The 233861-nt window shown below is 41.3% G+C and overlaps 4 protein-coding genes across 4 annotated transcripts; 1 reads left to right on the top strand and 3 right to left on the bottom strand.

Annotated features, from left to right (window-relative positions):
* Window positions 1-79943: 79943 nt before the first annotated feature.
* SFRP2 (secreted frizzled related protein 2) lies at window positions 79944-83776 on the top strand. Its single transcript, XM_008933154.3, has 3 exons — window positions 79944-80572; window positions 81218-81298; window positions 82720-83776. The coding sequence occupies exons 1-3, from the start codon at window positions 80080-80082 to the stop codon at window positions 83022-83024; spliced, it is 879 nt and encodes a 292-aa protein (XP_008931402.2). The 5' UTR covers window positions 79944-80079; the 3' UTR covers window positions 83025-83776.
* Window positions 83777-118066: 34290 nt separating this feature from the next.
* Window positions 118067-125992, bottom strand: TLR2 (toll like receptor 2). Its single transcript, XM_018071543.1, has 2 exons — window positions 125945-125992; window positions 118067-120600 (listed from the first exon to the last, which is right to left on the bottom strand). Exon 2 carries the CDS (start codon window positions 120590-120592, stop codon window positions 118241-118243), a length of 2352 nt encoding a protein of 783 aa, XP_017927032.1. The 5' UTR covers window positions 120593-120600; window positions 125945-125992; the 3' UTR covers window positions 118067-118240.
* Window positions 125596-130003, bottom strand: LOC103766146 (toll-like receptor 2 type-1). Its single transcript, XM_018071536.2, has 3 exons — window positions 129914-130003; window positions 129694-129820; window positions 125596-128356 (listed from the first exon to the last, which is right to left on the bottom strand). Exons 2-3 carry the CDS (start codon window positions 129726-129728, stop codon window positions 125971-125973), a joined length of 2421 nt encoding a protein of 806 aa, XP_017927025.1. The 5' UTR covers window positions 129729-129820; window positions 129914-130003; the 3' UTR covers window positions 125596-125970.
* A 20295-nt stretch (window positions 130004-150298) lies between these two features.
* TMEM131L (transmembrane 131 like) lies at window positions 150299-227443 on the bottom strand. Its single transcript, XM_029959952.1, is given in 36 exon segments — window positions 150299-150711; window positions 152235-152377; window positions 153207-153295; window positions 155448-155568; window positions 156870-156952; window positions 157888-157966; window positions 159011-159196; window positions 160090-160247; window positions 161779-161903; window positions 163198-163352; window positions 165580-166196; window positions 166741-166890; window positions 168456-168641; window positions 169606-169792; window positions 170096-170238; window positions 170861-171003; window positions 173109-173181; window positions 174811-174920; window positions 175907-176045; window positions 176643-176760; window positions 177154-177223; window positions 177514-177684; window positions 178320-178473; window positions 179093-179198; window positions 180127-180235; window positions 180597-180655; window positions 182820-182973; window positions 184634-184711; window positions 188450-188560; window positions 190499-190615; window positions 191681-191804; window positions 192730-192801; window positions 219646-219689; window positions 226957-227029; window positions 227321-227388; window positions 227390-227443. Coding segments are annotated over 36 exon segments (4848 nt in total). The 3' UTR covers window positions 150299-150432.
* Between the last annotated feature and the right edge of the window lie 6418 nt (window positions 227444-233861).

A 233861-nucleotide genomic window follows, 5' to 3' on the forward strand; every position in this document is an offset into this window, starting at 1 on the left:
TAAAAATATCAGTGTGTTGTAAAAGAGAACAAGGTTTGACTATGGTATTTAGGTATCAAAGGTTTCAAGTCTTCACCTATTGATGGCTCATAATAGCTGGAAAGGACACTACATCACCTACTGCTACTGCTGAAAGGAGCATGACAAACTTGCCCTGGGAACAGTGGAGATTGTTACTAAGAGAGAGTATTTGTATATCAAATAAAAAACATAGGAGATCATACTAAGAAACACAGCCTATAGAGCAAGAGTCTGAAATGCAAGTGCAAAGACCAGAGGTGGATGATGTTGCTATGCCTCCAGTGGAGGGAAGAACTGACAACTCCTCCAAGGGTTACAGTAGTAACTCCTCCAAAGTGAGAGAGAGAGAGAGGGAGATCTTCACCTTCCAAGTAAAATTGTCATTTGCTACCAGTAAGGCAGACGGGGGAAATCAACCAGGCATCTTTGGGATGTTCTTTTGTTACAGAACTTTACAGGGACACAGGACTTGCCCTGCTTTTACATTTCAAGCCCCAGCCCTGGGAAGTGACCCACTCCAAGTTTTGCACCTGCAGAGTCCACCTCCTGTCATGGAGTATGTGGCGTCTGAGTGCCTCCTCATACAGCTCCACAACTCTCATTCCTGGAGAGAGGATTAGCAGAAGACAGCACCACTAAACAAGGGGCTGCTCTTCTCTCTACCTGTAATAAGCACGGCAGTCTTCACGTAACAGTACATGACCACAGGCTGCACCCACCAGTGGTTGAGAGTTTTAAACAAAATGCAGTGAAGTCCCAAACACACAGATGCAAATCCCCTTTATACCAGCATAATGGGCCAATGAGCATAGCTATCAATGTAACAAAGCACCTATTGGCAAAGGAGGAAGAGAGCTGATCACATCTATATGCAGTACATTTAAATTATAAAATAAGAAGAGGGATATATGAGCTGTCAGCTGCAGACATTTTTTCAAAAAGAAATGAAAAATCAATGATGCCTATGCTATGAGAAAGTGAGCTCAGGGGCATCAGGGACTTGCTGGTACATGAAGAAATATTTAAAGAGAAGCCAGTTATAAAATACAATGGGGCATCCTGAAAGGTGCTACCATGCACTGGAAATGATGCTGTATATCCACATGGGAAACCAGAGGTGGTTCTGCCTAACCATGAAATAACCATCTCAAGCACTTTATCCATACCTTAGGCAGGAGGAAGATGAGGAGTGTGTTTACTAAAAAGGATACTTGCAGCAGCATGAGCTCCCCACAGCACCAAATGGTTTTGCTTCTGCCCAATGCTCATGGCACCTCTCTCTGAAGCCAGGAGTAGCCAGAATGTAAACTGGATGATCATGGTTATTTTGATTAACAAGAAAATTATTAGCTTTTCATACCCTTTCTAATCTCAATGCTGCTTGCTAAATGCTATTAGAACAATGAAGCTTAGCTGGGAAACTACAAGGTAGGGAGCTATGCATTTACAAGTCACTGGCATGACCTGCTTGGACTCATCACCGTGTTACACAACAGCGGACATTTACTAGTCCACCAGTAAAAGAAATTGTCTCTCTCAACCTTCATGGCCTCATGGACCTCTTGACCAAATACAGAAATGCCAACTGAATTATAGGAAACTCTTGTTATTGTACAGTCTGTGCACATGCTTCTGGGGTCTTCTTGCTTCTCTCTGTTCTCCCTAAATGGAAGGCTATAACACATTCAAAAAAGAGATGTCCTTTGAGAAAAGATGATGCTAGGAGACAGGACAGATGTTTCTTCATGTAGATCTTCATCCTCCAAACATGCGGATCCTTAAACACTAAAGGAACATTAAATATCTCCAGATCTGGCCTGATTCAGTCAAAGGACATCTCCAGCTCCTTTATGGCAGGCAATTCCTGGAAGTCTATTTTGTTACTTGCTGCTACAAATAATATTCCCACTAACTTAAGTCTTCTTTGATAGGACAGTTGATGTTTCTGTCAACATCAGTTGAGGTTTCAACACAGCTGAAGTTTCCATCACTAAAGATATGTCTCTGAATTCACTTTCCTAGAAATGTCTGTAGAGCCAAGAGTCCCGTGTCTATCACATGAGTGGGATGTATGAGAGCTTCTTTACCACAGATGCTATCACCCTTGCAGCAAACACACACACAAAAATGAAGCAGCTCCTTCAGCTTCAGCTGTCTGTTCTCCTTTACACAAGCAGTAAAGTACGAGAGAAAGAGGAGTCCTGGAGGGTATCCATTTCACACTGGTTTCACATTGGTGATCTGAAACCATAGATGAGTTTTCTTGGTCAAACTAGTAAAAGTGTTTATTTCCTCTTTGCAATTGCTTGGGAGCAACTGCACTCAAAGCTGTAGCACACAGGACTGCTGTGCTGAGAAAAGGGTCATGTGTTCCCATCTCTGTGGATTCATGAGTAGGCACAGATGTTAAGCTTTCCCTTTCCATTCCAATCCATATTGCTTCTGTCTCAGTCAGCCCGTCCTTCAGAAAGCAAGAAGATAATTTGCAGAAATATAGAGATGCATTTTTCCCCTTTGTTTGGCTATAATAGCGTATTTCTACTTTATTCTTTGAAATACATACTTGTTCCATGGAGTCCAGGGAGACTCAGAACCAGAAAACACCACCCCATGATGACGGCTGATGGTCTGTGTCTGATGTGTGCCTGTCTCTGCCAGGCTGTAGCCTACACTAATGCTTCATGCGCGGGCAAAGACAGCCAGACTGCTCCCTGCAAGTGGATAGCAGCTTTATTGCTCTAAGAGATGCCATTTAAAGCAAAGTTAAAGACAACTTACTGGTAGCTAGCTTGTGTGTACATAAAAAATATAATGAACCAAATAAAATTCTTGCTGTCCAGCACAAAGTTACTGGATCTCAGACTTGCTGGCATTTGTTTTTGGAAAGAAGAGGGAAATATATCTGTAAAGTTTCCATTGATCTATAAAGCAGAAACATCTGCTGCAAGTGTTCTCCCAGGCCATCTCTGAGTGCAGTCAGCAGGAGGCGAGCCTGTGGTTAATAGCTTTCTCTCCCCCTTCCACAGTAGATGTCATTGCAATGAATACGAAGCACAATAAGTAAGTTTACAGGCTAACTCAGCCAGAAAATACAAAACACAAACATGGAAAAAAAGCATCACGAGAAGACTCTCAACAGCTTTCAGATTAGTGATGTATTCCTGCCAATGCAAAAAGAGAACCACTGGACCAGCTGCCTTGAACCAGCCCTTGGATTTGCCGCCATTAAAAATGCCGTAAGGACCATTTTAAAGCTCTCTTCTGCAATACCATATAAAAGTGCTTGCAAGTCTGGGATTTGATAATAAACTGTCCTCTCTGGAAGGATTTTTTGAGAGTTTAATTCAATTTTCAGTGTAGTTTATGCCACATACCCACACTGAGAATTTTAATTCCCTCAGTGATGCTAATTGGTACACACTTTCAATGTGGTCAACAGCATCCCACAGGTCCTAGAGTAGTGGAAACTTCCCAGCACAGATATGAGCATGGGATTCACTGCAGGCAGCAATACTAAAGTCAAGCAAAGCTGGTGCTCTCTTGGGCAAAGTTTGTGTTCCCCTAGGCTGCTTTTCACAACACTGCTGGTTGTTTCCACCTACAGAAAACTTTGGAGGGGAGCCTCCAGCATCTCACCTAGACATTTCCCTTGTTGAAACCACCACCACTTCCCCACCACAGCCATCAGTGACATGGGGCACTGGTGGGTCCTCCACCACCCCCACCACAGTGCCTGCCACAGCTTCCTGCACCCTGTAATGCTGAACACCTACTGCTTCACTCCCCTCCCGTGGGAAAACAGAGGGGGCAAAGAGAGTCAGTTTTCTGCACCTGCAGCAGTCCCAGCCTGGCTTGTGATAAAGGCTTTTTGCTGCACTGTAGGAATCTAAGGGTCCGAGGCTGAAGTGGTGCTCTCTGCTTGGAGAGTGCTCAGCTTGGACAAGCATTCCAAGGCAAGCACTGCAGAAAGGTCCATTGGTGGCACAGCCAGTGCTGCTGGCCCCAAGGCATGCCAGGACCCCCTAGGCTTTGCCACCCCCAGCGTCCTGATGCCTCTAGGTCCTCCTGGTAAGTGCTCAGCAAATGTCACCATTACAGACACAACCAGTGCTTCTGTGAGGCTTAGAAACACCCCCTTCTTCTGGGGAACCAAAAGTTAGCTGCTACAGAGAACAGCCTTTTTAATAGAAGGATCAATGAGACTCTTCTTATTATGCCATGCTGGTTACAGCATGTCACTCTGTCATCACCCTATCATTGTTATGCTGTGCATACCACTTATTGTAACTTTAATGGTGTTATACTTACCAAGGTTATAATTACACATTATAGTGTGGTTTTCCTACACCGAAAAAGGACTAAACGTGCAATTACACAGCTCATAAATAGGAGGATACCATACTACTGCATAAGCACACATGCCCACATAAAACCTTTAATTACAGTTGCAAAGAGATTATAGTAGATTTTACAAATACGTTATTCCGACTGTGGTCGTTGTTAGCACCACCTCTTGGTGAGAACCTCTATCTGCATGGGACTTCCCTCGGCAATGTACAGGTGTGAGGACTGTGGCACCTGCAAAGCCAGTCATAAACTAGAAAAGGATCATTAAAAAATAATTTGCTGGGGTTTATTGTTATTGTTCTTGTTTCAAATATTTAAAGATAAATATCTTAACCTATGTGTACCGCTTTAAAATATTTTAGTGTTCAGAAACAATATTGAGCCCGACAATCAAAGATACAGTCAAGTGAAAAATCATGTGTGCCAAATTCAGTGACCCCTCAAAACTTTAACATTAGACCTAAAGAGAAAAACATATGGCAAATACAAATTACTAGATAACTATCAATATACTAAGATTAACTGTCACTGTGGCAAGATGAAAACTAAATGCTTTCTTTCAAAAGCGCCCCCATTTGAGTTGTAAATACCCATCAAAGGGGATCGGAGGAAAACTAATCTCATCTCCAATCCCAAGACGGTTTCTGAGAGAAACCTACTGCAAGTTATTGATGTGAAAAGTCATAATGCAACCAGACTCTACCAAGAGGATCTCCCAAAAGAAAATTTGAAGATTTTTAATACTCAATAGTTGACCTAAAATAAAAGTATACTGAATGATAATGATCTTTCTTAGCCACTCCCTTGTCTAACAGCATTCATTTGGACTATCCATGTCTGAGGTTTAATGACCACACAAAATTTTTTTCCTCAAATTGCCTTGCCAAGAAAATCATGTACAACCCACCATATGTGTTCTGCATTGTCCCTGATGTTGTGAGGAAGGAAGGAAGGAAGGAAGGAAGGAAGGAGGGAGGGAGGGAGAGAGGGAGGGAGAGAGGGAGGGAAGGAAGGAAGGAAAGAAGAAAGGAAGGAAGACATTTACTCTATTAATTCCTTTTTGCTTATTTAATTTTCAATTTTAATTGTGCACAACAGGCAAATAGAAATGAATGACTGAAGTTTTTGAATGTATAAAACATAAAAAGTATGTACTTCTCTGAAAGCAGCTTTTAAATTACAGCATTTTGCACTCAAAGTTACTCATGGTGGTGCAGAGTCCTGTGATCTATGAGGGGCATAAATTTCAGGAATGGAAAGGGTCCACTTTTCCTTTTCTACCTTCTTTTTCTCACATTAAAACAACAACAAACAAACAAAAACACATAAAAGATGAGAAAAATAAATCAGTTTCTCAGATTTCATAGCTTCAGCTCTGTTTTCTAGTATCATAATCCTATGCGTATTACTTCAGGAAGGAAATTCCCATATCTTAAGTTTTCTACTTGGCTGCAGTAATTTCATCTTATTCCCTCTTGGTTTCAGCAATAAAAGCATTAAACAAAAGTTTGTAGGCTCATAAAGGTAGAATTAGCAAGAATACACGCATATACACTGAGCCACCTAAATCCTGATCATAGATATAGATAGAAGCACACACATGCATAGATACAGTCAACTTCTACCTCCCTTATTCATTGAGAAGCGCAACTGGAAGTACTTAATAGAGGGATATGAAGAAAGTGTTCAGGATATAGGTCTGGAACTTGAAGGAAGAAGAAAATTTCAGTTCTGAGGGTCAAACGAGTTTCTGATGCTTTCTGTATAATACAAGGAGCTTAAGTCAGCATTTTCAGGATTTATTTTCAATTTTAAGTGCTTTAAAATGAGACTGAGGCCTGATCTTTGTAAAGGGGCCTGATGATTTCCCAAAACCAGACCCCTTGCTCCAGTCAAGTAAAATGCAGGGCAATCAATATCAAGTCTCATTTTTTAAAACCCCACATTTTGGCTATGACAGTGCTTGGCTTTTGGCAATGCTATTGGCTGTAAAGTCTCAGCCGAAAGTGTGCAAACTCACAACTTATCCACCTTCCTGCACAGGATAAATCAACAGGAGGAAATGGAAGAAATTTTACAGTAATTTTTTTGCAAAGTGAATTAATTCTTTGCCAGGGAAAACAATGGGAAAATGGGCATCTATTTGATGTCCTTGTGCCCTGGCTAACTATTAGCTGACTGTGATGAAAACTCCTATAAGCCCTCACACCTCCATATTCTGCTACATTGGGACAGATTTCTAGTGCAAGAAGGACATCCCTGTGGATGAGAGCTTCAGTCAACAGAGGCCTTGAGACAGCACTGGTGGTGTCCACTCCAGCAGGAATGGAGGGAAGTAAGTTGGGCAATAAAAGGTGAGTAAAACCCTCTTAGACTTTTAGAGATTGTAGGGGGGCAATAAACAAGTAGAAAGCAGTCTCCTGGGTATGAAAGCAGAGGAGAAACAAGAATAAAGTCCCTGAGGGAGGGCACAAGACAAGCATTCAGAAATGAGAAGTGGGAAAGAACCAGCTAAAAACAAATAACAACTGACTGGGTCACTTGCATCACTTGCACTCATGGATGAACATTAATGCCAGTAAGGTCTGTACTAATTTATAATGTTACAGGACGCTCTGGGAGCTGCATTTGTTCCCAGGGGTTCAAAAACTAATTGTTCAAGACGATACACCAATGGCATCGCTATATTTGTCAAAAGAAAGCAACACAAAAGCACTGGAAGAAAGACTAAGCTCATCCCCCCGTTACACAATGGAATACGGCTCCCAACAGTGTCTAGAGAGTCATGATGTGTTCAGTTCAGTGCTTCCCAATCAAAAAGCAGGAGCAAACAGTCCAAGCCCTGTCAGTGTTACAGAGGAAATAGCCAAACCCACTGAATGGCATTTACCAGTGGTTACAAGGCCTTAACAAAAACGGTCGAGTCAGCATATCCTTTGACCTAAATCAACAAAACAAAGTGCTTGAGAGAAGCACTGTCCTATTTGCAGTGGACAACATCTTTCCAAGATGAATGCTCAAGTTTTTTTCCCCTTTTAGATGCCGCAAATGGGTTTTGGCAGATGCTTCTACACCCAGATGGCGCCAAGTTAACTACTTTTATTATGCCTTTTGGATGGTAATCTTCCCGCAGACTTCCTTTTGGCATCACTACTGCACCCAATATATTCCAAAGGAAATGACAAGGCTACTGCAGCACCTGGAAAGGGATAGTTGCTTGTACAAAAAAAGCCTGGGATATTGCCATTGAGAAGAGAAACATGATAAAAGCTGGTCTAGATTCCCAGAGACACTTGGTATTTGGGTCTGAAAGGCAATAAACAGTGGGCTACATCAAAACTAGCTGAACTATTGAGATAACACACATGAAAACTAGGCATAAGGGCAGACCGAGAAAAGGTAAATTGGCCTAAGAAAGTAATACATTAATGCAAACTCCTGAATCTTATGTCAAAGTGAAATCAGTGTTGGGTTATGAATGGTAGTGATATATCCCTGGAATGAACTCCTGGAAAATGAAATAACCTGGTATTTGAATATAATACAAGAATATGTTTTCAACTGAGTGAAAGCCCTACCTGAAGCACATCAGTGCTCTCTTCCCATAACTACTCATAGCCACCTGCAGCATTGCCACCTGGTCAGACTGGTGGGGCTGCTACATACTGCCCCTAGACGTTCGCTGATGATATAAATCACTCTCTGCAGACTGAGAAGTGTCTCATTGTAACAGAAACATGTGAAAAATGTATAAAAAAAGTTAATTCAACTTTTGACTGACCACAAACCACTTGTACCCCTGGTAAATAGGAAAGACTTGGATCGTGTGCCAGTGACTTGTCAAGCACTACTTAGGGCTTAACTAGGTACAATCCACAGACATAACTCAGTATTGTGACTGGCACAACTTTGCCCATTGGTGGTACCCTGTCCAGATACCTTGTGAATGTGACAGATGTACAAATATTGCAAATGGCTGAGGAAATTAAAGCCTTATGAGAGAGGTCTGCAAGCCTTAAAACCAATGTCTGTTTCATAATTATAACACATCTGACTGGTTAATACCAAAAATGCGGAACTGTAATATTAGAGTGTGGGAAAAGTGACTGCCTTAAGTATGTTAGAATCATACCAATAATAATTCTACTCTCATTCCAGAAAAAAAGCAGTATTGCAGAGCCAACAAGGTTATCCCAGCAAAAATATCCCTGTGGTACTTCATTGCTGAGAATTATGAATAAGCCAAGATGTCCGTTCAGTGGTCTGCCACAGGCAGAAGACATCTTGCTTATTCTAGCTATGCCTGTGTGTAGTTGCCTATGAAACACAAAGCCTACTGCAGTCTCCCACTGGTGGCTGAAATACCTGTAAGTTACACACACCAGGTCCTCACAAATGACCTCCTGACCCAGTCCTTGCCTACAGGGAGTCTGCTATCTTATGGCAGTAGTAGTAGAGCATGCAGTAGAGCAACACAATTACTTCCCATCTATTTGGGATTCTCTTGGCTAGGGTATTATCCTTTAACACAATGATTTCTAAACTGGAATGCCCTTACTCAAATGTTTTAAGGTTTAAGCTTTCCAGCAATGCACTGTACATCTCTATCTGACATTTTCTCTCCCCCTTCCCTCTCCTGGAATTCTTGCTTTCAGCAACCACATCCCTGGTTTTTGATTCCTGGAAAAAATTCTCCTTTCTCATGATGTCTTGCTCGATCATTAAGGTTGACATGCCAAAACCTTCCCACTGAGATCTTGTTGGCTTTTTTGGCATCCCACTTCTCCACATCTGTTATTTTATATAGCTATCCGTAATACTACAATTATTGTGCCAGTAGCCTGTCCTCTTCATATGCAGACCATATCTCTCACAGATTTCTCCCCAAATGGGTGCCTTCTCTGCTACATTAGCTACTCCAGTCCCAAAAACCCAGCCGTCTGAAAGCTCTGTGTTTTTCAGAAAACATAAATCACCAAGTCCCAAAATATCTGACAGCCTTATACATAACAAAATTAATGACCAGAAAGTAATGCGCTCATAACTTGTGATTGAAGGCCAATGAAAGTGACACAAGAAACTTTCCTCCATTCTGTTGTAGCTTAAGTAGCATTTAAAAACTAGCTAATGACTGATAGTTAGCTTCAATTTGTAGACCTTAAAGTGATACTGCCCACCATTCCCTTAGGAATCAGAAGAAAAACAAAACAGTCTCTGTGTCTCAGATTATATGTCATCCTTTGTTCACATCCTAAAAATTTGCCTTGAAATGCTGGTAAAAACTACAGGACAGGGATAAAAGAAGAGGGATCCTAGAACAGAGAAACATCTTCTAGGAGCCATACTCATCTTTTACCATATTCAGCAACAACACAGACATCTAAATCTACAGAAGGCAATTGGATATGATCATAACCATGTGATCTTATTCAAAATAAGACAAAACCTAACATTTATTGGCCACTTAATATTCACACATTCTACTAAAATTTTGCTCATAGTCTCATTTTATATGTGTCTTTCATGCTAGTATTTTCTGATCCTGTGATTTTTGTTAAACCTGCTAGAGCTAGGTTGAACCAAAATGTCGGTAACAGCTACTCAAACCTAGTAATCTATGACCACTTTGCCTCTTATCCTACCCTTTCTGTAATGTTTTCCTGTATTATTTCCTATACTATCTCACACTGCATGTTGTCCTACCTGAAAAATTTTACTCACAGGTCTACAACTCTCAGAGTGACAGGCCTTGGATTTTTGAGACCTTACAGTAGAAGTACTTTTTCCCCCCAGTGTCAGTGCTAAAAGCAAAATCAGGTACATTTTCTGGCCAAATGTAAAAATCAAAAAAACCCACCACTCCAAACAAAAAACCCCAGCAGAATCCCAAACCTCAAAGCAAGCAGCTAATGAGTCTTAATGACTGAATTATCATTAAAAAGTCGTAAAGAAAAACTTCACCAAATATTTGAGAAAAATCAATAGAGAAACTGTTCCTAGCCCTTGTCAGGAACTGTTCAACACTAGAATAGGTCAAAATTCTGAAAAGCAAATGTCTTTGTCACCAGGCATGTGCATAGCTACCTGCATTTTAAGATGCTTAAAGAATGAAGTGTCCAAAGTACACCTGAGCTTTTCTGGGAAACAAAAAATAGGTATTTTCTTACCTGTCTTTTGAAAAAACAAAACTCTTCTCACAGGGAGCAGTTGAGCACAGGAATGGATTGTCCAAAGAGACTGCAGCATCCCTGCTCCCAGAGAGATGCATAGCTTCACCAAACAAGGCCTTGGGCAACCTCATCTAATTGTGAAGTCAGCTCTGCTTTCAGCATGGGGTTGGACCAGATAACTTCCAAGTATCCTTTCCAATCTTATTATTTTTTATAGTTTGATGATTCTAATCAGTAACCAAACAAGAAATTGAATATTCTACCAATGAAAGGGTTTTGACACATTTCTTCCATGACAAACTGCACCTCTGCTTTTACCACGTTGAGACAATGACATCATCACAACTGATGGTTTCTGTTCTGCTTACAGGAAAACGTTTCTACTTATGTGAAAATACATTTTAGCATCTGTGTGCTATTTGGACAGGTTTATCATCATAACTGTGATAAATGCCAGTGCTTGCTTCACCAAAACCTTAATTTAAGACTTAAGTTCTAAGGACATGCTTATACGTATATTCCCTGGCATACTACTTCCTTTTTTCACAGGTGGAGAACTAAGACACAAAGGAAGCCTGTGAAGAGATTGGCATCTGAACCTTTCCTCCTGAATCTCAGTCCATTGTTTTCAACACAAATCCATCCTTTCATCCTTCTTATATACTCTATGGGCAACTTCCTTTAGTATATAGGAGTTTCTTCTCGTAGCTGTAACAGCTGATCTAAAGGATTCAGTGTCAAAAATATATTGTCATTCAAAATCCTCCTTATGCACAGCTCAGTTCATGTCTTTTATAGCACACTTTGAAATAGGACAGAATTGTATGCCTTTGCTTTGGTTGATGCCTTATAAAGACACCTCTGTGAAGAAGAATATTGCTTTCATTATAGGCCACTGGAAGAGCCATTTATCACCAAGATTTCTTATCTGCAGGGGCCAAGGATGAGACTGAAAACACAGACAGCATCAGGCAAATACTGACCCTGGGACTGTGTCAAAGCATCCAAACTGCACACCCGCTATGCTATGAGACATTCAGTGTCAGCACATCAGCAGGGAAGAGCTGAGCTGTTGTGCCAAGCATCTTATGTTTTTCCTGCCTCTTCCTATATGGTCTCTGGTCCCCATGGCACACTTTTATAGAGTCCAACAACCTCCACTTATCTGCAGAATTTGTAGAACTTTCTGGTTTTTGTGGCTGGCCATTATTTTTGTTTGAACCTTGCAGCAGTTGCTAGTAACCTCAGCATTACCTTTCCAAGCTGTCACTCAAGTTATATGCTCTAAAATGTTATTCATTTCAATAGGAAAGATACCCCAAGGACATCGATGTTGAGTAAGTAATCTAACTGCTTAGCTTTCTACCAGACTACTGAGGTTTTTTGCTTAACTGCCAAAAGCAGAACAACAAAACTGTTTGCCAGATCCTACTCACTGTCTGAGCAAGTACCTCTTCATCTGTAAGAGACTGTTCAGTTCCAGTCAGGACAGGGCAAAAGAAACTGGTCCCTCTCTTCAAACTTTATTGCCCCCTGGGGGCATGTAAGTGTGTCCCACCCCTGAGTGTGTCACACCACTGGCCATTGAGATACTCATTAATTTAAAATGCCAGTGCTCAAAATCAGTAAAGTTCCTAGCTGCCCTTGTAGTAGTGAAAGCCAAGTTTCCAAATACTTGCAAGGCAAAGAGGGGTGTTTCCAAGGGCAAGAACAACAGTCATGTTCCCAACCGGCTGTTGTCCTTGAAAAAAAATATGTCTTGCATGTGTGAGCAGCTGGGGCAGGGCATGATCTCCCTCCAGGGACATCCTCTCTTTACATTGTTTTCCCTTTTTAAGAGTACAAGTGTTGGGCAGCCCCCTGCCACTGTTGCACTGTAGGATGAATTGAAATACAGTGTTATTAATAAGAGAAAAAAGTATCTCACACAATAGGAAGATTTAGTTACATTTCTGAAAAAAGGAAGAGCAAAGAAACAGTTGTCTCCACATCTCTAAGGCATTCTGGGGTGAATATTTAACTTGTGGAGATGCAAGGAGCTTGGCAATATATGCCAGATTTCCAGTGGGACAGGCAGAAAAGCCAGTGAGAAGCTGACAGGCTAGGAATGGAGTAGCAGTGTGGTATTCTAACAGAGATGAAAAGCATTGCTCTACATCTGAGACCAGCTTTGTTAGTGTAGTTGAGTTTCTCAGACCACATAGCTGAACTGTCAGTGGGTTTGGCTGTGTCACCTTGGTATAAGCAAAGCTTGATGAAATGTGAGTAATTTCTAAAAGAAAGCATTTCTGTGGGTTTGATTCTCTGTTTTGTGGTCATTGCCTTGGAAGGAACATTAGTAATTTTGGGCTTTTGCACTTGCATTAAAAAAAAAAAAAACAACAAAAAAAACCAAATGGTGGAAGATACAGAAGGTTTTAGCAATTGTTACAAGCTCACGAGCTGTCTGAGGGCCTGCAGCCAAAGCCTTGCTGACCTGCAGGATCACCTGGCCTGCTGGAAACCAGCTGTGTGAGGGCAGGGGGACTGCCTGCCCAGGGGCTTGGCACTGGCTGCTCTCCCCTTCCATCTTTTCCCTGCAGGGTGCTGAGCCAAGGGTGAAGCAAGTACACCTCTGCTCACCTGCCATGCCTGAAGGAGCCCAGGAGGGCATACAGTTGCTGCCCCTGCTCTGGATTCAGCAAAAGCAGTCTTCCTTCCATGCAAACCTGAGGGCCATGGACTGGTAAGATGAGCAGGACACTGGAAATCAGCCAGTGCACAGCAGTGATATGAGCACTTAGGGTCTCACCAACATCTACATTCTGTTGAAGGAAGGCATCTACCTCCACCTGGGTTCCATGCCCGTCCATTGCCCTCTTAGAGCTGTTCAATAGGCTGGTCCTGTAAAACACACTTTTTTACAGAACAGCACAGGACAGTAAGACTCATGATTCCTCAGCCCACATGAAAACATTCTCCTGCCTCCTTATGGATGCATCTGCTGTTAAGGGCACTTTCCTGTCTGACCATTGAGGAGCACTCTGGCAGTCACACTCCCACCACCAGAGACTTTAATTGCTAGGACCAAAGCCCCTTCACAGCATGCAGCTCCAGTGAGCCCACAGCTGCCCTGCCTGACTCCCAAAGCTCTCACTGCAGCTGCACACCAAGCTACCTGCACTGAATGTATTTCTCAATATCTGCCCTAGTGTTAAGGGCCTGGCAGCTCTCACCTCTGGCCATACCTGGCAGGAACTCACTTCTGAGCTTGCAGAAGTCTGTCAAATCCAAGGCATTTCAAGAGCCCAAGTATCTTGGACTAAAAAAGCTGTGCAGAGGTTTCAAAAAAAATTTTGATTTCCAGAAAAATTTCCAAGCCTAGGAGTTGACCGTGCAGCTGTGAGTTCAGAAAAAGAAAAAAAAAAAAAGCATGGTTTTACTTGGTTTGTAATTGCAGCTCAGTTAAAGTTATCTGCTCTAAAAAATCTTTTCCTCTATAAAAATTCTTGAACAACAAGAATTGCCTCTATCCCCCCTGCAAATGCAGTGTAAGCTTTGTAGCTAACTAGGAATGGGATCTGTAACGTGTATTATGCCATTTGCTACATTCCAGAAGTAATTTTCCAATGGCCTTGAAACAGAATGAGTGCAGTGCATTTAAACAAACAGTAAGTGCTTTGGGGCTTGATCTTTAAAGGTTTATCTCCCAATTCTTCCTGCAGAGGTGGTATCTCTGGCTCTGGTGCAATGGATGTGCAAAAATTCATGTATTTAGCTTTTTAACTGCCCTAAACCATGGTTTTGATTCCCACATAAGCCTTGGCTTGTTGATTCCTTAGGTTCACAAAGTTTTCAGGGCTATATTTTTCTGACCGGTTTAAGGCTCACTACAGAATTGTTTTAAAAGGCCTGATGGCTGCATGCACTTAGGCTTGTCTCAAGGTAATGCAACACCTTTCTACAAACAGGAAAGGAACAACAGTGTCTGTCCTATGTACCTTCTATGTCCTGAGCATGGTGGTTCTGCCGAGTGAGAGAGACCTGAAATATCTATGGAGTATAAGATCTTGAATCAACAACTGCACTCACCCCAAGCTCAGGTGAAGATGTTGGCATTGTTGATAGCTTGTTTTCTGTATTGTTGTATCTACCTCAGATGCTAACAGTGGATGCTGTAGGCAAAGCCAGCTCTGTGCTAATGGAGGAACAGTGACAGCTCTCTATCCAGAGAAAGGGCCACCCTAGAGTGAAGACCTCACTCCAAGAGTTAGACCTCTCTCTATGCTAAGAGAGAGGTTTCCATCCTGCCATGCTGATTGTTTACATACTCCATCCACGGGGCTTAGGAAGCTGTCCTGACGAAGCAGTTTTACTCAGAGCAGCAACAGAGGGAACATGGCTGTCACAAGTCATTCACAATTATTCAAAATTTTTGTCAGTCAGTCCTTAAGATAGAAAGAGACCGAGGAAATCAGTGAAATGCATTAATAGGACCATTTCAGTTATTTTTCCCCAGCTTTTCTTCTCTGCATCTGTCTGTCGCTTACTGGCTTGCAGGTACTTTGATAGCAAGCCACAGAAATGCAGCAAGTGCTTCACCAGTACTGTGGAAACTCTCAGGGGACAGAAGGAGAAATAAGTACAAAATTGTTACTCTTTGCTCCATGCATGTATTTATTTTGGACCCATTGGGCTAGACCGCAACTAAAACTTTATGAACCTAATAAAATTCCCAACATTCTCAGACATGGGTCGTGATGTTTATATATTAGGCAGAATACAAAGGTGTATTTATGAGGAGATTGGAAGTACTTAGAGATGCTTGAGCTCAGGCAAGGCATAAAGCACATGTAAGAAATGTTTTTAAACTTAGCATAGGTACAATCAAGCCAACCAGAAGGCACATCAAAACCAGAAGTTTCAGAAATGCTGTGCACCTCACCACAGAACCATCCCACATTCTCACAGGTGGTGGAGTACAGGTTAATTTTAATTATTTTTCAACAGATGTTATCTACTTATTTATTTTTTTGCATTGTTCTGCTATGGCTAAAATACAAGCTCTCTCATTTCGGTATTGGTAGTAACTACACACACTAATAAACAGGAGAAGGTTACAAGAGTAAACACATCTTTTCCTTTCTGTCCTCATAAAACACATACTAGTCCCTGATTCAATATGCAAGATGTACTGTCTCACTCAAGTCGAGGGATAATGGGTCTTGGCGACAGATTAGGCTTTCCATCTTTATAAACAAGAAAAAGCTAGAGAGAATATATACTGGGATTTGCTTCTGCCAGGAACAAATAAACAGTTCTGTCAATACACAGATAATCCCACTTCCCTGCTTCACCCATCTCTGTCTTGTCTTTGTCCATCTCCATTCCACATCCTCAAAAAAAAAAAAAAGAGAGAGAGAGAGAAAGAGAGAAAGAAAGAAAGAAAGAAAGAAAGAAAGAAAGAAAGAAAGAGAGAAAGAAAGAAAGAAAGAAAGAAAGAAAGAAAGAAAAAGGTTATGTGCTCGTTTTCCTCCTGTCACACATCTTTTTTACTGATTTGAGGATTAACTTTTTTGGATACTTCCTGTCACTAGAAGACCTCTCACTCCCTCTCCGCACCAGAACAGCATACGTTTTCAATTTAGATTATGTTCCCAGCAGATGTTGCAGGACATGAAGGTCTTGCTTTCTCTTTCATTAAAAAGGCACTTACAATGCATTTTATTGTCTTGAATGGAAAAAAGCATGTATCTTCAGAAATCAGTCAGTGTGATTTCACAATCTCTATCTTAAAAAAATATAATTGGTTAACAAGAAAGAATAAAAACTAAGGTCCATGTTGATTATATATCCCTGAAAAGCATTTATGAGCATCTCTCCTAAGGGTGCTGTGGAAGATAGGGTTTAATATCTCAGGGAGAACTCCTCAACTCTGATACATAGTCAACCCAAGAAACACTTCTTGTTTTCTTCATAATATTTTGTACAAAAATTCAGAGTACATATCAGTGCTTTTGGTTCTCCATGTAGACCTCCCAGCTATCCTGTGGGCGTGCAGCTTCATCTGAAGTTAGACATGTTAAGATAAACCCTTCCATTCTCAAGGCATGACACTGACATCCCACATGGAGCCTGAGATCCAAGTTAAAGTGTAACATCTAGATGTACCACTTTGACTGCTTGCTGCTGCCTGGTGGCCTGGCCAGACCCATGTCACCCAGGTCTTCTTTGCAGCAGGAACTGCTGCAAAGGAACGAGGTTGAAAGTGGACCAGAGCACCAAAAACCTCAGTGCTTTGAACTTATCTTACAAATATGGACCAGAATAAGTAAGCTCCTGCTTCATTAACAGTCACCCAAGAGTAAGGCTTGAAGGGAAAAGAATAAGGAAGGCTGCATTAAAAACAAACAAACAAACAAAAAAATCAAAAACAAAACCAAAACAAAACCACAAAAAAACCCCACAAGAAAAACAACCAGCAACAACAAAATCTAATAAGAAACTCAATACACCAGAAAATAGTATGCTGCAGTCTCCAAAGATTCCTTTCAAAAACCTTAAAGCTTATGCACACTAGGAAATTGTTGTTGGTAGCTAGTAGCATGCTCACAGTGTCACAGAACCATCTGTTATCATCTGGTTTCACAAATACCTACTGCTAAACACATATATATATATTTGTGTGTATATGTGTACACATCTGTGTGTATATACTTTACATGTGCTCATATTTACTTATTCCATCCTCTGTATCAAAACTAGGAACAAAATGAGGTTATACCCTACAGCAAAACATACACAATGTGGAATCACCAGAGCTGCCAAAAAATTCCTGCTGTAGAGAGAAGATTAAGTCTTACAAAATGGACAGCAAACCACAAGTTTCATACAGAATGCTTGTTTCCAATACACTTAGATTTTATCATTCCATTGTTGCTTGCTGTATTATGGAAGCAATTGTTTTTTACTTAAGCATAGGTATGTCAGAGCCAGAAGCAGTGGTCCATCTAAACCTGCATTTGTGACAGTAATATAGACATCATACACTACATTTATATCTCAACATCTATTCCCAACTACATAAATCCAGCCAGTGGCTGTCTCTCAGGTTTCCTTATTTTCCATAAATTTGTCTTCTCTTGAGCTGATATGCAGCCCTTTTTATTGCTGACTTTGGAAATTGCTCCATAATTTAAAAACTCTTTGTGTAACAGAAATTCAGCTTGAATTACAACTGTTTTTTTCCACCTGGTATATTGGGTTTCCTGATTACACACGCTAACTTTCAACTTGCACTTTTCTGTAAGCACTTACAAAAAGCACTTACTGTTTTAGGTAGCTGCTGGTGCCCCAGTATCAGCAAGGAGAGATCAGAGACAATTTTGCACAGCACTTGCTTCCTCCTGGCCATGGGCTGCTCAGCATGGGTGCTGGCCCCGCCACGGATCAGTGCAGCTGGGACGCTTCCTTCCTGGCTGCTTGTGGCTCCCAGCAAGCAGCAGCAGTGCTCAGCAGCATCCTGCTCATCCCTGAAGCCCCCTGGATAACTCCCCAGTGGTTTGCCTCCCTCCACATTGACTTATTTCCAACACAGGCCTTTTCTAAGTAAAGGAAACCCAAGAGGAGACCTAATGAACTCGGGGCAGTCAATGAAACGGTCCCATTTTGACTGGGCACTTGCCACGTCGGCTGAGGGGGCTTTCTTGCCCAGCAACTGTGCCCCATTGGGCACATTGTGACCCTGCTCCAGAAGGCAGAGGGGATATAGTGTCCAGATTATTGCAACTGAAGGGCTATCCCAGTTATTTTCCATTTCAGCAAGAAGCAGACATTTCCTCAAATCCTGGAGAACTCCTGGTAGTGCCATGAGCTCCTGAGTCATGCAGGTACCAGAGGCCAATGGCATCCTTGTGAAGTTGGGAATATTTGGGAATTCTACGACTGGGACTAGGGACTGGGACTCTAGGCCCAGCAACTCTTAGGTTGGACTTGCTTTCCTTTCTGCAAATAAACTGTTTAGTTTTGTTTTATTTTCACAATTAATCACAGCAGAAACCAAGCCTGAAAATTCTCCCAGCAGTGTAACAATCTCTCTCCACACCACTCCCGGTACCTGGCCATGATAATCATCTATGATGGGCCACATCCTGCTGGCACCAGAGAGGGAATGCCCAGTGCAGACCCCAGTGAGCACATGGCAAGCAATCAGAGATGGAGTCGGTGTCCTTCACCTACCCTTCTACCAGGGTCTGCTTGCACTGATATCAAGGAACACCACCCAAGAGGAGTAGGGAAGGTGGGCTTCTCCCACTCTCATGGTAGTGGAGTACATTGAGACCAAAATCAAACTTGATGCAGAAGGAACAGCCCCAGCCCCTAAGCACTTGTCTCACTGCAGAAACACGAGCACCTCAGGTATAAAAGGACCTGAGGAGCGCTGCTAGGATGTGTCAATGCAATGGAAAATGAGATTTAAATAATCTGTCAGATATATTGTTTACAAATGTTAGCTTGTAATAAATTATCAATGTGCAGACTGAAATACTCCAGATTCCTTTTTTTTTTTTTAAGATGATTGAAATTTCTCTTCTCCTGCAAATGCCTGTTGGCCCAGGAATTAGCATTTTCTGATATTTCTCTATGCCTTTTCAGGCTGCATGTTGCTGCACACACCAATCCCTCTACCTTTACTTTCACACTCTTGGTACTTCTTGGCCCTGACACCTCAGGGTCACCTCTGCATGCTTAAACAGTAGCACAAAGCCAGGTTGCACGAGCCCAAATGAGGTAGATGGCCCTGAGTAGCAAAGTGGGATGGCGAGGAAAGCAGCTGAGAGACTTTGGACTGTGCCAGTAAGTGGGAGCAGCCATATGAGAGGTGAGAAGAGGCAACCATGGCTGCAGGGATGGCCATCTTTCCTTCTCCATGCCTGGGAAAGAACCTCCAGGAGGGCAGCCCAACACAGGGACGGGGATGGGGAAAGGCAAAAGGTTATCCTGAGGATAAGGTGGTTCCTTGTGGGCAGAAAATCTGAATTGAGCATATAAACATCCCACGCTTCCCAGCATGGTTTTCAATTAAAATAAACCCATTCTGTAATACTGCCAGAGAATGGCTGACTGAGAAATTTATAGTCTGTAGTATCCAGGAACTCACTCTCTATTACGCTGTGAACATTTATTAAGAAAATAAAAATTAAATTAAAATTGCCATATTAGGGGGATTTGATGCCCTTTGTGGACATACATCTTTTATTTTCAGGACAAAGGTGCTTTTCTTCCAAGAAACCTGATGAATTCAGAGATGGGAACTCACTAAAATTGTCCTCATTGGTATTGTATAGCACCGCTTTTTCCTGCTGCTAAGTGATATTTTGTAGTTCCTCTGTTACCTCAAGGGACTGACTTGACTGGCCTGGGTTAAGCCAAAAAGCCAAAAATAGAAAACCACAAAATACTGTAACAGATATCCAAAATCATAAATCTGTAATCAGCAAAGCAGAGAATCTCTGTTAACATCTTCACATACAACAAGTATTTGTTGAGGCATGCAAATAAAAAGAGTTAATGAGACCAATTTAAGAAGTAGCTTTTGCAAGCCCAAGAGTTTTGGATTACTTAGTATCCAAATTGCTAAAAGCTGGGCTGCTCTCGGGAATCCCTTAACCTTTTGAGAGCTCTATGATGCACATTTACATCCCTATGAGCTGTTTTGGTCCTGCTTAGGAAAGACAGCCTTCCTGAGGGACCAGCCACGCATTTTCCATGAGCTAGTCCCTGGACAAAAAGCCGAGCTAATCCCAGAAGTGGCGACCAGCAGCCACCAAGCATGAAGTCTGGCTGGGAGCTGGTCATGCTCTTCCAAGCTGCCAGGGTCCCTGACACAAGGTGGGTGGCACAACCAAAATGTGCTGGGAAGCAAGGTGCTTTCCTCCAGTGCAAGGAGAGGGAGCAGGTGGTTCAAATACCACAGAGGCTTGGACACAAAGGCCTTCTCTTATCTTTCCAGCAAAGCACCACTTGAAATGGGTGCCAGGACTCACTTCAGCCACAGCTTTTCAGCACAGTTTCACAATGCACTTATAACCTGATCAATCAAATAAACTGGCCACACCAATGCCAAAATCCCCATGTGCTTCTTTTTTTCTGAAAAATTCAACTGCTCAATGAAAATGGACAACAGGAAAAAGCCTGTATCATGTGCATTATCTTGTGTGAAAAACCAACAATGTTTGGTCCTGGTTTAGGTTGTTTCTTAATACTGCCACAAGATGTTAGCACCTTGATATTTTTTTAATATTATTACTGCTTTCATTTCTAAGCTGGTGTATCTTCTACCTACTCCTAGGCATGTCCTGTGCTCTTGCCCTAGGGTATAAGATGTCACCTCTTTCCTGGTCTTTTAGGGACTATCAATGAACATATAGCAACTATGAAATAATTAATTTGTAGATCAATCTCTTCTCACAAGTACGTGACCAAGTAAACTGGTAAACTCAGAAATATGTGCACAGTTCTCAAAAGATAAATGCATCTTTCTGTGTGACATATACTTGACAAATACCCAGTATGTTTGAAAAAGATTATTTTCTAAATGCTTCCATACAAATCCAAAAGTTTACCTTTAGATCCCAGTTGTTCAGTTTGCTGCAACATGTACTTTCACCCTGAGAGTTACACAGCATCTAACACCACCACAGTCTTGGCAGAAAAACCCTTGTTGATACTTCTATCACTATAAAATCCACTCATGCTGAGTGAATTAATTACTTACTAAGCTGGCAGTTTTTAAGACAGGGCAAGATAAAGCCAAGCAAAAAAAGCCAAATATCAAATTTCAAATAGAACCACAATGTCTGTTGAAACATTAAAATAAGAATAGGATAAGGTTTTCAGTGTTGAACATTGGTCCTTGGATGAATTTTTTAGTATCAGATTTCAAAACACATTGCTCATACAGGTTTCTTGCAATGCTTTTCAACACGCATATCAGCCAGGCTGAATAGCCTAAAACCTGGCAGGCCAATTCTGGAAACTATTTAGCACCTGAATCCCACTTTCAGTTCCTTAATCATAACTGGGAAAACGGTACTCCAATGTCTCTCAGAAATTATTTAATAAATTGTACATTATGCTTCTAAAGTCCTTTGGATAGGATGGCAAGAGGAGGGTTCAGAGATATCCTGAACAGACCAAAGTGAAATGAGAAATTAAATGAGGGAGCAGTGACAAAATGAGATTTGCTTTGGCTCCTGGAGATAAATAGACAGACAGATAGACAGATAGAAAAACAGGCAGACAGACAGAGAGACAGACAGCATGTAAACACACTACTAAAAGCCTCAAATAACAATTCATTATTTGGAAACTCCAGATAACAGCATTTTCAGTATGCATACTAAAAGAAACTCAATATTACTTCTAATTCATGGCCTTTTCCTTACTGTCACTTAGATTATTTCCATTACTCACTAGAACAGATAAATAGCAAAACTCAGAAATTCAGACCAGAAGTTATATTTATGGAAATACTGTCTAATTTTTGAAGAAACCTCTTTGTACCAGGTCATTGGTTAAGGACAGATGGCCTCATAAACCTCTCAGCAATGTATAAAACCTAAGGTTATATTTGACAGGTTCCAGGAACTGCATTTCACAGAGAGATGGAGTGCTGCAGCAGAGAACCAGAGACCATTTCAGCCTAGTGATGGGATGTGAGTTGACTGGACTCATCACCTGTGAACAGGGCAAGGTGAGACCGAAATGGAGAATGACCAATAGCCGTTGTCCCCACTGATGTGCCACACCACAGTGCACTGCCGATGGCAAGCTGCAGACCCATGAATTCCTACATTTCTTAAATCAATTTTTGGCCATATGCTCTCAGGCCAGGCTTCAGCTCATGTCTCTAGTTAAGTGACTTTTTTCCTTCTTGCAGAAAGTGACACCTACAATACATATAGAAGTGTGTTTCCATAAGATTAAGGAATGGGGAGGGGCTTCCCACTGCCATGTTCCCTTTCTCACTACGAGAAGAAAATGAAACATCCTGGAAGAGCAAAGTTGTGATTCAGCAGTATAGTACTGTCCTGGTGATTTTACTTTGTTGTGGTGGTTGTTTTGGTTGGTTGGTTAGTTGGTTGTGCTTTGTTTTGACTTCACCCCAAGCTTCTAAAAATAGTCATTTTTGCTCTAATAACCAAATGCAAATCGAAAAGAAATGGAAAGGAAGTGAAATGACCTAACAGCAAGTCTTCTTTTAACCAGTCAGCTTTGCATTATAAATTAAAGCTGACAAAGTAAAGATAACACTTAAAAACTTTGCACCTTGAAACAATCAAGCAACATTCTCACAGTCAACTACTCGCAGTACTTACAGCTTCACTCACTGTCTCCTAAGAAAAATGTTTAGCTTCTTGGCTAAACTGATGACTTGGGGTAGAACATGATTTTCAGGCCAAAGGCAGAACAGAGCACAGACCTATTTGATTCCCGGCTTGGTGTCCTGTTGTTGGCTTACACAAGGTTTCAGTTTAAATTATTTTGAGTGGTCTTTTCTTTCTCTTTTTCTTTTCTTTTTTTTTTTGGTAAGTTTGCCTCAGGTTTCAGTATTATCTGTTAAAAATGCTGAGCAGCTTGATACTATCACCAACACCCCAACAGCACTTTATCACTTTGTCACTTACTCCCTTTCAAGCAGAAAAGGAATTTTTCTGGGTGTTAATCTAAGTGAAGTCAAGGGCTGTGCCGGACCCCTCTGAAAAGAGAAGAACTTACTATGTGCTTAGTATAAATCAGGTGTGGGGCTTTTTTATAATACAAAAATAAAAGACTTCATTAACATAGGAAATGATTCAGAAGAATCTGCAGACTACAAAGCAGGGTAATATCCCTCAGATGGTACAATTATCCAGACAACTGGAAAAACCTGCAGTTGTACAAATAAGGCATAGCACTGCAAAGCTGATAGCAATGTGCGAAGTTACAGAAAGGTATTCTGTAAATTCTTCTAGGGAATAAAGGGTGAGTATTGCAATCAGCAGCCAAACTTGGATAACATGATACATAATGTATTAAAGATGTTTAACATTTCTTCATAACAAAGTAGAGGAGTCATAAATCACAAAGTCCTGATTCCTTTGGGTACCACAATTCTTCCAGTTTGAAGACAAAGAATATATCAAGTTTCATTCTCATTATAATCTCCACATAGTAACTTTGAGGTTGGAGAGAGATGAGATTTGTGGAAATATGCCTTCAATAAGGGAGAGGCAATTATGCTTTGGATTGCTTGCATTTCTTAAAAGAAGAGTCTGCTGCTTGAGTAATTGGGATCATTTTGCCTCACAGGGATGAAATAACATAAAGGTTGGTAATACATTAAGTAATTTGGAGATTATTTTGCAACCAAGACTGACCTTTAAATTTATCCACTTTTCCTATCAAATGCTCCCTTCCAAGAGCTAATTACTGAGTCACTCTCTTTCTGTGTCATATAAGTACTATTTCTTTCCGTCTTCAGCAGGTTTTGTGTTTGCACAAACTATTCCCATTTCTTCACATTAGGGCAATTTAGCTACTAAAAAACCCAAACAAACATAGAAGGGACACTTCGAAGTGGCCAGACACTGTGTGTCAGAAGAGAATTAGAGAACTCTAATAACTGTCTGGGCATTTATTTGCTATCATTTACCTGATCATTTCAAAGTACTTTTGAGCCATTAAAGCTTTACAATATCCCACAAAGTTGGTGTTTTTAACCTTCTTTCACAGACAGTAAAAGTGATACAGAAATAGCTTAGCCCTCATGGTTTAGGTCATATGGGCAGTAACAGAGAGGTGCCATAAACAACATGACAAGGCTACAGCGTTCCAGCCATTAGACAATATCACCGCCTTCTGGAATGAGCAGTCAGTAACATGGCTGTCCGAGAGGGATGGGGAAATCACTGCAACTTCTTGAAAATTATTACAAGGCAGCCTTCCCTAAAAACTGGAGAGTGAAAGGGGAATTATGAAATTCACTTTCTGAATCACATAGTGTATATTTCTACATTAAAACAAAACAAGTCAGGTGTTTAGATAATATTCAAAACAATAGAGAGAGACTGATGACAGAAGAGCCTGTTTCTTGGCGTCTGCATCTCCTGGGAGGTGTGGGGGTACAAAGAGCCCATGTGTGCAGCAGGATCAACAGCAGCACCAAGAAACTGGGTGGGAAGGAAGGCTGCATTGTTGTAGGCACGTGAGCAAGCTTTTGTGGGCTGCTCCGCCTCAGGTCCACATCAAAGCTGCCTGCAGCACTATTTACCCATTTGCTGGCTGGATTTTGCAGCCCATGAGGCTGCCTCCAGTACCCTGGCTGTGCAGCTCTGGAGTAGGTACACTGCTGTGTACAGTGTATGTATGTATGCTGTACATACAGCCACTGTGTCCATCTCAGGAGGGTTTCTGTGAATACAACACAGAGACTGGACCTGAGGGAATGGCATGAAGCTGTGTCAGAGGACGTTGATGCTGGGTATTAGAAAAAGATTTTTCATGCAGAGGGGGGTTTAGGCTCTGGAACAGGTTCCCCAGGGAAGCGGTCACAGTACCAAGCCTGCCAGAGTTCGGCAATGCTCTCAGGCACATAATGTGATCTTGGGGTGTCCTGCGCAGGGCCAGGAGTTGGACTTCAATGATCCTTGACTGTTCCAACTCAGGGCATTCTGCGATTCTATGACTGCTTCTGAAATTTCAGCCCTAGGATCCTCCACGCAGATTGCATCCAGCACTTGGGAAGTATGGAGCTGAGATCATTACAGTGCCGTGACGACCACAGCAAATGCTGAAAGGAGTCCAGGCCATTATTGCATAAGAGAGAGCTTTCCTGGCAGTCACTGCAAAGAATATGAAAATGTTGAAACTGAATTTATCCTCAGTTTCAACATCATCTCTCAGAAAGAGTCAACCAGCAATGGAATTTCAAGGGGGAAAAGCTCTTCTAAAACTAATGGCTTTTCACTCTGTCTCTGTCAGCAGATAATTAATTCCTGGTGCTGAAGGTGTATCTGAGAGACTTAGAATGGAGTTCTGGAAGCCATGAAGAAGCAAGAGAGGTTCTGACCAAGGCTTAATCATTCTATTCTCAGTCCTTCTCAGTCCAAAGCTCTGCTGATTAGAAGCCAGCAAGAATTTTCCCTTGAAAAATGGGAAGGAAAACATCAGGATAATCTTGGTTTGCAACTTGGAATCTCACATTAAGAAGAAACTAAAGCAAGACAGATTAAAAGTAGTATTATTTTTTCTCAAAGTCAGATGCCTGATATTCAGCACCTAAATCTGTTGTATTTTATGTCTCTACTCCCAAATTCAATATAAACTGGCTGATTGGGCCCTCTGAAACATATGCACATAGGCTGACACATTAATTTGGAATTGTGAGTTAATTAGAGTGACACAAAACTTTCTCTAAGTGATTCACCAGTGATTATAGAAAAAACCAGAACCACAAGTCCTACATCTCATCTCTCCCTGTTGCTATGTCTGAACACAAGGGAATGCAAATCTATCTCTCTCCTGACAGCAATCTGCACAACTTCTGGAAATACATTCCCCAGCCTAACACTAACTTGTAGCAGTCACTGCAAAGTAGGTCTTGACAATCTAGAGCAGAACAATGAAGAAAGAAGGTAATTTGAAAATAGTTCCTGAGCAACAAGCTCTTATAAGAAGCATCTCTGAAAAACTCCTGTGCTAAAGCTGAAAATACAGATACTTTATCATCATTCTATATAACTTTAAAAAGTACTAACTAGACAATATAAATCCAGCATATATGCATATAAATTAGATTATTCTATTTTTTAATATTGAAATATTTTTACCAATGTTTATTAAGCTCCCCTCCAAACATCTGGAAATTTAAATTTTTTTTTTAAATCAGTCTTTTTAGCAAGTAGTAGAACAGCCAAAACTTTCTTGACAATCAAAACATTCCCAAACACAGATTTCATTTTTTCCGAAATTTCATAAACATTTTTTTAAAATCCTTGTGATTCTTTTTTCCCAAAAATGGAAATTTTGGCTTAAGCAGCTCTGTCATTAGGGACAGAGAAAGAAAGTCCTGTTCCTGATGTTGATATTCAACAGTGTTCATATCCACTAACCATTTTCTTTCTGCATTGCTTTTCATCCAGTCCACAATTTTAATTTCTACAGAAGAAAAAGCAGGCGTCCCCCAGAACAAATTGCCTGATGCACCTCTCATTCCAACTCTAGGAGTAGCTCTGGACAACTTAAGAGTCTTTGTATGAAACTTGGTTGACAGACTATGAGAAAAAATAGCATGGGATCACCTGATTAAAGACCGTTTAATAAAGCAAGCAACTTTCACTCAGCATAGGAGGTTACATTGGAATGGCGCATCAAAGAAATGTGTACTGAGGTATTAACTTCCCTCACCTTGCCCTTCGTGTTGCTATATTTTGTCCAACTGCTGACATGCCAACCAGAAGATCCATCTGTTTTTGCTGAAATATTATTTCAAAACTTCATTCAGCAGACAACTCCCAACTGCTTTCCTTAGTGTCCATTTTAGTATGCTGTGACTTCTGTCAACAGAGTTATCAATGGCATGATTAAATGGGAACGCTTTCCAGATGGTGCACAAGGAATGCCATGGCTCTCTTCCTCCACCTCAACCCTTGCCCTTTCAGGTGGCAGCTTTGTGGCCTCTTCTTTAACCTGTTCCTTACCACTTGACAGTCTGCCTACAAATTCCCATTTCCCTCAGGTTATTTCAGACTCTCACACAACTCGGTGGCCCTGAAACCCTGCTAGATTAAATCTCTACACTTCACTTCCTTTTAAGAGGAATTACCTCATAAAAGAGAAATATCAGCTAACCTAGTACAACTCACCTTTGAAAAACTCTTTTATTTTTTTCCATTCTCTACTTGCTTTTCTATCTTTGTTCCCTATTGTTTCAAATCTTTGCATACTACTGAGGTGACAGTAACAAGCTGCCCAGATTATTTTTCCCTTCCTGAAACAGAGGGTGTTATAGGCATTATCCCCCAATCATAAAGTGCTGCCTTGGAGTTCATAGATTATTAAAAATCCTTTCTACCAGACTTTCAATTTCCTTTGCCATATCTTGAACTATTATGAGATGGACATTATCCAACTACTCTTCCATTGCAAACACACTCATTTGCACTTCTACAGTTACTCCTGACTGCCTTTATTCCCATCATATGCCTTACAAAATATAGCCTGATTATCAAACAAAAGTGAAATGTTCTTTGGTTTGAGATAATATTTGGACTGTTTTTATCTTCATCCCCTCCTTATTTCACTGGGGGGAAGGGGAGATTTTTTTTTTCGACCCTGCTTCTAACTGGGTGAAATATATTAAGTTTGGAAATGGTATTGCCTCCAGTTACAGATCTCAACAAAAGGTTTAGTTAAGCCATTAATGGCATTGAGTTAATCTGACAGGAAGGTTCTAATACTCAAAAATACTCAAATTTGAAGCAGTAATCATAAAAAAAAATCCCATTCAGTCCAAAAGAAAGAGGAAAACCATTTTGATACTGATTTCAGCTTCCAACATATTTTTCATTTTGAGTCTATGTTAGCAAATACTGACCAGAAACTGTTTCAATGACAATCTTACCTTACACACCACAGCATCCCCAGAAGAGTTCCATCTAAGTAGATTAGTCCTGTTTGGGTCTGACGTGCCTGGGCCAATCCCGTTGTTTCTGGAGAGCACTCACTCATCTTCCAGATCACTCGGAGCACACTCTACACTTCCTGCAACAGGCATAGCCCAAGCCCACCCATCATCCAACAGGTAAAATAAGTGCTTACAGCAAATATAGGAAAAATAGGAAGAGTCAAATGATTATTTTATGTCTCTCACAGGGACAGCCGCATGCGGCTATTCATTTAATCCCTCAAACACTCTTCCAAGTCCTTTGGCTTCAATGTATAAGGAAGATCTTCCCTTCTCTGTCTCAAGCTTCTTCCATCTTCATCATGCCAAAACTCCAGATCAAGCCTCATTTAAGCTACATATAAGGAGCAGTTTCAATCCACTTAATATAAGTAATCGAATAACTCACTGCTCAATATATTCCAGAGTTTGAGAATGTTTATGAAGTTGCCACAAAGCTTTCAGTACACTGTAGAGTTCTTCTTTAGAAGTGCCAAAGAAACTCGAGGTTCTTGCCATAAAATTGACGTCCAGTGTGTCACAGAGTGCACATTGTTTTGTCTAATTTGAACCTGGAAACAATTTCTAATTTTTTTTCAGAACTGGTGAGTAACCGCTGAGATATAAACTCATGCTTCCATCTTAGTACTAAAAGAGACTTTCACAGTGAGTTTGGCCTTCTAAGAAGCATCCACCCCACAGCGCCATCCGCTCTCATAATTTCCACATATTAGATTTCATTAAAGAACAGCTGAAATGCAGGATGCTTTTTTCCTCACATCACACCTCCAAGAGAACCCTTACTTTTAGCTTCCATAAGGATTCTATGAAAGACTGAGACAGCAAGACAACCCCAGTACAACCCTTGTATGACACCAGTCAAAATGGTGCATTTTTAGCCAGTGTCCATAACGTTTTATATTTAAACTAAATGGCATGTCTGTGAACTATATTCCCATGAGAGATGCCTCACCTGGCAGAGGCATGATGGTGCTCCTAGGTGCTACATGCTGAAGCAGAGCTGGCAGCAGATCTTTGCTTTGGGAGGCACTGGTAAAAGGAATGCAGGAATTTTCCTGGGCTTCTGAGGCCTTTAACACCCTAGGGACATGAGAAATGCCCTCTGGGCAGACCAATCATCCACTTATTCCTATAACCTGTCTGTGACAATGGCTTATTGTAAATAGGTGTGTACAAATACAAATGCAGTAATGCATCTGGCAGAGCTTACTCAGTTCCTGTTGTTGCAATCCTTGCAACAGAGTACTCATTTTGGATTGGCAATGTACACATTTATATCGTGTTCCATACAATCCTAATGACAAAACAAAATAAACTTGGTCGGTTTAATCCCTTGATAAATCCTCAAAGAGTCTTTCTTATTACAATGAGCAGGTAGCACCTCTTCATTATGAAAAGAGACAGACACAATAAATAACTGTACAAAACCCATGGGTTAAACTGGGTCATTGAAATGTATTAATCCTGGCTAGCATATTTTCTTGGGCACAGCCAAGAAAATGGTTCTAAGTAGGAGTCTCCCATTTTGCTAGCTATCTCTGAAAGAGAGGGAAATCCACTATAGTAAACTGTATGGAAAGGAAGAGCGACATCCCTATAAACCTCCAAAAATCCCCTGGGGCTGCGCAGCACAGCTGTGGCCAGCCTCAGGTCTCTCAGAAGATGGATACCCTGAAGACTTCTCTGCACCCCATCTTCCCTCACCAACAACTCTCTTGGGGGTGCTGGCAGGGCTGCAGTACAGGCAGAGGTGCAGCCCCAGCTGTCAGCTGGAGACATCAGCTGGATCTTGAGACAACTTAACTATATCAGCCACCAGACAACAGAGGAGTATATCCAAATCAAAACTTTTTTTTTTTTTTAGTCCATTTTTTCTGTGAAATCCTGGTAATTTCTAGAAAAAAAAAAAAACACAACAGTTTCCTTGGAGGTGTTTGGCTGAAAATTAAATACTTTTTCAAAAAGCAGGGATAGTGAGGAATACTTGACCAGACCTTCTTCCAGTTTCCTACTCAGAAAAGCCTGTACTGGCCTGTTGGTCTCTCTCCTCTCACACCTGGACAACACCAGTAACTTGTGACTTGAAGAGAGCTGCCTTTTACACTGTTTTCTAGCTTTGGTCTTGTCAGCAGAGAGGAAAAGAGAGATGGAAAGGGAGAGAGCACTCAAGGAAGGCAGAATCCTTAGAAACAACAAATAATGAACTCAGACAAGTTTGAAGTGAAATATTATAAAACAATACTGTCAGATGTTCTCAGAAATGGCCTGCAGTGGAGAACTGGCTAGTCACACAGAGCTGGCTCTCCCCAGTCCCAGCTATTAAACTGTTATGAAGCTAAAGTTGCATGAAATAGTTTCCTAACTTCACTTTTCCACGTATGTAATAACTATCCACACCACAAGGGCGTTTCACAACTGTAGAATGGAAGAGGAGAGATACACAAGACATTCTGTTTTAAAATGTGATCCATGCTATGAAAAACAAATGAGAATCCTGGATCTGACCTAGCTGTCAAGTAATTTGAAGTGATAATAAGATACCAATGATGAATTTGTTAAATCTGGAGTACATGTGGAACTCATCTGAAGCATACAGCCAAAAAAGAAATATGCTAATTTCAAAAGTGATGTAACATGACATTTTGTCCATAACAACTAGCTGAGGACAGTCTAGCCTGCAATTAAACTTTTATAGACATAAGTTTCATAGATTTTTTAATGCATGTTAATATTTATTGTTTACATAATAGTTCAGCAAGACAGCGTTCTCCTCCTTAGTTCAGAGACACCAAAAGTCACACTGCGCAGTACAGCAAAGGGTCTATCAAGCCTAAAGGTACGTATATTATTAGGTATTAGTCTTTTAGCTCAGAATAAAACCAAATGTCAACATTTAGTTTTAAATATATCAGAATTATTTTGAACTGCTTATGGATTTCCAGTATCAGCACACTCACAAAATAGCTAGAGCCAATCCTTACAAGCAACCATGTTGTCAGTAGGTCCATAGCAGGACCAAGTAAGTTAATCTTCTGAAATCTTTCCCAGCACGACATTTCTATGATTTCATCCCACAAGGTATGTGCTGTCTTTTCTTGAATCAAGCTCCAATGTGCCCAGACTATCCTTCCTAGATTCTGTCTAATCTCTTCTTGAAAGACCTTAGAGATAGCGATTCGGCTACTTCCCAAAAAAGTCTGTTCCAAAATCTAACGATTCTGGATATGTCTATAGAGTATCTCTGTTTTTCTTCTACTATGTGTTTTGTATTTATGTTATTTCTTTGTAGGTCTTAACAATTTTCATCACTGACATTTATGGACAAGATTCTGCAATAATTTTATTCCATTCTTACATACTGATTTCTGCTTATTCACTGAGTGTGGAACTTAAGGTCTCTAAGCTGGATTTCTTTTTTCCTATTTCCAGCACTAGGAGCTTACAAGTCAGATGCTGAGGACAAAAGAACTGATGGATCTGCATGTATGTACCTCTAGCCAATGAGACTCGTCCACACATAAATCTGTTTTAGAAGACGGTACAGCTTGAAATGAAAATAAGAGTAATTCTATGATAATCCATGCTTAGAGAAGCTTTTGGTGGCTAAAATACCTCATCATCAACAGTATAATTCAGTGTCAGGCTGTTTGCTGCCATTCTTTTTCCTAACTTTTTCCTTACTTTCTTTTTCCTTACTTTTCATAACTCAGGAACATTTGCCCACTTAGCAGAGACTTCATTTCCACTGTATAGCAAAAAGTTGAAATAGGTGAATATTGCCACATAATATAGATAATGTCAAAAGTCAAGGCATTTTTTATTGCTTTTTTTTTTTTTGCTCCACCCCCAGAGCATCTCTGCTTTTCTTTTCTGCAGCCTAATACTGAAATCAAAAGCTCAGGTAACAGTTAAGCCGTACTTTTATGCCAAACACTGGTGACTTATCAATAAGGGGGAAGAGACAGAGATTTATCAAGGAGGTGGTGACTCCAAACTACTGTGACAATGAAAAGGGAGCATTCTAAATTTTCAAGGACTTTTTGGGAAAGCTATTTTGTATTGCTCCATGGAGAAACCGGGAAGCAGGAGGCATGTGTTACATTGCAACCTTTCACAACACAACAGCCTAAGGGCAATTGAGAAGATTTTCATGCTGCTGAGGGTAAGTGGTCTGTGAGTCCTACAGTAAAATATTTGGTGTCAGGAAAATGACCTTGATCTTTGACCTCTGTATGATTCATATTCTTTTAACTTAATACTTAAAACAAAACATATGAAAATAAAAGTATGATGGGTGTCTAGCTGTAAACACAGGACTGTCTGGTCAAAAACAGATGTAATTTTTATTCCCTTCATTTACTTTTGTCTTCCTGCATGCAACGTTACCACTGAGAATTAAATACCCAACATGCTTCTGGATAGGTTTTCAGATTAAATTCTGTTTATTGAATATTCAAATGAATATGCAAGGAACACGGGACCCACCCTAAAACGCTCAGGAAAATTATCTTTTACTATTAATTATATAACTTACAGCAATAATTTTCTTAAGGGTGCTTTTACGAAACGAAAATTTAGCCAGAAGGAAGATTTCTGTTGATTTCACAAACCAGGATACATTTTAATTTTTTTCTTTTAACATATCATGTTTATAGACTTGCCATGCCTGCAGGGCTATCGCGTAGGCAAAAATTTCCCAATCAAGAGATATTTGATAAGCACAGACACTGTAAACACTTGGTTGCACATTTATAAAGAACATCATAGAACACAAGTGCTGTGTTGCTTCTCTTTTGGGAACATTAATGCTTTCTTCCAAAAGAAAAAACAGTCCAAACCAAATTATAACTCCAGTCCATATACTGATAAAGTTTTAGAACAAGGTGATTTGTGTTGATGAGAAAAGGCCAAGGAAAGGCAAATAGTACGTCTGGCCCTCTCTACATCAACTCTCTTTTAGTTTGGCATCTCTAGTCTCTACTAGTTTGGTATCATAAAAAAAGCCTTTTCTGATATGCAATTTATATTTTCAACCATATAAAGACCATTTTACCTTGCCAAAAGAGTACAAAGAAGGCCTGCTAAATGAAAACCAGCCCAGCATTTGTATATGAAGCATTAGTGTCCCCTCTGTTCTCACTCAATGGGATGAAGTTTACAAATAATGCCTATTTTCATAACGAGAAGTTCACACACACACTTGTCTTTACAGAATTGGTAGCATTTCTATTGTTATGACATATATAGAGGTAGGACTCAACATGCCACAACACCACAACAAATACCAACTTTGCACCTTAAGTTACAGCGAGTGTGTTAGAAACCAGGCCTAGGTTTGGTATTACCCCTGGCTCTCTGTGATCCATACATTAGAACTGCAAGCCCAGTCTTAAGCATCACCACGCTAAAATACTTCATGGTATAACATCCCAGCAGCTACCAAAAGCAATCTGCATGCACCAAAGACCCCACCAACACTATGTGAAACACTCAGTTTTCTTTAAATTTCACAAGCATTTTCTTAGTCTTCCCAGGTCTGTAAGATCTGTAAACTCCTTACTGGAGTTCAGAAAATACAAAGTACCTTGGGTCAGGACACCTACCCAGCAAAATCCACCATCCTCCCCAATGGGTAGGAATAGTCCCTACGGACATGACCTCTTGCAGGAGGTTCATTGCACATAGACTTGGATTGCTCCATCCACATTGAGGCTCCTTACAGTGCTGCCTTCTGCTACACAGGGACAGCCACAGCGAGGTGGACAGGCTTTGCACATGTCTAATAAGTCAACATTACGATGGGAAAAATTCACCCAATGCCAAGAGCTCCAGCATAACCGTATAACACTTCATTTGTGTGCTAAAAACTCAACAGGGATTTAAATTAATTAGATCCTTGTGCACAAAAGAAAGTTAACCCTTGCTGAATAAACCTTTTTTATTAGTGTATCAGAGTTAGACAGAATATATTACTTAAAAAAAAAGTTTAATTTGAATGTGAATTAAGTGACTGACATACCATGCCTTCAAATGTTCCTGTTTCATAATAATTTCTCCTTTTTTTTTTTTTGTTTTGTTTTATGAGCACAATCTTCCACCAGGGTTTTTCCTTTTTCCTATGTGCAACAAAACCAAAGATAACTTCTAAAAACAGATGAAATAAATCAGAACACTCAAAGTCAATGCTCTCACTCTGGTTTGACTTGAAACACAGAAAACACATTACAGAGTACAGCAAAAGTTTGCCAAGTCTCTTTAATGATCCAGAAACTGATTATGATATACTGAATTTTGCAAGTCACTAAATCTGCCCACATGCATGACAGCAAAACAAAATGTTGGGACTCTGTCACCAACAGAATTTTCTGTTCAAAATTAGGCAGAAGCAGTAGCATAGCGACTCCCAAGGAAATCCCTTGGTAGTTAATTGGATGTAACCAACAAGCACAAGAAGATATTATCTGTAGACATCAACAGATGCATCTTCAGTTGAACACTTCTGTCAGCTGTAATGCAGAGTCATTCATGGTCACCTGTGGCCCTAAAAAAGCCTCGGTGAGACTGGAGGGCTAAAGTTAACTCTTCATCCCAATGTTAGTGCCGGCCTCCTCCTGTCCACGCACTCTTGTCAGTGTCCTTACATGTGAAAATAACTGCACTGTTTCTGGCTCCCTTACGGAGCAGTGGAGGACAAAGCCACTAAAGCTGCTTACAGACATATCATTCTTTCTTTCACTAGGACAAGGCAAAATAGGACCTGACTCGAAGCCATCTCAAACTGGCTGATGTCTATTCAATTGCTACCCAGGGCTTTTGACCAGCACAGGTCCCAGTGTTGTATAAAACTGGGCACAATTATTTTCACACACAAGTACACTTACAAGAGCTTAGCATAATTTTAAAGATGATTCTGCTGTGCCTATCAAAGCCAATGGGTCTTGTATAGAAAAGAGGGCTAGAAAATCAAATTATATTGGCTATAGAAAATCTTTGTTTTCCAAATTGTTCTTGCTATTGTACTCAAGTGTTTTGTGTTTCCTTCATCAGTAAACATCACCACTTGGGAATAGCTGTGTCCCTGGGTGAACACATGATTCACTGTTGTTGTTGCTGCAGGTTCTATGTGTCTTCCTGGAAAAATTCTCTCTTAATTGTACTTTTTTCCTAAAGAAATGTACTTTTAAGTCAATCAGGGCTTACAAATATCTCACCAAGTCAAGTGAAGTCCAAGTGGGTGAAAGGCAGTTTTATTTTCTTGCTACAAATTTTCCAATCACACCTATTTTTATGTTACCAGGGGAAACCGTCATGATTTACTAACTACAAGCCCTTTAACAAACATGAACTCAAACAAGCACTTGTAGAGAACAAAAACAAATGCTTCACTCTGAAAGGTATGTTTTCCTTTTAAATACTTCTTCCGTTAGAATAGAAACATAAATTTAACTGATTTTCACATAATTCTTTTTCACAAAAAATTACTCCCCCCATCTCCCATCCCAGATGGCTAGGTGTTGACTCAGTGCAAAGAACTTGGGAGGCTAAACAAACATGAACCTAGTTTGACAACCCATTATAACTTGGCTAATGCTCCTCTGTCACCAATAATCAAGGCTCTGCTAACACTTTCATTTTTCTCTTTTTTTGCTGAGTACACTGCACTCTGTTCAGCTAAATCACCAGGATTTCTTTTCTGTCAAGAGGGACCTTTCTTTTAAAGCTTCTTAAGGGAAAAATATTTCTTTCTCAAATGAAGCCCTTGAAGGGGTTTGCTTCTTGCAGGTGAAATTAGCAGAAATGTTGGTTTTCAGAATAGCTTCAGGCATGGTTTTCTCTCTGTTCCCTGCTTTTCCAATGCAGCACTGTGCAAGGAAACAGTCAAGCTGCAGCACTTGACTCTGTATGTCTGCCCTGCCCCAGCATTACTAGACTGGAAATCCAAACCTGAGGCTTGATTTAACAGAGATCCAAAATTCTGAGTCTGCCTCTTCTGAAGCTCCTCAACCTTATCGGAAAAACTCCAAACAAAACAATCCTGCTAATTTGGACTTCCTTATCAACTTCTTCATGGGGGCCTGAAATACCAGTTTTAAAGGTATATTGGCACACAGTGTTAGCTTGTGGGTGCAGCTTCTCCAACCACCCAAATTTAGGCTCTCACAGGGAAGTCTGGAGATCCCACCTGGATGCACTATGGCACAGCAAACCAACAGTCCAGCCATTGGCACACGAGCCTGTGTGGATCTCTGAGGAGAAAATATAACTGCACCTTGGCTTGTCAGTACAGTTATCTCCAAAGAGGCTTTGGCGTAGCCACAGGTGCTGCTCCCATGAAGGAAGGAGCTGTGGCTGTATGAAGAACACCAGCACCTGTCTCAGCAAAGGAGCCTGACAGGGTGCTGACCTGACACACAAATCACAAGCAATGCAGGAGGGACATGTATCCTGCTTCTGCCAGGCAATACGACTCTCCTGGCCAGTCTCCAAAGAGTGTCAGACACATGCATCTGTCAATGTGCTAAACCACATGCTGGGCTGAATTAAGCAAAGCTTGACAAGTTTGCTTTTCCCTGCAGAGTATCACTGCTGCAGGCTGGGTCACCTCTGGGCTGGACAAAACATAACAAATGGGGACCTCCAACTTCTCCCAGTTGGGGTCTCTTTGATGAAGCAATGCAGGAGTAAATAAATAAACTCATTTTTCCCAGTCTCTGTGGGAATCCAAACATAAATGAAGATTTTGCCCTCTGAAGTGTAATATAGGAAAGAGGGTAATATATTGAAAAGATCCTGAGGTAGTAAGGGTTTATTTAAAAGAGCAGTGACTTAGGAGCTCTGAAACTTACTCCTGCCAAAGCCCTCAGACCTAGGTCTTAAATCACTTAGGTGCTCTCAAAGATTGGGAATTTAGGCATTTAAAAGTGGTGTCTAAGGCCTTCATGCAGACAGTAACCTTTAAATTTGTCATATTTGCAAAGGCTTTAAAATCTCATTCCTGCCCCCCTCACAGGAAAGACGGCTCACCCAAATGCAATAAGGTTAAGGCAGAAATGTCTCTAAAATACAACTACTTAAGGGAAGCCTTTTCCCACTCCTTTCATCACTGCCACCAAAAGAGGGCACAGCCCTGTGGAGGACCCTCTGCAACATGAGGTTGCTCTGACCAGGGGATGACAGCACTAGAGTGGAGTCCATGGTGTGGGTGGTCACCTTCAGGAGATCAGTGCCACTGGCAGGTACGTGGCAGGCAGAAGACAGCATGCCAGCAAGTCTGGAACCATGCTCTATGGGACTTTCAGAAAGACAGGACAATGCAGTGGGGCCACAGCATGCTCCTACCTGCTGGAATGAGTGTGGGGCCAGCAAGCTCATCTCCCACCACAAAATAACAGAGAAAAGACCTACCTGCTGAGAGAACACTAGCATGCCTGCCTCACTTCTGATGCCGCAGAGAAGAGGGGCCCAGCTCTTGATGGTAGGAGCATCTTAAAGCACTTGCAGAGCCAAACAGTCAATGAGCCAGGAGACATGTGGAGGGAGCCAGTGGAGAGCACAGCATCCAAATCAGCAAATCCCTTAAGCATGTGTTTAAGTGCTTTACTAAAGCAGGACCACAGGGTGACTGCATAAATGGCCCTCAGCGATCCTGGAATACCTGCTAGTGTTTCATGAAGAGACAAGGAGGCAGCTCAGTCCCCTGCAAAACCAGACAATGGCAAAGTCTGCAGCCCTCTGTAGCATAGATGATCTGCATCCAGAAGGATGCTCCTTGGAGCAGTTCATTTCTCTGGGCAGTCACATTGAGTTATTACCAGACATCTTTTCTCTCTTTTTTCTTTCGCCACGTGTTTGGGTTTTTTTCCTAATGTTGTTTATTTCAAGTTTCTACTCTTGACAGTAGAAAAGCCTTATCCTACATATGTTCTGCAGATTATTGGACTCACCTCCTCCTCCAAGTGTTTCAACAACAATCAGTTGTTTTCTAAGCAGCAAGAGGAATTACAGCCCTGTGGCATCTTTCTGCATTCTTCAAAATCTTCTCTCCTCTCTGGGGAAGAATCTGTTTCTGATGTTAATGTGGTGCTACGTGTTTGTAAAGTGTTCTGATCCTGCCTGCTGTCACCACAACATGGTGATAAATTAAGAGTTTAATTTCAGTTTAATTTGCACATACAGATTAATAAACACAGGGGAAAGGGCATGGAAGGACAAGAGCAACTCTAATATCTCTGCCTCACTCAGCTCACTCAGGCATTTCTGGTGACTGTAAACTGCTTCATCCTAGTGTTGATGAACAAAAAGCAAGAAAATTGAAGAATAGATTCAATATTATTTTTACTCAGATATTATGGAATGTGTGATTTTAAGAAAGACTCCTTGGCAACAGTTAACACAAATCCTTCTCATTTGCTTTAAGTTTCTCTTCTTCATTCTTAATACTGCAAGAAGGCAGTAATGCGCTTCATTTGAAGTATGCCCTTAACCCCTTAACTGAGCTGAAGAGGGTTGGATAAACAACTATGTCAGTACTCTGAGTGAGATGGATAGAAATAGAGATGCAGGCTCTCACAGTGAAGGCAGGAACTCTCCAAAGGCACTCTGAAGGAGACAATCCCATAACTACTGAAGGCATGATGGTCTTCAGCCCATGGGGGAGCTGTGCAGGATGCAGGACCCCCAGCCATGACCATGCTCACCCTTGCTCTATGGGCAGCTGGCCTTACCAACCTTTGTAAAGGCACTGAGTCACTGTGGGGACTCTGCACCTCTAAGGCACTCCATTTCTCAGCCCCTTGGAGGAAACAGACGAGGACAGAAAATGTTGTAAAGAAAAGGGTGAACACTCAGATCTTGGCAACACTGTTTAAATTGACTGGAGTGTTAAAAATGGAATACCCAAATTTGATTGTAATATTTAGAAACTGTGCTAGGCACCAGAAACTTTCAAAGAGTGCTAATTTATTGATGATTTTCTAAGGAGTACAAGTGAGTATATTACTTTTCCTTTAAAGTGCAGCTGCAACAGTAAACCATACATACTCTGTAGATTTTATAACCTTGCTAATTTTCCTAAAGTCTTGGGAGATATTGGTGGTAAGTATAAAGGTATTTTGTTTCAACCTAAGAAGAAAAAGAAAACTGAAAACAAAAGAATTAATTTTCAGAACACAGCTAACAGCTAAACTAAAGAGATACCAACTCTGATCTCCACAGAACAGCCAGCGATGTCAGGGAGACTGGTATGTTACACTTATTCTCAACTCGACTAAAGAAACCAGGTTTTATTTTTATTCCTGTTATTAATGAGGAAACTGGGCACACTAAGCATGCAGGTACAAAATGACAAACTAAAGGAAACGATGTACAAATCAGTAACCCTTCTGCCTGTATGCAGAAAATTTGGAGCTATGAGAAGAGAGACCCTGGGAGCATTGCACTGGATAAGGTACTTGCATGAAGAGGAATCAACTTCCAGCTCTGTAACATATTTTTTCGCTTTCACAGTCCCATTTTTAAAATAGACAGCTATAAACCCAGTTCATTAGGGTGTGCAAGAGGCTCAGATACTGAAGTAAGGAGGAGCATTTAAGAGCTGAGACTGAAATCCTCATTTTCTGTTAGTATCACCATCTGAAGCACTGACCAGCCACTTTATTTCATGCCAGATCTGATTGTTACTTTTGTCCCATAGGAGAAGGAAACCATGTTTTTCATGGCATCATGTCAGAATAGCTCAGAAATGGGGTACCAGCCTACACTGACTTCACCTTTCCATTTTAGCAATTTTAGGGGAAAGCTTTTGATTTGAGTCAGGAAGAACAGAGCTTTGACTGCAGGTTTGCCTAACTGCCTATGCAGAAGGAGTGTAACCAACTTTCTCTGCGACTAAAGCATTTTCTGGGGACATAAAATGAAGATCTCTGAACTCTAATCACAGTCAAAATTTTTAAACAAAACATTTAAGTCATATGAGGGGTAGCAGGCTGCACAGAAAGGTTATTTGCCTGCAACAGCCCTAAAATTGAACTGAAGAACTTTCTCCTAGTTCTCTGGACTTCAGTCTTTGCTTGTAGGTCTATGGGAAAAATTCACTGTCAAACCCTCAAAGAAGTCCACAATGCTTCTTACGTTCCAAAATCACTGGGATAGCTCACATAATAAAATATTTGCTGGAAAGGCACCAAGGCATATTAAGTACAGAGAGGCAGCCTTAACTCTCACTTTCCGCAATTTCATGAGCCTGAGTCAGAACCGTAATGTTATTTGAACTATATATGGACTTCAGGCATTTCTTCACCCATCCAACACCTTTTTATTTATTCCCATATGTTATCCCATATTATATCATTAGTTACGTTATTTTAGCTGCACTTAGCATGCAGGTGATAGTGCCAATTTGCTACCTAGTCATAAAACTATGTATCCTTTTATTGTCATTGGGGTTTTCCAAAATATGCACTAATTCTACCATCTTAAGATATATTACACCAGCTGAAGAGTACATTATTAAGCATTTCATTACCGTAATAAAAATGAAAATGTATGAACAGAAAATCACAGATTTTTTTGTATTCCATTCTCATTATTTTAATTTTCATTTGCTTCTGATTCTATATATATCGTGATTAACAAATGCCACATGAGAGATTTAAAATTAAATGGTCTGGAAACGAGAATAGGAGTTAAGTAAGTTCACAATGGCACCCACAGATCAGCCAAAATAATTTTTAAACTGTTCCCCGCCAAGCTATAAAAGTACAAGGCCAGCTATATTCACCAGCACAAAGGCAATGATATCATCAGCTTACTAATATATCTTCCATTTTAAGACCACCAGCAGTCAAGCAGAAGACAGTCTGTTGGGTTCATTCCATAAATAGTTACTATTACACCAAGCAGAACAAGGAGAGAATGTTAATGTCCAGGAATGAATTTGCGTTGCAATGAAAAAGCAGCAGGATAAATTAAAACTATGCACTGCTTTGTCCTTACACTGAGACATCATCCTCTGGCTCACAGGGAAAACCCAACTGAGTCCCTGTGGAGTTCTAAAGATTTTCCTGCTTTCAATTCTGCCTTACTGTCTGAGGCCAAGACTTTTCAGGTCAGTCTGGCATAAAAATTCAGCACACTGAATTTATATACTCATTTACTAAATTCACAGAAAAACAGTTTACCCCTTAAACCTTCACATATGAAAACTTTATATTTTGGAGTTAGTCAGCACTGCACACAATTCATGGTAGCTACTTCCTTTCTTAGACATCAAACATGAAAGGCTTTCTAAACTATACATTTCCTCCCTCTAATTGCTTCTAATAACTAATTGCTACTGTAGCCCAGGTGAAATAGATTTCCTAACCTAGAGAATTCATTTCATATTCAAAAAAGTCTAGTTGATCACATAACATTGGCGAGATGGCAAGTAGTGAATTTTCTCAATTATTTCGGAGAAAACAAGATTTTCTCTGTGTCTCTGCTGAATTTCAATCACAATTAACTTAGCTAATGAAATTGGTGAAATAACAGGTAAAAATAAACCACATCAGCTCTTTCTATTCATTATAGGTTGTACAGAAAAATCACATTTTGTCTCAGATCTATGAAAAGTGACAGTGAGACTAAGCTGCAGCAACTGAATTCACCAAAGATCAAAGTGAAAAAAAGGAGCAAGAAGCTTGCAGTGTTAAGAGTTTAAAGTGTGGGGTTTTTCAAAATAATCTGCAAAGACAGACCAAATGTCACTGGTCTTAAAAAAATCCTGTTTCAGTCTGGAAACTCAGTTCTGCTAAGCAGCAGCAGCAGGTACAACAGGATCTTCAAGCTCACAGAAGCCAACTTCAGGACTTTATTTTAGCTCTAATAAACCTTTCCAAGTATGTACTGTACACTGGAGCATGCATCAGAAAAATCATCCACAGCTCTGCGCAGCACTTCCACTTCCAAACAAGGAAACGAAAAGGACAACCATTAGGGCTTATCTTTTCCTTTAACCAGAGATACATACCTTACAATTAGCATGCCTATGGTTCACAGAGGCGGGAAAATAGCAAAACACAACAAACATAATTCTTCTTCCAGAAGAGTGTTACTCCAGCAGCACTATCATCTCCAGGCTCCAAGAGATCCATTGCCAGAAGCAGACCCGTTTAAACCTCATTCCCCAGTCTGTTACCCAGGCACAGTTTTGAGAAACCATGCATGCCATGGTTGTGCAGCAAGTCAAACTTCATCTTTTCTGAGGAAGAGTTACTGGCACACTGTGTATTGATGCATAGCAGTAACACAGAAATCCATGCATGCACCCTTTATATGGAAACAATGCCAGTCTAGACCGTTGTTACCAGTCCAAACCTGCACCCTTTTATGCACATCATCTTCAGCCATGCAGAGAAAGTTCAGCAACTATCCTTGAGTGAGGAAAAACATATGGTTCACACATATTCCTAAAACCAATGAGAAACAGTGCTTTGAAGGGGTTAGTGCACTAAGGACTCAGCTGAATCAAATCTGTATTTGACTTTCCTACAGAGAGATCGTGGGACCTGGACTACCCAATTCCTCCCTAATTTCTCAAAACAGAGGCTAGGGATGCCAACTAATCACTGAAATGTTTAAGAGTGTAGCATTCCAGCTATTTGTGTGTGGAAAGGAAATCTTAAATACTATTTATTCCATAACTCTACCCACATAAATCCATTAACAGTGACTTTCATTAACACAGCATGGAATTATGCTCCATGTCAATGTGTGAAAACCTCACAAGAACTCTAAATTACTGTAACTTCTAGGTCATGCCAAAAGAGAAGAATGTGTTGCTGATGCCTTCTAAATGATCATCTTCAGTACTGCCTCCTGGAGTGATATCTGGCATCACTTGCCAGTTGTTTCAAGGTGTTACCTTTCTCAAAATGAAATCTACTCCATAGAAGTCTGGACAGGTGAAGGCTGTTGAAGTAAAATAACCTGGATTGTCTGTCAGGGAATTATCTACTCAATCTTGCAGTGACTCAATTATGTATTTAATTCTATACTAATCTAGTTAATGAATAAGCAAAAAATTAAGATATTGCATAGTATTTTAGTGTCAGTTGTCACGTAAATTATGATTGCTCTTCTTCACAGACACCAATAGTGCAGAGCTGAATGTTCCTTCAAGACAAGATCAGCTAAAGATACTTCCTTTAGGAATAAAGTGGATAATGCTCTCTTTCATCTGCTTCTTAAACTACAGCCACATTCTAGCTTGCATAGCATGAGAAAATATTTCTGAGAAAGGTTGCTGCAATACAAGAAATGAATGAGAGTCTTGGAATTGTTTAAAAGTGAAATAAAAATGTAGATATCAATTCCTCAAAGCCACAGGCTTCCACTTAGGGCCAGTCAAATCCCACTAAAATTAATATGAATTTAGTGATTTGCTTTAATATCTGCCTTTCATAACCATTGTGCCTGTAATATGAACACAACCAATTCAGTGGGATATACCCCATTTCTCTTACCAGTTCTAGGAAAGGATCAGATATATTACATGATGAGTATGCTGCACTTAGCTGTGATTTTATTGTCACTCCATTTCTGCTGCCTTGAGGAATGTTCAGAGAGCTGGTTTCTGCGATGAGGAGAACAATCCAAAATCAGTAGGGAATAGAATAAATAAGGGAATTTAATAACTATTATTAAATTCAATGTATATTCATAGGGCTATTATTTATATCTAGTCCCTTGAATATTCTGCTTCAGCAGAAACCCTGTCATCAGTCTGCTTTTTCAGCAATCCAAATAGAGGACATCACCACTGATGTAACTGGGTATAGGTCATTTAATTGCTCTGGGACAGCATACTCTACAGATTTGGTATATGACTCTGTATGTGTTACTGGGTTATTACTGAAAAAGACATCAATCACCGTGACAGACACAAAGCAGCACTGTTCAACGTTCTGAACTGAGACATCAAATGGACCCATTTTTAATTAGGATGATGACAGACAGGAGTTAAATTTTAAAGCCTCTGTTTATTCCCCACATCTCAAAATCATTCCTCTCTGTCCTATTCTTTTTCTTCTCACAAATCTGGTAGTAAAACATTAGGCAGCCTCTTCTATGATTCTGCTGAATAGTTTCTTGTTAACAGACACATAACAATGATGATAAAAGAGTGAGAAAAATGTGGCTATTAAGCTATTAGAAGCTGAATGCATGCTGTTTGAGTACATCCAGCATTTATCTAGCTTTAACTTTCTTTCCTACACCAGGAATAGAAAATGATACAGAGCAGAAAATGTAAATCATCAGTGATATAATAGTGACTTGTGTGATACCTTGGAAGGACTTAAGTATACATTCAGATTTTCTTAACAAAAAAACCCCCATTGTCTTAATCTGACATATGAATGCCTGTTTACTTTCTTCATGGCTTTCCCACATATGTTAACCTTCTCTATTAGGTTACATTAGGCTTTCTTGTCTCTGTCTGAATGGATGCAGCAATATTTACCTGCATGTTGCTGTGCAGCAGCAGTTTTGATTCATGAAAGATGGGACTGAATACTAAGAAATGGGGGAAGAGTTAAGTTCTACTTTTGTAAACAACTTGTAAGAAATACTCAGCTATACTACCAATGAATTCTTGCTGGTGTTTGAAGAGTGAAAAATGTAAAAAAGGCAAAAGGCAAGCACGGTGTGCTTCTAGAGTGATTTGTCACGGGAACCTGGCCAAATCTTGTGCAAAGGACCCTAGCAGTGGATAAAATTAGTCTGGATTCTTTCTCTTTGGCTTGCCAAAAGAGACATGAAGATGATGAAGAACTTGACACTACCATACCTGCAAGGTGCAGACACAGAGACAGAGCAGGATGGAAGAGCTTGCTGGCAGATCTGCACGCCCAAGAAGAGCAGACATGGGCAGAGCTGCCCTCAAAACCAGATGGTACCAAGAAGAAACAAGAGAATCCAGAGAAACAGCTGAGGTGTGCCTCTTTCCAGAGATAACCCTTTGCCTGTCTCTTTGAGTAGATTAATGAGCTGATCAGTGGTAAGGATTATTTTTTGTAAAAAAAAAAAAAAAAGGTTTTATTGGGGAAAATCTGGAATGTTAATTTCTTTCCTGTTTTCTGAAGTTTGAGGTTTGTGTGTTTGTCAAGTCATGCTTTGAAATGATCTTTTATCAAAAGTGGTTATGGTTGGGTTTTTTTAGACAAAACATTTTGATAACATGCTTTGAATATGTTCCAATAACCATTTCAAAACAAACTATCACTGACATTTTCAGGATGTAAAGCTGGAAAAGCCCGGCTTTTCCCACAAGTATTGTTTTGCTCTGAAAGAAGCCCGTGCTGGAATGAAAACATATTTCTTATCAAAATTCAAAAAGTTCATCTGGTAATCTGGGGAGTTCACTATTATTGGAGATGATGATTCACTCAGAGAAAAAAAGACCTACTCAAACAGAAAAGGTATCCCACAGGAAAAAAAAAGTTCATGAGTGTCAGAGGTAATTTGCAGCAGTGACTTTCTTACCTTGGTTAAATGTTCTCAGGAGGAAGTCAGAGCAGAAAAGCGACCTCTTCAGTCTTTCTGACCAAAACCAGCACCTGTTTAGAAATAAATGGCTTGTAAGCCATAGTGTATCTTTTTCTGAGAATAGGTAGCATTCCTTCATTTCTCATTTTGAAATTGGCCTTTTTGACCTGCCTACATTTTGCAACTTTGTTTTACTTTCTTTCAGTGACTGGGTAAAAAAAGAGTTGCAACATAGCTGCAGCTATAATTTCATTGATAAATCAATATTAAATTAACTTCAGGCTGACAAAAAGACATAACAGAAGAAAAAGAATTTCTCTGCCTTCAGCTAACTTTATATACAATTACAACAGTATAGTGAAAAAGAAACAGTGCTTTACAATGAAAACATTGAAATAGTCAAAACAATAGTGCACAAATTTCTGCATGAAGAAACTAAAACCCTTCAGAGGTAATCTTCAACCCAAGCTATGAGTACAGGGCAGATAAGTGAAAATATCCACTGCCAGGACACTAATAACAAGGTTACTTCAGTTTTAAAAAACCTACAAGAAGAAAAATGTGAAAAACTCTTAATGCTTCTCATAGCAATGAAACAGCTACTTAAATGGAAAATGAAAATTTAAAAAATAAATGGAGTGTAACTTTAATTAAGGATTTGCTTTCTCAAAGGCATTCATCTCTGCTATACAACTGGTAGACTTCAGTCCCTGTAGTGTAACATGTTCGGATTCAAACTCAGATTTTAGGGAGTACATGATGTTTTGATTGGAAACTGGATAGAAAGAGACTCCTTCAAACCAAATAAATAACCAAACCAAATAACCAAAATAAAGACACTGACGTGAGGAATTTGGTTGTGGTTTCACAGGCAGACCAGACAGTCTGGCAGCTCTCTCACCAAGGCAGGGCTGCTCTTCTCCCCACCAAATTTTCCTGCTCCTGCCCCAGCCTCAGTCATGCCCCCATCCCAGGCTGCCCTGCTGCTCCTTCACTCCACTACCACGACTCACCAGAAGGCAGGAACCAACACAAGAGTTCTAATTTCTTTTTTTGTTTGTTTTGTTTTGCCTATTTTTTGGCTTTTTAGTGAGCTAAATCAGCTAAGAGAGTAGCCCAGCAAGTGCCAGAGGCAGCACAAGGAGAGCCCTGGGAGCACATGGCATGGAAGACATGCTGGGGAAGGTGCTCCTGCTCCTGCTCCCTAGGTTAACTCCAAGCTCCATCCACTGGAGTTCATAGTGAGGGTCCCACTGACTCCAACAGGTTCTTGACTGGTACCACACTTGGGGGAGGAGGACAGACTTCTCTGTGAAGTCCGTATTCACTCAACATGTGCTAGCGCACACCTGTGTGGATAACTGTACGTAACAGCCAGTCTCCTCTTCTGTGGTACACTGTATGCCTCTATCAGGGAGCTTGTACCAAATTTGTCATAAGGAATAATCTATGGAAAGTCACAAGCCTCATATCGTCCTCTTGCCTACAATGTTATTACCTAGAAGGCTGATCCTATGAGTCTTTTGGTTCGTTCACTGGTTGTCCACACAGCTGGGTAAGGACTTTGAGATGCAGTAGGAGTCTGGCTGCTTTAATTTAGGCCAGAGCAGCCTCACTGAAACCAGAGACCATCCTTCATTTCATGAAGAATTTCAAGCTGCAGAAGGTTAATTACAGACAGTGGCAAAGTAAGAATGAGCAGTGGTGGTGCCCATCAAACCCTGAGCTGCACTCAGGATTTACAAACAGGTTCTATACTCAATTAATGCTCTCACCTTTGGCATGCAGAAGTTTGCTCAAGAGAAGAAAAGACTGAGTCATACAATGCTGCATACTGCAGCACTTTATTCCTTTTTTCACATTGAACCAAGGACCTCATTAGTTATGCTAATGTAGAACTAATAGCACACTTGTTTTAATGGCTGTTTCTTTGCTAAATGTTTAACATAAAGCTCACAATTTTGATATCATTGTATGCCAAAAAAAGTGAGAAATGCTTTCCCTGCTCTTGAGAAATCTTTCTCTAATTAGGTTGGTCATTTTTCTGCCTAGATGCTGAACTGGAAAATTATTTTTTTTGTTAGAATAAAAGACACCAGAAGTATCCATTCTTCAGGAACAAATCTGTTCTAACCACTGATAAGATGTCCCATGGTTATTCATAAAACTGAAGATACTAACCAAGATACAAATGTGCCCGTTGGTTTAAATAATCAAGAGGGTGGTGAAAGATAAACTCTCAGTGATGTATATTAATTACATTAATAATTACACAGTATAGACCCCAAAGTCAAGGCCTCTTTTCATTATTTTGTTTTGTACACTACTTATACCACCAGGACAGGAACTATCAAAACCAGCTTCCATTCCTGCTTGGTCTTTCAAAGATTTATCAAGTATTTTCTGCTTCTGAGAAAATGCTGTCTGTGGCAGCCCTTTTGCCCAAGCATTCACAGCTCTCTGCAGTCAGGGAGGGCAAAGATATGACGATAAATACATAGCACATGCCTAGCCCAAAGCTTCTGTGCCATCCCATGTACTAATCACAGTAGTCAACTCTAATAATGGATTTGTCCAAAGACTTCCAGTAACATGTTGGTGTTATTACAAGAGGACACACTGCTGTAGATCATGCAACACTTGACAAATACTAACATAAACTGCACATACACACCCCCACAAGCCCCTCTTTGCATATGACTATGAAAAGCCTAGAAGGGATAAAGTGCCTAAGGCACAGAAAGAGCCTGACTGAGCCAAGAAGAGAGTCCACATACTAGCTGCCATTTGATTGCTCAACATCTGAAGCCCCTTTTCAAAAACCCCATTGCCAATGTCATCTGAGTAAATCTCGGGTGCAAGGAGCAGGCATGGCTCCTGCATCTGACACAAATAGGTAAAAAAACCCAACAAAATGAAAATTTATGCTTGCAAACTTTTTGAAAGTGAGTTACAGGCTCTTTGACAAAGAGAAAGGATGCACAAACACACACCATAATGCTTGTGGCCAGGGAAAAGAAAGAAGCCTGGAGACAAGTCTCTGTGCTCTGCTTAGGTGTCGAGCCGCTATGGCTAGCTTAACATAAAGTACATAAGCCCTTCTTCATGCACAGACTGCAACCCAGAGCTATCTCCCCAAGTGTACCCATGTTTTCCCAGCTGAGTGCCCTAGACACTCCGTATTGAGTCACACACACTTGTAACACCGTTCACCTGCAATGTGATTTATTTTATGTGACATGACACAGCTTCAGGAGAAGGGGGCTGCAAGTCATATTCCCCGTGCTGTGCCCTAGCACACCATTTCCCCTGTGGTACACCTTCATTCAGTTTTGAGGCTCATTGGTTTCCTTTCTGAAAGCAAAATATTCCTGTGAACGACATGATAGACATGCTTAAAACACCTCCTAGACCAAGAGCCCCAGGGAAAAGTCCTGTGTCTGGATATCGCATGGGACAAGGCATGAAAGGTGCTAAACTGTTCCCTCAGCAGTGCACACTAGAAGAGCTTCATGGCCTGAGCTGCAGCCCAGTTCCCAGTGCCACAGAAGTGCACAAACCTGAGCAGACATCTTGAGTCCCCAACTTTGGCCCCAAGCAATGACATTAGGTTCTGAACCTTTTAAAAACAGTGTTTTGGAGCATAAATATATGGATAGATTTTTTTTTTTTTAATCAAGATATAAATTTTTCTTAGAAGGGTTACTTTGTTCTTTTATTATCTGTACATGAACTATGCAAGGCATTTGTTTAGGAACCATAAAAATCTGTTTCCCATAAGCAGCTTGGCATTCTGTCTTTATTAGCTACAACATTTATAGAGAAAACATTGTACTATCAAAAATAATCATTATTACTTTAACTTTATCACACCAAGTGATTACAACTGAGATAATTAGAGCCTAAATCAAGAAGAACCAAAGAGGAAATGTAAACAGAGCTAGAAGTTAATCAGAATGTGCCCATATTTAAATCAGGAGTGTACAGAGATTGATTTCTAGCAGACTTTTGTAACTCCAACAGGAATAAGCAGGAAAAAAATACAGAAAAATAAGGAGGAGAGGGGACTGGAGAGTGCAGCTGGGGGAAGAGCATGTTTGGCCTGCTGGGCTGGAGTCACCTTTCCATATGTGTCGGGCTCCCCGCTCGGACAGTGTGCTGTCCTCTCTCTCCAAAAAAACAAATGTGTGTTGAACAGAGTGTGTTGAAACAGGGTTTGCCCACCAGTGCTTCAAGGTGCAAGCCAGTGGCAGAGGTCTCTAGGAGAAGCAAGAGGAGAGACCCTGCCCTTGGCTGTGAGGATCAGTTAGAGCAAAGCAGCAGGGCAGGCATATCATAATCTTGCCAGTAAGAAAGTTTTTTTTTAAAAAATAAAGAAAAAAATATAGCTCTTACTGTGATATTAGGGGAAGATGATAACTCTGGGGCACAGATGGGGTCATCTGAATGAGAACAATGGCTGTTGGATGGCTGGTTACATACTACAAGCTCTTTCCAGAGGACATCACGGGAAGGAGCAGGGAAAAGCTTTTCCAAGCTCCCTCACCAAGTATGTTCAGAGAGCATGCTGCCTTACCTAGGATCCTGAAGCAAACCCTCACCACCACCTCTCCAGGAAGAAAGAGGGAGACATCAGCTCACGTCATACGAGTCAAGCTACACTGCTTCCAGCACCCTTGCCAGCTCAAACATCTCCTCATAGCTCTGTGAATCTCTTGGCATACTCCACTACAAATATCCAGCCACGGCAACTCCTGTGCCACTGCTGATAATTGTCTACCCTATATGAGTTATAGTAGTGACTAACCCCAGGTGCTCTTGCTTGCTGTTGAACAGACCCCTTAGAAAAGCTTTTTGTTGACCTTTGCAGAGGAGTTCCCCTGCTTCTGCAGGGCCACCTCGAACCTGTGGAGGAGAGGAGGGCTCTGCAGGCACAGGAAGCACGGCAGAAAGCAACACAATCTGAGCTGGGTTTCATGAGGAATGGGGAATGCAGGGCCATTTTTATTGCCTCACTGTGCAATAGGAAATGTTTGGTAGCATATTTTTTCCCATCATGGCCTCTCAGAAAATCTCCCTACTGGATTCTTTGCTTTGCCAGAATACCATAGAACACATCAGTGTGTGAAATAAGCCATTGCTAATAAAAATGTTCTTATGATAGGATAAGGGAAATTTCTGGTAGGGCTTTGGCTTGCATGGCAGTGCAGGTAAGAAAAGTACTACAACAGAAAAAACAGTTCTTACTACACTTGACAAGTGATTAGGGCAGTTCTTGACTCCTGTTCACCTCCTTAGATAGTATTTCAAAAGGGACTGTATTGGGTCTGGTTGAGCTGGAGTTCATTTCCCCATAGCAGCCCTCACAGTGGTGAGGCATTGGTAACTAAATGGGTGTCGGTAGCTTTGCACTGGTAGCTAATCATCATCATGGCTAGGCTTCACGAACAAAGATCTGGGAAGGGCTCTACCCACATTTGCTGCAAGCATGCTGGTAGCTAAGAAGGCCAATACGAGATAGACAAGTTCGGTAGCTAATAGGGTGTTGATAACACAGCAGTGTTTTGGCTACTGCTGAGCACAGCATCAGCACTGTAACATTCCTTCCTCAATTGAGGGCAAAATCCTGGGAGGGGACCCAAGTAGGCCAACTGACCCAAAACGACCAAAGGGATATTCCAGACCATACGACATCAGCTCAGATATAAAAGCTAAGGCAAGGAGCAGGAAGGCAGGCATTCCTTGTCTCCAATGGCTGCCTGCTGAGGAACCGCTGTGCGTGCTGAAGCCCTGCTTCTTGAGAGTGGCTGGACATCGCTGCTCATGGGAAGTAGAGAATAAACCTTGTTATCTTTTGCTTCCCTTTTGCGCGCACAAGCTTCCGCCTGGCTTCTGCTTTAATGAACTGCCTTATCCGTACCCATGAGTTGTTTTCCATCTTACTCTCTTCCCCATCCGGCTGGGAAGAGGAGTGACAGGGCGGCTGAGTGGGCACCTGGCATCCAGCCAACCCCACCACAGGGGCTGAGTCTGTAGGAGCATTGGTGCCACAGTTAAGGGAGGGTGAATCCTGCTTGCTATCCGTCACCCCGACTATGTTCTGCGAACAGCACTCCCATCTTGGACATTTCAGGTATTCTCCCAGATAATACCCAAAGCTCATTGAAAGACAGAACATCCTTGTTTCTATTGCAATGAGATTCAGAAGACAGACTTGAACAAAGTGGAACCAGGGACTTCTCTTCCTTCCAGACCCAAGCCCCAGGAATCTCCTTTCTCCAGAAAAAAAAGGCCTTCCCTTGCATGTCTGCTATCTACCTGTGAAGTGGGATTTTGCCAACTGTTTGACATTGCCAAAAGACAAAAAAAGCAAGGGCATGAATGGACACATGAGTGCTAGACACACTAATGTCTGGCAACTGCCCCATCTCCGTTTTCTTGCTTCCTGTTTAATAGGCCCTTTAGGGAAGTTTATGGCTGATCTATGCTAGAAAATTACTCATATAATGGAAACATCAGTGTAATATTGTTTGCCCAGTATAACTTTTTCTTTGGGAATTTCTGGATGCAATTATCCCTTGTGACTAATAAAAACAATGGCTTAATCACAAATATATGGTTAGAAATGTCATTTTATGATTAAACATAAAATGCCTGTTTTCTCAGCATTTCACATCCAACGGACTGTCCTTCCTGGGAGCAGCTAAAGGAATTTGAGGTGCAGAAATGGGATAAGAATGACAGGAGCTAATTATCCTTTCCTCAGGAATTTTGTTGAATAAGCATTTCAGACCTGACCTACATTGCAGTCCTCAGATGCTCGTAAGAGAGTCTCAGATTCACCTGAACCCCAAGGCCCCTTTAAACCCATCAGCAATGCAAGCAGAAAGCCTCTGCCAGATACAGGTCTGTTGAAACCTCTGTCCTGCTGCCATCCCTGTCCACCATCCCCTCTCCACCTGAGCAGGAGCTGGGCTATAGCATGACCAAAGGAGCTGCTCAGCATTTGTCCCCTGGTTTCCAGTGGAGAATGATGGTTCACAGAAAAACTACCCTGTAAAGGTTTGATTGGGCCATTTTCATTTTGCATTTATTTTTATGAAATCCACTTGATTTTATATATCTCTATGTACATATACCAAAAATTCTACATGTACAGAAATATAAAATCAATGAGGAAGTGGAGAGTGAATATTGAGTTTTGAACCCCTATAAAATCCCCAAATTGCTCCTTTTTAAACACTTGTATTATACCAAAAAGAATAAAACTGCTTTACAGTCCCACTACCCATGAAATGAGAGTTACTGGCAAAACATGGTGAGGCTCAATACTTTTCAATCCTGGCACAATCTGCACAAGTTCACTAAAAACAACCATAAGGTACTAAGAATTTCTTTTCAAAATAATGTTAAACAACTAGCACTCAAACAATCCCAGGAAGTGGCCTAAAAATGGAAAGGTCGGGTACTCAGTTGTTAGCACTAAACATGAGAGTCCTGAGCTCATAAAGTGAACAAATTACATCCTGCTGTACCCCGCTACATGAAAGAGGATTCAATATGAATAACATAACATTGTCCACATTTACTAAAATGGAAGATAATTCCCACATTATGTCACCGAAAAGTTTATTTTTTATTAATTTAGAGATTTTAAATATAATTCACTAATATTAAGATAGAAAAAATAAATTAAAAAAACCTTGAAACCTAGACCTCCAAAAAAATAGCTGTTTTGAATCCTCTGTGAGATCACCAGAGCCTACATACCTGAAGTGTCAGGATGTTCTTTCCTTACAACAAGCAAGCACAGAAATCAACTACATGAGAAGCACCAGAAAACTTGGATCTCAGTTCTTATGGCTCCCATCTTTGCAGGAGGGCAAAGCTGTCTCCTACCTCCAAACACCACAAACGCAGAGGAAGCCCAGATACACCCTGAAACTTTGCAGCAGATGTTTTCCTTTAATTTACATGCAGCACATTTATTTTGGGGTTTGAATTATTTACTACCAATAGAGCTTAATTGTACTAAAGTTGAAATCAACATATTACCAAGTATTGAAGTAATTTTGGTCTTTCATTAGTCTTCAGACAACATCACTGTAAGCACTGGCACCAGCTTCAGTGTAAGCAGAATGCACATTTTGATACATACACTAAATTAAATATGTATGAGAGCCTGAGAACCACAATGACAACTACTGCACCTTGGAATGAGACTTGGAATATTTCGTCTGGCAGAGTTCAAAAGACTTTTCAGCTGGGAGCAGCTGCAGCTTGGTTAGCGTAAGAATGGATTGACTGCAATTCATAACTTGGAATATGGATTAATGCAATATTCATGGAAAACTGCGTGTACAGAGCTCCATATGGCCAGTGAAGCTCTGAAAGCATTTTGCTTCAGGGAAAAATCATGTCACCAGAATGCATTTGCCTTTACTGTGTCCAAGTTAGGAAGGAAGGAAGCTATTTTCCTTGCTTAGCTGGTATGCAGGTTGTGGAGTTTAAAACTCCCTTCACCCCTACAAAAGGAAGGTAGAACAGCCCTGCTGGTTCCCAAAGCAGGAGGCTAGGTTTTGACTACCTCCTTATTTGTACCCTGCAGACCACAAGATGCATTACCTCTACCTCTATCCTCACAAATCCTCTGAGATGACTCTCAAGATCAGAGAGTCAATATAGACAACAATCAGGACCTACTCACGGTCCAGGTTGGACTCTCAAGAGTAAAAAGGCCACCACACAGCAAACACACCTATCTGCCTTCTACAATATGAATAAAAACTTTGAATAAGTCATCAGGTAAGCTCAGGCTCAGGCAGACAAGGTGAATGTAAAGAGAACAGGCAGACTGCAGTACTCACAGTTTTCTATCAAAGGCTGAATACAGCATTGCAATCTCCCTTATGCTGAGAACCAGGAGAAAGCCAGCCAGGCTCCCACACTTAGTTATTTGGCATCTGCTTTCTTGCTCTGATGCTATTAAAGACCATAAAGTCAAGACTGAACAGTGTATCTGGCAGATCTCAGTTAGGAAGCAAAAACGAAGGGGACAAAAAAAGATGTGATGTCAAATTGCACTCCTAATTGGGTCCCCATTCTTCACATGGTTTTGTTGCAAAGCACTTCTGGAAAATATTAAAAAAAGTAGGAATTTTCCTAAATCACAGAATGGTTGCAGTTGGAAGAGACATCTGGAGGTCACCTTGTCCAACCCCACGGCTCAAAAAGGGCCACCTAGAGCTGGTTGCTCACAGCCATGTCCAGTATGTTTTGAATATCTCCAAGGTTGGAGACATTACAGCCTCTCTGGGCAAACTCTGTCTGCAGTGTTTCACTCTCACAATAGAAGAGTTCCTTTTTATGTTCAGACGGCACCTCCTGTGCTTTAGTTTGTGTCCATTGCTTCTGGTCCTGTCACTGGGCACCGGCACCACTGGAAAAATTCTGTCTCTGTCCTCTGAGCACTTTCTTTTCAGGTATTTGTACACATTGATGAGATCCTCTCCAAGAATTCTCTTTTCTAGGCTGAACAGTGGCAAATCTCTCAGCCATTCCTTACAGAGGAGAGTTCTAGCCCCTTCATCATCTTCATGGTCCTTTGCTGGACTCTCTTCAGTGTGTCCATGGTTTTTTTTGTACCAGGGAGCCCAGAACTGGGCACAGCACTCGTGGCGAGGCCTAACCAGCGTTGTGTAGAGGGGAAGGATCACTCCCTTGATCTTCTGGCAGTACCTCTTCCAATGTAGCCCAGTGTACCTTTCATCTTCTTTGCCACAAGCAGATATCGTCGGCTCCCCAGGTCTTTCTGTGACAAGCTGCTTTCCGTCTGGGTGGCCCACAATGTGCACCAGTTGCCGCGGGCTTTCCACCCCAGGTGCAGGTATTTGCACTTCCCCTGGCTGAACTTCATGAGGTTCCTAGATAAAAGATTCTGTGCAAAGATGCTGTTGTTGGAAGGAGTCTCATTTACAACTCATTTACTTTGCAGATTTGGGTCACTGTTGGCTTCACGCACAGAAATTGTTCTTATTCCAATAGGGTGAAATACTGCAGCTGCACTAATACATGAGGCATGAATTTTACATTTGAAGTAATTAATATACTTGTGAAAAGGAATATATTTCTGCAGGATGACCTTGCAAAAAAGGCAAAGCAGAATTACTTTTCAGTTGAGCCAGGATACTAGAGCATGACACAGGTTATCCACCTTATCCTATGGAGATCATAATTAGAACAATTAGAAATACCTTTGGGATATAAGCCTTGACCAGACTGACCACCATCCAGGGGATGATGCTCTGCAGCACCTGCAGTTCACTCCATGCTTGTACATGCCCAAAGCAGGAATCTCAGCCCTTCCAAGAGACATTGGCCTGCACAGTACTGTGATAAGAGGAAAGGCAAGTTAATAGCCGCAGGGAGACACCTAATGCACTTTGCAGGCATGTATTTGTGGGGAGATAGTTAAGAAAACTACAGCCTTTTTGAAAATGTGGCCTAGTTCCCAAAGTTTCTTTTCTGTCGGGAGCATTGTGCTAAATACACTTTCAAAGACTTAGTATAGGCACTACGCTACCCAATGTGCAACCCCTTTTAATGACTCAACTTCCCTTTACACTACTGAGACTGTTGTCTTTTCCCCAGACTGTCTTTACTGCATGCATGGTGCACTTTCACACCTTTCCCTGGTGTCACTTAATCTCTCTTCTTTTCTATACTTTCTGCTGAAGTGGTAGCACAGGGGAAGCATCCACTGGTTCAGCAGGGGCTGTGACCAAACGTACAAATTTCCAGTAAAACCACAGTGTAGCTCAGGGAAGCAGGAGTGTGCTTAAAGTGACCTGTGCAACTCACTAGAAATCACAACAGCTATTACATGGAGGAAGGTGCAATTATTGCATGTTGTTATCTGACTTTTGAAAATTTGGGGGAGCATTGCCCATAGTGAAACAAAATCAGTGAAAAATCCCCCATTGTCTTCACAGGGTCAGCAATCCAGTTTTAGGTGTTCAGTGCTCAAGGTTGATGCTTTCTTGAAGTTCTTTTCCAGAGGCTAAAAGTGGGTTGGGGAAAAATATATCTTTAATTGTACGATTCCTGTTTCATCTCAGTGCTTACAAGCTGTACATCTGCAGCCTTCACAGACTAGCAAACCTTCAGCCTTTCACATGATGCTCCTGAAAAGACATTTCTTGCTGATTTGTTCTTCAGCAACATCCCTGGCTGGTAGGGGCTATGCTACATTACTGTATTATGCTCTTTAAATTGATTGTTTTCCCTGCCTCATGGCCTCTAAAGCATACTGCAATTATCTAGGATCTGGCAGGTCAGATTTGGGGAGACAAAATGATCAAACTTGCTGCTAAAGTGTGTTCAGTTTGTGTGCTTTCTCATTCATCGCATGGCATTGTTTCAAAGCATTTTTAAAAACTAGGGTCTCTACAGGATCCATAGATTAACAAAATGTTGTGCCTTATCTTCTCAGAACTAGTCTAAAATTACAAGCACTACCTCATGTGGTTATAATTCACAAATAAATAATCTTTCTAGAAGGCAAAGTCAAAGCTGCTCTCCCCACCGTCACATTTTAAACAATATGTTAGAGACTCTCTGTGTTGTCATCTTAACAGTGATTTTCTCTGCACTCTGGTAATTCTTCCTCCAGGAGTTCCCGTGATCTTCTGCACACCACACCTCCCGATGACTTCACTTTCCTAACAGCTTGAGAGCTTTTCAGGTGGGTCATGGCCATGTGAGGTTACGGCAGAAGATCTAGAGGTGGTAGAAAAAGAGCTGAAGGCTGCTAGGAGCTACAGAGTGAGAACATCCTTCCAATCTCCACCTGCAGCTAAGGAACAAGAGAAACCTGTACTTCCCTCAAATGCCTTAACCTCTATTTCATTGTCAAAGGCACATGAAGAGCCTACCTCTGTGGTACTCATATCTGATTAAAAAAGCTAAAGGTCAGCAAAAGGCACCAGTATCACCCTCACACAAGGTCCAGACTGATAAAGCCTGAAGCACGCACTCTCTCTCTCTCTCTCCCTCTTTCTCTACCACCCAGAAATTCAGCCAAATGAAAAGCAAAGCCTTCCCTCCAGGAAAACCAAACAAAAGCCATGTGTCTTGAACCCTCATTGTGTCCAGACAGGCATAGTGAGTTTGCCAGAGCAAACAAGTTCCAGAGTCAAAGGATTTCCGCTGAGAGCTCTCTGCAACCAGTCCTCCTCAGCCCAGCCCCGTGCTTCCCAGCCAGCTCTCACTGCTCAAACCGCGGCAAAGAGGCCTCTCATTACAATGACACATTTGACAGCTTTGCCAAGAGCACTTGGGGACGTGCCAAAGCAAGAAGCAGTGTGCTTTCCTGAATAAAGCAGACACGCTGGGGAGGAATACTTGAAATGCTCCTTCTAGTAAACCCGAGTGGTCGAGCACCCATGCAGAGAAGTACTTGGGTTGTTATCCCAAGGGAGATTGGAGAACAGGTTCCCCTGGGCTTCTCCCTCTCCAGAGCTTGCCTTCCCATTCTCACTGGCATTCAAAGCATTTGTATTGAAAAGCGAACATCTCTTTCTATGCTTGGGCTCACTTTGAAGACATTCTCACCTGCTGAATTTCAAGCTAATACCCTGCATTTGCCTTGCTTCAATTAGCAGTGCTTCAGAGCCCTGCTGCTCAACACAGGGCTTTCACTAGGCCTCTTCACTATCTAAACGAAAGCCCTATACCAGTCTCCAGCTGCTCACATGATGAGAAGTGCCACAGTCACCAAGATCTCACAGTCCACATGGAAGGGCACTGTAAGAAAACTGGAGATGTTCGTGAGAGGACACACGGTATTTGGGCAGCATCATCAGGGAGATTTACACTATGTGAATGACACAAAGATAGCCGTTTGACTCCACAGAAAGTGTCACTTCGAATCACCAACCCTGAGTAAGGGGACAAGGATTCAAAATAATTATATTTGCATGTCTCTAGGCAATGACAAAAGCCATAGCCCTGTTCAGGTTTTCTTGCTGTAGGGAAAACAAGAAGGGGAGAATATCGTTCCAACCACTAGAGCACTTCTTCCTACCCCATATAGTAAAAGCATGCTCTCCAGAGACAGAGTTTTAAGGGACTTATGGAGCAAAGCAGAACAAACACCCATACACATGCATATGGGTGTTTGGAATGAGCATATGAAATGTGTGCATCATAAGGTCTCCGGTATATTTATCTGAGGCATCATTCTGCTTCTAAACTTGTTTCTTGCAGAAAGATTTTAACAGCATGACATAATCTAAGTCATGTATCAACTCTGTTTTTAAGACAGTTGACTTCTGTCTGGTTTACACAACTCCCTCTGATTTTACACAAAGGCAAGCATAATAGAAGGCTCTTCTTCCATTGATTTTATGTGCCACAGCCTTTCTTTCTGTTTCTTCTTTAAAACACATTGTTTTTTTTTATTTAATGCAGGATTGCACATCCACTGCCTTGCAGATGGAATGCATGATTGAACATTATTCCACTCCTGAGAGACACACCATAAAATTAATATTTGAACCATATTCTTGCTGATCCAGGGCAGAGAGCAAAATAACACAAAGAAAATACTCTAAAGCAATTTGTGGCCTATCTACAGAATACTTTCCAGACATTAGCATAGTAAGAGAACTTAACATTAATAAAAGGTGGGGTTTTAGTCACATGCAGCATTACACTGTGCTGAATGGCTTTGCAATTAAAAAGTGTGAGTGAAAAGGGGTTGGGGTGAGGGGGAGAAAACAAGAAGTGAGAAAAGAGCAGATTTCAAGCTATGGTTCCTGTCCACCCTCTCAGCTCCTAGCACACACAGGCACAAGTGTACAGCGGGGAAACACAGACCAAGAGACTGTTAAGAGATGAAACTGCATTGCAAATGGAACCACAGTGGGGTCAATGTTTCAGCAAGGAGATCCTGGCTTCTTAAAAGGCATTTGAAATGCTTGGGACAGAAGATTACAGGTAACATTTGATGCAGTACTACTCTAAAGACAAGAAAAAACAAACCAAACCAACCAACCAAACAAAACAAAACAAGTTATTAACTCTATTCAAGAGAGTAACAAGGTCAGGAAAACAGAAAGGGGATGGCCATTACTAATCAGCTACTTACATCATTACCATGGTCTTGAAACTAAGATATAAATTTGGAGTAACACCCCTGATACAGGGGTGTTTTGCCCTGGGATATTGGTGTGAACACAGAGGTGTCAAGTCATTAAAATCTGAATTGATACCAAACAGTCTCAGATTTCAGAGTTAGGATCCTGAGTTTCTAATTATCTAAAACTGTTTCTAGAAGTAGGAAAAATGAATTTTAACTTTGTCATATGATTGCTGATGACTGATCTTGATACCTATTGGCATCCAAACCCACCCAAGTTCTGCACAAACCGTGTTTTTGTGCAGTACTGAGACTTCGTTTCCCATTTTTACCAGACAATAAGGTTTTTCTTAGTTAATGTGCTGAATTCTGGTAATGGTGGCTGTGGAAACACACCTTTAAAAGCATACAATAGGCAAACAACATTATTTTGCAGTTGTAAACACACAGCTTAAAACGATGGCTGAAATGGAAATTTGCTTTAACTAGGCTGACATCTCCACACTGAACAAATGGACAAGAAACAAAAAGATGTGTTATTTTATTCTCAGAAATAGCTAAGGTGCATAATTGTGACCCACAATTGCCAGAGTAATTGACGCTAGAAAAGGCCCAGGCAACAGGTACACCTACAGTGCTACATCTGCAGTTCAGATGTTTATTAGTCACAACTTGACATTAAAAGGCCTTTTAATTGGCAAGGATTTGTTCCCTCTGATCTCAGGAAGTTTATAATTGTGAGGGCCATAGACACAACATGAATGATGTCTATGTCTCCCACTCTTCCTTATGTGCATTTTGGTGCAGAAAGTAGAGTGGCAGTGAATAAAAAGCAGGTGAGCTCCCCTCTCTGGTCTACAAGAAAAAAAGAAAGAACACCTCTCAATGCCCCAAGTAGGCATAAAACTTAATTTCTCATGTATAGCCTTGATTACTTCCCTAACCTTGTGATTCTCTGTGCTGACCAGCAGTCAGGTCTGCCTGACAAATTCCTGGTTCCTTCACTACATGTGGGAGCCAGCCAGCACCCAGTGGTCCTGCTGATGGGGTGCAGGGCTTGCCCTCCAGCCAGCGGGACTGGGCTGCAGTGGCAGGTTAGGGCACAGGTGTCCCAGTAATGTGGCACTAGGCAACACCACAAACATGTGCAGCCAGTGAGCATGCACACAGGGCTGGCCACACACAGAGCTGTGATGGGGATGGCACAGCAGCACCAGTTTGTCACCATCATCCCATCATTTCCCTCATTTGCCCCAGCATTCCAGGCTCGGCCACCACTGCTCAGGGAGGAAGTACCGTCTGTTGCAATGCCAGGGATGTTCTGGCAAGAAATATTTCCAGAGAGCTGCACATTTGAGAAGGCACTTAAAAAACCCAGATCTCTTTGTTTAAACTCCGATTGAAGACAGACGCATAAGCTCTGTATATTATTTATTAGTTATTGTCTTATTTAATCCCCTTTGGAAAGGCAACAATAGAGGAGTTACAGTTCTCCAAGTTTTTTCCAAACTAGTTATGTTCCAAGCTAGGATGTTATTCCTTAACTTAGAATCAGAAAGCAGACCCTACTCTACACTTAACTGCCAGCACAGACAGGATATCATTATTGACCCCATTTGTCCCATTCCTGATTCACTACCAGTCATCACTAATGATGCCTTGGTCACCACCACATCACTGGGGAACTCGGGTCTTTGCCCAGCTACCTGAGCTCAGTGGGTACATCTCTGCCCTCAGGCAGAAGCGCACCTTTCCTGATCACTGTGGTAAAACACGAGTAGTTCAGAGCTGGGAAAAAAAGCCCCTGACAGACTGCAGGTATCTCAACCCATGTGCACCACCACACCAGTTTGAAATTCTCACCTCCAGGCCAGCTTATGAAGGAAAACCAGAAGTAGAAAGGGACACTTGCAAAAGGGAAGGAGAAGATTATTGCCAGCCTAACAGTGATCCACTTGTGTTGTCATTGAGGAGCACCAATGCTCCCATCAACTTCAGAAAGGCTGGGTAATCAGTGACAAACATGAGGAAGCTTCTACTTTTCACATCAGCTTTCTTAGGAAAAACAAACACACCAAAAAAACCCATTGCTATTTTCTCCTGCTAGGTAGAAGTCTATTAAATGATTAGGGCTCGTTTAAACTCTCCTTTCTACACTGAATCAAATTGCCCTCAGACACAAGATTAGTTTAGGTACATCTGCTGAGAATTTTGATTTGAAGAGACATTTGTTTTCAGGGAAGACTGCATCCTGAAATCTGATTTTACTCTTTTAATGGTGGGCTTGGGCATCTGGAGTGTATATGTGCAACAGCTAGCCTCCAGTCCAGCTTGTAAAAACTTTTTGTGGGGGTTAGTGACTTTCCCAGTATTTTTCATGTTAGAATAAATTAACTTAAGTGTGCGTGGAAGGTAGAAATACATACGACTGAAATGAAAAGTCAGGCTAAAAATAGTACTAAACCAATTGCATTGTTCATAGTGAGGGAAAGGAAACCTGGGGGGAAAAAAAGAAATATATTTAACAGCTGTCTCAACATAATGTCAGATTTATTCAAGATTTCTAAAATGGTCTTTGACAAGCCTTGACTCATTGTGTAGGACTGGAAAGGGTATTGAGGGTAGACTATTTCTTGTGATTTATAAGAGACCACTGTGACTAGTTTGAAAAACCTGCATACAAGTGCAGTAAATTAAAACAGAAGCCTACATAAGACATGTACCTTACAGACAAAAGGCTTAAAACATTCTTCAGTCTGAATCACCAGTGTGGTTTACAAAAGGAAATTGGTTTTAAGAATTTCTTCTAGTCAAAGATGTATTCTCAAATATTTAGAAGAACTAATTTCTTCTATTAGTACACTTTAGAAGTTAAAACCTAAACTCGTGTAGCTGTATCATGCTTTCAAAGGCACTACACTTGGTCTCTCAATCAAAAATTGCATAACTCATCAGTGGTTCATAGCTCACACTGGATCATGTAGTCATCTCATGTATCAAGACATGGCACATACAGCAACCTCTACATGGCACAATTTAAAAAGTATTCAAGTTCACATGTGCAGAAGAGTGGAAAATGAAACCATGTGTATTTGATCAAAGATGGGCATGTTGGCCTTCCCCTTAGCTCTGAGAGATAAATGCACAAATTTTCATATAAAATTCGAACATTACTTAATTCATCAACGGAACCTTGCACAGGCTGCACCGTAAAGAAAACACTCCAGACATCTTCACGGGAAGTGAAAACCCCACAGCTAGAGGTGCTTTGCATAAGAAGTGCATTAGTTTCACAGATTGAAGAGAAGTCAGATTGTGATCTTCCTTAAAACCCTACTTCTCCCTCTCCCTTCAAGCAGATACTCACATTCCCCTGCAGAGTCCAAGAAATTACTGAGCAGAGGTTCACTCTGACTCCCACAGCTCTCTCCAAGCCCCACGAGTAAATCAATACAGGCAGCCTCTTTGGCTTCTACCAAAACGTCTGCAGAGGTACGTGATATACACCAAATAGTTTTGGAAAAGCATAATACCATTCCTATGAAGCTCTGGCACCGATCTGGATGTCCAGTACAACTGAACATGCAGAAGGGCCACTTCTCCCTGGAAGTGCAGCACAGAACTCGAGATTAGGCCTAAAATCTTTTATTTTAGGTCCCTTTATTTAGCTATTTAGATACCCTTTATTTTAGGGTATGGTAGAGTAATAGCTAGTATCATCCAGCTAGAGAATAGATTGGGGAAAATAGCATCTTCTGAATATGATTTGCTTCCCATTACCTCTTTGTGATGCCAGATGGCAATTTGTAGAACACCCACCTCAAATGACATGGGAATTCAGGAGCCAAAGGTCTCCTGTGACAGCTACTGCCCAGACTGCATGATGATCCTGAAGCCTCTGTGTCACCATGCAAATTTAGAGTTATCAAAATGAAACACACATCCCAGAAACTTCTACAGAGTTTAACACCCCTTTTCAGTGATGGGGCTTGATCACCTAAGACCTCCAGCCTCTTCATCATCTCCTGTTATACAGGTCAAACCAGAACACAACGTTTGGATCACTTCTTGCCTGATGTGACTATTGCAAAAGGAATTAAATATTTTCTTGAGTGTATCTGCTCCCATTTGCCTTGCACAACCACTGTCAAAAAGATTTCTATATTGAAGAGTTAGAATTGCCTATAGCAACTTCTCCCCTTCTTGTCAGTTAAAACAAAGGAGCTTGATTTTGAGTTCTCATCCATAACTATATAAACTTTGCTCCAAGTCAGTGCAGCTCCACCAGAGAAGATGCTGTAAGATGCGAAGGGTCTTTTATCTGCTGGACTTCCTACGTGCTGCTCTGAAACAACAGATCAATTATCCTAGCACTATGTTCTTCCTGGGCTTAAAGAAGATAGTAAGTTGAGATCTCATCAATCACTCCAGTTCCTATTGCTCCTGCAGAGTGAATTTTTATAACAACAGGAGGCTGAAACCCAGGTTTACTGTAACTGAACAGATGGATTACAAAAGTCTGGGACATTCTTACAAAGGAGAAGCTGATGAATTACAGAAGGGAAAACATATGCCATTTATTCAACCTTCTGATTTTCTTTGAATCATTGCTGGGACAAGCAAACAAATCCTAAGAGAAAAACAAAAAGGAAAGAAATAAAAGAGGCAAACAGTAATGCAATTATTTTTTCTAAATTTCATACAGTAGTGATGCCTTCCATGCCAGCACACTGACTGCCTCTTGACCTTCCCACCTCAAACCCCTAGATTTTACCCTGATTTCTGAAAGGTGTAGGGCTTACATAATATCAGAGAAAGTGTCTCCACTTCTTCTCCCTCATTTTTTTTATCCCCACTGGCCAATTGTTTTTGATAGAAGAGTAGCAACTCAGGAAAGTGCAGTTCTGTATGAAGACTGGCAGCTAAGCAGGGGACAGAAACCCAAAGCAGTGCTCCCACAGCTATCAGCAGCTGATGGAACCTCCACGTGTGGACTCTTCCTCACTGGACAGACGGAGAGCAGGGGGAGACTAGGGGTGATATGCAGCCCAGGACCTAGGATTACAACAGGGGACGCAGGACACTTGGTAGGAAAGCAGGTTACACTGCACAGGAACATGCCCACGTTTGCAATAAAAATGAAAATGCATTTCCCCTTCCTCGTGGCAAAATAGAAGAGAAACACTTCTGAAGATGCCCTGTGGCTGTGTAAAACAGGAAGAAAACAATTTCTGAATTCAACCTTTCCTCTGTGTGCGTGTGAGCATGCGCTTCCACATGTGTGTGCACACAACCAGAATACATGTTCACCCACAGAACCAAAACATGTGTATATGTACACAGAGTGCAGTACACACTTATGTTCACACACACAGGGGAACAGTTAAACACAGGAATTATTGCAAGTATATCCATGCATATGCACAGACAAAACCTGGGATTTCCAGCAAAGCTTGAGCAATTCAGTGTAATAAAAAAGGGCTCCTTGCAGCAAAGCACTTAACGAATGGCAGATTGTATCCAAAGGGTGCCATTACCCAAGGGAGCTGGGGGATTTGGCTGGAGCACGCAGTATGAACAAATGGCCTGAAGATTTGTAAGGTAAGGGCTGGATTCAGCAGAGTCAGAAGGCTTCATCTTCTCTGAAGCCCTATATATTTCATCCCCAGAGCAGATGAAGCTGCAGTATTTCTCCATACTTTAAAAGTAATTTTTTTTTGTGAGAGGAATCTAATTTCTGAAAAGTATTGTACTCTCATGGCATTTTTAGAGTCATGTTCTCCTCTCAAGCCCATTAGCAAAGAAAACTGAACACCTTTCATTTTAATTTCATTATTCATTATCATCTTATATACCAACCTAGGAAAATTAAAAAAATCTAACAAGAGACAACAATAAGCTGCTGTTTTAAATGGCCAGTAGAGACAAATAATGGCTCTGACATGGGTTACCTTCTAGAAATCACCTTTTCCTTTTCCCCTATAACTGATAATTAGAAGTATTTGCAACTTCTCTTGCCTTGAATAAAATACATTATTTACAGCATGTTTTCTGTTCTGAGAGCTCAGAATTCCTTCTTGACTCCAGTTCATACATCTCCTGTGTCAGACTCTGATGGAGCATCTATTTCTGATTACGGACTGGTAAAATAAATCAGAGAAAATCGGAATTCCAAGGAAAAGAACATTTCATGTTTCGTCATGTTGCTGTTATGAGAAAGGCAAGCTTTTAGCTTGATTGTTTTATTTTTACCAAGGGATGCTCAGAGCTATGTTTTATGTGCTCGCAGAATATGAGCACATGTACTCACGGTGTTCCAAAACCTCAAAACCCACAGTCAATTATACTGCTCAAGAATGGTGACTCTAGATTCCTTACCACCAGTTTCTCCTGAAGTACTGCTGCCTCCATTTGTCCCAAGCAGCTATATTCCTTGTGGCTTTAAAAACACATTCTCACAGATTGGTTGAGGTTGCAAGAGACCTCTGGAGGTCACCTGATCCAATCCCACTGATCAAGCAGGGCTAAAGTCAGTTATCCAGAACCGTGCCCAGTCAAGCTTTTAATATCACCAAGGATGGAGCCTCCACTAGCTATCCGGGCAAACTGTCAGTGTCTGATTGCTCTCACATTAAAAAAGTTTTGTATTTTGCTCAGACAGCACCTCCTGTGTTTCAGTATGTGTACATTGCCTCTGGTTTTGTCACTGGGTACCACTGGAAAGAGCCTCTTTGACTACATGATTCAGCATGAGCCATGAACCACTGATAACTTATGTAATTTTTGATTGAGAGACCAAGTGCAGCGCCTTTGAAAGAGCCTCTTCCATGCTCTTTTCATCCTTCCTTCAGGTGTTTGTAAACATTGATGAGACCTCCTTGAGCCTTCTCTTCTCCAGGTTGAACAGTCCCAGTTCTTTCCACCCTTCCTCATAGAAGAGATGCTCCAGTCCTTTCATCATCTTTGTGGTCCTTCACTGGACTCCCTCAGGTAAGTCCATTCTCTCTCATACTGGGGAGCACAGAAATGGACATGGCATTTCAGGTGTGGCCTCACCACTGCTGAGTAGAGGGGCAGGATCACCTCCCTTCACTTGCTGGCCACACCTCTCCCAGTACAGCCCAGGGTATTTGTTAGCTTTCCTTGCCACAACGGTGCGTTGCTGGTTCACAATCAGCTTGGTGTTTGCCAGGACCCCCAGGTCCCAAGGAGTCTTCCAGATGTTTATTCCCCATTATGCACTGGTGCCTAGGGTTGTTTGTCCTCAAGTGCAGGACTTTGCATTTTGCTTTCCTGAACATCATGTGATTATGGCCCATTTTCTCCAGCTTGCCAAGGTCCCTTTGAATGACAGTAAAACCACCTGGTCTATCTCACTCCTGAGTTTTGTGTCACCTGAGGTGATGATACAATTTCTTTCAAACTTGACGAGGGTGCACTATGTACCAGTGACAAGGTCATTAATGATAGAGGTTAAACAGAACTGGCCCCAGTGAAGACCTGGGTGAGGAAGGCATTGAGTACCTCAGGTATTTCTGTGTCCTTAGTCACCAAGTTTTCTGCCCCATGCAGCAACCATTTTCCTTTGTCTCCTGTTTACTGCCAATGTACCTGTAGTAGCCCTTCTCATTACCTTTCATGTCCTTTGGCAGATTCAACTCAAGGTGGGCTTTGGACTTCCTAACTCTATCCCTGCATGCTTGGACAACATCTCTTTGTGCCTCCTGAGTTACTTGTCCCTGTTTTTACCTCATGTATGCTTCCCGTTATGTTTGAGTTCGGTTAAAAGCAACTTGTTCTTCAGTGCAGGCCTCCTGCTCCCTTTGCTTGGTTTCCTGCTCAGCAGGATGGACTGCTCTCGAACTTGGAGGTGATGATGCTGGAAAAAAAATTACCAGATTTCCCAGACCCCTCTTCTCTTTGGAGTCATATCCCATGGGATTCGTCCAAGACCCTAAACAGGCCCAAGTTTTCTCTCCTGAAGTTCAGGGTTATGGGACTGCTATTTGCTTTGCTCCCTCATGTCAGGATCCTGAACTACACCATCTCAGTCACCACAGCCTAAGCTGCCTCTGACCTATGCCTCACCACCAAGTCCTTCCTTCTTTAGAAGTAAAAGGACCAGCAGAGCATTTCTCCTCATTTTTTTCTCCATGACCTGCGTCAAGATATTAACATCAATGACATCCAGAAACCTCCTGCATTGCTTGTGTGCTCTGCTGGGTTGTCATTTCAGCAGATGTTAGGGTGGCTGAAGCCTGCCATGAGGACCCGGGCCTGTAAATATGAAACTCCTTCCAGCTGTCTGAGAGCCTCACCTCCTGCTTGCTGATCAGGGTGTCACAGTTAAAAATATTATTTACTTCATACTAGTTTGTAGCTCGTAACATTTCCAGAAGTGTTTCTATGCAATACTTTTTTCAGTGAAAAATGAGCAAAATAAAACCTAAGTCAGGAAATAACTTCTCTCTGTGTAGTCAAGTCTATCCTCTTTTCTTCCAGTCATTCCATCTATAGGACTAGCAACTTGCAAAGGATACCCAGTAATTATGACTATGTTGTGCTGAAATCAATATATAGTAAGTGATGATTTGAGATATCCAGACTTATACCTTTGTATTGGGTCTAGCTGAGCTGGAGTTCATTTCCCGATAGCAGCCCTCACAGTGCTGTGCTTTGCATTGGTAGCTAAAAGAGCTGATAACACAGCAGTGTTTTGGCTACTGCTGAGCACAGCATCAGCACTGTAACATTCCTTCCTCAATTGAGGGCAAGATCCTGGGAGGGGACCCAAGTAGGCCAACTGACCCAAACTGACCAAAGGGATATTCCAGACCATACGACATCAGCTCAGATAAGAAAAGTTAAGGCAAGGAGCAGGAAGGCAGGCATTCCTTGTCTCCAATGGCTGCCTGCTGAGGAACCGTTGTGCGTGCTGAAGCCCTGCTTCTTGAGAGTGGCTGGACATCGCTGCTCATGGGAAGTAGAGAATAAACCTTGTTATCTTTCGCTTCATTTTTGTGCACACAAACTTCCGCCTGGCTTCTGCTTTAATGAACTGCCTTATCCGTACCCATGAGTTATTTTCCATCTTACTCTCTTCCCTGTCCAGCTGGAAAGAGGAGTGACAGAGCAGCTGGGTGGGCACCTGGCATCCAGCCAAGGTCAACCCACCACAACCTTCAAAAGCAGTGCTTGATTTATGGATGCCCAGCTTGAAGATACTTTGTGCTTAAGCTCACATGAATACTTCAAGCGCATAAGATCCCCTCCTCCAAAGGAATATATTTGTAAATACTGAGCAGCATCACCCATGATGAACTGCCCATTTAGGGAAGGGAATAACTTGTAAGAAACAGTCCTGATTTGGCAGCCACAGATGGAGATAAAGCTGTACTTGCTAAGCCCATCACAAAAAGTCAGGCCATTTTTCGTTTTATGCAAATCTAATCCAAAAAGTAGCATGTAGCTACTCATTTCTATAATCTCCAATTTAAGCATGAGCAAACAAGTAAAGTAATTGATCACTGTCAAGGAAGTAACTGATATATTACCTCTCTTCACCACATGCAATACCAACAGCATGATGTTACCAGTGAGTGACTCAGGTTCAAATATACGTTATGGTATAAATGCTCCTAAAATAGTTTCTAAAAATAGAACCAAAGTAGTCAGAATCTGTCCCCACCTTATGAAATATGTTCTTCCTACACAAAAATCTAAATATATTTAAAAATAATATATATTTAATATCATCTATTTTAAAATAATTAACTGCAAGCAACGAGGTGTCAACCTCCCTCATAGGCAGAAAACATATTGTCCTATAAGGGCACAACTGAGGTGTTTTGCTTTATCCGTGACCACTTGTACAGCCAAACCTTAGCCTTGCTTAGTCTGGAGACGGGGCTATATGCCCATATATGCTGGGCTAAACAATAAAGTAAGTTTCAGAGCTCCGTGCTGGGACCTGTGTTATTAGTGGACTGACCCTTATAATGTCAAAACCTCTTTACTAGAAAACAAAACATATACAGAGTAATGCAACAATTTGTTCAAAATCACACTGAATTCAGCAAAGCTGAAAATAGAAGTAATTTTTTTCCCAGCCCTGTGCCTCCTTCTACCCCTCTGCTTTCCCAGAACAAGATAAAGTAAATGGGGAGCATATGCACACATTGCTGTAGAGCAAAGTAGCTGAGAACCGACACCATTAAATAAGTGCAATCTCATCTGCTTAATATATGAGGCAATATCTGAAGGGAAACCTCAAGAAACTAGTCAACAGTCATCATTGTCCACAATGAAATAACCAAAGGAAAATCTGTTCAAGCCTAAGGTAAGTATTCATGGACATATTGCAGATACAGTTAATAATGCTAATAGATCTTCTACAACTCCAAATAGGTCAGAAGTGCCAGATGCTTCTCTATCTTCACAAAATCAAGAAGTCCAGAAAAAACCCACCCAAAAGTCAGAGATATATCCCAAAAATAACAGTAGGCATTTCAAATATGTGGTTAGCCCCTATGGCTGTAGCACAGCTGTACATTGCATAGCATTACAGAATTAAAGTTGTTACCTGCACACATTCTAAATGCACAGCAAACATTAGTGACACAGGCCATCTAAGAAGGATTAAGGATTAGTTATCATTTCAACCCAATGAAAGAAGATCTATATTTCTCTTTTAGACACGTAATTCACAGGAGAATTGTGCTTGCCAATACTCTGAAAAAATAATCTTTCAGAATTCTTGCAAACCCGCTGTGTTATGATTTCATCTCATGAAATACAACACCTTTACATTAAACCTCATAAAACTAAATCCTGCTGGATCTCTTCCAGGCTCAGAGAATAAACAGCTATATCAGTGATGCCTAGAACAGTAAAATCTGGCCCACTGTCATATGGCATGTTCCCATTTACAGAGGGGAGCAGGTCTGCAAACAGCTAATTCGCTTGGCTATTACAAAATCCTCACATATAATGATTTTCTCACATAATTGGTCTAAGAAATACTTCAAGAGAAAAAAAAAGAATGCTTTGAACACCATAATACATTTTTATTTCTACTAGGTTTTGGGGGAGAGGGGGTTGTTAACCTGTTCCCTGCCTTCCCTTTAATGACACACATGCTGCAGAGTTGCTCTGGCTTTCAGCAAGCAGGAGCGAGTTTAGATGTGTCTAGAACTCCTGTAGATAGCAAAGGGGGGAAATTTGTTTCCAAAACAGTTTAAAAGCACAGATGAACATATCCAATGAGATTACTCTGTAAAGCACAAATATTTTCCCTTTGCTGTCAGAAGTGCTACTCAGACTCCCTTCCGTCTTGCCTGTCCAACTGAGAGCATGAGCAAGGAAGATATTAAAATAACCAGTACAATTACACCAGGCAACACAGATTCAATGCAAAAGCCCCTCTCAAAATCTCAGGGCAAATGTCCTCCAAAGAAGTGGGGACTGGTGTATGACCAAAGACTAGAAGCAATTTTCTACGTGATTTAGAATCTTCCCTGTTCTCCATGTAGAACTATGCTTCAGTCCCCTGATTTGGGCAGCAGTTGGCACATCTTCATGTGGAAACTGGAGTTACAGACCCAGATGCACAAATGTCAAACATTCCTTCCATTTCACCTATCATTTAGCAGGCTAATTACATCTCAGGCGAACCACAATCAGATAATCCTCAGTGCAAGCACAGGAGCCAAGGAAGACATGAACCAATACAACTCCTCACCAGGGCCCAAATTCCCCTAAGGTTCCCTTCTCATTTTTTCCATTCTGACAACAGCACTTTGGATTTTAGTAGCCACAGCTGGAAGATGATATTTCTACAGTAAAAGGAGGAGGTTAACAGCACCGTAACCTGCCTGTGGCCAGTGACACAAAGCAGAGGGAGGAATCCCAAAGCATGTGGGGAGGCAAGAGCCACATGGGAAGGGACAAAGGTTCCCTGGGAACTGTCAGGAAGTCTTTTTTGAACTGGCAGAAAAAAACCGTCCTGTTAAGATGGTTGATTAGATGATACAGTGGCAGGGCGAGGTCGCTGAGCCCATCAGTGGAATTAATGAGGAGGGGATGTGCACCTGGAGGGCAGCAGATTGTGCCTCCAAGCTCTCTGTCAGGACTATGCAGGACATCTTCAGCATCAGCAGGACATCACAGGCTCAGTCTTTCCCTGGGATGGGGAAAGCTGATGCCTTAGGAACACTCTCCATGGATTCATGGGTCTCCCGACCAGCAAGTGACTTCTGTCAGAAAACTACTGTATATATAAGGTCTCAAAATTACAAACACTTGAGACTGGGAGGAGGGAATGGCAGCTGTTTATATGCTTGACCACATAAGCAGGTCTAACTCTCCAACTGGCTAACGACCCCAGCCCCCAGTCAGCTGCTTTTATGAAGGGCACACCTAGGCAGACTGTGCAGCGCAGCACCAGGTGAAGTCTCAGTGTCCACTGGGGCAAATCACCCTTAGGGAAAGAAAAGCAAAAAAGAACAAAACTCAGGTGACAGCACACCTGTGTAAACTGAACTGGCCTAGTATTACCATTCTTAAGGGTTTACTCTAATATTTCAGGCATGATTTTCAACATAACTTGTGCCAAACCAAATTAAGGTAACGTAAATTGGCTTCAGCTTTTTTAATCTCTTTCATCATGAATGCTTTCAAGCCTCAAACGTGTAGCTCTATACCGTAAGTAGCAAAGGATACGCGTCTGTAAACCACAGTACCTCTGTTTTCAATGTTTATAGAACTAGTCAAAACAACATAATTTCACCATTTATTCACAGATGTAAATATTAATTCTGAACTGACCCTAATATACTTTCTGCTACAACTTTACTTACATGGACTAAGCAAACCTCGGTTGTTGTGAAACCTTTAAGGGAAAAAATATTACACAAGTAAACTAGAGAAATACATTCTCGCCTTTTCTCCAAACATGAAGTTTTCCCTGCAGGGGATCAGTCAAGCCAGATACATATCCCTTGGGACCATGGGTTGCAAGACACTCACTTCCCTCAAAACTAGCAGTTTCAATGGTCCAGAAGACCAAGCATCAACAAACTATTTGGGTGGAGGGAGCCTGAGATGGGTAAGTCACACAGTCAACACAGAGCTGAGAATATTGAAAATACTGAAATATACAGAAACAAATTAATAATCAAAAGTATGAAAACCCACCAAAATAATGAATAAATGTACTAGATGGTTCTAAAACTTACCTCAGCCTATACTACAAGTATGCATTTGTGTGTACTGAGAAAGGAAAAATACATATGGAGAAGAAGACTAGGTTTATAATGCAAGTTTGAATATATTCTTTGTTAAATACATGTTAAGTGAAAGTTGCTTGCCTTTTTCAGTTATTTCTGAACTTTGTGAAAACTGCAGATGTAATACCAATACATCATAAGCCATGTCACACAGTCTGCTTCTGGGTCATCTACTTCAAACTTCTGCATATTTTTTAATATTTGGAAGTACCAACTCTAGAGTCTGCAAATATATTTTAATTACTGATTATGTGCCTACTAGTTTGATTATTTAAATTACTTTGTAATTTAACTCCAATCCAATACAGAGACTAATTTGTTGATTACGTCAATCTGACATCATTGTTTCATTGCTTTATTTAAAATCAAGCCTAATAATATTTTAAATACTATAGCTTTGGGCAACAGGTTCTCTTGATTTTACTTTTTAAAAATGTTTTACTACAAAATATTATTTAAAAATAATTTCCTTCAACAAGTAACAGGCCTCTAAACCTTGAGGCCATTAGACTAGCTATCTAGCTGCAAATTTGACCATTTCCCTGAAAGTAGCAATTGGTTCTGAAAGCGAGTTTCTATACCTGCCTCTCTCACACACTCATTTAGTTGTTTTCTCTGTTAAGCACTCCAGAAGCAGAGCAGTTGGTGGCTAGTTTTTCCCATGCATCTACAGAACTACATGACTCCCAGAACGCAGATCCACACCAAAGCTCACCAACATCCACAGCTTCAGCCACTCATTAGGGGAAGTACTATGGCAACCCTGGAGGCAAATGGCCAAAGTTTGGGGCTAGATCCCTTATGACAGCAAAACTCTCACTGTGGCCAGTGATGGCAGTATTTCTGCTCCACGTTACCCTGTCTAGATGGAAGCTGCAATTCTCCTTTCTCCCCTTCTGAAGCACCCATGCCCTACACAGAACCCAAGCAGTTTGGTATAAACGCCCTGTTCTTTTGTATGGTTCACCCAGTGGGGCCCTGTTCTCAGCTCAAAGTGCTAGCTAGTACCAGACTGAAAATAACAGCTGGGGGGAAAAAAAGGAAAAATTTATTACATTATAGCTCTGTAAACAAAATACACTAGGAAAGCCAGGTACCATGCAAGTGTTGTCCTCTAGGGCACGGGCTCTGCTACCTTTGTCATCCAGCACTTAGATTAGACAGATAATAAAGGAACTGGTAATTACAAACAGAAATTCTGCATGAGTAAAAATGCTCACCAGCACAAAAACTGTAGCCAGATATAGATACACATCTGATAAATCTGAAGGACCGTAACTTGCTAAAGCACTAGTATACAAATAAGTCTAGATTTATATAAATGTGTGTGTGTGTGTAATACATCATCCAAGCAACTATACTTACCACATCATATAAATAGAAAGTACAAAGCAACACTACAAAGCAGTGGTTTGGGATAATATTTAATAATGTTCCTATGGAAATCATTCCAAACTGGAAAAAATTACCTGAAAATTTTAAGATACTAAATTCAGGGAAACTGTTAAAGGAAGGACCACTAAAATTAAAATAATAAAATTAAAATCCTAGTAAACCCCATGTGACTTGGTTTTGTTTTGTAATCAGCCCCAGCTTGATCTTTCCTTTTCATGACATCAGACCCTGGTTAAAGATGGCCTGGAGTTTCAGTCTACAGACAGAGTTTCTGGAGAACAAGGGCAGCAAGCAGAAATACAGAACATCGGAAGATCGATACTCGGTGTAACTGGGCAAAGGAAAAAAACGACACGGTGTGCAAAAGCGCCACCAAGAGGTTCTTCTGCCATAGCCCAAAGATGATTTTCCCCCTGTGCCACTCGGGCATATTCTTAATACTCTCTGAGCATGAGGCAATACCCAAAACGCATGAGCAGCTCGCTGCTGCATTGTCAGTGAGCATTCCAAATGGAAAACAAAGAAAAGGATAACTTTTTTTTAAGGGTTTCTTTCATAGAAGTGGGCGGAGGAGGGAAGGTGGAAAAGATATCTGCAGCACATGCAGTTTTTGACAACAGAACTTTAAATGCTGTGGCAACGGAAAACAAGATTGCTGCCCAGTCCGGATCTGGAAAATGTTAAATTCCACCTTATCAGCCACTGAAACAGCATCAGGAGGGATCTGTTGCTGAGCTACCTCACACCAAAACCTATGCAATCCTATTTTCTTCCTACCAAAAGCAATTGTGAGATTGAAATAGTAGTAATATTTTTGTAGTGTGATGTTGGAGACCATTTTTAAAGGTAAGCAGAAGTTTTCTTCAGATATTTTCACCATGGTGAGAAAGCTGATTTTATCCTCATCACTTCCATTTTTTGAGCTGAAGGGAACAAGCTAAAAAGCCATAGATTTTTCATTCCTCTACAATGTTAATAACCAAAGGGTAATTCCTCAAGCTCCAATTTTTTGCTCTCTTTTTTAGAGAGCCCCTGAGGTCAGTATCTCCCTTACATGCTTGGGCTGGCTACTCCCACCAGTAAGTGTCAGTGGGGCTGGACTCCCCTCAGGGGTGAAAGCAGCACATAGCTGCTTGGGAAAGGTGGATGCTTTGTGCTGGGTAATGCTTGGCTGCCCTCCATGGGTCCATGGCTCCCTCTGCAAATCACTGCTCTCAGTGTGGCAAATAATCCATCCTGGTCTTACCATCTTCGACAGTGGGAATCCAACCTGTGGGCTGCCCAGGAGCTGAAAGCTCAGCATTTTCTCCAGAAAGAGGAGAAACGTTGAGACACAGCCTTGAACTGAGCCTCCTAGGTCCCAGGCAAGTATGCAGGCATCCCAGTGAGGTCTCAGATGTGTCAGGTTGCAAGCCACCTAAAGTCAGAACTTAGAGCACAAGTTGGACTAGATGGTCTCTGGTGGTTCCCTCCAGCCACAGTTATCCCACGCCCATGATTCTGCAACTGAAAAGGATGATGATGCCTGCAGGTCACTGTGAGAGGAATATGTGGCTCAGGCTGGAAGAGCCATCAGTGATGGCAGTTTTTGCCTCAAAGCTCATCACATCACCAAAGCATCTCATAGGGTCAAGGCAGGGAAGCAAAGAAGGTCCCACATACAGTACATAGCCAGGTAAGGGACCGAGTGATCTCAAGGCAGCAATCTGGAAAAATATGCAACAGATTAACAAATTCATACTCTTTATTGCTGCCTCTCTTGAAGCGAGTGTCTTGCCTGCTCTTTAGCAGACATGCAAGTGTCAATATATCTTCCTTTTTCCACTTCTCAGCTTTCAGGACTGGTCAGAAAAAGGTACAGAAGTTCTGAGTTCAAATTAAGGCCAGAAAACAACGGGAAGCAGCACCACGTTTTTAACTCAGATGGCACAGACCAGGCACACTCCTCAGAATGCAATGCTTCACTGAACTGCCTGCAGTCACCAAGGACTCCAGTCACTCTCCCCACAGTTCATTCATTTTCATCACCATCCATCAGGTAACATTTACTGAGGGTTTGGGAACAGAGGGACTGGAGCTGGGATCTTTCTTTCCAGGCAGCTCATTCTCTCACTTAACTCCCAAGATTTAAGGTGATTTAAGCACTCGAGAATTAAAGGTGTTTTAACAGCTTATATAGATTTAAGCATCTAAAGTGGCTTAAATGCTTATGTTACTTTCAAGCCTTTAAAGCAGCTTAACTGTCCACGGCACTTGACGAATTTTGCTCAAAAGCCTATGCTCCCTTTAAAATAATAAAAATACACCTTAATATATAAAAAAATATACCTTAAAACATCACTGCATTTTAGGAATGCCGTCCTCCTTGGCTCCTGAAAGATCGGACCAGGTCGCCCAGGCCTTTATCAGGGAGGGTGGCCTAACCGTCCTCCCATCCGCCTTTCCTGGGAGGTGGATCTGAGCGCCCTTACCTGCCGGCACCAGGTGGATCTCAGCGCCCTTACCTGCCGGCACCGCGCCTACGCTGAAAGGGCCGGGGCCCCGCCCGCTGAGTTAAACTCTCCGGGGTGAAGAGGGGTGGAACCAGCTCGCTAGTTGCGTTCCCAATTAAGCGCGAGATAGTGGATGTTTATTGGCCCGAGCGCGTGCTGCAGGACACCAGCGCGGGTATCCGCGGGAGCGCTCCCGGGTCGTGGTGTGCACATCCCACTCCCCGGCCCGGACGTGTGCCCCGGCAGCCGAGGAGGGCAACAGCACCCGGGGCAGAGCGAAATACACCCCCGGCCCCCGCGGGCGGCCCGGCCCCGCCGCCCAGCACCAGCCCCACCCTCCCAACCCGCGCTGCAGGCGGAGCGGGGCCGGGCCAGCAGGCCGAGCATCATCCGGACCCTGGGAAGGGGGCAAGTTTTCTGGCCTCGGGAACCGGTCCCTGCAGCGGGCCCTGCGATGGCGAACGGGCCCTGCTGACCTGCAGCGACCGCGAACAGCACTGGGGTCCGCGGGCTGGGAACGCTGTGCCCGAGCTGGCAGCCTTGCGCTCCGGCGTTTTTACCTGCAAGGCATCAGAGCCAGAGAAGTAATGATTGCTCGGGTCTGTAGGCTTCGGCTGGGTTTGTTTACATGATCTCGGATCATTTCAAGTTTATAGTAAATGAGTTCACCAGGAGTGATTAAAAATGGAAATAATAAGGTCTCAATAAAACTTCATTTAAAATCAAAGCTTAATCCAGGGGGGAAAAAGTGTGGTTTTCCTGCTTATTTCCTGTGAGCTGGAAACAAACAAGTTCTGGTGAAAAAAATGAGCAAGTTTCTGTCAGAAATGTGTCATCCTCCACCACAGAGAATGGTTATTATCTCTAGTCTAAACAGTCTGCTCAGATTTAGGTTTTTGCTTCCACATAGCCTAGCTGGCTGGATCTGTGGAAAGTAGCATATAGGGAATTTATGGAGCAGGCAAATTGTTTTCTGATCATGCTGAGATCCACCTGAAGGGATATCAAAAAGGGATATCCAAAAAATTACAAGCAGTGAAAAAAGGAGAGAGAAAAACAAACTACAAACTTGTCCATTTTACAAAGACCTGGTGAATAGCCTGGCCATTCAGGGTAAGAGCAAACCTATTGGTAGATTTCATTCCACTGAAGAGAAGATTGCGGACAGAGGCTGGTGGAACCAACACTGGGAGCTGGAAGGGACATTTCCAGCAAGTAGCAAAGGCTACAGCCTCTGGCAATCCTTAGGACTTGGCAAAACAGGGGTAAAATGGTCACTGTGTCATCAGCAGGGCTGAGTACCATGGAAGGCAACTGAGGCGAAGAGATTACATATGTACTGATTACATACATACATATGTATGACCTGAACATAGATAATAAATGGCAAGAATATGTGGCTCTGTAAGAAATAAAGTACTTCTAAGCCCTTCCAAAAGTGATACTAGACATTCAGGACATTTATTTTCCAGGTATCAAACCACTTTAAGAGAAAAACTGGCCTACAGGGAGATTACATTCCTCACATTGGCCCACTGGAAAGGATCTTGGAATCTCTTCTGAAAGTCCTGGCACTGGCTTCAGCATGTGACAACAGCCTGCTTGGGGTAGCACTGCAGCCACTCCAGCATGGCAGCCCTGTGCCTTCCTGGTGGGAATGCTGCAGGTCTCATCTCTTTCCTATGCCACAAGCAGTGACTCACATCTCTGGGAAGCCCAGTCTGGAAAATGGATGTACAGGGATCCTGCAATTTACAGAAGTCATCGTGGCTAAGGCTAGCTTCCCATAAAACATCTCTATATGGAGAAGTATTCAGTAGCTGATTAATGAATGTGGTTTACCACAAAATGATACTACACAGGCCTACTCTTTTCAATAATAATCCCATAAATAATATTACTAAAAATCCAAGAATTATCCAAAGCACACTGAAGCTGCATTGTGATCCCAGTGCCTTGCCTGTTGTCTTCCCCTTGGTGGTAAATCAACACTAACACAATTCTTTATGGGAGTTTCTAGGTGAAGACAAGAGTGAAGCAAAAGTGATGTGCCTATGCTGTGCAGAGCCAGGCCCAGGCTTTTAGCCCCAGAAAAACGTGCCAGGTGACAGTATTTCGAAACGACTTGGATGCTCCCACCCAGGGAAAACTCCCATTGGCAGTCGGGGCCATCCAGGGGCTGTACCGCTGGGGTCCGCTGCAGGCCCCCGCTCCTCGCAGGGGAGAGCCAGAGGCAGGACGGGCTGGAGGAGGGCAGAAGGGCTTCGCTGGGCAGCCCCCGGGGCTAGGCGTTGTCGAGCCGGAGGGGGGTCGGGAACGCCGGCAGTCCCCGGTTGATGCATGCGGCTCCAGCGCCGGGCCGAGACCTGCCAGCATCGCAGGGAGGGGCGGAGGTGCCAGACACCCCCCGGGGGCTGAGGGAGCACCAGCCTCGCCCTGTCTGGAAACCGGCCCGGCCCCATCGCCCGTCCGCTGGCAGGGAGAGCACCAAACGTGGGCATGGGGGGCATGGCAGAGCGGGGGTCCCGCCGCTCCGCAGTAGCTGGGCCAGCAGCAAAGCTCACCTCCAGCAACCCGCGGCCTGGGGGCGGCCCCGCGCCCCCTGCCCGGCCCAGAAGCTCCTCGGGCTTCTTTGTTCGCCGGGATCTTTCCCTCCTTCCCCGTGCTCGCACGGTAACGTTCCTTGCAAGGATTTCCTGCCAAAAGACAATCCCCCTGAGCAAAAGCAGACCGAGAAAGTAGTGACCAATCCTTTCTGGATGGCTGTCACCAGGCTCCTCCCAGCTCCCGCTCCCCCTGCTATTTGCATACAAAAAAATCCAGAAAACTCCCGTTTGCCCCAGCACCTCGCTCAGACCCTCCGTCCCCGCCTGGCAGCAGGAGCCCGGGCTGGGGGACGCTGCCTGCGGCTGAGGGCAGCGCCGCGCCGCCCGCCCCGCCACCCCGGCCCCCGAGCCTTTCGCCAGCCCCCCCGCCACCTTCTCCGCGCCCCAAAATGCAGCGCCGCCTCTGCGCCCTGCTCCTGCTGGCGTCCCACTGCATGGGCTCGGCCGCCGGGATCTTCCCCTTCGGGGAGCCCGACTTCTCCTACAAGCGCTCCAATTGTAAGCCCATCCCTGCCCCGATGCTGCTGTGCCGGGGTATCGAGTACCAGAGCATGCGGCTACCGAACCTCCTGGGGCATGAGACGGTGCAGGAGGTGCTAGAGCAGGCCTCCACCTGGATCCCGCTGGTGCAGAAGCAGTGCCACCCCGACACCAGGAAGTTCCTCTGCTCCCTCTTTGCCCCCGTCTGCATCGACGACCTGGACGAGATCATTCAGCCCTGCCACTCGCTTTGCGAGGAAGTGAAGGAGAGCTGCGCCCCAGTGATGTCCGCCTTCGGCTTCCCCTGGCCCGACATGCTGGACTGCAGCCGCTTCCCCAAGGACAACGATCTCTGCATCCCGCTGGCCAGCAGCGACCACATCCTCCCCGTCACCAGGGAAGGTAAGAGGAAGCCGCCGGGCCACCCCCGGCTCGGCAGCATCTGTCCCCGATGAGCTGCCCCGACAGCAGGGTCCCTCCACGGCTTTCCGTAGGGGAACGAAGGCGTTTTACTTGCATTACAGCACACCCCGGTGCTCCGGGACGGGGGGACTGGGGAGGTGGACGCCGGACAGGTTCAGGGAGGTTTTCTCGAGGGGACCGGGCAAAGCGCAGGTACCGTCGGGGAAATGGCACCGGCCCGCACCCGTCTCCATCCCCAAAGAAAAGGTCTGGGACCCAGAAATGGAGCCGCGCGGCTCCCAGAGGGTCGATCTCCTTGTGCAGGGATCGTCGCTGAAGCGGGAAGCTGGGGTGCTTCTGTGTCGTGTGCTCGCCTCCCCTGCCCACCCCCCTCTCTTACTCCTTTCCCCGTTAAAACAAAAACTTCTGTTTGAGGTGTGACCTTAAAAACAGACCGAGACCCCGGTAGCGGGTCTGCAGCAAGGTAAAGGCGCCTCGAAGTACGCGGGAGCTCCGGAGCTGGGGGGAGAAGGGGTAGGATCTGGGGTGAAGGGATGGAAAACCGACATTTCCCAAAGGGTTCCCAACGCCACCTGCTGTTCCTTTCTCCCCGAGCCTGACGGGGACTGTTGCTTGCATTTCCAGCACCCAAGGTCTGTGATGCCTGCAAAAACAAAAATGAAGATGATAATGACATCGTGGAAAACCTCTGCAAAAACGACTTTGGTAAGTGGAAGCAGAGCTCCTCTCGGTTGAAACTTGAGAGTCGAGGATCAGGTACAACTCCCAGTGGAGTCAGTGAGAGATGTGCCTGAATAAAGGCAGGGCTTTGACCGTTGGGTCACGAAACACAAAATTCCACCTTGGAATAAAAGGTAACCCTTTTTATCGTTCTTTTCTGTTTACTGTTTTGAAGTGGTGCTCTTTTATGTGGATGTGGATGTGGATGTTGCTGGCAAGCCAAATAGAAAGTAAAATGATAAAAAAAAAAAGAATCTTTCATGCAGACTATTGCCTAGGGAGAAGTAGAGCAAAGCTTCATTTAGACGTCTGAGACAGAGCTGCATGACCAATCTCAATGTGTCGTAAGAAAGACTCTACGCAGATTAAGAATGAAGCTCTATATATCATTTGACAGAGAAGGTAATGTAATGCACAGACAATTGGGGATATAAACTTAATGGGAAGATGTGGGGTTAGAAGAGGACAAGAAAGCTCCTTGGACACAGACAACTGAAGGACACATTATCCACACATTAGCATTTCAAGAGTGAAAAGGAATAAGGAGGGGAATCCTTTTACAATAGGTCAATGTTTATACCTGGAAACAGATTCATAGTTTAAGTATTTACAGCAATTCAAAAGTCTTTCTTAAAAAAAAAAAAAAAAAAGCCAAACAAACCAAAAAACACAACCACCCAAACCCTGAAACCATGACTGTGGGACATAATTGCTAAAACAACCAATAGCTTTGGCCTGGCAAATTGCACTCAGATAAATCCTTCTAAAGCTAAACATGCCCCACAGAGTCTTACAGAGCCCTGCATCCCCCTCCTAGTTATTTTACCAAATCGAATGCAGCTGTTGGACCAATTTGCCCTCTATAGGATCTATTCTTTCAAAAAAACAATGCATGTGAAATATCATTTCCTTACAGGTTTGCCTAAAATCCTCTCCAGCCTAATAAATTAAGTGTAGAAGTTTTGAGCTGCAGCAGAGATCAGGTTTCTTGGTCTAGGTACTTTCCTCTCCACCTCCCCTTCAAATACTACTTTCAGAAAGGCTGTCCTCTCCTAGAAAAAAAAATAGTGCTCTGCTTAATGTAGCAAACCTACTCTCTCCCTGTTGCAAACAGGAGAAAAGCTGGAGAAAATATTAATTTAGAAAGGAAGGGAAAAGAGGGGGAGGGGAAAGAGGAGAAAAGAAATCCAAAAACCCTCAACCCTAAGGTTGATTCAAACTGAAATGACTTGCATGCCCTTTGTGGCTTTAGAAATGGAGCCACCTGCTGCCTCTTCTGTCAGCCCTGACAGTTTAATTAGCAATAGAGCACCTCCCTCCCCAGGTCCTCTTTATGTGCACTAATGGGAAAAAACCCTCTCAATCTCTCTCTCTCTCCCCACTTCCCCCTCCCCTCGCTCTATTAGCCTTGAAGATAAAAGTGAAGGAGATTGCCTACATCAATGGGGATACCAAGATCACCCCCGAAACAAAGAGCAAAACCATCTACAAGCTGAATGGGCTGACAGAAAGGGATCTGAGGAAGATAGTGCTCTGGCTCAAAGGTGGCCTCCAGTGTACCTGCGATGAGATGAACGACATCAACGTCCCGTACTTGGTGATGGGGCAGAAGCAAGCTGGGGAACTAGTGATCACCTCGCTGAAGCGGTGGCAGAAAGGGCAGCGGGCTTTCAAGCGGTTCTCCCGCAGCATCCGCAAACTACAGTGTTAGTGGCTTAACCTCTGGCTGTCTCCAGCAGCCGCCTCTGTCCCAAGCTCTCTGAGCCCCCCGCACCTTCCTGCTTTGGCTCCTCTGAGCCTCGAGATGCCATTGGGCACAAGGCACAGTGACCGCTCTCTGAGAGGGGGGGAACCCCTCCGTTTTTGTACATAAGTTAAAATGTAATAATAATAAAAATAATTAAAAAAAAAGACTATTTTTGGGAAGTATTACAGTCTCTTGCTTAAAGCTTGAGATTTTTATGGTTGTTCTGAAGTTTTTCTCTCTTCATTTTGGTAATGCTGGTTCATTTATATTGCAGCTTCTCTGTATATGTGCATGTTTGTTTTGCAAAAGTAGGAGATGCAGAGAAAGACAGCCACGTGTGTGACTGGCCTGTCACGGTGGGTGCGACTCTTTCACTGAGGTGAAATCGCTTGCCATCTGTATTAACACTATAAAGGTCACATTACGACTCTTGCATGCAATACATAGGCACCCGTAAGAGTATATTAACCATTCTCACATTTTATTTTCCACAAGTCTGAGCCCTTCTTTCTCAGAAAAAAAAAGTTTTGGAGCTGGTGGATCTGAATGCAACTTTTTTATTGTTATTATTACTTTGCAAATTAAACCATCTGTAGCCTGACTGTAATATACCTAGTGGTTAACCCAAAAGAGTTGTAAAATATTGCTTTAATTAACCTTGTAAATACTCCAGATGAATGTTATATTCTTGTATATAAACTTTACATCACAGTTTACGCATTGTCTCTGTCTGTATTCACTTCAGTCCATTTTTGGAGAACTGGGAGAAAGCTGTCCAACTGGACTTTGACATAGCAAAGCAGAATTTGGCATTCCACCCGCAGTAATTGGTAGAAAAGCACAAGGAAGCCTCTAGCACTGCAATCAGAATAAACATAGTGGACCTCATTTCCCTGAAGATGAATCATGAGGCACAGGACTGAGGTTCAGTCCACTCCTTTTAATATGTGTCTGTTGAGCTCTTTGAGAAGAGGCTTCTTTTCTGTGGCTCCTTTGTTCGACCACCTGCATTTTCATCTCATCTTCTCAGAGGACTCTGCTGATGTGGAATTGCAACAAGACCACTTTCTTAAAAATCAAATCCGTTTTTCCATTTCTTAAAAAAGACATTTTAAGGAGTGTAAAAGCAGACAGAAAAATGTTGTTTGCAATTCAGAATAATGGTAGAGCAAGGCTTTTTTTGTGTGTGTATGTACACTCACTATTCTTACTGAGAAAGAAAATAAAACCTACCTAATAATGGAACTAAACAAATGTTCATCAGCATTTTTCTTAAAAATATTTTCTGATGAAGAGTATTACCTGAATTTTATTGTACTTATCCTGAAAAATAATCTCGCTTCCCAGTGCTGTTACACATAGAGTATTCTTCCTAACTTCACTGACGGGATGAGCAGTCCCATATTCCCAAGGACAATATTTTATGTTAACTGTTCACAGACAGAATACAAAGCCAACGCTAGATTTTTCTTTAAAGTAAAAAAAATCACATTATTTTCATAAATTTAGTGTTATTTTTTTACCATCAGGATAAAAAGATAAAATTAATTGTTTGCCCTCTCACACAGTCTTTGTGCACTCACTACACCTGATACAAACGGTACAGTGGTAAGATGCTGACCAAACAAGAAAAGAACAATCCTCACAGATGTCCTCAAAAGTATAAGAATTTAAAAAAAAAAAAACAACACATAACAAACCACCAAACAACCTCATTTCAACCTGGCTCTTAACTACTTTGTGGAACAGTATCTGTATTTGAAGGCCAATACCTTGCAGAAATGTCATTAAAACTTTTCTTCTGAATGAACCTGACTTACCAGGAAACTGATTTGAGTCTTTTCATGCTGTGGTGTAATTACATTAATACGAGCACTATATCCATCACCTTACAGAGCCATTAGTGTTCAGAAGTCTTATTGCTCCCACACATTCCGCTTATCATATAATGCAATACCTGTACCTGGACAGCCTTGGTTTTCGAGGGAACAAGCTTGCAAATGAGGAGAAGCTGGCTGAAAATGAACCCAGAGAAAAAAGTGTGTGTGCCTAGTGCAGGAAAGCACTTTGAAGAGGCAGTTGTTGCAGTGCAGTCTCTGGGGACCAAAACTGAACAGCCAGGACTGCTTCACACAGCCTGCCTTACAGATACTAAGTCATCCTACAGCAACATAAAATTATCTTAATTGGGCTGTCCTAGAAGGCAGCAGTACTGATGCTGATGAGGACAGACAGGTCACAAGTTACTGACTCTAGGGTCATGTTAAGGCCAAGACTACATAACAGATTTTTACCGAATTACTTAAATGTATGAAGACATATTACCTATGACCAACATTGCCCTTTCTTAAAAAAAACCACAACTAAAGCAAAAAAACCCCACCAAACAAACCACATTCCCCTTCCTCTATCACAAAATAAACACTGTTACACCAGTAAAATCCCGTTCTTGTCAGGACAAATTCAGGAGAAGAAGAACAAATTAGACTGGCAAACATTTAATTTTACTAATATAATCAGCATCCTGGATTAAGAGCATCCTGCCATACAGCACACCCCTGCTGATAAAACTTTCTGCATGTGGCCCTTGGCTGAATCACTGGGACTATCCACCCTCAGGGTGAATTGGCAGAGAGAGGATTACCTTCCAGATAAGCAGGATTTAGGCAAATGTGAAGAGTAACCTTTACCCAAAGTTCCATTACCTTGCTCTAACAGTATTGTATTAAAAGATGGGTCATATCCACCTCACCAAGAAGAGGAGTGTCAGTGTTTGCTATACTGTTTCTAAAGGTGTAAAAGCCAGACATTGCAAACTATTCAACTGAAAATTAGGATTTTAAAGTCACAGCCTGATAAAACTTCATCTCTCAGATACTGGCAAAGAAGTAAACACATACATTTTTACTCTTATTCTCACTTGCTCAAAAAAAAAGGAAAAACTTTGACTGTGCCAGGAAAATACTGAGCCAAATGTAACAAAAATTATCAGAGACTGTTACTTCTCATAATTGTGTCACATGTACTTCAGAGTAACTTTATTACCTGGTATGGTATGGCTCACTCCTAACAAAATTTTTTGCAATTGATGAAAAAAGGCAACATACTGCTGCATTTTTCAGACACTTTTTGTCTTTTTCTAATTAAAACAACATTGTTAGGCAGCCAATTATGTAGCTCCCATTGTATTTGCTTTAATAAAAACTATAAAAGCAGCTGACTACAATGGATTAGTTTAAGAACAATAATAATGACACTTGACATTTATACAGAAGTTTCCATTTAGTTTCTCAGACTGCCTTTACAAAAATAGGCATTAATATCCTTCTTTTGCAGATCAGGAAAATGAGGCACAGTGAAGTGAAATAACTCATTCAAAACCACCCAGCAAGTTCTTTACGGTCAAGAAAAACAGTGCATTTTTTGTCTCCAAGTTTTATGCTCTAATCACTAGCCCACAGCAATCAGAATGATGTATAATTATAGCAGCACTTAGATTATAATTTGAAAGCATAACAGCAACCAAGACTCCCTCCAACTTCTTCCCACCAAGTGTGAAAAAAAATTACTGCCCAAATTCAACTTTAAAACCCATCAGCAATAGCAGTATTCCTCACAGTCTTTTCCTTTCTTTCTTATTTTACCCTTTAGTTATTTCTTAATCCTTTGTTTTTTCCCCCACTTCTCATTCATTTCAGATGCCCACAGAGAAGCCACTCTTCCACTCTCTTGCCCCTCTCATATCTACACTTTTGCCCTCAGGATGATGTATTAAAGAACTCATGCAGTACAACTACACACAAGCCACAAAAATCCTAATGACCAGATTAAGACATAAAAAGATCCATATAGGAAATTCAGCAAGAGACACTTAAATTTAATTAATGACTTTCTTTGAGGACAGGAGGGTGGTTAGATGCCACATGGAGCATCACAGATACGTGCTGGTCACCTCAGGCCACTATTGCTATTCTGCAGCGGAATATAAAGATATTTAAGGAATATGTGAGCAAGAATGAAGAACACACAGATAAAGTACACCTTCCTTTGCATGGCCAGGTCTCCCATGCATCTCAGCCCTGTTGCTACAACCCTGTCTCCAATCTGGGGCCATCATGCACCTCTCTCAACCCTCTTTCTGATGTCTGACCTCTCTTCAGCAATCAAGGGCATCAACCAAGAGCAGAGCAAACAAAACTCAAGAATGGACCACCTCATTGTCCCCCAGGTGCCTGCTGAGGCATGAGTAAGCCCCATGCAGCCAGCAGGGCAGCTCCTTTTTGGCTGCTTTGGTGGCCCACTGCCATCCTCACCAAACCTGCCAGCTCGGTGAGCTTTTGCCATGTGGCCGCAGTTGGCAATGCCAGAGGAAGGGCTATGGATTGAGTGCTACGAGAGCAGTGGGCAACCTTCCTTAGGTCGGACAGCCCAGGCTTTTGTTATTGGAGCCAGAAGTTCTTATTTCTGGGCTTCAGAGACCTGCCTATGTGATTTATGTAGAAGTTACTTTCTTATCAGCAGATGCAGTTTCAGTACAGCCTGACTGTCTGGTGAAACAACCGCAGGAATGGATCTTGTTTGCCTCTGTAGAAAGAGGAGAGTGCAAGATATTCACATCACAGGAATCTGAGACCCCAGGCTGTCTTACAAACATAAATTAGCCCATACTATATCCCTTTGGGGTAAGTTTAATAGAGTAACATTTTCCAAATGCATCAACCGCTTTTAGGGTGAGCCATGGGCTCCTAAATCACCTAGATGCCTTGGAAAATATTAGCCGCTATCGCCCACTGGAGTTAAAGCCAGTTGGCCGAGGTCAAACAGCAAGCCTGTCACCCAGCCAGGAGGAACACCTCAGCAATCAGCCAGCCAGCCCATCGCTCTCACGACTCATCAAAATAACCAACCAACACAGAAAGCTGCACTATGAAGCAGCTGATGGAGCAAACTTCAAAGCCAATTACTTCACATGCTGAGAAGCTGTCCAGCCAGAAAGACCAGCACAAGTTGGGAGGTATGGTCAGTGTCTTACAGGACAGACACATGAAAGAGCATATATACCTTCTAAGACCCACGATAAGGCAATACTATTAATGCAGCTCTTTCAAAACCCAAATGCTGCAGATCATCCTTTTGGAGTCATTTTCAGGCCACAAAAGTGGTGATAAAATCATGGAGAATTTTCTGTTTGGACACAATAGGTTGCCATTAGAGGCACAGTCAAAACTAGCAGAAACTAGCAGATTTAGGACTGACCTGAAAAGGTAGTAGAAATGCTAATTTAAGAACACTTTCAGCTTTCCAGATCTTGGTTTTTAGGGCTTAACCCTGACAGTCGTCATTACACATAAAACTTCCCATATGGAGCCACTATGGAAGGACAATTTAAGAGTTTTCCATTGATACCTACTTTATCAGGCAAAAGATAACTAATCCTTCCCTGGCAATTTCCCTGCATTGTTAGTTAATTTCAAATCCCTAACATTGTCTAATTGCCTTTTTTGTTATGTGAATCTCTACCCATGCACTATAGGGAACCCTGACTGTTTAGACATTGAGACAGGTGCTTTAGTGGCTGCAGGGCTCACATCATTAGGCACACACAGAGGTATTAATTATTTCAGTTTATTCTGAGGCACAAACCTGAATTAAGTCAGGCCACTTTCCTAAGCAAAACAATAGCTTAATTGTAACAGGTAAGGCAAAAGTGTTTTGAGAGGTAAAGTTTCAGGAACTAGATTAAATCCCCCCAAAAAAGAATCAGGCAAGGCAAGAAAATACACTGTAATTTAAGAATTATGAGTTTTAATAATTTGTTTTCAACAAGGGAAGAAAATTAATTTGAAGATAATCTGTTAGCCTCACACAGCCTGTTTCCTTCAGATGCTGAATCCTTCAATATGGCAAAAGTTCTCATTTATATTCTGTGATCTGTAGCACTGCAATCACCCCAGCGATATGAAAAGGCAGGTTGTTTGGGGTTTTTTTTCACACAGTGGGGATTTTAAATAGAGCATGGATTTTCAAAAGCATCTACAAAACTAAAGCACAAGTTCAAAGATTTCAAAAGTATTCTTAGGTTTTGATTTTTCAAGTAACTTACACAACAGAAGGAGAAAAAAAATTGTTGGAAACAATGTAAGAAGATATATTTAAAGTCCTGTTAGATACTTACAGATGCTTATCATATATTTAAAAATCTGGCTGCAAGAGATATCATTAGAGAGTTTAATATACTTGGCAGACAGAGATTTTGGAAACAGGACCTAGACTGTTGAAAATATAAGCAAGTATAGTATCATAATCTATCTCACACATGTGAAATGATAAATTTGTCTTTACTCTTTTGCTTCATCATTTGACTAGAATATGAGACTTACTGGAAGAACTGAAATAAGACATCTTGGCTCCCTCACAGAAACAGACTTTGTAAATTCATAAGGTACCTCTGAAATTCTAAAGCTAGCTCTGCCTTCACAAGAAACCACTGCATGGAAATCAGTCCCTCAATCCAGAACTAAGCTTTAGAAAGCTTACTAGGAAGATTAGCATCCTTCTAACGTTGTGCTGCTACATTAAGTACACAAACAAGAAAAAATTTGTATGAATTAATTCTTTCTATGACACAACACAGCTGGAAACTACATTGACTGATAAGACTTTTCTTGCAACTGCTGCAACTAACTAGTACATAGCAAGCAGTAATATAAAAGTCAGTGATATAGCCATAGTTCACAGAATCACAGAATATTCTGAGTTGGAAGGAACCCACAAGGATCATCAAGTCAACCTTGGCCCATACAAGGATGAAACCAGCAAACTTGGCATTATTAGCACCATGCTCTAACCCACTGAGCTAATCTCAAAACAGATGGGAGAGATAGTGCATTTTTTCACATATGAAACTATAAAGAATTACTGGAGACATCTAGAACATGGATTACAATATAGCACATCTATGCTAGTAGAGTGCCACAACCCAGTGGCAATTCACCCAGCAATAACTACACTTATTGTTTGGATATTGTATCTAAATGTGAGCTGCTCCATAGGGGCTCCATTTTCCACACCCCACTGCCAGCTGTGTGCTCCCACCATCTTCCCCAATCACACATGGCAGACAGTATGTCAGCTTAGCTCTTTTACTCAACCCCAAATGAGCCCTGAATGGAAACAACTAGATATAATAAGTGTTTTGTGTTGAGTTTGGCAGCTCAGCAGAAGATTTACCTCTTTCTATGGCTTCATCATCTCCCTGTCTGCATGGGGACAAGGTGATGCAGGCAGGTCACATAAAGTGCATCCTAAAAACAGACCCCCAGCCCATACATTTGCAAAGAAACAAGTATGTTACAGCAGGCTGTCTCGATTTGCTGCTATGACTTACCCAGCACCAATGTAAGTTGGTGAGGGCAGTTAAAGAGTTTGTAGTATCAACTTCATCTTGCTATAGTCTGTCTCTGCAACAAATGAATGGGTCCCCCAGGGACCTACCCTTCATAACAAGGAGCAGGGGCTGGGGTGCTGTTCCAGCCCTTGAGTTCCCACAAGGCAGAAGAGCAGCGGGCTGTATCCCTTCAGGTGGCAGTCCAATGACCATCTGCAGGGCAGGGCTAAGCACACTTGAATCTCAGACACGAAAAATACACCTTTTCAGTCTCGTGATAATCTTGATGAGACTGAGCACCCCAAGGCCCAGGCTTGCCTCATTGCCAGCTGGGCTCTCATCCTGCTTGTCTGTCTCCCACACTCATTCTGTCTTTGATCCTTTCGAGGAGAAAAAGGATCTTGAAGAGCTTGTGGAAAACTTTACACACAGCAGTACTCAAAAAAGAGATAAGAAGGAGGTGCTGGTGAATACTGCAATGGCATAATCTACTTCAGTGGGAGATTCTCATCTGGCTGATGTATTTCATTTCTGACACATTACTGAAAGGACAATGCAGAAACAGAGGTTAAAAAAAAAAAAAAAAAAGAGGGCAAAATTTGCCAGGGAATTTGGTACCAACACATATTCTAGGTAAACTTAATGAAGTGTGAAATGATGGCCTAGGGCTGGTCCCAGGGAAATAAGCAGTAAAATTCCATACGCATGAATAGAAGCAGAGGTAATCCAGTATTGACTACTTTTTGAAGAGTGTGACCATTCAACAGCAAGAGTATTTATCTTCTAATTGTCATGCTATATATAAATCAAGGACACCGAGGATTCAGAAGAGCCATTCCTGCTCAAACTCCAATTAGAAAAGAAACATTTTGAGTAGATTTAGTGGAGCCCTTCTGAAGCCACTGTTCTAAAATAGCTGATAGCTAAAATACAATAAGTGACTAAGTCTGAATAAAACATGTATATAAATGCAATAGCAAGAGCTATCTGGAAGAAAAAACACCAACCCTCATTGTCACTGTGTTAACATATAAAGAGGTGGACAAGTGACTATGTTCAGGACAAAGTCATTCTCATGCTGTAGCATGAGGCAACTGCCTAAGTGCAAAGCTGCCTGAGGTTCAGTGAAGTCAGCCTGGTGACATGTGGAGCAGATGCTGAAAGCCTGACAGCTGGAAATATTGGAAGCACTTGTCATCAGGAGGTGGCAGGAAGCTTATGTCAGCTGGAAAAGAGCCTGGATGCTTGTTGCTAGGGCAGCAGAGAGGGGTTTGACAGGTAAAAGTGTTAGTGAGCAACAGCTAGAGATAAGAGTGCAGATCCCTGGGAAGGCAGAGGAGGGCTGGTTCTTCAAATTTATCTTTACTGATAGGGATACAAAAGGTCACAGCAAACCCCCAATCTGGGGCAAGGGCTTGCATAGTCCTCAAGTCATCTGCCACTAGATTAACCCTAGAAGGGAATTGTTAGTTTGATTTGTGGTATAAATGCCACAGCTAGCAGAGGGGCTACGAATGGGGAAGAAAGCAAGGTGTGTGGGGAAGAAAATACTCATCTTTGGGAAGACTTAGATTTGTTAGACTTGACCTTGAGAACCTGAATGACCAAAGTTTGCATACACTCTAGGTCTGTCCTTGGCAAAGCACCTTCTTTTTGCATTTTACTTTCATCTGGATGCATTCAGAGTAAAGCAACAAAGACATAGCAGACATGTCCTCAAGTAAATCTTATTTGGTCCCGTAAAAAATAGAGGGGAAAAAAGACCCAAAGGATCTTTATTGGGAGAGCTGAATTCTTAGTATGTTAAAGAAGGGGAAGAAAACCTGAGAACTATGAAAAAATTCAGTCTTCAGAAAGACTGAAAAATAAGACCTTGTTAATTGCTGAGTTTAGTCCAGATCCTGTAAAAAACCCTAGAAAATAACAAAAAATAGAAAGCCTTTTGCAATTTTTTTAAACAAGCTTCCCCAAATGTACAACATTGCTCAAAGAATTTCCAGAGAAAAAAATCTCCTCAAAAAACATTATAAAAGTTACAGTATTGATGGCAATTTCAGATAAATGGAAAACCAAAGTCTTTGTCAATTTTCACACTATGAGAAGTTCCTTTAATCAAATACAGCTGGCTGAATATTTTTTTCGTTGTATGGTTTACTGGTTTGGATGACTCAAATTACAGAAATTCACCTAGTGCTGTTTCTCTTTCATTTCCAAGGTTGACAATGGGCATTCCTGAAATTAAATATTCCAGTTTTGGTAACAGACTTGCACAGTCACTGTCATTAGCTGTACTCACTCTCAAATAGATATGTGAGACAAGATGGCAAACACTTGTCTAGGCTGTGGGAGATCCAGGTGTAAATCTATCCTCTCCTATCCTATGTGTTCCATGTCTTGGCTTAACCAGTAACCAAAGATTTTGATAACTACACACTTAAATGGAGAGTATGGTCCAAATTATATAAAATTACAGACTAAATCAGAGAAGAATAAGCTTATGGCTTGATGACTATGTTACTCACTTTGCACAGCAGTGGGAGAACAGGAAAGAGAAGAGTCAGAGCCCATGTCTGATCCTCAGCCTCTCTCCTGCCCCTGTAGACATGTGCCCTGGTCTCATGTCAGACTCACAAACAGAGAAGATTCGGCACAAGAAACCTGACCCACGAGTTCTGATTTTGCTTGCTTGATCCACTGGGATTATTTTTTAAATCTAGACATCCTAGGAAAGAAACAGAGCTCCACCTCAGAACACTTTATTTTCAGCATTAAGACTTTCATCTGAGTGTTAGGCGAACCTTACTAAAAGCTTGAAGCAGTTTGGAGTCTTGAATTTAAGTTGTTAACATCCTAGGTAAATTGCCTTACTCACTCACCCAGCAGATAAAATGGGAGAGCTGGGACTACTTCCCTCTCATGTTTATGATCCAATCCTTTTCTTTTATTAAATGTACCTGAAAACCAAATGAAACAGTTTGCCAGGTGTTAAAAAATGTTTCTATAACCTCAAATCAATCCTTGTGCTATGCTAACAATTCTAAAGAAATGAAGTTTCCATTCAGTCCATAACATTTTTTTTCAGTTCAGCTGCCAAAATACTTTAAACCCAGCAACTATTTGCACAGCCCTATAAATTAGGTTTACTAAAGGAAACAATTAACAAGCCTGTAACTTACAGGAATTTCAATTGGTGCTGCTGCACTGCATTGTTTAAGTAATTAGAAAATTATTCCAACTATTGTAAGGATTTGCAACACAAATGTGTTGCAGATAGATGCTGTCCTATTAATAATGGGAACTATAAAAAGATTGAAAAGCTAGTCTGCAGAGGAGGTCACATGCTTATTAGTCTAATCAGTATATGCTTTTCATTGTCACTGAATAGCAATATTAAAATAAAACAGGACCATACAGGGAAATGTGCTCCTGCACTGGTAAATTTGTGAAAAATCTTATATAGATGTGTGTCACTTACTCCATTCAAACTTAAACAGATGAGCACGTGAATATAGTAATTATTGAACTTAAGGTATACCACTGGACTAAAATTCTGTATGAAATACTTAGCAGAGCTATAAAATCGGCAAGATGTCATGAAACCAAAATGTCTTTCCAAATGAGTGTCTATTTCCAAATGGAAATAGCGTCTATCATAAATATTGATCTTGTGAAAACCAATTTAATAGGAAAACTCAGTAGTGATGCTCAAACCACAATTTAATACACTCTGCAATCTTGAAATGCAATTAATCTGCTTATGACAGTAATACTTCCAAGTAACGATTAGCAGCCTTAAAAGTTCTGCACCTCAGATTTAGCTATTAAGCTTTAGAGATGGGCTAGCAGCCAGATGTTTATAAACTCTTTTCAGGTTACGATTTAGTTACGGTTACGGGGTTAGACAATGTACTCTCATTTAGCCCTTCAACTGACTAGCTTAACCATTATCTGCCACTACACTGGGCATATGCACCCTGCTGGCTGCGACTGTCCAATGCCAAGTCATCCATTTCCCTGCTACTGCTAGGCTGAGGCTGCTCCATTCATCCCCTAGACAGCCTCCTTTCAGGGGAGCATTACAGGCTCAACAGACCTCTTTGTTGGAGTTCTATTTACACCACCATTTTTTGTTACTCAGATAGTGAAAGGAAACAACAGGAGATGGAGAGGAGACGGACTGCTAACACAGTGGACCAGAAGTCATCAACCTCAGTTCTTTGAAGCGATATGCGCAGTAAATACGGAAACTATACCAATATGTGAAATAACCTGGTGGTCTAAGTGCAGTTACCAATAGACATGTGGATCTATATCTACAAAAAGTCAGCATCATAATCAGCAATAACAGGCAACCTTCCCCACTATTTAGAAAGAACTGCAGTGTAATTATTCACCCGGCTCCCATTGATTATAATGGGATTTAGCTGGATAAATCCCCATGTAACTCTTTGAAAATTTGGGTCTTTGCGGCAGTTGCTGCTCAGAGGTGTAAAACCTAAAACACATTTGGATGAAATGTGCTCCGTTCTGAACACAGCTAAAATGCAGCAGTAAGTAGTATGAGCCTTTGACTTGATTGCTGCTGTTTCAAAACCATTGTGAGATAGAAATGCAGCTCCCTGCAGCAGAACAGCACAATGAAAGTGCGTCTCCCGGGCAAAGGGGTGCTGGAGCACATGCCAAGCTTTGAAGACATGTTTAATTCCCTTTGACTTCAACAAGACTAAAGCATGCACACGACTGCTTCATGGCATGGATTTCAGCATGTGACCCAGCACGTAAGGCATACAGCAGTTGTCCAGAGGCCTCACAGCAGCTTCAGTTGTCATGTTTTATCTGGGGAAGCTGCTTTGCATACGCACTAGGCTGCTCAGCAGCTGCCTCCCCAGTACACCATGGGCTGGCATGCTCCTTGCCCATACTACAAAGGCTTTTGCAGCCACCTTGCTTCAGTCTGTTGACTTCAGCAGGAGCGACACTAAATTTCAGCAAGTGATGGCAGGACCAAGGCTTTACATGCTGACGTGACAGACACAGTATGTTGAACCACAAACTGAGCAAGCATAAAGAACTTGGATTCAGTGAACTCTGTGACATTCAGATAGATTTCCTACACCAGATAGCAGCTCCAGCATGGGTACATGTGTATTGCTCATTTCTTTGCTGCATTCTGACTGAAACACACCTGTTATCTCCCAGCCCTTCATTATTTAGTGCAGCACCCTATTGCCCAGCTTCACCTTTCTCCCTCCTACTCTTTTCTGAGCTTCCCTGAAAGGCAGTTCTGTACCACTTCAGCTGCCAGATTTTAAGTTTGCAGTTTCCTGGTCCAACTGGCCGTGCTGTCCATTGGCCTTTCCAGCACTCTCCCACTACCATCTTCCAAACCACTGATTCCTTAGACAACATAAACACCACCAGAGGCAAAGGTAATGTTGCTTCTCTATGACAATTATCTCTCATTGCTATAGTGATACAGACGCCAAATAGTACTGTCTTGGAAGATAAGTCCACATGTGCTGCCTTTAGCATGGTCAGCCATCAGTCTTTCAAAACATTTTATTGGTGCCCAAATTCTGGGGTTCTCGGATTTATTTTATAAAATGCAAATTTTTAGACTTCCTTTTTCAAACAAACAAACAAAAAAATTGAAAAAGATAAGCCCAATAGCTAAAAAATTAAAAATTACTAAGAGAGATTGTATTGTGATTTCAGAAAATTTTCTCTTCTTTAACCAGTCACGTCACTGGGGGAACAAGGGGATTGGTTCTTGAATTTTCATTGTTTGTAGTTAAGAGATTTGTTTCACTAACTTTTGCAGATATGAGGAGAAAACACATTTTCATGTCCCACTTTATGGCAGATTAACTTACTATTTCTCCCTTGTCTGGTGTGTTTTGCTGCTTTTTAAGAGCACATGCACAAAATAAATGTTGTTTTATCTGACAATATCCAGAAGCTGGACATAAAATAGACAATGTACAGAGCACCACATCTGCATGCATGTTTCAGTGCATAGAAATTTGCACTTCTAATTTTGGCAAATGACAACTAAAAGCAATAGCCTTTCAACTTTTGCAAGAAGAGGTCCCATTTTTTGCATTTTACGGGGTAGTTAGAAAAACAAAATTTTATTGCCAGTATAGGGGAACAATTTTCAGTAATTTGAGCTAATAGTGAAACAAGCTGATGTCCATCTTGCTTTATCTGTACTGCTTTATTCTTTGATCATAAATGTATCCCATTCATATTTTTATGTTATTTTATATTCTTGGTAAATTGTATGCATCATGAGATAAAAAGTATACTAGTTACTGGGTTTTTTCCCAATGGTTTTTCCTTTCCAGTACAGTATTGTATTGTAGTTATCATGTCGAGAATTTGCCAAAATTATCTGACAGACCCACTGCAGAGCTTCAGCAGTTCTCACGTTCCCACAAAAGTTTCAAGAAGGAAAAAAATCCATTATTTTTTACCTTCTAGAGTCCCAGAATCCACCCTAGTCAGACAAAAAGAGCTGTTGTCTTCTAAGGCCAAAGCAAGCCTTTGAAGCATAGCAAGTTTGTGAAAACAGAGACAAATTCAGAAAAGTGTTCTTTAGTGAAAAGCTCAAAGAATAAAATTTCAAGTGTTTGTTGTGTTCTGTCGACTGGTGGATTAAAGCTAACAACTGACAGGGCTCCTGGTCATCAAGAGATTGGGATGGAAAAACGGGGCCCCTGATGTGAATTGCACATAATTTAAATTGCTGTGATTTGGCTTATGCTATCTTACGCAGCTCTTTCCTTTTGATTAGATTTCTGCCAAGTGCTCTGAACCTCTTGTTTGTTAAGTGTTACAAAGGCACCATATGCATGTACTGAACATGGGTGCTGTTCATTTATGCAGAAACATTCCTCTATCACCCAGTCTCATTTTGGCTGCTTAGTCCTATTTCTTGAAACACTGAAGAAAGAAAAGGAAAAAGTAGTTTAACAACATATGTAAATTTTCCCTTGGAATTTTCTGCTTTGTCAGAGGTAAATGCTCTTTAGACTTCCAACTTTTTTTTTTTAAGAGATTCTACTGTTGCATTTTAAAGAGCAGTAAGAAATATAAACCAAAGACGTTTTCAACAGAAAAACATTTAGTGATTTAAGCTTATTGTGAAGGTTTTGATGCATATTCTAGGTTAAATGCCTGATATGGAAGCTATATAATGAAATTGCATTACATCATGACATGCAACCTACTATATTAAAACATCTACATATTTTAAGAATGTATGCACTTGTAGGGAAATAATTAGAAAAGGTTCACCCCTTCACAGCAATTTGGGACTTGCATGGTTGGCCATCTCTTCAGGATCCTCAGTAACAGACTCAGAAAGGGCCAGGAGACCATGGGCCTCCTCCATTTTGGTGTCCCATGCATCATACAACAAAACTAAGTCATTATCTGGTAACAATGAACAATAATGAAGTTCAATTTGCTGCTGCCTTGGGAGACTTTGAGCAACCTGCTCAAGCGGTTGCTCACAGGCAGCTTCCCCACAGTCGCTCATCAGGCACATGAAGCAAACCCAGCGGGGAGAATAATAAAGACACATATGTCCTCTCTCATCTTTTGAACAGGTAGTAGATGTGGGAGAAGCCAACAGTGGTGGTTTGGGCTGCACATGCAAGCATTCGGGTAGATGGAACAGGGTGTAGCCTTGTCTGTTCTCAACACCAGCTGGCCAGTGCTGCCACCGAGAGGTTGTGGGCTTGGGTGGACCCCCAACAGTGACACCTTCCTTCCTACCCACTGCTGGGGGTATGACTACTGCCGTGGCTCTGACGTGGTCCTGGAGGCACAGCAGCAGGGCTGGAGGGAAGAGGAGGGCAGAGGGTGGCTGGAGAGAGGTTGGTGATGGCAGGATGAGTGGGCTGGCTGTGGTGGCACTGTCTAGTTGCAGCTGTGTGTGTATATGTGTGCAGACAGAGAGGGTGTGTGCATGTACAGGGGCATGTAAGAGTTGGTGTTGGCCATGTGATGAGGAGCCATATTTTCAGTGTTATTGTCCTGCAGGCTATGAGAGAGCACAGATCTTAGGGGAGGCCACGTGCTTCCCAGCCATCCACAAGAAGAGGCAAGGGCCTGCGCCTCTAAACCAAAAGCCAATGCTCCTGCCCCAAAAGAGGTACTCGCATTTCTCAGCCCACCAGCTTGGCATCACCCATCTTTCCTGGCCAGCCCAGAAGGGCTGGGCACCCCTCTATGAGCCTACTCCTGCAGAGCAAGACTGTTAGGTCCTCCTCTGCCTCTATGCATTTTTCCTTCCTTCTTGGAAAGTGAAACCATCAAGAGACTTTCAACCATTTCCTGACCTAATACAGCTTTCACAGAATTTTCTACAGCTGGCAAGGGCAAGACGGTAGCTCTCTGTGCAACCCTGTGCATTAATCATGATCACTCTTCATTAGGACTGTAGTAGTATCAAAAAGCCCAGGCACAATTTTTGGATGTTTAGTGGTTAAAGCATACATAAGAACATATGGGCCTTCCCCTAATAACTCTGCAATCTAGTTTCAAACAAGATACAACAAATACTGGAAAATTAGTACCACACTGCAAAAAATACAAGATCAGTGATAATGAGCAATGCAGGTGTGTTTGGAGAAATTATTTTTTTTTCAGATTAAAAAGCTCAAAACTCTCAGTCATCCAACTGAGAAACTTGAAGTGCACATCAGTGCATCTGCTTGTCTGTTCTGAGGTTTTCATTTCACCCCAGTGTAAATAAACAGGACTGTGTCTATTTGTCACATGGATTGTGACAAGAAAATATTCTTCCACTCATATAAAAGCCATTCTGCCCATTCTTTGAGGCAGTATTCTTTTCTTGTCCTGTTCAGTCAAGTTTTAGGTAGATAATGTCGATTTACACCTTATTAGCAAGTACTTTTTACCTGGCAGCCAGAAAAAAGGCGTTGACTGCGCAAATGGTATCTTGTTTTTATCTGTGTCTGCTGCTGACAGACACTGTGTTTAGATGAGATTTCAGCATTTTTAGCAAATACTTTTTTGCCAGGTCAGTTTGCCACGACTGAGGGGACACTGATGACGGCAAGTCATGTACATGGTCATATGTTCACTTGTCATCCATTACAACTGACGTTACAGTCTCTAACCTGGTCCAAATCCCTCAAGTGTTCTTTTCCTGGAGGCTAAATAAAATTTTCAGGTACCTTAGTCTGTCTACTCATTAGAACAGGGGTTTGCTGTCCTCTCCCCATTGCCAGCACCCACAATATTCTCTCTTGCTCCTCTGTCACACAGCAGCCCTCAGTGCTTGCCCTTACATTATGTACCCAGCCTTTACAGCCAGGGCTCCTCAAGGTTACTGCACCCACTTCTGCACACACAGCACCATCTTGCTGTGTGGTATTTGCCTCTACACATTGTATTTCTCTGTGGCCACCATACTTCCCTGTACACACTACTTTTGTTCTTCCTTCTCTCAAACCTTGCATCATGGGCTGCAGCACCCACGTAGCAGCATCTTACAGTACTTTCCTTAACTGTAAGTTGAAAAGGAGTATACTAATACCATATGATGAAAGAATGGCAAATGATCTGCTGTCTTTGAAATAAAACTAATTTTATTCTTCTCAGTAGCCTTCCTCTTAGCTTCCTCTTAGACTAGCGGTCCCTAGCTTGCTACAGAGTCAAAACATTATTGTGTACAATGCTGGGAAAAGCAGGATCTAAACTATCCCAAGCAATTTCCAGTTTCATTGCATAGTAACAAGAGAAATCAGATTCGATTAGCAAGATACGAATGCATTTTCAGAATCCACAAGTTTTCTATTAGTTGCAAGCTGGTAAACAAATAAATAATGTAGTGTGAATTGAAACACATCTCTGCTTTGACTTATATAATGTAATTGTTGTGATTTAATTCAGCTCTAATGAGATTATCTCATTACAGAGGTGTGATGGGTATTGTTGTAAAAGTACATTACCACACATTTGAACGACAAAAGAAAGTCTCTGTTTTACCGTATTTGCCGACTTAGACTGTCAATATTTTTACTTGACGCTCCAAAAATTTAGTGAGGTGTTTTCTTTTCCCTTGTTCTCTCAATTTGATCCTTGTGACGCTCAAAGATATGAGGATCAGGAGCTACTTGTCTCATACTTTTTCTGACAGAAACAGCAAAGGGAGCTGAGGAAGCAAAACTGCAGTTGGACAACTAGATGGCTTTGAAGTTTCTGCTAGGTGTAGCTGTATGTTTTGTACTAAATCCTTCAAAAAGTGTACATCTTTCCCCAAGGGAATGATGACTTGCATTCCCTGTTTCTCCCTTAGATGAATACGAAGTGCCATACACTTCTTTAAGGCAGATGGTAAAACTGTAACATATCCCTCAGTATTCAGGAGCAAAATGCAAGGGCACATCACTCATAGGGCTAAGGTGTACATGGCAAAAGCCAGTATACACCTCAAGTTGTACTAACCATAACGACCACAGTCACATATGGACATTTCAACTAAAAAAAAAAACAAAAAAAAAACAAACATTTGTAAAAATGAGAAAGAAATTATCCCCTTGAGTTTTTGAATTTTTATGAAAAATTTAAAGACATTTACAGAATAGGAAGATTTTGGAGGAAAAACAAGACAAATCAGTTTGGAATCAGAAATACTTCCTTCAGACTGTGAGCATTCAAAGTCCACTTTTCAGCCTTTTTGTGTGAGTTATACCACAGACTTTATGGTATACCTGTATAGCTGCCCATTTAGAGTAGCTGAAAGATCAGACCTAGACCTTTTTGATTAAATCTAGAAGACATTTTGTTTAAGCCACAGCTTGCTAATTTTGTTGCAGTGATTTTGTGCCCATATATTGAAGAAAAAGAGAATTTTTTGCCACAAGAGGCCCAGAGAGGCAGTGAAATACCCATCTATGAAGATATTAATAATTCAGCTGGACTCAGCCCTGAGCAACCTGATGTCCTTCACTCTGTTTTGCAATGGAGGTTGGTCCAGATAATGACAAGGTCCCTTTTGGCTCGAGTTATCCTATAACTGTAAGACTCTAGAATACACCATCATCCTTGTTGGTCAGTCACCCTGAAGGAATTCATTAACCGCACCCCATTATATATCACCGCTGTCAAAATTGCATGACCGCTATTCTTGGTGTACCTGCAAGCTTCTAAGCAGTTTCCAGGCAAGAGGGGCAGAGGGAATTTAGCAACACATCTAGCAGCTCACAGGACAGAAGGGATGGTGAGGGTGAAGAGAAGAAAACTCATTTGGCTGTTGTTCAACGTGAAATTATAATATTTTGTTTGAATTTGTTTCAGGAAAATGATTTATTATCACCAGAGGAACAATGGAAATTAGTTAATTTATGTATTGCTTGCAAATGTTTTGTTAAATGAATTGTATGTTTATAGCAACACCAGAAACATATAACATTTTGTTCACAGAAGTGTAGTTACTAAAATTTTTTTTTCTTGAAAAACTTGACGGCTTTAATCGGCTCCTCAGAAAAACAAAGTAGGGAACAGCTTTACAGTGATGATTACCGAGATTGCTGTTGTAGTACAATGTTTTCCTTTAGGTGCGATAAATATAACTCTTCCTGTCCTTGCAAGTCTAACATAAAGAAACGGCCTTTAACCACCATTTTAATGCCTCCATCGCCGGGGGGCGGGTGGGGGAGGGCCAGGAGGAAAAGCTTGTTATCTCTCTGCTGCTGCCGCCTTACCTTTTCCCAGTTGCTTAATTACCTATTATCTTAATCACGCTATCTCCAGTGCTGGGCTTGCCGCGCCAGCACGCCCGGTGCGCTCCCCGTAAGGGGGCACCCTTGATTACGGCAAGAGGGACACCGACGGGCTGCTCCGAGATGCTTAACTCAAGCACTCTGTCGGCAGAGGTGTGGTACTCTGTGGTACCTGCATAGAGCTGGGAAAAGAGATGTTCAGCACTGGTATCGCTACGCACTTCAGCGTTGCAACATCTATGCTCAGCATCCATCATCTGGCTATTTCTTTCTAAATGGAAAAAAACGTGGCTACTGTTGCACATTTGCTCTTCAAGAAAAAATTGGAAAGAGCCACTTGTTTAAAACCTGTATCCAGATTTCTGCAAAGTCAGAAGTTTTAATCGGATTCAAAGTTTGGCTAACATGGGATAGCAATTAACAGCAGCAAAGAGTGGCTCCAGGCTTTTGCATAGTGCCTTGCTCAGATCTAGGTCCCAGCTGTTTAACACTGGCTGCATCTGAACAAAGTAGCTACTGCCCATCAGCCACCATGGCACAGGGTCTTGATCTGCAAATCATCCGGGGCAGGCATCGAACAGAACATCTTGCAGCTCCCTTCCAGCTATGGTGTTTCTCCCCACATGGACCAGAGCATGGAAGAGGAAGGGAGACAGTGCATGTTTGCCTCTTTAGCTTCATTTCAGGGTGCCGTTGGGGTGCACTCGGTGCATACACACATGTGTAAGCCAGGAGGTGCTGTTGAGTCCTGAAATGTAGGCCCAGAAACCTCCAGGTAAGAGGAAAATTAATATCCAGGGTGATCTGAACCAAGCTCAGATGAAGAACAAGATTCTTACTGCAAGGAGATGTGCCTCTGATCGAACACAGAAGCTTGCTCAGCTTTAGATATGATGGAGAGTGATTTATAGCTCTAGGACAATCCCCTCCTTACTTAGGGGCTCAAGGAAAGTTTTATTAATTATAGAAGGAAGACAAATACCAGCTACAATTCTCATTTTCTAGGGAAGGAATCAGAAACAGGGGTTTAACCCCTCTTCTGAGTTTGCATTTACCTTGGACTAAAAGATTGTGCTGGGCTCATATCTGTGATTATAAAATGTCTGCTTGAAATTCACAGGCTCTGTGTATCTGTGGCTGTATTTATGTTCAGGACTCAGTTACTAGAAAAAGGAAAAAAAAAAGAAAAAAAAGAAAAGGAGACAACTCTCTTCCCATTACTCTACTCCACATTTTATTTTTCAGGATAATAGTTACAGTTATAAAGACTAAGTAGTCTCAATTAATTTCTTACCTTAAATCTTCATATATAACAACACTGACCTATTTCCTCTTAAAGTATCTTATACATAAGGTTACTGTCACCTCCAGGTATAACAAATCAGTCTAGACCTTTTTTTTTTTTCTTTTTTTTGATAGTATGGGTATTTTCATTTCAGATTGCAACATTGGAAAATGCATGCAAAGCACCATGGCTGTGAAGTGATGCATATGGAAATGGTTTTTGATCTCATTGCAGCCTGGGCTGTTGCCTAGATTGTGCTTGTTCAGTGGCAGCAAAACCACTGTTGTTCACCAATGTGAATAGCTCGTTAAAAAGAGCAGTTTTGGAGTTGTAGTCATTAAGACAAGATTTGTCACAAGTTGCAGTTGGGAGTCACGACATAGTCTTCAGGGTTTACATCTAGCAAGACAACTGAGCCTCTGTGGAAAGCAGCAAGCCATGACTTTTGGTCAGGTAGAAAATAGCTTTTATATATGAAGTGAAAAAAACTTGTATTTCATTTTCTGGGTATGCATAGTGATGCTGTTGTCAGCCTTCAGTAGGTTAAAACTTTTAAGGAAGAGACTTATAGTTTTAAAAAACCGTCTAATAATGGACTAGGTAAGAGAACAAAGGCACTACCCTTATCTAGATGAAGTATTGCTACAGAGGGCTTACTGAAAGAATTGAAGGCCCCTATCCATCAAGTTACTCAGGCACATGCCTAATTAGAGAGAAAGCTTGTTTTGTGGTTAAGGTGCTAAAACTGGGGCTTGTGGTGCTTCAGCTCACTTCCTTCTCTCTGCCACAGACTTATCTGCAAGCCTGAGAAAACTAGAGTAGTCTGTTTTCCACCGCTGACCTCCCTATTCAATAGTTTAAAAAAAAAAAAGTAAGACATCTCAGAAAGGATGTCCTTAAAAAGCAATTTTTTTGTGAATTTAAAGGAAACGTTAAACAAGTAATGGAGATTACATAGGTGTTACAAACTCACAGAATTTTAAGCACACAAGTAGCTTCTTTGTTCTTCCACTTTCATCAGCTCATGAGAGTCCTAAGCCATCTATAGATTGAAATGCAGTTTTTGGTAACTGAACTTCCTAAAAACAGTGACATCAGTAAATTTCATCATCAATACTTTGTCTTTTGGTAGGTGCTGTTCAGATTGTGAAGCATCATACTCCCTGGTTTGACAGGTCTGCTAAACTCTAAAGCATGAAACCTTGATACAATTTACAGAAACCTTTTTAGTACAGGATATAAAACTAGCCTGATCTATGACAGCTTTACTGTGAGAGGATTTTCACAGTGACATAAAATTGCAGTGCAGAGATTGTGAAACAGGCTCTTCAGTTATACTTTACAGAGTTAGGAATAGGGACGAAGCATTAATCATGGCAACATATATACCGGTGAAGTATCTAATGAAGTCACAGACAGTGCAGCTCATTGAAGATTTTAGCTTCATATTGCTAACTGTCATTACAAACACACACTGCTAAACCTGAGAACACGTTGTATAATCATACACAATGCTACTTTAGCATTATGTTCTCTTCTAGACCTGTCTGCTATGTGTTTTAATCATTTTATGTTCATGTTAGCATCTCTGTTAGGAGTTTTTCAAGTATTTTTTTCCTATCAGTTTTTGCCTTGCTGATTTTGACAGACATTTAGAATAAAGAATGCAACACTGAAGTGACTGAAGTCACTCAGGCTGTCCATATCTTTGTTTTCCATTGAAAATGTTTTGCAAAAAACTGGTATCATATCAGTGCTGGAACACATTCAACAAACAAGCAACTCACTGTCTGCCTGGGAAAGCCTATGGGATTCTAAAAAGCATGCACGCTGTGTTGCCTTGGCATTATCCTCCTTAGCAGTACTTAAAGTTAGTTAGTTTGTACCTCAGAGAATTAACCACTGTCAAAAGAAAAAAAAGCCTCTAGCTTGTAATTCTTATAGTCCTGTTACTTGTGTAACTCAGTCTTCATCAGCTGAAGCTTCATTCCCAACAATTAATTTACAGGAGCCAGTCAGATCAAAGAGGTGATCTAGGCAATATGGAAAAAATATACTTTTAAATGTCTTTAGTATCATTTAGGGAGGATCCAATAAAACTATAACCATCACAACACTTTAATAAGACTTTGTGATGGTTTTTGTGTTTTTGTAGTGCATTTTAAAATAAAATATCTGCACCAGAAACATGTTGGAGCCTCGGTTTTCAGTGCATAGCTGCGTGACAGCAGCAAAGGTTCCTTCTCCAGCAAAAGAGGAACCAAAGCAGAACCTCTGTCAGTAAAAATTGTAGCACCAAAAGCGGAAGTTCACTTTGCACTGAGTTTTGGCGGTTCTGCTTCACGGTCTATTCAGCTGGGGGAGTAATGTCTCCTCACCCTTTCTGTCTTTCTATATGTGAAGTTACTTTACAAAAGCAAACATTGCTCACAGTGTGACTATGGCAGTAGATGGTTTATTGAATTTATTCCATGTTAGTTAACTTAGGAGTGTGAGTGTTTGTCACCAAAACAACTTCCAAGTTTGCGTGTTAAGTAGTAACTGCTCTCGTGTTTCATATCCAGATACTCTTGTATAGTTTTCTAACACGCTGTTGATCCCCTTGCATGAGCTCACTTTCTTCAACAGCGTGCCATATAGCAATGCTAAGGTTACAAATTTCTACCAGTATAATAATTGCCAAAATCTGATCCACTGTATTTCAAAGACTAGCAAATAGGGCAAGCATTAAGAAACAAAGTTGAATGATTAATGAGATAAATGAAAAACAACTAGCGTACATTTTTGCATCAGATAAGGAAACCTTCTGATCCAGGAGCAGAAAATGTAAAGATGGTTGCATTTAGGACTTAAACAACTTAGTTAATGCATACGGGAAATTGTCCATTTGAGATGAAAACAAGCAGAAAAAAAATAAAAATATACTACTCCCCTAAGTACAGGCAGGTCTAGACTTCTGCATTACAGTTCTTCCAGGTGGCAGTTATTATGCTTGCATTCATGTGCATATAATTTTTGTTTGATTTGGTAGGAAACATTTAAATAAGTCAAAATTTGAAAAACAACCACATACTCACTAAAGACAAAACAGCCTTCTACTTCTGCTTGCTTACACATGTTTTTTACTTGCCATCCAGCTTTTGACTACTTATTTTATGCCAGTATAGTTCACATACAGGTTACACACAACAGTGTCTAATACCAAAAGAGAAGAAACCAAATGCTTTCTCCTGCCTTTAACAACATCCTTGCATCATTAGGAGCAGAAGAGAAGGGAAATCAGATGAAGAGGTAGAACACGCTAGTTTCGATGGGAGGAGTAAAGCTAAGGCTCCTTTTCTCTGATCAAAAACTGCTTTCTTTTTTATTTTCTGTCCCAAGAGCTCAACAAAGCAAGTAACCAGCCCTCCATATCATGGCTTAGAGGGCAGCAACTGCTGGCAAACCTTTCTGTATGATTCTTTGAGGTCATGGTGGGTCTCTGCCTGTATATACACCCCTGCTCTGGGTAGTCATGCTATTCTCAGACATAGCAAGAACCCAGAGAGAATTGCACAGTCCTGTTAGTAGAAGTAAAGCAAAGGATTTGCAATGATTGACTCCCACCCTCCCCTTCAAAGTGCTTTGCAAACATGTAAAAAAAGAATAGCTTGGTTTCTTTTCGAAAGAAAAAGGAAATGAAGGTCAAAGGGAGCATAAAATCAGCCCTAAATGGAAAGGGCATTCATTAGCTTTCTCAAAAAGAACAAAAAATAAAAAGCAGCAACTACTTACTAGATGCAAGAGAAACAGCAACAGCCTGTACCTTCCAAAAGAGCCTTATCCAGGCTTATCGAGAATGTAAAACATCTCCTGAAAAAAAAAGGCATGCTGGGGAAGGCTCCTATTTCAAAGAGGCCAGAGCAAAAAACGTTGCAGCAAAGCAACTAAGGCTCAGCTGTGGATAATTTTGGCAAGAGGGAAGGGATTGCCCTTCACCAGATGGCCACATATAAAGTAACATGGATGTGAGCCTAGCATAGAGGAGGGGGGGTAGAGAAAGGGGGTGAGGGAGAGTGTCAGTGAGTGAGAGAGAAGGTAGCCATTCTGACAGTTTGAGCTTAACTTCCTTATGATGAGGAAGCAGATTAGAGAAAAAGATTTTTCCTCAGTTGCTATTTGAGATTATAAAAAATAAACATGGAGTCTGTGTTCTGCTAATTTGCTTTGTAAAAATCTGATTTTCAAAAGGTTTGCATCTGTGTTCAAAAAATGCTCTCATTTCTCCATTTGGGTCATAAATATTGCAGTTATTGAGGTGCAGGCAATTATATGCTTGCAACTGTATTATGTACTCTGGGATGTGGGGTGGCAACAAAGAATAGTAGTCAGAGAATTACTATCCTTGAAAAAACGTTCTACCCTATCCTAGGCTATGCTATCCATTTTTCTCAACATAAAGGCAGGAGTCTAGCATATCAAATGGTGAAGGAAGGAAAAAGCTTATTAGTATTCTGACTCTGTATTTTCCCAGAGGAAATTTTGACTGTCAGGTACTCAGCTGATTCTTATAAGGCAATTTTCTAGCCATTGGAAGCTGTCCACTGGTGAAAATTAAATATGATTTATGGGAACAAAGTTGTTCTACTCTAGCTTAATAGACATCTTAAATATTTAAGATAGAAAGTTAGATCAAAAACAAAAGCCTTACTTCTGGTACCATAGATGGTTGCACATTTTACTGATTATATAACTTGTATCATGTAGCAGTCATGGAATAAGAACTTACTTGGGAATATAGTTGAAAAATGAAGTAGCATAGTTATGACAGCATTGATTTCTGTATCTAAGTAATGAGATAAATCTTGCAAATAATGTTGGTTAATATACTTAAATTAGAAATTCCTGCCAATTTTCAATGTACTGTCAAAGGTAAGCTTATTAATTAAACCTTTAAAAAAACCAAACAGCCTGATTTTTTGTTTCTTCAATGCATATATTTTGGGGTATTTGAATATGCGTACATCAGAAGAAACTAGATTTTTAGGGAGCCAGTTAGCTTGTGTTGCCAAGTTAATAAATTCTGGTATGGTCAATCTCTTACAATAAATCTAATTGTTACACAGATATTTTCTTTATGTATACAGTTTTCACTATATGCTAAAAGATGGAAAGGATAGTGGGATAATGCTCTTCTGTTGAATTTGCTGGCGATAGGCATTCTTACTTCTTCAAACTGCAGGGAGTGTTGTGAGGGAAGCAGAGGACAGATGGATGTTTTCCAGTTGGTGCTTGTATGACCTACTTAATCTGCATAATTAAAAAATGGGAAAGCTGTCTATGACGCTGATGCTGACTTCACTTCTCGAACTTTTGAGCTCATTTGATGTAGGTAATGAGAAAAACATTTTACCTTTGGGCAGCAATCTAATTTGTCAGGAAATTCCTCTTGCTATGATGGGTGGATGAGGAAAATTCGGAATAATATGATCCAGATGTTAAAGCTCCCACTTAGCAGCAATGCAGATGTATTATTTTATGGAATTGTCTCGATGGTGATCTTCCAGTATTAATAGTAAATCAATACTGGGGTTTGCATCTGTATGACTTGATTCTTACCTTTGTTCTCATTTACATGACAAAATACTCGTGCATTTCATGTGGAGGCTAATAGTATTAAAATTAACAATCTGGAAGACATAAAAATCAATAAGGAAAGTTGAAACAACTATTGCAAATAACATATACCGATTGATCTGATAACAGCATCATACAAGAGAGGGCTGTGCTACCATTTTAAAATTAATTATCTCTTCATTTTGCAGCTAACGTGGTAACAAAGTTCTGTTAAGGATATGTATTAGAAAGTGTCCATGTTACTGAATGTGTGCCCATTCAGTTTTGGCTTTCCCACTCAAATTCAGACTTTACTTTCAGTCTACTGAAAAAAAGCAACCCATAGTGCATAGGCACAGTGGAGAGGGATCATGTTGGACAGTAGGTCAAGGTGAAGTCAGGAACCATCAGGCTTCTCATTTAGGGATGTGTAGAGACCACTGACCTGTGCATGCCAGAAGGGCTGCATGGCATAGAAGGAGCTCTGTCACTTTTATGGTCACAGACAGCCCTAAAGTCAAGGCTGCAGGGTGGAGAAATGCATAACATTGATCTAATGATGCTGTGTCATTATCTTCTGTAGGTTAATCTTTTGTTAATTTATTTAAACTTATATTGCAAAATACCAGTTTGTTCAATAGTTGCATGCTTTCTGGGGTTTGGGGGAATTTTTTTTAAGGGTTTCTCTTTTTCTCTTAAGAGAAGAAGAATTGAGTCCTCCTTCAGTTGAAATCTGTAGCAAAACTGTGTCAAGTTTCACAGGGAGTAATGCACATTCCTTCAGAATTCTACTTTTTGGATTAAGGAAAGAGATTAATCTTTCACAGAAACAGCCTTTTACTCTAGTTGAATTGTGCATTTTGTTTGCTTTTTAAAAAAATCCCCCTGCACCAAACCAAACATAAACTTTAAAACCATGTCCCATCACAGTTTTTTTTATTATTATTTTTAGTAACTTTTATGTAAAGATGTAGGAGTTAACTCTACAAATACATGCTAAGGGCAGTCTTGCATTATCTTTGTCATCATCAGGCTTCCACAATCCCAAATCCATGGTTTATGAATGTGATCACAGAGAGAACTCACATTACAGAGGTTTTGACCCTTCAGTGGGTGTCAAATATTTGTCTATTGGAAAAAAAGTAGAATCTTTAATCACTGTTGGCAACTCAAGCAAATATATGTATTGAGTTTGATATAATTTCATTTAGAAAAAAAAGGGTTTAAAGGTTTAAGCTACAGTATTTTGTGCTGAAGAAAGAGTTGTTAAGAAAATCCTTTAGTAGTGTGGTTATGTACTCAAGTGGCATCCCAAAGCGGTGCAGCCAAATGTACCTTTCTGAAAGTTCATAAGAGCAGCTCTAAGGCTTAAAGAGTAAACTGCCTCCACCAGTTTCAGAAAACTTGCTCCCAAAGCTTTAGCCATGTGGTCACCACATGTAATTTGAGTCTCAAAACAAACTTTAATATTTTTTTTTTTTGGTAGCATTAATTCTATCAGTAGACAATTTAATTTTCTAAGGATAGGATGTGAGGGGTCTGGTGAGTTGTATCTTGGTGTTATAACCGTTTACTACATTTGGTTTACTGATTATTTAGAGGGTGCACGACGGACTAACACTCTCCTGTGTCAGATGCTGTAAAAGTGACATTTTGTGTCTGAGTTTTACAGTTTGACAATCTGTTATTCAAACCTAACCACGCAAAATGGAACCATAGGATGTTATTACTTTGAAATAACTGTCTCAGTTTTGCCAACAGTTAGTCACACTGCTGCAGGTGTGGGTTGTTTCTCTTTATCTCACCATCAACATTTGCTGGTGGAGATCCCTGTCCCTGTGAGAAATGCTCTCAATTATTACAATTACATCACTTTCAGAGTAGTCCACAAGCCTCTCTTGGGAAGAACACCATAGTATGTCCTTTTCTCTATTGTTTTTGCCTTGTATTAGGGGGTTTTTTTTAGTTTTGTTTCCTAAAGGGAAGAAGAAGAGCAAATAAGAACTTCCCTGAAACAAATTACAAGAAAGGCCATTAGCTGTTGAATTTGAAGAGATCTTCCAACTACAGTATGAATAAGTTCCTCTAAATATGTGTTTATTAAATATGACATGCAAAAGGTTCCTCCTGATCTATAAACTGAGTTATGCAACTGAAATTGGGGGTTATCTAGCCATAATGTTTATTATTTAATTTATTCTTTAGGTAGGTAACTTCAGGTAAAATTGGAATTGGCAAGTGTTAGGATTTTCTATTTGATAGATTTTACTCTGTATGTAGCAGGCTGATCTCTTCACGACCTACCTCTACATATGAAACCCTTTTACATTGTGTAGCTGTAGGTCCTCTTACTTGGTTGTTTTTTTTTTTATTGCTGATCTGAATTTTGATATTTAGCCATTTTACAACTTGTATTTGTACAGCTCATTTAATTCCATAACTTCTGAGCTAGTCTTCAGTTCTCCATTTATGCACCTGAAGGAGATGAGACATAAAAAGACTTGACATAATTGTTAAAAATAAATAAGTACTTTCATATCAAAACAACATTATAATTCTTTCTGATAATCATGATTTCTCACTCTAGCAGGCTATACTGTTACTTGGGGGGAGTTTCTCTTTTCATTTTGACTATTGCCAAAGACTAAGATTTTTACTCCAGTGAGCTCTTGTTTCCTTCAAACTGCAGGTTTAGTTTCATCTCCTTTTGTAGCAGCAAGTGTCCTCATACTTAAAGTATGAATATGGTTGACAACCAGCAGTGTTGAAAGCAGGTTATGAACTGCTTTTGGAGCCACAGCTACTCAGCTTTGCTATAGGTAGGCCAAGCTGACACATCTTCTTACAGAAAGGAACTTTGTTTAGTCTTATTATACAGAACAATTAGATTTATTGCATTGTTTTGCAGAAGCAAAAGAATCAGCCAAATCTCAAAAGGTGTAACATGCCAGTCAAAGAAATGTTAAGTGTCTGTAGCTGAAAGGGCCCCATGTCCTCCTGAATAAAATTCCTCAGAATAAAATTTTTGCTAAAATGCAGCAAGTGGTATTTAATCCCCTATCCAGAAGCCCCCTAAACCAAGAAGAGTCTGCAAAAATGTTAGCATCTCTTGTCAACTCTCTGAGACTGTGTGTGTTATGTGTAACAGGTCTTGGGAGACTGAAACCTGGCTACCAAATACTCATTAAACTGGAGCTTTTCAACACTAAAAAAACCTTTTCATTTCTACTGCTAGAGGACACAAAGTGAGAACCTCTAAATTAGAGCTAACAAATTTTGTAGTTATATCTTCAAAATACATTTGTGGGGGAATTTAGCTGGTTAAATAAAATACTTCAACAGAATAAAACTGAACAGTATTAGTAACATGAGAATGTTAAGTTTCTGCCAAGAATTTTTCATCAGAGCTATGTGCTTTTGGATTAATTGACTATACAATGTATGGGTAATAAATCTCACACTTAAAGGAACAGCTGATTTATATATCTGCAATATCTGCAATACCTCCAAGAAGTGTTGGACTTACAGAAGATGCATTATGTGGTTGATCTACGTGCTTTTGAGGAATCCCTGGAATTTCTGGTCAGATGGTACACCAAACTGAGTCCAGTACAGTAGCTCTGAGTGGGCTGCTAGTCAGACAGAAATCCTGGACAAACATAAAGAAAATTCACATTCTACCCAGGCAAAAGTATTGGTGAAGAACATATTCACACAAGTAATCTTTTACGGTTTTATGACAGAAAAGAGTCTGATGACTCTGTGGATTTTGCTGCAACACTGCTTTTTTATGTGTTGTACTATGGGACCGATGGGAAGAGACTTTGCAGAGATTTATTCTGACTACACGGCTTCCACCATTGCTCTAAGTGCCAGGGTACATTGCCCCAGATACCACTTGCAAGGACTGAAAGTGAGCTCCTGAATCTCATTTCCCTGGGTTGATGAGAACCCAGAGTAAGAGTACTGGATACTCTTGCAGTAGAAAACCTTTCTTTTCCTTAAGAAGAACCACTCTTGTGCCACAGGCAAACTATTGAATTCCCTCATCAATCTTATTATTGGGAGAACACTCTTAATGTAGGAGCTATTGACATATACCAGGCCTGATCTGGTGTTTCCAACAGGCAGATCCCTATGTGCAAGAGATGGCATAATTTTCCTAATTGCCATAAGAAGGCAAGTTTCTTCCTTCCCCAAAGTCTCTGAAAGACTCTTCTTGTCTGTTGCTTTTTGTGTCCTCCTATGTTCCCCTTTCAAATAAGAGAATTATGCTGACATAATCATCTTATGTCTAGTTACTTAATATCAAGCAGACAATTGCTAAAGTTCTTGCATCAGCAATAAGATTCTAATTATTCCTTGGTAGCTGTGCATTCTGGCATTAGTAAACCAAGACAGCTGTAGCCATTTTCATGCTGTCCTTATCTTTGATGGCAGTTAAAATGTGTTTATGCACCCTTGACTCTAAGCAAATATTTTGCTGGGTTTGGGCTCCTTTTTTTTCCCGTAAATTTGATCTTGACAGTTTTACATCAGTGGCATAACAACAAAAATTTGCCCAATGACATCTGTGCAGTCTGTTGGCAAAAAGTCTTTGTGGATATAAACAAAGAAGGAATCACTGAAAATACCTAACAGCTGTCCTGTAATCATGGATATCCTTTCCATATAATTGGAAAACTGTTGTTTTCTCCTCTGTTATGCTGCATTAAAAAATAATAATGACGATAAGTACCGAGAAAAAAGGGAACCAAAACCATGTTCAGAAACAGCACAGCACAAAGGTAAAAATAGGAACACAAACTATTTTTCAGTTCTGTGACACAAATTGACGCCATGCAGACTTTTGGCAGACAAGCTGATGCAGGAGTGGCTGTAATCTTACAGTTTTGGGCCTAAATCCACCTTTCAGGTACTTGGTGCACAGTCTTTGTGGGTGTGCCTGTCAGAATGTTAGACCAGGCATGCTGACCCATCAGTCAGGTCTGCTGATTCAGGCTCCCCTCCTGCGTAGTGCAGAGGATTTCCTCCAACTGTGCCTGGGGCTGTGTTTGCTGGGTAGTTTTAAGGCAGATGTGAAATCCCTCTCAAACAATGGCATGTACCCTACAGCCTGACAGAAAACCCACTGACTCATACTCAGGGATAACAAAAAACTCAGCATTTTGCATTCCAGAAGCTAAAATGAAACTATCGCATAACTGCTGGAACAATGTTACTAATCACCCACTTCTGCAGTTCATAAAAGTATCCTGGCTTTTTCGAGATGGAAAATATGAAGACCAGTCTGGATGATCAGGATATTAGATTCACCCTTAAAATAATTCCGAATAGTCTAAGTATTTTAAGAAATTTGAAACTGCTTGGTTATAAAACAAGGCAGTATCTATAGTCAGCCATTAAATTGTCTGTTGATGGTTTACTGGGTTTGCAGATGTAAGCATTGGGCCTTTTTTGTGTTTGAAAGATTCCTTAACAATACACCTAATACCAGGTTTCATGAATCCTGCGTCCATAGTTGGTGCATTGTTGGCAAGAACCAAAGTTGCCCATGCTACCCTGAGAAAATTGATTTGAAGAGGATGTTAAGTAACCCATACCCTCTCTGTAACAAGTGTGCTTTTGATTTGGATTTTCTAAACCATAGCCTGATTACTTAGTAATTCTTGTTTTGATCTGCAGTGGAGGGATGAGATGGCCACATTAAATGAATGGACAACCAATTATTGTTAAGGAACAATTATATTTAGGGAATATAAAGCTCTGTTTGCCTTTATCTTATCTAGGACCCAAAGCAAGCTAGGAAAAAAAAGTGCATATATATTTTCCTTCTTGATTTTAAGACATCCAGAAATAATTTTTATAATGAGAGGAACACTTTAAAAAACATAAATTTCAGTTTTATGAAGACCATGCAGTGGATTTTTCTCTTTAACAAAGTAACAACATTGATATAATCGATTTTCAGAACCAGTGCTTTTTTCCCTCCTCTTTGTAGTTAGTAAGCGGCATTTTTCCTTTAGCAAATAATATAATAGTTGAAGATCTGCTGCTGTGTATGTAGAAACTTGCTTGAGTGGAAGCAAAGTTTGGCTTACTTTTTTGGAGCCTATTTTAGTCATATGTGAGGAGGATATTTAGTTTTAACCTTACATTTACAAAAAAGGGAGGAAAATATGAGAGCTGGAAAAAAAAAAAGGATGTTTCAAAAATTTAACCCAATATTTTTTGTTTGATTCTGACTGAGAAAAATAACAGAATTTACCTGTTTTTGGGTTTTCTTTCCAGTTTCATTGTCGACAGATTATATGGGAACACATAAGTATTGTGTGGAAAACTTCTGGACTGGCTCTGCTATTTGGTAGTTTGCAATTGACTGTTATAGACATCATCCAAAGCATTAGTTACTCACTGGTTCTAAAATAGGACTCAGATAATTAGTGAGAATTTAAAGTGTTGGATATTTATCTGTCTACCATAATATGCATATTCTATACTTAATTTTAAAAGACTACAGAAAATAGCAATTAGTGGAACTCTGGTGTGCTAGAAACCCTTTTCCAGGACAGTGCCTCTTTTTGCATTACAGTAAGGCTGTACAGCATGCTATGAAAACATATTTTATTTTCTCAAAGCAAGAATTAAAAGAAGTTTATGCTTTTAAATATAAGCTTGTGCTAGGAAAAAAATAGAGTTATTTCTTAGAATGAATGAGATACTAGCAGAAGTAGCTTTTGAACTCAAATTAAATATGGTCAGTATTTTAAGAATCTTTACATTGTTATTAGAAATCAGAGATCCACAGTAGCTTAACTTACACTTTAACATACATATGAGAAAAAAGCAGAGATTGTGTGAAGCCATCTGCAGATGATGCTAAAAAAATGCAGGAAATGATGCAGTTAAAAAACCCAAGGTAAATGAAAGAAAGAACAAATCTTGAGTACATAGAAAGAAGGTGGCTTTGTTAGCTTAGATGAAATAACAAAGTTAATAATTCTTATTATGTGTTATGCCTGTATTCATAAATGCAAAAATGCAAGTAAATAAGCCATTAATTTTTGTTTCACTGTTGGAGTTGCCTAACTGCAGGTGTAGTAGAAGCATGTGTGTCCTCAGCCTTCCCAACCACTAGCAAAAAACAGGGGTACTTCTCTCACTGACACTTTGGCTGTGCAGAGAACTGTCTAAAAGCAATAACACGACAGGTGTTATTGCTCTCACCACCTGTGAGAGGAAACTTCCAATGCACCCAACTCAGTTACAAATATTGAGGTGTTTGAACAGAGTTTTTGTACCACATTAGATGCTCAAGATCAAAACACAGCAATAAAAACACTAACTTGGATGTGATCTCATCACAGATACAGCCAAGTGTTTTAGGTGTTTCCATTTGAAGACTTTTAAGACTTGCTTCTGTACATGTCTGGAAATGTCCTACACTGTGACTAAGCCTGAATTGATATAGAAGGTAATTGTCCCTCTGTCCTGCGAGGTTCAAGTTATTAGGGTTCATCTGAAATTTCCTGTGGCTGCAAGGCAACTATCACCAAAGACACCCCTTTCTTTTTAAATCATCTCTGAAGGTTGAGTTTGGTGCCACAGTCTCCTGTTTATTCCGCTTTTTCAGAAATTATGGCCCTTGTCCCAGTAATCTTCTCAAGAAAATGTGGCCCCAGCTGACAGCAAACACAATGTCCTGGGTGGGATGTTCTCTACGCCTCTAGTTTTGCAGACTACATTTACAGAGAGAGCAGAAAGGTAGGAAATACACTTTTTCTGCCTGTGTTAAGGTTACTGAACAAAGAGAGGAATGTGGTGTTGGATTCAAAGACTTCATATCTATATTAATGTTTCCCACATTCTAGCTGAAAATAGCCTTAACTCCGTTTGTGCAAGTCAGAAGAGGATTTGAACCCTACTCTGAAGCATCTATTGTCACATATGATACAATGAAACTAGATAGAAATCATCCTCCATAGATGTCTTTCACCAAGGAAGCTGTCTGCCATTGAACATATACGCTACAAGAACTGCAGTGATAAAGTGCATTTTAACATTCAGCCTTGCAGCCACAATCCTCAGGAGATCTGGTCATTTAACTTACAGTGATTATGAAATACTGAGAATCAGTCCTTAGATCCACTGACTAGGAGAGCTAGAAAAAAAATCTTTGAAGCACAAACTGAATGTTATACCATTTGATTAGAAGTGGTTTATACGCAGAATGCAGAAAAACCCTTGGCTAGGCAGGTTCTCTCCTAAAACTTTTGCAAAGATAAAGACATATAAACTACATAGCTGTATATCTAAACAACTATTCATCACTAAATATTTAAATGAAACAGCTTTTGCTAATACTGCTGATTAACATATGTAGACAACTATTGTGGTTTAACCTCAGAAGGCAGCTCAGCACCACACAGCCAACTCATTCATTCTCCCCACAGTGGAACAGGGAAGAAACTCTGAAGGGTGAAAGTGAGAAAACTCATGGATTGAGATGAACACAGTTCAGTAGGTAAAGCAAAAGCTGTTCTCACAAGCAAAGCAGAAGAAGGAATTAATTCACTACTTCCAATCAGCAGGGAAACGTTTAGCCATTGCCATGAAAGCTGGACTACATCCCACAGAACAGTTACTTGGGAAGGCAAACACAATAACTCCCCATATCCTCCCTTACTCTTTCTTTCCCACAACTTCTATTGCTGAGCCTGAAGTCACAGGGCAAGACATTATAGTATGGGACATCCCTTTGGTCACCTGGGATCAGCTGTCCCAGCTGCATCCCCTCCCAAATTATGATGCACCCCCATCCTACTTGCTGGCAAGACGGAGTGAGAAACAGAAAAGACTTTGATTCTGCGCAAGCACTGTTGAGCAATAACTAAAATGCCCCTGTGCTACGAAGGCTGTTTTGGTGACAAATACAAACCACAGCACCAAAGAAGGAACTATGAAGAAAATTAACTCTATTCCAGCCCAAACCAGTAAAACAATTCAGAACCATGGCTACAAAAACAAAATAATCTCACAGCAAGTGTTAGAATTTGCAGTAGCTCAGCTCTCTGTTCTTGAGATGCAGATAATTGACGGGACAAAAGGGCAAGGGAAGAAATTCCGGAGTATATTTACAATATATTCAATCTGTCTAGGATTTTAGAGCTATTTTCAAATTAAACCAAAACATCTGCTGCTGCTCTTCTTCAAGAGGCCACTCCAGGTAGGTCTTTGTGTTCATGATCTTCCGCAGCTTGCAGAACCTCTTGGGAATGGTTTTGCTCTGGATGGGCTCCAGGAGGACAAGAATCACCGCATCGTTGTTCTCATCAAAGAGGCGGAAATGTGAGAAGTCCAGCTCGTATTTGCACCACTCGCTCTGCACAAAGTGCTCAGACAGCACAAAGAGCGTTTTGTGGCTCTTCTCAATGGAGTCAATGATGTTGTCCACTATCCACTTCCCAGGCACAAAGTCCCGCTTATGGAGGCAGAGGCGAAAGGGAGGGCAGGCCTGCTCCAGCTCCCGCACCATTATGTTTTCCACCCAGTCGGAGTCGTTCTCACTGTAGGAGACAAAAGCGTCATAGCAGATGTCCTTTGGCGGGGCTTGCTTGGGCTTCCGCTTGGCTTGGAGCCACGCCCAGGTCATCCTCAGGTACCAGACCGCGTGGTACTTGTAGCCAACAGCTACAAGGATGAGGATGACCAGGAACACCAGGATGCAGATCGATGACACCACGAGGGACCTGTGGCACTCCATCAGGGACAGGTGTACAGCTCCAACCTGGGCCCCTCTCACCGCCAGCGGAGAGTCGCAGACGTACTTGTCTGGCCACCCCACCAGCACCTGGGATATCCCAGCCTGGTGGTGGATGAAGGAGAGGAATTCACAGGAGCAGATGAAGTTGTTGTCGCTGGCATCCAGCAGCTCCATTCTCTTGAAGGACTCAAACTCTTCCTTGGAGAAACTGTTGAGCTTGTTTCTCCTGACTGACATGACCACTAAGTTTGGAATGGGTGCAGCACCAGGCAGGGTCTTCAGCTGGTTTTTTGTGAGGTACAGCTCTTTCAGAAATGGGAGCTGCAGTCCAAACTCCTTCAGGTTGTTAGCACTAACATCCAAAACTTCCAGCGTTGGGGGAATGCAGGCCGTTACTTCAGGAATTTGTGTGCTGGAGAGGTTTAAATATTTCAGGGTTTTTGGCCATTCGCATGCATCTGGAATCTCACCAAAATTATTTTGGCTAATGTCTAAAACAATTAGGTTTCTTAGATGAGACAAACTTCTACCTGTCATTTCTAAGTCACCCAGTGAATTCTGACTTAAATTTAGAGTTTGTAGTAATGGCCAACCACCCTGACAGGCTGAATGCTCTAAACTCTGGTCTCCAAGCAAATTAGCACTAAGGTCAAGGTACTCTAATGACCGAAGATGTTGGGAAATTCTGCATGGGACCAAAAATACTTTGGTGTTTCGAACTGTGACTCTGGTAAAAAGAAACAGTAGATCTTGCACAGTCCGAAGATCTGTAAACAAGTAAAATTCTTCTATAGATAATTTCTGTATTGTGAGAACTCTAATGGTCTGTGATTGGTTTGCTTGAATCTGCATTTCCCATTGTCCAGTTCCCAAGAGTCTGCAGTCTATTAGCTCCACCTCCACTAATTTAGGCATGTCTTCTAAAATGCTGACTATCTCAGGCACAGTAGCATCTGTTAATAAGGTCTGTTTAAAAGAAATTTTCTTTGCAAAAGAAGAAGTCATGACTCTCAATAGTTGCATTTCAGCAGAGGTACTGAATGCTATTCTTCTCACTTCTAGCCAAGTCACAGAATGCAGAAGGTCCCTAACAATTTCTGAGAATATATTAATATTTCTTAGGTTTACAACCATGTGATTTATCTTCTTAATCAATTTCAAACTTCCCTGCTCATACTGACTGAGATTACCACCATCAATCCACAACTTGTTGAGAAGCTCAATGCCCTCAAAGTTCCCTTGCCTTATCACAGAGAACCGTGGGTTGCCCAGGCGGAGAGAGCTCAGGTTCCTCAGACCAGAAAAGGGAGAGCTTTCTCCCAGGTCTCTGTAGAAATTGCCTTGAAGGTGGAGGTGCTGGAGTGAGAAAAGGTGCCCAAACCACACAGGGGACAAGTGAGCCAAGCTGTTATTTGATAAGTCCAAGAGCTCCAGTTTTGCCAGGGACTGAAACGAGTCTTCATCTATGGAGCTGATTTTGTTGGCTTGCAGCAGCAGGGCTCTCAGGTTCACAGCCTGCTGCAGGTCCTGGGATCGGATGTCCTTTATCCTGTTGTGGGCCAGGTTTAACATTGTGATTTTGGCAGTGAGCCCTGGGGGAATGAAGTCCAAGCCCACGGAAGAGCAGTTGCAAAGCTGAGCATCACTGCATGAAGGACAAGCCTGCTTCAGCGCTTGCTGTTCAGAGAGGTTTGCAGCTAAGAGCATGTAGATGGCCCACACTTGCCAGCTGTGTTTAGTCATTATTTCACCTAAAATAAAAAATATAGTCAGAGCAAATATAAGATGGATTTGAACAAGGTACATTTTGGTTATATCTAAAAATATAACTTTCACTGTTCTGTCAAAACACTGTAAATATATTTGTTTTTAACACAATTCAGAGATGAAATGGATCCATTAAAAAAGACATACTATTCACAAATATTTCAAAATTATTAGTTAAAAGCTATGTATATTGATTTTGTCCTTTGATTTCCCCCTGTGATTTCTAAATTTGGCATGAAGACTATCAAGTCAATTAACAGCTCCACGAATTTTTTGCAGATTCAGCTAAACATCTGTATCAGCACAACTACTCTCATCCTCTTCCTCTTTAGTACAGAGTCTTCATACCTCTCTGCTCTGTCCCACCTCAGGTCTGTTTTTTCTGAGTCTGTGAATATTATTTTGTGTATTCATTTTTACTACAGGGAGTCTCCTGTGTGTTTTTCAAATCCTGGTTACATCAAGAAGAGTCAGCATCTTACAGTACATAGCATCATTCACATTTGATATCATGTCTAATGTCAATTCTGACAACGAGGAGAAGAGGAATGCCTTTGTTTCAGTCCATTCCTCATTTTATCTGCCTTTCTCTACCTGCGGATGTGCTAGGAGCAGGGAAAAAAATACTCGCCTGGATAACTGCATAGGCCATCTTTATCATGTTGCCATCAGTCCAGTACTTGCTAATAAAACCTGAGCTTGTAAAACTGACCATTGTTGCCTACTGACTCTTAGCTCTTCCTTTTACTGCCACATCCTTCTTCTCTGCCAATGCCTTTTCCTCTTTTGGACATCTGTGGCAGAGAGAAGATCAGGCCAAGCCACAAGGAAGAGCTGGGGCCTTTGGAGCCTCCTTCAGATCAGATCAGCTGTCTGAACTAGATAGCTTTTTCCAGCCCCACAGACTATTCCTGATCTTCTGGACTGAAATGATTCAAGAAAAGGTACACAGATGTGGATCCTGTGTCACTTCACTTTCCTCTCACAGTTGTGCCTTTTATAGTACTGATTTGGCATGGCTTTTTTTTGTTACAGAACTTGCTGCAATATCCACCCTGTCCTTACTCCCAACAAGGTGACTTTAGCTCTTCTATCCTTCTGAGGAGTTGGAAAAACAATTTTTGAAGCCTGAGAGAGCTCTTTTCCCTTTAAAACCCTTATTACATATTGAATTATAACCTTTTTTGACAAGGATCAAAGAACATTTTTAAAATATAACTTTCCCCTGTGTGTCACAACCCCCCCTACCTCAGTAGGTATCTTACCAAAGTTGAAAAGAATGAACCAACCCCAAAGAGGCCAATGAACAGGTTCACAAAATCATGAGCTACGTATTGGGTTAATCAGGTTAGACTGGCTCACTGAGAACTACTTTCTCCATTTGTCATCCCACTGAGACTGTGCAGAAGATCTCCTGTACTTTGATTTAATATTCTGATTTGTTTTACAGTAGCTGACCCACACATACAAGTTCATACAGATAAGTCCTGCCCTTCCAGTTGCATTATTTTTAGCCATAGTTGCTTAAGACTATTCAAAAGTAGCAGAGTTGACTGAGATGGTTTGAGCATATGGGGAGGGGAGGAAAAGTTGTGGATAATTTTTTCAATCATTCCATCTCTTCTCACCTGGAGGACTATAAATATTTTGAGCTCTTCTGTTATTTGCCTTTTATCTCTGTCTCTCTCTGATATAGAGCTTTGAATCTTGAAGGACACAGTTGTCTTCCATCTTTAGATGCCCACAGCTGAGCTAGTCATCCACCATGTCATCCAAAGTCAACGGAGAGAAATAACGTCTTTTAGGGGCAATTCTTATCACGTCTTAGACACCCAGATTAAAATGTGATGAGTCTAAGAGAATTGGCCCCATTGACTTAAAATGGAGTACCATAGTTTAGATACCTAGATAATTTTCCTTGTGAATCCCACATAGAGAATTGTAATCTGTAGTTACTCATCTGCTGTCCATCTGAGGCTCTTTTAGAGGGCTTTTATCGGTCTCACAAGTCTAACTGGATAACACAGTGCTGTAGGCTACAGGAGCAAAGCTACAGGTAACATGAGTTTCATCAGTAACAAATTCAAGTGGTATATTTATTGTTGCCATCAAAATGCTTACTGTTAGAAAAAGAAACAAACAGCTGACCTGATCAATCAAAAGCTATCTATAAATAGGTTATTTATAGGTGGTAAATTGCAGCACAGAAGGAAACTGGGAAGGTACTGCACAGGAAATACCAGCTGAGCCTAATGGCTCTTCACCTCACCAGCCTGAAAGTTCAGGATGCTTTTCCTTATTGTCACTTCTGTGAGCTTCTTTTCCAGTTTTTTGCTCATCTGTTATCTGAGCAGACACTCAGAAAAATCCCATTCCCACCCTCATTCAGTTTTCAGCCAGTCTCTTTCCCTTCCCATTCATCTCTAATGATTCTGCTTAAGACCCTGACTTACAGGATCAATTCAGGCATTTCCACACCCACTCAGACATACAGTTCTATATCATTGCCCTAACAAGGAATCACTTTTTCCCCTTGTGCTGGTAACTAAAAAGCCACAGAGAAATTAAAATGCAACTAAAAATACAGAAACTTGCACAGATGCCATTATACCATAAGATGCTGTGATGAACCAGACATTCAAAACATTTCTGGGTTATGGAGAAAGGGTCCAAGCCATTAGACATGCTCAGGACTGTCTTTGCTGGGCCATGTCAGTAGACATATTTGAGGAAATACGTGCATATTCTTAAACAAAACCATGACTGACAACAGAATGAGGTTCTATAAATGCTATCAAATGCAAAAGGTTAATGTAAGTGCAAATAATGCACAAATTGATTCTAGCTTGGGGAGCACTATCCAGGTAAATGTGGTAAATTTGAGCAGTGCTATGGACTCTGCAGTGGGATAGTCACCAGTTGGTGAAGGAGTCAAACTACAAGCAGACTGGGGAAAGTTGCTGCTCTCCACGTGGTTGTGTGTGGGTTACATGTGTGCATACACACATCCACACACATCCACGGAAATGCCTCTTCTTGTTTCCTACACAGAGAATGTGCAACAGGTCCGAGTTAGGTGAGGAGGTAGCTGAAGTCCTGAGGCCATTGTTCAATGAGCTCTTTCCTGGTTGAATTCCTGAAACCAAGGCAGCCCATCTTCGCACCCAGCTTTCCTTGGGCAGCTGGTATCAATACACAAGTGGGACAACATACAAACAGGACAAAGTACAAACAAGGCACCCTCCCACAAGGAAATTGAGCAGAAATGACACAGTCTGACCCAATTTGTCTTTTTCATTTGCTACTCTCCTCTCTCCCCTTTCCCAAAGGACACTGCTCCCATCAGCATGTCCCAGCTCTCCTGGCAAGTCGTCTTTGTTGCCTGCCTGCCATGCATAGCTGCCAGCTGCCTGTGACTGCACCTCCCTGCTCCACTTCTGCTGGCGACAGAAATCCCTCCCGACCCCACACTCGTTCTCAGCAGCTCTGAGCACCGTCAAACCCCCATGCAGAGATAGCCTCTTCCCAGTGCTCTCTCCTTGCTTCTTGCTCTGGCATTGCAGCTCCACTGTCTTTCCCTGCATCTCCAGCTTTCACCTACCTGAAAATTCACCTCTCTGCTGAAAAGATCCCCAGAGATGCCAGCTCCAGCTCTGGTGCCTGCATGCCAGTTAACCCATGTTGTGTTTCATCTCTCTCTTGTTGATCATTCTTTACCCAGCTTCCTCTTATGCTGCTGTTTCATTTCCACTTCACCTTTAAACCTTGATAATGTGAGCAGGGGAATTCCCACCTAGGTGATCTGATTGGCATAAAAGCAGGAACACTATCACTCCTTTTAAAATGTGCCAACCCAAAAAAGCCTGGGTCTATAGTACGAGTGTACCATATGAAAACTAAGGCTTCTCCTACATCTCTCTGACTCTCTCTTTGTAATGACCGGTAAGACTTATTTCCCTTCTTACCTCTACGTACACAGTATCCTAATATGTTTAATCAATACTCATTGTTTGCTCTCAGATGATTCACTCACCACCTACCTGGAGTTCAGCCTTGATTAGCTACTGAGCTATTTTTCTTCAAGACAGTGAGCAAAAAACCCCTTTGTAGCAGATTTTAAGCTGCCCCTAGAGACAATATTATAACAGGAAAGTAGAACTGAAAGTGGTGCTTGCAGGCTACACCCACAGAAACTACCACCTCATGTGTAGATATATGTACAGATACACACAGGAGTGTGAATATATACACATGTATAAGCACATACACATATACATGCATATGAACAAGTATACTAACAGACATGTCTGTATAAGCAAATTTTGCTATTTTTCAAATACTCGCTCAGCCCGTCTGCCAATGCTTTGGTTTATCACCACAAAATAATTGCATATCCAAAGTTTAACCAAAATTCATCTAGACTCTCCTGTACTTAAACTACAGCAATACAAGCAAAGGGGAACATGGAAGTGCCAAGGTAGAGAAACCACACCTAACTTAATCCCCTCAGAGACAATTTCAGGTTCCCATAAGAACGTCTAAAACACAAGAAATCCAGGCACTCAGAGTGTGACCAGCTATCTTAATATAAACATTTGTATCTACCTGCTTGTCTGGACTCCCTCTGTAATTGGTGAAGAGCAATACAGTAGATCTAGGAGATGTCTCATACTGAAGTAGAGAGAGGAACTACCTCTTGTCAGTGTGATTTTCTTCAACCTCTAGAAAGGAAGTTAAGTAGAGCAGTAAGGGGTTCATGGCCTAGTGATTACATAAATGTGCTCTGCGAAGTAGAAGAGCAAAACCAAGAAACGAGACAGTCTGCAACACCATCTAGCCCACACATTAGAAACACAGGCTCATATTCCACAAATAGAAGGCTTCAGCTATCTCTGGGGGTAGGTAGAAGGGAAAATGGTGGTGACTGCAAAGGGACAAACAAGCATTCACAGGAAGGGATGGACACAGGAGAGTATTGATTGAAGTCCTTGGCGTTTAATTTAAATTGTAAATTGCAGTGGCATTGTTAGAGACGAGTTGGGAATAGTGGTAAGAGCAGAAAAAAGTACAGAAATATCCTACACTCCGCTAAATGTATTCAGAAAAGTATATATAGTCCAATATAGCTTCCAAATGTTATAGTTATTGGCAGAGATTTTGAAAGACCAGAGAATCAGATTACTGGAAAGCAAAAAGTGGTCCTTTTTCAGTGAGTAACATGACAATTATTTCTGCACACAACAAAGCCAGCTGTATTTTGAGAGAAAAATAAGAAAAAAAAATTCTTAGCAAGAAGAAACACTGACATAGAGCCTTTTGCAGACATACGTTGAAATGGGAGCTGCTGAGTTCTTCTACGACTTCAAGGCTCTTTTCAGGTTTGCCCAAAACATCTGCTGCTGCTCTTCTTCAAGAGGCCACTCCAGGTAGGTTTTTGTGTTCATGATCTTCCGCAGCTTGCAGAACCTCTTGGGAATGGTTTTGCTCTGGATGGGCTCCAGGAGGACAAGAATCACCGCATCGTTGTTCTCATCAAAGAGGCGGAAATGTGAGAAGTCCAGCTCGTATTTGCACCACTCGCTCTGCACAAAGTGCTCGGACAGCACAAAGAGCGTTTTGTGGCTCTTCTCAATGGAGTCAATGATGTTGTCCACTATCCACTTCCCAGGCACAAAGTCCCGCTTATGGAGGCAGAGGCGAAAGGGAGGGCAGGCCTGCTCCAGCTCCCGCACCATTATGTTTTCCACCCAGTCGGAGTCGTTCTCACTGTAGGAGACAAAAGCGTCATAGCAGATGTCCTTTGGCGGGGCTCGCTTGGGCTTCCGCTTGGCTTGGAGCCACGCCCAGGTCATCCTCAGGTACCAGACCGCGTGGTACTTGTAGCCAACAGCTACAAGGATGAGGATGACCAGGAACACCAGGATGCAGATCGATGACACCATGAGGGACCTGTGGCACTCCATCAGGGACAGGTGTACAGCTCCAACCTGGGCCCCTCTCACCGCCAGCGGAGAGTCGCAGACGTACTTGTCTGGCCACCCCACCAGCACTTGGGATATCCCAGCCTGGTGGTGGATGAAGGAGAGGAATTCACAGGAGCAGATGAAGTTGTTGTCACTGGCATCCAGCAGCTCCATTCTCTTGAAGGACTCAAACTCTTCCTTGGAGAAACTGTTGAGCTTGTTTCTCCTGACTGACATGACCACTAAGTTTGGAATGGGTGCAGCACCAGGCAGGGTCTTCAGCTGGTTTTTTGTGAGGTACAGCTCTTTCAGAAATGGGAGCTGCAGTCCAAACTCCTTCAGATTGTTAGCACTAACATCCAAAACCTCCAGCGTTGGGGGAATGCAGGTCGTTACTTCAGGAATTTGAGTGCTGGAGAGGTTTAAATATTTCAGGGTTTTTGGCCATTCGCATGCATCTGGAATCTCACCAAAATTATTTTGGCTAATGTCAAGATTATTCAGTTTGGGTAGACGAGATACATATTTTGCAGTCCATTTCAGAGATTTTAGAGAGTTTTGACTTAGATTTAGAGTTTGCAGTGAAGGCCAGGCATCTTTACAGATTGTCTCATCTAAACGATTATTTACAAGCAAATTATCATTAAAGTCTAGATACGTAAGTGATGAAAAATGTCTTGCAAGCTTGCATGGTACCATGAAAACTTTAGAGCTTGCAACAGTGAGTCTTTTCAGTTTGTTTACTTGTGACTCCATACCTTCTAGGTCAACAAACAGATGAAAACTCTGAATCATTATATTTATTATTGATATTGTTTCAACAAAACTTTGCCCACTGCTTGCAATTTCTTTAGTGTTCCATACACCCCTCCCATCAAGCGCACAATCTATTGCCTCTAACTCTCGTAAAGAGGTGATTTCCTTCAATAATACCAATAATCGGCTAATAGACTGGTCTGTGAAGAAAGCATCTTTACACGTAAGTTTTTGCATCCTAAAAGGACGTGTAGAGTTCTGCACCAAGCTTTTTATTTCAACTGCTAATTTGATTTCTCTCACTTCTAGCCAAGTCACAGAGTGCAGAAGGTCCCTAACAATTTCTGAGAATACATCACTATTTCTTAGGTTTATGACCATGTGATTTATCTTCTTAATCAATTTCAAACTTCCCTGCTCATACTGACTGAGATTACCACCATCAATCCACAACTTGTTGAGAAGCTCAATGCCCTCAAAGTTCCCTTGCCTTATCACAGAGAACCGTGGGTTGCCCAGGCGGAGAGAGCTCAGGTTCCTCAGACCAGAAAAGGGAGAGCTTTCTCCCAGGTCTCTGTAGAAATTGCCTTGAAGGTGGAGGTGCTGGAGTGAGAAAAGGTGCCCAAACCACACAGGGGACAAGTGAGCCAAGCTGTTATTTGATAAGTCCAAGAGCTCCAGTTTTGCCAGGGACTGAAACGAGTCTTCATCTATGGAGCTGATTTTGTTGGCTTGCAGCAGCAGGGCTCTCAGGTTCACAGCCTGCTGCAGGTCCTGGGATCGGATGTGCTTTATCCTGTTGTGGGCCAGGTTTAACATTGTGATTTTGGCGGTGAGCCCTGGGGGAATGAAGTCCAAGCCCATGGAAGAGCAGTTGCAAAGCTGAGCATCACTGCATGAAGGACAAGCCTGCTTCAGCGCTTGCTGTTCAGAGAGGTTTGCAGCTAAGAGCATGTAGATGGCCCACACTTGCCAGCTGTGTGTAGTTCCTGATTTGTTTTTTTTTTGTTTGGACATTTTGCTGTAGGAAACAGAAAGGAGAGAAAGTAATGTCAAATTTTAGTGTTGAACAGTAACAGAAAACTATTGAAATCCTGTGCAACTTTATTAGTAACCTCAGATCAATTAAGAGTGGCTGGAAAGCTGTCCAACAGAAAAGGATCCAGAGATGCTGGTTGACAGCCATCTGAACATGAGCCAGCAGTGTGCCCAGGTGAACAAGAAGGCAAATGGCATCCTGGCCTGTATCAGAAATAGTGTGGCCAGCAGGACCAAGGCAATGATTGTTCCCCTATACTCAGCACCGGTGAAGCTGCATCTTGAATCCTGTTAAGCCCCTCACTTCAAGAAAGACATTGAGGTACTGGAGCATTTCCAGAGAAGGGCAATGAGGCTGCTAAAAGTAAGTTTTTTGAGGACCAGCTGAGGGAACTGGGGCTGTTTAGCCTGGAGAACAGGAGGCTCAGAGGGGACCTTATTACTCTCTGCAACTACCTGAAAGGAGGCAGTAGTCAGGTGGGGGGTCTCTCTCTTCTTCCAGGTAATAAGTCACAGGACAAGAGGAAATGACCTCAAGTTGCACCAGGGGAAGTGACAATTGGATAATCTAATTGGATATTAGAAAATATTTCTTCACAGAAAGTGTGGAGCACTGGCACAGGGAAGTGGTGGAGTCATCGTCCCAGAGGTATTTTAAAGACATGTAGACGTGGTGTTTACAAACATGGTTTACTGGTGGACTTGGCAGTGTTTGCTTAATGGTTGGACTCAATGATCTTAAGGGTCTTTTTAAATCAAAGTGATTCTGTGATTCTATGGTTCCAAATGCTCACAGTCTTTACAGCGTCAACCTGCCCATTTTGAATGGCTACCTGGCAGGCAGAAGCCTGAAGACAGCATGTTCCCCTTTCCAGCCCTTTGACTGGGCTATGGCTTCCAACACCACAAAGTTTCCTGGAAGGGATCTGGGTGTTCCCGGCACAGAGTCTCACCAGCCTCAGTGCTTCTAAAAGCAGAGCTGCATAGACTACTGCCACACCCTTTTGTACACTGTGCAAGCAATTTACATTCTTTGCTGGAAAGGCAGAACAAGCTGATATGGAATGAAACAAGTCTATCACTCTTTTCTGTAAAACAACACCATTAATGGATGGGAATTGGATGTCACCGTCACCCTATAAACACTGGATGTAATTAGAAAAAGACTGATTTTAAAGTAAAGAAAGGCTGTGTTTCATGCCAAAGGGACCAAAGAACAGGTCACCATTGTGACGCTCACAAATTTTAACTGTAAACAGCTCCAGGACTACAGACCAACACTATCCAGAAGCCCTGAATAAGCAGAGGTTAAGTACTTACCTTGTGTACCGTGTGCTGTACTTTATTCTCCTCATATGCTGATCATGCACTCTGGCATCTGAATGGTCACCTCATCCCTGTAAACGCAAAGGTGGAAATGTTCGGCAGGTCAGATGAGGCAACAGTCCTGAAGCGACAAAATATTTCAGCCTGTTCTCAAACAAAACTTTATGTTCACAGTTTCCCAGCGTCCTTTAACTATTCAGTCAGTGAAGCATACCAGTTTGCACGGCTTCTCTTTAGAGGAGGCTCCTCTAAGGAAATCAGGGCTTCTGAAGAGTTCAGGATTGCCTGGCATGCCCTTGAAGGTGTGCCCTTCAAACTCCCATTTCAACCAATTCTATTGCTGCGGCTGACTGGGGACACAAAAATGAGCACAGGCTGTGGTTGCTTTCTCTTCTTCGCAAGATGAAATTCAGCTTTGCAAGCTGAAATTCAGTGTCAGTCTCTCTCCTTTTGTCAGTCAACTCCTATTGCTGGAAAGGCTGATTCAATCATTTTGCACAAGTCATTCTTTCATAATCACTTCCTCCAGTACTAAGGGCAGAAATAGTTCCTAGGCAGAACTGCATACTCTCCATATCTCTAGTTTCAATACTTGTTGTTTGGTAGGCACTGGGACGTTGCTTACTGTGCTGGGCAACAGAACATCTCAGCATAACAAAGTTATTATTGTGTAAGTTCTGTAAAATATTATCAATATATAGAGTGACACATATATTATAGTGCTATAAGTGTTGGAGTCAAAATGTTTAGCCAGGGAGAGTACTAGAGAAACACTGAGCATATTTAATTTCCTAAGACACTGCAGTCATATGTTGTCAACAAATAGAAAATGTGTAAGAATGGGAATGATATTCTGTCTGAAACACAAGATACAATTTGAAGAAAGCATCCCTCTGCAAACATTAAAAGCAATTTTGAGAGAGGAGGTTTGAACAGAAACATTGAATTGGTAAAATAGCCAAGCATGCTGTTTACATAAAGGGGGAGGGATTCTTCCTACCAGCTCTGAAAGGGAAATCAATTAAATTCAAACACCAAACATTCCTACTGCCGTTTCCACTTTGTTTCCTGTGTCAGAAATTGTCACAGTCTGCTGCCCTCTTGCACCAAGAAGTACCTGCCTGAGAGCAGACAGACAGACAGACTGATTCCTGCCATATGTCAGAGGGCCCACAGCAGCACCTCTGTGCTCAACAGCCCATGGAGAGCCCAAGTGTGCCTAGCAACCTTCAGTCCTGCACTGACATAAGCATTGCACATTAGGTTATGAACTCGTTGCTTTTCAAAAAAAAAAGAGGATAGCTGATAAGCATAACAACATTGTAAAACAGAGGCAAAGCAGCTATGAGGCACAGCCAAGAAGGGAAATGGTCGTTACGTAAAGGGATGTCATCAACTTCCCCAAAGCCACCTCTTCCCTCTAGCACCTCTCAGCTGAAATGGTTCTTGTTCTTCAACAGGGAAGACTTTCAGTTTTCACCGTGTTAATTCAGGGTTCAATTAGACTATATATTTTTGTCATCAAAATTGCAACTCCTTAATAAAGTTAAATAATTTTAGTTCAATTTGTGAAGAGCTTTGGAGAAGGAGACCATCAATGAGGCCATGTACATCACTGAATGTGAAATGGGCACTCTCTTCTATTTGTTACAGCTTCGTCATCACACATTCGGGGAGACTTGAGGTAACTGCCTGTTTTTTCAGAAGTAACAACTTTCTCCTAACATCCAGGCTTAGCCAGCTCTCATCATGGCTGTACCCTAGGCTAGGTTTCTCTCAGAAAGAGAAGATGGATGTGACCATGTCACAACTCACAAACCAAGCAGTTAATTTCATGAAGCTGCTTAAAAAGCCAAGAAATTTGCGTGGGCCTTCTGCTTGTTTCCCTTAGTAGGAAAAAAAGTCTAAAAGCAGCACAACTTCTGTCTCTGTCTCTCTCTCTCTCTCTCTCTCTCTCATTCCAGGTCAATTTATCAGGATTTATCATGTTATTCATAGTCAGGAGGGTCCGAGGATGCTCAAGGTGGCCAGAAATGCCCTCCACAAAGCTGCCCCCCACAAAGAGGCAAGGTACAAATCACCTGCCTCCCAGAACATCAGTTTCCACATTGAACTGCAGCATGACTCAAAAAAACTTCTTTTGAAATCAAAGAGTCCGAAGTAAGAGAAAGCTGTTGTCTTTTAAGGTAAGAATACCCTTCATCTGCTTTTTCTCCAGAATAACTGCATGTTCAGCATTGAACAAAGTTGTACCTTGTGGGTGCTTTCTCTCCTCCACCAAGTTTAAGCTATGATTAACCTTCCTCTTTTAGTGTTTTAAAAAAAAAATCACATGCCTTTTACTTAATGCCTACATTACTTTTTCCCAACAGAAGTGCACAGATCTGCAACAAGCCTGAGCTTTTGTAACTGCACGTTTTCCAAGCAGAGACACCACACAAGCCTTTGCCATCAGGTAGATAGGGCTAAGATAGAGATGTGGTCGTCATTTTTGAATCTTTCTCTAAATGTTTCTATTTATCCAACAGCAGAAAAAGCAGCAGATGTTTCTCTCAGCCAGCTCTTCCCTCATCCCCAGCTACAAACTGTTCAGCATCCCTGCTTCCCACTGCTCAGTGACAGGTCCCTGCGTTGGCTCTGCTGGCAGAGGGACAGGCTCTTGTCACAACCCTTCTCCATCAGCAAACTGCTGCTTTGCCACAACCCTTTTCCACTAGTAAACTGCTGCTGTGAGAGAGGGCAGCAACCAGTGAGGAAGGGCTATATTAAATGAGTGTTGACCAAAATAAATATAGAAACAAATATATATATATTTGTCTGTGTGTGTGTATATATGGGACCAAACCACATAGGGATGGACTTGTTGATCAAAAACCACAAACCAAGTGGCAACACTAGTCCTCAGTCAGTCTACCATCAGAGTTAGAAGGATTATTTCACTGTTATATCCCCACTGCCTCCTCTTTATGCATATGTTTTTTTACTCAGGAAGCATGACTTTACGACGGGACTCCAGCTGCTAGATTTCTGCAGCCCTCTCCCCTCTGCCAGCTAGAGGTACAGACTGCTCCATCTTCTGCAGTACGTGGGCATCTTGTACCCTTTAAGAATCACCTCCCCAGTCTCACATGAGAGGATCCTGCAGCCTGTCCTTTCTCTTCCTCTATTTCCTCCTCAGTGCCAGTATCCACACTCAGAGCTGCTTGTTGCTTTTCTGCTGAGGAAGAACAAGTGAGCAGTGCAGAAGGGCCCCAACTCAGGCAACACCCCACCTCAAAGAGAAAGCAGAAGCAGTAGAAAAGGGAAGCAGTGCACTAATCCATTGACCAGTCTGTGATATGAGCAGAGGTGCATTCCAGATCTTTGTGAGCAGCACAAAACTGATTCCTGATACTTACCCCTTGTAACCAGGATGTGTCAGCGTGTCAGCTTGGCTGCAGCAGTGCCAGGCAGACTGAACCTGGGGTTCTTTTACCCTAATCCTCACCAGAAATGGATGCCAAGGAAAAGCCAAAAGTCAAAACTGTGACTCCAGTCTTTGGAGCAGGAGGTATAATATCCATGTAATTGAAAGCAGAATGGCTTGGCGTCCTTTCACAGTCCTGGAAGCAGAGCCTTGACATGCACTGGTGGTGCCTGTGCTTTAATATGACTTACAGGGCTTCGGGTATTCCTTTTCAAACTAAAATAAAAAGGAACATGATAATGAAAAATAAACTATTTTAGCTTTGTCATATTCCATATCAGGCCTACCCTGCCAGCTGCTCAGTCTCCTGGTTATATCTTCAGACTGAAAGTTTAAATTCAAAGGAGCTGATTTCATTTGTTTTTCTTCTGGGCAATCCTTTCTTCTAGGCAATGCAGTTGTAGCAGAGCAAGATAATTCTGTGTAACTGGTTAGTCATTCAACAGCCAACCTACAGGACTGCCTCTGCCAAGGAAACAGTTGTTGATTTATTTTTATCATATCCTTTTTATCATATCCAGCCAGAAAAACATGACACTGATTTTCTGCCTTAACCAAAGTGCAGCTAGCAGGGAAGTTTGCAGGTTAAGACATCAAAGCTTATTCTAATAATATGGAAAGTTTCATTTGTCTAGAATAGTTGTCCCAGCATGACTCAACAAGAGAAAATACGTCATTTCTGCCAAAGTATTCCTGATGATTTCTTGACTCTCAAGAAAACTGCATCAACAGAAAGCAGCCTACATGCAAGGCAAAGCTGGATGATGCAGTTTCTTTCTTACTTTGCAGATTAGGTGGAGTGAAAAAATTTATTTCTGACAGGAACATTATGATTTTACATTAATACACAGTAAATACATATTTTCCATTACTACAAAGTAAAAAAACCCCAAGTATTGACCCCTATTCTGAAGACCACTATGACAAACACACAAAATCCCGTTATCATCACTGCACAGATTTGTTACTCCAAAATGAGAACTCTGAGACAATTCACACAGAACAGGCCCCCACAACTATTGCAGTTCACTCCCCCAGCTCTCATGGGGCTGGACGCCAGTCAAACATGTCCATGAGTAGCTCAGCCACACACAGACGCTGGACACACACTGGGATCAATGGCACCAGTGTCTGTCATGGGGCTCCCTGGCATGCTGCAGAGTGTAAGGTAAGATACAAAGCCAATGCCAACAACTGACTATCTTCCTCAGGGCATATGTTGGAGAGGTCTGTCTGGAAATGTATCTGGTTGAGTAAAACTTCCTCTGAGCACCACCCAGAGCTTCCTGCATCCCTTTGGAAGGGATCCAGCTCCCAGAGAAGATACAGGGATGGGAACCACATGTGGAGGCAGGTACCCAAGACCCACGCTGCTCAGAGCAGCCTTGACCTCAGCTTTTCTTACAGACCACTTTGGCTGCACCAGCCCTTATACTTCCCATATTCACAGTCCTGGATTTCCACAGGCACTCCAGAGAAAGCCTAATCAAGCCGTGGGACTCAGAAACCTGAAACATACATGTTACAGTACTGGGATGTCAGAGGGCAACCCAAATCTACCTGGGCAGACAGGCACCCAGCTTGCTGCCGCTGGGGATTCATCCCCTAAAAACAGGCATAATCTGGAAATCATATTTTCTTCTAAAATATTTTCTGCAATTTTCATGCTGTTAATTGGTTCAACATTATCAATGCACAAAGCTAGTTCTTAAGATTTTTTTTTAGAGATTTTCAGGAAATACCTCTATGTAGCTTTCCCAAGTACCACTCACAGAGTATTTTAAAGGATTTTTTTTTCTTTGTGCTACATCTATCTCACTCTTTTGTGTTGATTAGTTTGCTTTGCTGTATCCCAGACTATACAACAGCCCATCTGTTATGGGCTGCCCAGAGAAGTAAACCACATTTCCAGTTTTTAAAAAAAAAAAAAAAAAAAGAGGTGCCATTCCTATTTCCAAACAAAGATTTTGCAGGTTTCTGGGCAGAGCCGCAGAAAACACTATGGCTCTGGGCTGCCTGCAGGCACCAAACCTGCCTATGCTGAGACAGCGCTGTCCCCCCAGTGCATCCCTGGCCATCGGGGCTGCTGTAGGTACCCCAGGGCTGGAGTCCTCAAGTACTTTACAAGGCACAGGCTACAGGGGGAGGGGGTCATGAAGAGAGAGGAATGGATTGTCTTACGCTCGGTGTTTGGACAACTTCCGCTTCATTTCAGCTCACCAGGAGAGAAAATACCCTGTCATGGCCCACCGGGTGCAAGCCATCACTGGCAGGCCATTGTGAGGAAATCAGGGTTTAGCATCCTGGCACTGGAATTTCCCATCAGGAGGAAAAAAGTTTCACTCAGCTCCAAGTAAAAGCTCCTTCAAAGGAGGCTGGGCAAAGGGACATGCATGTGTCATTTCAGTGCATTTCAGGGTGGGAAAGGTTCAACAAATCTTGTCTGGCCTCATTCAGAGGAATGCATGGATACGTTTCTTGCTTATGCCTATCTAGTGCTAATATGCTGGGAAAAATGCTTTCATTTTCCAGTGTTTTTGGTGTTGTGGGTTTTTTTCTTTTCTTTTTTTTTTTTTTTTAAGGGAAGGGAAACATTGCTGGGAATGGGACCAAGTCATTGCAGAAATAGCTAGAGTTTGTTTCCTGTGCAGAGGTGGAAAACACTTTGCTGGGATGCAGAGATATATATTTAACTGCTTGTTATATAAAAAAAAAATTGTGTTTAACAGTTGGGCAAGAATCTGAGCAGGAAATGAAGCAGATCATTATCATGTACCATTAAAATATCAAGATTTTGTATTCATTCCAGAAAAGACAATCTCAGGATGTATTTTGCACAGGTAGTTTAGGCTTTGCATTCAGCTACTGCCTCCCTCTGTATCTGATGTCATGAAATATTTCAGACATGATAATGGATTTCAGAAAAAGAAAACAAGTAAATTTTAAATCTTTTTTTTCCAGTTATTCAAGATCTCAGAAGGTCTTTCTTCAGTGTAGGTACTCTTCTGGATTTATAGCCTATCAAGGCCCCATATTTTTTTTAAAAAGGAAAAAAATCTAATGCACTATTTCCTAGATTTTTTCCACTGGAAAAATTACGTTTTGTGAGTTTCCTGCAGAGATTATTTCTATTGTCTTCTTTTGCAATTGTATAATTTTTTAAACAAACTTTGACTATAACAGAGTTGTAAACACCCATGAAAACATAATTTTTACTAAAAATGAAAAGCTTAAGTATAAAAAGATGTCAGTAAGTATTTGAAAAGCGCATGTGGTCCCTGGTAGGCCACTAAACCATCTTCAAATAATAAGATATTTCCAATATCTGACCATTCTCTAACTTTCTGAATTTGAACATGATTGGAAACAGACATTCCAAGCTGATTTACAAGCACACACTCAGCTATTTTAATCATTCCTCCTAAATTATCCTCAGATTGCATTCCTTGCTCTTCTGTAGGTTTTCTTGAGTATAACAGTACCAGCTTAGTAATGACAGATTCAGAAAAGGCCATGTAATTTGTGCCTGGGCTGCAAGACGGCTTTTTGTCTTTAGCACAGTACCTACAGAAAGAAACACACCATACCAGGGGATCAACCTCAAAACCAAGGTGTTTTCTACTATTTTCAACTCTGAGTTTAATTCCTCTCTAACATCCCAAGTGAGTTACCTGGATGTGCCACGAAGAGCATGGCTGTGCTGCAGCAATGCAGGTATGGCCGGGATGGCCAGGAGATGGCTGTGGCAAACCCCATCACAGCTGAGCATGCTGTCCCACGCTGACCCACAGGGGTGGATTCAGACAACAGCTGTGATGGGAAATGCTTTGCTTTGCTTTCTTCAGGTTTTGTTTCAACCCAGCGGTTTCTGGCTGGTCATGGTGTACGATTGAGGAAAGAGACCACAGGCTGGGCAGCAAGGCACGGACTTGAGAGGGAACAGTCCTTTTCTAGAAATCTCCCATTACTTCAACAGTGATGGGCCAGAAACACTGCTGATGTTGTAAGCCTTTTAGCAGGACTTAGGAACTCCAGCAGAGACTAAACCCCTGGTGCAATAGATAATTACAAGTGCAGGGCAACAGAAAAACCAAAAAAATCCTGCTCTTCACTTGAGACCAAGCAAGAAACTTACATGAAGATTCAAACAGAGGGTTGTAGTAATACTAAAAAGACTTTTGTAGATCTCTAATAAGTGTAGGATGCATGCTTTCAAGTAATTTGCTCTGCAGTTCATAGCTTTTGGACAGAAAAGTTGTCAAAGGAAGAGGAATCAAAGAAAATATAAGTAAAAAAACAGTAAAAATAACCAACTTCCATCTCCATAGCTGCAACTACAGGACAAGAATAAGTTGGTTCAGAGATAACCATAGGGTAATAGAATTTGTCTACCTTACATCTGCTCTACTATGAGAAAGAGCAACAGATTAGATGCATCCTCTTACCTTTGATCAGTTCAGGCCATATTCCTTCAACACTTAACACCATGAAGTTTGCACCTGTGAACACAAGAAGATCTTTGTTTCTTTGGGTCTTATTATCCAGTGTTTAAGAACTTTTACCCAACAGACTGGCCACCTGGTTTGTTTTCATCTTATAACTTACACAAGTGTCAGCATAAATATTCTTTTCTATTTATAGAAATTATGTTACGTTTGCACTTCTTTCATGTGCTATTTTTATGACATCATTTGACATTAATTTCCTGTATGTTCCATGATTAATAGTTTCAACAAATTTCCATTAAAATCAGCCTTCAGAGTACTTTATTTCTCTGTGTTTGAATCCTTGAACTCTTTGTTCCCAGCTAACATCCAGCACCAAAAGCCCAAGCAAAGCATACTGAGATGCATAATCCGCTGTTGAGAGGAATCTTTCTTGGTCATCTCTCCGGTGTCTCCATGCTTCCATCTGATGGTGTCCTCTCTGATATTTGCAAAGCCTTCCAGCTGAATAGAGTCTTTCGAGAGTCACTAACAAAAATGCAATGAGTAATGGGAGAAGGGATGGATGAAGTGAAGGCTGGCCGGACTCTCCTCCCCTACTGTTCAGAGGTCTAAACTTTTCTGTAAAATAAGTATTTCTCACATTTGTCATGATGAAACACAGCCTGTGAATGAGTTTGGCTTGTTCTCTGTTTCTGCAGGTGGAGAAATCCTGTATCCAGGCTGGGCAGCCCTTTCCTTTTCAGGGGGGAACTCAGCAAGGAGCCGACAAGCTGGTTTGCTGGACAAGAAACCTGTGAGCTCATAACTTCTCACCAAGTAACAGGACAACATTGATACCAGTAACTCAGTCTGGGTGAGTCAGGTCTGCAACTGGATTAAGGAGCCAGGGAACATTTCCATCTGTTTTGGCTCCTTGCGTCTAAACAGCCTGCCGTCCATGAAGGCATCGCTTTGTGCTCTGCTCTGCTTTTTACTCCTTGTAGGAAGGCCCCCAGCCCCATGGTCCCCCCCATCCCCCAGGAACGCCACCAGTCATAAAATAATCCTTCTCCAATTGCTCTCCCTAACTGCTGGCACAACGACTACACACACTGCCAAAGTTAACAAGCAGGCACATTAATCCCTCCTCTTGTTAGAGAGTCTTTCCAGACCTGCCTCAGCTTTCTGCTGGTGGCTGCCTATAGAGGCATGTTTGTCCCAAGGTGATTCCTTATAAGCCTACCTGCAGGAGAACACCAAATGAGCACCTAATCCGAAAGGACTGAAGCACTCGGAGGCAAGGGATCAACTGTGCCGTGCGGCTGGCTCTTTCATTTGCAATTTTTCATTCCTGTGGTTTACTTTGGCTGCTCGTCTTTGGTAAATATTGTTCAACACTGAAACCAGGAAATACCCAAAATAAATAAAGAAATGGGCAATGACTATTAGATCTTCCTTTGTCTTCCGAAGGACAGCGTTAGTCAGATCAGATTCTTGCCATCTAAAGAAGAGTAAAACCTCCCTGGGAACCTGTCAGAAGTGAAGGACACCTCCAGCAGGGAAGGCAGGGATGGGGAAGTTGCTGGCCTGGTGCAACCAATGGTTGCACAATCCTTTGGAATTCGAAGGTGGAGCAAAAGGCCTAGCCCAGCTGCCCTGAAGGCATGGGGAAATGAGAGGCTCACTACCATGCCTCAGAGCTGTCTCTGTCCTGTTTTGTCCTTAAAGTCTTGCACTTCCCACTCCAGAGTTCAGTCAGAGGTTTTCCTTCCCCTCCCACACTTGCTTTTCCCTATAACTTCTGGTGTGCAAGAAAACAACTTTGTAGATAAAGCTGTGCCTTTAGTGGTGTATTTACTCTGCAATTAGATGAACCCTTAGTGCATTTTAAAGGGGAAATCAGATAGCCAAAGCTTCAGGGTCATCTGTCTGCAGCAGGGTTTGCACCCTCCTTGTTCTATTTCCTCTCCTCCAGAGCAGAAAGTCAGAAAATGGGGCAGATGAGAGGCAACAAGATCACCTAGATCCCCATCCTCACCAGTGGGAAAGCAGCTGAGAGCTCGATCCCTACAGTCACATGCATCTAATCTGCTCTGCACATTCGGTGGGCGGCACAATGAGTCTGCTCCTCCGTACAGAGACACTGGCTTTGCCTGGCTCCAGAGAGCCGTAACCTTCTGTCCAAGAGGGCTGTGACAGAGGGAAATCGCCAAGACAAGCTGTTGCCATTGCTCCTTTTCCTACAATAAGCAGGACACATACAGAATTTTGAGGCAGATACACCATGACTGCTCCATTTTCATAGCAGAGGGGATTTTTTTTTTTAACCCAAGGGCTTCCTAAATCTCTGTAAATGCTCCTACAGCTGAGATAGAAACCAAAATGAGATGCTGCTTCTGGACAAGCTTTCTGCAGGAGCCAGGTGATTAGGAAATGGATTAAGCTGTGTAGAAAAGGTGGGCAGAGAAGATATGAACAAGAGTTTAACCACAGGACACTGTCAGAGATAGTTGGTATCAGCTGTGCTGAGACATCCTGAGCATACTCAGAAGCAGACATAGAGGTCCAACAGGAATTGTGGTATCCAAACCCTAGGGCATCCAGATATCAGTGTCAGTTGTATACAGAACACCCAAAAATTAAATGCTAAACACTCACATGTCTGAAGGGGCAGCAGGATCCCAAATTTTGCCCAAGTCTCTGTCTTGGTTGTGACTGCATAGGACTGTGTTGTCTAATTCTTCTTAAAGCACATTATGAATGCCACTGCTGTTGCTGATGTCGCTGATGTCTACCATACCATACATCTACCTACAAAAAGAAAGCTGACATTCTTTCCTTCTCTCTTTGTTGTGGGAGATACATTAAGGTCTAATGGGTAAGATGAAATTCAAGGAAAATATCCCTGCCACAGATTTTTTGCACAATTTTTGGTAGTGACATTGTCATTCAGCTTCATACACAGGGCTCCTAGAAACTCAGCTCTAGCCTGTTTTGGTGGGGAATGCAGAGGAAGGGTATCATTACTGGATCCAGAGATTTCCTAACTGTGCTTACATTTCCCTCTCCACTGCCAAAAATATGCTTTTCAATAAAGTTAAGTAAAAGGTTAGACTTCCTAAAAACAACCATTCACGTAACACACAAACCAGGAAACAAAATAGAAGCCCATATCCTGGGAAGCCAAGTTTCAGTAAGATAAAAGGGGCCAAGAGTCATGGCACACACAGCAGCATTCCCCTCCATTAGCATTGGATTTGACTTACAGAGCAGAGCAGCAAGGCAGTGAAGAGATACAGACTGTAAACCAGTGTTTAGTGCTTGTGGAAAGCAGAAGCAGCTGTTGTGCAGGCAAACTCAGCAAAGTCAGCAACTTGCATAGGAGTAAGCCTTAACTCAACTGTAACTCTAAAACAGTGTGGACTTTGAAAGGTTTATTCCAGTTTGTGAGAATAAATTGTACAACTGGAAAACAGTTTTCGGAATAAATTGTACTACTGAGGCTAGTTTTTGGAGTGTGCACTAGCTGGCACACAACATTTCCACCTGCTGCTAGGCAGCATTGTGGTTCCCGTGGGCTCAGTCATCTCAGACATCATAAATACAACCTGTCTGAGAGACCACATTGTAGCGCAGAGCCCACTTGTGCAAATCTCTGTCAGGCATGCTATGGTTTGTCTTCTCCCTGTATTTTTTTGGAAATTAAAACAGACACTCATGAGTAAGCAGACTGATCTAAACAGTGGTGGACACTGACACAGACATTTGAGGAGACCTGGACAGCTCCAGAGACTTCCTACTCTTTCCTCTCATGAAATACTTCCTTACCAGACTCTCTCTTAGAGACTTGCAGACTTCTCTTAATATCTGCATTATGTTTGAGGCAACACTAGGTCCACAGTAGTAGTAATAAAATTAAAAAAAAACCACAACCAGAGCAGTCATTAGGCATTATTCACTGCAGGAATACAGGGGGAAATTTGAAATCAGCAAGTCAGTTCCATTACTGTAAGGATACATTACATCTGTCATCTATTAAAACACATGGCTGTATGCGCCTGGCAAGTCCTTCAAAGTTGTTCTTTTGATCTTTGCAAAGATAAAACTGTAATGTTTTTCTAGGTATATGAGAACATTAGTTACTGTACTAGTTAAAAAGCAGTTAACCACTTGAAACTGGAGCCATCTGTTTTCTATTTATAGAGCTCAATATCAGTTTCTTGAGGACGTCTCTAACAAACTCTTTCTATGTGAAATATCAGTGAGGCTTTGGTCAAGACAGCTGAACTTCTTAACAGGTTCACTGATGGGGCTGGTCAACTGACAAAGGGCTACTTTGACAAGAGGAAGCAGGAGAAGGGACAGAATGAAGGCTCTGTAGAGCCTTCAGCTCATCCCTCAAATCAGCTCTTCAGAAAGAATAATACTGTCTTAATTAGATTTCAGGTTTCTCTGTCTTGGGAACAGCACATGAGGTTGTGCAACCAAAACCAAACCTGCAGCTTACTGAGCTTCAGTCATATAAGTGTTCTGGACGATGTTCCCAGACTTACATTTTACTAAGGAAATGAATAAAAAAGAGTTAACAAATCCTTTATATTTCACTTGAGGATTTTGAAGCATTTGCATAAGCCATTATTTGGTCCTCAACTAATTGCCTGATTATAATTTATCAGTCCTTAAACTGATAAATTATTAAAAACCTTTCAATGAACAAAAAGATTCCTTTCTTAAGAAAAACAACAACAAACAAATCCTCCACCAGCCAGTGAATGTGCAGGCCATCTCTAAAATGCACAGATACCTCTCAATGATTTTGTGAGTTGAGGGTTTCCAAAAGTTGCACATTGCTGTAGGGTATCAAACTGGGTCATGAAGCTCAGCTATTGCAAGAGAAACTCATAATCTTGCCTGTGAATCTCACTCAGAAGGTAGAAATACTTATAGACAGGAAAAGCTTGTGTCACTGTGAGCTCAGCCCCTACAGGATGTCCACTGTGCAAGTTTCGAGCTGGCTTCCCGCCAAGTCCCCAAAACTCGACAACAAGGACCTGCTTCCCAGAGAGGGAAGAGAAGAAAAACCGACTTAAGCAGCCAAAGCTATAGCAAAAATATATATATATATTTTACATATGAGACAGATATATACAATGAGAATACTATACGCCACAACTCCAGAAATCCCAAACAGCTCCCCAAAAAGGGAAGAGGGGGAGGGAGAAGGGAAAAGGACAAAAAGGGATAAAGACCAAACAAGTCAACCAGCCAACTGAAGGTAAATTAGCAAAATCTCACCACTTCCCTTTGAACAAGCAGGATGGCTAGACACCGCCCAGCACTCTCCCCTCACACGTGGCAGATAACAGCAGTCACTGCAGGCCTCAGCTCCAGATAAGCCAGACCGAGACAGGGACCCGCCGTTCTCGAACCTCGCCGGAAAGGAAGAGAGCAAAGTCCCTCCTGCTGGCTTTATTTATACCTCAAGTTACTTAAAAGAATAGCATGGAATACTTCCGTGATCACTTTCCTAGTTCCTCCCTGGTTACAAGCTGGTCTCCAGGAAGGCCTAGAGTGAAAACATCACATCCACCCATGGGCATTTCCATCAGGTCTTTGTACCCCAGGTTTCTGCTTGCTATCAGGAGCATCCCACCCTGTAAGCCACAGGGGGCTCAGGCCAAGCCACACCTAGCCATGATCTTAAAGGCTATAACTGAAAGCATAGGAAAACCCTGCAAGCCAGGAGAGAGGGGGACTAGTTGTGCTTGTGATGTAGCAGTGGTGAAAGTGATAGCAAAGTGTCAGGAGAAAACACTCAGCCGCATCTGTGCTCACCAGTGACTGTGTGGGAAAATTGGACAGCTGAGTCATGAGTAAGCAGAAGGTACCTATGGTCCGATTTCTTGAAGCCCTGGAAAGTGCAGTATGTGCCAAAGACATGCAGATGGGAAAAACTGAAACTTGGTACTCAGAGTCATTTGGTAAATGCATGAACTGAACACAGTGTTAACAGTGGGAGCCCAAAGGCACACATGGTACATGCCTCATGTCCTTAACAGACAGGAGGGAGTGGAAGGTACCTAACTGAAATAATAGGTAACCAAAGGAGGAACAGGAGCTGTGATTAAACAGAGGCTTCTACCGACAGAAGTAGGGCTGGCATCTCCTCTGGTTAACAGCTGCTTGCTTGTCCACAGAGGGACTGATCAACTTGCAGGTTGGAAAGAGCGGATCAATACGAAACTGCCACTGAGCTCCACAAACCATTTATGCCACAAACTGTGAGTTGTGTGGTTGAAAAGCACAGGGGAGAGTTGAGGAGGAGCAAGGGCTTCCCACATTGGTTTGGTAACAGGGCAGCAATGAGATAATTTTCCATTCCCTTGCATGTACCATTCACCCCTTCCTGCACCATTGGTGTGCCATCACAAGATGAGCTAGAGGCAGAATGAGCCAGCCTGCTTGTAAGCAGCTGCAGGAACACCACTGAGATGCCACCTTTCTCATATGAGCACAGCAAATACCAGAGCAATAAGTTCCACCATATCACAGGCCTGAGGAGAGTGGTGGGAAGGGTACAGCATTTTCTGATGTTTCTGCAAGGGTCCCTTATCATCTTCAACATCTGGTTTGCACTCTTCAGCATTTCCTACACCACGCCGCAAATCACCTTTCATTTAACAAGGCTGTGTTGAGAGAATGAAGTGAACCATTTTTCTCCCTAAATCAGAACCAGCAATCATAGCAGGTTCTTGTAAGGTGCACTACTGCAGCCCCTCAGGATGGCATGAGAAGGTTATTTCTAGTTCTGAGACAGCCCTGTACTACAGCACCTGCTGACGCCCAGCCCAGTGAAGGCAGTCCACCTTCCATGTCACTGTCTCGGAGAGCTGGAACAGGTCCAGGCATAGGCTTCCCCCACATCCGTGCTAACGAAGACGTGTGAAAGCATTAGCTTCCCTTCACAAATTGTACATCCAGTCAAAATTAAAACCAAATGGCAAATGGAGTGTTTTGCCAGTGTTGTTGGAGAAGAGGTCCGGCATGTCTGCCAGCCCACAGGTACAGTAGCCATAACTCCAAGTGTGGCAGGGATGGTCAGGGGTATGGTCTGTCACCTTCTCAAAATCACTGCACAGGAGCTAAGTTTACTGAAGAGGATGGGGGTTTTTTGGTCAGTCATGGAGATGAAGCTGTGCTTCCAAAAGATGCGTACATTCGTGCTCAGTTGCAAGCCAAGCCTGGCTGCTGTTAGTTTAGCTGACAGTGATTAAATAACTAGTTTATGCTAGATGAGAAGCTAGTCCACAACAGCTAGAGAAGCTCATCTGGCACTGGTTAATACACTGGGGAGGCCGCACATTCCAGGCCAGCATGGTCCCTGCTCGTGCAGGTTGCTGGCAGCCTCCAAGCAATAAAAACTGCAGAGAAATGCATGGGGCCCATGTGGAAACACCAAAACTCCATCACCTCTGAACAAGGCTGCTAAAACCCCAAACAGCTCAGGGAGCAGGTCCCACACGCAACCAGTGGAAAAGCCCTTCAGAGTAATCCCAGGGGTAAAAAAAGTTTGAAGGGTTGTGCTGCTGTTGTTGCTGAAGAAAGCAGCAAGAAATGAAATCAGCAGAGGTCATGAAAAAAGTGAGCTGCAGAGTGTGTGACCTACAGTGACAAAGGAAGCATTTTTGTCAAGCAGGCACAGACAGATGGATTTTGCAGGAAAATCTGCTCTACAGACAAGGGGCAGCAGCAATATTCAGCTTTCAGCACAGGGGGAGTGCCTATGTCCCTGCATTAGTGATGAGCTGCAGAGATGGGTGTGAGCTCTGAGGATCTCCATTCCAACACCACCTTGTAGGGCTGGGATTACAAATCCTCCCCTTGCTTTACTCTGTCACTTGCCCATGATGGGGCAGAGCAGAGCTCACCCACTGTCTCCCGCTCCTCCATGTTCCTCAGCTTGCAGAGATGGGGAACATCACTGGGGCTTGCCCAGCAAAGCCTTCGCCAGTGCAGGACAGAGCAACTGCTCCAACCAACACCAGGGACCTCCTTCTCCAGCTGGGACACCGACCTCTACCAGCCTCCTGCCTGTCGGAAAGGCAGGGTGATTGTTGCATTGTGACTGGGACAGAGTAGGGCTGCAGCAGCACAGCAGTCCTGGAGAGACAGTGAGACTTCAGCCCACCCACGGGTATTGCAGAAGAGGATGTGATTTTCCCCATAAAACTATTTTCCTCACAAAAGTGATCAGACATTAAACAACAGGAAAAGCAATCAAAGGTAGAAGTAAAACACGCCCATGGTGACAGGGCGGTGCCTCTGTGCACCTTTTCCACAAATAGCTGTAAGTGAGGCAAAAGCAGACACAGGTGACTCACTGAGAAAAATAAATAATGGGTGTTACCTGAGAGTGAAAAGGGAAGAAAACAAATGCTGGAAAGCAATGCCCAACCTACCACTGTAAAGATCAGTCAGAAGCTTACCTGGCAGGATGGCAGTGACAGCTCTGCAGGAATTTGGGGTGCTGTGAAGGCCATGACTTCCCAGGTGTCACCGAAGCTTTTCCAGAGGCAGAGAGAAGTTGGATGATGGAGCTGCAGGCACTGCCAACCCCACTGCAGGTTGGGAAAACCTCCCTTGCCTCCTCCCCTTCCGCTCTCTTCAGATTAAGATAGTTAACAGCTCTCTTCAGTGAACTTATTTGCCCCCTGGCAATCAGATCTCTCAGCTGCCCCAAGAGCTTTCAAGCTCATTTCTGCCAGTGCAAGCTGCTTGCTGGTCATTGCTCCTTTCAGTGGCTGAAACAATCTTACAAACCCAGGTCTAGCTGCATGAGCTGTAGGACACGTCCACCAATTGCCACTGTGCTCATAACAAACAGCAAGCAACAACGGTGTTCCCCATCTGAGCCTGCCTCTGGGGACACATAGGGTCCCCCATATCCTTTGAACCTCAAAGGTGGAATTTACAGCTCAGTCTAGCCAGCCTGTCACTCCCAAGGAGTTCAAACCAGGCTCCCAGCCCAGACTGGTAGCAGCCAGGCAGTCCAAATCTCTCCCTGCAGAAGCAAGCTCAACATCGTACCAGCCCCACTTACCAAGAAACAGGGTCCCAGCAGAGCACTGCCCTCTCCTACAGGGAAGCTGTGTTGGATGCTCCCCTTCCCATAGCTCTACAGTGCACACTGGGAGGGGCTTGCTGCAGCCGTAGATGCTGCTTTGTCCAAATGCCATCTCTCGCAGTACCTATAAACTTTCACAAAATATGCCAGGAATATCTTCTGGCTCCAAAATGGAAATACCAGACCAACAAGGCAGGCTTTTGGCCTATACACCCTGTGAAAATCAAGGAAACTGATAATGTGGTATGCCCAGATCCCAGTACACATATAAGAAGCCACAAACCCACTGGGAGTGAGAAGCAAGGGTGGCTGACACTTCTTCCCAGTTCTCTTCTTGGGAAAACAGTCAATGTCCTGAGACTACGTAACGTTCACACTGTGATGGAAATCAACACTGAACACTGAAAATTGCACCTGGTATCCCCCCCATCAGCCCTACTAGTGAACTGTGCAAGCTATTCCTCGTTTATACTGGTATTTTTGGTCTTCCCTCTGCAATTTTAAGCATTTCACTGGTTAACCAAGAACTTTTGCTGATGTCGCTCAAAAAAAATGGTATCGGTTTCAGAGAGATCAGTGAAGCTCCCAATGCTGCTATAAAGAACACTGGCACAAGGCAAGAAATTAGAAATCACTTTGCTCATGACAATGAGATGGTCTTTAGAGCAACCTCTCCAGTTTCACTGCAGTAGAACTATAACCATTTTGGTACAAAGACATTTGTAGTGGAATTATTTATTTCATCTTCCCCTTCACTGTAGGAGGAATGATTTTTAACTGAGCCCAAATCCACTTGCATTCAACTGGATTGCTAATTAAGCTACAGATGTCTCCTGATGGCAGCAATTATTCCTGGTAACCTTAATGAGCTTGCTACATTCCTTAGTTATTGTTATGAAAAGTTATATGAAATACTTTGCCTAATACTACACAGCTCCTGGGGGAATTGCTTCTTGATCTGTTCTGGTTTGATTACAGGGAATGATTGTTTCCTTTCTTAGCAGTATTTCTCAAGCTCTTTGCAGCTCATTTCCCTTGTCTTTTTTTTGGCACTTTTAACAACTCTGACCAACTTTTTCACAGATATTTTCTTTTCCAAACATTTCTATCTGGGTTTGCTCTCCCTGAACTCTCCAGTGCGTTTGCCTGGTTTATTGCACAGTTTTTTTTCTCTCTTTTCCAGTGATCTTTTTTGTCTGGAACATATGCTTTACTTACAACAGGGACTTGGTGCTTATCAGAACTCAGTGGGGTTTTGTAGTTGTTGTTACAGTTTGTTCCAGATATAAGAAATGTACCTCCTCACAGTGGAACTTAAGGAAAAGCTTCACTTCAGTGCACAGAAAATAAGGATCTCCTTGAAACATTTAACAGAACAGAATAAACTGAGTAAGCCAAGTAAGCACAGCTTTCCAGGTCTTCTCCTCTTTCCTGTGCCTTTGTACATCCAAAATCCAACAGGCATGCTATATAACAAGCAACAATAAACCCAGGGAATAAAGAACTTCATTGCATTTCAAACCAAAGGATCACTTTTTTAAAAAAAAATCTGTATTTATTGTGTTTATACTCCCACTATATTCCTCCTGAAGTCTCCTACCATAGGCAAGAGGTGCACAGAAAGCATTTCAGTCGTTATGACTACTTCTTGTGGCTTAGTACTAATTTCAGGAGCATCAGAGTTCATATGAACATGTGAACTTTCCTTCGAATCACAAGCAATTATGATTAACTCCAGAGTCAAACAGATTCCTGCCCAGCAAGGCACATCATGGAAAGCAAAGACTCCAGGTGCTAGTTCCTGATCAAGCAATTAAAACACCATAGAGTTTGGAGAAGCATTCAGTGATGATCCCATTTTTCTGACATCGAAAACAAAGGAAGGCTTAGGAGCACCTTTGGCATGAGCAATTAGAGCAGGTAAATGCAGCAGCTTTTGAGTATCCCAACCAGCTGCTACCTCCTTCTGAGCCAACCCAAAAACACGTGAAAGTATAGCTGGCAGAGTATCTTTCAACAAAGCTTTTTTTGCAGGAACTGCTGATTTACTGAAACAAAGTTTTTATGGAAATGAGCTGTTTCTCCTGAAACATTTCAAGTCCTGGGATGGCATTTCTGGATGAAACCAGCAAGTCAGAGGAGCTGGTCTGATAGCTCAGCAATGTTGTGAGACTGGCTGGGCCAGAATTTAGGTCTTGGAACTCAGATTACTGAGTAGCCTTCCATGCAGGCTGTCAGCTATTTTACAGTGCCTTTTCTGTTCTGCCTTTGAATAAAAAGAAATGCAAAAGCCTCAATTTCTTGTTGTCAAAGAGACTCCTCTTCCAATCACTCTGTGTGCAAAGGCCAAGAGGAAAACAATTAAATAGCAAAAAGTAAGGAATTTGTTCAAGCTCGCAGAATCCTCAAAATGGTGACCGGACCCTGGTGGTCTCTAGTCTGACCTCCCATGAGGAGCAGGACTGCCATCACCACTACAACAGGTCACATGTGGCTTTGTTCAGCCACATCATGAACAGTAAGCAGAGATCTGTCCACCCCTTGGGGCAACCTGTTCTTCTGTAGCACCACCCTCCAAGTGAAGTCATTATTCCTCATGTTCAACCTGAACTTCCCATGTGGCAACCTGTGACTGCTGCCACTTGCCATAATGCCTGTACCCACAAGATTTGGTTCTGCCATCTCTATGGCTCTTCTTTAAGCAGCTGTACAAGGATCTGCCTTCACTCTCTCTTCAGGCTTAACAAGTCCCCTTGTGCCAAGGACATCTCTGAATCAAAGGGATGCCTTCCCTTACTTTTGACACCCAGACACACTCTGCCATGCCAGAAAAAAAGGCTCTACAGGAAGGGTAAGCAGAGACAGCTTGCACAATAGATTTAGACCTGGCATTGGTGGCAGCGCTTCCTCAGTTGCCTTTCTCACTACAGAGATTCAGTCTCCTGACATGAGCCAACACAATGGCATTCTGTTCTGGAGAGTGGTGTGAATTCTGCTCTCAAAGAAACATTTGTTTCAGTTCAAGCTTTGGAACTTTAAACAAGTGCAATTAAATGCACTGAAAATGCTATTACAACATGAAGGCTAAAAATATAAACACAAAATGCCAGGAGTCACAAGAAAAGTTCCTGGAAGAAATGCCCACTCACCCACACTGCACAACCATAACATCATCAAAGCGACAACTTGCATTTTGAAGCCAGATAAACAAGCCACAATTCAGCCTTTTTTCTACTGTCAGAAGTTTACACCCACAAACAACTATTGTCAGCACTAGAAGTGGCACCATTTGGAAATTCTCTGATCTGCATCAATAGGTAAGTCCCCAGTGCTACTATTTGGTATAGATATGATTACTTGTGGTTGTAAGTTTCTACCTAAAAACGCTAAATCACTCCTAGTTTATACCACAGAAAGCAAACTTCAGAAGAAACATCTGCAGTACAGGTTCTTGGATGCTTTTAAGAACTAATACTGTCCTTATCCATGAAAAAAAAAAATCAATTTTAAATTTACAGCCTTCACCTGACAATAAGTGTCCTGAATATGCTGTGCTTTTTAAAATGCACTGAATGCTCAGACTTCAGTAAAAAAAATTTATTTTCAATATAAAAGTGCCAAAATATTCACCAACATTGTAATCTATTCAGCAACCAGCTTACTCTAGTAATCAAAATTGCAAGCATCTTTATTCACATTTTTAAATCAAATTCCTTTCACACGTTTCCACAATAACCCGAGTCCCTCGAAAGAGGGAAATTTGCATTTCGATTGGCTGCTGTAGTCCATATGTCCAAGTTCATGTAGGCACGGAAAGGGTTAAACCTCGGATAGTATTCCTGCTTACACATAACTGCCTGGTTCTCCACATGGGTTGAATGTTGAGTCGTGGCACTGACGGGGCAGCAGCTTTCATAAACATCACTCTGAGGTGCCCAGATGGAACCAAAAAGTCCAGACATTGGAGACAAGCTTCGGGTGCTTGAGAGGTAGGGCTGTAGAGCAAGATAAAACAATCATGGGAAACTGCACAATGGACCATTTGCCAAAGAAAACCTGAAAACATAGTACTAAATGGGAGGAAGCAGCACTTTTGCAGAAAACTTGAGAAACACACAGTAAAAAATTGCACAGGAGTTTACAAAGAAATATGGCTGCCGAAATTACAGCAGCATTGCGCGCGCGCATGTGTGTGTGTGTTAAGGACCTTCACTGAATCAAGCCATGTGAGCTCATCCCTGTAAGGCATAGATATTACTGTAACAAGAATAGAGTGTAACAAGAATACTGTAACCAGTATTCAGTTCTGGTCAGGATGCTAAGGAAAATAAGGGAGAAATGGAAGGCACGTGAAGAACACCATCCATGTTTTGAGAGTTAAAATTAAAAGAGAAGGATGCCTAGAAATGACAAGAAAAAGGTTCAAGTATATGTCAGTACAGAGAGACTATGCATACCGGGAGCAGAAAGGGATATTCAGTATGAAAGAGAGACTATAACTGGGAGCGAGGGAATTTAGTTAGAAAATTTTGAAAGCTTATAAAGAACCTCCTGGAGGGCAAGATGTGTTAGTCTGCAAGGAAGTCTCTCAGTGAAGGTCATGGAAGTCTTGGGACTTTTAAAACTGAATGAAACACTGAAATGTATTGTGGAGAAAAGCTCACCAGGGAAATGAACTGAATTATCTAATGTATTTTCCAATCTCTACCTTCTGTGTTTCCTGGCATTCCTGAATAAAATATGAAATAAAGCCATGTTTGTTTTAGGCAAAAGTCTTCTACCAGTTTTTAACTTTTTAACACAGAAGAATTTTCACTTTTACAGTTAAAACTATTTCTTGCTTTATTTGTTTAGTTTTATTCAAAATAAACCTACTGTAAATGAAAAAAAAAATCAAAATTCTAAAACAGAGGATCTTGAAATATGAGGAGAGGAGAAGGCGACTACAATTAAAGACCACCTTGAACTGAAGTCACTACACTGCACTATGGGATGACACAAACATGGCTAGTATGGAGTAAACAGGTCAAAGTCAGCATTCAGAAAGCTGCACAAATCCAGCTTAAATCACTTGGATTTCCTAGCAAAAAACCAACCTGTCAAAGTCACTGAGAGTAGCTGTCCATTCAGCTCTACAATTTCCAAATCTTTTGGGTTTTGCTGTCAGCCATTTCTGTGTTTTACCCTCAACTGGAAAAACTGATTTCGATAGGAAAAAGTTTCAGTAGACTACATAAGTCCAAAATGTTTTTCCATATGTAAGACGATTTTAGTCAATTTTCAGGAAAAAGGATCAGTCTTAAAATTTCACAGACAAGGTCAGTAACATCCTTGACGAACAGCTGGGAAAAAGCCAGGCTACCAATGCCAATACATATGCCAATACCAAATACATATATCAGGCTACTTAAAAGATTAATGAAGAATATGCAAGCAACAGATAGGGAGAAGACAGAAATGCACTACAAAGGCTTTGAAGAAGTACGTGAAGGCAGTGCCTCACAGTGACAACACTCACTGTGGAGTTGACATAACTGGTGGGCTCCCAGGCAGGTGGCAAGTTGGGATGAGCATTCCAGGTTGAGGGACAGTTCTGGTCAATGAAAGCTGTATTCTGCACTGCTGCAGTACCTGGGAAGCCACTGGGATAGTTCATGTTTTCTGCAGTTTATAGAAACAGGAAGACAAATTAAGGCTTTTGCAATATAAACGCTACAAACATTTCTGTGGAAGAATGTTGAATCTTGTCAAGAGTGAGCCAGGCTGGAACTGACCTAATCCTTCAGTGACTTCAGGCAGCTTCAGGGTAGCACAGCAGTGAAGCCTAGCAATTTCTGTCAACAGGACTACCACTCTCTATTAGGGAGCCACTAACAAATTGTTATCAGGAGGATGGGATAAAGAGTTGGCAACTCCTCTACTGGAGAACAGTCTTTATTAGCCACAGAACATGCATGACAGAGCCTACCCAGGCCTCACTGCCAACATGTCTCAGCTCTAAGCACCCAAGGGAACACCGTCCTGCCTGTGATACTCTAGTCTGACCTTTAATTATTGCTTAGGTAGGTAATGCTAAAGAATTCTAGATTGCTGCCAGTGTGTTCCCCAAGCCAAGAAACTCTAGCCTGGGAAGGTAATTGGTCACAAGAGGCCTTGTATTTCACACACTGGAAGGCAGGAGCCTGCCAGAGGGGAAACAAAGAAAATTGTACAAAAAGATTTCTGTAATACTGTAGTCACAAGCATTTCTCTCTATTCCCTCTGAGAGTCCTGCATACCACCTTTTCAGGCTTAATAACTCCATACGAAGGCCAGTCTTCTCATCCACCACATGCTCACATTGTTTATGTCTACAGAGCACTCAGTCAGCTGGAAAATGTAAAGTCCACTTAAGCAACGAATGCCCAGATGTGTACAGACAAGCTCAGCCTTTTGTTTTATAAAAGGTGAGAGGAAAATAACCATGCTCTGTGATGATTCATAAGCTTACCTTCTGGGAAAGCACCATATTCATTCATCTCTAGTGGACAATACATGTTGGAAAACTGGCTGTCACAAGCTGCATTCCAGTCGATGAAGCTGTCCCAAGAAAAAAAATATGCTGTCAGAAACAATTTGCAGAACTTCTGAAAATTATTTAGAAATATTTATTTAACGTAAAGCTGTTGGATGCAAAATGCCTGTAACTGATCATGAGGTTTTTCCCATTCCATTTGTCAATTTTGCCAGTATCTACTATGTGCCACTACATAATCACAGAGATTCTCTCACTGAATTCTTTTTCATCTGGGAGAATGAACAACTTGTAATGACAGCTACCAGAGTCCTGCTATGCCTGAGTTCAACTTCTTCTTCCATAAAAATAAAGTTGTACTTCTTTTCCACAATCATGGATAATGTGATTTGGGGTAGAAGAAAACTTAACACATTCTCAAGCATTGGAATGCTTGAGAATAGCAATTAAAATTGAGATTTCTATTTTCCTCACAACATGTGCTAAAGTCCTGTTAAACAATATGTTTTCTAAACTACACATTAATTTGTAGGGATTATACTTCTTTTAGTTAAAATAATTTCAAATTTCAAAAAGATTTTTCAAAAGTAATTCCTGAAGACATGTCAGTAGTGAAACAAGCCCTGCTATGCCAAAAGGTTGAAGTAGTCCAAGTCTGGATCCAGTCTGGACAAGGTAGACATATAAAAGGATTTCATGTGAAGCTGCACTAATTCAGTTTTACTATTCTGCCAAGAAGTTATCGTAAGCTATCACTACTAAATATCAATAAATAATTACGTGCAAGTAGCATAATATGGAATCTGCCAGCAATCCCCATATACTTCATCTGACTTAAGAGTCTGACAGACCACTGGCCATTGCACCCATTCAACAGGACTGCAGTCTGTTGACATGACAGAATTGAGGTTAGCAGTCTGGTTGGGATTCCAAACCATCACTCAGAGATTTCTGCATTACCACTCTACCATGGAATCGGTCAGGTGACCACAGCGGAGTCATCTGGTCCAACCTCCCTAAGCACATTGCACGGAATTGCATCCAGACAGTAATATCCCCAGACTCCATAAGCTCTGTGCAATCTGTTCCAGTGCATGGTCACTCGCACAGTAAAGAAATTCTTCCTCATATTCCTTCACGTTTCTGCCCATTGCCTCCTGTTCTATCAGCTGGCACCACCAAGAAGAGCCTGGCTCCATCCTCTTGACACCCTACCTTCAGATACTTATAGACATTGATGAGGTTCCCTCTCAGTTGCCTCTTCTTGAGGCAGAACAGGCCCAGCTCCCTCAGCCTTTTGTCATAAGAGAGATGCTCCACGCCCTTGACCAACAGGTCTCTGCTGGACCTGCTCAAGGAGTTCCATGTCTCTCTTGTACAGCACTCACCAGGGTGGCCTCACCAGGGCAGAGTAGGGGGGTGGGATCACCTCCCTCAACCTGCTGGCAATGCTCTTTCTACTGCATCCCAGGATACCAGTGGCCTTCTTGGCCACGAGGGCACACTGCTGGCTCATGGACAGCCCGTTGTCCAGCAGGACCCCCAGGTCCTTCTCCTGTCATTTTGGATGACAGCACATGACTTGAAGAACTGGCTGTATTTCACTGCTATGTGGTGGCAGAACATTTCTGCATTTCTCTAGTTTGTGGTGCATCTTTCATTAGTAAAATTTGACATGTGAGTAATGTAAAACACAAGAATTAATCAAGTTCATTACTAGAGGAAGATCAACCCAAATACACACAGAGCCTGAAATATACCAACTCATATGCCTAAACCACCTTCAAACTGGAATAGCTGTCTTTTTATAATGATGTCTGCTCATGCCATTTAACACAAGTACACACTACATAACACACCCTGTGATATACTGAAGCTATGTATTAGCAAGAGGATAAGAAATTTAAAAGCCAGGCCCTCTGCCTGACAATGCAAAAGATGTGAAAGGAATTAATAACTTTCCAAAATGTAACTAATTAAACTTGAAAGAAGTTATTCTAGAATATCTACATATGAATAGGAACAGCAGTGAATTTGTCTTAGTAAAATTAATCATTGTGTACTAATGGAAGAGCATTAACAACTGGAACTAAGATTGAAGAGGCAGCAAGAATTTAACTATCATCTGCCTTACAAATATAAGTCAACTACAATCCTCTGCATCACAGAAACCTAAACAAAGCATTAGCCATACTTTTTACATAAAATGTAACTTGCCTGTTGTGAACAGAAGGGGTTTCCTGGATCATGCACGGTATATTATTCTCAAGGTTGTAGTTTAAACTGTTTGTCATGCAGACTGGCTGGGCAGGCCACAAGTCTCCTGTTGGGTAAAGACCTAAAAAAGGAAAGGGGAATGAAATGCAGAGCAACAGGAAGGAGACTCTGCAAACTCTGTCACAATGACATTTTATTCTCAGATCCACAGTAAGGAATGTATGCTAGAGAAAAAAATCCAGAGTTACTAACCTATTTTTTTTGTGATAAATGTCCACCTTCAAATCTCAAAATTTCTATTTTTTATAAAAGATATATATGAAGACTCGACCTAAGAAACTGGAATTCAACAAAACGGTAAGAAATTCCTACAGAGGAAGGTGGTACCCTTCCACACAGCAGGACAGAGAGCAGGGATGTGATTCCCACCGGCCTCCTTACCCCTACACATCAGTCAGGAAGCACCTCTGAAGTCCAACTACACAAAAACAGTGGCAACAAAGTCAAATTTTTAATAGACTGGAGCCATTTATAACCAAACAATTTATGAACTCGTATTTAGCCCCTAGAGCAGATATTCACTGTGCTGCTCTTTACGGACTGAATGCCCTGACTACCCACAGATACCTGGTTCCCATCAACTCTGTGAGAACTGGCAGATGGAGAAAGGAAAAAATCCAAATCAGCAATTTCCATGAAAAAATGGTTGCAAAGTTAGCTCTATTGCATTGTTTCATGTGACACATGTTAATACTATTACCATGTAAAAAGTTTAATCAGCATTTGTATCCTATCAGACACACGTTAAACCTACATGAGAAGGGATAGCGATGGGTAGGCAGTGCTGTTGCTTAAAGAACTATGTCTCCTAACCAGCTTTCAAACTCTACCATGTAGCATGATGCTTTTATGAATCCCACTCAAAAAGCTAATATTACTTCCCTTTGAGACACAAACAACGAAAGCTCAAGAGTTTTAACAGCTCAACCCAACCTCACTCATTGCTTTCAAAGAAAGTAAGTCCCAACTGTGGAAATTTAGAGAGAAAAATGGTCATGTTTGTTTTGAGTCATGTTTGAGCTTCACTTTAACACAGCAACTAATGCTCTTGATCTCCCAACTGCATTGCTTTTGGACATAAATCTGTGCAAAGCAAGAGGATAAAGAAAATAAAGAATTCCTAGAACATGAGTTGAAAGCTAAATGCAGTCTTCACACAGAGCAGACGCAGCAAAAATCGTCAAGGTTATAAGTAAAAATTATCAAGGTTATAAGCCTTCATTTGCTAACTTTGAACCTAAGTTGTTTAGAAGTTCTAGTAACAACATGTCTATCGAGTTGGCGTACACAAATGTTATTAGCAACATCACTGAAACTGCTTGACAAAATGTGCAAAAACCAGCTTCAGTTTTTAATACTGACCTTTATTTTTGTCAGGATCTGCAGGTATGTCAGTGAAATTGGGACATAAGGTTTCAGGATACTGGGGGATGCTGTTCATATCTCTGCTGAATTAAAATAAAATTTAATTTTTTAAGTCTAGATACTGTTATGTTTCATAATCCAAAGTATTTCAAAGGAAATATACAGAGATGTAAAAAATATTCTAATGAACATCATGATTGCTGCTGCTTTCCTACTGTCCTGATCATTCTTATTTTTGAATTACCACTGTGCAATTTTTTAAGGTTTTTTTTTCCAGTTAAAAGTCAGTTACTTATCACACATGCAAAATTAATAAAATTAATATGCCTTAATTATCCCACTTTTATTATCCAATAACAACCTATTGGAAATTAATTCAACAGCTTATCTCTAAAATTGGAAAACAGGTTATAGTTCATGAAGATCAGTAGGACCTCTCATAATGTTTCAACAAATTCCAGGCAAGTTTACTTTTATGTCCATGAAGACACATAGACACACACTAGCATCAATTTGATATTCATCAAAACCCATCAAAGAAACTAGTAAAAATGAATGGAAACATTTTCAAGCACCAGAATCCCAAAGGAAAAGGATTAAATTATTTCTCCTAATGAAAACACAAAGTGAAGAATGAGAAGTGAAATGAGGACTCACACTAATTGTAGATTCTATCTCTAATACAGTAAAGAGGTAGAAAGGAATGTAGGGGAGGGAGGAATCAATTTTCATGCTGTATATCCTAGAAGAACATTATTCCCATTAAAAGAATAGCATCAACTTGAAAGTCTCACTCCCACCTTTTTTTCAAAAAACATTACTACTTTAATATAACTAAGTGGAAATATAGTAAGTTGCTTTTCATATACTGAAGATGATCTTCTTCCAACTAGTAAGTACAATCAGATGATCATAAAAAATGACAACAGGTAGGTATAATTTACCAAACTGAGACACAATTTCAAGTTGGTGGTGTTTCTTTAATGTCTTACAGGTGTAGATTAAAATTTTTTACCTGGTATTGCAGATGTTATGAGACAGATTTAAAGTGATAGGAGTTTCAGATGGAAAATCATTTTGTGAAATATTCTCTCCTAAAGAAAAGAATGACTGTGAAAATCAAAGGTCTTTAAAAAAAAGAAGTATGCATAGAATATACATACACACAAATAGATGCATCAATGGTGTTAATTAAGTTTTCTCTCAGACTGGATTATCACTAACTGCATTAATTTCAAAGCATGCTACCTAAGTCCATGTGGTTTAAAATGTATTTTATGACTCAGATGTGATTACCATACTCTTAATGGAGAGGTTCACTTGTTACTATCAAATTGATTTTGAATTTGTATTTACTTATTTTCCTTTTTTTTTTTAAGGGGCATTATAATTTGAACAAACAGAAAAGTCATATACACACAGTTCGTTATCTTTTAGATCTCAGGTTCGGATACATCATGTCCTATCATTCAGTAATGTAAAGTTTTATACATACACAAATACACATGTAAGTTCCTGCATATTTTTAAATCATTCAAACCATATTTTTTCATGCACTCAAAGCTGGGTTTGCTTGTGTCACTTCAACATTTTAAAATTATGGCAGTGACAGGGTTTACGCTTTCAACTATTTTAATGATATTCAGGCATTCAAAAATTGCAGTAATGAACCACAGCTCCCATTTCTCATAACAGTCAACTGGCACAGGTCTCCTGTCTACTTATGCCTTGAATACATCTATCCAAACCCCACATCCTCAGATCTGAACTGCTTTCACACATTCTTCATTTGTGCATTTCTTAAATAGCTATAACATTTTAAAAAGAATAATATGATGAAACATAAATTCAAAGGCAGAAATTGCTCTCAGTTCTCCCATCTTTCCACAAAAACTAATTCAGATTCCTCCAGTGAGGAGCCTGATGCTTTCTCTGGAGCCTGACAGGTCATCTTCATTTCCACAAAACTTGTGGTACTTCTTGTCAAGTACAAAGTTATTTAAATCTCGCCCTCTGTTTCTGAGAGGTGCCCTATAAAAGGCAAGTTATGTGCCCCATGCTGTGGTAGCCCTTTCCATTCAGAAGGAAGGCAAAAACTTTGCCTGCCACTGTGAAGAGGGACTATTTGCAAAACTTACTGGATGGAAGAAAATGCCTGGCAGTAATCATTGGCTTTTTATCTCCGTCTGAACTGCTGGTACTGCTCCAGCTACCCCAGCTCCCACGACTGGCACGAACACTTCCTGATGAACTTCCACAATCAGAGCTTGAATCAGAACAAAACTTCTCCAAAGACTTCTTTTTGGACCGCTGATAAAAGCTTTCTAAAGAAGTTGGGAAAAAAAAAACAACCAAAAAACCAACACAACATTTAAGAAAGCTTTGTCAGTGAAAAGTTATCTGAAACATAAATTTACCCCCGTACTCTCTGTATTTACTGACAGTAAGAGAGAAAATATTTACTGATAGCCTCTGTAAATATACCAGCCCCTACCACAAGGAGCTTATGTCCTACACAATGTCCCAGTAAAATATCCCAGTAAAATAAATGCAAGTGAGGATAAAGTGCAGCTACAGGCAACAGGTCGAAAGAAGAAGCACATACTGTCCTTTGAAATATACAGTTAGCACTTTAAACATGAAACATGTCCTGGCTGTACGATCATGCATACTAAGAGCAATGACAAAATGTTGCAAGTAATGAATTCATAAGTGATAGATTCTCCTTTCTTATTATCTCATCAGAGAGGCAAACGACTATTCTATAGACATTGATATCTTTCATCAGATCTCATCTTCCCAAAAGTCAGGGAAAACAGATGATTAAAATCCTGACAGAAAGGCAGGAAGCAGGTACCCAAGCTAGTGGGGTTTTTGAAAAATGACCTGCGTATTCTAAAACTGGTCTTTGCAATACAGTTGCTTCAGTTAATACCTGCTTTCATTTGAACACACAAGACTGTCAGTCCTACATCAAGAATAGATGGATTATGGCTTCAGACTGACTCATTTTCTGATTTGCATCACCAACCAACCCCCTGGAGAAAGCATGCAGAGCCCATCAGAAATGAGCACGTATTATTTCAGGCACTGTCATCTTAGCATCAGGGTTCAAAAGTGAGAAAAGCACAGGTCTCTCAAGAAAGGAATACAGCTCTAATGCCACAGAATCCATATTGTGTTTCTTTCCTCATTTAAGACAATTAAGATTGTGTACCTGTTTCTCCCTGTATAGACAAGCTCCCAGCTTTTTGGTCTGCTTTACAATTTTCTCCGTTACTCTGAGGACACCAGGCTCTTATTCCAATATTCGCTCTCAGATCCGGTCTTTCAAATTCACTGCACATATGCTTCAACTCACTCTGCTCAGGGACCCTAGTACAATCACACCCGAAGAAATATGTTTGCATTTTATATTTGCATTTTTTCCTTTTCAGGCATTAAACACTGTAACTCACACACCTATTGAGGCAGGATGCAGGGGAAGGAAAAGTTTTGGGAGTCTTATTCCCCAACTTTACAGAAACCTAAAAAGCCTTTCTCAAAATACAATATTTCGCTACACAGATGACTACTTTTCAGGGGAAGAGGCAAAACAACGTGTATGTTTAACTTCATTCTCTAATGCACTTGCAATCAGATGTTAGAGGAATAAGCACTAATGTGTAATAAGCACAGTCTAGCGCTGTACGAATATCCAGATACATGGAAAAATGTGCCCTGTGTTCATTTCACTGGTATAATTATAACCAGAATAAAATCATAATCTGAAGCGATCCTAAGTTTTTGCTAGTAAAACTGAAGTATCTCCATTCAATATTGTAATCATAGAGTATTAAGGAAAATGAATAAAAGTCAGCTGTCAAATTTCTATAGAAAGGGAATGGTTCCATCTTAACTCAGAAAGTAGTAAAGGCTGAACTGGTCCGAGGAACAGACACTGAACTTCAGTATTTCACTTCTGGTATTTTATCCATCCTACTTATAAAGGTGCGCGTGCAGCAAAGATTTACACGTGCTGACTTCCCACACAATGAATAGTAATTTGTGCATAATGAGTTATAACGGTCCCTTCAGATTTACAATCTCCTTGTTAAGTCCACTGACCTCAACAGGACCGCTTGCAATAAAAATTAAGTCTGTGAAGGCTTTGTAGGATTGTGACCTTAATTCAAAGTGCTGGGGGAGGGGAAGGAGGACGATTTTCTCCTCAGAAGTGTTTCTATTCTAGCAGCAGTTTGTAAATAGTATTTTTTAACAATCCAAATAACTTAAATTTAAAATACATTAAAACAATATTTAAAAGTGATTTACAACTGACTTTAAAATGCATTTAAACAATCCTCATGGGGGAAAAAAGTAACTTTCCACTGTGCTCTCCATATTCTTTAGTCTAGTGCTGCTCTAGTCTTTTTAATCATTATGGCAAAAATGCAAGCCATCATCTCCTTTCTACATATTTCTCTTCCAAAATTACTAGAAGACAACATTCCCCAGTTACTCAATATAGCAGATGATTCTCCTGAAGATGGAATCATTTCAACAATTTTATTTTTCTTTTTTCACTGAAGGGAATACACAACTGGAATTTCTCCACATAATACACAATGGAAAGGAAGCTAACCATCAAACTTCAGAGACAGCACACTCCAGACTATAACAGAGAGCTACCACTGTTATGCAGAATGGAGTGCATCTATATAAATACAGATTTACAAGTGGAAATTTTATTTTTTTTTGCTGGTGATACTTAGTACTGCACATTCTTAAAAATAAAGCCTCAGGCAAGGATTGAAGTGTGTTTATTTAAATAGATAAAACAATCCTGCCTAATGTACTATTCAAAACCTGTGGAAACATGACAGTAACTCTGGATTTCTTCATGATTTGGTGAGGCAACACATACCTTGTAGATATATTAACGTTCTTCTTCTTATTTTTTCTAGATGTTCTATTTCTATTCCAATTCATATTTGGTACATTTCCTTCCTTTTTCTCCTGAGGTTTCTTCTTCCTATATGTATCTTCTTGCTAAAGGTAAAAATATGAGCTGAGACAATATGTACATTATAAAATGACTTTAACTCAGTCAATGAACTTCATTGGATTTTTCTAGCTAAATTTCTTTGGACAACATGACCCGACCCAAATGCATAGTTACTTCATGATTTAGTGCCTTTCCACAGCACATCTTCTTTCCAGCACCATGAATCTGATCAGCCTTTCCAAGACTCTGTCCATCAAGACAGCAAGAGATGACAAGAAAAATTTTTGAATTCCCAAACTTAGCATTTTCCCCTTCACAGCATCTAGCTCTGACTTCCAGGGAAATAAAAAAATGGAGGGAGAAAAAGTAAAGCAGTCAATAAAATTCCCAATGTGCTAAAAACAGAAAACATCTGCCAGATTTATGATCAGTTTGTGTGCAAGTTCAGCAGCAATAAATCCTCCCTCTCCTCAGCAGCTGGAGGGGGCAGGGGAAAGCCTTCATTTGAATTACAACTGAGAAAATTATGGAGTAAGTTACCAACAAATAACAGTAATATAAAAAAATGCAAGAAACAAACTGAGCACCATCAGCCACACATGGAAAGAAGTTTGTAACAACAGATCCCAAAATAAGACTAGACCTTTTCTGACATATTCCCCAAGCATGGTTTGCGATTCCTCCTTACACTTTTTTTGCTGTGGGATTCCTATCCAGTAGACAGGATATAAACATAATCCAAATTATTGGGTTTAATAAAGTTCTGATAAAAGTTCTTTTAGTGTTTTAGGCTGCCTGCAACAAAGGTACAGTCTGATGTGTTTATCATACTCAGAAACTAGAGGTGAAATGATCCTTCTCAGCAACTCTGCAATCTGTTAAGGGGCTTCTGCCTGCTGTATTCTCAAATGCAAATTTCTGATGCAAAGCCCTGTATTTGGAGATCAGGTCTGCAACTGAAGCCCAGTATGCCCACCTCCCCTCCAGAGAATGTTCCCACATCATTAGTGTGGCTGATAGCTGGCATTAGATTCCAGTACACACGTGCTGCTCTGACAGTAACAATCTCTGGCTCTGATATGGCCAATATCACAATATAAGAGCTGTTTTAATTTTTACACAAACTGTTCATCATTCTATACAGCAGCATTAATACACAATGGATGTGGAACAGCACATCTGCTTACTTCCTCAGTCATCTGATTTACGGTGTTTCAGATCTGTGACTGTATGTAATAGTCCCTACATACACATACATACCTATATGTGTATACATATATAAATAAACAATAAAAAGATAATTTTAAATTTGAAAAGCAGAAAGATCACAATACAAACCTCAGAACAAGTGGTCTCCTCTTTTGCACAGCATGGAGGCTCTTCCTTAGGTCCCTTATTAATCTTTTTCTCTGTGGAAGGCTTTAGGTTGATCTGCCTTTTTAAAGTCTCACAGCTTTCTGCTTCATTCCTGAGAGGCACTTGCTGGCTATTCCCTACAATCAAACAGTAAAAACAGTTGGCTTGGCATGAGAATGGGCTCCTAATCATAACCACTACCTTTCTTTACAAACAGACTTGTGTTGCTTTCCAAAACACTAGGATACTAAGCTCTAGGCTGATGACACTGAAAATTTCAAAATCAAAAGCTAATGCTGTGTAAAAATTCTTAGAGCAGTTGCAAAAAGTAGCTTTGTGGTTGGTGTGGTGCTGGTTGGTTCATGTTCATGAGCACACCACTCCTAGCACATGCATAAATTACCCAAGCCCCGCTCATCTTATCTGAATTTGAGCTATTTGGGTCTCAGTCATCAATCTGTAAGGTAGAATCTGAAGCTAGAGCATACTGGGCTAAAAAAAAACAAAAAGAAAAAAACCTGCAAGCTGAGTAGGGAGAAGACTTTTTAAGAATGGGTAAATCAAACTAAGGACGGCCTTTACTTGGTGCTTTACGCCTCTGAAGTGCCCTCTGCGGTCACTATGAAGACAAAGGGAAATCATCCTTTTTTAGGATGGGTTCCACATTAAAAGTTTCTTTTCTTGAGAGACTTGTGGGGGAGAATTATTATTTTGGTGTAACAAAGTCCAAAAGGTGAAAGATTCAAGAGGAAGCCTGCCTCAAAAACTAGCTGAGTTGTCCAGTTGAGTCACAGTCCTCACCTGGGCCCTGCCAATGCTGCACAGAACAGCATTAGCTTCACCTCTAATCAGTTCCAGGTATCTCAGATATCTACCATACATCTACAGTGATGTGCTACCAAGACTCTTGACTGCTTTGCATGAGAAATGTCATCACTTATTGAACTGGTCTTCTCAAATGGGAAAGGCACACCCAAACGTTTTTACCATTTCCTACCAACCAACTACAACATCCTAGCTCCGAGTCAGACACCCTCTCCCCTCTGGAGCAGGCAGCCAAGGTGACTGCAAAAGGAGTGCTTGTGAATGAAACATCAGGCAAGGGAGGCTGACAGAACTCTAAAGAACTCTCTGTTGACCTCCAGCATACAAACCTGCAAGTACCCAAGGTCTTGAAGACTCCCTGTTTGCACAAAACCACATCTGTAACTATAATCAAGATACAAACACTGCAACATGGTACTTTTTAGACTTATTTATCCCATGAAACATCTTGAAACAACTTGAAATACTCACATCCCTGATAGCACAGAAAACCATAACTGCTAATAGACAACAAGGGAGCTTACCTTTAGTGCTTTACCACTAAATACAAGTGACTGGTAACTGTGTCAGGACTCCTGAAACCCTCTCTCAAGGTAGAAGTTTTGTCAATGAAAGAAGGTCTATTATCTCCCAACTGGTTTATGTATAATCATGATTTCCACAGCCTATACTCAAAGCTACTTTCCTGTGCACACAAATACAGTTAAGACATAATTACTGACTCCCACATCCCCCCTCTCTCTCCCCCCATCTCATCTCCTAATTCAAAACAGCTACATGCGACAGCAGGGCCTGAAATCCTTCTGTGATCGCTCACTCACTGAACTCTGCCACAGCTACAGCAAATGCCAGTTTTCAGCATTCAGCTACTTTGCCAAGTGCCTCAGTAAAGCTGAGCTTCCAGAGGATACATTCTCCTACCCTGCTTTTGACTTTTCCCAGGTGTTCTTTTGCTGCTCTTAAAATTTTGAATTGTGAAGCTAAGAGATAAGACTTCCCAGGTAGCTTATTTTCACAGTTTTAAAAAAAGAAAAGATAAAAAATATAGCTATTTAATTACTAAGAGAAACACTGATCTGCAGATTCCTACAAAATGTAAGTTCATAGCATTCTGATGTCAGTTTTTTGTTACTTTAGGTAGTTTCATCAAAGGAGTTCTGCACATCCAGTTCTGAACATCCTTGTTGGTGACTATTAAGCATCATATTGTCAGTGGACTTGAAAATTGCAAACTGGGATGCTTCTAAATATCTGACAAGGGCAATTTGTGTCTTATAAGCAGATCTATGATACCAATTATTTTAACTGTTAAAATGCTACAGCACAAGATTGAAATCTGCAAATGAAGCAAATTTATAACTTATGAAACAACTTTCAATGCAAGCTACTTCCTTAGGAGTGTAAACAGATAAATCACAGTGAACGCATCAGAAGTATCACATCTCCTTGTCCCACACAAAAGACAAAATCCTGATCATAGTGAACTCCTCAAAAGAGTTCACCTAGTAACTTAGAGTAATAGAATTTGAAAAAAATTACCACTAATTTTCCTAGAAATTTCCTGCAGTTCCGGCTGTTGTTGAGGTGAATTTCTGCACAAGTGACTTTCAGGTAGCTTCTTGGACATCTTCACAGGACAGAACTCCTGTTCTTTGAGCTCAGTTAGATTTTCTGAAGTTTTAAGGTTAGTTTCCTTAGGAAACATACATGTTTGAAGATCTTCCTTCAGATCACACTCTGAAGAAGTATTTTTAATGAGAACTGTATTTTTCAGTGTACTTTCTTCTTTACCCAGAAAGTCTTCTGGAAGAGTTAAATTCTTGTTAACGTTTATGCCATTTGCATACTTCAGAGTCACCCAGTTCTCACTGACAACATCAGTGCAAATGTCCTCTTTTGGTGCTGAGATTTGGTTCTCTGCAATCTGATTCTGTTTCTCATCAGTAGCTGCAATGGCACTGCCAGCTGCTGTGTTTGGTTTCTGCTTACTGTAGTAAACCGAACATTTGTGTTTCTTCTGAGAGTGGCTGTAGGTCGCAGGACTTCTCTTTGCTGCGCTCTGACTTCGGCTGGAAGAAGCACCTACAGATAGGAAGCCCTTCCCTTTACCTTTATCTGAGGAACTGTAGGAATCCATAAATGTCTTGCAACTTCCCCTGGAGAAGAAATAAGTTATTTGGGGTTATTTTTCTTTATAAAGTTAAGATGAATTGCTTTATGAGATATTTTTGTAAGAAACGAAAGGGGGGCATATTCTCAAGCCATGAAATTGCATTAAGTCTTCACTTTATCATACATCTAAGCACATTCTGATTCACTGGGAGTTGAGCAAGACTAAGTATGTGCTCAGACTTCAAACACACTTACATGCTTCAGTGTAACTGACCACTCAAGAGGGTCAGATTTGTGAATCATCAATGTATTTTCCATTCTTTCCATGGCTGCCACACATGGTATATTCTTTACTTTCATCACATAATTTTTCCTTATGCACTACTGGCAATATACAAGATTAATAAACCCTTGAGTTCTTCAATTTCTTTTGTGTGGAGATAAATATACACCACAACACTGAAAGTTCTCTGAAAAGAGGTTGCTTAGAACACCATCTCCTCTAAACCAGCCCACAGCAATATCACAATACAAACAGACAGAAAGCATCACTCCAAGGTACAAAAGAAGAAAAAAAAGTATTTTTACTTGTAGGAATCGGAGCTGATTACGTCAACAGAGTTGCTGTTCTGCTGTGGTGAAGAATTAGGATTTGGCCTCTGTCTTGATTTCATGAACTCTGCTAGAATATACTGGGCTTGCTGGAAGGCTATCAGAATCACTCCGAGCAGGGACAAACTGCCAAAGAGAACAACAGATACTGATGTCTACAACTTCCAGAAATATTCAGTGAAAGAGTTAAAAAGTTTCTAACAAGATGCACTTTTGAAATATTTTGCTAGTAAATTCTAAGTAAAAAGACAGACAAGAAAACTCAACAAAGTTTTGAAAATAGCCTTCCTTTTTTTCCTTATAGCCCTTACTAGTTATTAGGTCTATAAAATAACTCAGTCATGAGTTTTAAAAAAAACTAACAAAGAAAAAATGCCTTCTAAAAAAGCTAGTCATTGATTTAGAGATAATTTAGAAGTCTCACTACAAGTCAATGACTATACATCGTAGAATGATACCTATCAGTCTTCTGAGTGCCTTCTATTCATTCATGATAGTCATGTCATTATTTTGATATTCATTTAATACTGTCTCTTTCTTTTCCTAGAGAAAATACTGGCATAAAATGAGCCACAAATGCTACTGTATTTCTGAACTAAAAACGAAGCTGCAAAATATCCTCTTTATACATGGTGTATTAACTGCACCAAAAATAAATGGATCTGAACAAAAATCTTTGTAATTCATCAAACCGCCTTTCTCAGTCATGCAGTATAAACTTTGTTAGCAGGAAAACAGAACGAGAAATTCCTGATTTTTCAGATCCCTACAGTCCCTTTTTGTTGCATCTAGAACCACACAATGTGGTCACCGCTATTTCTTCATTTGTGCTCTGTTTTCTGTGTCAAAACAATGCAAGCAGCACCGCAGTGTGCATCAGGATCTCGGATATGTATCAGTACATGTATGTTACCATTGTGACATTCACAGTCACTGCTTCTTGTAGGAACTCAGGGTTGGTGTGATGAAAGCACTGAACATCACCTGTGCCCAACACAGCATTCAGTTCACACTACTCAGTGTGAAAGGTCAGTAAAGGAAGACAAAAAAACCAGTATGTGCAGAAGCAGAACCCTTCACTGTTTTACAAAGGTAGTCTTCTTCAAAGCAGTTTAGCATGTGCCAGCAAAGAATCAGCTAACACAAGCCCCACCATCTTTCTGGGGTAGCCTGTTTTGCAGTGTGCCTAGCAAAAACTAACCATAAACACAAATAATTTTTGACAAGTGAAAGGAGAAAAGAAGTAGAAGAAGAAGCAAGTCCTCAAGTAGTTGTCTGAAACTATAAATAAAATTCACATTAATTTTCCAGGAATACTTAAAGGGAATCTTCAAGCCCACTCAACTCTATTTATAATGTTCAGATACTAACATGTTACATGTGTGGCTCTACTGTGGTGGGTGCAAGTCTTCTAGTATGCTGAGAATTCCCATGGGGATATCCTAACCCTTTTTCATTGCAGCCTTAACATGGAAGTTTATCAGGAGGAGCAGCAAGAAATGCTTGCCAACTCCATCACCAGCTACTGTTACCACACCTAAGCTGTCACAGCCAGCTGGCAGGACTCTCAGGAGACAGATGCAGTAGAGATTTAAGGTCATCACAAAAAATCTAACAGAAGGCAAAAGTGCTTGCTGATCTTTCCCTGGCAGGTCCCTTTCAAACTGTTGCAAGGGTCCTGAAAGCATTACCTTACAAAGAGGACAGTGAGCCTCCAGAAAGACTCTTCCCAGCTGGGGCCTGGTACCACGTCTGCACATAGTGGTAATAGATGGTGAGGAAGAGTCACGTTGAGTGTGAAGTGGAACTCCAAATCAGCAGCAGTCACCAGTGTAAGCTCACGAATTACCCAGGAAGATGTAAAGTCAGGAGTGAATCTATTAGGAAAAACAGACAGAACTGGTATTACTTTTCCATTTTTGGGCTGAATTTAATTTTCTGAAGTCACATTGATACAAAAAATACAAAATAATTCCTGATTTAATAATATGGAAAAAAAAGGCAATGAAATAAATGTCCACTGTCTGCTTAAACTGTGCACGTGGCATTAGCACCTAACAGCAGTTAAGACTTTTAGGTCATCCTCAGTTGGTAATATACGTGGTTTTCTTGTGACTCTTCACAATACTCTCGTTACTGCGACTCATTTTCCTTTTTTCAAGGAGGTGCACATGAACAACTCAGGTTTTACAAAAGTCTTTAACAAAAGCAGAGTTGTCAAGAGCACAGGCAGCATTATTTCAGAATGGGCCAGGTACTAGGGTACAAAGCTGGAAAGATAGGGAAAGCAGAAGAAAACATCAGATTTGTCTCTTCGTCCACTTCCCTGACCCACCTCATTACTCTATTTGACTGCCACGGGTACTGCTAGAAGGTATGACTTGCCTTTTTAATCAGTAGAGATGATACTTGTATAGGAAACCACAGTTACTTTAATATAGTAATATCAACTCTACTTATGCTTAAGTCACAGTATCTTTCACTCAAGAGGATTTTAAAAAGAATCAGTTTTAGACTATGTTCAGTGTTCGGAAAACATGACTAGATTATGGTCAGGCTACTCGGAACATGCTAGAGAATAACAATCAAATTAAAAATTGTGGCAACTCTTTTGCTTTAATTTATTACTTCATAATGCACTGATAAAAGTATGTGTGCTGCTTTTTAGAAATTATGAGTCCTGTAAAGAGACACTATTATATTATCCATTTGTTACTATTACCCCTAGAGAAAGGTTTATGAAATTTACATTCACAAGTTTGAGTGTGGGTATGCTACTGCAGTATCATACCCACAAATTTCCACTAAAGTTATTTTGTCAGCAAATTTGTCAGTGCTTACACAATGCTGATCTCTCGTGATGAGTTCTGGGCCAGGAAAAATTCCTGACAGTCTAACACTTCAAATCCATATCCTTGGCAACTGTAACCATTGATTTTCATCGATGAAATTGTTATAGGAAGAGGCCCAATATTCTCTACTTTGAAGTTCTTCGTTATGGATAGAATTTGCTTGCTGTCTTTCAGTTCTTAAAGGAAAAAAAGAGAGCAATCATTTAACAGTGCATAAAAATGACTTTCTTACATTTACAAGTAAACTGCTATTTTTATTTACAATCTAATAAAACACTTAATATAACCCCTTTTGCAGTAGTGTAGTTCTAGAACTTTTAACCATTCTCAGTGTTTTGTAAAAACAGAATCTACGCCCCTCATGACCAAGCTGTTCACCTTTTAACATTTTGTTTACTTAACATTAATGTACCATATCAGTACCACTACAGAGTAATGCAGCCAGCTACAAAACTAGAGACCTGTGTCTTCTTACTCACGTCGTCTGCAGTCCATTAGCGTAGCTTCTGGCACCTTAAATCGAAGAGATCCTCCTGCACCAGGTAGTCTTCCCCCTACTTTAAGCAATTCTTTGGCTCCAAAGCCTTCTACATTGACCACATCCAGAACGGTTAAGTTGTTTCTGCCATAATGTAAAAATCAAGCAATCAGTCACTAAAACACAAATTAAGTTTGCAAAATCACGGCTTTGCTCTCTAGGTGCCAAACCAACAACAGTGTTTCAGTAACAGAGTCAGTGGCCAAAACTGGTCAGGTTTTCCCTAAATAGAGATGGGAGCACTCCAGAACCAGTCACTAGTGAATTTCACGTAGTGAAGGTACAAGTTTTGTAACCACTGTCACTGGATAATAATTGTGCCACCTAGTAAAAATGGTTTCTTCTTCCATAAACTCTTTTCCTACAAAGATAACCAATGTTTGGCTGCACATAAGACTCACTGGATCCATAAATCCTATCATTATGGAGTCAAGCTGAAAAAGCCATGCAATGTGTTTCTCTCTTAACTCAAAATTACCTCAGTATATTCATATACATTTTATAACCCAATGACCACATATCAAGAAAATAAGACTGTATTTTTTAATGACTGAGACATAAGGTACAAACACACTTTAAGCACTTTCTATAAAATTGGAGGTATTCTGGTTTTCAAATTTTGAGCATTTGTCCATGCTCTGCGATTTTGCAAATTCATTTTACATTGAGTTGTTTGATTCTGACTTAAAACTGAAACGTGGCTTACCTGATTAAAATAAGGGAAGTTACTCTTTTGTAGTCAAGCGGTGTAAAAATTACACCAACTCTTCTGGTTTCCAGTGGCTGTAAACTTAACAAAAGCAGCTCAGAACTGCATTTCTTGCTGATGAAATCCTCTTGATGTGCATTCTATTAAACAGAAATGCACTTCTTATTCACAGAAACCATGTGTGTTTAAAGACGTCAATAAAGAAAGCACCGTATCGTTACTTAGCACTACATAAGATATTTTTGGCAAGGCGCAGAAACTGCTAACTTGTTATACAAAAGTCTTTCATTTTGACAGCATAAAACATCAGATAAGGTTGTTTATTTGAGCAAAAGTTCATATTACTGCACTTATTATGAGGAATGTATTACTTCATTTTTTTCAAAACAGTTTTTATTTGCTCAGATGGAAAAGAAATTATATAGTGTCTTTCATACTCAAAGAATCCTGAAACACTTCACAGCACAAGAACTGACAGTGTACTGATTGCATAGGGAAATGTGGCAACCATTATACCCTCAGCATATGACTTACAACTTGATTTAAGTGAGAAAGGGACTGTTGGCAAATATGCTGATCATTTGAGTCACTGGAAAGAAGCCAAAGTGAATTCCCTACTGTATTATTGAAAACCAGAACTACCAGAAGTTCACTTAGTCTGGAAATAATGTAAATTTTTGGTTTGTTTGTTTTTGATACCATTGCTTATTCTTTCTGCCACTATAGAAATGAAAATAGCCCTAAAACTTGCTCTTCCAGAACTGGGGGTCTTTTCTTAGAAAGGGGTGATCAGATAGCTATAGCAGTCAAAGCAACCATAAACATTCCAAAACAGGCTCTTGCTTCATTGTTTTTCATTTATGGTTGATTTATTAACAGCTTTTCTGATATTTTTCAGTTCAAAATGTTTTTATTCTTAGTCTATTTTACGAAAAATAACATAAAAAAACTTTCAGAACCTGCATTTAACAGGTAGTATTTATTAAAAGCAAGCCACATACGACATTTGCAAACTTCATCATGTCACTCCCTAAAAAGAAATGCATGCACTCAAACGTGAACCTAACAATTCATTACACATAAAGTGACTAGGGAAATGATAACGAATTGAAAAATTTGAATATTAAGCACTAGTGATTTGTTTAACAAGCCAAGATCCATCTCATATGTGCTGAATACCTATCTAACCATAGATGTTCCCCATAGTTCTTCAAATCTAAAGAAAAACACGTGTTGCACACACTGATGCAAAGATGTACCACTATTTTTCCATTTGGTCAAGAGTATGGTGCACGGGACTGTCGAAACTCAGTCCTACCCACATACTACCTTCTCTTTCTCAGAGTGTGCCTACAGGCAAGGGTTTATGAATTGCTGTCTCCTCTCTTTTACAACTCTTACAACTGCTGCCAAAAACGAAAGGTCAGCTTTGATTAGTGCAGCAAACATACTCTTTTCTTTTTATAAGAACTTTCATTAAAGTCTTAAAGCATATGTGCAGAAACATCTATCTACACAGGACATTAAAGATAAGTCTAGAGCATGTCCAAAAAGCAAAAAAAATATATGAATTCCGGGCTTCTGCACAAACCAGAAGTCTAAGAAGAAATTATCTGCATACTCTGGATGGTACTCTGGTCACCAAAATATGTCAACATCCCCGATACAGCATTTTCTCTGTTTCTGTCACTCATGACACATCATCTCAGGGTTTACCCACAGCTCAGCACTGGTGTGTCCCAGTAAAGTGTTATCACACATATGTAAAAATTAGGCAATGGGAACCAGCAAGAACCAGGACATTCCAAACCTGAATCTGGGAGCTGCAATGACACAAAGCTGAAATGTAGAAATCCAGCCTTCTCCTTCATTGAACTACCGGACAGTATTTCCCTCTACTGAAAAGATAATCAGCTAGTTCCTGCCATCACTGACTCAAAAGCCTAACACTTCATGTTCAACCTGGAGCTAAAAGCTAAGTCTCAACGGAGAATGCAAACGGTGGCCTCTTCAACACGTACACACAGTGTCCAGGCACACATGCACTCCCTTCCTATAGCTTTTGAGTCTGTTTTCAAAACAGACTAAAACTCTGAAAAATAATTAACTGCAAAGATACACACCTAACAATCAAGAAAACACTATGCTTTAAATAGTACTTCGGAATGACTGAAAAGTAGCATAGCTAGGGAAAGCTTTCTCTAGTGTGCCAGACCACTTCTCCTACCAAAAGTAGCCATCTTACCCTGTGAGAACATTCATCCATTAGCCTGAATTCGGTGGTTGTGAAATTAATAGCTTGCACATTTATGCCGAACCTAAATAAACCAAAAGAAAAAGTTAAGCACTTGAAACCCAGCCTGTCAGAAGTGAATTGACTTATTTTTAAATGCTGGCATCCGTTCTAAAATAAAGATTATTTTTACAATTTCATTTTGGCAGATGTGAAATACGGGTTTGCATTTTAAGAGAATACACTACAAATCAGTTTTACATGAATTCCACATATTTGGAACACAGACAAATGGTTGGGCATTTTAGATATGTCAGTGTACAATACTGTAAATGTTCACAGTCAAGAAATATAATTTTTAAGCCACACAAATACAAACACCCCAAAGCTTTTTCTGCCCACATAACTGTTAAGAAATAATAATCATTAAATCTCATTAATTTACTCAAATATCTCCCTTTCTACTCATGATTTGTTTGGGACAAAATTCTGTTTTCTATCACATAATTTGCAAATCAAATTCATGTAAAGTAGTTGATTATTTACCTGAGCACAAATTATAACCATTTGACATGAAGGTATTAAAAACTGACATAAGAGAACCAACAGGTAAAATTTAGGTTATAGAGGACTAATGGACCTCAAGCCACTAAAATGAAAACTCACTTGTCACAACTGTCAATGACATTAGCTTAAAAAGAAATAGTTAATGGATGTGATTTCTTGTAAACCTAGAAGATCTCCAGAAATTAAAGTGTGAAAATACAGAGAAAATGTAATTTCAAACCACTAGAAAGAGTCTCTGTGGAAATCACATTTAGTATGCAAACAGATGTAGTTATTAATGTGCATATATATACATACACACACATATATGTATGCACATACACATACCTATGTAAAGAAATGAGGTTAAGGAAGCAATTACACAGGAATCTGGACCCCAAATATGCAAGATACACTTCGGCACATGAGTAAAATCCCACTGTCTCGAACCAAGCAGTCCTACCAACTACATCATTTTCTCAAAGTGTGACAGCCAGGGCTTATTTTGGTGAATTTCAGTTCACCTCACTGTGCCCCTTTATTGCTCATCTAACTCTAATCTAGATTTCTCATTAGATCATCTCAGTTCTAAAACAGGAAGTCCAAAACAATGCAGAAACATTTACTCAGTTGGCCCTAAACATTTATGGTGGGGTTCCTGACTCTGGACCTGAATTTTTCTTCCTGGTTCCTGTGTCCTCTGTAACTTGGATTATTATCTAAGAAAAGCCTAAGAAAAAAATTTTTCCTGGTGGGACGGCTCAGATACCTTCTTCTCAGTGATCAGGCTACAGACCCTGTATAGATACCAACTGGCATTGTGGGGACATGCACATCCCCAATTCTGTAAGTTGTTCACCTCATGTGGGCAGCTTGCACTAAGCCTCAGATCCTAAAAGATGACAGCTAACTACAGTTTAGATCTGGCAGAGAGGAACTTGCTTAAAACATACTCAATTTGTAATTCATCAATGATGAGGTACATTACAAAGTCAAGCACCATACAGGAAGCTGCTCTGAACATGATTATATCTTCTAAAATGAGTCAGAACATTGTCCCCACCTAAGTGACACTCTGAAAAATTAAAAAACTACAATAAGCAACAATCATAAGGCATAGCAAATAGATCTTTTAAAAGGGAAAACAGTATCCTGAGATAGTTTTTACCATTTGTTCAGCAGACTCAGTGAAGCTTGGGGATCAGGGTAGTAAGAAAGAGGCAGAAGCTGCAACGTAACTGGGAAGGATGAAGGGTTTCTTAGTACGAAATATTTTACCTAAATAGTTTGGAGGGGAAAAGAAAAAGTTAAAACCTACATATTTGAGAACTGGATGGTAAAACAGTTCAGCGCTGGTAATATGATCTGCATTTTCAAGGGACTTCAATCTGGCTTCTGTCTTAATGCAGTATAATCATACATGCACAAGACTGCATGGAACAGCAGGACATGTCACCACAATGTCATAATTTGGAAAATCAGCTAAGAGTGCCCGAAGAACTGTGTGTATAAAAATATAGACTGCCCCCGCTCCCCCAACAATCCTTTCATTTGGAGTTTGATTTATGCAGGCAGACATGAACAAAGCTCTTGCACAGAAGAAAGTGCAGTTAGTGAAGTGCCACCCCTTCTCACAGAAGTCTGAGTGCTAGCAGGTTATTATACACATTACTGTAATGACTAACAATTAAATTGGACACATGGAATATTAAGGTAATTCACAATGTGCATATGAAAACTATTTCCATATGACTGGTTCTGGCATAGGGTAGGTTAGTGGAGACCTAAATCTGACAAACAAGAAAGACGTAATTGTCAGTGTGGCTGGAAGAGTGCTCTGCAAGTGGTGTATCTCTCATAAATGTTTTACACACTTCTGTTACACAAGGCAGTGGCATGAGGAAGACTTTACTGTAACCACATGCATCATTAATAACAGTACACACTATCCCTAGTCCTTTGTTCAATTATTTTACCACAAGCATGTAACTTATACAATGATGCAAGGAAAACTTTGACAACCACGAACAATTGTTGGATAAGACCTACGTTGCTTTACTCCTCTCCTTGTATTAAAACATTACAACTAGGAAACTTACCAAAGAGCCAAAGGGATATAAATCTAGTATCTTAAATTGGAACAAAACACTGATTTACCAGCAGTATGAAAATGCTAAGCAACACCAAACATTAACCACAAACTTTGTTATTTAAACAAGCTAAACATATACAACTCGGAAAACTGTAATAACAACCATTCTCACCATACTACTTTTAACGGCTGTGGCACTGAAGTTGAGTGTAAGGCTGGGCTCTGTAGTCAATCGCGGCAAGAAAAAGGCAAAGGACTCCTCTTCAGACTTCTTCTGCTGAATAAAGTGAGGCGATCCTAAAATACTTCTCCTGCTTTATTGGCAAAACCAGAAAACTTTGTTAGCTGTTTTCTTTTTTTTATTTTCAGAAAAAGAAAAAAGATGATTTGCCAGGATTTATAATTACATCAACTTATCTTTCCTTGAAAATGCTCTTTACTAAATAAAGCCCATAAAGCTGTACCCTAGTAGCAGAGAGCCAGTGTAACTTATGTGTATGTACACCAGGGACTAAGTACCCTGGAAGCCATCAAAAGACCCTAATCCTGAAAGGACTGCTATGCAACCTGTTGATGAAGGAGTCATGCAACTCCATAAATGATCTGGTAAAACATGCTTTGACTGCTTTCATGCTAGGTAGCCATGGTGAGGTAACTACAGTCAGAACATTATTTACATTCTAAAGTTCAAGCATCTGAAAAGCTTACTTATGGCTGGTAGTGTCTTGAAATGAAAGCTGGGTGTGTTCTGGAGTGCTCTGAAACTCCAGGTGCTTCAAGACAACTAACTTAAGCGTAGGAAGGTCCAAAATGTTTTCTTCTAATTAAGAATACTTCAGAACAGAAATATTCTTTCTTACAACACTGTACTGGCTTGAATTAAGAACTTCAACAGATTCTGTACAGACCTGCAGGCTTCCCCATGTCTTATTTTATGCCATCTTCCATAAAGGTCACTTGCAAGCTCAGAATCCAGGTCCCAGGCAGAATGGTCGAGAGAGAGACTCTTCTGCCAAAGCAGATTTGCTAAAACGATAACAGATTTTGCTCTTTCCATCAATCTACTTCTGAACATGAGTAATCAGTATCTGCAAAGGGTCCAGACCCAAAAATAAAAACAGCAACCCACTTTTCCCCTCCAAAGTAAGCATATGTGAGGGTATATAAATTACTTTACACATCAGATTTGCTTAAGGAAATACATCTGCAAAACCACAGTAATTGTACATGCAAACAAGAGTATGTGTATTGCACAGGCTTATATGCTCTAGTAAGTCCTTTTTACTGCCACCATTTCTAATGGATGACATTGAAAAGTCATCATGTTATCATATTCTCATTACAAGTCCTGCTACATAAAATGAATTTTCTACAATAAAACTACTGACAGATGCCAAAAAAAGCCGGAGATGAGTTTACCTGAATCAGACTTTCCCAAGTAGCACTGAATATCACAGTGGGCAACTGCTTCAAAATTAAGATCTCCCTGCTGGAAAACCAAAACAAAAATGACTGACCATATGACAAAATAAGAGAACAAATTTCAGTTTCTCAGTGCATAATTTTAATGACTAAAAAAAAAAGAATTAAAAATAGAGAACTATAATTCCATCACTGCTCAACTTTGGGGACTTCTCAAGCTACAGAACTGTTTCACAGTGTGGTCTGCTACTTAGCTTTTCTTTCAGGACTAAGGAACAGATTTCTGGCCTGAGAGAGGCACTGCTGCATTTGGGTTTGCAAGGTCTAATAATAAATCAACACAATTGAATACAATACCTTGGACACAGTCGCATATATCTGCAGAGGTATTTCAAATATCACTCCCACATTTGTGGCCAAACAAATACTAGAGAGCACATTCGTTACAGTGTCTTTCACACTGAGCTTCAAAGAAAATACATTCCAGCAGCCTGGAGGTAGAGTCAAAGGTTCATCAAAGTTCAGAATCTAGAAAGAATCAAACAAAAACTGAATTACAATTCATACACCATTTCTGGTGCAAGAGACACCTTGAAAAATGTAAAATTTCTCTTCCTTCATGTTTTTGCTGTTACTACATGCACATATGTGCCCATAAGTGACCCACACAGTGCGCATACGCAAATCTCCTATCAAAATACAAAAAGAGACATTTAGATGTATTCATAAACCAGATATGCCTGCTTTGAATCAAGCAATTGCACGAGTAAATTATTGGCTTCGCCTTCTAAACTTCAAAGCTCATCTATGCACTAAAGACTTCTATTATGGCCTATGAAGAAATGCTAAATCCTGAAGAGCACAAACACACATGTAACAAGTCTGAGAACAGAGCAAGAGTCTATAATTTGATGCATCTGTAGCTGCAACTCAAATGAAAGAACAGTTGTTAATAAAACAATACAAAACTAAGCTGGACAGTGAATAATGCCTCATGAGACAGTAAGATCTTCAGGACCTAATAGTTACAGATACCTTTATTTTTAACTGATTCCAACCAGCTCTGAGAACACAAAGTTCTTCAGAAAATCCATTTTCTATGTCAAAGGTCCATATCCTTAAATCAGAGACAAAACACTGTATGAAGAAGAAATAAAGCTTACCTTTACTATGTTCTTTGTTTCTCTGGCTATGAAGACTTCATTCAATTCAATGCTGAAGTAAAAATTATTTGTAAACCATATGGACCAAAATCCTGAAGTATTATGATGTGGTTCTATATGAAACAATGCTGCAGAAGGATCTACATCAAAATACCTGTAAGTAAATCCAGAAAACAAAATACATCTGCAATAGTCCTTGAGCACAAATAAGTAGTCCATACAAGACAAGATACTCAGTATTCTTGCATAAAGAAACTCTTTTAAGTTTTTACAGAGAAGAACAAAATTATGTCCTTTTTAATAATTACATAAGAGAGTAAAAATTTACAAAAACCATGTAAAAGAGGTAGGCAAAAACTCTACCCCCTGGTTATGTTACAGTACAACATTGCTTACTGCTTTGTGAAACAGCAGGTTGGATGAAATTGGCAAAAGATGACTGAAGAAAGAAAAGACTTCACATTTTTTCTAAAACTATCCAGCTTCTGCATTACATTAACCAGGTTGCTGGAAATGTTGTCATAGACTAAGCAACATTTATATGATATGAGCTGCTAAGGCGTATCCTTTTCTTCTTGGGATAAAATATGTAACTATTGTTTGACATGTCACAGGCAAATGACACAGTAATAACAGGAAGAAGCCTCTTCACTGACCCCGGAATCATTCAGTGACAAAGCAAGTTAACTTCCTCTCTTAAAAGTACGTTACAATATTTTTATTATAATACCAGTGAGCGTTAACAAACATACAAAAATCCACTGTCAACCTACCCTTCCATTACAGGACAGGAAAGACAGGTTTTTAGTGTTGTAGTGCCTTCCAATACATTGTTCTTCTTATTGTCAGAATAAAGACTTTCACTGTCACAGGATGCAGCTGGGCAAAGAGCAGACACACAGAATAGATCAGCCAGGACAAAAGCATATCCACAATGATTTTCATGTGAAGATTTGCAAGAACACCATAAAGAGGAACATTTGCTGGTCCAACCCTCACAGAGATGAGCAAACCATTTAATTGCTCGAGTCCTAATTTTCAGAGGTTTCAAGCCTTACTTCAAGAAGAATTTACAAATGCTTAACACCTTCAAAAAACACATACAACAAGGCTGCAAAGAGCAACCCGACCAATTTTAACCACATGTCATTGGCACAGCATTCTTATGTAACAGTGCACACTGCCTCCTTTTAGTAAGTGAAAAACTGCTCTGAAAAAAGAATCATTTAACATAATAGTCTCTTCTTTCTTCTTATTTGCCCTTTTTTTGCTAGGAAAAACATGTCTCAGTGTCACTATGAAAGCAGCTTGTTTCATAAAAGTTTAAAGTCTGTACACTGCAGTCTAGTGGTCAGAATAGAAAACAGGCTGGAGTCAGGAACACTGAAATGTCAACCTCTGCCACAAACATGTCTGGTCTCAGGCAAACCTCTTCAATGATCCTGCCAAGAAATGTCATAGAAAATGACCACCCAAGCACAATAGCCTTTTAGCAAACGTATGTGAAACAGAAAAAAATGCATATTATAAAAGGATGTTGAGAAACCATATTCAATAATTATGCTAACATTTTAGCAAATGTTTTCTTCCCCTTCCTTAGAGCCTTTGATCAGCATAAGAGGAAGTATATATATATATATATATACAAAAATGGTGGAAACAATTAGCAGAAAGAATTCATGTTCCCTCTCAATAAAGTCCAGACAAATTGATTTTGAGATCTTTCAGGGTCTCTGCTGAAAAAAGCTACCCTTTCATAATCAAATCCTGTTTAATCATATTGTCTCTAAATATATGTATCCTGTACCTTTACAAGAAATAGAAGCAACTTTTGTAAAGTTAGTAGACGATGAAGATAGCAGTACTGGCTCAAACTCCACAGGTGGTGTGTCTTTTTGTGACAACTGCCGTATTTCCTGCAAGAAGACAAGACATGATCATCTTTGTAGCAGTACTACCATTATTAGCATAGCAGCTCCTGTATTAGTCTATCTTCTTGTCAAATTTGCAACCTACCATCTGCCATTTTCTCACATCTTCTAAATCAACACATGAATTTTTATTCAGTTTAACAGCTCTTATGTCATTAAAAAAAAATCCATCACTGAATTACAACTCATTGTCTCAAGGATTTATTAGACATTTGGACATTTTAAAAATTTAGAAGTGTGACATTTGCTACCAGCAAAATCAATGTGCTACTAGAGAAAGCCAGCGAGTTAATTCCCCAGTCAAATTCAACACCCTAAATTATGACTTCCTGAAGACCACAATTACCTGTATATGCACAAGGTTGTTTCCAGAATGCATAATATGCACGTCTACTGATGAATGACCTGTCCAAAAGAACAAACACCAAGGTAAGTTCACCAAGGATGGAAGCACTCTTGTTTTGTCAGACACTCATATGAGAAGCAATCCTAATTTAAATTTAAAAATCTTTGTGTGACAAGAGAAAGAAAGAAGGATGGCTGGTGCTGAAGTAACTTTCTAAGGGCCAGATTATGAACAGCAGGAGAGAAATCAGTTTTTACTGTTCTGCATCACATCAGCTACACGAGATCCTGGCTCACCTGCTTTAAATAGAAAGCATTCTAAAGAGACAATGTGAACCCAGATTCAGTGCTTTGGGATCAAAACAGGAATGGTCCTATCACCTGGTACGGTAGCAAACTATTGCCTAAAGCAACTGGAGACAGGTATAACACAGCTTTCAACTGCCAATAAAGTGGTACACCTGTACTGGGTAATCACCCTTTGTCACTGGCAAAGCTATGTTCCTGTCCACAGGACACAATGAAGATGTAGAGCACCAAGAAAAGAACAGCAGAACAGAATAAGAGATGACTTTTATACTACAGGCGGTCAGCCAACTTCCAGAAGGAAGACAACTTGAGTTCTTACCCTTGCTTATGCTTGAATTACATCAGTATATGCAGGTTCACAGTGAAAGGACACTCTCCCAGTTCACCAGCCACAATTTTTAATAATCTGTGTGTTTTGCTCAGCTGTTTGAAAGAAAGACTACAAGTGCCAGCTTCCAAAAGAGGGTTCAAGATGCTAATTATGAGTGAACAGATGCTCCATATACCCAGAGAGCTGTGCAAAGTGCATACTCTTCTTCAACCTTTCCAGCTGGCTAGCTCCCCCGTGCAGACACTGCCTACCTGCTGCCTCTCTCTAGGTGCTGACACATGTTGCACACAGAGGCTAACACAGCATCATGTTCCTATCAGTTAGACTTTTCCCTCAAGACTACATTTCTCATTTCATTATTCACACAGAAGGCAAGCAAGCATTGCTGTGTGATATGGTAAAGCCACCATCGGTACTGATGGAGCACAACATGGAACTTCTCACCAACAGCAATTCCAAAGGGTTTACAGGACCAACCTCTGACACAGTGAGGACTTATAAGTGCACCACATTTAACAGAAAACAGTCCTAAAAGCATACTTCCAGTACTTTAACCATTGAAAGTGTTCAGGGCGAGCACCCTTGACACAAGAGATGTGAACAATTTTCTACCAGCATCAGAATAAATGTACATCCACAACTCAATACAGCAAAGCACTGGCATCTCACCGGCAGGGAAACTTGGTTTACAGTGGGTATTTCAGTTTCAGCTGTGAAATACCATATCACAGAACAGACACAAGGGAAATAGTATATATTGCACATATTGTCTTGTGACTAGGTTTTGAAAGGCATTTTGCAAAAGACAAAAAGATGTTCATTTTTAACAAGTATGTTAAAAAAATATTATTTTAATCTGGATTCTTAAGCAGTTCCTTCTTCTCCAATCAGTAAGTAAAACTTGCAGTCTAAAAAAAAGCTATTCTAACAGACTGCAAAGCTCTATCATAATTTAAAATCCCCTGGATTTAGAGGATTTGCAGTATAAAGAAACTGCAAGGAGTTGATTGTTTTGCCTGTGGAATTCTAGCTTACAAGAAGAAATGACACGGACATCTGTATTACTTCATTACCCTACTTTCCAAAACGGTCACTATTCCCAGTACTGTAAAAACCATTCTGCATTCACAGTCCCATTATGGTCAATTTAAGTAATGAGAAATCAGAAATGCAGTTGTAGAAATCTAAGGACCATGTCATCTTTCCATACTACTTAAGCAGATGCATAAGCGTGGAGGATTGAAGAATGAAAACAGATATAAAAGATGAAAGAGATAAAAGAAAGAAAAATGACAAAAACCAGATACAAGAATGATAAAAGATGAAAGAGATAAAAGATGAAACAGATAAAAGAATGAAACAGATATAGTTTACAACTTTGCAACTGTTACCTTCATGAAGAGAACTGTGTTTAAGGTAACTCTACACAAATTCTCTGACAAGTTGTGTTTAACTGAACTGATTTGGTTTCCCTCACTCACGAAATTAAGCTGTAACTGAATTTTATTCAATTTAGCACATCAAATTACAATTTAAGTATAAAACCAAGCCGTATTACAATTAAGAGGCATATTTAGGACTTACCTGAGGTCTTTGTTTTTTCCATTGCTACATAAACAACAAAAAGATTCTCCAGTAAGTATTGTCTGTGCTCCACAAAATCTTGCTGGGCATTTTCCACTCTTACTGTTAAGCTCATTTCTAGCAGCATTGGGTCATCAGACATAAAACAGCAACTCTGAAGTGAGACAAGGGATATGGGGGGTGTGTGATGGGGGATAGAACAGAAAAAATTCATTACAGTAAGGTATCTTGAGAAATTAATCAAAGGTATTATCTAATAGACAAGGTTTCCAGCACCAAAATGCTGGCAAAACAGGAGTAATTAGGATCTCTGCTAAAATCTCCGAAGAAACCAAACACAGTGCAAGTACAGACAGCACAGCAAAAACAAAGACAAAAACAACTAAAAAGGACACCGAACCTTGAGAGAATGCAAATTCATAAACTGTCTTAGTCAGTCTCACCTCAGGGACTGCAAAACAGTTTCCTTTGTTAAATCCTCTGCCTTCAATAAAATGTGCCATAAACAGACTGATGCATGTGTCTTAATGGTAGGAAGACAGTTCATGTTCACTGGTCTGTTTATAGTTAATTTTTCCAAATCCTGTGTTTATTGTCTCCATTTCTCACTGAAGTAATTTTAAAAAAACAAACATACATGTACATTTCTTAATAGAAAACACTGTCGTCTGGCTAGAATACTTCAGATAAATACAAGTAGGATCTTATTTCTATCTGTAAAGAGTGGCTGCTGTTAACACAGCTGAGTCCTAGCAACTACAAAGACACAGACATTTCACACAAAAAATTAAAGCCAACAAAGCAAAACAAAACTAGACAATCAACAGTGAATAACATAAATTGATTCTGCATCACACCACAAAGGTTGCTAAACCCAAGCTCCAATGCCCTACCAAGAGGACTAATTTGCTTAGGACGTGGAGGAGTAGAGAACTGGCACATGAAGTGCTCTCAGAAGTGCAGCAAAACACCTTCAGCTAATCTGAAGTGCAGCAAGGAAGTACAGCAGGAGCCAGGAAGTGCCTGGGAATGGGATGCCAGCTCACCGCTCACACAGCATCAAAGAAAACCTCAGCACTTGAAATGGCTGCCAGGAGCAGGAGAGGAGGCTGCCATGGAGACTGGAGCACAGGCACGGTGTTGGGAAGCTCAGATCAAAGAGCAGGCAGCTGCACTCCATGCAACCTCAAATGTTCAGGTGTACCTATGCACTATTCAATGCAAGAACCAAACATGAAGAGGAACAGCATAGGACAGCTGCCACGTGCAATGTACAGAAATACAGCTATGGAGTCTGGGCCTCAGTGCTTTTGGAGGGGGCGTCTCTGCTAACATACTCGCCCCTCCTCATGGCCCAGGTCCATGGCCTCCTCCAGAGACCCCCACCACGGACCAGCCAGCCCAGGCTTCAGCCCCTCAGTTCACTGATCACTTCTCACTGTGAACCAGACATTCGTGAAACATTTCTGGAGAAAAGAAATTAGCGGGATCTAATCAGTTTTGTGCCCTATGTAAGTAATACAACACTCACACATTAGAACACTTAGCCTGTTGGATTGGTATTGGTTTGGTTCTTTGGACGTTTATGGAGTACTGGGTATCTTTTTTCATCTCCCTCTCTCCTAAAGATTTTAGTGTGACATGTGTCACATTTATTTGGTATCCCAGGATACAGTTTTATAAAAGCACAATTCCTCTTTGAGACACTGAAAACTACATTGTTGCTAAAACTTCTAGAGCTCTAGAAAGCATCCCTCTAAGCTTGGTTTAAAATAAGAAGACCTAAATAGATATAAAATAATAATAAAACATACCTTAACTAACTGATATGTGTCATTAGGTAAACTGCATTCAAGGTGAACCCGTAAGAGAGTGGCATTCATAGTTTCTGCCTGTAAGAAAGAAAATTGAAGAAAACATCAAGCACATTGCTTCAAATGATATCACATAAATCTGATTCATATACCATATATTATAAAGATAATAGACTGCTTCCATGCATACATAACAGAGCAATGTAAGGAATTTTTTAAAATGAATATGACTATTCTATACAGTAGACTGTCAACCAGTCTCCAAATTTCAGGACTCTATCAGTATCTATTTACTTATCGAAGTATTATTACACATGATCATTCAATATTTATAGAGCATCTGCATGAGAATTCTAAAAAACTTTCATATGTCAAAAACATGTATTCAAAAGACCCTTTTTGTATAATATAAAAGCTTATTTCCTTGTTTTCTGTGTATTTTCTTTGTTGACTGGATACTGAAACACAGCTGCTAGGCTATGAACATAATAATTCTTGGACATGGTCTGATACATAGGCTTCATGCCAAAATGGACAGACAGAAAATACTTGTTTCGCCTTTTTATTGATTGTGTTGCCTTTTTATTGACTGGAATGGGAAAATAAAATAAAATAAAAGATGACATTGACTTTGCTACCTTGTAAAGCACTCATAAATCTAACGGGGCAACAGCACCAACAAAGCTAAGTATAGTTCATGAAAGCTATCTGGAAAATCTGCAGTGTCAAATTATTTGCACAAACTGCTCAGCCAGTATGTCTTGATTCTAAATCAAATAAAAAGTTACAAAAACAAACAAACAAAAACCAGAATCAGAATGACAGATCTATCAGTGCCTTAATTACAGCAAAATTTCCATCTAATTTTGAAACTGATGTGGAACCCTCGCCCTCTGTTTCTCTTGTGATACTGAACTAAATATCTCAATAGGTATCTGCAGGTTAAAGTTTTTAGAGGTGTTGATGAAACTGACTTCTAAACAATTTTAATAATTTGATGCTGAAAAGGAAAACTGAAGAAACTTTTGAAAGTTTCTAGCACCCTATTTCGTACCTCCCTAGGACAGGAGGAAGGGGGCAGACAGAGGGCATCTGAGCAGCAAAGTTTACCACAAGTGTGGCATTTCACAGGGTCCAGTTTTATAAAAGCACTGGAAAAATGAAGCCAACATCTGCATTGCCTATTTAATAGGATTTCATACCAAAATGACTGAAGCTTCACACAAGAGGGCAGTGTAACCCCTGCAAAGGTGGTTAGCAGCGACTCAAACTCTGTCCCCAGCAACTTGAACCCCTGCAACCTCCTTTCTTTTTTATAGATGCTTTTGTCCTCATCAAATTCTGAGAGCAGAAAAAAACCCCATTTGATTCCAAAACATGCACCACTTCCTAACCTCTCACAGTCACGGCTGCTAGTGGAGTTTTAACGAGGCAGTAAGGTTACAACTTTGAGGGTCACCTCAGATAAACCTTTAAGCTCAGACTTCCATTATGAGTGCTTCTTGAGAGAATACTACTGCTTCCATTGTCCTAAATAACGATTTGTTAGTCCTTATTCAATGTCACTGTAGTTTAAAGTAGTTTAAGACCCCCACATCACCATCAAAAAAAAAAAAATCAAGTACATTATATTTTTCCAGCCTTTGTTTTCTTGACCTGGCATAGATCTAACATAGAAAGCTGCTAATGTAAAACGTACAGAGGGGAAAAAATGCTATTGGGGTATATTTGATGTTGATCTGTTTTCTATGAGAAATTTTTACTTATTTGTGAAGCTATCTTCAGAAAAGGAAATGGGTTTGCATTTCTCTAAGGCAGACAATAGACATGTAACTGTCATGCCCACTATCTTACAACACCAACAGGATGGTTCTGAGTTAACCCTAAAGAGAAGATAAAGCATCTGAGAAGAAAATACTGTCAGAAGCAGAGTTTCCAAGAAGATAAACCCAGGACCACATCCACATCTCCCAGCAGTGCAAGCACTCTGTTTACACTGTAAATATCACTGCTAATGCATCAGAGCAGAGAGCTGAGTTATGCAGCCAATGCTTGTACCAGATGCAAATTGAAAAGGAGTGTCACAGCAGGGAAAAGTTAAAGCGTTGCAAACCAGTACAACCTCTGTCACTTCATTACCTGGTGCCTCTATTCTGTATCAGGTACACAGGCACATATACTTGTATGTGCACACACAACTCGGTACCCACAAATGCTACATGAACTGAATAGAGACAACTGATAGAAGCCACACAAATTCTTGCCAGTTTTGGTAAGTTCTCACACTTAAATTTTAAAGAAACAATAAAACCCTAAAAATCTGAACCATCCATCTGATTTGCAAGAAGCCCTACTTCTGACAAAGGTCTAGGATTCTCGCTGGGGGAGAGTACAGCAGGCAGTTACTTAGGAAATAATTCATCCATCAAGGAGATGTCAATTAGACATGGCTCTATAAAAGATTTCTGGATATATTCCTGCATCATTATCAGGACTGTAAAGTTCAAGCCACTTCCTAGAGTTTGGGTACAGTATCATTAAAAGACAACAAACACTGAACAAGCCTGCTCTTCCTTCAGTAGGTCAATCCTTCAAAGTTTCTGTCCTGGACAGTCACAGACCCTAAAGTGGTATTTCCACTCTGAACAGTGTTAATAAGCTGTCCCTGCAAAAATGATTCAGCAGAGTTTCATCAGTGTTTTGCAGGCAGTTATCAGGATGGCACACAAAAAAAAACTCTACTGTCCAACTACCTTCTTTCTCCACACCCAAGCACCACACTTGCATGTTTGCTTCTCTGACCCTCTGCCCACCAGCCCAAAACACAGCTTAACAAGTGTTCAACTCCTGCCAGTACTTGCAGTATTTCCCAAGTCATCAGTTCACAAACTTCGAACTCCTCTGGGAAGTCAGCAAAGAGATGCCTGTGCCTCCTGTGATAAGGCCCTCTAAGCTGCATGTCACTCCTCCACTGACATTTACACCATTTTGAACATACTGAGGCAGTGATGTAGCTGCTGTTAGTGCCATCCAAATACTAAACAATGGCAAAAATCAGGCAACTAGAGCAAAGACTGCACCTAGAAGCTGGATAAACAAAGATGACCTATATGGGCTCCACCATCTGTTATGGCTTAGTGCTAACTAGCCCCTGCTGAATGGCCACGTGGACATACTAAAACATTCAGTGTTGGACACAGTTCTTCTTTCCTCCCAACAAGTTAGCCAGGAGACCAGAAAACCTGGGATCCAGGACCACAGCCAGAGCACTCCAAGCAAGAGTAATTCCTCAATTACAGCACAGCACAGCAAAATTACACCCAGAGAACTGAGTCAACGCTTTCTCACAACTCATGTCCTGCAACAAGACTAGTGCCGGGTGGTATCATGCCGCAAAACACGACCTCAAGCTTGTACTCCCTACAAATAAAGCATAGGATAATGCTTGTTACTCTACAGTAAGGAAAATGTCAAATGTTCCCCAAAACTTCACTACTCAGGGATTCAGACTGAACTTCAAAACACCATGCCTACGACTTTCAGATACTACCTGACAAAAACCCATTGAGCTAGTTTCGTCAGCACAACTGAGAGAACAGCCCAGCACAGGAGCATGGACAAGAACAAGTGCAAATAGTTTAAATGTCAAAGACTGTTTTATAAAAGCAGCTGATCACAGAAACCAATTTCTCTCTTGCAGCCACTGGTACTCAGATTTTTTTATTAATGTTCCTTGCATCCCAACAACCTGGGGTCAAAAATCTCCTATGGTTAAGCAGATTTAGGTTCCATCTCCACTCAAAACGTATACTGTACCAGTGTGTGTGATGCCTGGACGTTTTGAATGTGTGGAAGCAGTAAGTAGGCATTTGCTAGCTGCACTTTAGGTTCTTCTGGAGAAGACATCAGAGTTCCTGTTCCAAAAACCTGGTGTTAAAAAAAAGTTCATTACATCAACATCCAGTATTTCACTTATAGCAGCAACTTACAAAACTATTTTGCTAATAATAACAATCTTCCCAAGAAACAGATCAGTTTTTCACATTAGGTTCTTTCAAAAGACAATTTATAGACATAAAGTTCCAATGCAGAAAGTAACCATACACATAAATAGCACTTTAGAGTCTTCACTCATTCAGGCACTATTACAAAGACACACACCAGCAGAGTATCAGGTTATCCCAAAAAGAAAGTACCTAAATTCTCCTGCTATTCTTCAGGCAATTACAATACATATATCACCATCTACCCTAAAAACTGAGTAAAATAATTTCTGATCATTTTGGTTTTCAAAGTCTGCAATTTTCAGAACACTGTAAGATTTTTAAGTTGTATGGTTTTACTGCATTTATATTTTGCTCCACCAAGATTAGTTTATGAGCATGAGACGCACGATAACTGGGGGGCTGCATGTGGAGCCAGGAGACATTGAGGAGGGGGGCATCATCAGAGGTTAAGAAAAATTACTTGTGTTTTTTCACATGTATGGAAAGATTTATTATTTTTTAATAGAAAAATCCCACATCTTTTTAATTAAGAGGATAATAAAATGCATTCTATGTTCACTTAAGAGTTCTGACTACAGATAGAAAATACCAGATGAGAGGGAATGTGGGGTTTTTTTAATGAAGGTATTTACAAAGTACATTTTACTATAATGGTAACTCATCTCCATGTGGATGATTCTTCTGTACATACTCTTGTATAAATGCACTAGAGACATCAAACATTTCAAGACTTTGGGGTTCTCAAAAGCACTGTAACTGTGCATCAAACACTTGAGTTTGCCTGATTTTGAAACTCTTAAACCTAATGCAAGTTGAAATCAATGGCACCTACTTCCTCTGTTTCAGGTCACTGGTGAAAATGTCCACGAAAACCAGTCTGCTACTGATTTTTGCCTCAGCCCAATAGGAAACAAACTGATTTTTAGGTGGCACTGACAACTGCTTCCCTACAACTTGTTGAAAAGGCCCTGGCTGAGCTGACCGGGCAATAAATGCTCAGGAGTGAGCACAAGGAGAGGAGGGATGTCAAAAAGAAAAGGCCAATCACTTTATAATGCACTTTTTCCTCATCCTTAATGAAATGTTCCTGTCAAATGTGGCATTTCCTCTAATAAATACTAGATAAATGTAAAGTTTGTATTACAAAACATGTATTTCAATTGAACTTACCTAAGCTTCAATTTAAGGAGCTTTGTTTTCCAGCACAGTATCAAAGTATGAAGATGAAATAGCTAAATGACTGATTAAAGCTCATCTTGTTTTATAAATCACTCTGTTCAGAGTTAAAATTTTTCTTTAACAAATTAATAAAAGTCAAGAATTTGCAGTATATAATGTCCCTCATAAAATTTTTAAAAAGCCAAAGACCTGCTGGAGTTCACTAGTTAATTAGATAACAGACAGCTTTAATGCACAACCCTTACTTCTACTTTCATGTTTCAAGGGCCTAAATTTCTCACCCTGTGCTACATCTCTAATGTGTTTACATAAAATCCTGCAGAGTAGCTGAAAAGCACCTAAAATATTTTCTAATGGGCTCTTCATAACAAATGCATTCCAGCACAGTGCATTCTAGACTGCAGTAGTATATGAAACCAACTAGACAATGATCTTGTAGGTACGCACACACACTTCATTTTACAACCACAAGTAGCCCCACTAACAGTAGCAATTTTAACCACATACATGTACGTGATCAGGAGACTAGCATGATCTGGTAAAAGAGATGTATTGTTGATATTACCCCACCTGATTTTTATCAGGAATTCAACAAATTTTGACAGTCTCTAAAAATATGAAACTCACTTTATAAAACACAAGTAAATCCAAAACTCAAGCTAAAAACAAGACTGGTTACCTGACATGAAAGTACTCCATGAGATGAGGTATTTATAAATAATGAGCTTTCAATACTGCCTTCTTCTGTCGGCAGGAAGAGTACTCTGAAAGACACCTTTCCCATCGCTGGAATCACCTGCAGAGATCACAAAGAAGCTTGCTTGCTTGGTGCCAGTGATCACACACCCACCAATCAGTCACACGGCCCAGTGGATATTTCCACACATACACCTTTATCTGTAGATCTCACTAAGCAGAACTTCAGTGCTGAGAAGTTTCACCTGTCCACAACTCTCAACTCTCACCACAGAGAAGAACTGAAACCATGCAGTAGCTTGCCAAAGAATGGCTGGAGTTTCTCAGCTAGCTCGGGCCTCATTGGTCAAGGCTTCTTTTTGTGTAAGTTGTTAACCATGCATCACCAACAGCCTCTGCATGCACAAAAACACTTCCCCACATACAGATGGCTATTACAAAGTGAATCAATCCCCCTGTGATACACAGTCAAGTGAGTTAAAGCTGAACTTAGGCAACACCATTAGTAACCAGATAGTCTAACTGAAAGAACAATGACATTTATGTCTGCACAGTAATAACCACTCAGCCATAGTAAAAGCACAAATCAGATGAAAACCTAATAAAACCCCTTTGTGCATCAGCAGAGGATAAAATCTGTGTTTCACAAACCGAGATCACAGTAATTCACTTTTAATATGCATTATACTGTTATACATTGTTTAACAAATCAGTTGAAATAATGGTCTTAGATCATAAAGGCAATTATGGTCATAATTGCAATATGAAATGCATAAAACATTTCACTGTAGGTTTTTTGGAGGAATATGCAAGACCATTCAAAAGACTGAAAATTCAAGGCTGTAGAACACCCACATGGCCTGTGGATCACTGTATAATGCTGCTCAGAATAGAACGAGATTTAAACAGCCTCTCTAACACTGAAAAATTCTTCTCTTCCTCTGTTACTGTCAAACACATTTCCTACTGTAGGTTTTGGATGTCTCATCCCATACCAGTCTAAGTAGAAGGGAGTAAAAAAAACCACTAGCAAAACAGAGAAAGAGTTGGAGGTCCTACAAAAAAGCACGAAGAGAAAACACAGAATGAAGAGCTTGTGCCAAAGGAAGCACGAAGGCTTGGCACTTGGCCACTACATAGTTTCCAAAAGTACATCAACACTCACCCGGCTATGAGCAGGAGACACATGAAACTGTCTAGTAGCTGTAAACACTGAATTGACTACAACATCTCTATCTCTACTAGGATTGTAGGCATGTAGCATTTTAGCTCTGGGTAACCCCAATAACCTAAAGTAGGGGGGAAAAAAAAGATAAATTATTCACATTATAAGCACAGGCAGTGTATGAAAAAAAGCAACAAACACAAACCACTCTCAAAGGTGTTCATCTGCAACAATTACCTAGCTGTAACTTATCTCTGGAAACATGTTGAATAAATTTTGCCTTTAGTGTACAAAGGTAAATATGTAACACTGGGACAGGAGAGGTGCACTTAGACAAAACTCACTGGAGTCACTGGGAGTTTAAGGAAAAAATAACCCTTACAAAGCACAAAGTTTTGAATAAAAAAGGTTTATATAAGCAAGCCTTATTTTGTCAGCTAAAGCAATGATTCTTTTAAAGTTTTTGCTTAAGCTAGTACATCCTAAAACCCAACATCTCAGACATTCCTCCAGTGCATCCTCTGAAACATTCCTTTAACTCACAAGGGGACTGCGTTTCTTTCTGGTTACCAACAGACCAAAAGCTGATTATCATTTAAGAATAATTTTTTAAAGTTTTCTTAAAAGAGACCTAAGAAAAAAATCTCATGTATTCCACCATTATGGTTTGCCCGGGACTTTCTGGATTTCATTTTTAGAAGTTAAAGGAAACAAGCTCTCTCTCCACTAGGAAGGCAATCTTTCAAAAAATTAACAACTAGCATGAAGTAATGATTTCACATCCATGCAGATTCCCCTGAAATATACCCAGAACACACATTACAGTTCCCTACTACCTTTTTCTCCTTCTTAGAACTATGCTGATTTTAACTTACAAAGCAGTGCGAGGCAAGAAAAGCAGTTCCAACTCCATGGCAATTACTTACTACTTCTCTTTTTTTCAGAGGATGCATGACCTCAACTAATGCTCTTTACCCAAATGGAGCTCAGTATAGCTGTTCCTCCACACTTCATTATTAACTAAAATAAGAATAATATAAGATACTCACTGCATTCCAAAATGCAGAACTGATGGGTGAAAATGTAAGGCCTTCCCACTTGGAGGCATCTTTGCTGGGAAGCTGAAAAGAAGAGAAAAGCAGCACAATTAATATTTAGTGGGCATGATACTACACTTTGCAGGAAAGGAATATACAGTACAGACTCTTAACTCTTTATGTTCTGAACACAGTATTTCCAAAACTTTTCATCCTCTCACTGCTGGAAGACTGACCATTTAATAAAGGAAAGCGCATGCTAATCAAAAGTGCAGTTTGAGAAGTATCTCATTATAGAGGCAGTGCTGGTTTGGACAACCTCCCTTCCTTGCACATACTTCCCTAGTCACAGTGATACACCTGTTTATGGGGCTGTGCAGTAAACTATGGAGGGAAAACAACTAAAAAGAGTCCTGAGGAATGAAAACTACACCAGCATGGAGCAGATCCCCAGTCTTCATTTCTTCTATGCAAAAAAAGAGTAAGAAATACTGTGAAACACATACACCATCATCTTTCCTTTGCCCTAGGAAAATTCACAATGAAGTTTCCATCAGTTCTACCACATTTTTAGCTTATTTCAACATCAGCTGACACCCTATAATATGGAAATCCCAGGACATCTTCACCATTTTATCAATTAAAACATGTCCTCCGCAAGTCCCAACAACCACAGTGGTAAAAAAAAAAGCCCTGCACTTGTTCATTACATCTACAGACCCAGTGCTACAGTGTTAAAATCTTCCCCAGAAGCAGTCTGCACGTTGCCTAGGCAGAACCAGTTTCATCTTCACTGGATGATGCTAATAAGCATCCTAGTAAGAATTGAGTCTGGGAAGGGAGAGATGGACTATGGTCTCACTAGTCATCCTGCTGCTTTGCATAATGTTAATTGGTTCCAAATTTTAAAATGTAGTTCTGTAACATTACACCTATAATATACATTAGTGCGTACACAATTCTGCTCCTATATTCCAAAGCAAAAGAGAAATCATAATTTATTACCAGTCAGGAAAAATCATAACTTATTATTATGAAAGTCGATAGCTTCTATGAAAACACAGACTCACACAAGGGAGAAAATTCCTTGCTGCTATAGCAGGAGGAATGCAATATCCAGGTAGCATTCCTGAGGAGCTGCTACTGAGAGTCTCCTTCCAACCACCTTGTCTCTGCTGCAGTCAGCTCTTGTTCTGTTCCTAGAAACACCGCAGCAATCAGCAACTCCTTCCCCTTCCAAAAATCAGCCTCAAGGACATACCCAGAAGGAAAGTCTGAGTACCGTTGTAAACACACACAAATTAAAATTACTACTATAGTAAAAGCCACAGACATTTGGGGAAGGCACATTTCTTAAAGGTCCTCAGATAATTTTCATATATGCACACATATATACAGCGGAATAAAAGTTAAGCCACTACAGTACAATCTTGAACCCCCCCACCACTTAATTTTCTAGCACCTCACAGGTTCTGCTAAAATACCTTTTCCCACCAGAAAAATCCTTGCTGAGAAAGCAAGAATCTGAGTGCCTCTCTTTGCCAATTCATGTAATTGGCAGAGGCTCTTCAAGACTTACTAACCTTCCTTCTAGAGAGCTCTAGAGCTTTTCCTCTCAACCCTCGCTCTCTGCAATAGGTACCAAATGCACCAACTGCGTGCAAAATCCAGCTCTGTGTGTAGGAAACTGCATTTCATTTGGTTTGGGTGAACACGGCCACACTGTAGCACTAGGTCTCAAAAATGCACGGTATTATTGTTCAGCCAACCCTATACTAGTCAGAAAATGACAAAAGCCTGTGAGAGCAGCAGAAGGAAGATCCCAAGGCTGCAATCCACCCCTTCTGGAGAAGGTAGCCTGGACTTGGAATGGCTGAAGCTAAGCCTCAGCTAACAAACTCTGCGGGTTCTGAGTTGGCTCCTGAGCATGGAGATAACTTCGGAGCATTCCAGCACACTGCTTGCCCAGGAATGGTCCCATGGTTATAAGACATTCAGCTTGTGCTCTGCACCCCACAAAAGCTGCCAAATTGCTTCAAGCCCCAGCCTGGCCCCAAAAGCAGAACAGCCACATTCCTATGGCAGTGTGCCCATCACCCAGCAGCTGTCCAGCTCCAGGGCATCTGCACCGCTTATCAGTGGCCCCAAAGCACTGCCAAAACATAACTTGAGAGCTGAGTTTCTTCAACAGTAGGACTAGTGGAAAGAGATCTACCACTGTTTTGGGTTGGGGGTTTTTCCCTCAAGGGAGAGGATGACAGGTTGGAATAGTGGGAACGGGCAGGGAAACATTCTGCTCACCACACTTTGAACAACTAGGAAGCATTTTGAAAGGCACTGCTATAGAGAGAAAGAGGCAGGCCCATCTACATCAGAAGTGCACTTCTCCAGTGTGTTACTGCAAGTCTCTTAAAGGCAGATGGAAGCTGGCAGAACACCATTCTGCATCCCTGTGCTCCAAACACAATTCAGCACATTCAGTTCTCTGTGGGGGACCTGACAGAGAAATAAACTAAGGCAACTTATTAAGACATTTCAATTTTGAAGTCAGTTTTTAACAAAAAAAATTATTTTTTTTAAGGACCTCATTTCACCAAGAGATTCATCTCAAGTTATGCCAAAAATTACTCTTTTGGCTACAGATGACATGTCCAAAAAAGTACATGGATTGTTTCATGAGAATGTTACAGGCCTGGGAATGACACAAATATCTGCTTAAGAATGGAAGTCTTGAAACAACAAATGTGGAGAAACAGACCTCTTCCTAACAGAAAGAAACTGGTTTCCAATGACTCTTTCATTGCTATTAAAATCAGCTAACATTCCATTAAGCATGCCACTTCACAAAGCTGGACTCCATACTCCATGGCCTCTCTTTTTTTTGGCAGACCAGCTGAACAACATCTTCTGAATGACAGATTTTGATAGAGCACTTCAATTCCAACATTTCAGAGAACATTTTTAAGCACAAGTGAACTGGAGGGAAACAGGAGAAAGAAACAGAAGAGGGGAAGGAAATTCTTGGTAATTATTTTAAATACTCAGTGCTAATAGCCTTTTGTATCAAAAACCTCATTTAACTGGTGCTGTTATCACTTGCCAGTCCAACAATTCAATGCCTTTCCTCCTCTCCATCCACATATTTAAAAATCTGACCCATCCATTTCCAGGGAAAAAAAAAGAGTAAGAACAACTGAAACACTGAGCTGTGAGAGAGGGCACCATACTGTCACCTAGAGCACAAGGAAGATTTGGGGGAAGGTTCTGGTAGGGAAGGAGAGGGTAAGCCCATGAAACCTGCAGCTCCAGCTCATCACTCCAATTCACAGAAAACACCCAGCAGGGAGGGACAAATCTTGAGTGGGCACACAACCCCCAGCATCAGGAACACCTGCTGGGGAGAAAAGTGGATGTGGAGCAGAAAAAAAAGGGGCTGGAGGGGAAGGTGAGATGAGGAAGAGGGGTGACACCAGGGGAGAAAAGGAGGATGGAGGAATGCAAGCACCCTCAACCACCTGTGGAAGCAGAGAAACATATAACTCCAGGGCAGCAATTTCAGAGGGTTTTGTTCTTGTTTTTTAAAAGGTACATGAGCTGTAAAATGTGAAGCCATCACATTCCCTCCACTGAGAAGCTCCAGAGGTGCTTATCTGTAGGGAAAAGGGCAGCTGAGAACATGGAGAGGTTCCAGCCTTTTACAATGTTTCCTGCTCCAGGAAAGAACATTTTGGTGTCCTGTTGATGTGGGACTAACAAAAGGGGATGCTAATACAGGGATGCTGAGAGCACTGTGAAATATACCACTGAAATTGTTTGCCCTTGCTTCTTTCAGATCCGTTAGTGTTCAACGTGTTAAGTAAAAACAGGTAAGCAACCAGGTCAGTATGATTTTATGTATTCATTTACAATCCGAAACTCTAAAATTTTTATGCAATGTATATTACAAACATTTGTTTGAAGTAAGCAAAATCCTTTTATTTCCCCCAAAGTTCAACAGAAATAGGTCATCCTTCATAGCAGATTTATTCATACTTTACTGGCCAAAATCACAAGACAAATATTTATCCTAAAAATGCAAAAAAATGACCAAATCTATTCTGAATAAATTGCCGCGGTTTGCATTGGCATATTTTTGTTTTGCTCTTTTTTAATGAAACTTTAAAACTGAGTTGATTAATCTAATTACACACATAAAACACTCAATCTGCAGAATAAACTGCATTTGACCAGGAGTGAAGGACATTTCCTCGAAGCAAGTTGATCCAAATATTCCTTTTTCTTCTATTAGCTCCTTTAAGTCTTCCTTGTATCTTTATTTCTTCACTTTAATTGATTACTTTATATTATCTTAGCATGCATATTATCCGATGATTCATATAGCAGCGTCTGTAGTTGAGAATAATCATAATTGCTACTTGGTGCTCTCTCTTCTTCCTTCCTTTTTGCACCCTTTGTTCACAGTAGATGATGAAATAGCAAGCTGGGGGAAGGCATTTTATTGTCGAGTTTTTTGCTTTATGGCTGCAGGGTTTTCTTGGAAGCAGCAGGCAAAAAGGACTGGATTCTTAAACACACAAGAAGTCCTTTTTGAGTGAATCTGTTTAGGCAGTACTGTTTTATTTTTCAGTATACTGATAAAAGTAAAATGTGACTTATGCTCAGCATTTTGGCACTTCATACCACCAGTGTAGCAATGTTAATTAACCCACAAGATGAGGTTTTGAGATACAAAAGTGTGCATGTATTGTACAGGAAAGCACAATTCTTTTACGTAAACTGAAACAGAATAGGAAATTTAAACCCCCTAATTTAAAGACTAATTTTAGATTCATTCCTCTAGACTACACCTGATAAAAAAAAAGCAGAATGGAACACATACGGAAACAACCAGATCCAAATACTTTTAATCATTCTGATTACAGCTGATGAAAAGAAATTATTTTGACAAATGAAAACCTGTTATTAAGAGGAAACTGACATAAAACAGAAAAAGCAGCTGAACCAAAGTCTTCTGCAGAACCCATGCAAAGTTTTGTTTATCCCATGCCTAGTCCCTTTCTTCTCTCAACCTTCCCTTTACCAAAGGCAGTAAAAGAACCAAGCAGTATTAAGAAGGTTAAACTGCAGCTCCTAAAAGACATACAGTAGTTTTGAAAGAGATTACGAAATTGTTTGGAAATACAAAATTAAAACTTCAGTTTACCATCAAGACAACTCTGCCAAAACCAGAAAAGGAATAGTTTTAAATTGTGATTTTTTTTGTAACCAAATTTATCTTCCTTCCTACAGGCAGAAAGAGTTCTCAGAAACCAGAAACTAGTTCAGCTTGCAACAACTCTACAGACCTCATGGGCAAGCTATACATGGCGTGTCCCTGTAGGGCTCTGGCACCTGGAGAAGTGCAGTCATGCTTGCCACCTCAGCTCAAGAGACCTGCAAGACTTCTCCTGCTGCCCCGTACCGACCTGTGACAACACATGAACCACTCAGTCCTTCTAGATTTTTTTTTTATTTTTTAAAGAAAAAGAATGACCAGCAGGCAAAAGAACACAAACATGAATTTCAAACACTGAAAAACTAGAAGGAAAAAAGCATCCTTATTTTTAGCACTGCATTGTTTAGGGAAGAGGGGGAGGACTGACTCACTGCTTCTGAATGCTTGGGATTCACAACCCATTGTGAGGAATTCTCTTACATGCTTTACCAGAGAGCTGTGCTGCTTCTGGAAGAAATTCTTTATTGTGAGGGTGGTGAGGCACTGGAACAGGTTGCCCACAGAAGTTGTGGATGCCCCATCCCTGGAAGTGCTCACGGCCAAGCTGGTCAGAGGCTCTCAGCAATCTGGTCTAGTGGAAGCTGTCCCTGTCCATGACAGGGGAGTTGGAACCAGATTGAGGTCCCTTCCAACCCAAACCACTCTATGATTCTGGAAGAAGGTTGGTCATCTTTATTTCCTCTGAACTACTACTACTGTGTACATCAGGGACTGAATCCTAGACTCTGGAAAGCAGGAAAGGTCAAAACAGTGTGACCCATCAACGAGCAAGGGCACACATGCTTGCTATTTTGCATGTTCTGGCTACAGGAAAAAAGAAAAGGGGAGCTAAATCAAAAAAAAAACCAAACCAAAACACACACAAAAAAAGCCCTAAACTAAAACAAAACAAAAAAAACCCCACCAAAAACCAAACAAACAACCCCAACAGTGAAATGGATATGACAGCCTCTCTAAAAGCAAATCCCATGATTTCTGGCCAAAGTCACAATTTAAAGAGGAAGACAGGTCTAGCAATGTTATTATTTTCTTTCTTTTCTTAAACTATTATTTTTTAAACTTCTGAAGCAGCATATAGCCAAGACCTGCTCACAAGCGTTTCAACGAGCTTACTTAGTTTATTTCCCAAGGTAGTGAAATAAAGAGGTAGGTACACCTAGCTCAATGGGTAAAGCACAAACCATTCTGTTACTTCAACTTGGTCCCTTGTGCATTGCTCTCCTCCAGCAACTCGAGCAGCCCCCTCTGCTCCATTACTCTAGCCCTGGTGTTTCCACTGCCTTAAGTTGTCTTCCCGAGCAACCTTCTCTCCTCTCGCTGCCTGTGCTCCCTTTGCCTACCAAATTCTGCAATAACATTTACACAAACCATTGGCAGAATTCACAGAACCTAAGCCAGCAGTGCATCAGTTTTATTTATTACAAAATGGCAATCATCAACCTTACAGTATCTCACAGTACAGCCCTTAAATCTCACATTTCTCAATGGGATGTAAATGGAGACACACAGATTAAAAAACCTGGTTTTTCTCCCTATCCTCACACCCAGTCTCCTTGAAAAATGCCCAAAGAAGTTAAATGCAAACCACAATAAAAATGAAATTAAGGCTTGTGAAGAAACCTAGTGGAGATGATGAGCAGGGAGGTACAAAGTTCTACAGCAAGCATCCTGGTGAAAAGGTTTTCTTCTCCAGCTGCACCTGTGGTTTGTATTTTAGTAGCACAAGCACCACAGTAAAGCATGTTTAACAGCAGAACAGAATTACTCCCTCCCATAAGTAAGTCCTCAACTTCTGAAATAACTGCAATCTGTAGTAAACTAAGACATTAATTCACAATGACTTGAGTTCATTTGGAATTCTTTTCTGAAACCTCTTATTTCGAAATTCTTTAGCCTCCCAAATTTCAAGCAATAACCAACACTCTCTAGAGATGGTCCAGGGGGATCATGTATATTGTGGGCATCTTGGACAGACAGTACCTAAGTTATTTGTTTTGGATGAGTGTACAGGGCCTGCTAGATCAAAATGCACACCAAACATATTTTCCTCTGAAGCACCTCTACCACTGCCAGCAAATCCCAAATATCCTGGCAAGCAGAACACCTACCTTCATTATACTTCTGGCTTCATATAATTCAACAATTGCCTTTTCATTCTGCAATATTCCATAGGTGAACTATAAGTACTTAGAGTAAAACCTTTAGCTCACATTTCTCTTTTTTAAGCTTCTTTACAATTTATCTTTTTTTAAGAAGTCAGTAATCTTCTGTTAAATTTGAAATTTCAGAAACAATACAGTTTACACTTTTCTTTTAAGTTCTTCCCAAGACAAATTAAAAGAGCTACTTGCCTAATAGAAACACACAGTTTTGGCTTCATCAGGAGTCTTGGTATTCTTGACATTTTATATTTATTTAACTACCAGGTCCTGGACCTATGGGGTTGTGAGAAAATACTGCATTTCATGTCTTTTTAAAGAATGCTTCTAGCCCATGACTATGCAAAATAAAAACCCAAATCCCAAAGGCAGCTCATGCTATTTCTTTTCCTTTCTAAACCTCAAAACTTTATAGCCAAATTCACTTTTTTCAGCAATTTACTTATCCTGTAGTTGCCAAACCCTCCAAAAAAAACCCGAAGAACATTTAAATTGCCTGCAAAACACAAGTTTGTTCTTCAAAAGCTGCCACTAAGATCACGAATAATTGCTGCAATGTTAATTTTTACCTATCTTACTCAATTCATTAGCATTAAGAAAGGCACTCAAACCTGAAGCACCCTGGCCTATTTAATACATGCAAATAAATGGCTGCTTTCTGAAGAACACTGCTCAACTTCCACAACTCAAAATCCCTTCAAGAGAAGCTATGAGACTCCACATTTCTGAAAGATCACTCTGTCTAGCCAAACTCTGGCCCACAGTCTCTAAACCGAAAACGAAACATTTTCAAATAAGATGTGCTGCTCACAACCTTTTTCAGACACTTTGAAAACATGAACCCTAGAGAAAGAGTACAAGGAGAAGGACCTAGAGAAAAGGTTTCCATGGTGTCAACATGCTGCCTTCTCCAGCTAAAAACAAAGCACCACCTGTAAGACTTATGCTGAAATACCATGAAATTTAAATCACCATTCCCTACCCACAGTTTTCAAAGCCTTTTATTGAAAGTAGTTCAAAATTCATAGCATGGCCTCATGAAAGAGGCAGGATAAAAGAACCTTAAAAAAGTCAGAAGATAGGTTACAAAACCACCCACCTTCTACCTAACAAGAACACAAGCATGTTTACTTACTAGGTAGCTAAGTCCGTATTTCTGTCCTTGCAATGGCAAAATGACAACAGAAAATTTTAGTGGCAAGGGCAGTTTTTAAGCATAGTCCTGTACTAACATAATTAGGAATTGAACAAAGGAAGAGGTAAATATTTCAGAAGAAACAAATACCAATTCTATCACACCTGCCACAACTAAATTAATTTCCATAAAAGTAACAATGAACATGTTTGCTGTTCCTGCAGCATGTCTACAGGATACCAGTATAGAAGGAAGACATCCACGTGAAAACAGACTTCACCTTTTCAAAGCAGCAACTGCAATTCTGTTTTCACCAATTAAAGTAAAAATTCATTTCATCAAGCACACCCAATTTTACTCAAAAAATTGTCCCCATGACGAAGAGCAAAGGGTCAACTTCTGTCAAGTCAGCAGCAACCCTCCTTCAAGTGTTTCACATGCCAGAGAGACTAGTTCTCTGGCTGGGGAAATCTGGCTCCTGCCTTGAGAAAAGAGGGAGGCACTGACAGGAAGCACTGTGGGGCTGCAAAGCTCATGGCAATAGGAAGTTACATTCTTGTCAAATATCATTGCACCCAACCATTTCCTTTTTCTCCTACCAGCCACAGTCAAAAACTTCTATCTTGACAGAAACCATTTTAAGTTAGGGCAGTTCAGCAAAATGCATGAAACAGCTCTGTGGTCATTGATACGCTTGACCTGCTTAATAATTAAGAGTGATAATCTTTCTACAGCAATTAAGAGTAATAATCTTCCCATGGGAGCTGCTTTTTCTGTTTCTACATTAATCCAAGCCTTTTAGTTTCTTTTTATAATGAAAGAGTAAAGGCCTGTAGGGCAGTGAAGGCACGTATTTGCTTTGTAGTTCTTTACAGCCCACAGGAAACCTTTACATTGAACCCATTAAGTAATAAAAAACCCCCACTATCCTTCCTCACACCTCCCCACCACCACTACCATCCAGGAAAACTAAGAAGAACACTAACTAAAAAGAAAGCTAAGCAAATATAAGAAAACTCAGACCTAGCACTTTAAAAGTAATAACTTCTGCTTTTAATTTATTTCCTTAGGTGTGGACAGTCTGAACAGTGCACCTGATACCAGCTACAAAAAGTACATCTGACACAACAGTGGAAAACATCAGTCTGGACTCTTCATTTTTTTCTGGTTTGTGAATTTCAGCCCAAATTTTTAAAAACAAAGTATAATCTTTGAGCATTAACCTTTATGAACAGTAATTTGCCCATGAGGATCCAGTACTATGCCTTGTTTAAGTCAGTCTATGAAAACAAGCAACCAATACAAGCTCAGTATGGAAAACTGAAGAAGTTATTTCCACAGCACTTTAACAGACAGCCTCAAATGTTACAAATGCAAAAAAGCAAACACTACAATATGTAGTTTCAATGCACTGGGCAGTAATTTATTCTACAAAATGATAAGATGCTAGCAAAGTATGTCTCAAAAACTCAGAACCATGCACCACTTAAAAAATCCTTTTCCCAAACATTTGCTTGAGTAACACACCAAGATCAGCTTTCTCACTGCTATGTTTCAGTTTTATAAGGAGAAAAATTAGTGCTAAATTTATTAAAAACTTAATTATCTCCTCTAGCAAATGAAACTTACACAAGACTTTGTGAAGCATGTCCAAACTACGACAAATAGATTTCTAAAAAATACCTGATTTTTCATGTCATTGAAAAGCATTTTCATAAGCCATACCATATGAATGTGAAATTATGATGCCAATAAAAATATAAGGAGAAGAAGCAACGCTACACTTTTCTTAAAGGTACTTTAAGCATGGTGCTGCAAGGTGAAGCTATGGTTACACAGTTGTCCTACATACAGCAGGGAAACAAGTTGCTCCCCCATATCCCATGGGCCACTACCAAATCTTAAGGATGAAACGTTAAAGATAAGTCACTAGCCAAATAGCAACACTGAAAAAGTAGCTTTGACCCCAAATCAACACCTCCATCTTACAGGAGCATCACTCTCTTGTTCTTGTTTTCCACCTCTTTAGTCCCCCTCCAAATGTTTTGGTGTCACTTAACAAAGCTTTTTGTTCTGGTGCTGTAACCTACTGGATCGATGTCATCTTACATATGTAATGTGTGGTATATTTTTTTAGACAGGACATAAAATACAGAAACTTTTTCTTACGAAGAACCTCTTAAAAACAGCAATAAAAAAATTGCAGACTACTTTTATTGTTCACTCACATTTTATTAACTGACAGCACTGTTCATTTCCACCCTCATCTATATGCTTCAACAGTCATATAAACCTACTCTCAAACTAAGAGCTTTTTTCCCCAGCTCCCCATACAAAACTCCAGTTATACTTCAAAGTAGATCCCCTCCTGCAGGAAGGAAAAGAAAGGGAGAATCCTCCTCCACAGCATCGGATCATTTCCACATTTTCTCCTAGAGCCAGTAAACCCCCATGGTGACAGGGCACCATGCAAACAGCCTTCAAAATTCCCCCAGCTGCCCCTTTTGAAAAGAACAGCTTGCTGAGCTCGCCTGTCTTGTGTCACTCGGTGCTCTGGGTTCTGGTGTGCAAAATGGAAAGACAGCTCCATGACTTAGTGCTATTAATAAAAGCAAGCACACTCAAAGTGTATATTTCTGACCTACTCCTAAGTACTACTGTATATTTATAATTTGCTAGATTATGTTCTTAAAGGAAACAGATATGAAAAAATTTATACCAGAAAATTCAAACTGGTAAAAATACAAAAAATTCAGCATTAGCAGGATTAGTAGTTACAACGCTTATCACAGAAATTACCGGGTCCTTACAAAACATCTGGGATCTGTTGAAGGCAATGCACAGCATATGCTCTAGCCCGTTTCTTCTGTCATACAAAATGCTGCAATATTCTGCTATTATACAATGCAGAACCATATGAAACACACCCTGTTTCACAGGCTTATTACCAAAAGGTCTACCACCAAAGAAACCTCAGGTGTGTTATGGCTCTGAATTCCAGCAAGGAGAACCTAGAGCCCACAAGTTAATGTTTGCTTCCTTCAGCAGGATAGCTGGTGGGAAATGGAAGAGCAGGAAAATTAGCTGAAAAAAACAGCAGGAAGTCAGTTTTTGATTATTTTATATGAGTTTTAAAAAGTACTTGCAATCAAGTACAATATTAAGACTCTAGCTCCCCTAGATTCTTGCATTTCCTCCTTTTTAGCTAAGGTAATCAGAGTTCACCAACTTGAAATTCTCACCTGTGAAACCAAAGGCAAAGAATCAGTAATGCTATTTTTAGTTTCTTGACAAGCCTCAAACCAGACATCTGTTTCCACTGCAAGAAAGGGTGCACCCTGCTTCTGCATGCTCCACTTGGGGTTTCTCAAGCTGCCTACGAGAGGAAAAGCTCCTTCAGACAGGCCAAAGCTCTCTCCACAGCCCAAAACTGTACTTAACTGATCCTGGTCACACATCTCTCAACTCTTCTTCCTCTGCAAGATAAGCAAAGTAATGTCACTGTCCTACATGGGAACCTGCACAAAGTCCCACTGAAGCCAGCGGGCCTCCTCATGGGCAGAGGGGCAGCTCGGGTGGGCCAAGGAGCAGGACCAACACAAACCACTTTGCCCCTTCTTATGGGCACAGTTGGATATACTGACAGACAAGCACATCTGACCTAAGAGCATGACAGAAAGTTTGGCGAGTGCATCCAGCCTCTGAACAGGCTGTCACTCCACAGCAATATTTTACACTAAAAAAGGAGCGATGAGGCTTTGTAAGGCAGATCTTCAATCATGTCAACATGGAAGATGTGGCTTTTGGAAGGAGTATGGCAAAAAGAGGGAATAAAGAAGCTTGAGAGGCTGCCCCAAACCACAGTCAGCAGTAAGTAACACATGGATTTGCAGCTACCACAAGGTCACATTTTTGACACCTCATCACACCTTTCTACAGCTTGCAAGATTTCAGTGGGTAAAGGGAAAATACAAAAGGTGTGAGTGTTCCAACCAAGTGTCACTGTCCCCAACCTAGTACATGCACCCGAACAACCTAACCTCCAAACCAGGTCTCACAACAAAATCACGGAAGACATGGGGCAACCTGCAGTTCTCCAAGTCCCAAACAAGCTCCCTCAATTTGGGAACAAAAGCAAAGGTTCCTATCTTAAAATTTGGAAGTGTACGCTCTATATAGCTGGGTGCTGCCCTGCCCTCCCTGCACAGCAAACATTTCAGTAATTGTTCCAGGAACAAACCGTTGACCAAAACACAGCCCACCGCTTCAACGACCAGAAAGCATGAATAATAGTTTTTATTTACAAGGAGAGAAAAAAAAAAATCCAAGCAAGACTGAAAGCATGAGGACCAGGACAGAAGTGCATGTTTGTTTTAAAGCGACTATCCGCATCTGCGGGATCAGTCACATTATCCCAGCAACACTGAGAATGCTCACAATGGCCAGAAATGTCCCCTTTTCAAAAGGGCAGTTTAAACGCTGCAGAAACTGGGTCAGCAACAGGCCACAGAAATACCTAAGCAGGCAGCAGGCACCTCGCGAGTTGTAGGCAGCAGGCTTGCAGCAAAGACCTCCAATAAAAGACAGAACACACCAAGACAGAAATCAGACAATAGCTATTGAAGAAAGGCAGTTAATAGCAACAAAGCACATAAAGCACGGGTCAAGGAGTCGGTCAAGTACAGGCCCTTCAACTCCCTACCCTTCTCCAGTTGCCAGGAATCAAGATTTAGACACAAAGCAGAGACGCACATGGCACACAGCACCAGCAGGCAGGCACAAAAACTAAGCAGACATGTTAAATCCACAAAAGAGTAAGGGACTGCAAAACTTATTCTACAATATTACATTCTTCCCAAGGGCAGCACAGTGCTTCTTATTCTTCCAGTCTTATTAAAAAGAAGTTAAAACATGAATTACACAATTTATGCTTCTATATGGTTAGCATATTCATCATCTCTGTGTTCAAGTCTTTACTGTTTGTATGTTTATTGATGTGCGGACACCTTAATTTTAAAATGCCAACCCACAACTGCAATCCACATATATTACGTAGGCAAAATCTAAGAAGTGACCTACAATGTCACTAGTGAGCTCTGACTTGCTGACTGCTCAGTACCCTGCATAATAGCTGACACCAAATGAGTGTGCAGCACATGTCTGACAGCCACAGTGGGGAGACTTGATTCTCTTGATTCTGTTTTGCATGGACCCTTAAAACCATTTGACGTGAACGGAGGTGGTGGTTACCCAAGGCACAAGCAGTTATGAATCAGTCACTCCCTCCTTTCTCTCATTGCACTTCCCTTTTGCTATTGTGTATCCTTCATGGTTAGACTGAAATCTGCTGTTGTCCCTTATCAGTTTGGCCAACCACTTGAAAGGAGCAAGCTCTCATTTGCTCCCTAGCTGCCAGTACCTTTGTTCACTTTGTAGTTTTATTAGGGATCCTCTTTTTTTGCCTTTTTTTAATCTCTTCACAACCTTTAATTTTTTCACTTGTTACCATACACTTTGACAACCCTCACCTCTCTTGCAATTACACCCCGTCCTTCCCCTGCTGACAAATTCTAGCCCAGACAGGTTCAGCATCGCATCCGAGCAGTTTCCTGCACCACATTAGGCAAGATGTCTCACCAGCATGATGTGCAACTCACCGGCTGCACAGCCTCTCTCCCACCAGCCAGGCAACCGTGCGTGCATGGCAGCGTCCCGTTTCAGCTGCGTTTTGCCTTATCCAACATGCTGCTTTGAGCTGTAGCAAGAAGCATGAGAATAAAGAAAAGAGCCCTGTGCACCAAAGCAGACACAATCTGTTAAGCAGCAGCTCCTGGAGAAAGGTCTGGTGGTTGCAGAGTACCTTTTGCTTTTGCAGCAGAAAGTCCTGAGGTATCAAAGATGCAGCCACAGCTTTTGTCCCAGAATAATACAAACTGAGGCTGGGTGTCTCAAGTCTCTGAACTTACATGAAAACCTGAACAAAGAGGGCAAGGGTAGGCCAGGTAGATCAGAAATGCTGGGGATTTGAAAAGGCTGCCACAGGTTCACCTGTCACCTTGCCCCCTGCAGCAAGGGGAAGGTGCACACACCACAGGAAGCAGCCGAGGCAGGAGAGCTTGGGGGGACATGAGCACTCCCTCACCCTGGACTCTGAAATTAGAAACCTATCATTCCCCCTTCCTGTGAAGGACTAGGAAAAACAGGCTGCTCGGGAGGGCAATTCAAAGCAACCAAATTAAACTCCTTGACCATTCTCTGATGAAATCTCTTTCTCACTGCACAAGGAGCAAAAGATGACCAGTCTTCCTTCCAGCATCTAAAGCACTGTCCTGAAATTGCTCCTCTTCCACCACCCAGTTGGCCCCATAGAAGAGACCAGATACTAGCAGTGGGAATGGATCCTGCCTATCACCATGGGCCCCCTCCAGGTCATTGGTGCAGGTGAACCTTGCCTGGCTGCTGTAGTTACAGCTCTTCTGTTGCTCTGAAACACATTTTTTATCATGACCAGTGCAATATGAACACTGCCATACCCTCCACATTCACCTGATTTCAGGCAAGCGATGGGCAATACACAAATGCCATGACGGCATTGTAAGCATACGGGTTACTTACAATACTGCAAAATAGTCTTTATAGCCTCAGTAACATTACTGGTTTCTCCACTTAGCCACTACCTTGCTCTCTCCTCAGATGCACAGCCACTCAGGGTCTGGCTGGGACAAGGGTTCAATGAGCCCAGAGGGGATGAAAAGGGGAACAAACAGCACTCAGCGCAACCTTGCAGTGTAGTTTGTTGTGAGACAAACACTGCTGAGCACCCAGCCAGACAGTGGGCACTTTATGAGGGGAAAGAAAACCACCTCTCCTCCTGCCACATCCTACAGCAAAACCTCACTGCTCCTCCACCCAGACATTTAATATCAAGGCACCAGTGTAACCATTGCACTGGGCAGCACTCATTTATAGTGACAGCATTGCTACTCCAAAATGTTCAGGATTTGCAGCTACCGTGTGGTGCAGGAGCCGACCTGCTATGGCATTACTTCAGCTAGGATCTGGTGCCTGATGCCCAGACTGCACCAACACTGGGAGTGTCCAGCTCTGTGCATGATGATAGTCACTTGCCAATAACTTTGTCAGAATTCAAAGGTGAAGAGACAAACCCTTTTATATTTCAGTTTTGAACACTTCTAATAATTCTTCATAGACTGCCCCTACTTTTCAAGTAGAGAGCAAACAACTTCACACAGTAACTTCTGCATTAACTACTGCAAAGGCAATCAAATCTTTCAGAATGACATCTAGTATCTACAACTCTCAAATTTCATGCAATGTACATCTTCATACTCTAAGCAGCACTAGCAGCAGTCAAGAGTGTAATTACTTTAAACTTTAACATTACTTTTTATTTTTTTACCAAATGTAACCAACCTTTTTATTAAAGAACCCACTGCAATTTATCCTCCAAGAAAATAAAACTACTGTATTGTCAGATAATTCAGTAGAATTCAACTACTTCTGCTGTTATCCTACAGAGGATTCAGCTCTGTTGGGCAATAACAACAGCTAACACTACAGTGTATGTGAAGATGATGGGTTTTAAATGGGGGAATGTCCCCATAGACCACACCTGCTTACGAAACAGCCAGCCTGTAACAGAGGAGTAATTGACAGCTTTTACATATTCTTACCCAGAAAAGCCTTGAGAACACCGTGCACTTTGGCACTCCGATAGAAGCAGTGAGGAAGTCCGAGAGCCTAAAAAATCCGGCACACGTGCGTTTTCAACTGCTTGTGGAAACTGCACCTCTCATCCAAGTGCACTACAGCCATGAAGTTAAAAGGCAGCACAATACACAGGAACTTCAAGACCTTGGAAACCCTACAAAGGATCCTCCTCACAAATAATATAAAAATAAGCATCCATCTGTTTTTTCTCTCTCCGGTACTAAACACATCATACTGTCAATTCTGAAAGAAGTGTGCAGGAGGCAATAACAGCCCTTGCAGTGTCTCAAAGCCAAGCCCTAGAGCTTCTAGAAATCTGAGAGTCTGTATGACAATTTCTTTTTGGATCCTCTCCTGGGATCCACAAAAGCTTTTCAAGCATATACCCACCACACGTGAATAGGAGAAGCCCTCCAGTAATTCAGGAGGGAAAACAGGGCTGTAAGAACATGGCAGCATTCACAGGTCACAAAGTACAACAAAGAACAGTAAACAGAGAGATTATTAACTTTCCATTAGATCAGGTATCAGCATTCACACAATTAAAAAAAGCTGGGAAATTTCCCTCAGGAGATAAACAGAAATGTGCTACCAACAAGGCAGACAGCAGCAGAAAACAAGATAAATAGATTAAAAACTGTTTCTTTACCTCTATCTACTTTGTAAAGCTGAGACTGCCTATTTAATTTGAAGTTAACTTTTTTTTTTTGAGAGGTGGAGAGATATATAACAACGGAATTATGCTTCAGTCTCTCAAAGAAAATAACCAGGACCCAGAGAAAACATTAAAATAAGGAATTGCAGTTTTAAAAACTGAAAAGCAATATGCAATGATTTATATATGCAAAAGAGTCAGCAAATATCTATGTCAGAATGATTTTGGCTTAAGGTCAGTTTCTTCTTTCATATATATATATACACATATAGATGTGTGTATATATATATATAAAATTCAGGTTTCTGAAAGTCTTACAAAGAATTTTGATGTATGTCAAATTATCATCCTATTGATACAAGTGTCTCCGAAGGCCAGACCAGTTTCAAATCTTAGTACTACAAAGGAACTGAGTTCTTCCATAATGCAAGCTCAGTTACATGACTGCATCTGGCACCATCACATTGGTTGAAAGAAGTTTTAGGCTTTTAAATATATTGTTTTCTCCATTTCTCATGTCTCCTTATGGAGCATGCTATTGCAAGCAAACATTTTAACAGAACTTTTTCTCTCTCATAAAATCCAATTTCTATCTGAAACACAACAAAACCATAAACCAGAGCCAGCAAGAACCATGCTTTCAACAGCACTGAACATGATACACCATCCTAACTTTCTCATTTTTACTTCCGAGTCCTTACAGCTTCTTCACGTGTCTTCACAAAGTTTTGAAGTAGAAGCTGGCTTTTATCAGGCAGTAACTAAAAGCATTATTTTGCACTTCAATTTCCTTGATTTCACCATCAAGAATGTTCTGGTATGCAGGTGGGTGAGATGGTAAACCACTAACTACAGCTCACTGGGTACCGCAACAATATCTTGAAACAGACATAGTCTGAAGCAGCGTCTCATCAGAACAGGAGAACTTCAGCAAAAACAAGAAGAGAGGGCTACTTCTCACCCTCCTCTTGGAAGACATTTTTCCTTCTCGCTTCTTTTCCTCATAATTCTGAGAAATAAAGTTTCTTCACAGTGATTGCTTTTGACTGAGAAATTTCTGTGTTTAAAATTTATATAAAGTCCAATTGTTCTACAGAAAGCAAGGTCTGTTTCATACACACAAAATATCCTGAGTTATCCTCATCTAATTATATTTCCACTGCTATTTCTAAAAGTTATTAAGACACACACATGCACACATACAAAAAACCCTCAGCTTTATTTGTACACCACTTTGGGGCCAGGTGGTGGAGAGGAAGATAAGGTGACTATCAACACCACCAGCTTTGCCCTCTATCTTCCTTATCTCAGTTGGCAGCCTGGACATAACACAGAATGGTGGACCCCTGAGAGGACTAGCAGACACCTAAATTATTCATACTGCCCATGTGTTTCTCCCAGGCGAGTAGCTCATTTGATGAAAGCAAACTCTTCTACAAATATAAAGCAAATATTTACAGTGAGAATTCAGAACTCTGCAAAAGAGTTAATACACACTGTCCTCAAGTGCAAGTATAATATTTGATGTATACTGTTCCCCTCCCTGAAATGGACAGGACCATTTTGTCTTGATGAAGACAGGAGTTGCTCATTTTGCAATAATCACCAAAAAGAAAAAATCTCTTCCCAAAGCAGCTACCAAAGACAGTGGATACAGAATGGTATTTAAGACAATGTAACTAAGATATTTTTTAAAACTCAGGCTTGAATTTATAACCAATATTGAAGTGGTACTGATGAGCTATTTGCTTTGTTTCCCTGTCCATGTTTTTACTTGTGTTACTATGGCAAACACCAAAAATACTGAAAAGGCTCCTTCACCTACTTGCCCACAAGTCATGCACTCAGAGCCACTGCAAGGGCATAAGCACAGCTCTCTCAGAGCACATTTCCTGGTCAAATAAAAATACAAAAGGCATTAAAAGCTACATTTGTGTTACCTTTGAGCCTCTAGAAAGATAAGAGGCAGGTAACTGCATTGCCTATCACTATTATTCTGCATTGGATAGCTTTCAGGTAAATTTTATGCTGTGCTTATAATAATCAAACCAGAGTGCTGGGGTTGATCATTCAGAAGTGGACTCCACACAAATTCCTAGAAGTGAGTAAACTGTTGTTTTGGCTTTTTTCTATTTTGTCACAATTCGTCAATCTGCAACACCGGAAAAACTATGAAGTTAAATTCTTACAGGGTGTCAATTTTCAGACTGTTGACATTGGATGTCTACCCTTCAACTGCATAATGGTAAAATTAAAATTACTGCAAATTACATTCTCTTAAGGGCAACCAAGAAACAGTTATTATGGTGGTAAAAATAATTTATTAATAATAAATGTATAGACATAAAGCTAAATCTTTTGTGGCCCACTGCCCACAAATCAGAAGGAGATTAACAAACATCTGAAATCCATTATTAATGTATTAAAATGAAAAAGTATAAGAAGAAAGTTCCTATTCTGAACTACTTATATTACAGAAGCAGCAAGTACAGGCTAAGGGTACACTAAGTTTACAAATGGACATGGACAAACATGCCACGGCAGCTGTTTACTTTTGTCTTACTTTCTTTTTTTTTTTTCCCTCTTCTCTAAGCATACAAATGTGTCTCAAACACAATGCAGGTTAAGTTTAACAAGAAAAATGCCATGTTCCAGAGCAGACTTGCACAGCCCTCACAGCATGCGACTGCCTGGCATTAAGAGCTCACCTTCCCCATGTGTTTGCTGCATGACTATACCAAGAGGCTGTGCCACCAGATCTGTCTCTGCTCCTGCACAGCTCTTTAACCAGGACTGAAACAAACACAGAATGGGAAGACACCATATGCCCCATCCCACCTGCTCAGATCAGGATTGTCCTGACTCTCAAGGCCACGCATTCTGGGTGGGCTCTGTCCCAAAGCACAGCCTATGGGGAATTTACCAAGAGCCCCGAAAACATAAAATCATGCACAACAAATGATGTATGTGTGTGTGCACTGGCTTTCAGTTTTCCACACAGTGGCAGGCTGTGTGATTTGCCATACCATCCACCCAAACCCCACCAACTGCTTCCACAGCTATCCATCACACCAGTGTAAATGCCTTACGCTTCTTCTACCCAACAGCCACTGACAAAGGCGTTACTCCTAACGTACAACAAGATGCTCTTCCTCTCAGCCTCACACTTTTGAGGGCTAACTTGCTCTTCTATCTCACCAACAGTGAGCAGAGCAGCAGATTTGGCTGGGCTCCTCCATAGCTCCTCCTGCACTGCAGTAGATAAGGGGACAGAGTCAGCCCTGGCACAAGTATCACCAGGCAACCACCTCTCCAAAAGCAGGCAAAAAGGTAGGGACAGGAAGAGAGGGGACTGAGACACTGAGGAAAGAGCAAAGAGATGCCATGAGGTCCGGACAAGGCTGGGCCTCCCTGGGAGCAATTTGGGACAAGCAGAACAGAGATGACATCCTGCAGGTGACACAGGGCTCTGGTGTCTGGTCCAGTATCCATCCCACACAGTGGGATGTAGATACCAAGGGAGCACTTCCATGCACATTTTCAGCTGATGCTCCCACAGTTGCCAAAGAGGAAACTAATCAGAGAGAGATCACAGGTAAATGTTAACCTGGGGGAAAAAAAAAAAAAAAAAGTGTGATTCTAATCCAGAGAACTGGTAAGGCTGCACAAGTCAGGGGACAGCACCAGAAAACAGAGAAGGTAAGAGAGCCTCTTCCTCTTGCAGTACAGAAACTACAACTGTTCCAGGCATGGCCTGGGCAGAACTTAAAAAATAAAGTAGAGATGCCATAAAAAAGTACACAAGAGATCTGCAGAGGATAGAGAGAACAGAGTGAAGAAATTATTAACAGAAGAAAAGAAAGATAGATACAGGACACCAAAATGTGAAGCAGAGTTTACTTGTCTATTTAAAACTAGTCACTACATGTGAGAAAGTTTTTTCCTGTAGCACATATCCACAAACACAATTCACATACACTAATCCCGGGGCAAACAATGACCTCACAGCCCCAGCTGGGAGGAGACAGTCACCGCCTGCTATTTTTACCAGTATAGGAACTGGTCTTTCCATAGAAGCCTGTGTGGCTTTTCAAGGCACCACGAGCCATATGAAAGCAAAGGCACCAATCTGCAACTATCACACCAAGATTGTCTTAATTTCTCAAAGTCAAATTGTCATCCTTAGATGGGAAAGTCCATTTTAGGCAGCATATGAGTCCACAGATCAAAGAGTCTCTGGTCCAATCATGAGCATCTTTCAGTCCCAGAGGGCTCACAACAGTGAGGAAAATAGATTCCAGCAGGGTTTGTTCAATACAAACAGACAAGATTGTGATGATGGGAAATCCAACAGTTACTAAATGTGGCCATGCATCACCTTTAAAATATTTCAGTCAAGGTCACGTAGGACCTATGCTGAGGACAGAAGTTTGACAGTTCTTTGCAAAACACTGCAGGACTGTCTCATTTGCCATTAACTCCTGATCACAGAAAGCCACAGCATCAGATCCTCAGTTTGGTGTGAAACACAGCACAGCTGGCCTAGGCCACTGTTCTCATTTATTAAATGTCTGAAAGTAACTTAGAAATAAATAAACAATAGCTGAAACCTTTGTTAGCACACAGCACTGCCATGCAATGTCTCAGGGAAAAAAACAAAACGTTTTTTACCCCCTGTACCAGCAGGCAAGCAACATAATTTTGTAAAAGGACCAGTATTTTGGAAGAAGGGCACACAAGGGCACACAAGGGCACAGTTGTCCCTAACAACATTTAATACGAAGTTCAGCAAGGCAAAGTTCATCAGTGAATCAACTGCCACATATAAAACAGAGATAAACAATTAAAGCAGCAGGAGTTCAGCCTGGCACTCTGCCTGTGCCTGGCAGAAGTGTAAGAAAGGAGAGGAAGAGTGACACTGATAGCTCCTTCCAAAACAATCGCTTTCTTCATCTACAAGAGAACCTCCAACTTCGCTGACCTCTTTGCAGTTCTCTTCAGCAAGCTTTTTTTAGTCCAATTTCACGTCATCCTCTGTGTTCCCTACAGGTGTTTCTTTAGGGATTTTTCACCCAAGCATAACAGGTAGGTATGTGCAACTCGTTTCCACTCACTTACTTCTAAGATTATGTAAAGTAAATTTAATTTCTTTAGGCATCCAGGAAAAATTAAAATTAATAGTCCCTTGGTGATCTAGTGAAATTTCAACTGGGACACAACAGCCATGACGTATCAACTAAAAACATAAGGTAACCAATACTGAAGAAGCTTTTGGTACAAACCACTGAAAACACATATTCTGTGCATACTGTAGAAATGTAGGGATTTAAAAGCTTTTTCCCAAGAAAAGCAGCTTTTTGTTTTCTTTTTTAATACACACATGGATTTCTGCTTTTTTTGTAAAACAAAAAAATTAAAAACTATTAAAAACTTAATAAAAACAGCTTTCACTATTACAAGTTAGGATCAAGCATATATCCTTGGAAAAGTCCTCATGTAATTTTTAAAATGCTTTTGGGAATAAGCTTAATGACAACCTAAATGATCAATAGTACTCCATAAAAGCTTAGGTTGAAAATATTGTTTTAAGATGGTTCCTTTCAGACAGTTCAAGCACTCACTGACACTCACAAAACTACTTTTCAGCTTTTCATTTTGAAACACTTTGTCAATGAATACTCAGCTTGATTTTAATAAAAGATGTTTTAAAAATAAACACAACATAAAGCCATGTTTTTTTTAATATTCAGACATTTCTTCTTGCACGAAATCAATTTTTCTTTTTCTCAGTAAGAAAAAGCAGAAGGAAAAAGAAAATCTGATTGATCCTAACATATTTTTCAATCTTTCTTTTCCTGGTTTAGCCACCACCCAAGCTAGTTATCTAGTACACAGGCATACCACCAGTCCCATGCCATTACTTTCCAAGAATTGGACTGTCAAAAATCACGGCACTAAGACCACAGGCTTTTTGGAAGGATGAGTCAGTTCTGAAGTGTCTTAATAGTCCATCCATGGTGCCAGACCTCATTTGTGCCTCTTGACTGGAGATGAAGTTGTGGCCAGGGAGGAAATGCAAGGTATGACCTCACAACACGAAGCAGGTTCATTCTCCCCCTGCCACTCCGGATTTTTCCTGAAGCAAGCATTATAACTACATCTCTTAAGTATCCAACTACATCTCGTAAGTACGCACTAAACCCCTAGTAATTTTGCAGTCTGTGCACCTTAACTGCTTTGCTGTCTCTCAGGCAACCAGTAAGCTACTCCCTCCACTACCTTTACCTTCAATTTCTCTTCCACGTCTGGAGCACTATTTCACAGACACAGCAAAAAAGACAGGATTAGGAGTAATTCCATCAGGCAATCAGAAGAGGTCGAAGTGCCAGGCACCAGCTGTCACTCCCAGGCTGCACTGACACCCCAGCAGGAACCCACTGGGAGCTGATACCATCTACTGCCCCAAGCAGCTCCAGTCCAGAGGGTCAAACGCTCTCCGGTGATCAAAGGCAAAAGCTCGACAGAAATGCTTGACTGAGCTAACTGCATCACACTCATAATTTTCCTAGGAGTAGATAGCTATCTTCTCAAAGCAAAATATGCCCTGTCACAGGCAAAGGCTGGAAAATGTTCTCTTACTAGCTAATTACATACCATACTCCTAGTATTCTATGGTTTTCCTTTCTCATAGACAACTACTGCGCATCAAAGAATATGTGCTCCCCACCTTGAGCACATCAGTTTATATTCTGATGCAAATGTTGTTTAATGTGTCAGCTGGGAAACTGAATCCTCAAAGGCCTTTCTCCAGAAGTCCTCAAAACCCAAATATTAACTATGTCATATATGTGAAATTATTTTTTTTTTAGTCCAGTGACTACTTCCTTGAAGAAGAAAGTTAAAAATTTTGATAGAATCATTTGTGCACATCACCTAACAGTAGAGTCCCTTCATTTGTGTCAGACTTCATTTGACTCATTATGGTGCTTTAGGAAGCATCCAAATCATCAAAATTTGCTACTGCCAGTTGTGGCAAGCAAAATCACCGGGATGAAGGGGAAAAAAAACCCCAAAACAACAAAATTACAAGCACAACAAAAACCTCTTCTTGTCAACACCCATCATTGACAAAGCTGTTCTGGAAGGCATCTCTTTACTGCTGACTTTCAAATGTAACAAAAAGTTTTTTATGAAACTTGAAGCTTTTTAATAGGCTAGTCTAAATACACGTGGTTTTAGTTCTGTCAAAGTCTGTGGCCTGAAACAATACGTATATCCAGCAACTCAAGTATCTACTGTGCTGCATTTCTTATTTCAAAGTCTGATCCAGAGTGACACAAAACACTAGAAAGCAACATGTGGTAGCTTCCAAGCAATCAGAAAGGCAGGAGTCATAGGCTGGAAATTAAGGAGTTAATAATGATCTTTTTCTCACTCAGGGAGCTGCAAACCCACGGACCTCCAAATCAATAGTTTCTCATTCACCTCCCAAATAGCTCTTCACAGAAGTTGATATTTTGATAACGTCTTTTACCTTCATGCAAATTTCTCTATTTGTTAAAGCTAAACCTAAGGCAGAAATAATGAGACTATATCTGTCTTCCCTGTGCACTTGCCACAAGGACAAGAGCAAACCAAGAAGCCCACCCCAAAAGGAAGATCTTGTGATGCCCATGCACAGGAAGTCACTTAAAAGACTGTTCATACCTTACTGGTTTTGGTTTTTTTTCTTAAAGTAGGTTAGCAAGCTCCCAAGAGAGCCCACTAACCTAGAATTAAAAACTGAATAAAACAATGCTTTGGGAAGAGACTTTCTCTTTTATGCCTCAAGATTATGAACTCTTCATACTTCCTTCAGCTCTGGGGAAATTTCTGATTGCTCTATCGCCTTTAATTTCTGCTCATATCCTTACTTTAAGGTGCTTTGCTTCCAGGGACTTCACATCAAATTACAGTAGCTTCAGCTGATTTCCCCATGGCATGCTGTCAGACAATGAGATGAAGATGCTGCAAGCTTCAGGTTTTGCTGCTACAGGAAAAGGAAATCCCCATGATTTCACCATGCAGTAATATAAGCCAAGGGAATAAAAACTAATCTGGAAATAAACTAATAAATTCTACTCCTTCTAACATACCTTTATTGGGTCTTCTTCATAAAGTCTGCACTCTAACATTCCTTCAGTATACAGAGCACACTCAGGTCGGTGTTTACATACAGCAGCAAACCAAAGCAGTTAAAAAGATGCACCCAAGCCAGTGTCTGTTTAGGCAAGTTTCCTGAAGCATTTCAGTATGACAACAGAAGGATGTTTCCATCCATGCAAGTGAACCTTATAAACGTTACCTTCAGAAAGAAAGTTCATTATTGAAAATGAATAATTACTGGAAAAATCTTTAAGCACCTGAATGACCAAAAAAAAAAAACCAATTAAACCACTTTTTCCTATCTAACTCTCAAGAACTAATTGTCTTTCAACAATATTTTTATCATTGCCATAGTAGCCAGTTACTCCATCCACCTCCAGAGAAAAATAGGCAAATGGAGATTTTTTTTTCCCACCTAAACTACATCTCTCTGCCTACTAACAAAAATCTCAGAAACCACCTTAAGCACAACTTTAGAGACTGTTGCCTTCTGACTTCCTCTCAATAAAGCAAGCATGCAGGTAATAAAGAAAGGTACAGAGTGAAAAATTTATGTCAAAATCATAGCAGTTTCCAGCTGAAAAAATTAGAAAGTTCTGTATTTGTGCAGGGAAATGCCAGCTTTCAATAGTTTACCACTCTTTTCACGAGAGGAGGCAGAAAAAAATCCTATGCAGGTGGGAACTGGGGGACATAGGCAAGCACAAGTAATCAGCACCAGCTGTCAGAGACCACAGTAATTCTCACATCCTGTTTCTATACCATCTTTGTAATTCCCAAGGAGATGAGGCACAGGAGCCTTAATGTGATGCAGGGTTCAGATGATAAGGCTCTCAATGGGGCAAAAAGGGGAAAAGCCACGCAAAGAAGCACTGCAATGCAGGACAGACCCATCATAACCAGCCCGTTCCCACCCCCCAGGTTTACTCCTTCTGCCAGCTCTCAGCAAACTTGTGTTTTATCAGATCTATTTGCTCTCAAACCTAAGCTAAGGGCAAAGACTGGAGATAAATGAGAAAAGCATTTCTGGCTAACTGCAGTCATCAGAGAACAGTGCTGTTACGTGTGTTTATTTTAAGTCTTGTGATCTTTCTGGCTGGCATGGCACTGAAAGCTGTACCCACATTAACACATACCAAAGGAAGGAAGTGTTTCACTGGTAGATGTCCAAGCATTTTAACCTGGACGCTCAGTGGCAACAAAATGTGTATTTAAAAACTAATCTGTGATGCTATTTACCAAACCCTTCAAAATAGAGAAGGCCTGACAGTAACAGAAACAGCAGAGTTGAGGCTACAGTTCTTAAGAGCTTTATTATTTATCCGATTTCAAGACATAAGGCAGGATATTTATTGTTCCACAGCAACACATCAGTAAGCCTTTGGCTTTAAATCTCCTTTACCTCTTTCCCCGCCTCGGTACAAATTAACACTCCAAGACTATACACATTTGCAAATTTTGTAATGGAAAACTGTCCCCTGCTTTAAAGAAATCAATTACAAAATATACAATAAAGCAGAATTAAACACATTTTTTTAAGTGAAAAATGAGAGCAATGAGAAGCAAATTCATCTTAGAGACAGAATTAAGAAAAAGAGGAAAAAGGGTATTTCAGTCTTGCATACACTGAGCACTATTTTTTGGTTTTGCTAACAAATCAATATTAACATTAGGTTGAGAAAATCAAAGGTCACAAGAAAAAAAAATCTACTTAACATGCAGGAGAAAAAGTAATTTTTAGTAGTCTGCCCAATTACACTTTGGTAATTCCTAAAGCCAAAATCAAAATGAGTTTCAATACTCTTGTTTTCACTTGAGTTTTGCTTACCTTTGCTCTTGCGGATGCTCTTCCACATCCTCCTCCGAATCAGCCTGACAAACAGAGAAAATACTATGTAAGAATCTTAGAATTGTGACATGCTACGTTATCATTTTTAACTCCTTCAGAGAATGGATTCTCATATGACTTGCTTGCAAAACAAATTCAGAACGTAAAATTCCTACAGCGATTCTTTTATGATTCAAGTAGGGTGGTCGCTGGACCATTTGAAGTTTCAGCTCATTTTGCCAAGATAAAAGGTGCCCTAACATGGCTGTTCTGCTGGTTTTTTCCCAAATGCTGACTGAACAGACTCATTTTCCATTTATGCAAATGCATCTATACAAAATCTCCTCACATACAGATTTTCAATCTAAAACCAACAAGTGTCCTCAAACTACAGGAAGCCTAGTTCCTCCACTTTCTAATTATCTGTCGCCAGCAGTAAATTTCATTAGCCAGTACCTGAGGAAATAGGATGCAGAATGCCTTGAAATGCAGATCACCTGTTAATGCCAAAAGCAAAGGCAAAGTACCACATTCCAACGGGCACAGCTCCCAAAGCTAGATCTTATCACTGATTAGTAGCAACTGATAAGCAGCACATACAGAAATCATAAGAGAGCACAAGCTTTGAACACATCATCTTAGCTCAGTTGCTGGACTCAGGTAATTTTCAAGACATGCAGCTGAACTGTGCCAGCTTGCAGTTTACTATGAACCACTTTGAGCTGTCTACAGAAATGAACTCAAGTGTTGGTTCAATGAGCTCCCTGCAGGAAATCCATTTAAAACAAGGAGGTAGCTGCTCTGAACTGGCCAAGATCTCCAGGAAAGCTTTAGGTACAACTCGAAGTGTGTTACAGCCACTGAACCCCCGCTGATGAAACCAGGGATAACTTTAAGGGAGATTAACATTTTTCAGGAAGAGGTCACAGTCATCCTGCCAGGAGCAGCTGGTGAGTTTTCCCAGCTTCTTCAGGTGATGGTTCCACAAGATACAAGCTACAGACCTCAGCAATTGAAAGGTAGGGGAAAAAAAACCCTTTTAAAATTAAAAGAGTGTACTTTCCACCACCCTTCCTACACGTTTCCCACCAAAGCATTTCAAGGAACAGGCCCCAAGCCACCAGCTTTGACTCCACCTCCTATTTTCACTACATAATGGAAAAAAAAATAACCTGTAAACAGTAAACATCTTTCTACAATCTTCAGAAAGCAGATCAGGCAGCCCTCCCTGTCTACTGAACAGGACAGCCAGCAGGATTTCTGAAGACTGAACTGCATGAGGGGGAGAAAAATTACAACCACGCTAAGGCAGTAAATATGGTTAATATTAATATTAAAATTAACATTACCGTGGCTAAAAAAATTACCTTATGGCTAATACTAACACAGATCTTGCCAAAGGCTACCAAATGCATCTGCACTTCCATCTTTTGTCACAAGCAGCTCACAGAAGAGAAGCAGCACAGCCTCTACCATACCATAACCAAATCTGGAACAAGACTGACAGGGAAGTACAAGTTAATTTGAGGACTTGACAATCTCTCTGTACGCCTGCCCAGAGGTTGGAGACACCACATTAATTGTCCAGGAGCTGCAGCACATCACAACACTTCAGCACACACCTATCTAGAGGTCCTAGCACCTGGCCCTCATGAAGACCTGGCCATCTCATCTGAAGACCTTGCTAAGCCTTGCTGTTAGACTCTACCAGTATGGCACAATACAAACCCGGCATGTTCTCCAGCTTCTCCAACATCCTTTTGTACTTCTAGGACCTCAGTACAATACCAAGCAGAACTAGAGGACTCCTCACCCACCTCTTCCAGAAACAGCTTCTCTGCCACAGCGGGCTGGCAAGCTATCCTCATTTTAAAAGGCTTTACTCCTCCTTTAAATGGCTTACAATACGCCAGGCATCAGAAACCTGGATCTGTGTCATTCCACAGGGCTCACTCTTAACACTAGCCACCTTACCATTTCTCCTCTTTGCTTTTTCCCAAGCAACAATGAGGTAAACCTTCCTAATCTACAGTGTAGCCATGGAACAAAATCTCAATTGTGCAAGAAGAAAAAAATTTTTTAAATCACCCTCGACTCTGAGCACAGAGAGCCATGTCCAGCTTTCTATCTTCACTCCTCTACATGCCACAGGCTATATGTATGCTTACACTGAGGATTAAAAAAAAAAACAACACAGAAAAAAAAGCAAGCTTTCTCAGACTACAGGGGGATAGGAGGAAGGGACCACCTCCTGAAGATAAAATGTAGGTCTCAGCAGTCTATCTATGATAGGAAAAAAATCCCCTTCCTCCAAACCCCATCCTGAATATGGGCAGGTGCTTATCTTGTGCTAGAAAGCCCCTGCAAGCGCCCCTCTTGTGTCACACAAGTCACAAGTGCCTGGGCTGACAGCTTCTGCATAATCTGCGTGGCCAACCAGCCCCAGGTCCTATCAGCACCACCCAGAAGCTCAGCTGGAAATCTGGAGGAGCCTTTTAACAGCCCAAAGAGGAACACAATTCCCACCCCAAGTTTGTCTCAGGCTTACACACAAATTGTGTGCCTTCAGACAAACCCTGCTTTGAAGTAGGTGACTGTGTACATTTAATTTGTGCATAGCTGATGGATGCACCTCCGTTAATGACATACTGCAGTGCCGCGTATCTCAGATGCACATGTAAGATCAAGGTCTTCATCAGCTTTCGAAACCAGTACAACAATTAACTTTATTAGCCCCTGAGCTGCACTGAAGAACAGGAACTGAAGACAAGTCGCTACTACTCGGAAGAAGGAAAAAATAATAAAACAATCTTTCAGAACCAAGCAGAATCTTGAAAGTGAAAACCCAGGCAGCAGCTCGGTATTTGCCCAGTATCTATAACAAGTATGATACAGTAAATATTGCAGTATCTTTCTCCAAAATTCAAACACCTGAAACACTGTCACAGTAAACTGAAACAGTCATTGTAATCTCCTTAGTATCTGCAAGCAAACTGAAACATTCACAAGGTGTTCCCCTAATGAAAGATCTCTCTCATCTCCTACATGCAACAATGCAGGACCAATAGAAAACCCATCACATCAGTCAGACATGGCACTGACACCAAAATATATGTTGCTTTTGATGACTTACTGTCATTTTCAATCGTGATAACAAGAACTACAACTTAACCTTCATTACCTCATTTTAAAGTAGTTCCTCCCTCGAAACTGAAGGGGCTGAAAGCACTGAATGTCCTGCTCTGCAGGTACTCAAACTGCCTGCCCCTGCCTTCAGATGCTCACAGTAACCACCTACGTGGTTTCTGACAGACAGAAACACTCAACTATGACTCTCCAATACCTCTTTCAAGTGGTGTCCATCATGAACAACAAGTGGCATTTGTGCTTCTCCTGTCATACACTCACGGAGATGACAGGTCAGATACCCTTACTGCGCTTTTCCTTGTTCTCTTTCCTCTCCTTTTTGGAAAAAAATAAAATATAACTAACTGCCTTTCAGCTTTGCAGTGAAGTGCTACAACCTGGCTCTTTATATTTAGAGCTTTTTCAGCCTTAAATGGTGAAGGGCTTGGGTGTCAAGTCTCACATGAAGGAGCTTTTCTCCCAAACATTTTAGTTAAGTAAGCATTAAAAAGTTACAAACAAACATGCAAAACCACAAAATTACAAGGAGTCTGAATAAAAACCACAACTACTCTAATCAAGCCTCTCGCACTTGAGATTTTCCATGTCAAAATCCCACTTGTTTTCCATGCATCTCCCAACCATCAGAGCAGGCAAGTCTTTATATTTTTCCACACTAAAGACAAATGACGGGGGGGGGGGGGGGGGAAAAAGAAAAATCCAGCTGCCCATCCCAGGGATGTTTGCTGTAAAAAGGAGGTTAAGGCCAAGGAGGAGAAGAACAAGGTGAGTGGGTGCTCTGTGGTTACCCCATACTTCACACCACCTTCAACAAGAAAGAAGAACTGGGCACAAGGGAATACAGACAGCACATCTGACTGGGAAAACCAGCTGGTCTCAGAGCTAAAAAGGGAACCCAGGAAAAAACATTAAAATGCTGGAGGAAGCTGCAGACCAGTGGAAGACTGTCAGCAGGCTAGATACAGCCAGCTCCCCCTCAGCTCCAGCACACAAGCCCACACACACCCTCACCAACTGCAATGCTCCAGGCACCCTTCGGGCTCAGCTGTGGAGCAAGAGCAGTAGGTGAGCCATCCCCAAACAGCTCTGCAGGCTTCAGAGGAAGCTGAAATCAAATGATCACAAGCGTGAGAGGGGAAAAAAAAGAAAAAGCACAAATACACGTTAAGAGGGAAGCTGGGAGGGGGCACACGAGAAGCAGAAACAATGAAAGGGAAGCAAGAGGAAACAGAAGGTAGAACGACCAACCGGGGTGGAGGCGCGGGGGCCCTGGGCGGCTGCGCTCCAGCATGCAAATTCATGCAGCTCACGTAGACAAAGCGATGCTGTGAAAGGCCTAGAAAGCAACTACAAATATTAAAACGCTTTGTTTCCCTCCCTCGCCCCTTAACACGATGTCTTTATTCACTACATGCTCTTGGAACAAAAGCATGTGCAGGCAACCGGATGGCTGAATGGGTTACCAATCCATCCAACTTTCATCCCCAAATTCTGCAGGCAGCAAGGAATGTTCAAAACTGCTCTGTCACAGGCAGGCAGCTGATGATGCATGGAAAATAAGATAATAGTGTAAAGCCATGACAGAAAGAGAAAAACATCCATCAGACAGCATTGGTAACCCGCCAGAAACAGGCAAAAGGGCTGGCAGACAGGGCAACCTAATCCATATTCCTGCTGAGAGTGGTGGGAGGGAGGTGCTTTAGGAGAAGAATATGCATGGTTCCTTTGCTGAATTTTTCGCTTCTGCAGGCAAAATCCTCACTCACCTGTGCCAAACTCCTTCCAAAAGGGAATAGGAAGAACTAAATCAAGGGGTCAGGACATTTCCCATTCCCAGTCTTGCCCAAGACCTGTCTTCAAACACACGAATGAAGCAACCCTTGGATACTCCCTACCAAACAACATTTATTATCCACTCAAAAGCAAGGACGTTCTTCCTCTTACCAGACCCTCACCGTTGCATCACCATTGCTGTGATACATGAACACTGGGCAACAAGCCTCATCAAGGGTTTAACTAAGAAAGTCTGCTCCTGCAAGGAAGAGGATAAGGACAACCTCCTTGTAGCAGTAAGTCAGACCATTTTTTTTAGTGGAACGTGGAGACCAACAAGCAATAAACCTCTTGCAAGTTTAAGCATCCCTCTAAGAAAGAAAGGGCAATCAGAAGTTAACAGACAATCCGATTTTCCATATCTCAGGAGCTGATGCTGGCTTCTCTGCTGATGCCCCTCACTAACCCAGAATGGTGACTGAGGAGGACAAGGATGCTGAAGCGCCTTCAGGACCTCACAGGTATAGTGGGGGATCATGGCTGGGTGAGCAGCCCTTGACTCCTCAGGCCCCCAGAGAAGAGCCGTGACCAGTCACTGCAGATCAGTGCCATCACTCCATGAAAGCAGTGTTGAAAGGGTCCCTTGCCAAATCTGCACAGACAAAGGGAGGCCTCCTTTCCTCCTCCCCACAACAACTGGAAAAGGTGGTTTCAAATGTGGCCACAGGACCCACGTCCAACAAGCGCTGGGTAAAGCCCAAGCCCACACGGTAACAGAAAATCAGGCATCAGGGTTGGGCCTGTAACCAAATTTTGATCTTAAAACCTGTTTGAGGAACCCAGGCCCTTCTGCTTCAGCTTGAGAAGCCACCGATGCATCAGATGCTGCTGCAGCCCTCAAGCTCAGAGGGGAAGCCCATGCAAAAGAGACAATGCAATGCACCACTAATACACAGAGACTGGCTTAACTGGCTTTTAACATCTACCTTTTATTTCAGTAAGCCTATCACAATTTTTACTTCTCACTCTGTCACAGCTGAAGCCAGAAGATCTGCTTTCTTTCCTGCACACCTAATGTAGCATCCATAGAAATGGTGGAGGAGCAGCAGCCTCAGCTTGGTCTTCGACTGCTGCAAGGACTTACCGAGACCATATGTTCAACCATGCCAAGTTAACAGGTCATTCATGCCTGGTTTTCCTTTAGCTGAGCTAAAGCTTATTTTTATGAGGATGCTCAAGAACAAAGTGTTTTCCAAGAGGATCTAATCTCCTCAGGAAGTAAACATCACGTCATCATCACTCAGTTGCAGCTTCACTATGAGAAGTGACTATAAATGACTACATTACACGATTCTACATCTAATGCATCTTAATGTCTTCAAGGTAAAGAATGCAGAAGCAAAAGGTCGAGTTCCTTAAGCATCTCTAGGCACAGTGAGATGTGCCTTTAGATCTACACCTTCCTTTAGCTACTACATCTGCACCAGGCAAATTCTGAACAGTGCAATATATGTATTTTATAAAATTATTGAGACATACAATAGCTAATACTTTCATAACACGACAGTATAAAATGCTGAGCCGTGGTAAGCAGCATCAATTGTTAGCTAGATGAGGAAAGAAAAAGCACTTCTGCTATTTTTCCTTACATTTGCGGTTATCATCGGCTGAGCGCTAAACAGAGAATTATATATTGGCTTAAGACGAATAAATTACCCTCTTTTGCCCCTCATATAAGATGATGTCCCTAAGGACTGCTCCTTCCCGTTTATGAGCCTGGTGCCTTGAAGTCTAGAAGGCCCAGCTCAACATATGGCAGAGTCCGTCAGTGCGAGTTAAATGACTGCCTCAAATACCATTAACTCCAGACCCCGCTTCCAGCGCCACTCCTCGCTCACCAGCCCCGCCGGGCATTGTACTATATTTGTCCCTCTCGCCAACACAGAATGTATCAAATCTTGATAGTTTCCAAGGAAAACGGCTAAAGAGAAAAAAATGCGCTAGGGCGAGAGGAACGGCACCATAAATGATGTGTCATTTCAGGGGGGTAAAATGGCTTCACCTGAACAGGCCTAAGATATAAACATGTGCATATTCACGATAGTCACATCTAGTGCGTTCAGAGCACAAACGCCCTCGTTATTAAAAAAAGACCAAAGATACAGAGGGAAAAAAAAATAAAAACAAACCAAAACGGAAAATAAATGAAGCCGAACAACCACGCCGACGGCGCGGGGTGGGGGGGCCGCGGGGACGGGGCTGCGCCGTGACAGCAGCAGGCGAGGCCGCCCCGCCCCGCCAGCCCCGTGCCCGCCCCCGGGCCCCAACACCCCGGCACAGCCCCGCATGGGCCCCGGACCCACCACGTCCCCACCCCCCGCGCCCCCTCACCTGGGCGGGCAGCAGGAGCTCCCCGTCCTCGGCCTGCCACAGCTCCACCACGCCGGGGATGGGCTCGATGGCTGCGGGGACAGAGAGAGAGAAACTGCGGATGGGCGGGGGGCGAGCGGCCGGAGCCCGCAGGCGGCGGCTCGGGGCTCCCCAAGCCGGGGCGGGCCGGGCACCGCGGGGCCGGCAGGAAGGGAATTGAGAGGGGGGGCAGGGGTGAGCCACGTCCCGGCTCCCTTGTGTCCCCGGGCTGCCACGCGGCAGTCGCCCGAGGGACGGCGGCGGGGGCGGCGGCCCCGCTCGCCAGCCCGGAGCGGGCAGCGCCGGCACCCCCCCCCCGCCCCACCTCACCCCCGGCGCCCTCCCTTGTCCCTGCGCCTCCCCGGGGCGAAAGCAGGGCAGGAGGACGTGGAAGACGCCGAGCAGGAGGTTCATGGGCCGCGGCCGCGCGGCAGTAGCCGCCGTGCTGCGGGAAGCGCAGCCCCGCCATGCCGAGCCGCGCCGAGCTGCGGCTGGGGCGGGGCGGGCGGGCGGCGGGGGTGGCTCCGCGGGCACCGGGCACCGCCCCCCCGCCAGCGCGGCTGCGCCCGCCCCGCCCGCCGCAGCGCCGCGCACATGGCGCGGCAGCATCATTGCCGCCCCTCCGAGCCGCGCTCCCGGGGCCGCCCGAGCCATCCCCCCCCCACACCACACTGCCCGCAAAGCAAGAGGGACATGCGGGAGGCGTCGTGAAAATGCGATGCCAAATCGCTCTTGTTACCGCGACCGTGCAGTCGGACCGCGAGCTCCCCAATCTCCCGCCCGCCGGCCCTTAGTGCCCGTGCCGGGTGTCACCTCGCCTGGGCTCGGCGCTCCCCGTGATTTTTAGGGAAAAAAAGCATGAAAAGAGAGAAGGGAGAAAACCGTGACGCAGCATGAAGGGGGGAGGGAGAGTGCAGCTGGGAAGAGAGGGGTGAGGGGAAAAAAAGACAACCAAAGCACCCCAGATCTGGTGGCCCTAGTGCAGATGACACAGAACTGTTAGGATTGGAAGGGCCTTCTGGAGATCGAGTCCAACCCCCCCGCTAAGGCAGGGTCAACTAGAGCAGGTGACACAGGAACGCATCCTGGTGGGTCTTAAATGTTTCCAGAGAGGGAGACTCCACAATCTCCCTGGGCAGCCTGTTCCAGTGCTCTGCCACCAATAAGGTGTTAACCAAAGGGTTAATTTGTCTTCCCTTGGCAGCGTTGTGTGTTGGAGGATAGCTGCTGCTGTTCAAATCCATTTTGGTTTTAAGCAACTGTTATGGTGCCTGTTGGGTCTCTCAGGGAATCACAGGGTTTTTATAAAACAGAAGTGTAGAATAGATCCCAGAGATAGGGATGTGTGGGTCATGCAGTTTTAACGTGCATCTCACACAGCCTTCTAATCGTATTTTAAAGCACTTGTCCCTTTTGTTCAAAAAAACATAAACCCTCAAATGCTTCAATTACAGGAAACAACAGTAGTTAAATTAGTTTTGCAAACCTTGAGGAGAAAAAGAAAGCAAATTCTCTGCTAACAAGCTTTTCACAACCCCAAAATGGTGTCTGGTTCTCTCCTTACCAATCGCTCATAGTAACTCACACAAACACTGGCAACATGGGGCTTGCTCACCAAAGGCTCATAAATAAAGCCAAACAAATGACAAAACCCATTTTCAGCCCTGAACTGAGACAACACATTTGGGACCTTGGTCCCCATTAGCAGTGGGTCAGCTGCGCAGTGCCCTCTCTGCTCAGTGGTTGTAAAAGCTTTTCACACCCAGAGGCCATCCAGATTTGACTACAGGTGTGGATGGGTCTCCACAATCATAGTGATGACCCCTTCCCTAAAGGAGAAGAATTTGGCACTCAAAGTTGCACAACAGCCCACATATAGCAATGTAGCCTTGTCTCCTGCTCACATCCTCCTCTTGCTTTCTTCTCTTTTCTCCTTTTTTCTGCTCTCTGCCAGTTAGATGGGTCTTTTGTTTTCCACCCTGTCCCCCCATCTCTAATCTCATTGCATGGGCTTTCCCACATGTGGGCAGAACACCATGGCACCCCTCTGCCTCTGCCCCAGAGCACCCTGGGGCTTGCAGAGAAACAGAGCCTTTCAAAATAGGAATGGGTAGATCTTTCTCTGTCTACAAACATGCATCTATGCTTGGACAGGTGCTTGAATAGCTGCTTTAGAGAAAAAGAGGATTATAATGGCATAAATTCTGTATGACAACCCCACTCGAGGGCTGTGTGGCACCATAAACATGCTGTGCATTCAATAGGGAACTGTTCTCATCACTGCTGCAACTGGTCCCAGTTCGAATACCATTAGAGCTGTAGACTGGCATTATTTTAACTTATTAGCTTTTTCTTGCCAAGTTTTTTAAAAGCAATACCAGCATGAGCTGATGATTACTTGCCTGTCTTGAGTCTAAAAGTCAACTGCATTTTAGGGTGTCTGGCTGGTCATAGGTAGCAGTTTAGAGGGAAACTCTCCTAGACGGTCTTGGTTTAGCTAAGCAGGTTTAAAAATGTTAGGCGAGAGAAGTGGTCTAAACTGCAGGCTGGGACAAGGTTCACCTGGGAGACAGTTCCCCCTTCCCCATGGAAAGGGGCATGTTTGCAGCTTTGGAAAGGGCTGGGGAGCAGGGGGAATGAGGCGTTCTGCAGCCATGGTAGAGGCATCTCAACTAAACGGCACAGCTGAACACTTTGCTTTCTGAAGGCTTTTAGAGATGCAACAGGTAGGACTGGGAGGAAATCAGGGCCATAATGCAGACGTTGCAATCAGATGGGCAGATACATGTTGTGTAAGAGACATCAGATGGGAGCAAGCAACCTAATTACATTCCTGCTCTTGTGCCTCTGTGCATCTCTTTACCAGCAAAATATGCCTGGGACTGTTCTTTATATGTGAGATGAAATGAAACATACCTACTGCTATATACATGGAAATGCTCCTGAGCCAGCCCCAGGTAAACCTGGAGAGCTGTCACCAACCACTGAAAGCACAGGGGAGAACAGGTCAGGGACGATGCTGGGTGGGCAGAACAGGAGGGAAGCAGAGGGTGAAGCTTTTCCTCTCAGGTAAGGCTCTATAATCATGAGAAAGGATACTTGGGTTCTTCCAGGCTTCTCTCAGCCTTGGTTGCTCAGGGGGATACCCGAGACCCCCGTGTCTCGCAGCCCTCACTGCCCCATTCTTCCCTCAGCCACGCTCAGCGGGTGCCGGCCCCACACTCCCCCAGGCAGGCTTTGCCTCTCTCTACAGCATGACAGGGGCTGTGTTGCTCCTCCTCACCCACAGCACTGCCTGCAGCGAGCTGGCATGTGAAATGCAACCCTGCTCTCTGCTCACATAGTCTTTAAGCAGCTTGAGCATTCCTAACAACACATCCCTCACCGTCTGGTTACGCGCACATCACCACCACCACCACCAGCTTTCCAACTGCATCCTACCTACATTTGCCATCTTCTCGCTGCCACAGATCCATTTTACTTAGAGCAACCTCACTCCTCTAGTCTCACTGCAGACCTGTACTGGTGAGAAGGAGCTGGTGCGCAGGGGGAAACAAAGTCTGTCAGCATGTCCCTGCTGGCCCTCTTTGATGGGCTACCACGGTAATCTTCTGTTCCTCAGAAATTACTGACTAGTCCAGAGCCCCACTCAACCTGGAAAAGCAAACAACCGCTAAAATATTTGGATGAAGAACTTGTCAGATAACGCACTGGGAGGGCATGGTCCCGCACGTCAACCTGGTGTGGACTGTGCAGAACCCCCAGATACCTGCAAATATGCCAGTGGTCTTCCAAAGCTCACGGACCTATTGATGATGCTGTTTTCCAGCTAGAGAAGATTCTTTTGAGGCTGTACACATACTTATTATACATGCAAAACAAATCCCTGTGCTGTCATACTTTAAAATCTTTGACTTGTTTTTTCAGCACTAGGATGTGCTGCTGAAATATTTATTTTTATTGTTTGCCTTGCCCTTGAACTACAAGGAAAAGGAGCTGAGTTTTACCTACAGCAGTCTGGAGATACTGCTGTAAACTTCTGCAAATCATAAAGCACACAGAAATTAATCCAGCCCTAAATGCCATTACAAATCCCCATTACTTGCAGCATTTTGCCTTTCAAAAAGATGTGAGACTTCACAGAAACACTAGGCAAAAGTAATTTCTGGGGGAACTGAGCCCAGCAGAAGCCTTCCTAGTTGAAATATGAAATCATTTCATTTGCAGTCATGTATTGCACCATATGCAGTCAATGCTTAATGTTAAGTCATCTATTTAGGTGTTTCCATTAGATGCAGTTTGAGAGATGGTCTGCACCAAAGGTGATATATTTTTATAAAAGCCTCAGGGAAGTGGTCGGCTTGCTCTGGAGTGTTACCTTCGCTTTGCCATCCCCAGCTGGGAAATCAGCAGTGACAAGCCCAGTTGGTATGAGCTGGAATGTGCCCATCCTGGCATCTGCATCAGGCTCCAGTGGAGCTCAGGGCCTCTCCTCACCCTCCTCAGTGGCCTCCCTCCCTTGCCAGGTTCTGCTTTATCAGCCCCATGGCTGTACATACCCACACCCACCCCACACACCCGGGCCAGCCTTATCAGCAAGTGCAGCTTGCTACAAATCCCAAAAAGAGATGGAGAGGGGATTAACGCCCTCACTTGGGTCATCTCCTTGCCCAGCTAGCTCATTCTTCACCAAAGGGGCAGCCTTTCCTCAAACACCCACCGCCAGGTGACCAGACAGATCACCAGGGGCTCAGTCCCACCCCAGCCTCTGCCATAGGACTATGTGTTCCCCAAAGAGCAGCTCATGGGGGAAAAAAAGGGGAGGGGAAAGAAAAAAATTAGCGAGAGAGGACCTGGCAGGGTACAGCCGTAAACGTCTGTGCTCAGTTCCCTGTGTGACGACTGAAGATAAGCAGCCCTCCCTTTTCTCCCTGGAGTTTGCCCCGCTGCCTTGCTTAGCCAGACAGTGTTCTGGGAGCAGGGACTCTCCTTCCATCTCAATGTTTGTGTAACTCCTGGTGGAGCAGGGCTGCAATCTCTGTTGGGGCCCCTCTGCATCATTAGAATAATAAAACATTTCGGGAACAAGAGTTTCTCTCATCCTCCTGGTGACAATTACCGTCATGCACTCCCCCACTGCATCCCCCCATTCCTAGCAAAGATTTTTAGCAAAGATGGTGAGTGCAGCTCGAGCTGGGCTGAGCCTAATTCGGCCTGATAAGAGTGTCTGGGACAAAGCCTGCCCTGGCAGCGTAATTAAAGAAGTACAAATTGTTTCTAAAACCACACACTGGCAGAATTTTTACAATTAATGACCAGTTGTCACTGTTGGGGCTTGTCAGGGAGGAATCGCTCTCGTCTTAACGCGCCCAATCTGGGTCAGCAGCCCATCCATCGCCTCTCTGAGGACGGGAAAGCGAACAGGCAGCGGCACTGCCCCAATAAGCTGTTAACGACACCGTACTCATTACCGCGGATAACAAACATCAAGCTCTTGTTTCCAAGCAGAATTTTTGCCAGCTCTCTTTGACTTTCTAGGCTGTGATTTAACACAGACAGAAAAATAGGGTACTTACCTGGCCTACTTTTTTCCTTTGCTGCCTTCTCATGCATTTTTCATTGAAAAAATCTGCATGGTAAAACAAGCATCTTTGCTTGTTTTATGATCACACAGAAGACCTGATGAATGTAGGACAATATTAAGTTATTATAATGATGCAGTTTATGAAAGATTGACAAGAAAAATAATATGGTTAGGCAATCTATTTTAAAAAAGCCACTTGCTCTGGAATCTCAAGTATACATATATATATATCCCAAACTCCTCTGTGTACTGAAGAAAGGATAGTAAACATTTTTATTTTAAAAAGCAATGTTACCATTGTGGTATCAATCAAATGCTAGGTAATTAAAAAAATATGCTGACATGCTCTGTCCTTTCCTTGCCCTGCTCTGCCTACATTTTTTAGCACATACAGTGCATCCACTTGAAAGCGTGGTGGATCCTTGCACACAGCGGGATTTTGCAGTCTCCTGCGGGACCCACCATGTTACAATAGCGTTCAAAGCTTTATAAGCTTCATTTAGTTTCAGCAAGCCTGTTGGAGCATTGTCTGTGCTTAAAGAGGCATTTAAAACTAAAGCGAAGCTTTGAAAGCTTCAGAGACAATGATGCTGGACTCCCTAAACCCATGAGTTCACTGCACGGTTTGAAGTGATGGCATCATGTAGAAAACATGACACGCTGCTCTGAGAGCCTGGCAGCACCTAGGCATGAAAAAGTAGGGGAGCAGAAAATCTGGGGCACACATGGAGTTTCTATCGCTGAAGGTCATGCCTGGACCAAGGGGAAGAAAAGCATCCTTAATTTTTTCCTGCCTTTGAGATTTTTACCCATGCATACTTATTCTCTCATTCTGGAATGATTTCTAAGCCATTGCTATGTGTGTTCCTAAGCTGTTGTGAATAAAAGAAAACAACGGTAGGAACGTGCACAATAAAAACAAGGGGTGACGCAGCAGCCATGCCTCCAGGAGAGGTCCAGCTTCTGCGACTCTCCCATCCTGCGGCACCGCGCTGGTGTAAGTGGTTTGCACATCCCTGGACTGAGCAAAAGGCAACATTTAATGCAGAACTACACTACCTACGAGCTAAGGGAAAGAGTAGCAAAACAGGCATCAGTAAAACTGTGCTTTCCCGACAGGTACTAATTTTTCAATGTACAACCCCACCTGTCACTGTTTCTAGGCAAGGGCATGTAATTTGTAGAACTACAGTGCTAAACTGCATCAGTAAGATCTCAATGCAAGAGGAAAACATTCCCTTGACTCCCAAAAATAAGCGTCGACTCTACCCATGTCACCTCACTCGGGCAGTGAAGGGTCTGA

This window comes from Manacus vitellinus, unplaced genomic scaffold (genome assembly GCF_001715985.3).
Source record: "Manacus vitellinus isolate BGI_N305 unplaced genomic scaffold, ASM171598v3 scaffold_0_pilon, whole genome shotgun sequence".
Classification (NCBI taxonomy): Eukaryota; Metazoa; Chordata; class Aves; order Passeriformes; family Pipridae; genus Manacus; species Manacus vitellinus.

Bases quoted from the DNA above. Each gene is read 5' to 3' on its own strand.
- SFRP2 (XM_008933154.3), top strand. From the start codon at position 80,080: ATGCAGCGCCGCCTCTGCGCCCTGCTCCTGCTGGCGTCCCACTGCATG. The intron at 80,573-81,217 runs GTAAGAGGAAGC...TTGCATTTCCAG, and splicing joins CCTCCCCGTCACCAGGGAAG to CACCCAAGGTCTGTGATGCC. The intron at 81,299-82,719 runs GTAAGTGGAAGC...TCGCTCTATTAG, and splicing joins CCTCTGCAAAAACGACTTTG to CCTTGAAGATAAAAGTGAAG.
- LOC103766146 (XM_018071536.2), bottom strand. From the start codon at position 129,728: ATGAGGAGAATAAAGTACAGCACACGGTACACAAG. The intron at 128,357-129,693 runs GTAAGTACTTAA...TGTTTCCTACAG, and splicing joins TACAGCACACGGTACACAAG to CAAAATGTCCAAACAAAAAA.
- TLR2 (XM_018071543.1), bottom strand. From the start codon at position 120,592: ATGACTAAACACAGCTGGCAAGTGTGGGCCATCTACATGCTCTTAGCT.